The sequence below is a fragment of the Pangasianodon hypophthalmus genome, chromosome 22 (genome assembly GCF_027358585.1).
Source record: "Pangasianodon hypophthalmus isolate fPanHyp1 chromosome 22, fPanHyp1.pri, whole genome shotgun sequence".
NCBI classification, from domain to species: domain Eukaryota; kingdom Metazoa; phylum Chordata; class Actinopteri; order Siluriformes; family Pangasiidae; genus Pangasianodon; species Pangasianodon hypophthalmus.
In genome coordinates this window covers 13,764,920-14,014,240 of record NC_069731.1, presented here as the reverse complement: position 1 = coordinate 14,014,240, position 249,321 = coordinate 13,764,920, and the positions used below count along the sequence as shown (strand labels likewise).

At 37.2% G+C, this 249,321-nt stretch overlaps 2 protein-coding genes across 3 annotated transcripts; both read left to right on the top strand.

Annotated features, from left to right (window-relative positions):
• The first annotated feature begins 999 nt into the window (after positions 1 to 999).
• si:dkey-118j18.2 (uncharacterized) lies at positions 1,000 to 11,347 on the top strand. 2 transcript variants are annotated; one of them, XM_034297985.2, is made up of 5 exons: positions 1,000 to 1,361; positions 3,699 to 3,774; positions 4,201 to 4,360; positions 5,232 to 5,361; positions 8,336 to 11,347. In XM_034297985.2, the coding sequence occupies exons 2-5, from the start codon at positions 3,755 to 3,757 to the stop codon at positions 8,521 to 8,523; spliced, it is 498 nt and encodes a 165-aa protein (XP_034153876.1). In that variant the 5' UTR covers positions 1,000 to 1,361; positions 3,699 to 3,754; the 3' UTR covers positions 8,524 to 11,347. The 2 variants fall into 2 exon arrangements, with proteins under 2 accessions (XP_034153876.1, XP_034153875.1); XM_034297984.2 differs by having other exon boundaries at positions 3,695 to 3,774.
• A 19,667-nt stretch (positions 11,348 to 31,014) lies between these two features.
• On the top strand, positions 31,015 to 240,289 carry sema5a (sema domain, seven thrombospondin repeats (type 1 and type 1-like), transmembrane domain (TM) and short cytoplasmic domain, (semaphorin) 5A). Its single transcript, XM_026938143.3, has 23 exons — positions 31,015 to 31,170; positions 85,867 to 86,076; positions 101,716 to 101,815; positions 104,581 to 104,626; positions 124,754 to 124,816; positions 129,708 to 129,806; positions 139,598 to 139,811; positions 142,869 to 143,154; positions 146,969 to 147,104; positions 156,690 to 156,894; positions 161,984 to 162,071; positions 162,177 to 162,296; positions 167,162 to 167,279; positions 168,622 to 168,803; positions 169,225 to 169,368; positions 174,975 to 175,122; positions 190,493 to 190,718; positions 205,978 to 206,187; positions 216,741 to 216,911; positions 222,391 to 222,546; positions 229,067 to 229,111; positions 231,755 to 231,966; positions 238,725 to 240,289. The coding sequence occupies exons 2-23, from the start codon at positions 85,932 to 85,934 to the stop codon at positions 238,842 to 238,844; spliced, it is 3,234 nt and encodes a 1,077-aa protein (XP_026793944.2). The 5' UTR covers positions 31,015 to 31,170; positions 85,867 to 85,931; the 3' UTR covers positions 238,845 to 240,289.
• The last annotated feature ends 9,032 nt before the right edge of the window (positions 240,290 to 249,321 follow it).

Genomic DNA, 249,321 nt, shown 5'->3' with positions numbered 1-249,321 from the left:
CAAGATGATTAAATGCTTAGTAACACTGCTGCGCAATGCAGTATGAAGGCTGAATAAACTTTATATGACCCATATTACCCAATACTCCATAACACTACAACAATCCACCCACTTAACTGTGGATAAAATTGTTGAATTAATGTCTTTATCTTTAAAAGTTTATCAGGCCTTGCATCCTCTTTGTGTTTGGCAGCAGTGTATGCAGCCCACGCCTTCCTCCCTTTACTAAGACGCATGGGGTGTGTCTCAAATCGACTGGCTTCCTATAGAGATAATTACAGGATGGAAAGAGGATTAAACATGCAACTGTGGCTATGTTTACATGCACATCAAATTCCCATTAAGAGGAGGTAACAGACACGACCCCCAGCTTCTGGCATGAAGCAGTTCTTTACCAGAATCCTTGTAGTGATATTAGATTTTTAGATATTTTATTTATTTGAATTAAAAAATGAAGATATTAAAATATTTCATGAGGAGCAGAATATCACAGTAATAACATAATTATAAAAATTTAGACTGGACATTTTAATTTAAACAGTAGGATTTTATCAATATATTTGATACTTTTTGCATTGACCTATGTCTGTTTCTGTCACCTGATATATAATGGTGGATTTTCTTAATGAAATAATTTATACGTTATTATTATCTCTTGTTTCTTCACAAAAACCTATAAAGGAGAAATAATTTAGAAACATTAGTTTGAATATGGTTTGTGTGACGTGTTATATTTTGTTAAAAGTTTGATTAATAATGTTCAGTAATTTTTTTTTTTAAAAATAAAGGTAACAAAAGAGAAGTCCAGTCCATTGCAGTTTATTTAATATTAATAATGTTTGCTTTCAAAAATACAATGTGGACTATAAAATCCACCCACATACACACAAAAACATTTCATAGAAATATCGATATCGATATCGACGATCCTAGTCTTGAAAGTCCTCTGGTATCGCCCATCCCTACTGAATTCGGCACTGAAACCCCCTAGAAAATGGCTGATCCCTAGTATGCACACTACATGCAGAAGATGGCGATTTGAGACGCGTCCTTGCGTCTCAGGTTTTTTGTTACGGAAGCTGAGTTAGCCATGCGCAAAGATTTATTAATGTAAGCGCATAAAAAACAACTAAAAAAAAACCCCGAAGTGAGCGATAGTGTCTGGAAAACAGCACAGAACTAAGAAAAAAACGCGTTTAGGTTTTAATTTTTGACGGAGAATTGTGTTGTTTTTCGATAGTTTATTTACACGCGCTGTGTTTGGCCATTAAACACGAGCCACATTCCTCGCTTAGCTGGAAAATAAACAAACGCAATGCTAGCGGCTAATGGACTGTAGATAACGAGCAACGCGGCGCGAGGTGAGGCATTTTTACAATTTAATAAACAAGTTTTCTAATGTTATTCTTTTAATATATATATGTAAAATTATCTGCGAAAATAAATTGGTATTACTGTACTAAAACGGCGTGAGGTACAAACAGAATTTAGTAGCAAACGCGAAAGGCTGCTACTCTGAAGCTAAGTGAGTAAGCTAACCCTGATAGCAGTGCTGCGCTAATATAATCATAAATACAGAGTGACTAGCTGGTAGCCAAATTAGCTAATGCTAACTACAACCACGTAAAGTATTACTGATGAATTTTGTGGTTTTTGCATAACCTTGGATGTGTTTTAAGAGTAATATTTATCTCCACGTTCCTTAAAGAAGATTAAGGAGTCTTAATTCATCGAGATTTTAGTAGCTTCGTATTTTGCAGTTTGGAAATATTGTTTTTAGTCTATAAAAGTGTGAGTAGATCTGAACATAGACCCCATAGAATACTGTGATATTGTGGGGCCTCTGATTTTGCGCCTAATATTGCTTTAGGATTTTAATGATTTTCCTACTTTAGTATATATTCAGGTTATCAGAGCATTAACACACCTGTCAGGTTGACTGTGTGTGTGTGTGTGTGTGTGTGTGTGTGTGTGTGTGTGTGTGTGTGTGTGTAGAAGGGTCTAAACCTGTGGAACCAAACGTAGGCTCTGGGGAGCACAGATGTGGTTTTGTGGGTGGAAAGTTAATGAAACCCCAATAGTTATAATAATAATTTTAAAAAACTAGGGCTGCACAATATATCGAAATTATTGAAATATCTCAAATGTAAATATCCGATAACTGAATGATTTTAAAATTCAAAAAGTTACAAAAAGTCAAAGTTTTAGGGTGACACAGATAGCAGAGAATGTTTTCTTTTCCTCAAAAGAACATGAAACATGTATGTTGGTTATGTCTTTTTCAGTTTTTAAGTATATATAATTTAAATTTGTTTGTACACACTTATAGCATTATTGTACCGCATATCACATTATTTAACAAGTTATCGCATTTTTCTTCATTTAATAAATGTAACTATGATGGCATGTTTGCTAATGCGCTTATTAAAGCTGTACTGTATGATCAGTACTGTAGGGGAAAACAAAATGACACTGTAACACGTCCCGGGGGAAGGAGGGGAATTAAGGAGTCTTGGCTTAAGGGCATGTGAAATTTCTTTGGAGGCTGCTGTGAATATGGGCGGCAACCGGGTACGACATCATCACCAAGGCGTTGTTTTTTTTTCTTTTTTTTTTTTTTTTTTTTTTTTTTTTCTCACACGTTTTGGATTCCCACCTGCCTCTCCTTTGATGTTGATTTTATATTCTTTTAAAGTCGTGTTATATAAAACGGGATGGTGTGACACTGCTATAGTCAGTGCTTCCTCCATCCTGGATTTTCTGAAGAGGTCACATCGTGACGTGTCAGTCTTGTGTTGGTCACACGTCTTCACTTGATACGAATTCGCACGTCAGAGTTCACTAAACTTGAACTTTGGAATGCAGTGAGATGCAAAACGTCTTCACGTTGAGCTTAAGTTCCCAGTCTCCAGCATTCGCATGCGTATGAACGGAAGTCAATGGATTTGAAAAGTCTAGTGTGACCGCCCCTTTATTATCCCCGGAATTACGGCCGGGAGATATTATAATACAATATCGATATCGTGACAAATTACTTCACAATACGATTTCCAGGATGTAACGTATCATCATTACTTTTACAGCACTGAGAGACTCCACTGTTACTTAGTAGCTGATTTTAAAATCTACAGAGTGTCCCAAAAGTCTCCATACACAGGGGACTATGTACGCCAGCACCGTGTCGGTTGTGCCTTCATCAGTGGATGTTCGTGGACGTCCACTTCTCAGCCATGTTTCCTGTTACAGTCCATCGCAACCTTGTGACAGCTTCCCAATCCAGCCACGAGAATGATTTCAATATGTTCTTCTTTCGTCAAAGGCATTTTTAAAGGCTGAAGAATATATATATCTAAATTAACTATGAAAAATTTTGGAAGTCATTTTGCTAAAAAGTGTTAATTTCCCCCATGTATGGAGACTTTTGGGACACGCTGTATTTTTGTGCCACTTGTTTTTCCTTCCTTACCTTGTTAAAAGTTGTAGAGTAAATACCACAGTGATGTGGAATTCTCAAATCTGATTGGTCATTGATTTTGATAGTCATTCAATTACAATATGTGAAAATAAAGTATACATAAATGTTACCATAAATGACACAAGGGTAAGTTAGTCCTGGTAACAGAAATTTTCAGTAAACGTTTAACTTTTATTTTCAGTTTTACACAGTAAAATGTTTATTCTATTCTGGTTTCAGCCAGACTGAAGATTATGAAGATTGATTATGAAGACTGATTCAGACTGAGAAGGTTAAACTATGGAGCTCTACTGGTACATGTAAGTCACAATTCTCTTTTTTTGTTTTTTAAATAAATAAAAAAAAAAACTTTTAAAGTCCTAAGGAACCTACATGCACAATTGCTGTTTAACGAGGTTAACGTTGGTCTTCTGGGCAAAGTCTGAATAATTAGTGACCAGAGTTTTCATGATCCTCAACGTAAAGTGAGTGGAACTCGTCTTAGGGTGTGTACGCTTCACCCTTGTTCGTGCCCAAACAGTCCTTTGAATCGGCGAAACAGCTAACCTAGTGATTGTAGCGTACTGTAATAACTATACATCAGTGTGTTGGTCAATCAGTCATGCTGATGAGTGAATTCAGTTGGGTGTTTGAACAGCATTTCTTTATATTTCTTTATTATCTATAACCTGAGATGATTTGTTTTGAATGAAGCTTTCTCAACATGTCTCTGTTCATCTTTGCAGAGTTGTCATAATATTTATTATGATAAAGATCTTCTTCTACGTCTGCTGGTACCGCTCAAGACAGAGGCAGCTGGCCGCATATCTCAGTAATCCACGCAATGCCCAGATCGTTATTGTGGGAGGAAGAGCCTATCTGCACCAGATGTGCGAGAACCAAAACGTAAGTATGCTACATCAATTAATTAATTAATTAAGGACATTTAACGATGGTAAGTTTTCCACTCACAATAACTTTTTATCCTTTTTGGTTATTTAACCTTCAGTAAGGAAAGCTAAAATAGTGCGTGTTGAATGGTGAAGTTTGCATGCTCTTAAGAAAAAATGTATGAAAATTCAGTCATGGAAGACGGACTGCTTCTGCTCACACTGCCATGTTATATTTTTGGACTGCTTTTTATTCGTTATGTGTTAGATTTCCTGGGCTATGTCATGGTGGAATTCATAGCCATTAAACCATAACCGAATAAAACAGGCTTGTCTCTAGAAGAGAAAATAATCTAGAAAGGAAGACACAGGATGTCAATAATCCAGAATATCATAGATCACCTTTAGTTCAAGCTATACTTGATATCTGTAGTCTGTGTTCAGCTGTACAAAGTTTATTCCATCTGTGGTCTCTGAACAATTTCTCTGTATTCTGTTCTTTCTCAAAATGTACACAGCAACATATATTTTTATTGTGTTATAATAATTATTATTATTGGCTAAATCTAAGCAGTTGAACTATTTGGAGATTTATCATCTGTTAATCTCTTTTGTACATGACGTAAGTGACATGATGTTTCATTATGTTTTGGAATTTTAGTGGCCAGGTCTATAATTTAAAAAGCAAATTCTACTGATCTACTGTAACTAACCATTATACAGAACCTTTATTTACCCCAAAATTTATATCACCATCAAATCGGTGACTTTATGAATTTCAGTAAATCATACGTTTAATATAACTGTGTGTAAGATGAGCAGAATCTATATATTGTGATATATAATTCTAGTTGTTAATACACTCATTTTTTCCCCCTGTACTTTAGACGTCAATCTGGCCGAATTGGTACGGAGTTCAGGACGATGGCTCCGTAGGCGAACCGTCCGTTTCTCTTCCTCCATCTTCATCCCTCTCTCATCTGGATTTACCCCCTCCATACGAGGCTGTTTCTGGAGGTAAGACCTACAAGCACAGTTTCTTCTGGTTATATTGTTTCCCTAAGGTCTACAGTTATCGTACACTCTCATAACCAACTTCGCTTCCTAAAGTTTAAGATGTCTATAACAGATTTGTCCAGGCGGAGATGGTGAGAGGAAGTGGCTTTAAAAATACTAGCAGAACACTTCCTTGGACTGTGCACATTAACAATTGACTTGCGTAAGCTGTAGTGTGGTTAAAGTGATTTACTGATGGTCAGTCTCCAGTTGTATTGTTATCATGGAATTTAGGAAGGACTGTGTTCCGCTAATATTTCAGTTAGCTGACCTTTCTTCTGTTTTTCTGACACAAACTGTTATTTAAATGCGCAGATGCTGATCATGTGAGCTTCATCAATTATTCACTTCTATCAGATAATGAATGCTCAGATGAAACATTTTAGTTTGAAAATTTTGATTTTTTTTAATGAACAAAGCTTTCTGAGATGTTTATAATTTCTCATAATTTACCTTCAATATGTTGAATTCAATGAGTAAAATTCATTACACTGAATTAAATTCATTTAGCTTAACTATTAGTCATTAATTCTTATGCTAATATTATGACCTGGACAAAGCCAAGGAGCAGCCATGGCAAATCCAAACCTGTTTTCCTGGCTCATCTCTGCTTGTCCTTCCCACTTTCACCAACTTTCATTTAATGAAAGCGAACTATTGAAGTGTGATTCATGTAATATATATACCTTCACTATTGTTTCCAGTCATAGACCAACAGATTCCATATACTGTTCATTTTATTATTTTTTTCTTGGAAACACACCTGAAGTCGGTAACAAGAAGTTTAAGCTGAAGTATGCGAGAGAGAGAGAGATTGAGAGACAGAAAGAGCGTTTGGTCATTCAGAAAAGCACACAAGCCTAATTCAGGGTCTTCCAGTGTTTCTCTGCTCTAAACAGTATTCTCTGTTCAGTATGTTTATTATCAGTTAGTCAAGTTTTAATAGTTTCTTGGTGTATTACAAAGCTTTAAGCAGCTCCTGAGTGGAGTGAAATGGTAAACTGAGGAATGTGAGCTTACACAAGGACCAGATGGTTAGAAGGCACTGTGAAGAACAGGCTGGTATTAGCCAGTGTTTCAACATCATCATGAGTCATAGTGACAGTGTACGCATGTTGCTTCATGTATACAGAGAGCAGCTCAACAGGCAGGAGTGGTGTTTTGGAAACAGTCATGACTGTACGAAAGGATCTTTATCACTGTACATGTTTGAATGTTAAACACAACAAAATGCTAAAACAGCATACTCGATCAGAGTTCTTTTGCACCAGTTTGGACTTATCCAGAATAGCATCAGCTAAACATATTACACATTACAGTTCTCAGCGTAAATAGTGTGTATGGTGAATAATGATTGGACAGTTACCTCACCGATGACAGATTAAAATGCGTTTCTTTCTCTTACCGTATCTTTTTTTTAAAAAAAAAAAAAAAACTGATAAAGTCCATTACTTCAGTGGTTCTCAGTCCTGTTGAGTCCAGCTACAAATATTTAGGTTAGATTTCACAACCCTGTCCCTCTGGACTTTATAGATCACTTTCATACTACAGCTCTCTCCATTTCTCCTTGCCGGGGAAAAATGGGCAAGCATAAGCATCTAAGCCACTTTGACAAGGGCCAAATTGTGATGGCTAGTTGACTGGGTCAGAGCATCTCCAAAACGGCAGGTCTTGTGTGGTGTTCTAGGTATGCAGTGGTTAGTAGCTACCGAAAGTGATCCAAGGAAGGACAGCCAGTGAACCGGCAACAGGGTCATGAGCTCACAAGGCTCATTGATGCACGTGGGGCGCGAAGGCTAGCCCGTCTGGTCCGATCCCACAGAAGAGCTACTGTAGCACAAATCGCTGAAAATGTTAATGCTGCCTATGATAGAAAGGTGTCAGAAAACACACCTGTGTATGGGGCTGCATAGCCGCAGACCTGTCAGAGTGCACATGCTGACCCCATCCACCGCCGAAAGCACCTACAATGTCACTTATCTGGGGAAGAGATGGCACCAGGATGCACTATGAGAAGAAAGCAAGCTGGAGAGGCAGTGTGATGCTTTGGGCAGTGTTCTGCTGGGAAACCTTGAGTCCTGGTATTCATGTGGATATTACTTTGACACGTACCACCTACCTAAACACTGTTGCAGACCAAGTACACCCCTTCATAGCATCGGAATTCCCTAATGGCAGTGGCCTCTTTCAGCAGGATAATGCACCCTGCCACACTGCAAAAATTGTTCATGAATGGTTTTAGGAACATGACAAAGAGTTCAAGGTGTTGATTTCCCTCCAGATTCCCCAGATCTCAATCCAATCGAGCATCTGTGGGATGTGCTGGACAAACAAGTCTGATCCATATAAAACGCACACACACACACACACACACACACACACACAAACAAATGTATAAAGAGACTTTTGTACAAAAATTTCATAATGAGGTTTTCTTTCGATTTTCCGAAGGAACTCAGCTTGTGTGTGTTTGAACAGTTGATTAATACCATGTTGTCTTGAAGCCATGATATATTTAGACTAGATTATCACACCATAAAAAAAAATTCAAGTTAGCATTGCTAGAGCTAAACTGTTACATAATCAGATTTTGGCATTTACTAATAAAAGACATACAAACAATAACCTCACCAATTTACCATTTGCTTTGAGAGCCTACTTTACCATCTACACACAGTACAGTCATAACCAGACAACTGCAGGCAAGATGAGAAAAACATGTTTGTATTGCTTTGGCTTTTTTATTCAGTGTGTGTAATTGGTAGCATTAGCTTTAGGATAGAGCTTCCATTCAGTTTGTTGCATTGTGCCAGGGAAATGGTTGTTTCTTCTTCAGACCAGTAGTATTTCATTCATTGCGTAATGCACTCGGATGTTTGGAGTGTGCATGTACTCTTTAGTATGACAGTGTTGTCCTTTCTCTCTTTTGCTTTAGCGGACGACCTGAAGCCTCCTCCGTACAGCGAGTTTGCTCAGAATGACGACACGGACACGTCTCAGAGCATTGCAATCCCAGAAGGCAACAATTCGAGCATCAGCGATGACCCGCCTCCATACACCCCCACTGCCAATCAGCACACCAGCGTTCAGTGCCAAGCGGAGCCTGAGGGGGGATCCAGCTAGTCTCTTCCAATGTCAGTTCTCAGTTTTGTTCACAGCAAGGGCTGTATTTCTCCATGCAGTTGCTCAGCGTTTAGTTAGGGACTCATTCTTTTGTCAGTTTTACTCTTAATAAAGGTGCATGAGGTGGATTCTAGACATCGTAAAAGATTAGGGGAATTTGGTGGTTTAAAAAAAAATTAAGAAAAAGAAAGTGGCCTAATAATGTTCTAGAAATGTTTCTCTTCTAGAAGAATGATGAGATGGTGAGCTGCTTTGGTGTTAATGGGTGCTTTAAGCTCACTCATGCCTTATTTTGATTTCCTCTTATATAACCAGCATCATGATGATAACACACTTGTGTACCATGTTTTCTAGACAGTATGTCGCACCGGGTATAAGTATGAATTCTTTCCGCTTAGAGCAAACATTCATATATACGTTGCTTTGTTGTGTAAGTCACTGTAATGTATCCATCTTCTTATTTTACATATAGTATGTTCTGCTTCTAAAACAGCACTTAAGCACACCTAAAGCCTTGTTTTTGCTACTGAAAATGTCATAACACATTTTCTTTTACTTTTAAACTGAAACCTCCTTATTTACTCAATAAGGACCTTTTGTTGGTGTGAACACTGCTGCTCTGATAGTAATTTCTGCTAGCAACGATCTGTCCATCACCATTGGAAGTATCAAGGTAATAGTAGTGTGCCCTCCAATAACCGTACTGTAACAAGTGAAATAGAACGCCTACCGTAAAACAAACTCATCACTGTACAAGTTACACCATCTGCATCTGATGGTCTGGAAAATATGGTTACACACACAGAAAAACACACACACCCCACTGCGTTGACCTTGTCCTATATGCATTTCAACTTTCTGAGATTTAATGACTGCTTTAATGCAGGGGTGGACAAATGATAAATATATTAGCTAGCCCTCCTGGCAAGTGGAAGCTCCAGTGTGTTGCCCAGATTCATATTTAGGTTGCCCAGAAACCTAATTGACTAGGTTTAAAAATGGTAGGTAACATGATTTAATAACATATGGATAGTTAGTTATGCTCATTAATACAAAATAAGGGAAACGAAACAATTACATGACACAGGGAGTCCTTATCTTCATCTAATAAAGTTTTAATGTATTAAAAGTCACCAGGTTGTTGTTGAACATTTTGGCTATGAACTAGCGTTCTCGTCTCAAATCACAGTATAAATATTACTTGACTGATTATTACTTGGCTGGCAGTGTTCCTACATACTCGCTTATTCCTGATTTAAAAAAAAAAGCTGTCTTCTGTAATCTGCCTAGTTAAAAAAATCATTCTACCACCAGCCAGATTGCTGCTTGGCCGATGTGTGTAGTGCAGCAGGTGGAGGGATTTGGAAGCATGTGCTATTTACAGCATCGCTGTGCGTTGTATCAGTGCATTACTTTTAAGCATACACATGAAATTAAAACTTCAGTAGTCAGTAAGAAGTATGGTTTATTTTTGCTTTCTCTGGTTGTTGAACCTGCTTGTTGGACTGCTGGGCAACTATGACTTTAAAAAAAAAAAAAAAAAAAAAAAAAAAAAGACCTAAATGCCTGGACATAAAATCTGTTAGTCCCAGGCACCTGGGCCCCTGGGCCCCTGATTTGTCCACCCCTGTAGTGTGTCCACCTTGAATTAAGTGTACATAAGTGTGTAGATTGACCAGTGCCATGTTAGAATAAGATTTTTCAGATGTAGACGTGTTGAGAAACATTTGTTCTCGTCTCTATAAATGCCCAAAGGGAGAGGATTCTGTGCAGAGGTTTAACCTCATGTTTATGCATAACCTCGCTTTGTATGTGATGACAATTTCTAAAACTATCCCTAAGCACTTTTATGTCTTGTAATTGCCTTACTTCTGTCTGTGTGTACTGTAAGTAGGCATGTGCCGATAATAGGGTGTACAGTATAGCTCAATATTCAAGTTATCATGGACTCTTAAAGCTATCAGAACCATCCTCGCATTGCATTCATGAGGAATTAAGTTTCATTCAGAAGGCTGGGTCCTATCCGCTCCCTCCTTCATATCGTGAATGAGATGCATTTTGTTTTCAGTTAAAATGCTGCTATGCTTGTGAGAACAGGTCCTGATAAACATTTTATTTTCTTAACTTGATATCATGATGTTATCGTAACCGTGATAAATGTTACTCACTTATCGTGATATGACAATGTAATATCGGCACACGCCTATTTGTAAGCGGCGAATATAATTAATGATCATCGGAGTCCACGTGGCAATGATGATGTGTGTAAATGCAGAGAGTATGACTGCCGTACTCTTTGGCTTATCAGGTGACCGTAATGATTTTATGCATTTACACCACACAGTAATGAACTCGCCTTCTTTATGATTTCTTTCAGTATGTGTGTTTGGTAGTAGACGTTCATATTAATGTTAATGTGTTTTGAAGAATGTATGACTGTGCAGTTGTCAAATGTATCAGGTTAACATTCACTTACTGGCCAATTTATTAGACACACCTACCTTATTGGTGGCTGATGCACCTGTACCAGTGCCACACAAACTACCATGTCAGTGTCACTGCTGAACGGAGAATGAACCATCACCCAAATAATATCTGTTTGGTAATGATCATATGATAGTCCTTTTCCACTAATGGACAGGGTAGAGGGGGCTAAGATTGTACAGAGCGACAGATGGGTTACAGTATTTATACACTTGTAAAGTGGCCAGTATGGTTGGTGAATCTGTTAAAATGGTCAATAAGTAGCTACCATGTAATAAACTGGCAACTCAATGTAATGGGATCAATACTTTTTTATTATTAAAGCATCTTGGTAAAAGAATTAGATCTAGTGTGTTTAGTCTTTCATAAAGATTCTCTGTCAAATACTCTAATTGGGCATATATTGATAATCAATAAAATATATAACAATAAGGCATGTATATGTTAAGGTTACATACAAATAAATATAAAATAAAGTTCTAGGTATAAATGCTGATGTCAATATAAAATACATTCTCACTGTATTTGCATTGTATTCTCACAGCTTCCTAAAGTTCTGAGGAACCACATTATTAAACAGCACTCAAATGCAAAAAGCAGTAGAGCAAGAGCAAAGACCGTAAACAACCCTGTGTGTACAATTGGTTCAATAATATGGAGGTGAAAAGTTCCTGAAACCACAACTTCATGTACCCAGACAGGTGTGCCATGCAAGATTTCACAAACAGCTCTCAGATTAATGATAAGGGAGTTCAGGGAGAAGTCAGCAGTCCTCGAAAAGAGTTACAGGACGAGTTAGTTACACAGTTAAACAGAACAATTACACAGAGAATAAGACGCAATAATATGCACCGAAATGATCTCCATTATGTTTGTAGAAAGAAGGCTTCTGCATTTGATCCCAAGAACACTATACACACAGTGAAGTACAGAGGTGAGAGCATCATGATATGGGGCTGCATCTCTTCAAACTGTACTTTACACGTACTTTAAACGGATATTACACGTCATCAAAGGAAACATGAATGGAGCAGTGTGCTGGGACACAGGCCTATGAATCTTCAGAGAAAATTTATGTTTCAACAAGACATTGACCTCAAACATGCAGGCAAAATAACTCAAGAAGGCCTTGCATGGCCTAGCCAGTCTGAACTGAATCCCACTGAAAAGTTTTTCATCAGAGGCACCTTCATAACTTTTGGGAATTTTGGCAATTTGGAATTTTGACACTGGCAAGAGGAATGGACCAAAATGCTGCAAAAAGCCAATTACTTAATACTGTAGACATCTCGAAGCTGTAATTGACAACAGTGGCTTGCTAATGTAAGTTGTAGTGTCTGAATACATTTTTCCCTATCAGTTCACATATAACAGATACTGTATGTTTAAAAAACATACAGTATCTGTAATATGTTTCACATGTATTCATCAATAATATGTTTATGATTATGAATACACACTTATGTGTTCATATTTATGGGCCCCTGGAGGACTAGTGATTAGGCCTCACTAGTAACCACCACAGCCTGGGTTCGATTTGGGCCAGGCAACCAACCCCAGCCACTGGGGTGGCAAAAGACTGCACTCCCAGTGCCAGTCCCAAGCCCAGATAAAACTGGGGAGGATTGCATCAGGAAGGGTGTCCGGCATAAAAACTGTGCCAAATCAAATACGTGGACCAATGATCCGCTGTGGCAACCCCTAACAGGAACAGCCGAAAGAAGAACAACAATAACTTCTGTGTTCATATTTATAAGTATAAAGTCAAAGTCATTGTGTGTAAATTTGAAGTTGATATATGCACTGAAAGTCTATTAAATACCAAAAACAGTAGTGTTGGAATACATTTTTTCCCCTCACTGTTCACACTATATGGTGAGTAGAGCTGATAAAATGACCAGTGGATGTAGGTATAAGCTGGATATACCTGATCAAGTTGCTGCTGAGTGTATAATATGAAAGAGATGTGAATATACAAACAGAATAGTTAAAAAGCAGTCCTGTTTTTATTCATTTGCAACTTTACTTAAAAGGACCTTATCATGTACATCTCACTGTAGCCACTAGAGAGCAGTGAAATACCATTTTATGAGACAAACCCAGCTTGTCCCTGCAACTTTAAACACACTGCAGTGTTTTTATGCATGGCATTGCAAATAGCCCATTCTTCATCTCAAAGTTGAATATCAGTTACAATGAACAAATAGAATTTCACGAATAATAAATAAAAGTATTGAAATACTGCTTTGATCACATCCTGAGAAGAATCATATTTGAAGGTCTGCCGCAGAATAACTACGAAATAAAACGGTACAAAGCACAAGCTTCTTGTGATATAATACTGAAAGTCTCCAGGGAAACCACAGAGTTATGCAGGACACTGGGCTGCTACTACTGCAGCAGTATTTTTAATCTTCAAAAACTTATCTTCAGATAATCACTGGAGTTGCTGAAGGGTCCAAGAGTGGTTCTGGCAATCCTGGGATTTGAGCTCACATCCTTCTGGTCATTAAAATGTTACTTAAATACCAAAGTGGAGCTGAAGTGTTTTAATGTTTAGATCTGTATTTATTGGTAATTCTGTCTGCTTATACCTCAAATCTGATTGGGCAGGTGTTGATTGATTTTCTATAACAGCAGCTCTCCGTAAGGAGCCTTTTATACACTGATGATAGTTCCATCTGCAAGATAAATCACAGGTTTATATTAATGATCTTATTCTATTATGTTATCCTTTCTACAGTAATAATTCATTAATAGATGGATTTAAAATGTGTTATTATTTAGGAAAAATGTCTAATTGTTGAAATGGTTGGAAGGAGTGTTAAGTGTTAACACTTTATTACAGTCAGTATGTTTTCCACCAGGGGAAAGTCTTTAAAACTGAGGACGTTGTGCTTTCTGTTTTCTCAGGACCATGACAAGATGCAGGGTTTTTTTTTCTAATCAAAAAAAAGGAAGAGAGAGAAAAGAGGCTGGTGAGAAAAGATCTGTTTATAGCTGCTATAATGTAAGTGAAAACAGAATTTTCCTTGTTTTGTGCGTGTTCCACAACAGTAAATATAACTATGGATGGGTAAAAAAGTGTGTCATTATTTAATAAATAAAAAAAATTTAATGTTGGCAAATTTCTCTTGTATAAGGAGAATAAAACATTTCAGGCTGTTATATGCAAATAATCAACTTTGGGGTAGTAACAGTAACTCCACTTCATGTCATCCTACTCCATCACTGATTAATTTCCTATAACAGCACACCACAAAGTTTGAACCGATCCTGGTGAATGAAGGGGCCAAGACACTACAAGCTGCCGTTGGTGGAGATTTAATAAATTAAAAGAAAACCCAGCATAAAGTATCTTAGTACAGTTTTAGGCCATACTAAAATCTCCCATAGTGTCATGACCAGGGCTGGACTTTCTGTGTTTCCCATTTTCTGTTTGTTTCCCCCTCCCTCGTGTCTCCAGTGTTTTTCTCTCATTTCTGTTTGTGTGTGTGTCCATGGGCATGGCGCTCCATTTCGCACACTTCCTGATTGCTTCGGCAGACTCCTCATCTTCTCATCAGCATCCAGCCCATAAAGACCCCAGTTCTCCAGCCACTCTTCACCAGATCGTTCCAGCTTTCAGTATGGTAACACGACAAGCCTCCTTGCGTTTATTTTCTGCATTTTGATGGACCATGTTAGTATGTTGCTGATCTTTGTCACGTTGTTCTTCCTGGGCTCCAGGTCCACAACTCAATCTGCCTGCTCACTCCCTGCTATGCCTAGACCGGCTTCACCTCCCCGTGAATCTCTGATTGTGCGCTCGACTCCCACACCGCTGTCCTGAGTTCGAACCCCGGCCTCATATACTGCTCAAACCTCGCTCCCCCCTTGTCGTGGTGTGTAGACAGAGCACCTGAGTCCCACGCTGGCGAACGGAGTTTAAATCCTGGCGTTGACTGACATGGTTTACCATGCTCCTTTTCCACACTTCCCCACCTCCTCAAGCTGTTAACCTTCAGTTCTGGTGACTGTGTTCTGCTTCTGGGTCTCCTTGTTCCTGTGTCCTTAACAGAATGATCTGGCCACCATGAACCCAGTGGAACCAGACTCCCTGTGTGCAGCTCCCTCCAGCACGATCAACAGCTCTGTGACTTGGGGCAAGCAGCTAAAACATGGCAGCAGAGATTGAACTCCTCCATCAGCAGCTCCTCTGTGTCCTTCCCCAAATGGCCCAGACGCCCCCTAGCCATCAGCCTGCCCCAGCAGCCTCTGGCACGCCCTTCCCCAGCTCTCCTCTGATGAAGCCAGGATTGCCTACATTTGTGGTCCACCCTCTCCATCTTCACCAGTGAGTTGCAAAAGATATTTGACCATCCCATCCAGGGAAGAAAAGCTGCTTCCTCCGTCAGGGGTCCGTAGTGTGGCGGAGTACTCAGTGGAGTTCCGTATTCTGGCCGCTGAGTCTGGATGGAATGATGCAGGATTCCTTAATGGCCTCAATGAGCAGGTGAAGGACAAGCTAGGCCTCAAGGAAGAAGTGGTCTCCATTGCCATTAGATTGGATAATCGTATGCGGGAGCGGTGCAGGGAGAGAGCCAGCCGGCCCTGCTATCCCCCGGTTTCCCATTCACTCAACCCCACTGCCCTTGAGCCCCCTCGCTGTCCCTGAGGGTCATCCACTCTTTCACCTAGATAGGACCCCTTGCAGGTAGGCCGGGCCCAGCTCACCCCCATTGAGCGTGACTGTAGATTCCAGGAAGGCATGTGCAACCGGGCCATTTTCTGGCTACCTGTCCTCTTCGGCTAAAAGGAGTGGCTCACCAGTAGAAAGGGGGTTACTGGTGAGCCGAACATCCACTTCTCCTGCCCCTCGTCCCACTTCCAGATCCCAGCCACCCTAAGCCACAACCAGTTCTCCGACAATAGCTTCGTGGACATGGAGCTAGCATCCCAGTTTGGCCTCTCCACTGAACCACTGGACTCCCCATTACTGTATGGATGGGAGATTCTTGGCCCGGGTTACCCATCGCACCACCCCGTTGCTCCTTGTTCTCTTGGGAAACCAACACAAACAGCTTCAATTCAATTCAATTCAAGTTCTTCAGTGCCTGCTTGAAAACCGCCTATATGTCAAAGCTGAGAAAGGTGAATTCTTCCTCGGTCACCTTTCTGGGTTTTGTTGTTGAGGGCGGGCAAGTGAGAGCCTATCCCAAGCCTATCCCGAGTGGCCCAGGTCCAACTCCCTGAAACAGCTCCAGGGGTTCCTGGGGTTTGCCAGTTTTTATCAGGGATACAGCCGGGTCGCAGCACCTCTCACTAAGCTCACCTCCACCTCCACTCCCTTCGTTTGGACCCCGAAGCAGACCGCATGTTCAACACTGTCAAGGAAGTGTTCACCTCTGCCCAGTACTTATTCAGCCCGACCCATCCCATCAGTTCATTGTGGAGGTAAATGCCTCAGACACGGTGTGGATGCCATCCTCTCCTAGCATTCAGCCCCTGATCAGAAACTCCACCCATGTGTCTTCTTCTCTCGCTGACTAACTCATGTCAAGCTCAACTACGACATGGGAAATCGTGAGTTGCTGGCTGTGAAGCCATTCACTGAGCCCTTGTGCCCTGTGGCTGGGGGCAGAGTCATCCTAAAAGAGATAGAAATGTTTCATTTTTTTAGAATAAAGAATAAAGGTGAAGCTCTAAGGGAATAAGTGGACCAAAGCATGCCAGCAAAATGCCCCTCATAGCAGAACAGAACCACCATTTAATTGGTTCTACATCTGTATACACAGTATATTATTTAATTATTTACTGTATGAACTGATGATGATGGTGCTGATGGTTTAATATGGATACACAAAATAGATTGAGGAGTGTTGAAAATCAGAGATTTGATTGCCCCTTGATCGCTCTGCTGTGTGTATCTGATAACTATCTGAAGACTCAAAACAAGCAGCAATATCATGTAATCCAAAGCTATGATGACAGCCAAATTGCAGCCTCATCTGTTAAGATCTTATCACTGATTCAGGCCTCAGGTTTCTCTTATCTCGAGTCACTGATGAAGAAACAGAGTAACAAATGTCCCTTACACACGGAGACCATACACACTGTAATTAGTGAACATATAAAAGCTGCTTTGATTTATTATTACTGCCATTAGCAAGGACAGATGTGTTTATAAAGAAAAGCTCACTAGGTTTTAATTATGGCTCTTTTTTGCTGTTGGCAGGGAAAATAAATCTGTGTTTAAAAGGAAAGGAGAAAATCAGCACATCTTTTTCCTCTTAAATCTATTTCTGAGTCTTTGTGTCTCTGCTACCAGTGGTGTGAGGAATTACACCAGTTCCTTTGGGGAAAATATGACCATTACTACACTTAAAGGACAGTGGCAGAAATTTTCCCTTAGGGGAGCGATACCTGACTCAGATCAAAATGAAGGTCAAATACTTGGACCAATTTTTCAGCTAATGCTGAAACATTTTATGCATTCTGATGCATCATTTTTCATTTCTATAACCTATGGTTTTACACGTATTTATTTATTTATTTATTTATTTAAGTTGGAGATTATGTTCAGGTTAATTTTGACCTGAGAGTAACAACATGGGGAAAAAATTATGTTGTGTTTGACTAAAACTCATAACTCAGAATCTGTGACCCTCAACTAGAGAAATACATATGATACACAACCTCTCAACTCATAATTCCTACTCAGATAGTCAGGACAGTCTCCTCAGCCTTATGTTCAGCGCATAAAGTCAAATCAACATGGCTTCTCAAAGCATCGACAGTAAGCAAAGTAGAACTTCACTTTTAAATGAGTTGTACTGTATATGCACAAGTATTTACTTTTGATTAGTGTATTTGCTTGTTAAATCTATACCATTGACTACACAGTTCACTGTTTTGAGGAGTGAATATTCACCACTCATCACAGTTAGCTGGCTAGATTTTTGCTACCAAAAGACAAACATGGAGGCGTCCATGTTTTTTCTCACTTTATAGCTCGAACACATGGAAGCTGTAAATCATACAATTCTGATTTCTGACTTCCCACTTCTGAGTAAAGCTGTATGCAGCATTAATCCTTATTCCATTCCATCTGTCTCTTATTTACAGTCCCGCCTTGCAGAAAGGATTAAACCAGATCACGAGGAATGTCTCCATCATTCATGATGATGCTTATATGAGAAGTCATGAAAAGCAGCCTACTAGAATTTACCTTTACCCATAATGCCTCTCCTAACAGCATGATGCAAAAATATTTAAAATGATTTAATATGCTATTCTTAGAGTGTAAGACCACCAACATCCACTTTTAGTTCCTATTTACAGACAGCTCTTAGCTCAACATGACTGGAATTTCATTTCTGTGATATACAGTAATAGACTTTTATGCCACAGCACTGCTGAATTCTCTACCCTGATTGGTGAGGACAGTTTTTGATAAATTTTCTAAACAAGAGCTCTCACATGAATGCTGGCTCCAAGACATGGTTTATATTAATGTGCTCATTCTCATATGTTATTGTCCATGTAATATGAACTTATACAGGGACTTGTATAGTGGACACTCTACATTTACAGATTTTATTTAGCATTTATGGAAGGAGCCTCCAGTATCAGAGCTTTGTAACGGTTGTAGAAATAGATGTAAAGATGTAAGTTTTCAGACACTGGAAAGTCTTCTGTACAGAGGACTATAGTTTCTCAGTTGTTATTGTCTTAGTAACTTCAAGAGAGAGAAAAACTGTAAGACTGGTGAGGGAATGACTGATTATAGTGACTATAACTGGAAATAATGTATCTCATGGATGTTCCATACCATTGTATAATAGAAATAAGCCATTTTGGGATGTGATGTTGTAGGAAAATAATCAGCTTCAGGAGGGTAAGAGTAACTCTGCTTCGCTTGATGTATTATAAATAAAACTTCTAAAATGTTTAAGCAGAGCACATTTTATGGTCAGTTTTATGTTTAGTAATCTTCCACATTTAGTAGATATACTCATTTGCTAATTCCATAAGGCCTGTTTTCAGGAGGTGAAAGCACAGTGAAGCTTTGAACTACAATTCTCACATCCAGCTGTCTGACTCTTTCAAGGGCACATGTCGAAATAGTGACGCTGTACAAACGCAAACACTATACAAAGACTCAGTGTCATGGGCTTAAACACTGGGAAAGTGGAGGAGTTAAGTGAGTAACAAGTGAGTGTTAAAGGTCAAAATGTCTTAGTTGATGTGTACTTGTAAACTACATAACTCTTTCATGCATGTGTGTGTGTGTGTGTGGGCATGAGTGTATTTGTGTTTGTAAAGGGCAAGACTGAGTAAGAGATTTGCCAAAGCAGCTATTTCTGTATAACTTCATTTTGCTGTTTAAGATAGAGGTTTTATTTATCCTTATGCCAGAACATCGCTGAATACTTGATTCTGATCAGTCAGAAGGAGTTGATTAATTTTCTATAAAAGTAGCTCTGACAGTAGTGCCAGCTGCAAGGCAAAGCATGTTTATATTAATGAACTCATTATGATAGGCTGTCATTTCATTTACTGTGCTTTTATTTAACAAAGAAAAATATATAAACATTGGTATGGTAAATTTTCTGTAAGGAGAGGGTTTGTTTTTTTAAAAGTGAAATGCGCGTGTACCACGGTGACCTTGCTTCCTACATAAAGGCTGAGAAAAATGGAAACAATCGTCTCCGTTTTCCAGTGTCTGAATTTTTTGGGCTAGTTTCAGGTCTTTTGTGTGGTTTTTGACATGTAGTTGGAAATTGTGTCTAAAACCAATTAAATCGACTTGTTTGCTGGATGACTGCATGTTGGCAACTCTCAAATGTCTATTACAGGGTTACTCTAAAAATTCACTCAATAGTAGCCTATAGCATAAGTCAAGTGTGATAGCCTGTTGTTTGAGGCTATGTCGTTACTAATGTCATCCTGCCCCCAAAAAATCTATGGTCATGAGCTGCTGCTTGTGGGAACATTTGCATTCTGGAGTAAATCAGAAACCACCCAGAACTAAAAAAACAGTTTCATTTTGCTGGATGATATTCACTTACATATGATCAAGATGTCTTGGTTAAAAAAAATGGGTAAAGCCTAATCTTCTACAGCCAACACGTGGAAATCTGCAAATGCAACCCAAATCATGCTTTAGTGTATTCCTGTTCAATACAATTTCTTTTCTTGCATTGTACAAGTTAGTATTGCACTATAGTAATCTCCACACAAAAAATCATAAATTATTAATATTTAAAATATTTAAAAAGCCATATCAGTTGGATATATAATACAAATAACCATGAATAAAATCCATTCATCTATAATTTCGAGCTATTTGCCTGGTGATATTTACTTTTACTGTTTCATTTTCATGCATGTTCTACAAAGCTGATTTTAAAGTTTTGAACTGTCATCACTGAACCTATTCTATTCATTGTTCATATTCACATGTACTATTTACTATTACTTTAAGTACAATTAATCGATTCTGAGTATGGTTTATATATGACTATTCATTCCACTTCATCATTTCACTTCAATTTGGTGATCTCCACACATCTCTGCCTAACTCACACCACTATCCATAATATACCTAAATATAATATAAAAATCTATTGTGTAAATGCAAGCTGAGGAGAAAAACAAAAAGAAAATGTCAGTTATTACCATGCTGCATTCTCTCTCGTGGCATCAGTGACATGGCTGATAGAACTTAATTAATAGATAGAAAAAGAGTGAGAGGGGAAAAAATGGACACTGGGCATTTATTTTTTTATTTTTCAATGTATTACTATATATATATATATATATATATATATATATATATATATATATATATATATATATATATATATTTCAATACATATTCCTTTTTTATATTCCATTGTTATTATTATTATTACTGCCATTGTTATTATAATTATCTTGAATTCTCAAAATTAAATGCCATGTGATGCTACTCTTTAATCAATTTAATCATTTTTATACCTCAAATATAAAATCCCTAAATCACTGAAGCTTCCTACTTCCTATTTTCTCTTTGTTTGCTTTCTGCTGTTCTGCTACACCACACAGAAACATTCCCTATGGCTAAATATGCTTGTCATACCTCCAACACAAATCCTTTTTTTTTTTTTTTTTTTTAAAGTTAGCAGACCATGTAGCCAATTACACTCAGCTTTCATAGCTAACAGTGGGTGCTATATCACTACTCATTTCTCATCCACACACATGCTGTTATTGCATTATAACTAAAATTTATTTCATTATTTGTATATACTTGACAACTGCAATGTAAACCTTGATTTGGTTTTCATGAGCAGATTCATAACCATGTCTGCATATGACCCAATAGAGATGCAAAATAACTGCATGTCAGATTAGAAGTTATACCAACAAAACAACTACATATAATGAACTTAAGGATGAACTAATTTCATTATAGCTTGTTTAACAGACTCTTATCTATCTATCTATGCTTTATGTATACACTCACTGGCCACTTTAATAACATCCATAACCCTGCACATTCATGCAATTCTCCAATTAGCCAATCATGTGGCAGCAGCACAATGCATCAAATCATGTAGATATATAACAGGAGGTTCAGTTAATGTTCACATCAAACATCAGAATATAGAAAAATGTGATCTCAGTATGTTTGACCAAGGCAAGCTTGTTGGTGCCAGAAGGACTGGAGTATTTCAGAAATTGCTCTCTCCTTAGATTTTCATGCCCAAGAATTTCTAGAGATTACACAGAATGGTGAGAAAAACCAAAAAAACATCCACTTAATAGTAGCAGTTCTGCTGGCAGAAATAACTTGTTGATGAAAGAGTTCAGAGGAAAATGGCCAGACTGGTTTGAGCTGACAGGAAGGTTATAGTGACTCAAATAACCACTCTTTATCACTGTGATGAGCAGAAATCATCTCAGAACAAGCAACACATCGAACCTTGAGGCAGATGGGCTACAAGCATGGGGGTTCCACTCCTGTCAGCCAAACACAGGAATCTGGAGCAACACCACAATTGTAAACAGCTGCTGTCACATGATTAGCCCTCGGTGAGTGTATATATAGATAGATGTAGACTTTTGGACTTGACATTATAGGCAAGTTTTCATTTTAGTCCTTGTGTTATCTGGTGCTCTTTTTCATTCCACATTCCAGGACTTGGGTTTACTCCTAAAATTGCAGGGAGTTAATATTTTGACTTGGCACAGATGTTTCCATGTTCATTTGTAAGTCAGGAACAAGAAGCACAGTTAGCAAGAAACTATGTCAGTGGAAAAGAGGTCTCAAAGCTTCTCAAAGCACTTCGTTTTAATTGGCGGAAGTGCTATGGATTGTTAATCACTGAGACAGGATACAGCTGACTTCTTTGGCCCTGGGATAATCGTAGTGATGTTGAAGTATACAGGTACAATACTTTTCACAGGAATATGTCTGTAAGAGCATCAGCATGATGATTACTACATTCACCTAAGCATATTTCCAGCAGTTTTAAACAGGCTGACTCTGAGTTTAAAACTTAAAATAGAGTTTTCTTTATATCAGCTTTGGACAAACAGAGTACCTGGTGATTGGATGAAAGGGTGGTCTTCTTCATTAGCTCATCATTCTGTCCTTCTCACAATGTGTAGAAGTTGTTTCACACATCTGGGAGGGAGGCATCCTTATCACAGGTAAGAGAAAGGGAAGAAACCTCGAGAAGAACCAGGATGTTTATTAGTATATTGTGAATAAATCCTGGAATGAGCAAAGGACAGTCTTTATGATTACAGCAGCAGTTCCTAGGTACAAGTTCCCAGCATGCAGGTGAAATTATCTACTGAAACAAAGGTGAGACTTGGGATTAACTGGCATAAAGTGGTATATCCATGTGGAACCATTCCCAACAACAGAATGTGAGTTACAAATGCAGAAGCTCCAAGCCAAACAAGATCACAAGGATGAATCAGGCAGGCCTGGATGGTGAGAGGAGCCACAGCAGAAGAAGATTGTTAGGATGAGACACCAGCAGCACAATAAGTAGGAGGAGTACCCATAAGCTTCTCTGATATCTTAAGCAGTGGTGCATTCCAGAGGCATTGGCAAGACTACAGCCTTGAGGCCTTGAAGTCAATATTGTTCAGCTTCTCCAACAGTTCATTCTTCAGGCATGTTTTGTGAGTACTGTTCACTGCAGAACCAAAAGTGCAGGAGTGAAACTTGATCCAGCAATTCCTAGCTGGGTGGAGTTGAACCAGAAGTCCAGGGGATCAGGACTGGATAAATGTGTTATTATGTGTGTTGTAGAGTGTCTTGTTCGTTAGAGTTAGGGTTAGGGTTATAGGAGGATTTGGATCAGGTCCAGCCCCAATCATGTATGGTTCTGCAGCAAAACTGGCCTAAGTTTTGCTCTGTTTTCCACTAAAGCTTGAAGGTAGTAGACCAGTGTTTCTAAGGCACATCTCTGACAAAAAATGACTTTTGACTTTATTTTCCATACCTGGAGTGCTCACTGTGCACTACCACACTGCCATCTTGGCATTTTCCAACAACACTATGATGAACTGTATGTCCTGCCTCCTGAGTTCACTCTTTCAGCCTGACCCTTCCCGAGCTAGGCAAGTAATTAAAATTAATTAACTTGTCTGGTGTTTGGCAGAAACCAATTACCCCAATGTACGCTTGCTTGTCAACAAAGTGCTGTTCATGCAGGCAGCTTGTTAAGATCCTGAGCTTCTTTTTCCCCAGACATTGGATGTGAGAGTTTGCAGAGGTTACTGACTCTTAATGAGCAGTTCGACCGGACCATTACTGAAAAGGAGAGATTACAAATAACGATCAAATATGGCGAAACAATGATGGGTCTGCTGGTCCAGATTAGCTGTGTCAGGTTGGTATTTACATTAACATAGCATCAATTCAGATTTGAAGGGAATAATATTTACCATTCAATACTAAGCTTGAATAGATGCGTAAAGATGCGTTATGTACCATATATGCATTGAGATAATATGGTTTGTTACAATCTGTAATGAGATTACAGTGCAAAAGATGTTCTTGGGATAGGCTCTGGATTTATGCCATGGCCTAAAATACAAACGATTTAGATGAAATGTAAAAAACGGTGATGAAAAAAAAAGATTATCTGTTTTTCTTCAATTCCATAAACGTATCAGGTGTATAATAACAAAATGAAGTCATGACTGTTGTTATTTAGCTATAGTCATTTTTTTACTTTCTGTATTGAAAATGAATTGACTCTGTTCACACAGCTGCCCCCAGAGCCTTTAAAGTAGTAGGGAGTTTAAAGAAGCCAAGCCACCTACATGCCATGTTTTTGGGAGGTAGAAAGAAAACCAGAGGACCCGAGGAAGCCCACGAGGGCACAGGAACACGTGAAACACGCAGACAATAACCAGGGCTCAGGATCAAACCCTGGAGCTGTGAGACAGATTGCTACCCATTACAGTACTATTCCACTCATCTTTTATTCATCTTGTACCTTTATTACAATATAACCTAAGAAATATAACCAACCTTCCTTCCTTCCTTCCTTCCTTCCTTCTGCCTCCATCAGTTATGAACATTTACACCTCAAACTGTTAAACATGAGATTCTTTTTCTTTCTTTCTTTCTTTCTTTCTTTCTTTCTTTCTTTCTTTCTTCTGCCTCCATCAGTTATGAACATTTACACCTCAAACTGTTAAACATGAGATTCCTTCTTTCTTTCTTTCTTCTGCCTCCATCAGTTATGAACATTTACCCCTCAAACTGTTAAACATAATATTCTTTTTTTCTTTTCTCAATCATTCATGAATATTTACACCTCTTTTTAAACTTTGGTTTTCTTGTCACATTTTTAATATCTTGTTTGAACTAATACACCTAATTTGTGCAACGAATGAGCTCTAATTGCCATAATTGTAGAGTTTATCCTGCTTGGATTGTTAAATGAGGAGATGACAATGTGAAATCTGTGTGTTACAGAGAGCAAGGGAAATCCATGAAACACAACACATGATACACACACACACACACGTAAAAGACGACAGGCCCAAACTCAACCTCAAGTCTATTCAAGGGGACTGCTATGTAATACAGTAACTCACTAATGCTTTTTCCACATTACATTTTCATCTAATCTGTTTCACAGTTTTAAAATTGCATCAAAATTATAATGCCTTTGGGGTAACTGCTCATCAAGCCTACTGTGACGCTGACTCCACCTCTTTGGCCTCCAAGGGCCCATCTACTAAACTTTACTTGACCTAATAAAGTAATCAAACAGACCTTAAAATGGGGAACAGAGGTTCATCCAAGGGGAAAAAGAGAGTGCAAGTTGATGAGGGCTCATTAAAAAAGACTATTAGAACACAGGGCATGAAATAAAGAGCAAACCATCATGCCTACTCGGGCCCCTGCTGAGTTTTCATGTTTTATGCTTGTTTGATGGGCTGTGATGGTCTTTACTGCAATGATTCGTAATATGAAATGTGATCCATATGTCTAGACGCTGCATATAAATGAACACATTTTCAAGACGACTGATATGTAATAACATGCATCCTACTGATTCAGCTGGAATTCATTTCATTAGGTTGAGAGGTCATATGCAAATATGTGGACACCCCTAGTCTAATGAAATGCTTTGTTGATTTTCTACATGATAAAAAAGTTTTAGAAATGGAACAACAACAAAAAAAAAGAAGAAATGTATACAGTTGTCTGTTTATGCTAAATGTAAATGAAATGATATCTGATGTTTCGTTCTTTATTTTGGAGCTACAGCACTAATTTAGCCTTGTAATTTAACACCACATGTAATTTGTAAAGTATCACAAAAGGTAATTTGATTGGGAAGCTCAAATATTTGCAACCCATTTTAGATTAAAGTGAAGTCTAAGTGTGAGCACTTCTAAGATTCAAGCTGTTTTTCATCTTAGTATTTTTGCTTCACAGCCATAAATCCCGTACATGAATATAAACTGTACTTATTTTCTTATCTATCATGATGCCAACATGGTAAATAGTGGCAAATACAGCCAAGCAGACAAAACAAGCCTAACCCGACATCTTTTCTGAGTGGCTTACATTGGCAGAGATGCACTGTTCGACCTCTGTGCTTAATGAACCCCGAAAGGTCACATTCTGCACCCTGAGGACTCACGTCGGCCATGATGGAATCACTGCTGAGTTCAGCTCTCAGCATTTCCTGGTAAATGTTGCTGATGTATGAAGGATGTGGCGTTTGACACAAATATAAGGATGGTAAATAAACTGACTGAGATGGAGCATGTGCTATAAAGTGCTGCGGAGTTATAGCTTACACCAGGGGTATTCAACAGTATCTGCAAAGGCAGAAGTGTGACTGCAGGTTTTCAGCCAATCAGAACACCCGATTCCACCTGTTTCATTAACTGGTCTTGGTTTTCAAACAGCAAATAGTTTTAGCTCTTGATTGGCTGGAATAAAAAAAAAATACTGCCAAATGGCCCTTTGAGGATAAGACTGAAGACCCCTGAGTTACACTGCATTACCTGTCTGTCTGTCTATCTGTCTGTCTGTCTGTCTGTCTATCTGTCTGTCTGTCTGTCTGTCTGTCTGTTGTAGTGCCTCTCTATCCATCTGTGTCTTTCTCTCTATCTGTCTGTTTGCTGTTCTCTGTCTGTTTGATTGTTGAAGTGTTTATCTATCCCTATGTCTGTCAATCAGTCTGTCTATTTGTTGTAGTGTCTGTCTACCCATCTGTCTCTCTGTCACTCCGTCAATATGTCATTGTGTCTGGAATTGACTGGAATGAAAACCTGCAGCCACAACGACTCTTAATGCTGTGGAAAAGACTGAAGTTATAGTGTATTATCTGTATATCTGTTTGCTGTTCTGCCTGTCTGTTTATTTGTTTGTAATATCTGTCTATTCATCTATATTTCTTTCTGCATATATATGTCATTGTGTCTGTCTCTCTATCTGTCGATTTGCTGTTCTGTCAGTCTGTCTGTTTGTTTGTTTGTTTGTTGTAGAATCTATCTATCCAGCCATATGTCTGTCTCCCTGTCTGTCTATTTGCCATATGTCTGTCTGTTTGTTATGGTGTCTGTCTATCCATCTGTATGTCTGTCTCTCTTTCTGTCTGTTTGATTGTTGTAGTATGTCTCTATCCATCTGTCTGTCTGTCTACTTGTCTGTTTGTTTGTTTGTTATAGTGTCCGTCTATCCATCTGTATGCATCTCTGTCTCTCTACCTGTCTGATTGTTTGTTGTAGTAATGTCTGTCTATCCTTCTGTCTGTCTGTTGTCTATCTATCTATCTATCTATCTATCTATCTATCTATCTATCTATTATTATTATTATTATTATGTTTGTTATTTATTAAATATATTATAATATAGAATATATATTTATTATATAGAAGCCTAATTTCCACCATACTTTTTCCTATCCTTCTTTCTTCATCTTTTTTTTTTCTTGCTCAAACCACTGATTAAAAATCAGAAAGCCTACTCAGGTAATTACTATTATTACAGAGATGCGATGTGTGTGAATGTTTTGGCTGTGTTTCAGCCTCATAATGTTATTGGTCTCAACTTTAATCTCCTGTGTGCTATGGAGAAGTGTGTTGAGCCACAGCTTCACTACTTAACACTCACGTCTCTCAGGTGCAGATGTATTATTACCACTGAAGCAGCCACATATGAAATTGCATATGAAAATCCGCTTTCTCCGCTTTCTCTCCAGCTGCATGGTTATTAACTGACGGTGAGGTTACAACTGCTATTTTGTTTTTCAGAAGAAAAAAAAAACATAGATCACTGGCTTTCCAGGCATCTTTTCTTTTGACTGAACTATGGTAGAAATGGTAGCGTTTCATTTCAAAGGAAAATGCTGCTGAACTTGGTGAAGAAAAGCTAATTGTAGTGTAAACCTCAGTGTTCTTTGCTCTGTTGTGCCTTTCGAGTGAAGACAAAAGTGAATTAAAAAAAGATGGATTTGACATGGTTGAATTCGGCTTTTAAATTTCATACAGTGCATATATGTATATATATATATCTCACTGGGCTTTAAAACAAAATGCACTATATATAAAATAAGATCTAGTTAAGATCTATTTATATAAATAAATTATACTTATTTATTTGTTTATTTGTTAATTTATTTGAATGACTTTTGTGTGTTTGTTTGTTTGTTTAAGATGATTATATATATATTTTTTATTATTTTTTAAAATTTATTTAATTTTTTTTTTTTAATATATATATATATATATATATATATATATATATATATATATATATATATATATATATATATATATATATATATATATATAATTTTCAGCACAAAATTATATCCCAAAATGCACAGCATACATGAGTATTACAATTGGGTATTTAGTAAATATTTGTGTATTTATTTAGATGCGTATTTAGTAAGTTTTAGAGATTGTGTTTTTCTTCTGTTATGTGCGTAAAGCTGTGGAATCGTTTCACCTTGTACATCATGTCTGCTCCCACTATTCACACATTTCAGCAATGTTTTAAAACTTCTATACTTCTATACTCTAGGATTATACCTTAATGAATTAATGATATATAGCACTTCACTTAAGATCTATGAGGCATTATACTGCAGTGATGTTGAATTCTTGATTCTGATTGGTCAGAAAGTGTTGTTTAATTTTCTATAACCGGAGCTCTGACAGTCGTTCCAGCTGTGATTCAATCTGCAAGTTTATGTTAACATGCTCATTCTAGTACATTATACATGTAGTTTCTATAGTAACAGCTAATTCACAGGGATTTGTATGTCCACATAATCTAAAGTGAATAAACAGAATTAAACGTGTTTAATGTGTGATTTAGCAAAGAAAAATGTACAGTCATTGATATGATGAAGGAGACGGTTTATGGAAGGAGTCTCCAGTGTCAGCGCTTTGATACAGTCAGTAAGTTTCCAAGACAGAGGAGTTTGCTGCCCTTTCTAGTTTCTCAGTAAAATGACGCGTTTTTTTTTTTTTTTTAAACTTATTAATTTCAAGAAAGAGAAAAAAGAGAGTCTGGTGAGGGAACTGTTTATAGCTGTTATAACATAAGTAATAACATGAACTAACTTGTTTTATTGATGTTCCACAACATTATATGTAACTGTAAATGGTTAAAAAAACATGAAGCATTGTTCATTAATAAATAAAAAAAAAAGATAATTGTTATGTATAAATTGCTGAGGCATAAAATACATCAGGACATGCTGATATAAGAAAATGATCTTTGGAGTGATGAGAGTTCGAGTTTTATTTCTTATTTATTATAGTTTATAAAGCAAATTCTTTGTTAGCGAATTACACTGAATTATAAGCACTGTTATAATACCTTATACAGCATTATGTTACTGAGTTTTCTCTTCGTTTTTCCTAGCTATATATTTTTCCCCTCCATCTATTTCATCCCCCCTGCTGATTTCTCCTCTGTCTTGCTGTCTCTCCCTCTCATTCTTTCTCACTATTTTTCTCTACTTTGTTACTGCACTCTATTTCTATTACTTTCCACTTTTCCTCTCTTTTCCTTGTATATTTCTTTGGGTTTTTTTCTATTCCTCTCTATACTTCTATCTCCACCTCTCTCTTAATTCTTCTCCCTTTTTATCCCACTCTCTTATTTTCCCTTTACATTTTGTTCTTCCATCTCTCTCTCTCTCTCTCTCTCTCTCTCTCTCTACCAGTCTCTTATCTTTCTATTTCTCTATTTCTGTTTATCTCTCCTTCTGTTTCTTCTTGTTCTCTTTCCTTACTCTCTCTCTCTGTCACTCCCCTCCTCCCTTACTCTCTTTCTTCTTTTTCTCCTACTCTGTCATTTTCTTCTTTTTGTCTCTCCACCTGGCATTTCTCTATAACTTTCTTTGTTCTTTTTCTTTTTCTCCTTCGAGTGTAGAGCGGAATAAAGAACGAGAAATTGAGGGGAAAAAAAACCCTTTATGAACTCAAGAACCTTTAACTACCCAAACTATACTTTCTTCCCTTCTCTCTGTCTCTTCTTTTCTCCCTCCTGTTCTATTCTATTCTCTCTCTAGATTTATTTTCCCATATGTTTTGTTCTCTATCTCATCTATTACTCCTTTTTCCTTTATTTCTTTTTCTCTAACGCTTACTCTTACTCTCTCACACTCCTTTCTTCTCATTCCTCTATTTACATCCACTCTCTCCCCCTCTGTAATTTTCTTCTTTTTTGTCTCTCACTCTCTTTTTTCCCCTGTATAAGTCTTTTTATTCTTCTTCCTCCCTTTCTCACCAACTTTCTCATTTTCTCTCTTTTTGTTTTCCTCTACACTCCAAGCAAAAAACTGGTTCTTCAGTTTGAACCCATAAAGGTTCTTTGTAGAACTGTAGACAGAGGAACTGAGGCTTTTCTCTGTCAGAAAAGGTTCCAAGTAGAAGCCCTTTAGGAACCCAAGAGCCCTTAACTATCCAAACATTTTCAATATACATTTTCTCTTTCGTTCTGCTCGTCTTTTCTCACTCCTGCTCTGTTCTCTCCATACCTTTTCCTGTGGATCACCATCTATCACTCTATATCACATCTTTTCCCTTTATTTCCTCTTCTCTAATGCTTACTCGTGACTCTTCTTCTTCTTCTTCTGCTTTCATCTCCTCTCCCCCCCCACCTCTTTCTTCTTCTTCTTGTTCTTTTGTGTTTATCTATAACTCTCTTTATTCTCCTTCCTCTGTTCTGTCTCTTTTTAATCTCCTCCATACCTAAATCTAGAAGCCTCAGTGGTTCTCTCTCTCTCTCTCTCTCTCTCTCTCTCTGGAGCTTTAAAAGGTTCTCTATAGAACCTTACAATCTCTTTCAGAAACAGTTCCAAATAGAACCTGTGTAGGAACCTAAGAACCTCTAAAGATCCTACGAGCTCTTTTTTTTCTGAGTGTGAGAGTATGCTTCTTTCCATTCTCACTCTCTCATCTTTTCTCCTTGCTCTCTCTCTCTCTCTCTCTCTCTCTCTCTCTCTCCTCAGTGTGAGTGTGTGTGTGTGTGTTCACTCTCTCAGTGACTCCTGTGCCACTCGGATCACACTCTCACACTCCTCTATCAGGATTACTGCAGCCCTGAGCCGCTTCCCTCTCTCCTCTCAGCTTCTTCTTCCTCTGCTCTAGATGATCCCTCTTTCCTCCGGTGTTCTGTCGGTAAGTGTCCCGAGTGTCCCGCTGTTTTATGTCCATCTTTATCGCCGCGTCTCTCTGTCTATCTCTCTCTATCTCTCTTTCTCTATCTCTTTCTCTATCTAGCTCTCTCTTTACCTGCGGCGGCTTTTCCGACTGCGCCTCCAAAGTCCTGCACTCAGTCTCACTGTTCTTCTGACAGGAAGCGAGAATACAGACTTTATGGAGTGAATTATTGAAGGAGGAAGAAAAATCGGGCTGCTTTCCTTGTGCGCAAAGTTGTTGGTGTTGCTGTTTTTTTTCCAGATACTTACATGACTTTTGAAAGCTGATCAAGTGCAAGTAGGAGGAATGCCAACGTACTGAACACACAGCAAGACCCCTTAACACTCCTGAACCCTAATCTCATCCATCTGTAACTTTTTATACGATTTCCATGGTGCGAAACCGTGCAGTGCTGAGAGCGCGCGCGCGTTCCATGGCGCATTTGTGCTGTCTTTATAGTCTCCAGCTCACTAAACTTTTTTTTTTTTTTTTTTACAACTTTTGCTTTAATATTAATACTATTATCATTTCTTGCAAATGAATACCCCATGCATATGAAACTCAGTGATAAGATTGTCCAGATTTTCTCCCATCAGAGATTTCCTGGCTGGTTGGTTGAGCACATGGACCACATGGTGGCGCTGCTGCAGACTTTATCTCCTGTCTGAAGCAGGTTTTATTGTTTTTAATTCTGCTGCATATCTAATCTAAGACATAATCCATCCTCTACTACACTGTGCGATATTGATATCACCTTACAATGCACGTTCATCAGGTTGCTTTCTTATTCAGCCTGGTTTTCTTCTCATTGCTGTGCACGAGGATGAAGTGAGATGACTGTTGTTGTTGTCTGGGATTAAGAAGTGCACTATGTACATTCAACCTACTGATATTATAATTTCATTTATTTGTCTGAGTGGTGCATTGCTGGATCCTGCAGTCGGTTTGTTCTGATTTGCTAAATGATGCATTCAGAATTCACTGAGTCTCTTTTAATGCAAGTGCAAGCACTTGGGATTTGTTTGTTTATTTCTTCGCTGGATATGATCCCTCCTCCTGCTCAGTTCCGAATCTGTCATTTTGAAGTGCGAGAGATTTGGGAAATACAGGGATTGCACTCAGTTTCATGCTGAAATAAACATCGGCTCTAAGTAATGCCTAACAAGACAAGTTTTGCAGGATTACTGCAAACTAAATGTTTATCTCAGCTCATCTCATCAGCATTTTGTGTATTTAGTCCATGAAAAAAGCAGCCTTCATATACAGGAGCAAATAAACAGAGTAAAATTAGTAGGAAAAACTATGAGTGGTACAAAATAAAGTAAATATTCATTCATCCATTCATCTTCAGTAAGTGCTTTATCCTGGACAGGGTCAAGGTGGATCCGGAGACTATCTCAGGAACACCGGGCATGAGTAACTAATCCATCTACATGCATGATTTTGGGAGGTGGGAGAAAACCGAAGAACCTGAAAGAAACTCAAGTGAACACCAGGAGAACATGCAGGGAAACTCGAACAACGAACCGGGATCAAACCACGCGTCCCAGATGTGTCAAGTGACAACACCACCACAATACCGCCAAAATAGCCTGTATAAAAAATAAAATACAATTAACGCTTTAAAAATTGGATGATTAAGATATCTGGGATTTGAAATCATTGTAGTCGCTGAATTACAAGCAATAATCGATGGATTGTTCTATTATTTTCTGCTGTAGAGTTTTTATCTCCTGGCACTAACAGATCTTCATCCATAGCCCTTAATAAACAAGATCAACACTTATAGAAGGTCACGTTTGCATAAATATTAGAGCACTAAACCTTGATCTGCTTTATAGGTCAACAACATGCTTTTGGATGAAACAGGTTAAATATGATCAGATTTCTTTGATAAGCATCTCCTTTTGACACACTGGAGCTTCCAGGCTGCACTGCATTACAATAATCCTGAAGTCACGTACCAGTTTCTCAGCATGCTTTATAAACAGTGAGCATATTGCTAAACTTGGTGAGATTATTATTGTTATTATTTTCCAGCAGTGTCATATCTGTGATTTGCATGCTGCTTTCAGTCTTGGTTAACACAACATGGTTTGGCAGGTCATTAAGTGTAATAGCATCAGAGAACCCGTCTTCACACAAAGACACACATACAATACGCTCAGTGGAAAACCAAATGAGTCTCACAGCATGTTGGACAAAATGGGAAGTGCCTTTAAATAAGCAATAAACAGAGTTGGTTATGACTGTGAACACATCATATCCCTATGAATATTAATATCCGGCATTGAGTAAAACCTTCTGTGAAGCCTGTTAGAGGTAGGCGTTTTTGGCAAAAAGCATTTGAAGGAAATTTCATGATATATGATGTGTATCGTGGTTTGGGGGTTTACTAAGTGCTAGAAAAATCCTTGTCAATGTCAGTTACACCTAGTGCCTCGTTTAAAAAGCCATAAAAATTGATTCAGTATATATTCAAATAAATTATGAGTGGCTCAGTGCTGTTAGTGCAGTAAGCAGCATTGGTGACTCACTGCTCCAGCGTCCATGATTTGATCCTGAGCTCAGCTTACTGTCTGTATTGAGTTTTGTATGTTGGCCATTTTGGTTTCCTCTGGGTTCTCTGGTTTCCTCCCATCTCACAAAAACATGCCCGGCAACTCCCCTGGGTGTGAATGAGTGTGTAAATGTGTGCGTGCGTAGTGTATTCCCCATCTCATGCCCTGTGTTTCTGGGAAAATCTCCAGATCCACATCAACCCTGACCAGGATAAAATGGCTACTGATGATGAATGAATGAAATGAATAAAATTTTGATATTCAACATCTGGTACAAAATCTGGTACTTTCGACTACCGGCTAGCCATCTGCTTGTTACTGTGAGTCACAGTGGAGTCACGATATTGATATAATACTCTTATATTGCCCTGGTCTAAGGCCCGTACACATAAAGCTTTAGCACTGTGAGGCTTTATCAGTATTTTTGGTTAATTAACAGTAATGTGAGACAGCTTATTATAAGGTTTAACAATTCCTCATAAAGCTCAAACTGACAAACATATCTCAGTTGTTTATCACCAGTTCCTTTGGTGCCTGCACTGTTATTCTAACGGATAAAAGCACCTTTAATATTAATAAGCATTATAAAATGAAGCATTATGAATATTTATAAGGTCATCACTGAGTGCTTCAAACGATGAAGTATTATAAACTTAAAGCAGTGTAAATTTAAAGCAAAGATTTGGTGAAAAATTAAACTGACAGTGTTCCCTTTACCACAATTTTCCCTTTACCTGAGCAGTGAAAACATTTTTAAATCTGTTCCATAAACACACACCCAAATCCTACAGTATATCTACTTCTTATGCTATGTAATCTCATATTAAAACATGAAGGTGGAATTGTACCAAACAATTACGGAAGTAACGGCTGTCGTATGAAATTACAGCCGTTATAGTTAGATATTAATATTATAGTTCCATTGTGTCTGTTTTGCCCTTTAAATAAAAATGAGATTATTGATGAGATTACATTAAATTAACCTCCAGTGCAAATCTAAAGAAACAAATTTGCACACCAAAGATTTCATCAAATAATTTCTTTAAAACCTCATCAACATTCTGTTATTCATATTAAAATTCAAATACAGTATTATAATTTATTCATCAATGACTAATTAAGACGTATGATTTTTTAAGTGCCTTAATTACTGTATTTGTAATTTCCTTTTTCAGAATTGACTAACAGTGAGCAGGAATGAGTGATTAATACTCCTGATCATGCCCTCCCCTGTAGGCATGGAATTAATGATAGCAAGGAAATTAATGATAGCCATTTATTGACAGATTTATGATGCTTTATAGGAGTTTTTAATAAAAAAGTTCACCTGGCGGTGTGACCAAAATATCTACAATATTAAGGAAAGTTGTAATGACTTCAGTGCAGGCTTCATGGAAAGCATTTCTGAGTTTTCTTCAGATTTGTGCATACTAAAAAATATTTTTTTTGTCCGAGTTTGCTTCAGTGCTTTAACAGAGCAAGACTGTTTTTGCTTTAAAGCTGCTCACATTCCTAATTCTAACTTTAACTCCAAACTCTCTATAGAGCACATGTATAATTACCTCTGCTGAGACTGCGCCGGAAAGTGACCCTTATCCAGATGGTTCTGTTATTTTAGGTCCTTGCGGAGACGCAGTTGTTGAAGTCACGAAGGACGAAAGAATAAAAAAACACAGAAGAATGCTGAATTCTGAATGAGCTGTTGGAATTCCATTGTTTTTCTTCTCTTTTAATCTTCTTCCACTTTTTCAACGCGTGCGTAATCCTAAACTCCATAAAATCTCTACAATAATATTGAAGTTTATTGAAGTGTGTAGATTTTCTATTCACAGCCATTACAACCTTGTGGGTTGAATTATTCATAAAGACATGCAGTGTAGGTCTATGCATTTATTATGCTGTTGTACTATACTTCCTCTAAAAGCTCCCCTGATTGAGTATGGTATAGATTGTGGTTATTGGTTTGGATTGTGTCCTGTTGAATAATTATTGAGTGAATCAAGCTAAATGGTCATAATGATGTCTATATTAGTAAACTATGCCCTTTGCTTTTTTTTAATGCTGTTTCCTTTCCTGGAGATTTTACTACTATTTTACTACTATTATTTACATTTATGGCATTTGGCAGACACCCTTATCCAGAGAGACTTACATTTATCTTATTTTATACAGCTGAGCAGTTGAGGGTTAAGGGCCTTGCTCAAGGGCCCAGCTGTGGCAGCTTGGTGGTGCTGAGGATTGAACTCATGACCTTCCGATCATTCGTCCACCATCTTAACCACCGAGCTACCACTGCCCTTCTATTTTACTATTATTACTTATGTACCTAATTAGTCAAGCTCAACAAAACGCAGCCATTTGTTTTGCCTAATAAGGCTGTGTAAGACTTAAAAGAAATCGATGTGAACTATCAGAGCGTCCAACATGACATCCAATATATTTATTACATTCAAAGCAGAATATAGACACAGAAAGTAGTAAATGTGACGCGTTTAATGTAACCGCTGCATATGAGCTGCTGAGATTCCTCAGGGCTCTGAGCTGAGACTGTTTCAGAAGTATCTTTTGATGGACTTTAAAAATAGAAATTCTCTACAATCATTTGGATTCAGCTATGATACAGGGTCCTATTTTAGTCAGCATAGCTAAATGCATTATCAATAACTTTGTTAGCATTATCTATTTAGAGACACTTTATAAAATAATAACAAAAACAATGATTAACAGGTCATTTTGACAGAATGACATTGATGTTTCTGAGGCACAATGATATTTTAGGATATTTTAGGATATTTTAGCATAATTTCATCATTCCCATGTGGTGGCCTCTTCCTTGAATACATGTGAAGCCACTGTGCCTTTTTAAACTGCTGCAGCCTTCGTTCAAAGGAGAGTACTAACTGCTCTGTTTTGTTCATTTGATAAACACCTGTTGTCATCTGGCATTGATCTGATCAACAGGGGAATGGGAAAGGCCGTCCTTCCCATCAAGAGAGAGAGCACAACTACTCTTCTTTCACAGACAGAGCTGCAGTACCACTGGGACTTAAACTCTTAGTCTTGGGATGTCACCCCGTGACTTTTTAATACATTTAAGACTGTAAGCAATAAAACATGATGGCGCATGCTGCTATAGAAAAACAATAAACAACTGGGTGGGGTGATCGCTTCAGGCAGTTACCACTTGAAGTTGTTGTTTTCCAATAAGAGCATGTCCTGAAGTGTTTTATTACTCGTATACCACAGCAAGATGCCAATGATTACAATTGTCTATGAATTAAAGAATGGCAGCTTGTACATGTATCCATTTATAGTTACATTTATTGTTGTGGAACATGATAACATTTCCTGTTATCACTTTCATTATAGCAGCTATAAACAGTCGTTCCCTCACCAGCCTTTCTTTTTCTGTCGCCTGAAGTTAATACGATAAAAAAAAAACAACAAAGAAAGCACAAAGTCCTCTGATCTGAAGCCTCCTGTGGCAGAAAACAAAGTGCTGACACACGAGACTCCTCAAATAAATGTTAAATAAATGTCTCCTTACAGAAAGCAGAACAGCCTCAGATTTATTAAACTTAGATTATGTGGAGCGTCCGCTATACACGTCCTTGTAAATTAGTTGTTAATATAGAAAAGTTGAAATATTAGAAAGAACACATTAATATAAACATACTGTTTGAATTACAGGGCTGCTGTTATAGAAAATTAATCAACACTTTCTAACCAATCAGATTCGAGAATCCTCGATATTGAGAATATCTCAGAAAAGCTAAGATACGGTAAAATAAGCTTATTCTCCTGACGTTCAAAATGATCATTCAAGTATTTTTTTACAGTAATATCAGTAACATCAGATAGTCATGTTACCATTGAGATGAAATCAGTGGTCAATGGTCAGTGGGGTAGAACGTTGTGTGAAAGAGTCATGAACGGATTCTCTCTCTGTGTGACATTGATCTGGAACAGACACATTGCCATGACTAAACTCAGACCTTCCATGAAAAATGTGAAGTTTCCAGGGACACAATTGGAAGTGGAGGAAAGAAAATGTATAAAGTGAAGCTTTATAATCACTTTGCTGCTTGCAAAGGTTCAGCAATGTTGCTATAGTGACTGAGGAAGATTATATCATTAAATGTTGACAAGAAAGATTTGGAAACAAGGTGAGCTGCTGCAGTGTGTGTGTGTCAGTGTGTGTAAGCTTGCTTGACATATTTTTCCTATACTGCATTATTTAGCAGTACGAAAAGCATGTTGTGCATATTTGTACCATTTACCACTGGTTGCTTTTGCCTTTTTTATTGGGAAAACATTAGGCTTAAATCTTCTGATTGCTCAGGAGGAGTTGATTACTGATTGGTCAGTAGGAGTTGATTAATTTTCCATGACACTAACTTTGACAATAGTGCTGGCTGCAAGGCAAATCACAGGTATTTTAATTATTTAATATAACTATTATTAAACTATTTTTATTAACTATTTTACTGGGATGCTCCACGTTTGTATTTTTAAAGAAAATTTGAAGAGGTAAAGCTATCTCATGGATTTTCAACACCATTAAATGTAACTATAAGTGGATAAATAGTATTGTTCTTTAATCGACTAAAAAATTGCAATCGTTGGCAATTTGTTGTTGTATAAGAGGTATAAAAGAATTCAGGACGTGCTGTTATTGGAAAATAATAAAGGTCTACGTGGTAACATTATTGATTGTTTTACTATAACATTACACCCTGTTATGTTTTATTAATTATATCACAATATCATAATTAACATCATAAACAGCATAAGCTATTAGTTTGGGTTAAAAAGATTTGGATTGGATTCAAGAATTGGATAAATTCCCAGTACTCTGTGTTTATAACCTAACTTGGTCATAAGCTTTGGTCGTACATTTTAATTTTACATCTGGTCTTAATGAAAATTAAAATGAATTTTCACTAAAACCAAACGTAAAATTATTTCTGGCTAGGAACAAATGTAAAGAGAGGTTGTCAGTGACTTTTATTGTGGCATGGTTGTTGGTGCCAGACAAGCTGGTTTAAGTATTTCAGAAACTGTTGATCTGCTGGGTTTTTCACACACAACAGTCTCTAGAGTTTACACAGAATTGTGCTAAAAAACAGCAAAACATCTAGCGAGCAGGAGTTTTGTGGGTTTTAAGAGAATGGCCACGACATAGTGACGACATGAAAACAATATTGTGCATGTTGTGTACATGTGTTTAATTTAATTGGTTGTGTGTGTTTGTGTGTTGTTGTTGTTGTCCTGCATGTTAATGCAACGTTTGGTTTGTATCTTCACTGTGTTTACTGTAACACCAAAACCTAAAAACTCCAATTCCCACCCATCAGAATCCTCTAAGGAAATGTTTGTGAAATGTTGTTAACAAATCCCCCTGAGTGTGTGTGTGTGTGTGTGTGTGTGTGTGTGTGTGTCCACAGTGGTGTTATCAAACAGGCAGAGTGATAGCGAGTTAAATAAGGAGGGACTTTTCTCCACCGCTAATAGAGGTCTCGTCCGCCTCACCCATCAGAGCTGCTATGAGTTTATTCAGGCTGCTTTAATGAGATTCCTGTTTACGGTGGAGAGACAGACGAAACACTGGTCAGGAGAGAGACAGAAAGAGATGGAGAAAGGAAAAACAGACAGACAGGCAGTGAGAGTGACATGAGCAGAAAGAGAGAGAGAGTGAGACAAAATGACACAGGGAGAGAGGAAGAAAGACGGATGAATGAGAGTGATGTAGACAGGCTGACAGAAAATACAGAGAGAGATGATCAGAGAGAGAGTCAGAGGCTGAGACAAGGAGCCAGAGGTGGACGGATGAAGATGGCAGGGAGAGAAATAGAAGGTGAGACAGAAAGAAATAAAAGACAGAGATGGAAGAAGGCAGGTAGAAATGAGAAAATAGAGGAAGAAAGGAATGTATGGACAGACAAAGAGGAAAAAGAGAAGTGGACAAACTGACGGTTATGAAATAGAGACAGATTGAGATGGATGAGAGATGGAGACATGTACAGACAGACAGGGGAGAGAGAGAGAGAGAGAGAGAGAGAGAGGAAAGCTGCATTTTAGCAGGATAGTACATATCTGCCTACCACAACCTGAGGGACAGTGAGTAACCCATCCAAACACACACACACACACGCATGCACACAGAGAGAGAGAGAGAGAGAGAGAGAGAGAGAGACAGAGAGAGAGAGAGACAGACAGAGAGAGCCCTGTTTGTCTTCCGTATTTATTTATTTATTTTTATTTTACTTCTTTAAAATTGCCATTATTTGTATTAACGCTTAGTTTCTATTCTCATCTCCATGTTTCTGTACATATACTAATATGTTTATTAATAACAGTTCTTCTCTTTCCTATAGTGCTTTGGCTTGTCGAATTGAACTGAGAGAGAGAGAGAGAGAGAGAGAAGGGAATTGACAAATTGTTAATTTTTTTAAATACAGAGTAAGAGGGAGAAAGATTTGGTTCTTTTGCTTCTGTCACTTCTTTCTTTCTTTCTTTCTTTCTTTCTTTCTTTCTTATGGGACAGAAAGAGTGAGGGATGAAGTGTAAAGTTTAGTTTTCTCTATGTGATAGCTATGGGAGTCTCAGGCTTACTGTATCTCATCATCTCTGTCTCAGCCTGAAATAGAAGCAAAATCACATTCAGGAACACATGTGCACACACACACACACACACACACACACACACACAAACACACACATACTTAGAAACAAACAATTCCTGTACTGTATTTAAAAGACAGGATCATTTATGTTATGAATTAAATGTAATAATACAAGGAATAAAAAAAATCACAGGGCATACTGTTATAGGAGAATAATCAACAACAGGGAGGTGTGATGCGATCCAACATGAAGCCTGAGGTGGAATTACACCCTGAAGTTGATTATTGTATTATAACAGCACATCCCAACTGTTTTATTTCTGAAATTTCTATTTATTAAAGAAATGCATGCTGTACTTTTAATCCATTTATAATTACATTGAATGTTGTGCAACATCCGTGAAACAAGTTATCACTTACATTATAGCAGCTATAAACAGTCATTCCTTCACATTCTCCTGAAGTTAAAAAGACAATAATCACATCATGTTACCAAGAAACCACAAAATGCAATGTCCTCTGTCCTGAAGACTTTCCAGTGGTGGAAAACTCTGAGTTACAGCTTTACCTCTGACTGTTAAAAAGCGCTGACACTGGAGACTCCTTCCGAAAATGCTAAATAAACTCTCTCCATCACTATACAGAATACCAACAATTATACATTTGTCTTTGGTGAATAACAACATGGTTTTAATCTGTTTATTATTAGGCTTAGACCAGGGGTACTCAAACCGAAATTTTTGTGGTGCACTTACCACTTTTCCACATATAACTATGTAAAGAATAAAAACTCCAAAATGTTCTGAGGAACTACATACAAAAAGTGTTTTGTCTTAATGTGAACAGTGACACCTTTTGTTTTTTTTTACCAAGTCTTTAAACTAAAGGTGTTTTGTTTCCAGGCGGAGACAGTGATGTAAGACTTAAGTTTTTTGGTTCTCACTTCTGTATTCTGTGGGTAATGTTGCTCAAAATGCATGTGCTTTGTTTCATAGTGGCGCTTAATATTACCACTTTTAACAATCGCCACTGTCTCGTTGCAAAATAAGCACATAGGTTTGGTGCTTCTGTTAGGGAGAATAAATGCATACTTGTCTGTCCAGTCACCTTTAAACACACGCTTTTCACCGTCAACCTTCCTTTTCTTCGGATCTGACAATTTGGAACAGGCTGTTTCCGTAGCTCTTCCGACATTTCCTAATTTGCTAATGCCAGTCGCCAAAACAAATTAGCTACCTGACAAATGTCAAACGTTGTATGGTTGTTATGTTAGGACCGGAGAGTGTGGAAATACAGTATTGTCATAGTGATGCCGTTACGCTGCTCTGATTGGATGTTGTTGTCACATGACAACAGTTAAGAATAGAAGGGGAGCGAAAGCACTAAAGTGCTGCCTATCTTTTTGCTTGTTCGCATGATTCTGTTCCAGACATTTAACACACTAGTTTAAAGGGCCGTTCACACCAAACTTTTCTACACATATGCTTACACAATCACTTAGCCAGGTGTCAGATAACTAGCACAAAGATTTAGATCTCAGTCCGGATTGGACTGGCCTTCGGTCCGAATCCGCACCAGAGTCTGCCTATTGAGTAGCCCTGGCTTAGACTATATGAAGTGTACACCATACACATCTCTGTGAATTAAAAGTCATTAGATTTTTAGAAAATTAGAAAGCATTAGAACGAGCATCATTTGAATTACAGCTGCTGTTACAGAAAATTAATCAACAACTTCTAACAACTCAGTTTTAAGAAGTTAACATTGTTAAAATTGTTTAACTTTACAGAAAGATATCCACACCTTGACCTTAACCTTAAACCTGACTGACTGGGTGCATAAGTACAACATTCCTGCCATGCATTAGTAAAAATATCAGCATTTATTCACTCAGTGAATGAATACAATTTAAAAGTCATGTAAAAAGACACATTGGACATTCCTTTTAAATAATTTTTGCTATAAAATATCTTTTCAGTTTAATATTTTATTCATTCTTTGGAGTACACATTTATGCTAGAGTGTTTTTCTGACTGTCCTGAATGTCTAGGCCCAATGTTCTCCACCTTTCTACCAATTAAATGTCTCCACAGTGACCAGTAAAGATGGCGATCAAGCAACTTCACAGCTCCATAAAGAGACAGCAGAGCCCAAAAGTCTGAGTAAACCAAGAACTTTCAGAAACTAATACACTTTGGTGCTGTTTCTCAAATAAGATTTCTTACTAATTCAAAAAAGAGAAGCTGTGTCTCTATAAGTAATTATAACAAGTAACATCATTAAGACAAAAAAAATCATGGATGTATTTTGGGATGGTTTACCAATTTGCACTTTTGTAGCCTATTCATTAGCTAGCCCTTTTCTTGCTTGATAATTGGCTCATTAGCGGTTAGCATAAGAAATAGTGCTGCACCCACTCAGCTGCGGTCTGACAGAGGACACAGGAATAAAGGAATATGATCTTTAGCTCCGTGTTACAGATAAAAATGCTCATTTTCAGCTATGTGCTAGCTTTATTTAATGACATGTACACGACATGCGTGTTAAAATTGTAAATCAGTTGGATGATCACAGGCGCAAGAACATTTGAAAATAAAATAATGGCTGTTAAAAAGTCTTGTTAGTATGGATTGTATGTTTTCTGGCAATTGCATTGTTTCTTAACAAGATTCCTTTTTTCTTAATAAGTTTCTTGTTCCTATGTAACGTTGGATGGCTTGGGGGAGTTAGATGTAAGATTTTTGATATAAACACATATGTTTGGGGCTCCTGAGTGGTGCATGGCCATTGTAAATAACTAGCTAGATATAAATTCTAGTGTTTTTAATGCTATTTTTGTAGACTAAACATAACACCGGATATAGCATTCTATAAGCCTTCCTTTTAATATCTGTTATTCATGCTCTTTTCTTGCCCCATAATATTATTCACTTCAGTCTCTGGAGGTTCTTTCTTTTATTTCCCACATCAGCTATTTTCATTTCCAACTCTCTACACTGTATTTGAAATTCAGGAATGCCTTATTTGTCACCTTTTCAAGAATTATGATAATGGAACCTGCTTTATTCTACTCGCCGTCTGACATTAAATGCCATCAAGATTTCCGCCCTCGGTAAAATGTCAGTGACTCATGAGGTGATTCATAACTATTGCCTTCCTCCTGGTACATTGATCCTTTTTTTCCCTTTGTGAAATTGAAACACCCTGTTAAACTCTGAGTCTCGACTCGATATTTGGGTTTTTGTTATGTTTCAGTGGCTCAGATGACGGGTGAAATGCTCACTAGACCAAAAGTCGACCGCAAAGTGACAGAAGAGGACAGATGAACACTTGTTCTTCTTTTTGTCCTGTCACATATGAAATAGACTCATATGGGAGCTCAGTATAGCTAAGACCCTGGCTCAACTATCCTGTAGCGTTCACTACTTAGCAACATTCTGTCTCTTTGCCCCAGGCCATCGGTTTAGATTTACTATAAATACAGATGTAATATTTATTTTTAAAATCCCCAAAATATCTTGTCTTCATGCCAGTGATGATCAATATAAACAAGCCTGTCGGAAATGGAGGCGGAATAGGTATATGTAATCATTATGTAATCACGATGTAATCATTTGTGCAATATACAGTGCACACACACACACACACACACATATACTATATATACTGTGAATACAAACTATTATCTGCAGGATTTTTGATGAAATAGAAATCACGCTTTTCACGTTTCTTTGATCAATTTTCTAAGGATCAATATATTTAGCTACATTGTCCTTATGAATTGTTTAACGTGTGCATTTGGAATCACTGACTTACTGCACATTTGTGTTTCAATAGCCAAAATCCTAACTAAAAATACTGCTGTTTAGTATAAAACTTAAATCATATCAGAGTGCCAAGTATGCAGAGTGTCCTGCCAAAGTTAAAGGAAAACCAGCAACGCTAACAGCTGTAAGTAATATGTTGTGCCAATGAAAAAGAATGAAAAAAATGAAAAAAGGGGGTCCTGATAAACACATACGTGTAATGCGTCAGTGGTGAGTTTTGAGCAAGGATGTGCATGCAGCCATGACTCTCAAGCCTTATTCACTCATTTTAAAAAAAATTAGTTGTTATTAGTTTGTTTAGAAATTAAGAATTTAGTATTCAGTACATAATATTAAACATTTGGTTAGGAATAAAATGTTGCTTCTCTCTATATGCGACTGTTTGGGTCATTTTAAAATTCACTCACAGCTTTCCAACATTGTTTCTCCCTTTTTTCTTCCGGAGTTGCTGCTTTGCTGTGCTTCAGTTGAACAAGCGAGTGCATGTGGTACAAAGCCACCATTGCAGGTCATCGATCACAATGAATAAGAAAGAATAGTAGTGCTCTGTTGTATGCAATAGTTCCCAGAGTGAAAAAAATGCAGAATCAACACTGTTCTTTAAAGTTACCTGCCTTAACTATCTTTTACATTTCTTTTTTTCTTAGCCAAATTTGAAGACATCACATATACAGGCTAATTCTGAATGAAGGCTATTCCCGATTATGTTCAGTAGTTGAAAGCGTAGCAAAGCTTTAAAAAAATTGGACAGAAACAACTGCACAGAATTGTTGACTTGTTTAAAAATGTAGTTAACTCCTTGTCCTGTAGCTATCATATTTATTAGCTACTGTTTGTTTAACTAGAACACCAAGAGTGAATTCAAGTAGACTGTAATATGATCTATCAGGTAAATATATCATTTTCTAATTAGCATAATTAGCTCCCTAGGGTATGACCGAGCACAAGAAAATGTCTGTGATTGGTTGTCTGCTATGTCAGTCAGATGGTATCTTTCAGTGAAAATAGGTGGTTTTTGACAAAACATACCAGGCATTTTACAGAAGCTGGAAGTCTGGATTGCATGACTAGCCTATTCTTATAGCTCTAATATTGATCTCATATTGAAAATGCAAAAAAAAATGGTCTCAGATTCAATAGAAAAATTGCACCAATCACGTAAAGTTTAATGTTGGAACAATAATTGAGAAATAATCTTTCCACCTGTAGTAAAATTACATTTTGCACAGAACATACAGGGTTAAATAACATCAGTGAAAGTGATATCTGCACATGAGGCAGTTTCATCCTCCAGGCCATTAGACTGTAGGAGGATGTCATAGGTTCGGATGAGAGCGAGAGCTCTCACTAATCGATACAAAGCCGTCTAATATCCTCCCTCTCAAAGCGCTGATATGAAAATCACAACCATGTGATCAGACATCGATTCTTCATCTGATGCACTTAAAACATGTTGACTAATTCCTCACAAATGCATAATAGCTTATCCGAGCTGCACTGAAGATTGATGGTGGATTATCTTCCACAGAGGTGGACGCCATTTATATTTAAAAGCCTAAAGTTTATTTTTCCAGCGTGATAAGTTTCCAGGAAAAGTGCATGACAGAAAGCCGTTGTTGAAAGATAGGAAGTCACAAAGTTGAGACAGGAAGTGCTGCTTTTCACCCTGAGGAAGGATGTCATGACAAGAGTATTTTAATTGCCCATGCCTATTTCGTATAGGTGTGTCCAAATTAAAATGGACTCAGAAGGTTTACTAGGAAGTTATTCATTGCTTCTACTGTATAGAACATTCCTCATATAACCTGCTAGTAACTTTTCTTATACCACAGCGATGCTGAATTCTCGATTCCGATGAGACAGAAGGCGTTCATGTGTTATAACAGCAGCTCTGACAATAGTGCTGGCTACAAGGCAAATTTCAGGTTTATATTAATATTTTATATTAATGCTCTCATTCTAATACATTATCACTCCATGTGTTCTGTAAAGAGACGCTTATTTAACATTTATGGAAGGAGTCTCCAGGTTTTCTGCCAGTGGAAACTGCCGCTTTCTAATTTCTCAGTAACATGACAAGCTATGTTTTTAATACCTTTAAGAAAAATTCCGGTAAGCAGAGATGCTGGTGAGGGAAGACTCTTTATAGCTGCTATAATATAAACAATAGGAACGGGACATTTCACAAGATTAAATATAACGCTAAACTGGATAAATCGCCTTTATGACGTGTCTTCTTTTAGACTGTAGCAATAAAAATAATGTTTATTTCACTTCTTTTGTACTCTGTTTTTGACCACCACATTATGAAACCTGACGACTTCAAGCTCCGTCCACTTTGCACAATCACCTTTCATGATATAAAAGGCAATGCATGTGTCATTATGATATGCATATTCAATTCCTTTATAAACCTTATAAATCACACTAACTAGAGTGGAAACACATGAAATCACACTGTATTTTAAAAACTATGCTTAAAATTGTATTCTTTTTCTATATTCAGTATAAAAAAATCTCACTTTCTTGATGACTTGCATTCATGAAAATGTACATGTTTATTCCTATCCCTATTTAGAAGTATTCTTCACAAAATGTAGGTGGATTTGCATTTAGTTTTATACTGAAAGATTGTATTTTTTTATAACAGTGCATGTTTTCTTGATTAAATTTCAAAAATAAAAACAAAAAAATACTATTCCAACAAAGTTTTCCGTAAAACATTTTATGAGTGTCTTCAATAATTATTGAAGAAATAATTATTTTAATTCTAAAAGACAAAAGACAAGGTTTTTGGTTTTATGAATATGCAAATGCATGCATATTTAATTAGCCAAAGCCTCATTTGCATAAAGAAATGTAAATCTTTGAAAAAAAAACTTTTATGAATATTCTCAGCTGGCAAAGATAGATTGTGATATCTATTATCTAAAAAATAATACCCCTTTCAACTCCAGTGTCTTGCCTTAATTACACAGTTAACTACCAAGAGTCCCAAGTCCCAAATGGTGTGTTTGTCTGAACGCAGTAGATTGAATAAAAGGAGTTTAATAACTGACCTAATATCAGCTGTTAGTCAACAACAATTACCATTGTTTGTTAGGAGTGTGCATGTGTCAGCACAGTAGTGCCTCAGCAGAATATCAACCTCTCCATGATTGTAATTTTACCCACAGGCTGGATGAGATCTCTTTGTCTCTCACTGTCATGCTGTGGTTGGATAAATAGCGTAGGAGGAGTGCTGCTTTGCTAATTTCCTGCTGCTTTTCCTTGCCAAACTAAAAGTGGTTGTGAGACAGTCTGGTTCATGGAGCTAAAAATAACTCCAAACACAGAAATCCAACAATGCTAACACTTATTCTGTCAGTATTTATTTAATAGTGGTTTTGGAGAGACAGTTGGGTGCTGGACCAAACGAAAATATTTCACCTGCTGTGTCTTAGCTTTTTTTAAAAACATGAGGGATTTTTTCAGCTATTTACACTAGGACCCAAAATAGTACGCTACCAGAAATTCACACTGACTGTCTATCTTTCTGAATGTCCTGTTCACACACTATTAGATCTATTGTTTTAGAACCATTATAGTGGCATATATCTGATGGAAACATGTCCTATGTTCCTAACAAACAGGCTGTGTGTTGAAATGGTGCACAATTCAAAGTAAACCAAAAACCCAAAGCAGTGTGCAGTACAACATGAATTGTTCCAGTACACCAGACCCGCAAATGATGTACTGTTCATATTAAATGTTCATTACATTATATATTTGATCATTTCTGACTTATATGGACTTATATGAACAAAGATTATGCTTATTAGATTTATTACATTTTAATCCATGCATTAAAAACTGTTCTGCACTCAGGTAGAGCACTCAGAGTTTTGAAACTGATTTATTAATGAAAACATAGTAAACTGTTATTCTGTGTTTACTGACAGCCAATTAGCTGTCAATAAGTTTCCATCAACTTCTGTATAGCATGAGTAAACGTGTTAGATCCTGTCTGAAAGTAGCATTGATTGGTTCGAGCTGTAATGCTGTATGAGGTGATCGATAGACGTGTCAATACAGTAAATGGACCATTTGCTCTAATACACTCTTCATTGATACTTCATCATGCAGCAGAAGCCAGTATCACTCTTTTACATGCACATGTGGTCTATCATATTGTTTCCAATTAGATTCTATATATACAGTTTTAAAGAATCGTAAATACACCCTCTTGTGTAAATAGAAATGACAAATCCATTTGATAGAACTTGGTAATGAGTTGAAGCAATAACGAGATTTGGAATCTCTACTTTGTATGAATGACTTTGCTTTAGATGAAACATTAATTAAGCGAAGCATGGCTTGTTTTCACTTTGACAGTAATGTTCGTAGATGTTGATAGTAGAGTTGATGATGAGAATTGCTTTATACAGGAATTATTACACCTGCGGTTTCCTTTTCCTTCAGAGCCTCACTCTATTTCTTTACTCACGGTGAATTGTGAAAGCTAAACATCACTGGCTGTTAAGTGAAGAAAACAATGGCGGTCTGGAGTAATCACTCTGTACCATAGAAATGAGCCACTTGATTTCTGGCATTTGTTATTCCATACAGTCTTATATCAAATAGACATGGGTATACTTGGGTATAAGCCAGTATCCATTACCAATAAATACATTTACTCCATCAGTTATTAAAAACCAATGCAATTTGGTCAAATGTAGTTATATTCTTTGCTAATATAAGTCCAAAACAATGTGTTTATACCAACTGACTACAGTACAGGTGATAATGTGTAGAAGATTAATTAGAATAAATGTGAAGAAAATATGAGGCAAAAGGCCAGTTCAAGACACAAAGAGGAATTTGCTTTCTGGTAGCAGTTATTTTCAATTTGCAGAAGGTTCATCGAGGTGAACTGAACTTTAACTGTGCAAGTTTGCAAATCTTGTAAGTGTGAGCCAACAGAATATGAGGCAGGCATGGGCAGTCTCACTATGTTCTTTCCAGGATCATGTCACACCAGGACCATGTGTTACCATGTGAATGAAATCATGCACATACAGGTCAACAGTGTCAGTTGTTGGAAAAACCTTGCCTGGTCTTGTTCCAGTCTTCAGCTGCCCAGTATTGGTGAGCCTGTAGCCACTGCACCCTCAGATTCCAGTTCTTGGCTGACAGGAGTGGAACCTGGTGTGGTTTTCAGCTGTTTAGTCCATCTGCCTTATGGGTTGGCATGTTCATTCTCAGAATCTTTTTTTGTGCAACACGGTTGTAATTAGATTAGATTCAACTTTATTGTCATTGGGCAGAGTACGAGTACAGAGCCAATGAAAAGCAGTTTTTCACACAGGGTCAGCCATGTTACGGCAGATGTGGTTAAGGGTCTCGCTCAAGTGCCCAACAGCAGCAGCTTGACAGTGCTGGGGCTTGAACCCCCCTGACCTTCTGATCATTAACCCTGACCCTTAACCGTTTAGCCACCACTGCCCATGAGTGGTTATTTGAGTTACTGTAGCCTTCCCGTCAGCTCAAACTAGTCTGACCATTCTCCTCTGATCTCTCTCTTCAACAAGAGAGAACTTTTCTGCCTATACAAGTGCCATTCCTTTTTTTTGCACCATTCTGTATAAATTATAAACACTGTTGTATGTGAAAATCCCAGGAGATCAGCAGTTTCTGAAATACTCAAACGCGTCTGGCACTATCAACCATGCCATGGTTGAAGTCACTGAGATCACATTTTGTATCAATACTGATGTTTGAACTGAAGCTTTTGACCTGTATCTGCATGAGAGTAAAGTAGAGATTATAGTGTTACAACAACACTAAATAAATAAATAAATAAATAAAGTAATGCAGTAATAAAGCATGGGATTATTATTATTATTATTATTATTATTATTATTATTATTATTATTATATGCACATTAGATACACTTTTTTAACTCCAACCTGAGCAACTTAACATTCAAAAACGGTTAAAATTATCCAAAATGAGATATCTTCAGCTATAATTTTTTTTTTACTTTTTAAACGTTTTTCATTTTTTTTTAAAACACTTAAATATGCTACATTTGACCTTTAAGGTTTAAAACTAAATTAGATTTTCAACTGCTTTGCTTCAATTCACACTCAGTGGGACGACAGTGAGAACAGAGTTACTTTCTTTCTTTCTTTCTTTCTTTCTGTCTTATTTCGTTTTTAGTTATTTAGTTTTTTTTATTTCATATTATGTTTATCACATTTTTCAACTGACATTTAGCTTGCTCTTTAAGTTGTTGTATTATAAACACAACATTTGTCACTCGTGCTTGCATTTGTTGTGTTTTATATTTAACTGCATGCACAGTGAACAGCTTCTGAACAATTGCTCCCTTATACTCTCATTACAGCCGCTGTGCAGATGGTGCACTTTTATGGGGGGTAAAAGCCCGACAATGGGAAGTGAAGGGGCTGCCAGTCTGCTCGTACTGTACATCATTATAAACAGATGATGGCATACACGGGACAATGTAAATGAAGACACAATATGCTAACTGTAGGGACCACTATAAGCATAATTGTTAAAGCAGACAGTGTAATTGTGCAAATCTGTCGAATACAATGACTGAAAATTACATGTGATTGTAAACTGAAGTGGCCTTGGAAGTAATTAAGGAGGGGTACAGCGCTGGGAACTGGGTTCAATTTGCCACGTCTGCTTGGTCGGAATGATGCTGTCTCACACACTTATGGATAAAAATGAGTCTCAGGCTGCTGTCAGCTACAATGCTGTGTCAAACAGTGATGTTGTTGATTTAGAGACGTGCTGTTAGAAATATGTCCAAATGCTAGTAGTCAAGTCTGACATATATATATATATATATATATATATATATATATATATATATATATATATATATATATATATATATTATTATTAACCAAATACTAAAACAATCTGTAGTCACAAGACTTGTTCATATGGTGTTGGCCAATTGTTCATATGGTGTTACTCTCAGAGGTGTGTATTACCGATAATAAAATACAGTAATAACTGCATTCTGTAACACTGTATATACAGAATACAGTAATAAATTTCATTTTACCTTTCAATTATAGGTAAAATTTTAACACTGTAAGTTTATAAACCAGAGACATGAGCTAATAGAAAACACAGGGCAGCACTGTGGCACCTTCCTTCTAAAAATCTAGGGATTGCTGACATTTAAGTAGCATTTAAACCGGACTTTAATCTCACCATTGTCTTAATATTTCAAATACCAAAGCTATCTGCTGTCAGCTGTTTACTGAACTACTAAGTCCCTTACAACATGGTTGCAGTCGTGGCCTAATGGATAGAGAGTTGGCCTTACAACCTGAAGGTGAACCTGAAGGTCGTGGGTTCGAGTCTTGGGTCTGGCAGGGATCGTAGGTGTGGGGAGTGAATGACCAGCGCTCTCTTCCACCTTCAATACCATGACCGTGAGTTCATGGTGTGTGTGTTTACAACTGTGTGTGTGCGCTTGGATGGTTAAATGCAGAGCACAAATTCTGAGTATGGGTCACCATACTTGGCCACAAGTCACTTCACTATAAACCAACACCTAATTTGTTGATTTGCTAGTAGTGTTAAAATTTTATTTTTTCTAGTGATGCTTCTTTGTAACACAGTGTCTATGGACACCATCTCAAATCACATGAAAATGGTCATTAGCAAGAAGAGAGTAAAAAGTGCATTATGGGTAATAACACAGAGAATAACACTGTGTGATCGCCTAGAAACAAAGAAGCAACTCTAAAGAATCATGTTAAAACCAATTCTAGTATTTAGAACGATGCATGAGGTTGGATTACACTACCTAGACATGAGTTAAATATTTGGGACAAGCCCCTGTCTAACAGCCTTACAATAATAATGAGTTTCAGGCTGTTGTCAGCCACAATGTTACGTCCATGAAGAAACTTCAAACAGTTGTTGATTTAGGGACCCAAGCTGGTAGGAATAGTATGAGTAGTGTGTTTCAGGCCCACCTGGAGGCCACATGTGGCCATCCTGGAAACTGGCTGGCTGGAAAAATGCCATCATCATTAAAGAGGAGGGTGGAGGGGCTCATTAAACTGTTATTTATGGCAGCTGTGATGTGCTATCACCTCTTTTCAAGGCCACGTTACTGAAGCAGGAGAAGAATAAAGAAGTTATTGTCTCAAGACACTCCTTCTCAAATGACATGTGAGTGAAAGCCTCCATATTGTTTGCACCTGGCTTTGTTTCTCTCTCTCTCTCTCTCTCTCTCTCTCTCTCTCTATATATATATATATATATATATATATATATATATATATATATATATATATATATATAAATATATATATGTAAAGAGCTGTTCAGGGAGTATATATATATATATATATATATATATATATATGTGTGTATATAAAGAGCTGTTCAGGGAGTGAACGCAAATGACTGTCCAGCTTTGCGATGTGAGTTTGTAATTAAAAAAGGTCTCTTGTGTCTTTGATGAGCTTTTTAAAAAAGAAATAAAAACATTTTTTACCTCATTGCAGTATAATGCTTGTCTTATTAATCAGACGTGCTAAACTGTCAGCAGTATCTTTTTTGAGGTTGCTAGGTTTGCTAGGGGTGCAAAACATGCAGAGTGCTAATTATTACAAGAATGACAGAAATAGATTTAGTGTGATGAACACTGCACTTTTTAGACTTTAAAACTTTGGAGAAGCATGTAGTCAGTACTATAGTCCCTGGTTTACTTCAAGTCCAGAATGCCATGGCTCTTTTGAGATTTCCTCTCTCTCTGTTTGTGTAATAATTCTTGCTTATCCAGCTGTACCCATCAGCCCCGTTTGGTCTGTTTTCGTTTTTCTTTTCATTTCAATTACTGTGGCGGAATGTGAGAGGCCACAATGTTGTGGCACGTGGTGTGTGTTATTTCTGGACTTCCCAGATGCTTTTTATAGTGCCCCTGCCCCTCATTCACAATATCATCCAGTCGGAAGTGAAAAGAATTGCAGGATATATTCCAGCACTGTGTCTCTGATCACATATTTTGCGTACTTTTAGTGTGAGTTGTGTTTACACTGGGAAACAGCAAGATGAGGTCCTAGAACCACAGAGACAAACGGTGGAAGTTTTTGCACTCTGCAATCACAGCTTGCTTGATGTAGGGAAAGGGGCCAAGCATCAATTTTAGCTAGAACACTACTGCCAGTTAGGAGCAAAAGGTTTAGGGTGGACATTTGGAGTTTTGACATGGCTTTTTTTTTTTTTTTTTTGTGAATGTTGTTGGCGCAGCTCAATGATGCCATTTCCATTTACTGAAAAAAAAAAATAGCATTAAAGTCACACAGTCAATCATTCAGGTACATAGTGCATACTGCATAGTGCATAATGTGAAACATTTCTAAAATGGCTGCATTGACTTCCCCTCGAGTATTGTGGAGTACTGATTTTCCAGTGCTTTAGCTCAGGTCATATGAAATTTACTAATTGACGTCTTGGAAAAGTCAGAATCACAGGTGGCTTCGGGAACACAATCTACCCAGAAGGCTTTGCGATCTTTGTGAGGCTTTGCAAGCAATTTAATTACTTAAGATATTTCAAATTGATTTCATTTGCTCTGCTTTTTGTAGCTGTTCAACTGCCTGTTATCCTTGACTTATACTCACTATAGTGACTATTAAAATATAGTCACGTGTGGCGATATGCGGGGTCCAGGCACCTTTTGTGAACAGTGCCCTCAGTGGCCACTTCTTGCCAACTTACTGTATATAGCACACTACTGTTTAAGGGCTGTGACAGTAAGTAAGTAAGTAAGTAAGTAAGTTTTACTTATAAAGCACATTTAAATTCAGCATTACACTGACCAAAGTGCTGAACAATACCAATACAACAAATTCAAAAATAGAATAAAAAAACAACAACAATAATAATAATAAAACAATAATATCAACAACAATGACAACAGTACACAATAAGTTAAAAGCCCAGAAAAGCAAGAGAATACAAATGTGTCTGAAGTCTAGACTTGAAAATAGAAAGAGAAGAGGCACTCCTAATGTCAGGTGGCAACTGATTCCACAGACGTGGAGCAGCGACTGCAAAGGCTCTGTCTCCTAGTAGCTAGTAGCTTAATGCTAACATGGTGAAATACCTGCTGAATAGCTGATGTCTTTTATTTTTTAATAACCCAGTCATAATTAGAAATCCTTTTGTAGATTGGCACAACTATGAAGTCCAACTATTTGAACAAGATTCTGATTCCTATAAATGACCATGCCCCAATGTTTGCAGACATTAATGGATCTAGGGTTCATAAGATGGAGCATACTGTTACACTGGCTTAAATCAAGCAGGACTTCCATGCAGCTCTATTTATACAATTTTACAATTTGCTTATGAAACCGAAAAGGAGGGACGCATAAATATCAAAGTATTTACTCTTATCTGGGGAAAAAAAGTTGTGATATGGATAAAGAGATGATGGGAGGGAAACAGATGATCACGAGAATTATTAGTTATAATTTTTGGCTCAATATGAAAGAGAAAACTCCCAACAAAGTTCCCTGATAGAAAACAGACAGCTCAGAGTGTAGTCTGTTACTTTCCAGATATTGTGATGTTTGGCCATCATTATCTATCTTAGACCACGCCTAATGACTGGCGTTTAAACAGAGGCTTTTTACATGTTTTCTTGCCTTAGAACTTAATATTATGAATTCCTCCATATATCAACAGGTTACAATTATGTGATTGTTGTTATGGTTACATGTCCTGTAAAACCATGTCGGTCATTTTTCTTATTTTCCTTTAATGGTGTGTATTTTCAGTTGCCATGGTATACATGGAATATAAATGTGCCCTACTGTACTGTGGTAGAATGTGTTTTTTATTATTTGAGCACAGATGGGTCCCACATTCACACTGCATGCATTGAAAGGGGGGGGAAAGTATTTGAACTAAGCCAAAACACTTTTAAACATTGCAATCCAAGCTGAAATGTCGCCTCGGCATCTAAAGTTTGTCGTGCAAGGACCAGTGAGTGACCCTCAAACACGACTCCAATGCAATAACACAGCTGTGGAGAGCAAAATAAAGTAATGGAGTTTCAGCTGCAGGCCGGAAAAGCAGCCCTTGCTGCTTATAAACAGAGACGCATGCTAAAAAGAGACTGAAACATCTGTTCCAGCTGTTCAATTAAGCACAATTGAAGTCCTCTGTTCGTCACACAGTTCCAGTATCGACATCAAACAAGCTCTAGAGGTTAAAGAGGGTCAACAGGGGTAATTACGTGACTGGTTTCAGATTCGGTGGTCCACCAATTTACAGCTTGGTGTTGGTGTATACTTTGTAACCACAAGTAAGAGAATGGTTCACAATGTTCTCCTTACCCCAGATGCTCTCAGTCAGCCTTGAACTTGTTTGGTGTCAGAGGTACACTAATGTAGCTAACAAGTAATGGATGTCTGTCTCAGCCAAAATCTTTGGCTCTCTTTAAATCCCTTGTATTTATTTGAGAGTTTTTTTTTTTTTGGTTTCTAAATTTGACTAAAAAAAGAACAAAGCAGATACAACTTCCTAAGTTTGTTGTAAAACTTTGGTGTAAAACATATTTAAAATTAACTCATTTGTGCTGAAAAAAGTTGCAACATGGTGGATCTTGTTGGTATTCTTGGTACACTATATTACCAAAAGTATTCGGTCACCTGCCTTGACTCATATATGAACTTAAGTGCCATCCCATTCCTAACCCATAGGGTTCAATATGATGTCGGTCCACCTTTTGCAGCTATTACAGCTTCAACTCTTCTGGGAAGGCTGTCCACAAGGTTGAGGAGTGTATTTATAGGAATTTTTGACCATTCTTCCAAAAGCGCATTGGTGAGGTCACACACTGATGTTGGTCGAGAAGGCCTGGCTCTCAGTCTCCGCTCTAATTCATCCCAAAGGTGTTCTATCGGGTTCAGGTCAGGACTCTGTGCAGGCCAGTCAAGTTCATCCACACCAGACTCTGTCATCCGTGTCTTTATGGACCTTGCCTTGTGCACTGGTGCACAGTCATGTTGGAAGAGGAAGGGGCCCGCTCCAAACTGTTCCCACAAGGTTGGGAGCATGGAATTGTCCAAAATGTTTTGGTATCCTGAAGCATTCAAAGTTCCTTTCACTGGAACTAAGGGGCCAAGCCCAACTCCTGAAAAACAACCCCACACCATAATTCCTCCTCCACCAAATTTCACACTCGGCACAATGCAGTCCGAAATGTACCGTTCTCCTGGCAACCTCCAAACCCAGACTCGTCCATCAGATTGCCAGATGGATAAGCATGATTCATCACTCCAGAGAACGCGTCTCCACTGCTCTAGAGTCCAGTGGCGGCGTGCTTTACACCACTGCATCCGACGCTTTGCATTGCACTTGGTGATGTGTGGCTTGGATGCAGCTGCTCGGCCATGGAAACCCATTCCATGAAGCTCTCTGCATACTGTACTTGGGCTAATCTGAAGGTCACATGAAGTTTGGAGCTCTGTAGCAATTGACTGTGAAGAAAGTCGACGACCTCTTTGCACTATGCGCTTCAGCATCCGCTGACCCCTCTCCGTCAGTTTACGTGGCCTACCACTTCGTGGCTGAGTTGCTGTTGTTCCCAAACTCTTCCATTTTGTTATGATAAAGCTGACAGTTGACTGTGGAATATTTAGGAGCGAGGAAATTTCGCGACTGGATTTGTTGCACAGGTGGCATCCTATGACAGTTCCCCGCTGGAATTCACTGAGCTCCTGAGAGCGGCCCATTCTTTCACAAATGTTTGTAAAAACAGTCTGCATGCCTAAGTGCTTGATTTTATACACCTGTGGCCAGGCCAAGTGATTAGGACACCTGATTCTGATCATTTGGATGGGTGACCGAATACTTTTGGTAATATAGTGTATATCCCAAGAATGTGCGATTTTTTATCATAGTACGTTGTATGTTTTATCTGTTTATAGTTTAATGTTGTGTAACATCCAGAGCTTGCCAGTACTTTATCCTGAAGTCTTGTCAGAAAACAAGTTACTGCTTTACCTCTGACTGTTACCATGCGCTATCAGTGGAAACTAAATAAACTAAATAAACATCTCCTCACAGAAAACTTATCAACGATTACACATTTTGATTCTGTTTATGTGGTATAAATTATTACAATACAAAATCTTATAAATAAATTATTGTAATACTAGCATGTTTTTGGGTGGTGGCTGGAGACTGGAGAACCAGGAGGAGACCCATATGAACACTAAAAAAACCATACGAAACTCCACACAGAGTGTAACACGAGCCCAATATTGAACCAGTGACCCTGGAGCTGTGAGGCAACAGCGCTGCTCGCTGCACTCATTTAAGCACACACTGCAGCAAAATACTCATTTAATACTGCTATCTCAGTAAGCGTATGAATATGATCTTTTTAAATATAATAGAGGTTACATTCGTGAAAGAATGCTGCAAGGAATAGATAGAGGCTTTTGCATTGTTTTATTTGTAATTTTTTAAAACTACTTTCTCTTCCAGATGGTTGTTTGCCGCCTCCTCATATTTTCCTCCATCATTTGTTTTGCACAAAGGTAAACGAGGCCTTCAACAGATGTACCCACTTTTTACAGACTCTCATTTTTCGCCTTTTTCCGAGAAAAAAAAACCCAAAACAAAACAAAAACTTGCCCTGAGGACTCGACTCTTCATGTGCACTCTCTTTTCTCCTTTCTCGTGATTTGTCACAAAATTCACTGTGTGACTGCAGGGCTGATTGTACCTGGGTTTGTGTGTGTACCTTGCTTTTGGTTCTGGAGACTGAACACAATATCTAGATCAGTGGTTTTCAAGCTTTTCACAGAGATCCTTTTAACTGTAAAATAAATTTCTTAGACCTCCTGAGTACAAATTTATTTATTAATATTATTATTATTAATATTAAGCCTATTATTTAAATTTGTACAGTAATATTATGCCATAGAGCACACACAAAACACATTAAATTATTTTACATTTCCAAAAATTTCCACACAGAAAACACATTAAATTATTATTTATAGGTCTATTTATAGACATTATTTATAGACCTACTTGTTTTTGAGTTATCGAGGTTTGAATTAAGCCCAATTAATTCAACTGACCAGTCAAACAAACTTATAACTATACAATAAATACAATAAATGTAATAACTTGATAGTGTTGTGATTTCTAAAACTGTGACAAAAACCATGGATGAAAAAAATTATATACTAGACTGCAGACAGGAAACAACAGTCGAATGCTGAGCTCTTTGATAAATACATTACTGAATACTTCAAGTGAAATCCAAGCTCATGTTAATAGACTTATTATATCTTCATGCTTGCTTTATAGCATTATGGAATAGATATTAAAATTAGCATCTGGTGAGAGAAAGTAGCTTGTGATGTGTTTTTGAGCTTGCTTATTTTGTTACTGTATTTCTGTCATATAGAATTTGGTGATAATATCTAAGTGTTATAATTTTAGGATAAAACAGCTAGATGGCCTTCTTGTTAGAAAAAAAAACAGTGCTTTATTGTCAAGGGTGGCCTGGACAGCACAAAGTAGTTTAATCATGGTTGCCAAGTGTGTGTGTGTGTGTGTGTGTGTGTGTGTGTGTGAGAGAGAGAGAGGGAGAGAGAGAGAGAGAGAGATTTAAAAGTGACCCAGTGGAACTAGCCCCGTATATAAAACCCCAAAATATGACCCACTCAAGCCCTGTATTAAACTCCGAAGTCATGACCACCATTGCCAAACTATATTGTAATATTTTTTAAAAGTAATATCATACTGTAGATTTTTAATTAAGCAATTTTTTAAGGTCTCATATAATTACAAAAACACATTTGAGAATGAGTAAACCAATTCACTGATGCCCAGCAAGCAAATTCATATAAAACACTATTTTATATGCTTTTAATACATGTATTATAGTTACTGTAACTAATTTATACTCATACACGATTCTACCTATTAATTTACAATAGTTTAATTACCACAGCCCACATACATATTTAAGAGACTGTGCATTTACTGTTTGCGTAAAAAAAAAAACCTTCAACTTGTCTGTTTGGCTTGTAAAATGCTGATATAATTATATAATGTGAGTGAATCTCCCAAACTCCCAACCTGCAGACAAAAAAGTCAAACACTGAACCTGGCAATGCTGACTTCTCAGCTGTGTAGAAACATAGAATTTAGGATTTATTTAGGATTTATTAATGTTAAAAACAAATGGAAATTGTGTTGTTAGGACATTTGTGAATGAGACATTGGAAAATTGTGTGTGTGTGTGTGTGAGAGAGAGAGAGAGAGAGAGAGAGAGAGAGAGAAAGACAGAGAGTATCATGCCCCTGGCTGAAGGTCTTAGGTTTCATGTCTATCTTTCCTTTATGCTTTTCAGGAATTCATGAAACTGAGCACTCAGAGGAGACTCAGTGAGAGCAGCAGTAATTGTACCAGCACTAGAACTGGTGTTTCAAAAAGTGTCTAAAGAAGATGACATCACTGTATATCATCATATCTTGTTTGTCTGACTCTCGATCAATGAAATATACAAGCCTGCTCAGTCAATCAGAACTAACCATGTACTGATAAAATTGTAATTTAACACAATAATGACCTAATTTGAAATAAATTTAATGCAATCGTTGCCAAATCTTTTATGGTTGACAATACAGTTGTTTAACGATATACAATTGACCCCCCCCCCCCCCCCCTTTTTTTACATTTACTGCTGTTACTATTTAACGCTATATTTAAATTAAAATTAAACAAAATTAACCAATTAAATGAAAAAGATTCGACTTAACGATTGCCAATTAGTTCAAAAATATATAGTATGCTACAGTAAAGGTAAGGTACAGGTGTTAATTTTGTACCCAGTAACAAAGCTATGTATATTAACATACAGTCAGGTGCATAAGTATTTGGACGGTTCATAATATTGCGTCTGTACACCACCACAATGGATGTGATTGAAGTGTAGACTTTTAGCTTTAATTCAAGGGTCAAGGGTTAACAGAAATATTGCATTAATCATTTAGGAATTACAGCCATACAGTCTCTCCATTTTCACAGGCTCAAAAGTAATTGTACAAACTATCAATCATACATATTAGGATTATTTTTAATACTTGGATGCAAATCCTTTGCAGTCAATAACTGCCTGAAATTTGGAACTCATGGACATAACCAAGTGCTGAGTTTCCTCCCTCGAGATGCTTTGGCAGGCCTTTACTGCAGCCTCCTTCAGTTGCTGCATGTTTGTGTGTCTGCCAGTGCATTCCTTCTTTTTAAGAATGTACCAAATTGCTGATTTGGCCACTCCTAAAGTTTCTGCTACCTCTCTGATAGGTCTGCTTTTTTTCAGCCTAATGGTGGCCTCCCTCACTTGCATTGACACTTCTTTAGACCGCATATTGAGAGTTCCCATGAACAGCTACCAAATGCTTGGATTCAACTCCAGACCTTTTATCTCCTCTATTTATTTGTCGTGAAATAACAAGGAAACTGCTCATCAGTCAATTATTCAATTAATTTTTAGCCTGTGAAAATGGGTGAAAATGGCTGTAATTCCTAAGCGGTCAATGTAATATTTTTGTTAACACATGACCCTTGAATTAAAGCTGAAAGTCTACACTTCACTCACATCTTGATTGCTTGATTGCTTCATTTCAAATCCATTGTGGTGGAAACACAAAATTACGAAGATTGGGTCACTGTCTAAATACTCATGGACCTGACTATATATTGTATAACTGATAATCAACATGCATTTACTCAAAACAAAGCTAATAATAACATTGCACTTTATATATATATATATATATATATATATATATATATATATATATATATATATATATATATATATAAATCTACAGCTGATAGTATTTATGTATGGAATAATACATGATGGTATATGCTGTTACAGGAAAATAATCAATAAAGGGTTGATATGAATCAGACTTATATTATGTCCCAAAGTGTATTATTCCAAAGTGTTGGCAAATTGTGCATACGCCACTAACAATTTCCTAACAATTTATTACAGAGCAACACATCATATGTTTTGTCCATTTATCGTTATGTTTAATGTTGTGGAATATCTGCAGTTTGCGGTGTTAACAAGAAAATGCAAAGCTCTCTGTCCTGAAGACTTTTCATGTTAAAAAAACCTTTACTTCTGACTCCTCTTAGAAAACTTCACCATGTCAGCAATTACATGTTTTTATGAGAAGCATCCACCATACAAGTCCCTGTGTATGTTGTTACTATAGAAAGAATAATGTATTAGAACGAGAGCATTAATATAATCCTGTGATTTGCCTTGCTGCTTTAACATTGGTCAGAGCTGCTAAAAATTCATCACTTTCTGACCAATCAGACTTGAAAATTCATTAGCGCTACGTTATAAATATATTGTAATACATAAAATGTTGCTATTTAGATGCATAGCAGCTTGAGATCATAGCATGTATAGGTTTCTGGGTTTTTTTCTCCTCACCAGAACATGGACGTGGATTGCATACCTTCATAAGCAACAAGCAATCCATCATGAATGTATATAGATTGTAACACAGCGCAAAAATCATGACACGAACCCCCAGTAGGTCGGAACTACAGCCAATAGTAGCATAAGAAGCTGTTTGGATAATTGTTGTGTTGGTGATGTATGTGCTTGGACTATTTTTGGAAATCTGTTTACTTTCATTGTATACTAACACACTGTCAGAAAAACAGTTGCTGAACAAGTATAATTTTGCTGTTGTAACGCACAAAAAATGTGCAAGTGTCCTCAGAGATCCTTTTTTGTTTTCAGAAAGATAAAACCAAGGGCAAATTATGAAGGTTAGGTCATATTTCATTAACATTTTAGACATACTCTTGTCATAAATCTCTCTTCATTTCCCCTTGTTTGAAGCACAGCATGCCCAGAAAGCATGGCAACTTTTCAAAAATGGTGGTTGAAGCACTTTTTAAATGAAAACAAGAGCGACGAAATATGTAATATTAATAAAAATTGTAATATTTAATTTAAATGTAAACTCCGCTTCAGCTGTCTGTACGTGATAGCTGATGGAGCTTCACTACCTTGTTTTTTTCTCATAGCTGCTTATCAAGGTAGTCAATTAGCACGCTAACTAACAGAGTGTGAAGTGTGAAGAAAACCAAGTGTATAAATCTCCAAGGAAATCTTGAGCCACATTGTTCTCGCTGCTGAGATTGAGTGTGTTCCTGAACACTCCGCTTTCCAAAACACACTCATCTCTCTGTGAACACACACTTCTGAACTGGGAGTGCAAGGCGTCGAGGGAAACCAATTGAAATGCAGAGTAGTTCTGTTTACTGGAACTTGAATAAATGAAATCATCATTTTACTGCATTCATTAAAATGTTGATCTTAGATGTGGGCTGAGGTTCTTGGAAATCCGGCTTTCTTGTTTTCATATGTACTCCATATTATGAAGTGTTTTTTTTCTTTAATTAAGTATACTTGTGGTGCATCAAGGGAGAAGAAAAACTCATATGATGATGTTTATGAAGTGCAGTTGTCCCTCCCTTTTTACCTTAATTGGTTTAGTTCTGCATTCAAATACACTTTTTTTTAATGTGCTGAATTTTAATGAAATCTTTTGATTTTATCATTATTTTTCTCTCCCTCTAAGATATAAATAAGCTAATTAGGCCTAGGCTTTGTACCCCATATCAGATAAGAAAGTGTTCTGACAAAAAAAAAAAATCTCTTCATTCTGGCTTTTAAGGATCTGGGGATTTAATTTAGTGTAGGTGATTAAGTGCAAATTATGCATACAGATTGTGCTATATTTCATCAAAACAAATCCATTGCCCCAGGCCTTCTCTTTAGCTTTCTAATTATAAATGTTCTCCGTGATGATTAATATAAACGATCCTAATGGATATGGAGTCAAAAAACTCTTTCTTCGCTTGGGGCTCCTCCTGAAAGCAAGTATATGATGGAACGTCACCCTCAGTGCCATGTTCCCCAGTGTTTATCCAAGTTTTCTTGTTCTTCTAGTTCTCCAAGTCACTAGTCATAACAGTGAGGCAATCACAGTTACCTCAATTATGTGAAATCATAGTTTATGGAAAATTATTTATTGACAGAGTTTAGAGCTTGGGTTTTGAATAGTAAAGAATGAAAATATAGTTCTATATTCATCTACAAACAACAGAATTACAAAATACTAAAATGAAACAAGGGTGTCTCCTACAGCAACACAAAAGTCCTAAAGTAAGGCAAAATTAAAGAAAATAGCTTGACAATAGATTAGAGAAAATATTGAAAAATAAGAATTACTGCTGTTATATACTGCTGAAAATAATCAAAGACAGAGTGGTGGGATGTTGGTACCACCCCAAAGTTAATTATTTTGCAATAACAACATGTCCCAAAGTATTTTATTCCTCTTATATAACAGCAAATTTCCAATGATTAAACATTTTTCTTTATTAAAGGACAAGTCATATTTTTGTACATTTATAATTACATTTAATATTGTGGAACATCAGTGAAATGACATAAGTTTTAGAAGCTGTAGTCTTTTGCTCACTAAAGCACTGACACCACTAGAGACTCCTTCCAAAAATGTTAAATGTCTCCATACAGAAATCTTCCCCATATCAATGATTATGTGTTTTTCTTTGTTAAATAACATGTTTTTAAAATCTGTTTATTGTTAGATTTAGCTTATATGGAGCATCCAGTACTTCCTGTGAATTAGCTGTTACTACAGAAAGGATAATATATTAGGGTGAGTAGATTAATATAAACCTTCGATTTGCCTTGAACCCAACACTACCTTCAGGGCTGTTGGTATAAAAAAATGAATCACAACTTTTGACCAATCAGATTAGAGAATTCAACAGCGCTGTGGTATAAGGGGTAATTATTACAACTGAGAAGATCCAAAAGTAGCTCGGAGGATATTCAAAAAGTTGGAGGCAGGTATTAAGGAAAAGGGTAGGCATGCAATGTATTATAGCATATTTATATCAGGCAAATACAAGCAAATACAAATATCTGAACTGATTTTTTCGCCAATATTAATATTTTAACATATGAGTTTTCACCATGTGTTATTTGTGAAATCGATGAAACCTAACACACCAAATTTCTTGGTACTTGATTCATTTTGTCTTAAGAGTATCCAAACCTTTGCACTCGACTGTATTACCAAAACTACCAAACGTGATGGTTTTACTTTTAGTTCTCACCTTTTTTTTTTTTTTTTTTTTTTTTTTACTGTCTGCATTCCTTGGAATATAGTACAATCCACACTCTGACAGCTGAAACTGCAGCAAGTAAATCTGGCACTACATTCACAGACTAAACTTAGCAGTGAAGATTTCCAGTTTTTCAGAAAGTTCTGTGCACTCTCCTGGATATTTTTTTGTTCCTACTATATAGACCTGCAGCTTGGGACTCTGGACAGACACAGTATAATTTCCTGAGCGTTTCATCCAGCACATGTTGACCAAGCGTGTAATTAAAGTCCTAAAAATGTCAAACACTCTGTGTGACAGGCATTATGAGTATAATTTCTGAATCTCCAGGTGTGCGAAGTGTGCATTTAGTCTGTGTTTTGGGCTTAATCTTTATTGGATCAGACTTTTGTGTTCGCTTGTATGGTGTTATTTGCAGTGATGGATGTTCGGTGTGCAAACTGGAGTAAATTTGCATAAAAAATACAAATAAAATATGAACAAAATGTAACTGCAGTGTACAGGAGACTTGCAGAGAGGATGAAAGCCAATAGAGAAAATCTAGAGTTGGCTTTCATATCATGTAATTTGATGACCTCATTTTGCAATGTAATAATATACTTAATTATTAAGGATTTAACCAGGTTATAACATGATGAAGGATACTGATGTAGTGACTAGAACTACACTGAAATCAGACTTGAAAAACAAACCATAATTAGCACAATTAGATAAAATGTCTGCCTCCCTTATAGTGGGTTTATTAAATGCTAGTAATGATAATAATGAACTCTTTTTGTCCTTATCAATGGGAAATGTGCTAAAGCTAACACAGCCTATAACATTGTTGAGATGGATTTTCTTAGCTAGTTAATGATAGTTAGCTAGCCCCACAAATAAGGGGCTAGCTAACTAACTTTAATGAACAAAAGGGGCTAGCTAGCTAAAATTAGTGAACAAAAAAGGGGCTAAGTAGCTAACGTTAGTGAACAAAAAGGGGATAGTCAGCTAAATTTACTGAACAACAAGAGAGTTACCTAGATAACGTGATTGAACATCAAGTGGATGAGCTAGCTAACTTGAGTGAACAAGGAGGTTAACTAGCTTTAGTGGACAACAAGTGGGTTAGGTAGCTAATTTGAGTAAACAGGAAAGGGGTTAGATACAGTCCGGTCCATAAGTATTTGAACAGTGACACAGTTTTCATAATTTTGCATCTGTACACCACCACAATGGATTTGAAATGAAGCAGCCAAGATGTGATTGAAGTGTAGACTTTCAGCTTTAATTCAAGGGGTTTAACAAAGATATTGCCCTAATCATTTAGGAATTACAGCCATTTTTTTGCAGAGTCCCTCCATTTTCATAGGCTCAAAAGTTATTGGACAAACTAACATAATTATAAATTTTAGGATTATTTTTATACTTGGATGCAAATCCTTTGCAGTCAGTGACTGGTTGAAATCTGGAACCCATGAACTTCACCAAATGCTGAGTTTCCTCAGTGACAAGCAAGCTCAATTTGAGCCCAAAGTTTTGCACCCCCTATGGTTTCTTGGTTAAAAATGTCTGAAAGAAGAAATGTAACCATAAAAATACATTTGCTGTTTCTTATAGGTATAAAGTGGTATAAAGTGAATTGTCTTCATTTCATCCTAAGGGATTGTTTTTGCTAATCACGCAAATAAATTATACATTTACAATTAAGTGCACACTTTCCACTCAATTTTAAATATATGATTTATCTGACACCTAGTGTTCCAGCTTCACTGAAGATGAATGAATGATTTATTTGAGTGCTTAGCAAATATTTGTTCTAGGTTGTTGCGTAATAAAGAGAGTTGGAAAAATGCCTGCATTATATGATGTAAAAGAGAGTGAATGGCTTCTTTAAGTGGTTTATTATTGCACTTTCAGTATGATTTATGAAATGGCACTAAAACTCATTCATCTGTGGATCATGGAAGAGAAAACCATTCTATTATCTGTTAGTACGGCTGAGAGTAGGTATAGGGAGGAGACATTTTTGTTGGATATATTTCACAGTTTGTGATCAGGATTGCAGTTCTTCGGTTTCCTCCTCCTCGTGTTCTCCGCTGGAGGGAATTCTCTCATATTTTCTCCATGTGCTCTGACATTGATGGTTTTATGGGGAGATAAAGTCACTGTAACAGAAGAAAGAATTCATCCTGAGGCCCCTAAGGAATATCAGGTGTGGATGATTCACTCTTTGGAGAAAACTCTCTTTAGGCAAACAATTCCAACAAGACCAACAATTCAACCTCAAATCCAGAGGAATTCCAATGAGTGCTTTAACTGAATGAAGTTGTAATTATGGCTCTGTGCAATATTGATTTTGCCTGCTTGCAATTTACCTTTAAAAAAGCAAAATTAAATATTTTACCAATAGGATAAAAAAAAAAAAAAGAAAACAAGCATTTCTACAACTTCAGGTTTAAAAAGAGTAAAAGAGGGTGTAATAATATTACTAGCTGTGCAGTCGGGGACTGCTTGCTGGCAGTGGCAATCACAAAAACTCAGCTAGATGGTGCATTTTAGATGATTCTGCAGTAAACATAACATTTTCAATATAATGCTTTTATAAATGTTTAACATCCACATGACTGACATTTTCACTGTTGATCTGCTGCTCAAGCTGTTCGAACCTGTCTAGCTGTTGGCTGGTATTTAGCACCTAATTATTATCACCATTAGCATTATTTGTAAAGTGTTAGATTTGACACTTTATTGTAGACCTACTTATTCTTTTTAGATCCAAATTTTCATAGTTTTTTTTTCTCAAAAATGCCATTATTTATTTACACCAGAGTGTTTCTAAAAATGGATGTATGCGGAAATATCATTTAAGTGGTTTGTTCCAGAAGGACTCAACTTACTAGATGTGCCATGCCACTTGGTTAGAAGGTATATTGTGATATTTAACACTTCGAAATAGTGTCAATACACTTTTATTCAGTTACTATGTAGGAAGAATTTTTGGGACAGTGTTTGTACTCCTTTGTCCCATTTGAACGGCAGAATAGACATCTGTGTCACATCTGTCTTTTACAGCACAAATGCTTGAAAAATGAATGAAAAAAGTTATGGGTAAAAAGCTGCCTGATGGAAGTATAGTTTCTAAGCCAAATATTGTGATGGTATAAAATGCTAAGCCAAATATTGTGATGGTATAAAATGCTAAGCCAAATATTGTGATGATATAAAATGCTAAGCCAAATATTGTGAGGGTATAAAATTTTCATAGAATTATAGATGCATAAACTAAAATAAATTTTCAGGGTGTACATTCATACACATCTAAAACTTACATTAACAGAAGGTTAGAAAAGGGAAGAGGGAAATCTGTGAGCTTCAGGCTTCAGGCTGTGGTTCTGGGTTTGGAGTTCCATATGTGACCTTGAGGGCAGAGAGAAAGGGTTTAGGGCAGTACTTCTCCCTCAGAAAGAAGCCACAAAGATACAGTGCCTCTCCTTTTTCTGCACTGTTGGAAATGCTGCGTTGTTTCTGTGTGTCAATCTGCGCGTTCAGCCAGGGAAATCCAGTTGTCCATTTCTTTCAGAGCCAGTGGAGAGAAATAGACAGTTCAAAATAAGAAAGTGGACTGGGGAGCTTTGGGAGCTTTAGGGTGTGACAGGCTGAAATTGCTGGGTTGTCTGGCCCAGATTTAAATTCGACTCTGTCTGTGGTCGTCCCTCTTTAGCAGCCCTCAAATTCCTCCGCACCGACTAACACAGCCTTCAATATGTCAGCTTTTAAGCAGCGTTGTTTTCTTAACCAGCCTGCAATTATGGCTGCCCGTCTCTGGCAACTTTACTCCAGCCACACCAGAAGCATTCCCATCCAACACGTTCTCACAAATTGCCAATTCCAAATTGGCAAAGGATTCTTCCCACTCCAACTCGTATGAAGTCAGATAGATTCTTGTGAGCAGGCGAGATCGCAAATCTGCTGTTCCTAACCCAATGACTGAAAAAAACTTTTTTTTATTTCTATTGTGTGTTAATTCAATAAAACCCGACATTTCACTCTTACTGGGTTCCATTCAGGACTAGGCTGCTGGGATAGACAATGTTTTTAGGAAGTGTTTGTGGTCCCATGTTAATGTTTGTCCCATATGTCATTTTTGTCTCATTTAGACTTCTAAACAATTCTCAAATTATCAAAGCAGAACTGGAACACTAACGGTTAAAGGAAGTCTCGAATGAGACACTGCCAAGGTTCATCATTTATGTTAGAGATGTAGATATCAGTTTTATGGTACATATAAGGAATGAAACTCTACACGACATGCTGTTATAGGAATATAATCCACGACCGGGAGGCCTGAGTTATTATGTCTTTATGGGAATGACAGTGTATTAGAACAAGCACATTAATATAAATCAGTGATTTGAATTAATGCATGCACTATTGTCAGAGCTGCTATTATAGAAAATTACTCATCTTCTGAAGAATCAGATTTGAATTCAACAGTGCTGTGGTGTAAGGCATCATAATACATTCTCTTGAGCATCATCAGTAGTTTTATTACACTAATTAACTCCATTGTTACTGTAACAAGTAGCTGAGGTGGCGAGGTCAGGCAAGACGCAAGTGCATACTCCGAATGCGGGGTTTTTTAATCATCAGAGAAGGGGTCAAGACACCAGTAAACAAGGGAATTCCATGATTAAAAGCCCAAATTACAGTCATAGGTAAAAACAAACAAACAAAACAGGACATACACTGAAAAAAAGTCTTTATTTAATTATTTAAGAATTTAATTTGTCTATGTGTACATGTGTAGTAATGTTTACTCGTAGTTTTTCAGTTATAATAGCTTGATTATATCAAGTTTAGTTCACTTCAAGTGAGTAATTCTAACTCCATCTAATCACATTCTGCTTGATCTACTTGAATAAATTATGCAGATGGAGTCACAAATAAACTGTCATGAGTAAAGTTAATTTAATCTAGATGCATTACACTGAAATATAATCAGTAAAATTTACTTTCTAAAATTTGGCGACTATTTGCATTTGCTTTTATTTTAAAGTAAACTTCATTTACCATTACTACTGGTAGAGAATTAATAACACCTTAAGCTGCTCAAACTAACCAAAAGTAGTACTCTAATGAGAACATACACTAAACTAGCAAAGACCAACATGACTACATCACTTTGTCCCGCAAACACATACTGTACAACTGACTGAGAAACACAAAGAGAGCGAGCTAAGGACACTTTACTGAAACACTTGATATTGAAAAACATTTCATAACACAATAGCTCTAGGCCTTAAAACCAACACAAAACAGGAAATATTGAAAAGAACCCTTCCATAACACTCAAAATTAAATCAGTTTAAAGTTCGTCAGACCCATATGCAAACCCAGTTCATAAGCCACACCCCCACCACAGGAGCAATGTGCTGAGCTGGAGAAAATGGCCACTTTCATGGCAAAAAACATTGGGCATGCACAGTCAGAACCTCAAGCAACACAATCTTAATCATTTATAATTAACTTGAATTAACTGAAATGTGTTTATTTTTTTAAACTTGCTTGTTATTATTTAGTTGAACCAAAAACATATTTAAATTGATAGACATGCAAAATTTTTTCATGTACAATTTACTAAAGGTCAAATTCATTTTTGTCAGTGTACATGAAACATCATTCTTGGAAATCATGAAAAAATTCATTGAAAATTCATGTTAAAATATGCAAGACTTTGCCACAAGACAAAGAATCAGCAGGGTATAAACTGTACTTTCAAACCAGCCCAGAAAAAAAAAAAAATATATATATATATATATATATATATATATATATATATTGTAATGACCATCTGGATTTGAACCTTACTGAAAACCTGTGATCTGAATTTAAGAGACATTTTTCCTAAACTTTTCCAAAGTTGCCAATAATAATTCTGGAGCTGACTGCAGCTAGCTACTTTAGATAATCACACAATCCTACCCAGTGACAACCTTTTTGAACATGTTAGTATTTTGATTAAAGGTTAAGCAGTCATGCTGATGAGAAAGCTGAATACAGGATGTATGCCTGGTTTGACAGATGTCGTCTTTTCCAGGGTTTATTCTGTCGGAACAATGTTTTGTTATCAGACTGAATGCTGTGGTCCTGCAACAGTGAGTTTTTAGATTTTAGATGAGAATGGGTCTGTCGGGCTGAGAAAAATATATGAAGAGTGGAAGCTATGCTAGTGGAAAATGTGTTTTTCTGTAGATACGGTCAGTGTTTACTGGCTGCCAAACATGCTGCAGAGATATCAGACATATCTGTAGTGCTTTATTCAGCTCACATCCACCACTCACTCCCTTTTCATTCACACTTAGCAGTTTTTTTTATAATTACTAAACTATTTTATTATTTTATGTGGATTTATATTATGCCATTGACCTCATTGTAGAAAAGTTGTGAGCAAAGACACAAAATCATATATTGGTCTATATTTATCTGCTCTGATCTAACGTTTAAGGAGATTTTCGATCAGATGTAAGCGGTGTTCACACACAGAGCAGTTACTGTACACCCACACTGTACACTGTTTCAACAGAGGCACATTGTTTTACCAAATGTTCTCAGTAAGTAAGAAACTGGATTCTGGCTAAAGAGTATTCATGTTTTTAGTTTTACTTTATTCTTCATTCCAGTTGTATGCTGAAAAATAACTTCAGTGAATTTACTTAATTCAAACCCTGCATGCTCACCTGACCACAGGATCAAACCCAGGTCACTGGTATTGTAATGTGGTAATGTTGCTCACTCTGCTCTCATGCCACACACAAACAAAGCAGCTTAACTTCATTCTACTATAGTTATTTCTTTCTGTCAGTGCCCACAGTTTCACAAGATTTTATAATGTAATTGTATCACATTAATACTATGTGATTTGATCACACACACTCTACATAATTCATAAAATTAGCAATTAGAAACCTGTTTAAATTAAATTTAGCAATGAAATCTAATTTTAATGAGAAACTTGATATTTTTATGTAAACTATACATAATATGTTCTCTTAAATCTGACCAATCACATACAGTCACTTCTGAAGGTATTGGAATTGCAAGCACAATCCAATGATGAATATGAGATGTTCATATTCAGAGCAGAATTTCAGTTTTCATTTCCTGATATTTCCATTTAGATGTGTTAAATAACTTAGAATATGGCACCTTTTGTTTGAACCCACCCACTTTTCAAGTGATAAAAAATACTGGAACATGTGACTGACAGGTGTTTCTTGTTGCCCCGGTGTGCCCTGTTAGATTGATTGTTTATACAGTTAATAGCTCTGAATGTCTACTCTTGGTTTGAGTCCTGGGTTTCACCTGTGAAGAGTATTGTTTTTTGTTGTTGTTGTTGTTAAAAGAGAATAAACCAACATGAAGACCAGAGAGCTATCTTCGGGAGAAAAGCAAGCCATTTGAAGCTGAGAAAAGAGGGAAAATCAATCAGACCCATTGCACAATTATTGGGCATAGCCACTACAACAATTTGGAATGTCCTGAAAAAGAAAGAAACCACTGGTGTGCAAACAACCAGACATCAAACAGGTTGGCCAAGGAAAATAACAGCAGCTGATGACAGAAACAGAAACCAACAACCTCCACAGGGCAGGGATGAAGGTATCACAACCCACCCTTCGGAGAAGAGTCCGAGAGCAGAAATATAGAGGCCATACTACAAGATGCAAACCACTCATCAGCAGTAAGAAGAAAAGGCCAGTTTGGAATTCGAAAAGAAGTACAGAGATGAGCCACAAAAGTACTGGAACAAAGAATAATCTCTAGCAAAATGATGGAAAGACCAAAGTGTGGAGAAAGAAAGGATCTGCTCATGATCCAAAACATAAGAGCTCATCTGTCAAGCACAGTGGAGGTAGTGTCATGGCTTGGGCTTTGAATGGCTGCTTCTGGAATGGGTTCACTAATCTTTATTGATGATGTAACTCATAATGGTAGCAGCAGAATGAATTCAGAAGTCTACAGAAACATTCTGTCTGCCAATTACAGAGAAATGCATCCAATCTAATTGGGTGGAACTTCATCATGCAGCAAGACAATGATCCAAAACACACTGCCAGCACAACAAAGGACTTCATCAGGGGAAACAAGTGGAAGGTTTTAGACTGGCCAAGTCAATCACCAGACCTCAACACAACTGAGCATGCATTTCACCTCCTGAAGAGGAGACTGAAGGGAGAAGCCCCCCAAAACAAATAACAACTGAAAGAAGCTATCGTGCAAGCCTAGAAAAGCATCACAAAAGAAGAATTCAACAGTTTGGTGGTGTCAGTGGGTCATTGGCTTGATGCGATTATTGCAAGCAAGTTATATGCAACCAATTATTAAGTGTTATTTTCTTTAATTTACTTTAAGAGTAATACTTTTCTTCAAATAAAAATGGCTGGTCTGCCACCAAATGTGCCACGTTCTAAGGTATTTAACACATCTAGATGTATATATCAGGAAATGAAAGCTGAAATTCTGATCTATCATCTCATAATCATCTTTTGATCTCAAACTCAAAAGATTTCAGTTTATAGTACAAAAAAAAAGGAATTGGCCTTGCCGTTCCAGTATTTTTGGTAGGTACTATATTCCCTTTTTCCAATGTAGTATCTCCTAGTGTCCACAACCTGCCCACATTTCTGGCTAATAATCATAAGGTTCAGTTCTACTGCTTTTTCTCTCACAAGCACATATTAGAGCTCAATTTCTCAGTGTGAACACTTTAGGATTTTAGGATCTAGGATTTAACTGATAATTATAACTGATAACTATGTCTAATATTCAGTAGGTCTTTCCAGTAAAGGTTGTTAAAGTATTGACAATTACAGTATTTTTTTTTGTTGTAAATTTCAGTTCAGTTTAATCAGGGTACTGCATTGAATTAAACAAAATATGTGTGGTGGTCTGGGAAAACTCTTCATATGTTAAAATCTTGACATTTTCATCTATGTATTGTTCTGAAAACTGTAGGTTTTCCCGGTTTTCTCTTTCACATGTATCTCAACCATGAGTTTTCTTTTTTTTTTAACTTAGTCTGGTTACGCCTAAAAGTGAAAAGGGAGAAAACTGCATTTAAAGTTTCCATTCCAACTGCATCACAGGAGCATCATGGACATTTTAACAAGCGGTATCTGATTACAAACTGAACTTGATCCAAGCATGACATTCACTGGGTGAGGAGATTACACTAAGCTAGCCAGGTTCTAGACATCTTTAGTCAGACTGACTGATTTTACCATCAAATTTGTTAAACTGGTTAGTTACCCAACATGATCTTTGCAGGAAGACAGCCAAGATAAGGGTAAATAGTAAATAAAAAAAAACATATAAATAACAGTGAATATAGTAAAATATAACATTTAAATAACAGTAAAATATATTTATGGTTTCTTAAAGTTGACGCCCACAGGGATGGCACACATAATCGTATACCACTATATACGTATATTACATACTGGAATAATGTAGCAGTGTTCATTGCCTAAAAAATATATTTTCATTGGCCAGATACAGGACACAATAACATGGTTAGTCCAAATAAAAGCTGTGTAGCAATTAAATCATTTCAGTATGCCTGAGTGTTCAAATAGCCTTTTTTTGATGAGTTGAGTGAAGACGGCTTGACAGTCTTGAAAACAGCTTATATAAGCTGTTATAAATTCCATGTTTCTTTATTTCGTATTTTAGGCGTAGAGCTGAAAGCTTCAGTGTCAGCTCATTATTAAACTGTCAGGGGAATTCTAATATCAGAATTGACTTAAAACTGCTTTGCTGATGAAAAATGCTCATATCCAAGATATTGTATTATCAAGGGTCAAGTACACAATTTATAAATGTTTTCAAGCCCCTGTTTATCTTTAGTTTATTTGAGAATAAGCTGTTGCTAATAATCGGCTCTTAGCTTTACCTTCTAAAGCTAACGTTTGTTATTACTTTTTTTAAATCATTATTAAGTTTGCATGTTCAGTACTTATTGAGATGCGCATTGTATCGCCATTAAAACGCTATCAAATATCCTATTATGATAAGATGAGTGATGGTTTGAGCAGTGAGAATCAGATCAGTAACAGTCAAGAAAACAGCAGCCTGTTATTAATTCCACATCCCATTATTTCATATTCACAGGTGTAGAGCCTGAGCCCAGTGCTTCTCTCACTGCCAGCTCATTATTCACTGAATAATTTCTGATCATTGCGGATGGACGTAATTCAGATCTGCCAGCTGAGCCTTACTCAAGCCAACCAAGGCTGGATGAAAATGCATTTATGAAAATGCATCGTGTTTTCTGATGCTCTCAGGCAGTCTGAATTAGACGGCGTTGTGTTTTTCTCTTCCAGGAGCAGATGTTCCAAATGTATCCTCAATCTGGCAGAAGAAAAAAAAAAAAACCTCTCTCTATTTCAGTCTCAGGACTTGTGTTTGTCGGTGTTGGAGACGGGGTTGCAATCGATTTTGGCTGCTGCTGAGTGGTGATTGTGGTCATGTAATTCTCCCTTCAGTAGCCTTGAGATGTGTTCAATAGCCCTGCAGGGGGTCCTCATTGGCGCCGGTGTTGTGTAAAATCTGGGGTTGTACAATGCTTGTGTGTCTGTCTCGCTCAAGCGTATTTAAACACCACCATAAGAATCTATCTGTGCAAACATGGAGGCGTACACAAGTTACATGTGACACTGAGTCCGTAGCAGCTTTCTTTTTGTGTGAAATAATACAAGAAAACAGAAAAGTCTGTTTTCCCTTAAACGCTATAAAACAGCAGCTTCCTTACCATTCAAAGGCCTCCGAAGAGCTCTGTAGTAAGAAAAATAAAAGTAAGATCCTCCTACATTCTGTTTGCTTAGAGAAGATATCAGTATATTCAGTATGTTGGTTTGTTGTATAGGTTGCACTAACCTTGCAGACATTTTCATTCTCTATAGTGTTTATCCTTTTAGTGTTGCAGTACTTCAGTGCTATATTGTTTCCTGAGCTGAATCTTTTGATACAATCTTAATCTTATTCCCTCTGTCAAGCCTAGAAAAGTCCAAGCTTACCAAGAACTATACAGCAACGTTTAATGCTAAGACCTGATCTTTGACCGTCAAGGGTCTATGCCTAATTTGATTGTTTTTGATAACCCGATTAGATATATGGTGGTTTACATCATTTTTATTGTTCAGCACAGATAGGTTGATATATGTTTATAGTAAAACTATAAAAATCAAAGAAATATAGAAAAAAATACAAAACCTTTGTAAAGTCCAGATTTACTAAAAGAAAAAGAAAAAAAACTGCTAAACTGTAGAGCTACGAGTGGATTTGTAAGCCATGTATCTCTGTGACAAAATGCAAGTCTCTACACCAAGCAATTCCTAAATTATATATAGCAACGGTGCTGCTAATTACCGCTAGCTATTGGAATTAAATGTCAGGAACAAGCTTCCTATAACCAGTTGTCATAGCACACCTAATTTAAGTACACCAAGAAATAACATATCTGTTAGTGTATTTATTGCAAATGCAGAATTACATATAGAATTAGATATAATAGAATGAAAATGCAGATTACATATAGAATACTGTGATGTTGCAGTAACAACAAGGAGGCAAAAAATCCTGGAGTTGCTTGATTTATTTAGTGTCCAGATGCTTTGTTAAGTTTTGCACTGGATCTATGATCCTAATGTAGCGTAAAATTATCTAAAGTCAGCTGCTGTAAAGCTCTGTTTTTTTTCTTGCTGATGCAGTAGTTTTGATTACTATACCCCGTTTCCAAAAAAAAAATTACTTAATGTATAAATGACAATAGCCAAGTTTTCAAATAAACATGTAATTTTGTTTCAGTGTAGCATTAGGCTTTAAAATCTACTCCAGTACATTGCAAGGCTACAGGTGCTCATAGAAACTAATGTTAATGTCACTATAACTGCCTAACAGTTACCATATGTTAAACCTTATGGCATGGTGCATAATTTGGTGTTTTTCCCATCAGGCTGACTAAATGTATGAATAGTAAAACAATAGTTAGCTTATTTTCTTCACACAGAGTACAAGTACGAGTACATTGTTTTGATATCCGTTGATACTGATTCCAAAATTTAGTAACCTACTATGTTGGTGGTAGCTGTGAACTCCTCAGTTTTATGTTTAAGATGTAATGGTATTTAAACAATATATTTAATAGAGAGCGTGAGGGCAGCTGACCTGAGTGTGTAGATCAGTATCAGCAAGCGTATTCAGGAAAAATGAGCTCGCGATTCCATGAATGGAAGGGAAAGGAAGTGTGTGTGTGTGTGTGTGTGTCGGTGCTCAGTGCTCCCAGAAGTGAAGTGCTGTCACATACAACAGTTTCTCTGCACATTCACTTCATTGCTCTATTCTCACAAATACGTTTGTGACCATGTTCACTGACACTGTTCCACACACTCAGGTTGGCCGTGCTCATGCTTAGGGTACTGTTTAAAAGTCATAAAATATATTATCAGTATATCAGTGTCATTTCATCTTGTCTGTTTTTTAATGTGACAACATATACTAAGCCTATGTCATATAGTATCACATGTTAACAGCTGGGGGGCATGGTGGCTTAGTGGTTAGCACGTTTACCTCACACCTCCTGGGTTGGGGGTTTAAAGCACGCCTCTGCCCTGCGTGCGCTTGCATGCTCTCCCTGTGCTTTGGGGGTTTCTTCTGGGTGCTCTGGTTTCATCCCCAGTCCAAAGACATGCGTTATAGGCTGATTGGCATTTCCAAATGGGCTCCAGGTTCCCCTGCAACCCTCTGTAGGATCAGCATTTTGGAAAATGGAAGGATGTTATCACAGTATTTTTTTTTTTTTACAAAAGAGTATCTTTAAGAGTAGAAGTTCAAGCGAAAAAGTACAGTATAGGACTGTACACGGTATCGATGCATCTCTACTTACGAGTTCAGAAAAGTGATAGAAATAAGATTTAGAAATAAAAAGTAAACCACAAATCTCCCGATAGACTTTTGGGCATTCTGTGCTGGTTAGCAAGAGCCACTGATTAGCATTGTTCAGTGAAGCATTGTATATGTGGACACATTCAAAGCTCACCTCAAAATATGTTGTTCAGAAATGTCAAACAGACTTGCTTGTAATGTTTCCCTGATTGTAATTTTTTTATAGATATCTGAACCAAAAAGTATATAAGCTCTGAAAACAGTTATGCCTGCTATTTCAGACCTAGACTTTCATCATTTACATATATACACAGTGTTTATAGACTTATTGTACAGCCAAGGCTGCTAATTCAGACCTAGAATCTCTTGATCTCCAAGCCTTACAGAAGTAAAGCTCTGAGGTGATAACTGAGCCAGTATTTTACATTGCTGATACAGATGATGTGGATAATGATACGCTATAGTATAATGACCATCAGAAACTTTAATGACTGTTTGTTAGCATAAACTCCCTTCTGTTTTCTAAGTTAGATTCCTTATTGCTTCTTAGAAAGCAGCTGCATGTCAGGCTCCATTTAGCCCAGGGGCACATTAGCACACAGACACATACCTAATGGGCTTTTGCATGGTTCATCTATCAGTGTGTTTGTCTATTTGTGCCTGTTTCTAGTATTCGTGTATGGGTGATTGTGTAAGGCAAATACACCAATGTGCATATAATGCATTCGCTACATCCTGCATCTATAAATAAAGCGGTTATGTTGGTCATTTCCTGTCTGTGTGTATTTCTGGAGAAAGTATTTCTATGGTATGGCGTGTATCCTGTCACAGTGGAGGTCATAGTCTAATGTACTGTAGTGGGAAATTTACAAAAAGACATGGATTTGTTGTTTGTGGGTTTAGCTCAAATAATGATATCACATTTATATCATTAAATTATATCATATTATTATCTAGTGTAAATAAGCATTTAAATCACACATTAAGGTGTCATGAGATAGAAAATTAACTCAGGATGTGCCTTGTGAATAAGGAATGTAAGAAAATAGCACGATAGGTCTCTGATCAGATTTAGAAAATTATGATTTTTCTTTATTCAAAACCACATATGACAAAAATATGCAAGAAAAATGTTGTTGTTTAACAATTTAAAAAATGAGTGAATTTTTTATAATAAATTGAAATTACTATATCTCTGCATTTAATATGTGGTCTGTTAACATCAGACAAAAACAGACAGAAGGTTCAAGCCAGCACTTTTGACAGAAGTTGATTGTATCTCTTAGAATGAAGTCTTTTTTTTTTTTTTTTTGCAATGTTGTCATGAAAAAAAATTATGCAACCTAATCGTGTGACCTTAAAAAGTTAAAGGTGCATTAGTCAAGATTAGTCAAGACTGCAGCTCTAGTGGTTAAGTAGATGAAATACAACAACATTGTAACCTTGTTTTTTTCATTGTAACCTCATTGCACCTGCTTACCATTCTCATTGCAAAGCTCCGCCTCCAGAATCTACAGCTAGCAGAGTTCAGTTATATGGCTGATGGTGTTAGCACTTTTGCCTGACCTGTGGTTTTGCCCACTCGGTCATTCAACTGCTTGATAACCAACTTATAACCTACACTCCTGGGCAAAAAAAATGGGCCAAGCCCAAAATGGCAAAATATTAAGCTTTTAATGGTCTTAACAACAAATCATTGGTCAGAAAATTAGCAAGAATTAAATAAATGCACTCCTGCGCCACCATCTGCTCATTTACTTTTGCTGTAGTGAACTGTTTGTTTGGGGAAAAGCTAGAAACAGGAAAATTCACTTATATAGTATTCTTGTACGCAAAGGTAAAATCATGAAAATGATTAAAATGTTTGATGTAAAATTCATACATCATGTCTGGGCGTACAAAATGTTCCAAAAATATCCGCTGGGATGTTTTTATTTTCCTTAAAAAAAATTAGTCATTATTTGGTTATCTGCCACATCTGCTGCAGCCCATCGAGGGCCTGATAACAAGCTCATAAATAGAACCAGAATTGACAGAGCAGAGAGAGAGCTTATTTGGGGAGACAGTATTTGTTTAATTCTTGTTTAATTCAGTATTTTGTTTAATTTCCTGACCAATGATTTGTTGTTAAGAGCATTAAAAACGTAATATTTTGCCATGTTGGGCTTGTCAATTTTTTTGCCCAGGAGTGTACAAATATCAGACATTTGACACCTACTGATTTGGTGCTCTGAGAATAGTCGAGCAGGTTCTCTGTACTGTTCTTATCTGTAATGAACTTCCATGAGTTTTCAGTTTCCATCACTACCTGTGTTAACATTAGCATTGTTATGTGCATGAGAGTTTGATGCAGTTTTCTAGTATTACATATGTTTTTGTGAAGGTGGTTTATAAAAGCATGACCTTACCTGGCTCTCTAAATGATGAAAATCATAAAAAGCACTACCAGTATTCCAGTAGTACTATCTTTCATGTCATTCCCTTTTTTTTGGAAGCATAGCATTGTTGGCTTATTATTATTATTATTATTATTATTATTATTATTATTATTATTATTATTATAGCTTATTATTATTTGCACTAGGTGTTTACTGGAGTCTGCCATGTTTTCCTTTCCGAACAGACTGAGATGGGTGTGGAGTGGAGGGCTTTTTACAAGGGTGTATAAAATGACTGACAGGAGGCCCATTAACACAGACAAGCAATCCGGCCTGGACTGCAGTTTTCTCAGCCACATAATACACTTGTGCTGATGGCATTACTTAAACAATTATTTTTTCATGTTTTACATAGTTTCTAGGTTATCTGTAGTAGTAAGAAAAAATAAACTACTGCACCTACTGTGTAAGAGCCTTTTTTGCTGCACACTAAAAGAAAAAATAAGTCTATATGTATTCCTCACTTCTTTATAAATCCCAGTACCTGCAAAAGAGCAAAAAATGCTTTCACATTATTCATGGAAAAAATCTCTGCCCACAAACACACCTCCAACTAACCAAAAACGCATATTAATACATTTTCTGATGAATAGCTGAATGTACCTGTAAACTCAGTATACAGTTCTACATTTGCTAGAGAGCAAAGAAAAGATGCCCAGAAAATGCTGTATATTTTTCAGTAAGAGTTTTCTTAATCAGTTGTTGAACAATATGAAAAGAAATATGCTTATTTCATTAAAGGTTGCATTATTGTGGAGTTTAATACTAACCAACAGAGCGTACAGAGAGGTGAAGAAGTATCTTAAAATGTTTAGATGGCGAGATATCTGCACTTCCAATTTGTAAAATCTGCAACTTTCATCAGCCCTGTAAATCTCATGTGACATAACTCTATCAGTCTCCCACATGCATGTTATGCTTTCTATGGTGTGAAAATTGATGAGAACAGCTTTACCTTGATTGATTTCAGTGACATTCTCCTCCACATCTGCCCCTGTTCATCTCAGCTGTCAGGAACAGGAATGAAATTTCTGAAGTATAAAGAGTTGGTGAGATTTTTGTCTGACAAGTTTGGCAACCCTATAATCCAAACACTTTACATTACCCTGGTGAAATCATGTTGTACATTTCATCTTGAACATTCTGGGACTCACATCAGGAGAGACCTTGCCCTGTAGTCCCTATGGAAGTTTGGTATGTGAAGGAAATAAATCAAGTGTGTGTGTATTTTAGGAGAAACGTATAGAAATTTACTATTGCCCAAGCATGCACACTTAGAGAAGTGCCTGAAGATTCAAGCAGCATGAAAATCGGATGATTCTGACAGCAAGAGTGATGTAGTTAGCTTATAAATGAATGGAGTTAGTATTACTTAAGGCTACATTAATGTTGAACCTTATCTTTGGATAAAGAGCAGAAATATATACACTCATAGGCCACGTTAACGTACAAGAACCCCTACTCCTTCTCATTCATACCATTATCCAGTCAGCCAATCATGTTGCAGCAGTGCAATGCATAAAATCATGCAGATACAGATCAACTTAATGTTCAGATGGAACATCTTCAGTTAATGTTCACATCAAACATCAGAATGGGGAAAAATGTGATCTGAGTGACGTTGACCATGGCATAATTGTTGGTGCTAGATCAGCTAGAGTATTTCAGAAACTGTTGATCTTCTGGGATTTTCACCCACAACAGCCTCTAGAGTTTGCACAGAATGGTGCGAAAAACAAAAAACATCCACTGAGCAGCAGTTCTGCTGTTAGAAATGCCTTATTGATGAGAGAGGGCAGAAGAGAATGGCCAGACTGTTTCAAGCTCACAGGAAGGCTACGGTAACTCAAAAAACTACTCTTTACAACCGTGGTGATCAGAAAAGCAGCTCAAAATGTACATCAGTTTCCACTCCTGTCAGCCAAGAAGAGGAATCTGCAGCTACAGTACATACAGGCTCATCCACACAGGACAATTGATTGGAAAAAGAAGTTTAGGTGAAAATGTACATACTGTAGCTTAACATAGTTCCTAATAAAGTGGACAATGAGTGTATATATACAGTATACAAGTATACTGTCTATAGTGTAGTAGTAAGAAGTAACACCGAGACATGCAAGATGGTGAATATATGAGACTATAATGCAGTATGTACAGGTGTCCAAATACTGTTAAATTAAGCAATTAAATAAGCTGATGGTCATGAAATGAAGAGCATGGCTGATTAAAAATGTGTTTTGTATGAGAATTGGTTTGTTTGCAGTCTGTAAAAGTGTGTTCTTTGATAAAACTTGGAGTGCCAGACAGGCAGATGATACTGGGGATGTACGTTCAGGGGCATTTTCAATTTGCATATTCATAAAAATCTAGATTTTTTTATTGAGGGTAAAGTGTTAGAGCATTAGTATTCTCATGAGCTAAACTGTCAGTGCAAAGAATGGTGTGTACAGACCAATTTCAGAAGGAGGGACGCAGGAGTGGAACAGAATTAAACATCGGGTCCATTGTTAAATAATAAATTTTATGTTTACACAGTAAAAAAAAAAATGACTGTAGCAGCAGCAGGGTAGCCAGTAAAATACTGTAAAATGTACAGTAAATAACTATAAAACATATTTACAGTAAAGTAGTGTAGTATCTTACATAGTATAAAATAACACATAATCCAGTATGTTTGCTCATTTGGCTGATCCTTTAAAAAAAAAAAAAAGACTTACAATTGAGGAAGGATAAAACTGAGCAGAGGGTCTTGCTTAAAGACCTAAACCTGGCATCATGGTGGTGTTGGGATTTGAACACACAACCACCTGATGTGTAAAGCAAAGCCTTAAACAGTGAGCCACCAAAACTTGTTGCACAGATTCAAGCTTTTTACTAGCATTTAAATTTAAACTGAAGGTTGACACAAGGAGAATCTCACCTTCTCACCACTGCCAAAAACGTTCAATATCCCACTATGCATTGCATTTTTTTTTTAAAAATTAGACAGCATTAAAAGAAGTACTGTAAATTTACAGCATTTTTTACAGTATGTGTGTGTGTGTGTGTGTGTGTGTTGGGAGGCTGTAAGGTTTATTATAGCCTAGACTTTGGGGATTTTTTTTTTTTTTTCGAATACATCGATCAATGGATAAATTAGTTAAAGTGAAATTGAAACCTAAAATGTTGCTTGATTTTTGGTGGGTTTGATGACATTAATTATTCATTTCCTTTTTAATGGGTGTCACATTAAAAGGCTCCATATTGTGTTTTATTTTGTCTCCGGTTGGTAGTGGTAAGATTCAGGTCAGATTTGGACAAAATGTTCCGGTTTAAAATTTCATGGCCATTAAGAGCGCTAATTAAAATGTCAGTGGCACGTAACTGACAACCCATTAACCTATCAACTGCCACTTTCAGTAGGGGGGCACATGTGGTGGCCAGTCAGAATTTGATGGGGGCCAGTGCCACTCCAGGACAACCAGACATGTCCCTGATTGCAAAACAGCAAACCCTGTTTATTTGTCACTCTCTAAAACCCTGTACTGACTGTGAACCTTTCTCCTGTCAGAGTACTTTATTGATCTCTGAGGGCAAAGACACTTTACAGAACACAATATCTTACTATGTGACTATATGATACTATACAAATCCTCACTGGCCCTTTGAAGAGCACCAGTTAGTCTTTTTCCAGTTTGGTGTGTATATCATAGAATTAAAGTTACAGGTCATTCTACAGATTCATAGCACTGGGCTGAAAGGATCAAAGTAAAAAGGTTCAGAGAGCCAAATCTCAACAGCTGTATGTTCCCAAACTGTTTACTCTTTGAGGAACTCTTATTACTATTTCCTTTTTTCATTCCTTGTTTCAGGCCGCATGTGCATTCTGCTGCATGTCTTAATATAACACTGAACATCTGTCAGTGAGGATGCTAATCATTAAAAATAAGAGATGACAGCTCAGAGACCAAGGTTCCTGCTTATTCAATCATTTCAATAAGACTTCTTTTCAGCAAATCCTCAGCAGATATGGAAACACCTAATGATTGTCCAACTTAATTAACTTTGATTTTTGGCTATATGATCTATTATATTAATTTAAATATGTTTTATTAAATCTTCCTGATTGTATTAGAAGTATTTTTGGGTTTAATGTTTGGAAGGTTGTTCAGCGGACAGCGTTAGCGCCTCACAACCCTGAGCAGGATGAAGCAGTAACTGAAGATGAATCATTGCTTCTAGCTTTTATGTCCATTTTATTTGAGATTGTTTACTCTAATTTACATATGTCCAGGATTGTATTACTCATTAACATGTTTTTATTTAATGTCTTATCTGCTGTCAGTTTTAATTCCTTATTAATTTTTAATTTCTTTCTTGTTGATATTCAGGTCCCCTCTGAAAAGGATACCACGGGGCTTCTCTGATTACTGATAAATAAATTAAAAAAAAAAAAAAAAGACCTGATTAAAAAACTCACAGCACTTTCATATACTATAGGTAGATGATTTGGTAAAAATCACTTGATGTTACTTGATGACATTTCCTTTATGTGTATTGTTATAATTAGGTTGGCTAACATAACAGAAAATCTGTGGTGTCAGTAAAGTTTTATTTAACACCTACACAAGGAAAACCAACAAGGAAAAGCAAACCATTATAAAGTAAAACATTGACCATATTTGTGATACTTAGAGCACTGTCATCAGTGTCATTTATCATGATCTTGATTTCATATCATTGGATTGTCTAGCCCTTTGTGCAAAACTCAGGATACTATACAAAACACGGACTATCTTGCACGCACCCAAAACCATACGCTATGGTTGCAATTACTGAGACATGTGCGGCCATTTACTAAATGAGGTGTTAATGTCAACCCAGCAGATTGGTTTCATATACAAAAACAAGCCTCTTGTTTACTTTCGACTTGAACCTTCTTTGAGAAAGACCTGAGCCTCATTAAACTGAGTGACCATTGATGATTCAAAACACACCTTCACACATACTGCAGTGTTAGGTAGAATTTATTTTAACCCTCAGTCTGGCCAAGTGCAATGAGGGAATGAAATTCCCTGCTGATTGTAGAGCATCACTAGTTCTAACTTCTTTCAACTGACTTCTTTCTTACCAGGGTGTCACTGTGGACCATTTCCTTCTGCCTTTAAAGTACCACAAAAATGTGATGAAAAAGCAGTCAGTCCTGCTCTGTGATACACTGTTCACTCTATTTACTCTATTGTATCTAGATTATTTTTCATTTAACTTCCTAATTAGTGACATATACAGGTTAACGTAACAATATAGACATATTTACGAAAGTTTATGCTCTGGCTGGTCTATCACAGCCAAACAGCATGTCTGTTTCAGAGGTGCCAAAATTTCTGCATTAGGTGTTGCATTTCAGATTTTCTAATCCTTGCTATGGTGATACAGGGGACACCTAAGAACTATGCTTCTCTGCTTTTTCAGATAATGCAACAATAAGACCAAAATAAAATTCGCCCAGTGGAAAAAAACAGTTCACTGAAGGGGAAAGGACACGGGGTGTGAAAGGCACATTTGCCTCTAGTAGTGGTTACTTTCCCTTTGCGCCACCTTTATCTAGTTGAACTTTGACCTCTGAATTGAGGAGCAAAAGAAACTAAGATGGCAGGACTGTGGTTTCTTTGATGGGTAATAAAAACGTAGGTGCTATATTACCATTTTGTTGGGTAGTAAATAGTAAACTGGCAATCAGTGTATATTACAGAGATGATGTTCAGGTCATTTTGAGTGTTGAGTAAAAAAGGAGAAATTAAAGTGATAATAAATGTGCTACAAATGAATGCTCTTGGAAAAACTGAACTGTAAAAGTTGTGTTAGTGTCTTTCCCCCCTTTCCTTATTTTAATATAAATATTACAGTGGTATTGCTCTCTAAAGACACAGCATGGGTCAATGGAGAGAAATTGCTAAGTAGTGAATGCTACAGTATAGGAGGATCAAGACTAATAAACCATCATCCACATACTTGCTCATACTTTGCCCCCCCCCATCTCTGTAGGTCTCAGATGCGCAGTGCTGTGTTGGCTGCCTCTAACCGCAGTGTGTTGAGTCTCGGTGAGGCCGATGGCGCCCCGTGTTGCGGGATTCGGCCCGGCCCGCTTCCTGGTTCTGCTGCTCCTACTGCCTGGAAAAATGTCCCATTGGGGCGTAGCGATGGCGACAGAGTCACCCTGCCACCGAGCTGAGCATCCATTCATCTCTCACGCAGGTGAGTATCATTTATTTATTCCCAGATTCAATTAGCTTAAGTGCATTTTGATCCTTGTTCAGTCCTACACAATATCAGTCTGAAATGCAGAGAGGTAGCAGATCAGATTTGACATATATTCCACTGACATATTTTTTTATACATGCCGTATGAGGTTCCCTGACAATTTGCTTTTCCAACATCACGATTTTATTCCAACATCACAATTTTTAACATTCTTATTATTTCAGATCGATCCACCATCTTCAATTTAAGCTGATTCCCAAATGCCTTCCAACAAACGTCGTTTGCACCCTACATGTGGTACAGCATAAAAGATCTTACAACTCTACCTAGTGCCCTAGTTTTCACTGTATTTTAACATTGTATGATAAAGTTTGCACTCAGGTTTTCTTGCATTTTCCTTAAAGATTAAAGTATTGGCATACTTGTTTTTAGGTTGTACGCTGCCATGAGGTAGATTCAGCAAGCACTCTTGTGCTTAAAAATTCACCCCTGTGAGGAAGGCACTTTAAAGCCAATTTAAATATACCTAGTTTAAAAATTATTTTTACTCATGCTAATCACTTGTCACAACCTGGATTCATCCATCAAAACCTGTTCTCTCTCTGTTCTCACCTGCGGAACAAACCACTCCAGGGTTCCATTCAAACCAGCTAAATGCTGCATATGCGAACGCACCCTTAGAGACCAAACAGTGCTTGCAAACTTTGTTACTGCCTTAATTACGTCTCTCTCTCTCCCTCTCCATGAAATTACAGATTGTGTGATCAATGTCATTTTAAGAGTACTCAATAAGTAATCAAGCTGTTCAGAGCCAGAAGGCCTCCAGAGTGTTTCAGACAGGACAAGGTCACTTTCAAGGAAGTGGCTCTAAACGTATGGAGTGTGCGTTCGAACCTGTATTTATTTCACTAGACATGATTAGTTCGAGCCACTGAGGTCTTGTTTCTCTACAGACTGAAAGAGACTGACAGAAGCAGATTATGGTTTAGTGCCCTTGCTAAAGGGCACAATATCTTGGGGTTTTTGAGCAGCACCTTTCAGACTAGTCCTAAAAAGTACAAGGACAGATTTACACAGGCATGAAGCTCAGCGTGTACACACACAGACGCACTTTAAATCACAGAAGCCTGTCAGAAATGAAGAGGTGAGCATAGTGTTAGAGACAGCCAGTTCTCGGAATGACTGTCCAAGAATATGGTCACGCAAACACACACACACACATGCACATAAACACACAAACAATGTGAAACTTTCAAGAAAAAAAAAAATGAGCACTTTATAATACAGCCTTCACTGTGTGGTTTTCCCAGTGTGTGTGTGCATGTTTTTGTATTAATCCAAGAGCTACACACAGTTCAGAAATATCATAACCACACACCAACCAAATGACAATAAAACCGATTCATCCACAAAGACGGCTTTATGCAGCCCCAGCATACACAAGCTCACCACATGGGTTAGCATTATTTTAACCCCATTATATTTCTTCATGTGTATATTTTTCATGTCGCTCCACCTAGACTAAAATAACTGCTTTCTCACATTTTATGGTCTCTGAGATTTTCATCTGGGATCCAGATTATGCTGGAGTAAGAAATAGGCTGTGTCTCAAATTGTACACTATGCACTACACTCTCACAACTGAGTTAGATTTAGAGAATTTAAAAGATGGCTTTATCCAGGGTGTGCTTTGTAGTCTTTTTTTTTTTTTTTTACACTGCCTTAAGTGTTTGTTTAAGTGCTTAGTATAGAGGTGGGTCTTCATTCTTTATTTGAAGACATTTAGTGACTCAGCTGTTTAGACAGCCAGGGATAACTTTTATAGGCATATACCAGGGTATAATGTGATGCCAATTCAATGTAGGGACCATATTTACTGATATATATTTTTAGTCAGCAACAGTTCATGACCATTGATTTTTGGTGGAGCAGGATGTCAAACAAAATTTGTCTGAGAGGCAGTTACACTTGACTTATGCTGTAGACTACTATGTAGTGAATTTTTAGAGTAACTCCACATTTTGAGCAGTTTTAGACATACCTTTAACCGTGTTCAAGGCAATATCATTGATTGTCAGGTTTCAGCAAAATTTCCAGCCTACTTACATCTCAAAATCCACACAAAAGACCTGAAACAAAAAGACCTGAAACTACCACACCAAATTTGGGCATTAGAAATTTTTCTTCTTCTTTTTCTCAGCCATTGCATGGGAAACAAGGTCAATATGGTGCATGCATATTTCTGTTATACAGACATTATCCACTCCATAATCCCCTTTTTATTCTCCCAATCTTTGCAATATATCAATATATGCAGTATACCATACAGTAGAAATGGCACAGTACTTTATAGACACACTTAGAATGCAAAACAAAGCATTTTGCCATTGTTTGCAGAAATTTCTTAGATTTAATTACAATTATTTGCTATAAAACAAGACCATGGTGGCCGCAGAATATTTTTAAACAAGCCCTGGCAACCCAATTATTAACTGTCCTGACTTGTAATGTTCATAATGCAAGCATGGGGCAGCGTGATTCCTGGAGCTACTTGCTGCGCCAACGTTCAGTCCCATGGAAATAAAATAATTAAACTAACTTTAAATAATTAAAGTATAAACAATTAGCCTGTTTTGCATTGTTTGGGATAGGATAACACATCCTCCACAATAGTTCCGACATTGCGGTTTTTAATGTTTTTAATCAAAACAACAGCTCCAATGCTGCTCCTTTTTCCTAGTCCTGAAGTTAAAAGAGCATTTCTAACCACATTGTATATAAATTCTACAGTATATTGTGTTTTGTACATTGTATGTGTAGAAGTGTATACTCATGCATATGGACAACAGTGCATTTTAATAACTGGTGATGAGTGTCATTGAAAGCCACAGAACATGGGCTATGCAGTCATTAACTTTTTCCCATAATAATGAATTTTTCTCTTTAATGTTGTGTTCAGAGAGTTTTCTAAGGAAATGACAAAATCTTAACATCAGGGTCTTAGTGTCCAGGGATATAGGCTGACTATCAAGACTTTGCCTTAAACGGAATCACCTCAAGTTACCTCGCGTCATTGAGCCATGCCAGAACCCCAAATTTTTAAAAGTTTTAGAAACATTAACTAATGTCTGTCTGCAGTGTAACATCATTTTTGCTTACTGTGTGTCTATTTAAAAAAAAATTCAAACCACATGCAAACCAAACATTTAAACCATTCAGAAAAATGAATACCACTGATCTCTAAAGCAGGCTTCTATCACTGAGTGCCAAAGTGTTCTGCATTCCATGCTGTATTTCTTTCCAGGATATCATCTGGGTATTAATAGTTTTATACACTATATGGCCAAATGATTGTGGCCAAATGACCATAACACTTATATGTGCTTTTTGAAGATCCCAGTCCAGATTTATGTCCCTTTTCTGTTTTAAGAACCTCCATTCTTCTGGGAAGGCTTTCCAAGATTTTGGAATGTAGCTATGGAGATTTGCCCATTGAGCCACAAGAGCATTAATGAGGTCAGGCGCTGCTGTCGAGTGAGGAGGCCTGAGGTGCAATCGGCATGCCAGTTCATCCCAAAGTTGTTCAGTGGTGTTGAGGTCAGGGCTCTGTGCAGGACACTCGAGTTCTTCCACTCCAACCTTGGCAAACCATGTCTTCATGGAGCTCGCTTTGTGCACAGGGGTACTGTCATGCTGAAACAGGTTTGGGCCTCTTAGTTCCATTGAAAGGAAATCTTAAAGCTGCAGCGTACAAAGATGTCCTACATAATTGTGTGCTTCCAACTTTGTGGCAGCAGTTTGGGTAAGGCCACATGGTCAAGTGTGTCAGGTGTGATGGTCAGGTATCCACAAACATTTGGCCAGTTAGTGTAGTATGAGGCATAGATTAGGAATGTGAGATAACAGGAAATTGGAGGTCTTTCTTAAATGACTTTTGATTTAAAATGTTACTACCCAGCTACACTAGGTTCAAGATAATTCTTGGTTCTTGTGCAGGACTAACGTGTGAAAAATATGGTCTGTTTTGGAAAAAAAATATGAATATTTTTTTTGGTAAAATCTAGTAAATATGTTGTCTTACAGTAACTGATCTTTAAAAATTAAACAAAATTTTAGAAATGTAAAAAATAAATCTTAAAAGGATCTGAAATTTGTTTTATGAAGAAAGAGTAGAAACCCTGTGGTCAAGTACATAGTGCACAGTGTAAGAATATACTACATTATTCAGCTCATTCTCTCTCTAGCCCAGTGTTTTTTTTTTTGGGTTTTGACCTGCCTGCCAGTACTCCAGCCTCAGCTCTTATTTATGGCCATGGATTTTGGAAGAGGTACTGCAAATGTGGCCAGCTGTCTCTGGCTCTTATTTGTTATCCCAGAGCTTTGGGTTTACCTAGTGATCAAATTCCAGTTAACAAATGACTCGGTAATATCACCTCGGCTAATTGGTTTTACATGGAAATAATAATGGTATTGTTTAGCCTTTGGCAAACTTTGACTTCAGTAGAAGCTGGATTCAAAAAAGTACACACTAGGAAGTTTCATAGTTAAGTCTTTTTCATAGTTAAAGCAAAAAAACAAGTTGAGATGTTGCTATTTTTAGGTTATTTTATTGGTGCCGTTAAATGCATAGTTAAAACAGCAGTAAACAACCCCTCAAACTGTGTTTCACTTAATAGCCCTACACAGGCTACAAAATACATTTGCATCTTCAGTGCTTTTTAGGCTACATTAATAGCAATGAAAAATACAAACAAATCAGTGCAATAAAAATGTAAAAATAAATAATCTTAAAAATCACTTGTTTGGATGACCTGAGAGCTCAGAAATCACTGATTCTGTAGTTGAGAGTGCGCAGCTACTGAGCAGCTATGGGTTAAACTTCTGTGAGCTTTTTACTAAAATATGTAGAATAAAATTTACAACTAAGCCTGTAGGATGTGTAGTATATTTTATTGTGTTGTATTGGTTTGTTTGTTTTTTATAGAAGGTGATAGTCTTATAGAAGCTGATAGTCATGATCTTATCCTTTCTAGTGTGTGTGGGAGATAAATTACCTAAAAACGTTTGATTATCACAGCTAAACACTTGGAAAAGTAACAGTCAAAATTCATTAAATTTGTATCTGTAAAAATAAAACCATACTACGGGTCCATTGTGCTCAATAGGCCGGTAGATGTCCATAACTTCTAATCTAAAGGGTGAATTTGAAAAAAAAAAAAAAAGAAATTTGTTGAATGTGATTCAATTAGTAAGAATTAACATAATATTTAACAAAATATTAACAAAATATTTATTGCACAAGTGTTTCACTGTGTGCCTGACAACAAAAATAACTGTGGTTGACTAGTCTACTCAACCCCCTAGCACACACTTGCAGTTAGGTACTGTATGTGCTGATCAATTGTTATTATAAACATTTCAAATTATTGTTTTTTTCACTCTGCTTTCCATGTATTTAAGCTTAATAGAGAACAAAAATTGAACAAAAGACATCACAACACACTAGAAGTAAATAACATAATAGCAATCCACAATAACTTTGTTTGTGAAAAATAACCAATAACAGTGGTTATGCTGACCAATGGGACAATTAATTATTTTAGAATACAATATGGCAATAGTATTGTAATCCATGCTTAGAGGTCCAGCAGTTATGAAAATTCATATGAAAAATCATATGACAATTTTTAATTTCAGCACATGCCTACTTCCCAGCTAACTGAAAAGGTTATCATAAAGTTTTGTAATGTTTTTGACATGGTTTAAAAGGGTTAGCTGGTAACTTTACAAAAATAATGTTCCGGAAATAATGATTCTTCACAATGTTACTACAACACTGCGCTGTGCTAGCACTGTGTAAAAATAATGACGTAATAACATTACAACTAAATGTTAGAACATTTATAAATGTGATATTAAAACATTCTAAGAAAAACCCAACAACTTTACAGATTGAACATTTTTACAACAAACAGTTGAACCTAGAACCATAACATACATAAACCTTTCTGCAAACCTGAAACTGTGTAGGCCTGGGATTGAAAATTAAATTGGTTTGCTTTTTTTTAAGCATTTAAAGCAGAAGACAAGGAGATTGGCAAGTCAACCCCTTAGTGCAAATCCAGCTCTGATCTAACCTACCCCAAAAAACCCTGCTTTCCCTGAGGGCGAATACACACACTTACTTTCCCCGTAAATTGGCTTGGAGGATTGAGACTGTAGTCTCTCTTGTGTGTAATTTGAACCGTCAAAAATCAATACAGATGTTGGGATGCCCGTGTCCGAAATCTGAGTCCCCAAGAAGTGCTCCTTTTTTTTAAGTACTACTGTATATCACTGTAAGTGATCATCTTTATTGTTTCACAGACGGTGACTCAAATTCTGCAGAGACAACAGACACTACAGCATCAATTTTGTCTACTGTAATACTATCAGTATGAAATTTGTCTACTGCATCAATCTACTTTTAAAAAATAGTTTTGACTTGATAAGATTTAGAAATGCATATAGTCTAGGTATGTCTAATCTCAGTATCAGATGCTCAGACTGTTATAGCGAGTGTTTGAATTTTGTATACTTTTGCACTTTTGTGTATACATACTTCCATATACTGGTTCCAAGTGAGAAAGTTTAGAACAGTGTAACACTGTGATCTTTTCATAGCAACTTATACTATAGTATATTAACTAAAGGTATAACAGCTATAAAGCAGTTAATAGTGAGTAAACAATATAATCTCTGACGGATTATGGGAAAAGGTTTATGATTGGTCGTCTGCCCTGTCAGTCAAATGGCCAGTTTCTGATCATTTTGAAGAAGAAGCCTTTATTTGTCACATATAGATTATAGCACGGTGAAATTCTTTTTTTTTGCATATTGCAGGTTGTTAGGAAGCTGGGGTCAGAGCGCAGGGTCAGCCATGATACAGCGCCCCGGGGCAGAAAGGGTTAAGGGCCTTGCTCAAGGGCTCGACACGTTTATTGACAAAATGTACCAAAAGAGATCTGGCTTGCAAGACTAAGTCAAAGCGAAACCTTTTGCTAATTCTATATCACATGTTGTTAAGTTACATCATGTTTGACAATTTCTATGTCTCCAGCAGTAATGCTAGACTTTCAGAGATATGCTTTGGGATTGTGAACCCATGGAACAAAGAAAAGCCACATTCATAAACATGACACTGTCCACGTATTGGACACTGCAGGTTACTCGCGCAACATGTTTACTGAATTCATTTTTTACATCTTCAGTAAATACTGTATCCTGGTCAGGGTCACTGTGGTTTAAGTGACTTTGTTTACATTTTGGGAAGAAAACCAAATACATTCATTGGAAAATATTGTGGGCGGGTACAAACAAAAACAATAACTGTGGAAGTCACCATGGAAGAATTGGTCAGAATTCCCTCGGGAAAGAGTGGAAGCGGGATTAAAAAAGTATTCTAGTACTACTGGTTTTGATGGACACTACAGTCTCACAATATTATGAAATGATGTGTGCAGTGGTATTGATATTCAAACTCCAGACACTTAACTTTGACCTCCGTTCCACCTACTATATCTATAAAAGTGATAACGATCGTATTCAGTAAGTGATATACAGCACAGTTCTCTAATGGACTACATAATCTACATCCAGTCAGACCTCCTGCTTGCTATATCTCCGCCTGAGATCCCACATTAGATCTCGGCTTTTAGCAGCAATGTTAGACATACAGTTGCACCAGCAAGTCACTATGTATGCCACAAAACTAATAACAAGGTTAAACTGTAACTGTGGCCTCTGTCATGCTGAATTTGAACCAGCATCTGTGAAAAATCAATAAAGTCATTGGGACATCTGTGTGTGTCTGAGAACACTCTCAAATCTGTGTGTTACCGTAAAACAATAAAATGGTGCTTCTCTTTTCATCTACTACATCACTAGAAGTGGTCATTTTTTCAAATTCACAGAAGGCGGCTCAAAGTCTGTAGAGACAACACAGACCACGGCCTCGATTTTGTCTACTGTAACACTATCAGTATATATCAATGCTATACTATGCTATATCAATACACTAAGAGGCATTTTAGCAGAAAGGGCAGTTTTGACTAGACATAGATACATTATGTAGTCTATTGAGTAACATCCAGCTATGTATCTACATGCTGCCTTTTTACCTTAGATCTCTACTGTACTCTGAGGATCAATATTTTTAACAGGAGTGTTACACTATTCTGCAAAAAATATCAATAGCAAAGCATGTTGATGGACTGTGCACTCCTGACTGTTGCACTCCTGACTGTTTTCATTTTCTTCAACAGAGCTCAGTCAAAAAATGTTGCCGTTTTGTCTATTATATAAATATAATTGAGGCCAACATATGACTATTACAGGTGTATTAGAGGTTTCTTTTTCATCCCACTCCTGTCCACACTTACAGTTATTTCTGTTTGGACCATGTCCACAATGTTTTCTAATGAACTTGTTAGAATAATAGTTGTAATAGAATAGTTGGTTCTATTTTACAAAATATTAAACGAAATCATTTATTTTATTCATATTTCACTATAGCATACCAAAGCCCATAGCTATCTTCTAAATATATTCCTGTATGGAATCATTTAAATAAATCTGTTGCTGTGTTTTTTTTTTAAATGCCTACAAAAACAGAACAACATTTTTTGTTCATTTTAAAAAAAAGGCCCTTTAAGTGAGTTTTACTGAAATTTTTTGGGAATGTGCTGGCTTTCTTTACCCCAACAAAGACATTCTTCACAAAAAACCCACAGTGAGATATCTCTGTATTTCTCTGCACTGACACTTATTAACAAGTGTCTCATTTAAGTGTTTAATTTGTCCTTTTAGTTTCTGTTTTTTACTAAGCATTACAATTTGTTCCATATTCACCTTGCATTTAGAGGTAAGTTCCAGAACAATGAAAACAAATTTTTGGTGTACATAATGCTGAGATTATTGTCCACTACTGAACCTTCTCGTATGCTGGCTTTGTTAATAAAGCCAGGTTTTTTTTATATTCCTCTTGTATTCAGTGGTAATGAAGAGTAAGCCACTATGTACTGTATGTAATCAGTGAACTCCTTAATGAGAACCTTAGCCATCTTCATGCACTGGTATGAAACTAGCACTTTATTAGTTATGTCAGGAAGTGAAACAACACTAGGTACACTAGTGTTGCCAAGGAAAAGAGAAAATGGTTTGCCCAAACTTGCATTGTTAAATAAAAGCAGGCAAATTGATCAATGAAAAGTCATACAGGAGTCATACATCTGGTTCTGACTCTGATGCCTTTCCATAGCTAGGCCTATTTGATTGGGTCATGAAGATGAATATGGTGAAAAAGACCACTCAGAGTAAGAGTTCACAACCCAGAAAAATATCTGGTGATAACAAGTGCATAAAGGTAAGATACATAAAGAATAAAACATGGCAGGGCACACTAGTACAGGACAATAATCAATGATTTGTGATGAGGCCCGACATGAAGCAGAGTTACCACCCTGAAGCTGATTATTTTCTAATAACATCACATCCTGAAATGTTTTATTCACCTTATGCCACAGCAATTTGCCAAGGATTATAAATTTGATGAATGAATGTATGTGTCAGAGGGAGTGGGCTGAGACGGATGCAGATGCAGTTAGAGTTATTTATTGAGAGACTGGCAGAAAATCCAAAATGTTAGGCAAAGTCAAGGTCAAAGAACAGGCTATGGTCAGGCGATCAGCAAATAGTATACACAGGGAAGTAACAAGATACAGAAACCAGGAAAATATCAGTGTCAAAACCAGCAAAGCAATCAGAGAAACAACAAGCTTGGTAAGTTCAGATGCAAGATACAAACTGAGCATTACTTTGCACTGAGTGTGGTGTGAGAGTTTCTTTTAAACTGTTTTAAACTGTGATCAGACGTCCGGTGATTGGGAACAAGTTAGCGGTAGTGGGTTCTGGGAAGTGTAGTCCGAGGCAGCCGTGTCTGTGGGCCGCTGTGTGTTCTGGGAAATTAAGTTTGTTAACAGAGTTGACTTGACAGTATGATACGTCATACTTTTTATCTGGTTTTAATTACAGTTGATGTGGTGGAACATCCGCAAGATAAATCAGTTCCTGTTATCACTTAGGCTATAACAGCTATAAACAGTTTTCATTCACCAGAATTTCCTTTTACCGTTAAGTTAAGAAGATGAAAAAAAAATGGAGCTTGTCATGTTACCAAGAAACCAAGTTCAAAACCCTCTGTTGTGAAGACAACCTGCTGACTGTTGACACTGGAGACTCATAAATATTACATAAACAGTACATAAACTTTAAAGTTTCCTTACAGAAATCCAAACCCTATCAATTATGATATGTTTTTCTGTGTTAAATAAAAGGTTTTTTTAAGCCATTTATTATTAGACTTGAGTGTCGACCATATAAGTTCCGTTTGAATGAGCTGTTACTATAGAAACTGTAATTTGTTGGAACAAATGGCTTAATATGAACCTGTGATTAGAATTACAGTGGGCACTATTGTCAGAGCCTCTATTATAGAAAATAATGAACACCTTCTGACCAACCAAATTTAAGAATTCAACAGTATAAAGATTATTATTATATTATTATATTAAAAAAATATATGGTTTTAAGTAAAATTAGGGAGAGATATTATGGTAGTGGAACAGTAAATGGCCTTGTGGTGGGGCAGATGGTGTTTAGTGGGGGGCCCAAGCAAAGTTTTTTCTTAGAAACCCCAAAATTTGAGGGAGGCCACTGGTTACGCCTTCAGCTATTTGCACTGTAAGTCACTCTGGAATAAATATAAAGGTAAATGACAGGCACTGGTGTCTTACATTGGATATGTGTGCAAAGTTGTTAAGATTCAAACTACTTCAAACTCCAGATGGCTGCTTTTACTTGTATGGAGGGGAGTTAAAAAGAACAACTCTAGCGCTGTAGATGACAGGGTTGGAAAACAGATGGTCTCTTTCTCTCTCATCCTGACCTGCATGAACAGAATTTGCACAGACTTGTCTTTTGAAGGTTTATATCTGTGAAGCGTAAACAGAAGAAATAAACTCTGAGCTTACCTTCACTGCCTTTAATGGCCAATTCTTTTTTTTTTTTTTTTTTTTGCTTTAATGACAGCTTTTCACTTTTGAAGCTTTCCAGTCTTGCTTTTTTGGAAACCTTTATTTAAGTGTTTATTTTTTCTGGCAGTTGATTGGCAAAAGCTACTAATAAATATATTTTGCTGCTGTCATTACTGATGTATGGTTGGTTTCTTATGAAGATGTGTAACAGTCTGAGAGAAACGCAAACTGCCGTATCAGATTCAAAGCAGCCATTAGTAACATCAGCATTTGCAAAACTTTAATTGGCCCTTAGGGTAAAATATTTTATGGCTTCTTTGAATACGCCGCTGCTGCATGTAATCTGGAGTGTCTGTCATAGTCCATTTCCATCTGCAAAATCACTCAACATGTGTTTTATTCCCAGTGCACACTGCATAAGGAATGTATTCGGTCACTCTCTTTTTTGTCTGGCATCTCACAGGAAGATCCTAGTTTTTTTAAAAAAAAGTGGTAAAATAAGCCTTTTTAATAACTACTTACTCCATTTAAATCCCCCCCACCCACCCCCTCCCCTCCCCCCAAGATTGCATTTTTATTGCCCACTTGTTTATGGCTTTGGAGTGGCTTGTCATGCCTGATTTATAGGCTTGCCTTAGGCTCTCCTCCCTCTGTAATTTTGGTTCGAAGGCTATTAAAACTTTAGTTTCCAAAGTAAATTTACAGTTGGATAAAAAGGGCAAATACACAAGGCGAGAAATAAAAGGCTTCTGGTTTGACTCAGCTGAGGAATGACTGATATTTCAAACCCGTTTCCAAACTGAATCAACTCACTGACGTCCAGGTGAGAGGATTCGATACACAGCAAATCTCAAAGGAAGCAGCAGGGAGCTTTTTGCATGCAGAGACCTTGGACTGTTTAAATAGCTTCTGTGTTGAACCAGAACCATGAAAAGCAAACTTCTTGTTTTACAGCTGCAGGCAGATATCCAGAATAAAATGAATTCATAGCATGATAACTGTCTAACACAATATAACGGTTCGCAGTACAGCATGGTATCTGCTTTCAACCTTCTGGTCAAAGATTTCAGGAGCTTATAGAACCTGAAACATGCCTACACTCTCAGAAAAGGGGGTACTAAAGAATAACTTTCCTTGTTGTTTTAAAAAAATTTTATTAAAAAAATTAAGGAACATAACTGGACCATAATTATCTGTCTGTGTAAACACTACATACTAAAGATACAAAAGGTGTATATTTGAGGGTACAACAACAGCAACAAGGAAAAGTGCAGTTTACTGTCTTTTTTTTTTTTTTGGTGGGGGGGGGGGGGGGGGGTAAATGTAAAAACGACAAATTACATAAAATAATCATCAAAATGGAGTACATACAATTACACTCGGAATTACAATTACATTTAGAAAACATTTAGATTTGTCATCTTCTGAACATCCTGAATTTTGGTAATATAAAATTTCTCCTACAAGATCTATATGTACAAAGACCCTGGTTAACAAAGAACAGTTAAGAAAGAAATCTTAGCAGTTAGCATCAAATAAACACACACACACACACACACACACATACACCCACACACTAAAAGCTGACTAAGGTCTGCTAAAACCTGACAGAGGACACTGGGTGGCTAAACACATGAGCTCTAGCCTTGTTACAAATAAAATAGCTAACTTTGCACTTTAATTCATGCAAATAGTCTGGATGTCAAAACTATAAAATGAATTGTTGCCATTTCTCAATGTTAAACTGACTCAGAGCATCATGGGTAATAAACACTGTGAATAACACTGTATGGAGACATCGGTGAAAATAAGTGGAGAAAATAAGTTTTAAGTATTGTCTTAAGATGTCCACTGTTCCAGTAAGTAACTAGACATGAATTCTAATATATAAATAAATGTACGTGTAGTTTTTATTATTTTATTTTATTCAGATTCATAAAATGTGAAACCTGAATGAAACCTTAGTTTAGCCAGTGTGGTTCCTATTTAAAAACTACACACCCTAATTTACACCTTTACAACTTTCCAATGTTCATGTTCCAGTAGCGTTCATGCTACTAATCATTATCAGTGACAGTGCGAAACACGATCACAACTCACTTAGGGGGCGGGGCTAAAATGAAAAGTTCTAAGAATCATGGCTGAAAACGTTCGAGACTAGACGTAAAGTGGCAGTCTAACTCATAAAGTGACATGCAAAATATGACCTAAATGTGTGAATAGTGATTCACAAATGTCATATGACCAATAATTGCAGAAGATTTGTGTTACATCATAGATCATAGAAGATTTTTGTCTAAATTGAGCTGTATGTCCATTTCTGCTGTCTGATGTCTGATGTGTGCCAGAGTCTCACACACCTCTACTGCTGTGGTTCTCCTTAATCTCTGAACCTGTCCAATTCATCCTCATGCTTTACTTCTGTGTAGAGTTTTCAGCACTTGGATACCCTAAAGAGTCCACTTCCCCAAAACAGTTTATGCCCAAGTCTCACCCTTTCTTCAGTGGATAATCTCACTGGATATTGTAGAGTTGTAACCATTAAGACTGTCCTGTTCTCAGCCCAGATACTAAGCATCTTTTAGTATCTGGTACTCAGTATGGTTTGCATTTAATCTTCTATAAGTCTGTAGTGTAATTATTTAAAATCCCACTATCCAGTGTCACCTAGAAGAGGATGGGTTCCATTTCTCTCTGTTAAATCCAAATCCACCAGCAATCCAGGATTCACCACATCTCTACACCTGAACCAGCTCACTCACCCTAATCTTTGTGAGATTTCGCTATTTTCCTGGGTACATTTGTGAGCATTGTTTCCTCAGCTTGCCATTACTGTTACCAGTTTGACTTTTGCTTTGTTTGTGAGGTTGATTGCCATTGTTCATTGACTTCTCATCGATTGCCCCCTGCATGTTTTCTGATTACAGTTTTGTCCCGCTATTTGGATTTTCAAATTAAGCTCGCTGCTTCCGTTTCATGACACTCCGAAAGTTTTCTTCCTCTTGAAGTTTTTTCCTTGCTACTCTTTTGTCAAGTCAAGTCAAGTCAAGTGGAGTTTATTGTCATTTCAGCCATATACAAGTACACAGTGAAACAACGTTTCTCCAGAACCAAGGTGCCACATAAGACAACACAGAACAACACAGAACTACGGGGGCTACGTAATTTACATAAATTAAACGTAAAGTGCACAAGTGGAAACATGTGCAGACAGCACAAGACAGAACAGACAGTACATAACTACAACGCCGACCAGTACACAGTCCTGTTGAAAGTGATAAAGTGACAGTAGTGCAAATATTACAGCTGAGGTAGTGTAAACAGTGTAAACATAGAAGTAGCAGCAATAATAAAACATGTGCAAAACATGTGCAGTGCATGTGCATAGAGGATGTTCCGTTGTGTGTATATGTATGTATGTATGTATGCGTGAGTTCCTTTGGACCAGTTCAGTTGTGTGTGTGTATATATGTGTGTGTGTATATGTATGTGTGTGTGTGTGTGTGTGTGTGTTCCTTCAGTCCAGTTCTAGGTATTTAGGAGTCTGATGGCATGAGGGAAGAAACTGTTGCACAGTCTGGTTGTGAGGGCCCGAATGCTTCGGTACCGTTTACCAGACGGCAGGAGTGTGAAGAGTGTGTGTGAGGGGTGTGTGGGATCATCCACAATGCTGGTGGCATTGGCTTGCTTATTAGGGACCTAAATCTATATCCAGGTTTCTTCTGGATATAGATGCATAGATGCATTGGGACAATGTTTATTATTAAAAGTGCTATACAAATAAAATTGAATTAAATTTGTGAAAACTATCTGATTCATAAAATTAATTTAGACATTGGATTATGATGAAATAGTGAATTGTGAGGGATTCTGATGCACTTCACCTCCATTTTTACAGACATCTCAGGAACTATTATTAAACCAGAAGCTGTACTTTGTGTAGATTTACCCTCAGGGTAAAAGATAGACATACATTTATCTCCTGCAATGAATTCAACTTCAGATGATTAGTGCAAATGACTCATTTACCCCTTGTTAATCAAGTAATCGCGATTTAGAAACTCAATTTATCACCTTCACACCTGATTTTCGAATCCGCCTGGTTCAGTATTAAAAAAAAACAATCTAGACATCATTAGACTCATATAGACAACACGACACATGGTGATAAATGGCAATCAAGTTTAATGAAAGTTTCCCCCTTCTCTCTCTGGTAATTTGCCCTTATTGATCTCTCTGTCTGACTTTCCCCAATGTTACGACTGTTGCGTGATATTGCATTAGGAGTGTCTGTAAAAAATAATCAGGCATGCTGTTAAAACTGATCAAATTTAGACGTATCTGGAAGAAAAGGAAATGAAGATAGACAAGCTTGAAATTGGCATGACCATTAAACTTGATGTCTATCACTTGTGAGGCTTTGATGCCAGGGACTAAGGTTAATATGAGATGTGGCGTAGGGACAGTGACACACACACAAACACGAATACACACGCACACACACACACACACACACACACACACACACACACACACTGACTTGTCTCCTCTTCTGTTACAGAAATTGAGCCATGGCTCCATCGTTTTAGAGCTGAGGGCACGGTGGATTACTCACAGCTGACCTTTGACCCTGGGCAGAACGAGCTGATTGTGGGGGCGAGGTAATGAACTGTTACTCTGCTAGCATGTCAAATTCAATTCTTAGGTTCTGGTTAGGTCAAATCAACCTATCTTTTACAAAACACTAACTTTTCCAAGCACATTACAGAAGGTGTTGGCTCCACGTTCGATCACGCACAAGTGTAAATTAGTGGCATGACGCCAGGGTAGTGCTGATTTCTTCGGGTGTAAGACAGCTTCATTAACTGGAAACGAAACCGTAAATGTGAGAGCGTCATTGGTCCTTTTCTATCCATCTCTAAATAACCAGAGTGATGATTTCAACAGGCTCTTGCAGAATATTGTCGCAGACCTGCTTTTCTCATTTAAAAAAAAAAACAGAAGAGAGAAAAGGAAATGTGTTGGCAGCTGGGAACATCTCCAAGCAATTATTTAGTGACAACTGCGGGTTTGAGATGAACGAGTGTTAACAGTCCACTTCCCCAAAGAAACAGTGCCAGAAGAGTAATTAGTTTAGTTTTTTTTTTTCTTTTTCTTTCAGGAAACAGGAATCTCACTTTAGAATTAATTCAATGTGGGATTCTTATTTGTGTTATGCTAAACAAGTCCTTTGACCTGAAACTAAAGGAAATGAAGTCTGGCTTTTTAACCCAGCACTTCTGTGTTCAAGCTTTCGCTTTGCGTTAACTTCCTTACAGTTTTCAGTTAGAATAACATATTTTTTGGACTCATGTTAACTCATGTTAGTGTAGAGAGATGGAATCTAACAATTCTTAGGGATAGATTCAGACTTTTGGACCTGATTGTAAAGATTTCAAATTACTGATGGGTGATTAGCTGTCAATAAATTTCCACAAAAACATGTGTTGTACTTCTGTACAGCATATTAGAGTCTGTGTGAGAGTAGCATTGATTGGTTCTAGTTGTAATGCTGTACGGGGCAATCAATAGACATGTCAATACAGTAAATGGCCTTTAATCACAGCAGTGCTTACTGTAAAAATGCTCATGATTGCTGCTTCATCATGCTGGAGAACCCAGTATTGAGCTTTTACATAGTATAGCATGTTACACAGGCTTATACCTGCTTATACCTGGTTTCTATTTAAAATGATCATTGGTGAAACCCTGAGAGCCTCTATCAAAAGTAAAATGAAAAATTTCAGATTTTCATTTTAATAGTCCTTAATTTTTTTTATTAATGCTGGTAGCCAAATTTTATTTTACAGTTTAATTATAGCAAGTACGGAAAGCTTATTTTTATTGCATTTTTAAACACTTCTGCAGTGATCGAACCGAATATGAAAAAAAAAAAACATTTTCTCAGACAAAATGAACTGGTTATTCCTTCTAGGATTGGTTCAAGGTTCAAGGTTCTTTATTTGTCACATACATATTACATACATGTGATGTTTTAATGTAGTGAAATGTTTTTCCTCACTGCCTCATCCCACAATGCAACAGTGATACATAATAAAACAGAATATAATAAAAGCAGAATATAATGAATAAAATAGGAAAATAAAATAGAATAGATTCTCTTGATCCAACCATTGATCCTTATCACTCTATGATTCTGTAAGTTACTACAACGGAGGTGGAGCATGACACTCCGAAACATACACCTTCTCAGTTATTGTGTGCAGACATTTTTAAAGAAGACATTCCAACATCACGCATGAAAGAGCTCCTTTTCAAAGGTTTTTAAAGCTTTGAAAAGGAGCTCTAATGCCAAGGTAGCTAACAAATAATAGAGGTCTGTCTATAAATTAGACAAAAGCAATAGTAACAGTGTTCTTCAAGCTTAATTACTTTCTTTCTCAGGACATAGTTGATTGTCACTGATATCAGACTCACGTAGGAGGTCTAACGTTTAATTTGAACAATAATATAGGTCCAATATGACACGCATAAAATATATAATACAAGCAACTTTCATCATTCTAAACTGGACATTATAAGCATCCCTTATTTGTTAGCTGTATTAGCGTCATAGGTCCAGTACAAACCTAAAGAAGCAAAATTTAGACACCAAACATACCTTGGCATAGTGAATACATATGAGATAATGGGTCATCTACTGTTTCAGATTCTTTTTGTTTGTTTTTCTTGTTTTCGTTCAAAAATCTTGTCTTCAGGCTGTACAGTTAATACCTGGTTTAAACTCCTGCTATCTGAACCCTGACCATATAGCAAAATCAAACAAGAAAATATAGACCTGGTTCTAAATAAACTCAGGTTAGTCACGTGTCCTGAGATGAGGTGTGCTGCTTTTATATGAAGGTGTAATTAGCTGTTGTTTTTTTTGGACAACCCTTCACTCAGACATATATTTAGCCACGGGGCATCTCAAATGAGAGACCAACAAACCTTTGTGCCAGCTTCATGTAAGCTGTGCACACATCAGGAAGTGTTTAGATAAAAGAAATGGACATTTGAGCTCTGTTTCCTTCAAAATTGTGTTTAATGGACACACTGTTGTGATGAAGAGCAGACAGATTGGCAAATTAAAACTAATTATTGTAGGTGTATTGCTCTAAAAAGAAGGAGCAATGACACATTGCTAAGTAGGGAAAAAGACATACACTAAAATGGCTAATTGGATAATATAAATGCGGAGAAGTCAAAAGGGTTGGGGAACATTCAATTATTCTACACTCATATTCAGAGATTTTAATTAAAGCTTCATAACCTTTTGCTTAAATAGAGCAGCTATGCAACAAAGGTCTGCTTTTTTATCTTAAATCATAATTCCTCCATTAGCAAAGTCACCCAGGTTTGTCTTTTCTCTCCCTTTTTTTTCCAGAAATCATCTCTTCAGGCTGCATTTGGAGGATCTTTCATTGATCCAGGTGTGAAAACCAGTAGGCTTTTTCTCATTTTCTCTTTTCCTATAAGCCTCAGAGACACCAGGTCAGCCTTAGATGCTGCTGCTGCGGCTTTGTGCAGGACAAAATTACACTGGCATTCAGAGAGTCTATGGAGCGAGAAAAAAATGTGTTGCAGAGTCTGGAAAAAAAAAACAGTGTGTTGCAGTTGGGAGTGGAATGCAAGCGGCTTAAATAAAAGCAAAAATAGGCAGGACTCAATGGGACAGTGTACATTCTGATGTTTGTAGTAATTTTGGCTTTATATAAGATGAGAAGAATGCACTTGAAATAGACTTTTTCTCTCATACAGGAAAGTACAGTCACGGTTTTTGGTCTCTACTCATTTATCACTGTTTGTATATTCCTCCCAACTATTTGAACTCAGCACTTTCCTCTCAAGGAGTGTATATTAGAGAACTGTACAGGTTTTCGCTGTTATTGTGTGGCTGCAATTTGCACTTTGTCATCTTTCCCCCTGCTGAGTTAAGCATCTTGTAACCCTCTATGTAGCCATGTAAACATTTAACACCTTTGGGAAATCATGTGGACTTTCTCCCTGTCGACAAGAGACTCCTTTGAAGCACCATATGGGAGAGACAGCGACTGTTTAGACTTGTAAAGATTGCGTAAAATACTGGCCTCCCACAGCTTAGAGTTACGTTGCTGTAATCGAACATGTGGAGAGAAGACAAGATGAGTCTTGAACATTTGCTAATTAGTTCCTGCTTTGCCTCAGTCCTGCACCAGCCCATGCTTCTGATCATCGTTAGCATCTCTTCCTATCAGCTAGGGTTGTGTGTAATTAGCAAACCTGTGTGTTGTTCTGTTGTTATGTGCAATATGGATTTTTCCCTGCTCGTGATTTACCATTTAAAAACTAATGATAAACGATTTAATTGTCCATAGCATTTCCACCATTTCAGGTTTAAGGAGAGTATGAGAGGGCGTAGTAATATTAGCAACATTATCAGCTAGGCATTGTTTGCCAGTTTTGTGCAGAATTTCAACCTCTTCTGCAGAATCGAACTTCTGTTAACATGCATGTATGTTAAAGAGAAGGCATACTCAAGATTTCTGTTATTTACTCAAGATTTCTGTTCAGAACAAGTGACTGAATAGGCTTCTGTGCTGTTGCAAATGCATGCAATGGGAAGTCAGGCCGTCAGTATTCACTCAAAAACCACTTTTGGTCAAAATTTTTTGTTGGTGTCCCTAATAAATATAGTTAACTGATGTTACTTATATACTTGTCTAATGATAGCTAAGTTGAACTTCCAAGGATAGATTTTATTTCATAATAATAAATTCAAAATATTCTCCATTTAGCGAGTGAATCCAGTCAAGAGCATATGAGATGGGGAAGGGGCGGGGCTTCTAGGTGGTGTCAGTTAATATTGGCGAGCTCAAAACACCTGTGCTAATCATTCCAGATTAATACTGAAAAAAAAAAAGACTGGTCTTTTGGTGTATTTTGAGTGATAACCTGTACGAATGTACAGTGTTTAATTGCGGAGCTCCTATGCAGGTTGGAAAATCTGGTAATATAATATAATATAATATAATTAGATTAATTGTCACTGGATACTGTAGCAGTGTAATATTATGTAGAGACAATTAAATTGTTGTATCACACAAGCCTAGTTGTTATCCTATGTCAGTTTAAATACTTATTTAGTAGTGTTCTTTGCACATATTGTTCCAGCAGTTCAGAAGTGTGATTGCTTGTTGCTTGGTTCCTAGTTTTATCATTTTTCTGTAGCTTGTTAATCATGTCCTTGTTTTTTGGTCTGTATTTCGCAGTCTGGTTTTCTCAGTCCTTGTTATTTAGTCCATGGATCGCAGCTCTTGAATCTTAGACAAATTGAGCTTGTATCTCAGCTCAATCCTGCTCCAGTTCTGCCAGTTCCATGCTCCAGATCATTGTCAGCACCTGTTCCTAATAATTAGTCTTATGTGTAATTTGTCTCACATATGTCTTTTTCTGCTGTTTTCCTAGTTTCAGCTTATATGTGTTCTTTGTACATATTATTCCAGCAGTTCTGAGGTTTTATAGCTTGTTCCTCGTTTCCTTGGTTTCCAGGTTCCTAGTTTTCTAGAGCCTTGTCAAACTTGTCCTTGTTTTTTGGTCTATGCTTCCTAATCTGTGTTTCTTAGTCCTTGTTTCTTGTCAATGGATCTCAGCTCTTGCATCTTGGTCCTCATTTCCCAGTCTGTGTTTCTCGGTCTTTGTTAGACTATCCTTGTTTCTTCAGTCCTTGTTTGCCACTCTGGGTTTCTTAGGGTGTTTCTCAAAAGTATCCTAGTAAGGCTGCATATCTCGGCTGCCACGTCATCAAGCGCCACCGAAGGCTGTCTCAATTTGAAGGATCCTTGGAAGGCAGCCTTCGCTTCGTGGCCTTCATTCAGCAGGATGGACAATCCTTTGCATCAGTGTGTCCTTCACGTCCTCCAATCACCCACAATCCTTTGCACACTTTCCGAAATTCACCAAAAAAAAAATGGCGGGACACAAGTTGGCACTGAGCACCCCTGGGTTTGTTATGAAAGGTAAAAATGAAAGGTAAAGAAGACCAATAGTGTTGTTGGAGATGAAGGCATTCATGTTTTCTTTTGTTTTGTTGTAAACTAAATGCTGCCCATGTTATAAACCACTGGGAGACCACAAACGGTTGTCATTTGATTCTCATTCGCTTTATTGCATTATATAAAATCAGTTAATATAAAGATTTATAAAAGGTATTTTCCTAAATTACTTTTAAATAGTATTACAATACTACATTAACAAAAAAATCAATAGTACTTATAAACGACCTCAGTCATCTTCAATAGCACTTGTTAAATAGCAACGTTTTCAATAGCAACTCTCAAAGTTTTTGCGCCGTGACCGCAGGGGGAAACCTTCATGACGTGGCCTTGAAGTAGCCATGCGGACTTACTAGGCCGTCTTATTCTAGCATTCAATGCTGAGGAGGAGTCTAGCATAGAAGCCTCAAAAGGACTGTTCTAGGAAACATGCAGCCTCACTAGGACACAGCCTTCCGTTTGAGAAACACACATAGTCTTTGTTTCCTAGTCCTTGTTCCATGGTCTTTTTTTTCTCTGTCTACATTTCTGGTATATTTTTCTAGTCTTTTTTTTTAGTTTTAGTTTCTTCATGTAATCCTGAATTTGGTTATCAACCGTGCACATCCAATAAGCCTTATGTGGAATTTGTCTGTTATCATAATTTCAGTTTATATGTGTTTTTCGCACATATTGTTCCAGTGGTTCTGAGGTGTGATTGCTTGTTCCTTGTTTCCTTGGTTCCTAGGTTTTTAATTTTCCAGTAGCATGTTAGACTTGTCCTTGATTTTATTTTTTTTTTTTTTTGGTCCATGTTTCACAATCTGGGTTTCTCAGTCTTTGTTACTTGGTCCATAGGTTTCAGCTCTTGAATATCAGTCCTCATTTCTTTGCCTGTGTTCCTCAATCTTTCTTTCCTGGTTATTGTTTCTTGACCTTTGTTTCCCAGTCCTTGTTGGCCACTCTGGGTTTCTTAGCCTTTGTTTCCTGGCTCTCTTTTTTCAGTTCTAGTTTTCTGGTCCTTGTTTCTAAGTGTCCATTTCCTGATTCTTGTCTCCCAGTCCTTGGTTCTTGTTACTTGGCCCTGGATTTTTCTGGCTCTTCTTTCCCACTTCTTGTTACTTGATACATGTTTCCTGGTTATTGTCTCTGGTTTATGTTATTTATTAATTTATTTTTGTTGTTTAACTTTGTTGTACCTTGCTAACCATATTTTATAGTTAAGCCTTGCCTGTTGCCTCTAACCTTGATTTACCAGGTTTTATTCTGGTTTAAGTATTTACTTCCACTAAACAGGTCTTCATGTACCATGCCCTGACTTAGACTTGATTCTTGAAAATGAAAGACTTTGTAATTCCAGCTAACTGCCCCAGGCTCCCATATATTACAAGATCATCTTCTTTAGCAAAACCCCATGCTTCTTTACCAAAGGGTTCATATACTGTATGTACCATAAGCCAAGTGAAGAACAAGATATCAGACCCCAGAACCACAGAATAGGATAAGTAACAAGAAAATAAGGTATAATAATGCAAGAAACACAAAACTGTTTGTTACACTATACAATAAACTTTGCAAATGTTGAGTGTAGGACAGCAACAAAATAGGCAATAAGACAGATTACGTGAGAATTTCTAGTAAAAATGACTATTTTGTAGTTGCATTGATCGATTGTGTGATCTTTGTAAGCTTACTCCTTAGCCTCTGCAGATAAAATGGCAGTCCCTGTGCGCAATAGAAAAAAAAAGTCTTGTGCACATAAGTAAAATGCAGTGTGTTACATGTAAAGAGGCTGAATAAGGAAGATGAAAGATTAAGAGAAGAGCTTTGATATTAATCCAGTTTGAAGAACCCTCCAGCAGATGAGTTAATTGGTTTGATGGCCTAATGGAAGTAGCTGTTTATGAATCAGGGAGAATCTGCCAAAATGTTTTGTAACCTTCTTCCAGATATGAGGGAATTGAACAATCAATAGACTGGATAATCTGCAGTACCTACTTTAATGTCTATGGCTACTCTCAGCCTAAGATGCTCTGCCCATGGGATAAGGTCCCATATAATGTAATGATGTTTTTTGTACACTTTTCTGGCCACAAACTTCAGGATCAAGATGTTTGTTTGGCAATTTGAAAAGCAATTTGGCTCTCTCCATTTCCCTGTATACACATTTCCGTGCACTGATTTTTAGCAGGAAAACAAACTTTTGCATATAGTGACTGGATTTACAAAAGTTTACTACATCCCATCTTTCAAATATATTTAAAACATAACAGGGTTATTTTAGGCAGGATGAAGCTACAGGTCAGTACCCTCTCTATGATGCTTCTGTAGAAGCAGTTAAGAATGTTCCTATACTGACCATCACGCATACATTTATGTAAAATGGTTTCTGCATGTATCCTGCTTTATTTATATCCCAAATGAAGAGCTGTGTCTCAGGATGCATACATATGTACTATTCTAGACCAGTGGATAAGTCTATGAATTAATATGTTTTGCATACCAGTGTTATGAATATTGTCGATTAGTAAATACTCTTAAGTGTTAAAGTTTTCGATTTGAGAAGCAGCTCAGGACGACAGTCTTGATGACAGTGGAACATTTTTAAAGAGAAATTAACAGTTATGTGTCAAGTACAACCCAGGTCTGGGGGCTCCTGAGTGGCGCAACAGAAAAGTGTTCACCCTATCATTGGAAGATTGCAATTTCGAATCTCACAGCCATCCATGGATGAGAGCCAAAAGAGCAAAACTGGCCATTGTTTCTGGGTGGGGAGGGATGACATGCTCTTTTCTCCTGTAAACACTAGCACTAGTGGGCATCTGTGAGTGTCATTTATACAGAAGAGGGCAGATAGCGCTTTCCTCCGAGCATGTTTCCACCATTGTGCAGAAAATGGAAGCCACTAGGGTCTTTCGGCTGTCTTGTAGTTGTTGGTGGTAAAAGGTATGTGCTTTAGATGTGTAATATAACCCTTAGTATAAGGTAGAGAGTAAGAGAGATAGACAGAGAGAGACATGCTTTGGAAGAGACAATGATTTTGACTCTTACTGATTTTCTTACATGGTAAATGTTTTAGTAGCAATGATGTGTTAAGTTTTAAGATTGTATTTAGACTACATATTTTGGTATCATGTCTATTCACATACAGTATAAGCTCAAATAATTGAAGGACTACTAGGTGCTGTATAGGAAGAAATCACTTGATGCTTGTCTGTGCTTGAATTTTTTTTTAATTTGGCAAACACTTTTTTAACCGAACAAATGACAAAAAGTGAGGCAGAATTCAATACAAGCACAAAGTTAAGCTGTTCAGTCATAAGGGTCTGCCAGACCTTGAACTCACAAAGGGAAAATTCACCCCAAAAAACGTGTATATTCATTTATTAATTCATATTTTATTAATAAATGTATGTGTTGACTTTTTTTTTTGGTTTAAATTTCTTTCATCAATGTTTTGATCTGATTTTACTCTATTTAACACTAGATTGGTTGATTACTGAGATGCTTTTTAAATGCTTTTCTCACCATGGTTGTAAAGAGTGGTTAATTTGTTATTTTGTTAATTTATGAGTTGACTTTTTTAGTTTAAAATTCTTTCATCTATTTTTATTCTGTTTAACACTAGATTGCCGATTGCACTAGATTACTGAGATGCTTTTGAGATCCTTTTCTGCTCACCGTGGTTGTAAAGAGTGGTTAACTGAGTTACTGTAGACTTCCTGGAAGCTCAAACCAATCTAGCCATTCTCCTCTTACCTCTCTCATCAAGAAAGCGCTTCAACCCACATAACTGCCACTCACTGGATGTTTTTTATTTTACGCACAATTCTGTGCAAACTGTAGACACTGTTGTGTGTGAAAATCCCAGGACATCAGCAGGTCTTGAAATATTCAAATCCGCCCATTTGGCAACAACAACCAAGTGTGCTCTGAGTGTGTATACATACACACATAGGTCTGTATATTTATGACATTATATAATGCTCATCCATCAGGTTAAGCTTTTTATTCATCATGCTGAAACACAGCTCACTGTGTTGCAGTGACATCAGTGTTTTTGTCCCATGTGTCTGCCAGGTTGTCTGAAATGCAATTCTAGATATAGAGTTCACACTTGTATCGATTGAGTCAGAGGCCTGATATCATAATCTACTGTGGCTCCTGTTCTCTAGTAGATACTCTGGCAGCATTAAAAAATAAAGTTCAGATCAGAGGAGCAGTCTGGAGACAAGAAAATGATGTTTCGTCGATCCAGAGCTGTGTCTGTGCTTGGATTATATTCTTTGACAGCAAGGTTTGAAGGGAGGTGGCACTGAACATTCCAGTCTGAATAAGTTGAACAAAAATAGAGTAAGTTGGACAAAAACACATGGATTAATAATAAGCTTTAACAGTTTAAGATTTAAGAAAAAGTCTAAAAGTAGTGAAATGGGCGTGTCTTTATATTATAAATTTGACTGAATCTGTACATTTAACATTTAATCATTGTTGTCATGGTTGGAAGATCTATGGTTTTCCTGTGGTATTAGGATTTTCTCTTGGGCTGAATTTTTTTTTTTTTTAGTTGGACATTTTGCCTCCATTAGATTAGAATTTACCATTTTTACACACTTGTTCCAACTGGACAGCTAATTATTAAGCCTTTAATGAGTTGGGCCTGGTGTGTTGAGGGTAGGGGTAGAAGTTCAAAGAGATGTTCCTGGGCAGGGCAGGAGAACTGAAGTTCATAAACCCTGCATCAGATTATGTTTTTCAGGCTATAATGCAAACATTAAATGTAAATGTATAGTATATTATACAGGGTACCAAGAAGCACCAAGAAGCACTATGTCTACCTTTTCATCCAATGTTAATGCCATTTTTTTCACTTGTAAGGAATAAAAGATAAAAATAAGTGGAAATAAATCAGTAAATAAATCACATGTATGTAGTTTAACTCCCATTGGTTCCTGACTTTTCGGACACCCTGCATATGAATATATATATATATGCTGTGGTTATTACTAAACTGTAGTGAATTAACAGGCGTTATTATTAGAAATTTTTAAAAAAAATGTTTCTATGGTACATGCATTTGAGAAAAACGTTTTTGTTTGTTAGTGAATCTAATAATTATGATCTAATAATTGTCATAGCTGTTATTTATGACAATATAAGTAATGATATCTGAACATGTCATGAAATGTCATGGTTTTAATGCTGCTTCATTAATATGTATTGTATGATGTTACTTTTTAAATATTACAATATACACTCACTTGCCACTATAATAGGAACACCTGTACGCCACGTGATAGGATAATTGCATATCAGCCATGATTCATGTGGCAGCAGTGCAATGCATGAAATCACGCAGACACAAGTCAAGCACTTCAAGTAAAGTTCACATCAGACATCAGAATGGGGAAAAATGTGCCAGGCTAAGTGGGCAAAGACTCATGTATACTGGACAGTTTAAGACTGGAAAAACATTGCCTGGTTAATTCTTTAAAATATGCCAGTTGTTTTTCCGTAAGTAGATTTTTAAACGGGTATTTAGGTGGAATTGGAATAGAGTCTTTAAATGCAATTTTCTCCTTTTCACTTTTGGGCATAACCAGATTTTTGAAATGTTAGATCTTGAGATTGAGATATATACAAATAAGACAGCAACATACAGTATGTTCAGAAAAGCCTGTAGTTTTCAGTAGTAGGCTGCTGACTGTTGATCACCAGGGATTCCACACAAAAGTAAAACATATACAAACAAGAATAAACCATTTAGTCAGAACATTTCTATAGTTTAACATGACGTGAACATCAGTTCATGTTCAGAAATTATTTGTGACAAAATTGCTGCAGTAGGAATTGTGGGAGTGTAGCAGTTGTTGGTTCTGTGCTACCGACTGATCTGCTTTGAGCTTTTCATCCAAAAGCTAGTAGCTATAAACCAGTGTGGTGCAGCCCGGATGTATTCAGTATTATTCTGCATGCTGTTTACCCACCTCATGATTTTTACTTTTCAGTGATAAATTTTCTCCCGGCATGAATACACTCTTTACAAAACGGTGGAGGTTTTAAAATTGCTCCTTGGCAGGTTCTTGTGATTCCTACTGCAACCATTTAAAATATGAAAAAATTATATAAGTCTATTTACAGCCTGAGGGATCAGGTTTACAGCAATAACGCATCGCCTCTCGTAGTGTATATTTGAATGCACATCTTTTCTGAATTAAAAGATGTTTTTTTTGCCCTCTAGCTATGTAGTTTTTTGTCCTATTATAATATGCCTATTTGTTAGTGTTGTATAATTGGTAAGTATGTCTCTCTAGCAGTTATAGTAGTTTTCCCACTTGTTAACGTGTTAATGGCAGGTGTGATATCACAGCAGATACCAGAAATGATTGATTTGTTTCGGTAACACTTTGCTTAAGGGAACTGTTATTAGGCATAACATCTGCATAAGCATTTATAACAATTTTTTTTGTCATAAAGGCTGCTTTTGTCAGGTTGACGTAACACCTGAATCAAGTAAGGTTGCTTTTTTGTGGACATAAGGTTGATTTTTTTGTTGATATAATGTACATACAGCCCTGAAAACTAAACTTATAGTACATCTGTTATGTCAGAGTCACATAATGGTGATGTCAATCATCAAAATGTAATTTATTATAATTGAAACTTTAGAGAAAATTGTCATGAAGGACTTGTCATGTAGGAGTTGTGTAGCCCTATGAACACTACCCTTAAGTATTTAAAACAAAATTTTCTCTTGTTTGGAGAGACTGAATGTAGGGGGAAATATGACATGTACAATGTAATCTTTACTGAATGTAAATGTAAACTTTATTTTTACTGTATTTATCACTTCCTGCTCCTCCATTCTATTTTGTCATTGAATATTGTATGGTAATTATATATCCAAAACAACAATGTAATAGCATATTAGTACTTTTATGTTAGGTTTTGTGTCGGATCCTTTAGTCCAATGTAAACCAGCCTATCTACGTGTAGAACCACTCTGAACCACTATGCAAGAGTAGTGCTGTCAGGAAGTGGAGATGGTGACAGTTGTAGAATAAGACAGTTGCAGGTATTTATGCAGAGCTGTAAACAATGGCCAGTGATGAATCCCACACATTGTAAGTTGATGTGCTCGTGCACAGCCACGCTCAAGCCATGCCCTGAAATAGCCATGTATGGTAAACAACTTCCCTTTATAAAGCACAGTAGCCTGCTCGCGGTGTTGCTTGGTTCAGACGACTGGGAGCAGGCCAAAGGATCTAAGAAGATCAACTTCACAGACAGTGAAGTAAAGATACCGTTGCATGAAGTAGAGCAAAACAAAAATGCTTTATTTGGCACTTTTATGAGTAGTTTGTCCGATAAATAAATAAATAAATACAGTCAGGTCCATAAATATTTGGACTGTGACACAAATTTTGCCCCTGTACACCATCACAATGGATTTGAAATGAAGCAATCAAGATGTGACTGAAGTGTAGACTTTTCAGCTTTAATTCAACAAAAATACCATTTAGGAATTATAACCATTTGTTACAGAGCCCCTCCATTTTCACAGAGTCAAAAGTAATTGGACAAAATAACATAATCATACATATTAGGATTCTTTTTAATACTTGGACACAAATCTTTTGCAGTCAATGACTGCTTGAAGTCTGAAATCCATGCTGAGTTTCCTCCCTTGAGATGCTTTGCCAGGTCTTTACTGCAGCCGCCTTCAGTTTCTGCTTGTTTGTGGGTCGTTGTGAAAAGCATGCTCAATTGGGTTGAGGTCATTTAAGAACATTTCATTTCTTTGCCTTATGAAGCTCTAGGGTTGCTTTTAAGGTATGTTTTGGGTCATTATCCAAGTGCTGTCCTATCAGTTTTGTGGCATTTGCCTGAATCTTAGCAGAAAGTATAGTTCTATACACTTCAGAACTCATCCTTCTACTTCTATCAGCAGTCACATCATCAATAAACACCAGTGACCCAGTTCCACTGGAAGCCATACATGCCCATGCCATAACACTGCCTCCATCACATGTGACAGATGGTGTGGTATGCTTTGGATCATGAGCCCTTCCTTTCTTTCTCCATACTCTTCTCTTCCCATCATTCTGGTACAAGTTAATCTTTCATCAGAACTGGTCAGGCTTTTTTAGAGGTTTTTTAGCAAAGTCTAATCTGGCCATTCTATTCTTGAGTGTTACCAGCGGTTTGCATCTTGAGTTAAACCATCTGTATTTACATTTATGAAGGCGTCTCTTTATTGTAGACATTGACAATAATACGCCCACCTCCTCCAGAGTGTTCTTGACTTTCATCCACTTTAGTTTTCTTCCATGGTCCTCGAGGTCTTTTTGTGTTGCTGAGCTCAATGCATTCCTTCTTTTTAAGAATGTACCAAACTGTTGATTTGGTCACTCCTAAAGTTTCTTCTATCTCTCTGATAGGTCTGTTTTTTGCAGCCTAATGATGGCCTCCTTCACTTGACATCTCTTTGGACTGTATATACTGAGAGTTCCCATGAACAGCTACAAAATGCAAATTCAACACTTGGAATCACCTCCAGACCTTTTATCTCCTTAACTTGTCATGAAATAACAAGGAAACAGGCCAAAACTGGCCATGAAACTGCTTATCAGTCAATTATCCAATTACTTTTGAGCCTGTGGATATGGAGGGGCTGTAATTCCTAAACGATTAATGCACTGAATTAAAGCTGAAAGTCTACTCTTCAATCACAACTTGATTGCTTCATTTCAAATCCACTGTGGTGGTGTAAAATTACGAAGATTGGGTCACTGTCCAAATACTTAAGGACACACATATATGTATGTATGTATATGTATACATGGATATATATATATATCTGGCATGAGCCAAATCTTCAAACAATGCATAATCTAAATCAATGTTTAAATGTTCTTTTTTTGTGATTTTACTTTACATTCCGTCTGTGTCACTGCATAGTAAGTTTACCTGCTATTGCATTTTTCTACCACTTTTTTCTTTTTATCACAGGAGTTTGTGGAAATATACACACATCCTCATTCATAAGCAAAACTTGATAAATTCCATTCAATGCAGAGAAATGTGCATACGCACAGTTTATGCACAAAACTATGTGTACACACGGTTGATAAATGAGGCCCCTGGACTGTATAAATGGTTCATGGGTATTCTTTCAGAATCACTACGTATTGTGTAGCATCTAAGCAGAGTTCATTGTGTTTGCCTTGATGTGCCTTGACCCTTGCTTTGTTCCTTGGACATGTTTGTTGGATAACCCTTTGGCTTTGATATCTGAGCAATATTGTGTTCTGACCTCTGCCTGCCTTCTTGACTCTGATCTCTTTATTGTGTCTGCTCGATGTTTATTACATTTTCTGCACATGGATCCTCATCACCTGAGTCTCCCATGTTGCAAAATACTTCGGGATGTGCAGTTATAGAAAAATAATCGACGTCACACTATCTCAATATTGATTATTTTCCTATAACAGCATAACTGTTACCAAGAATCTTCTGACAGAGGGTGGTTAAATTTAAAACTCTTGAGATCATGAAGCACTATATGTTTTTTTTCTCTTGTACTCTCAGAATCCTTTTTTTTTCTTGGAGGAGTTCTTCTACAGCTTTGTTTATTCTACTGCATACTGTACCAGTGCTCCTATAGGCATTGATTAATCGCCAGGAGGAGTTTGCATTGTATTCAGATCACACTGTGTTGTGAGCTAAACTGCCCACTCCACTTTCTTCATCTATTCAGCAGCTGAACAGGTTCCTGAGAGCAGGCTAGATAATAAATCTACCATTAATAAGCCACCAACTGAGAAATAAATGTCCTTTTTTTTTTCTTTCCCTGCATTAATTCTCCATAAGGTGCATCCCTGGTGCTGTGTTAGTGTGGAGTTTGGGGACTGATGCAGAATGAATGAGGATTAGCTGAGGGTGAAGATATCTTGTCCCTTGACATCAATACACTCTCATGATTGTAAATGAATCTGAATTGAATAAAGTGTGATTGTTTAAGTTTAAGGTGAGGGGCAGGGTTAGCACTCAGAGCTTTAATAACACCATATTCATATTCATATCAAATACAACTATATCACTCTGATTCACTGGTGCTGCTGGAAATGATGTGAGATCTGTTTGCACACACATTATAGCAACGGAAGTAGAGTTTTTGTTTTGTTTTTTTTGCAGTTCATACATAATGGTGATTCTGTTAAGGTGGTGGTGTTAATGTGTGTAGATGTGGCTGAATTATTGTTAATGTTAATGACATGTTTATGAAAAATGATTACAAATTAAGCAAACATGAAACAGCTTAAGAGTCATGATTTGATTGTGTGTGTTGACATACTGTATTTCATTTTGAAACAGGAAGTCAGATTGTTGAAGTGTTTGACTGATTTACACAATATCCAATAGCATTCAAGATACACAAAACCACCACCAAATCTACACAACCTTGACAGTAGCTTAGCAAACTAGCTACATTTGGGAAACAAGAGCCTTTTTTTGAACTATGGAGGATTTCTCATCCAGACCTGTTGATTTTAACAAAGACGATATCATAGAGCAATAAGTTTGAGATGAGGTTGACTGTCCATAGTGACAGTCCATAGTGACCATAGCTTCTACTTTAGAGGAAGATCTGCCCCTGGGGGTGGGACATAAAATATGTTCTAGAGAGTATAATTGGAAGATCACAAAGCTAGTACAAAAACGTGTTATTTAGTAAATATAAATATAAAATTTGAAAAAAAGAACATCTCCAAAACATTTTGTTGTATTTTCTCCCTAGATGTACAATCATGCTGCTGTCCACAACACTAATTGAGAGGTGAAAAAAAAAGCTCTGAAACATCAATTTAGATTTCAGGGACACTTTAATAACAAAGCCATTATGAAATGTTATGCATGCTGAGAGAAGGATAAGATGATAAACCCTAATATAGTCCATCACAGTTTCCTCTTTTTTGTTGTATATATAAAGTCGTCATTATGTTTGATGGTTTTACTGTGTCAGCTGGAGGTTTTGTAAGCCTCAATAGATATGATTTCATTCTGATTTCTGAAACTATTTCCTTACTTTCTTTTTATGTAAAACAATCACACAGACAGCATGGTGCAAGTTATGATTTCTGAATTAGTGGGAAATAGAGGTAGCACTTTGGACTTTGCATTCTATACTTCCACTTTCACATTCAGAATAAATGACAGGATCTCAGCCCTAGATTGGATTTCATTAATTTCCCCCCTGCAATTAGCCGCTGCCGGTGAAAACGATTACTTGCGCTAATTAACTTTAGCGAAGTCCTGAGGCCGGTTAATTCAATTACTTCCAATAAAAGGTTTCGGATGTTCAGGCTGGACCATGAACTCTCCCATAGCAATCATTTCAACTTTCGTCCTATTTACAGGAAGAGTTCCACCTCGCCTTTGAAAGCTAGTGAGTACTCCTCCTCATTTTCATGTGCAAGGAGAGGAAATGGAATTCAACTGTGTCCAAGTTAAAAGAATCTCCTGCTAGCAATAGTTGCTAGGAAGGACGATAGTTTGCAAAACATGCAATTGAGATAGATAGTTAGATAGATAGATAGATAGTCAGACAGACAACAAGAACAGCAAGGCCAATTCTTTTGTTTTTGCTATACACTGAAGATGTTTTGGGATGAGATCAAAAAATGAATATGAGACAACAGAATTTCAGCTTTCATTTCATTCAGATATTTATATCGATAGATAGATAGATAGATAGATAGATAGATAGGGGGTCCAACAGATTTTATTTTTTCCTCCATTTTTTGTAAGAGTCTTATCACTTCATTTATAGCTTCACACAGCTGGCAACAGAGGTGAAAACACACGCACACACATACACATACACACACACACACACACACACAGTGCTCTCTTTTCTGACAGCTCGCCAACACACATTCCAGCCTCAGCAGCCTATTTCAGGACACTCGTCTTTACAAATAAGCTGCACATCAGCAGAACGGCTCAGCATGCACAAACCACGCAGGGCTGACACTGAGGGCATGTGTGTATGTGTATGTGTGTGTGTGTGTGTGTGTGTGTGTGTGTGTGTGTGTGTGTGTGTGCGTGTGTGCGTGCGTGCCGGAATAAATCATCTGCATATTTGACCTAGGGCAGTGAATGCTTAAGCAAAAATCACTTGAATATTGAATAAAACAGATTAAGTGTAATTAGTGGCACTATTATCTTGACAAATGAGATAATAGCAAGCTTTTAGTAATGACAACAGGAATAGCCATTATACATTACAGAGCCCTTGTCTTCTTTAATAATTATGTAATAAATCCTGCACTTAAATCATTAATGATCCCTGACCACTGTTTATTCTTCCAGGCAATTTTAGACTAGATAAACATTTACAAACAAAACAAACAAAAAAAGCAAATGGCATTGCTTCATTATAATATGATTGAAGCTAAAAAGAAAAATCTGAAATTCCTGGAATTCATGCACGCTCAATTTGCATTTACGTAGGCATTTACATAACATGTCGACTTTTCCAAACAAAGAACCACAGTGGTTTGACTGTACAAATAAATTTATTAAAGGGATTTATAAAAGGTCACAATCAGGGGCGAGAGAACAGTCAGTCCATTCTGTGCAGTAAACACTAATATATTATTGCTGTCAATGAATTCATGCCTCCACTCAGCCTGGAGAAGTCAACAATATCTGAGAGAGAAGAATGTCTGTAACTGAGAGAGAGAGCGAGAGAGAGAGAGAGAGAGGCACACTGTGTACAGACTGGTTAAGTCTCTCTGTATTGTAGAGAAAAACAATGGAATTATAACAGAATGCTTCCAGTATTGTACATTTCTTAGTATAACTGCAATCTCTTCATCAAAATGTCCTGTTTCAATCATAACAGTTAGTGAAATATAATGTAGGGTTTATATATCAGGTAGTACGGGACACTTTAGGAACGTTTTTACTTGTTTACTTCTTTGTCTTGTATTGATTCTACAGATACACTATATGGCCAAAAGTATGTGGACACCTGACCAACGCACCAATATGTGGGTCTTCCCCAAACTGTTGCCATAAAGTTAGAAGCACACAATTGTATAGAATATCTTTGTATGTTGTAGCATTAAGATTTCCCTTCAGTGGAACTAAGAGGAACTGTTCCAGCATGACAATGCCCCTGTGCACAAAGTGAGCTCCATGAAGATATGGTTTACAAAGGTTGGAGTGGAAGAACTCAGTTGTCCTGCACAGAGGCCTGACCTCAACCCCACTGAACACCTTTGAGATCAACTGGAATCAACATCAATGTCGGACGTCATTAAACTTTTGTGGCTGAATGAGAAGAAATCTCCACAACCATGCTCCAAGATCTAGTGAAAAGCCTTCCCAGAGGAGTGAAGGTTATTGTAACAGCAAAGAGGGAATAAATCTAGAATGGGATGTTCAAAAAGCACATGTGGGTGTGATGGTCAGGTGTCCACAAACTTTTGCCCATATAGTGTGAATGTCAAGAGCTTCAGGTAAAGTTCACCTCAAACATCAGAATGTAAAAAAAAATCTCAGTGATCGCAATGACTTGGTTGTTGGTGCCGGACAGGCTGGTTTGATTATTTCAGAAAGTGCTGATCTTCAAAAATTTGAATGGTGTAAATAGCAAAAAACTCCAGTGAGTGGCAGTTCTGTGGTCAGAGACGCCTTGCTAGCGAGAGAGGTCAAAGGCCAGACTGGTTTGAGCTAACAGGAAGGCTACAGTAACTCAAATAACCACTCTTTACAACCCTGGTGAGCAGAAAAGCATCTCAGAATGCACAACATCTCAAACCTTGATGCTTAAACTGTTGTACAATGGCCATATTTTTTCTAATAGTCTGCACTTCCTAACATTTTGCAACCCAGTAATGGAAAAGCACCCTAATATTTTCATGCTAGTCTGAATTCTAACATGCTAATTTTGAATTCAGTAGCGGTTTTTGTCAGCCTGTCAGATTCAATAGTTCTGAAAAGGCATTACATAATGCTTTAATTTATTCTCTCATTCTGACTCTCATTCTGAGTGCTTTACAGTTCAGAGGAGAGGAGGAGCAAAATCTCGTCTGCACTGCAAACTGTAAAACTCTCAGAATGAAGCGAGTGCATTAAAGCAGAGCCTGATGCTTTCAACCGCTCACAGCAGGCATCAACCATTCAGTCTTACACAGTAGCGTGACTAACTCGTAGTTTAGCATTCATACCAGTCAGAAAATATCAGTCCATAGGAAAAGAATGTAAAAAGAGATCTCCTTATTATCTCTATAGTTCCTAGACAGCCATGAAATCAAACGGAAATAAAAGGAAGACGTCTCCATAAGTTTCCCGTCTCTCTGCTTTTTCTCCTCAGACAAAGATGCCAGTAATCTCACATATGACTCCTCTTGCGTTTTAGTAGACATCAAGTCACACATTGTTTTCACATCGGCTGAGATGATAATGTGTCAAGTTCATTCAAATAAATTACTGCAAGCATACTAATGTCTATTTGGAGAGATGTACAGTTTTTTTGGTAGAGTGTGTTTTTCATATGCTAGTTCCAATGAAATGGTTTATTAGCTGGGAATTTTCTCTGACGTATTTCCTGTCTGAAACAGGAAGACAGAATGATGCTGTGTTGAAGTGTTTGACTGACTTACACAACAGCCAATAGCATTTAAGATCTACCACGCCCTCCCCGCCATTAACCAAACTGACAGTAGCTTAGTGAGCTAGTTAAGTATGGAGAACAGCAATTAACAAGAGCCTTGTACTTATTCTTACTGAGGGAAATATCCCTGGTGGTGTATAAAGAATAGTGTTCTAGCTGTGTCTGAGGAAGCAACATAATCCAGCAAGTTGGTAAAACACTCCTCGAATAAGTGCCTGTCATGTAAATTCCTCCCTCTTTAAAATGAATGAACTCCAACCATTTTTTTCCACAACCAAAGGGTGGTTGGAAAAGTGACTAGTTTGCGGGGAGACACACAGCTGGAAATATTCTGACAAATGATGTTTGCTGCTAATGAGCTACTACTACAGCTAACAAGCTACTACTGTAGAGCAGGACCCGCTTCTGGGGGCGGGGCATGGATGGTTATAGAGGTTTGCCTGAATGTGAATCATTGAAGATTTAGATTTTTTCCCATATGTGATGAAGAATACAGTTAAAAATAGGAATAAATCTAGGGGCACTACTTGGAAAAATGTACATTAGCATTTGTAAGTACGCTAGCATTTGTAATACTTGAAGAATATTACAATGGACACTACGTGCCCAGTATTCTAACAACTGTTATTTAGTATGTAGTGTATAGTATATATTATATTAGATGTAGTAATACAGGTCTAAAAAATATTTGAATATGTTAAATAGTCAAGTGTACTTATTGTTCCTAATAGGTTATTTATGTTTTTATGTGAGCATTTTTAATCTAGTAACGCCGATTCGACTAACATTGGAAAAATAATTTGACTCAATAAACTAACCAGTGAACAATAGGTGGTGCAGCAGTGAAACATGATGGTGTGTTCAAGTCCTGCTGATGTCAAGCAGTGCTGTTCTCTCTGTTGAGTTTCGTAAAATCTCAGAAGAATTTCATTTCTCTCTCTCTTTTTTTTTGTCCTCTATAGAATATTGTGTGACACAGATACCGAAATGAAACATAAGTCAGAATCCTCATTCAGTCTCCTGAGATAGCAAAGAGAAACCTTTAAGCAAAGACATTTTCCTCTCATTTTTTACTCCTTCATGAACTGATTAAAAAGTTTAGAGCAGAAAAACATTAACCTGTGTTTATTAATGGCAAAATGTGAAAATAGAAAATTCTGCACAATATTAGTCATCGTTTGTAGTTCCTCAGGTATTGGGGGATTATTATGAAGTGTGACAGGAGTTGGCTATCATAAAGATGCATTTTATAAAGTTATTCTAGAGATAATGTGCTAATACCCTGTACTGTTTTAAGTAAGGTTAGCGTCTAGCTCTAGTTGTGCTTGCTTATCAAACAATTATTTTCAGGCTATGAAAAGATTAAAGTAGTTAAGCCATGCTTCTAAGCTGTGCTTTTTTTCTTCAAACAGGCACCTTTCTGCCTTGAGGATAATGTATTTGATAGCTACAAATGTTAGTCATGAAGACCTGATGCGATTATGTACGTTTGCAGTAGTGACAGCTGCTGAGAATATTGAATGGGAAGGCTACTTATCAGTAACTCTATATTATTATTACGAAACCATTATGGTTGAGTGTTATAGCACAGGTCTCATCATAGACATGAATTATTACACATACACACTGGAACTCACTCACTGAAAGCCAGATCAGGCTCGTGATTAAAACCAATGATCAGGATCATGACGGCAATCACATTAAACAGAAAAGATGAGCTCTTTCGTTCAAACAAAACAAAGCTTACAGTTCTGATGTTTGTCTAATTTGTACTCTGATTAGACAATACTTGCTTAGTCTATTTACTTGTAGTTTCTCCTACAAAGCCATTTTGAGAAAGTAATCCACCTTGTTCCTGTTTATTACACTCCCTATTATATTTCATGTGTGCCTTCTCAGGCACTGTTATGTTATGACATGTTATGGATGTGCCAGTGAAACAGGATTTAAATAAATTAGGCCCAATGGACATGAAATCCAGGGTCATTTCACTGTAATAACTTGACACAACTGTCAACTGTAGGCTGTGTGAATCTACAGTCTGGGCTTGAAAGAAATCAGCCCCAGCCACTACTTAATATCATTATGTATATTTTTAATTACGACTGTTGGTGATGGTGTTGTTCTTTGATTAAAATATAAACAGATTTTATGCTTTTGTTAACAGCAAATGAGATGCCAAAAAATGTTTTTATGTGTTTTTTCCTTAAAAGAGAAGGAGAAGGATGGTTTGCTTCATTAACTTTCATTTTTAGCCAGACTGTTCCTTCAAGTTTGAGAACTCTGTTTATCTAGTAGTAATTTTTCTAAAATGTTAGTAACATCCATCTTCCTCACTCCAGCTGACTTGAAAAGCTTTTTGCTTAATGTTAGCATTAGCGCTTGAAATTTGCCCTCTCACCAAGTTCATTAATGCTCCATCAATCGATAACCATCAGGAGCGATTTAGAATAACACTGCGCTCCATTTGTCTTTTAGATGCCATGACATAGTAGGTGTCCATTATCATAACGTAACCAAATAAGACTTGGACATTCAGTATGTTTACTTCTACTGGAGGTAGAATGGTAGTGTGATCAAAGTTCCTCTTAAAGTTTCTTTCTCATGTGATCTCAGGGAGTTTTTCCTCACCATTGCTGCATCTTGCTTTCTCATTAGGGGTCTAAATGACCAACAGGACTTCTGTAATGCTGCTTTAAGACAATATATATTGTAAACTGAATTAAATTAATAAACACTATGATATTGAATCCAAAGGCAACCTTGGTCGTCACTGATGCTGTGTTTATGAGTGTGTTTTTTGTCGTGTATTTACTGATGTGTTTGTTTTAGTGTATTTATGAATGTGTTTTTCTCTACAGGAGGCAGAGTGGCATTGTGATGAGTTCACCAAAGGTGCCTGTTTCAGTCGAGGGAAATCAGAGGTGAGAGTTTCCTCTTCACTCTAGTGTCATTGTACATAATTAAGGTTGTAAAAATCGAGGTTCTCGAGTTGCATAACAGCCTCTGCCCTGGGTCAATTAGTGGGAATTTAACCAATCATGTGTGTCTGTTTGTTCATCTAAACAGAACAGAGTAGTTAGTGCTTTTCTCCGAGTGCATTCAGCTACCTGTGATGTTACATTAATTAATCCTACACCAATTGTTTCTGACATAAAGAAGACCCCAGTACTATACTGAATAATCATATATACAGGTATTAAACATTAAGCAGGACTTAAGCAGGACATCAAAATTGTGCATGTGAATTGTGTCAATATATTTCTGAAATTTCTGAACCACTTTCAATTTCTGAAGCCAATTTCTGAAGCCATCTTTCTTGGAATCTATTTCTAAAGCTAACCTCGTTGTAAGTCTCTGTATGAAATTAACCCAGTTCTACCCCAGTTAAAAACTATGCTCTTTCATTTGCACTTCAGTTCTTCAGTTTCCCTCTGAGGGGCTCCTTAAATGTTCTGTGTAAAAGCCTACAACAGTGTGTTTTCCATTCAGTAAAGGAAGAACTCTTTAGGAAGCCTTAACTGAAAATTAGAGCCTATTTATAGCCTCTTTTTACCTGAATTATAATAAATTAAATCAATAAAAGGAACCCCTGTTTAAACTTTTCTGTCCAAATGAACTCATTTACATTTAGTTATTCTTAGAGAAGCTGTTTGATGAGTGGCACAGTTATTTATATTAACACAGACCCTTGATACATTTGATCCAGATAACATAAAAACTTTACATTATGATAATATGATAATTCAGTTACAATGCATTTCTTCAATCAAACCATTTTGCAATTTTTTTGTTTGTTTGTTTGTTTTAATGTCTGTTACACTGCATTACAATAATTAACTGTAGGTCCATTAAATGTCTCGATTTCATCTTGTTTCTTTCTTATTAAGAAAATTCTTAAATTCTTAACTTCCCATGGTCTTTAAGCTGTTGGAGTGTGACGTCTTTTCAGTGGCTGACTAAATCAGAACAAATCCCAAAAGCATATTCAGGGTTTAAATGATTTCCTTTCTTAAATCCCTTCCTATTTGCAGTACAAATATGAACTCCTCACACACTGAGTCATGCTAAGCTATGTCAGTTTAACCTTCCTGTCCTGTTCACTTCTCTGCAATGTTCTGTCCTCTTGCCCCATTATCTCTTTTAATATAAACAATTCTAGTGCAAACAGAGACCCTAAAGCCTTTCCCATGCGCTGGACTCCTTGTATATATACACTTTCTGGCCACTCTTATGGGAACTCATTGCTCATTCGTGCAATTATCCAATCAGCCAATCATGTGGCAGCAGTGCAATGCATAAAATCATGTAGATATAGATCAAAAGCAAACTTCAGAATAGAGAAAATGTGTCTCTGATTGTAGTATGAGGTGAGTGTTCCAGAAAGTGGTGATCTCCTGGGATTTTCCTGCACAACAGTCTCCTACTACAGTTTACACAGAATGGTGCAGAAAAAAAAAAAATCCACCTAACACCCTTACAGTGCAGGAAGATGTACATTGACACATTTGGCAGATGTTCTTGTTCGTTTAGTTCTTTTATCATTTAAAATATGCCACCTACCATCAAAAATAGAAATCTTCTCCAAGATATTATGAAAGTTTGTTCTAAAATGGAGTGTTAAACATGTAGCCTGCGAGTCAGGACCAGCCTTATAAAGGCTCTAAAACCCGTCGCATTAAATGAATTTAGAAACCATGTTCAAATCTTGTGGACTGCGGTTGAATTGAAAGGTTCGAAAAAAAGAGCTAGTCTCTTTTTTATTTGACTAGGGAGAAAATTAGAGCAATAAACCCATGGCCATATACTCAAATACTGATAAAATGTGCTAACGATGTGTAATTAATTTTATTAGCAAGCTAACAATTTCGCACTATAGTCATATCTCTTACCAAAAGAACTAATTTAGAGGTTTCATAGCAAAGGGGGTGAATATTTATGCAGTCATACCTTCGAGGTTTTTTATTTGTACCTTTCAGATAAATGCAGATAAATGAACACATGTAAGAGGAGTTGTTGATGTGTTATGGGTCAATAAAATGATTTCTTTGGTCCGGCCCACTTGACATCAGACTGTGGCCCATTAGCTGAAATGACTTTGACGCCACTGAGCTAAAATAATTTTATTTACATTACACTTTTTAAGCTTAGCCTTGTTTTATGAGCTGCAGGCTAGACAGAAAGCCCATGACATCATGATATGTTTAGTTATGGATATGTTCATAAACCTATACTTATCTACTTTGAATCATTTTCATTTTTATGAAGTTCTTTTATATAGCCATGCTTCTGCTTAGGAGGTTGTGTTGCTTTTGTATTATTAATTATAAAACATGCATACCTGCTATTACAGTATCCTTGTGCAAAATGTGTATTACAGACTCATTATTTCTTGCCTACTGCATAAATCTAATGCAGGTAGTTAACATGTAGCAGTTTATACTAAAGATTTATGCCATATTAAAACCCTTTAACTGTTTTAACCCTTTACGTTCTACTAAAACAAGTTTAATAAAGCTGATGTATGATTTTACGGTTCGTCTTAATTGAAATGACTTCTTCAGTATATGACCCTGCCTCGACCTCCAGGGCTTCCAGTGTATTTTCGTCAGTCTCCTGTGGTTTAAGTGGTTTAAGAAGCAGTTAAAGGCCTATAATAAGGGCTATGCTGACCAACATATGATTGTCATTCAGAATTACAAGCTAAGTCACCTTCTCCTGAGTGCTGGTGGTTATGAGTTGCCGTTTGCATGGAATTGTTTTCCATCCTGCCGCTGTATCAGCTGAAACGGCTAAGATTAGAAGGAAAGACTTTGGCTTAATCAGTTCAGGTCCTGCCAAGTCTGCGACAGTGATTGTTTTATGTAACCAATAGAAACCTTTCTTTTTTTTTGAAAACTCATAAAATGCGAATTTTACGAGTAATTGTCCGCATCTGGTTCCCTCGGGGCCATCACATGAAGAGAAAAAGAAGCTTTGATTGATATTAATGCGGTTCAGTCCGCTCCATTTGTTTGTAATGCGCACAGCCGTAGCTGCTATATTATTCCACAAAGTGTAGCGCTTTCTCAATGTTTTTTTCCCCTTTCCTTTTCATAAACATGTCTCGTTGTGATGAGTCGAGAACATTAAATCTGCTTTTATTTACAAACAGAGAGGAGCATTGCCTCTTGGCCGAATTATGTTAGCAAAAATAAAAAGAAAAAAATGTCTTTTTTTAAGAGGTGGGTTAAGTTAAAAGATCATGATGCAGACCCCTACAGAAACCCCTCAAGCCCTGAAGAAATAAAACACTAAATTAACCCCCTGAGAAGGAGAGTTTAGTCAATGGGGAGAGCAAGATTTATGAATTATAAGCCTTACTAAAGCACAGAAAGGAGGTAGAATAGTAGAAGTCCAATGAAAAACTCTCAAAAGTTCAACAGGTTCAGATTGAATACTAAAAACTATTCACATGAAATGACTGATCTGAAGCATTGCTGTTTCCATAGATATACATATTAGAGGCCTAGATAGGCAGTAATACGAAGCCAATAATTAAGTACCCCCCACAAGCTAGACTATCTTTTTCTCTACACTAAAACAACAATTTATTTATTTCTTAATATAATAAATATACTAAATTTTTATTCTGGTTGAATATAAAACCCAAAGGGTTCTATTTATTATGGTCAAGGTACCAAGCGCAAAAGCAAGTCATAACATCTGTGCACATTTTTGGGATCTTTTGTGCTCAGAGTGACACAGATGTGGCGAAAAAAGGGGCGAGTTTTAAATGAAATGTTCATGACATTTTTATAATGATATATGAATAGATTGACTTGGCTACAGGTTTTATGTTCATTTTAATGGAGCAATACCCACTGTAATAAATGTAGAGTCTCGGATACAAGGTCGCACGAATGCCAACAGTCTAAAATGTAGCATCATGCAAGGGGTTAAATCTACAGAGATCTGAGATTGAATTTAAGGAAGTAAAGAGAAAACGAGTAGGCCAATGAAGAATATACTGTAGACACAGTGACAAAGAATTCACAAGCACATTGTTTCACTAGGTATGGTTTCCTGCTTTAAGCACTATAAAACACACGATTTATGTTAAATATCCTAAATACCAAATTCTCACTTTGTGTTTTTAATCACCTTAACCATAAGTCACGACTTAGGCTATTTATATCTGATTTGTACTGCAAAATGCAATCTCTGCCACGTCTGTTTTTTAACAAATCAGTATATATCATGGGAGAATGAAGTGAAATCCCTGTGCCCAAGAGCTTTATGTAGATAATCGGCTTCACACCAGCTCCAACAGCGAAAAACTATTTTATATTTACAGTACAGTTTTATGTGCAGCTATTTGTATTTTCAATGATGTTGAGATCATCTTTTGAGATGACACACCTAAGTAAGCATTAAGGTCACGTGAGAGAGAAAGTGAAATTCTGCCACAACAGTTATATTGGGTGTAGCAGGTAAACATGGCACCCCTTAGCATTTTTGTTGTATCAACCTTATAAGGGAATGTTTTTATATTAATTAGATTAAGCAGACATTTATTTATTTTAGAATTACTATTGTAAATTGTGATAAATGTTCCAGAAATTATTCTGATAAAGAAAATGTAATGCTGCCACAACAGATGGACGTATTAGACCATAAGGAGTTGTTTAAAAAGCGTAACAGTTGATCTATTTTAAAACCGTACACATGAGGCGAATGTGATTTTGTTGATATAAAGTATTTGATTATTGTATGTCCATCATTGCTGTTCCTTTTTCACTGATGTTTTACAACATTTTTTTTTTCTTTTCACAGGAAGAATGCCAGAATTATATCCGTGTCCTTCTGGTGAATGGGGACAGACTTTTCACCTGTGGCACAAATGCCTTCACTCCAATTTGTACCAATCGTACAGTAAGTAAAATGTTGTTTTATATTTTTTTTTTTCCTCACATAACTCAATTACCAACAACACAAGCACACTCTCTGGGTTGTCAGCTTTCTTGGCTGGTCTAACTATTCTCAAAGAAAAGAAAAATGATGGCCCTAATAAATAGATTTATTTTCATCTATGTATGCAGTCTTAATCAATAGAAATCAAAATGTGTTTCTCTGTTATTTTAAAGACTAAATAATACTGCATTTTACCATTCTAAAATAATTTGTTATATGCTTCAGTTTAGTTTTGTCATTAAAACAACACAATCAAATTATTTATCAGTTTCCAAACACAATAAATGCCAAATTCTCACTTAAAACTGAATGTTGACTAAAGTTGACGAAATATGTCTGATCACATTAAAAGCGTTGAGTTGAATATGAGTTTCTATGCAAAATGCACATTTTTCACGCTAGCTAACCTAACAGCGAAAAACTATGTAACACTTCAAAATGTTTGCAGTTTTGTTCAGGAGTATGTAGAGGTATTGGATCTTTCAGTGACTTTGAGATCATCTTTTGACAGCGAGCTTGAACATAAAGCAACAAGAGATGCTACTGATACATCACAGTAAGCATCAAATTACTTCACGGTTATTACTCATTATATAAAAGATGTATAGATTAGCTTTGAAATGTATATGCATGCCACAAATGGGCTCTGTGCTGTGTCACGGCCACCGAAATGTACCATAGATCCTTTATGTGGTCTGGGATTTGATACGGCTGAATTGCAGTGAAATGAAAAGGTTCTGTGTACAGACGTCACGCATTGTTTCCATCCTTCCTCTTTCATGCATATCAGTCAGTCGTGTGAGAATCCTGGGCTTTAAGTAACAAGATTACCCATAAATCCACTCTGCCAGCGGTGACATTTGCGCTGATGATCTTCCCCTCATTGGCTCTTTCGGAGGTGGCAGTTTTTATTCGCTTCAAAAGGTGGAAATACCTAGTGTGCTTTATGCCAACAGGATTTTAAAAAAAAAAAAACAAGCAAACAAACAAAAGCACAGTGTGGCATAAAACACAGCTGTCTGAGTCTAAACCATGGATTTCATCCTATAATATGCACTACACCTGGGTGAGAATTGCAAATTAAATGCACAGAAGGCATTGGGTTACAACATACCGTTAGCTAAGGCATGGCTGTAGTAGTTGGATAACACTTCAAGCCCTGATTTCCCACTTACCACCTCATTTTGGCGCTCGGTGATTACAACCCCCAGCTCAGCAACTACTCACTGCATGTCTGCTCCGACCGCTCATGTAGTGTGAACGTTTCAGCGACGTGATTTTCTCAGTCTGCCAGAGATCGCGTCCAATATTTTCAAGCATGTTTGATTTTCGTGCCGATGAATCGCACACTGTGAACCCCTCTGTGACTAGTTGCAAGTACAGTGATGAGAAACAGCCCATAGCTGAAATGCTACTAATGACTCGCTGAGTTTTTGTCTAGTGTGCAAATACTGTATGATGTGCTATATTCAAAGCTTTGCTAGAAGAGGATATCTATGATCAACTCATTTGTTTTAATTTGTAGTAATACACTTAACTAGAAAACTAGCTCACTATGTTATGTGATGATAATATAATAATGTTACCTACCACTTTTTCGTCTAGTCAGGTTTATGGGCAACCAAATCTAGGCAACACAGTAGAGCTTTTACTTGCCCAGTAGACAAGCTGATAAATTTATGATTTGTCCTCTGATATGACTGTTATGACACTTTCTGGGCTGCCTTACATTATAGCTTTACGATGGCTGACTTTGTAGCTCAGTGCACTTCTTCTCTGTCTGTGTCATAATGGTGGTGATGTGATGTAGCTTGACCAATGAGTTTAATTAGGAAAAAATGAACAAATTTGAGCCATCCGAAAAAGATGCTCTGCCATGTCTTGTGAACTTAAAACTTAATGGTGACATCACGATGAAACCATGCGTAATGTATAACATCTGTTATATAGTGAAGATTTTAACAGTTATTACACTGTAACAGCAAAGTTATGTATATTTTAAGTGCATCTGTTTCTGCTTGACAATATCATGACACCATGGTAACAGAATGAGTAAACTTTTGCTATTTAAAGCAAAATTTAGTGAAATATTATGGCAATGCCATGACACTGTAATGGCACAGAGTTATGTACACTACATGGCCAAAAGTATGTGGACACCTGACTATCACGTCCTTATGAGGGTCTTCCCCAAACTGTTACCACAAAGTTGAAAGCACACAATTGTGTAGGATGTCTTTGTATGCTGTAGCATTAAGATTTCCCTTCAGGGGAATTAAGAGGCCCAAATCTGTTCCAGCTTGACAATGAACGTGTACACAAAGTGAGCTCCATGAAGGTTGGAGTGGAAGAACTTGAGCAGCCTGCACAGAGCCCTGACCTCAACCCCACTGGTCACCTTTGGAATGAACCAGAAATCCTTACTGCCACGTTCCAAAATCTAGTGGAAATCCTTCCTCAGAGGAGTAGAGGTTATTATAACAGCAAAGTGAGAACTGAATCTGGAATGGGATGTTCAACAAGCACATATGGGTGTGATGATCAGGTGTCCACATACTTTTGGCGGTATAGTGTATATTTTCTCTGACCCTAAATCAGCATGATTTGGCATGACACATTATCACCATCATGTAAATGTGACATATCAGAAGTACACTGAGCTACACTGTTGACTGTCATGACCCGGAAAAAGTCTTACCGACCTTATGTCAACAAAAATCTGTTATTGAGTCAGGTGTTATTGAGTCAACTTGACCTCATAATATGAAAAATACCCTTACTTAAAGTGATGTGAAAGAATTTGTGTTAAAAGATTTAGTTTCTGTGTTTCATTTATGAATTAAATAGATATCTGCGTGCCTACTATTTAATTATGGACATTCAGTGCCTTCATTCCTCCTGCACTTTGTGTATTCTGAAACTGTCCTTGTGAATTATGAAAAGTTTTACATACTTCTGTGAATCTTTATGATGTGGCTCAGTGTAGCACAAACCCCACTGCCTGAGTGTGAATTGTATCATTTAACCTTATCTCGTTTCTCACTTAATACTCTCTTAACGCTTCTTCTGGTCAACAGAGACACATTTTTTTAATCTTTAAGACAAATGTACTGTAAGCACAATGCACTGGCTTGTACATCATCATGTTGTAAAATGAATAGCTTTGGAAACAGTTTTAAAAAGATTTCTTAGTATCTAAACTGTGGACACTCAAGGTCTTTTTTCTCCAACATGCTGGCTACTCAAAAACTCTGTCCTTGTGCATTATGAAAAGTTTCATTACTTCTCTGTGTCCTGACAACGTGATCAGTGAATCTGAATCTTTAAAGAAAAGCTGCTCAATGTAGCCTAAACACAGCTGCCCGAGTGTGAAGCGTATCTTTCAGCTCCTCCTCTTAACATGCATTACAGCCGTGGTATCCGCAAGGGATGCCAGACGCTAGTTTTGTGAAGGTGTTCGATCAAAAATGAAAGCCCTCTTTTCATTTTTCTCACCCATCCTGCGAAGACATGCAAACGACACTTCCTTTAGCCAAACATACAAATTCACCCCAGGCTTTCCTGGCAAATAAATTAGCTCTAAGGAAGCTGAAGGGAGCTGAAAGACGTCCAGGCCTTCTGCGAGCCAGGATTTGAGATAATCCCTCTTTTACACCGATCACACAGGGCGAGTGTTGTGGCCATCAGCTGCTTGGGAGATAAACACATCCGAGTGAGGCGACACAGAATATGAGCTTCCTGTAGGACAGATTTATGGAGTGTTTATCTAAAGGACAGCAGTTGACTAGATAAATCGAATGGAATTTAGTGGTCGGATTCATTTACAAGAAATTTGCCTCACTCACACTGAGACAGACAGTTTAATGAGCAAAAAGAAATAACAGTTTAAGATAAAATATGAATAAGAAAACAGAAGAGAAACAGAATGAGAAAAAAAGGATAATGCTTCATTTAAAGGCTGTCTATTATATATATATATATATATATATATATATATATATATATATATATATATATATACACACACACACATAGTGGCATTTGGCAGATTTACATTTATGTCATTTGGCAGACACCCTTATCCAGAGCGAAAACTGAGCAGTTGAGGGTTAAGGGCCTTGCTCAAGGGCCCAGCAGTGGCAGGTTGGGGGTGCTGGGATTTGAACTCACGACCTTCTGATCATAACTTCTAGTAATATTTTAGAAATATTTACATGAATTTTAGAATTCCTTAGTATTTGGTATGTCCCCTTTTTGCTTTAATAACAGTGTGCAATCGAGCTGACACAGACTCCACAAGTTTGCATAAAACCTCACGATTCATGTTAGATCAAATCCCTGAAAATGTGCATCAATGGGAAGGGATATGACTCATGGAAAATCTGACCTTTTGTACAAAGGAGTTAACATGGTCAATATCACAAAATTGTGACCTAGAAATTGTGCAACATCTTAAATATTAAATAGTCAGGATGCTGCACCTTTCTTTTTTTTTTTTTTTTTATTGTTTTACAATTTTCAAAATTCTAAAATTTTCTGGTTATTTCCAGTTTTAAATAAATAAAAAATCCCAGATTTTCAAGGTGATTTCAAGGCGACTTTTGGACCCCACTGTACCACACTGTACCAGCTGTACTCAAAGCTCTGCTGAGTTGCAAAATACCAGCCATCAAATGAACATAATAACAATATCAAAATAACATTTTTACATATCTACACAACTGATTAGTGGCAACTGTACACAATGTCCACCTTACCCCATTATAGGACAATGACTTATTTAAGAACCACATATACCAGGAATGATATAATTTGTTTGTTACCTGATTGTGTCCACCTGTTATGTGTTATTCCAATTGGACACTACATGACCTAAAAATTCTCAGAATTGCTGTATTGCTCACACTACACCACTTTTATCTTTTGTGATCTGCTGTTTTGTGGACATAGTGGTGTACACGCTACAAAGTCTATCACCTGGAGAGATCCCTGTCGAAATGTGTCCAGTCCCCTTGAATCCATAAAAATAAACACAAGAGCTATACATCATGTCTATCTGCTCTATTTAGTATGGAAACAAGAAAAAAAGAGAAATAAGAGAAAAATGGGGAGGAAGGATTAATTGAGGAGACATGAGTAGCAAAGATTGTCTGTTCTGCAAAGAGAACTGAAGGTACAGTGCAAAGAAATGTGTAGTTAAAAGAAATTAAGAAACTATTTATGCAGGACTAAAATTAGTGTATTGTTAAAACAACAGCATGAAACAGTAGTAGCAATGGATTCACATTTACCCTGATAACAAGCACCTTTTGCTCAGGTTTTGTGTTCTGGTTTGGTCCTGTCATTGGTTTATTATCTGATTATTACCCTGCATTTTCATTGCAGTGTTGCAAAGTCTTATCATGCATGTGTATCATTAAGTCTAGGCCTTTTTTTCTGAATATATATCTTTGTGCTTCTTGATTTTCTGATAATAGATTGCTAACAGTAGTTACTCTGAGCACCAGCACTAGCATCCAGGGTCTACTCACTGCACGTTACAGTAGCTATCACACATGAAATAATCCACTCAGATTCTTATTTCAGTTCTTCCTCATCACAGGACTTCTCTTCTGACACTGGCTCCTGGTTGGTTTTTTCCTGCATTTTCTATTGGGTCCTTAATACTGACCCAGAATGCTATGCACTTGTCATCGGTCTTCTTAAGGTCATCTGTGTCAGTCCACTGCTGCACTGACTTCACTGGCTTACTGTAGCTGCTGTATTAGATTTAATTCCCTGATGCATGCCTGCAAAGCTAAAAGTGGAGCAGCGTCCCTGTACCTGCTAGCAATGGTGAAATCCCAAACATTACCTGAAAGCTATTTTAACCATAAGTATGGCTTGGAATAAGACTCAAAATGCATGCATGCATCTGTCTGAACAAGCTGAGTTACATAACTGAACTCTAATTAAGTACTTAATTAAATAAAAATAAAATTAATACGACCCAGAAACATGATTCATGCCATAAATAAATTAATATATTCCAATATTTGTGACTCAAATAATCCAACAGTACACCATTAACACTAATTACTTAAAACATTTTATACCACAGTGCAGCTGAATTCTCAAATCTGATTGGTTAAAAGGTGTTGATTAATTTTCTATAACAGCAGTTCTGCAATTCTGCTGGTCGTAATTTAAATGACAAGTTTATATTAAGAGAAGTTTGGGCTTTCTGGTTTTTCTCTGTAGTATAACATGCAAATTGTTCTGATATTAGAGGAATAAAATATTTCAGTACATGTGGTTATTGGAAAATAATTTGGGCTAGTAACCAACATCATGTAGAACTGTAGGCATTTATATTTTATTTTTATTAAGTATATTTGCCATACTTTACAATGAGCACATTGAACAGCTATAAAATGTACAAGAACAAAACACTTCAAGTCATGTTGCAAATGCTGTTATAAGCGTTTCACATATACTCATTATTTTATAAATATGTTGTTCAAGTGTTAACACATGCATATGTTAAATTCACATGAAGATAGGCTTCAAATAAAGTGTTGCCTGAAAAAAATAGTCTTTTTGGCAGTATATTCAGAGTGCAATACGTACCTGTGATTTTATAGGAAAAGCCATTAGCCTGCAATTTTGCTCATAATAGCAAAAGGTTGCCTATAAAATCTGTAGATGCTAGCATTTATGCTTTGATTGATTCTGTTTTATTTTGAGCTGTAATTGAATTTCTTTTTAGTTAGACAGAGTGAGGCCTAAATTATTCTGACAAGTTTCTCAGTTTCTATTTAATACAGACCAATTGTATTATCGGCTCTGCCAACACTGGTTATGTTATTTATTTCCAAATATAGGGAACATATTTCTGTCTCCATTTTGTCTTTTTGTGAAAGCTAAATCTTGCCTCTATAAGCCAAACATGATTAATAATGACATTTCCAGCAGTGCAGATGTATACAATGTGTATCTGGAGCCTGATTGTCAGAAGTATATTAATGTTTATGGACATAGCAATATACCCAGCATGAAAAAGTCACTTTTTTTTGTCCATGTTTTGTACATGTTTGCATGTCGTTTGCAGCTAATATCCACAAATATCAATTACTTTTCATACACGCTGGCTTCCCCTTTCCTCGATAAATGCCACCTTATGTGTGTGCACGTGTGTGTGTGTGTGTGAGACTGCCAAGTAACAAGATAAAAATGTTGACACTGGCTACTCCTCAGTTATTTATTTCAATTGTGAGCAAGCCAGCATTCCCAAATCAGCATTTTTATTCATGCTGCTCTCTAGCTCAGGAAAAAATATATATATTTACTTCCATATTATCAGCATATTATCTCAATCATCTCAACAAATTCAGCGTGAATACAAGTGCCGTCCAAAAATGATTTCGCCAAACTAAACATTTCTCTCCATTGTCTACCACTGCAGGATGGTTATATATTATTTACATGAAAAACATACAAACAATAAAGCAAACAAATAAATAAACAAACAGATAGATAGATAGATAGAAGTAGGTAAATATATATATATATATATATATATATATATATATATATATATATATATATATATCTGCTATATATATATATATATCTGCTGTTATGTTATTTAGACTATAGTCTTTTTCTGGCTTGTGATAAAGAGCATTACATCAGGATGGTTAAAAGTTATCAAGTAAAAAAGTTATATTAAACATGTGCTAACTGAAGACCATTTCCCTCTTTCCAGTACTAACCAATTCAGGTTTCTAATTCAGGTATCTTCCCTCCTCCAACTAAAATTCCTCCTGAAGTGGAGGAAACTACCCTCCAGGGAAAAGTCCACTCCCTCAGTCCTCATTTTTCTCGACCTGCCAGCTGCCTTTGACATTGTGAATCGCCAGATCCTTATCTTCATTCCTGCTGACTTAGGCATCGAGAGCTATACTCGGACCTAGCTTTCGTTATATCTACAGGATCGATCTTTGTGTATATTCTAGAGAAATGTTTCATCACCTCACAGCTGCACTGTGGAAGTTCCACAGGGCTCAGCTCTTGGTCCACTCTTGTTCGTCATATACACTTAATCACTGGGAATCAGATTACATGGACCCTCTTACCACTGCTACAGTGATGACACATGGCTTCAGTTTTTATTTCCAACACCATCCTCCCAAGCAAGAAAATATCAGACTGCTTTTCAACATTTTGTTCTGGATGGAAACTAAGACTTGACAAAACAGAAGTAACCTCAACTATGCTAAGAACTTCTCTATACTGGACTGCTTAAATAGAATTAGCTAAGTAATAATCTGTTAATAATAAAAATAATTTAAAAAGATTCAGAACTCAATGAGGTCAATCTGACTGAAATTTCAAACGGTGGGTAATCATTTCATTTATCTGCTAGATGGAAAAATAATTGCTATGTAAACCTTTGTGTCTGATTACTTTCACTGTCAGAGTCATTGCATGCATTCGGCTCATGTGTGTTTGAGTTATGATGAACTCCACGTGCAGTAAAAAAACATGAACATGTAGAATGTACACAAGTAAAAATTAATAAACCCTTCATTTCTTGTGTAGTTATTCCAAAACAATGGCTCTTAATGTTGGTAACATTAGAAGACGAGTACAGTCATTACACCGTTGCATAATTTGTGTATTTTATGTTATTTTTAACAATCAGAGCATCCTTGAACGTTAAACCATGTCCTGCAATGTTGTGCAAATATGAAATGCTGAGCACATTTTCCACTGTCACAAATTATTCTTCTTGCTGTCCACTCAATAACTACACTTGGATGATGTTTTTTGTGATGGATATAATTTAATTTAAAGTAATTTAAAATGCAGTGCAATTAAAAAAGGTGAACACACTGACTAGACGCCCATGCTCATAGTTGTTATGGTAACCTTGATACTAAACCCCGCTGCTCAGTTTCAAATACATACAAACAGTCCAGTTTGAATCTGTAATCAGAATGAATTCATTTTGATTGTTGAAAGTCTTTGCCTGTAAACATTACCTTTGACATCCTCCTAGTCTAATCTAGACACGTGACTCTAGATGATACGCTCAGCTATCAGAATAATGACACCTTCCTTGACTAAACAGACTGCTTACAATGAGAATGTATATCTTAAGGCATTTCTACATTTGCTACAAGTCTACTTAGTGGCCTGGCTTTATATGCTGTGTCCTCTACAGATCCTTCAGATTGCAAGGTTCAAAACCTCCTGAATTTCTCTTATGTGATGCCCCCTACTGAGATCACTCAACTGGCTCCCTGCTGCAGCATGAATCAAATTCAACACACGTCCATTCATTCCTTCATTAGAAAATGTATCTTTTCATTTGCTGACTAGACAACTCTGATTACCGGCATTGTTCTCTAGTCTTTTATGTTGCTTTGCATTTTAGGTGCTCTGGATAAAAGTACCTACCAAATGACTAAATTTATCTAATACTTGCTGTTAAATTATTAAGAATGGTACCTCTCTGCTGTCTTGAAAAATTTGAATGGAGTAAAGGTCAGCTGTTTAAAAATACTTACTTATATTGTATGTACAGTGTATTATTAAAAATTAAACCCAGTTCCTCATACAAGCATGAAAGTAAAATTAAACAGAGATATCATACTATACAGGAAGGGTAGAAAAACGTCTAATTATATGGTTTATGCAATCAGAATCCTTGTATTGAGATATTAAAATTTTTTGTGTTCTCTCTCTCTCCTTCTTTCTGTGTCCAGCTGACCAACCTAACAGAGATCCATGACCAGATCAGTGGCATGGCTCGATGTCCCTACAACCCCCTCCATAACTCCACAGCACTTATTACCTCCAGTGGAGAGCTCTATGCCGCTACCGCTATGGATTTTTCTGGCCGAGATCCTGCGATTTACCGCAGCCTAGGAGGCCTTCCTCCACTCCGCACAGCTCAGTACAACTCCAAATGGCTTAACGGTAAGGCACTATAGTATATATAAACACTGATTTCAGTCTGAACTGTTGGTGAATTTATAGTACGAATAAAAACTTTTTATTCTGTTAGGTACTTTTCTGCATTTGATAAAACCTGGAATGAAATGGTCTTAATTGGGATTAAAAGTCATGAATCTACCCAAAATATCCCACGAAACAGAAGTGGAGGGAAAAAATATATAGTTTGCAAAATTATTTATATAAAAAAAAAATGTAAATGCTGTTAACGAGAAGTGAAGTAATTCATCCAATTCAAGTGAAAGCCCTATTACATTTTTATAAAATGGTATTTCTTAAACAAGAGTCCAGCATTCCTCACTGTTGTAAGAAATAGTGCTCTCCTTTCAATGTACTGAAGGATAAGCTGACCAAGCACCCATCTGCTACACTTACAGCTCCCTTTAAGTGTTGTGTATAATTTTACGCATTAAAAAAATATCAATCCTTGAAATTGGACTGAATATGTCTCAGATTAAAATGGAAAAAACCCTTTTGAAGTGATGATATTCTTAATTAATGAATAGAATCATAATCAGATATTTAATATTGGCCTCAAAAGGCATTCCATAATTTTTCAAGGGTCTTTACAGTCCAAAACACACATTTCAGTGTGACATATTGTGGTTACATCAAACTGTCAGACAGTGGCGCTGGACTTAACACTGCTTCTATCTTGAGCCATGTCATGAAATAAAAATACAGTTCAAGTTCACTACCACGTGTAACTGAGATACGCCACCACTTGTGCTTAACTCTTGCATAATTTCTGAATAGTGCTTATGTCAGGAGTTATGTTTGAGGCCTGAATACTGATATGGACAATTTCAGTATTAAATCCTCACTGGCATGCAGAACTCAACACCTAGTGTCAGGTGTCATCACATGTTACCATCTGTATGAAATATAAATATGTGGCAGAACAGTTTAAACAATTGAAGACAGTGGGTAAAGAGGATGTTCAGATTTACAAGGTTCACAAGGAGTTCTCAAGTTCCTTAGTTTAATAGAGCCTTCTTTTCTTTTTCGTTTTGCCCTCGGCCTGCCCATCTAGACTCCTGATTATAGAGCTTCCCTTGATAACCCTGTCTGCCTGTGTTTTGATCATTAGCTTTTGTACCAGTGCTGGATTAGCTCTAATAAACATGCTTTGCAGCACTTGTGTCCTGCACCTTCTTCTAAGCTCACACATTACATTCACAAACTGTTAAACATGGGCTCTATTTTGAATAGTTGTATTATTTCTTGATAACGAATCATTATAATTAAAGGATTCATACTTTCGGACTGTGCTAATCAGAGGTTATTATGAGATGAGGCACGACTATTGATATAATAAAAGTATAGTCTAAGGGGAAAGGTTTAACCCTAGGGTAACCATGTTCCACCAACAGCACATGCCTTTAATTATTCCCTCATTTTCTATGAAGGTCAGGGCAGTGACATTTGCTTTCAGCAGACCAAATTAGCCTCCTCTTTTCAAATAGTTTGATCTTTGCGTGCCAAACTGTCATGTCCAGATGGAAGCAGAACGGAGAGGTCAACTGCTTCAGTCACTGTTCTGTCAGTGCTGGATTTTATCTGATTCCCATTAAAAGATAATTGGAAAAATAAATTAGAGTCCAAAAGCACGGCATATGCCTTAGCCATTAGAGAAAGGTTTAATAAATTTTTATTTTATGGCAAATTGATTTTGTTCCTCACTCCTCCTTACGATTGTATTGGCTGAACAAAAGGGAGCTCTTGCATTTAAAAGGAAATTAAAGCAGCGCTGACACAAACAGGCTGTTTGAATCAGGTGTGATCACACATGATGATTAATATTGAAAAGTGCCTCCTATGAGATAATTAGATGAGTGCACTTCTTTTAGCCATTTCTCATCTTAACCTTTATGTTCATTTTGATTAATGAGTCTGTCTATTACCTTGGTGAAAGATTAATAAAAATGTCTTACTGCTAATACAAATGATACAGCACACAGCACTACGAAGGTTAACTCTTCTGTTCAGATCAAAAATGGCCTCATGAATAATATTTTACCAACATGATGTTAATGCGCTTTGGTCAATTTCTCTCATTAAAAAAAATCTATATTTAAAAACTTCTACTCAGCTTATGTTGACCCAGAGAGTAAAAAAAATAGTGTTTGGAAGTGTGAAGGAGAAAGGTGATTTCAGATGTGTCCCAGTTTCCCTACTTTCTTATTTCCAATCCCACATGTATACCTACTTGCTATCAGTAGGATAGCATGAGAAGGGACTTTGGCACTCTGTTTGGATTTGTATTAACTATAACTGTATAGGCATGCAGTTTGTACAGTGCTAAACTGGCAACTATTTGCTTTAAAGTTAAACCAGAGGTCTTAAGTTTGAATCTGGACAATGACATAGCCATCTGTGGGAGCCTAGAGAGCAAAATTGGCTGGTCTCCGCTTTCTGGGTGCTCTCCTTTCAATCACAGTGACACTAGCCAGTTGGAGACGTCATCTTTTAGCTCATGTATGTAGAAGAGGGCAGATACCACTTTGCCTTGAGTGTGTTATACTGCTATATATACGGTATATACAGTATATACAGTATATACATACACACACTGTGGGGTCTGAAAGTCTGAGACCAAACTGAAAATCTGTGATGATTTTTTTTTTCATTTAAAATTATCCAAAAATATCTTCTGGGATGTTTTTTATTTTCTTAAAAGATATGTCATTATTTGGTTATCTGCCACACGTCATGCAGTCCACCAGGGGCCACAATGCTTAAACATTTATAGAAATCCAAGGGAAAAGCTATCCCATACTAAGTTCCTTTATTTAATTCTTGCTAATTTCCTGGCCAATGATTATATGTATATAATCTCTGTATATGTACTGTATATATGTGTATATGTGTATATATACATGTGTGTACATGTGTGTGTGTGTGTTTGTGTCATTAAATAAAATTTGTGTAACTTTAACTTATTTTTTGGTACATTTAGGCTCATTTTGCCACATTGTTGCATTAATGATTGCCATTGTTTTTCCTCACTGTTAAACTCAGAGCCCAACTTTGTGTCCTCATATGACATTGGAAACTTCACATACTTCTTTTTCCGGGAGAATGCTGTGGAGCACGATTGTGGGAGGACTGTATTTTCCCGTGCGGCACGTGTGTGTAAAAACGACATTGGTGGTCGGTTCTTATTGGAGGACACCTGGACCACATTCATGAAGGCAAGACTGAACTGCTCAAGGCCCGGAGAAATCCCATTCACCTATAATGAGCTGCAAGGAACCTTCTTCCTACCAGAGCTTGAGCTGCTGTACGGTATCTTCACCACAAATGTGTGAGTGCAAGCTTCTTTAATATCAATTCACTATCACAAACTAGTCTATATCAATGACAATGTCTGTTGGAAGACATTTAAAGCAATAGGTGTGATCATGTGAAAATGTAGAGGAGGTTGCTGGAATCAATATCACTTTGCTTTGTCTTGGTTTTAACTGGGTAAAAAATCATATATTAGTTTTTCATAAATGATTGACTGAATAAGCATGACATACATTGTAAATAAGAGTTTGGAGTTTTTCATTTTATTCTATGTGTAAACCAAACAAACTACCTGTATTAACAGATATATTCTAAAAGTAAATAGACAAAAAAGAATGAATGTATTTCATTACCCTGGATTCGAAAAGATAAAAAAAACTGTGAGGTTGAACCATACATATATTTATTACACCCCTAGTGCACACTATTAAAACCACTGCTCCAGTGGAGCATGCTCCTTGAAAGTAAAAGTCCCCCCAAGACACATTGATTTTCACTGATTTGTAAAGGTCTTTTTCTTTTAGATATGTGACAGAATATTTGCTTTATTTTCTGGAGAGAAAAAAAGCCTGATTTTCCAAACAGATTGTACTTTAATAAGGGCTTCCTTCTGATTGCTGAGGGTCGTTGATGTACTGATGGCATGAAGAGCAGACTGAAGCAGATACAAGTGCAGTTTACCATTTTAAAGGAGCTGGCAGACAATTCCAAAATGAGTCAAATTTGTGAACAGTAAACAGGCAGAGATTAGGTGATCAGCAATCAACAATACCAGGAGTAATTCAAAATACAAGAACCAGAAGACAGAACAAAATCAAGAACCAGAATATCACAGCACAGAACAAATGGCTCGAAGTCAGGTAGGTAAACACTGAGCATTACTTCGCCCCGGACAAAGAAACATGAGGATTTAAATACACGAACTAATCAGGGGGTGATTAGTAAAACATGACAAGACATGGCAATGACAAGACATGGGCGGAGACAGGACATGAACTAAAAAAAACATGTGGGAACCTAAACAAATGCTTGACAACATGGAAGAATGGAATGGAATGCCATAGCTCAGCGCGAGGGGTAAATACGTGACAGAACCCCCCCCCACCGACCACAAAGACGCGGCTCGCAAAGTGTCTTCTAACCCTCCCCTAGGTGGTCCAGCATCTCTGGGTAAAATGTCCTCAATATTCCCAGGATCCCGAGGCAGGCATTGCCCAACATGCTTACTCTTCCCAGAGGAGCCGGGAAGCAGACATAGGGCATACTGGCAGAAAGCAGGTGGTGGGGTGATGATGTCCTTGCCAGGGGGTGGTGGTGGAGCAACAATGTCCAATGTGGAGCAACCAGAGTCTGGTAGCTTGGCTGGTGAGGCCATCTCGTCAGCCTCAAGCTCAAGCAGGGTGTTAGAGGCTGTGCTGTTGCCCTTTGGCTTTAGCTTGGCTGAAGAGGCCACTCTATCAGCCTCTGACTTGAGCTTGGCTGGGGAGGCCACCTCATCAGCCTCTGGAGGGAGCTCAGCTGGGAAGGCTGCCTCATCAGCCTCCAGAGAGAGCTCACCTGGGTAAGCTGCCTCGTCGGCCTCTGGAGGGAGCTTGGCTTGGGAGGCCACCTCGTCAGCTTCTGGCATGAGCTCAGCTTAGCAGGCTGCCCTGTTGGCCTCTGTCTTAAGCTTGGCATGAGAGGGCATCTCGTCGGCCTCTGAAGGGAACTTGTCTGGGGAAGCCACCTTGATGGCCTCTGGAGTAAGCTTGGCTGGTTAGGCCACCTCGGTGGCCTCAGGCTTGAGCTTGGCTGGAGATGCCACCTCATCGGCCTCAGTCTTGAGCTTGGCTGAAGACGCTGCCTCGTTAGCCTCTGGAGTGAGCTTGGATGGTAAGGCTGCCTCATTGGCCTCAGACTTGAGCTTGGCTGGAGAGGCTGCCCTGTCGGTCTCTGATGTGAGCTTGGCTGGAGAGGCTGCCCGTGTCGGCCTCAGGCTTGAGCTTGGCTGGAGAGGCCACCCCTTCGGCCTCAGGCTTGAGCTTGGCTGGAGAAGCAACCTCATCGGCCTCAGGCTTGAACTTGGCTGGAACTTTTGTTTCCTCTTCTTCTCCAGCCCTCCTCTCAGTGTAGTAGCTCATGACTGGCCAACTGGGTTCGGCTGACAAGCAGGGTCTTGCCCCTCCTCAAAAAAAATTTCTAGGGGGAACTCCTACTTCATCCACCAGAACACCCCTCTCAGGAGGCTCACAAACTCGGATGTGTTTTCCAGGCCTGGGTGTCCTTGGGCAACCAGATTTTCTGCCCATTGGCACGCTCACCTGGTGAGCCAAGACAACATGAACTTCAGCCATTCTCTCTGAGGGCCTGGGGTTCAACAAGCTTTCAAAATACAGTACAATATACTGAAAACAGGTGAGAGTAATCAAGACGCACGATAGAGACAACCAGTGACAAGACATGGGAGGAGACAGGACATTAACCAAAACAAAGCACACTGTAATGTAAACAATGTAAACAAACACTTGACAACACGGAAGAATGTGCTGTAGCACTAAGAGCATCTGCATGCAGCACAAATAATGTATTTTAGTACATTTTCAATTTAGTTTATTCTAGCATTCATGTATCTTACCCAGCTAGCTAGCATGAGCTAACCTGACAGGATTTTTGCGAGGATTTATATGTTGTTCATAAATGTTAATAATCTTCACTGTTAAAGTTAGTTGACTTGCTAACATGAGCTAACATGACAGGATTTCTGAGAGGATTTTTACATTCTCTTAATAAATGTTAATAATCTTCACTGTTAAAGTTAGTTGAATTGCTAACATGAACTAACATGTGACAGGATTTCGAAGAGCATTTTTAAGTCATATTCATAAATATTTATTATCTTCCCTGGTAAAACTATTTGACCTATTAACATGAGCTAAGTTCACAGGATTTCTGAGAGGATTTTAAGGTAACTGAGCTAGCCAAATAAGCATACAATCTAGCTGTATAATCTAGCATGCTATGCTATCTGATGTATGCAGAAAAAATTTGCTAGCTAACTAGCAATTGATTCTTAGAGTAACAGTAGACAATATATTTACAAGCTAATGTTGTGGAAACCCTTAAAGCAGCAAAGGATACTTACAGATATAATTTGAAGGTTTGGCAGAAAATCGCAGCACACCTTAGCATTTTTGTGCTAAGGTGTGCAGACCTCTGCATTGCACACCTCTGCATTGTTTTGGGATATTATGTCCATAGACACCTCTTTGGATGTACAGTAAAAAAGAGGAAGCCAAAGGTTAGAGGCCAAGTTGCTTCATGGCACTGTGGTTTAAATGACAATCAGTTATCTAGGTCTATAAAACGGATATTTATGTGTTATGCTGCCACAACTCAGGTGTTATTCAAGGCATTATTTATATCTATACTAATAAAATTGTTTCTCAAGGGTTTCTATGGATGGTTAGCAGATTTTCTGAAAATATAAAATATTTAAGGGTTCCTCAGAGAGTGCTATATGGAGCATTTTTTAAGAGTGTAGGGATCAAAGTCCTTTAAGAGATGTAATCAGTACTACACTTTTTCAGAGCTCAGATGAAAGAGATGTATGATTATACTAGTAAAGTATGAATGCAGAATGATTTGAATATTAGTGAACGTCAATCTTGATGTAAAGACACTAAGGTTTCTCTGTGTTTAATGGTCCTAAAATGTGGCTTTTTGTGAGAGCCAGCAGCAGACAGACCCATTTTTTCACATTAGAGCCTCTGATGTACTGATAATGGACAGCGTGTGAGTGGGTGTGCATGAGTGGGTGTCTGAGACTCCTCTCTGTCTCTTTTCTCCCTCAGGAACAGCATTGCTGCCTCGGCAGTGTGTGCCTTCAACCTGAGCGCCATTACCCAAGTGTTCAGTGGGCCTTTTAAATACCAAGAGAACTCACGTTCAGCATGGCTTCCTTATCCAAACCCCAACCCGGACTTCCAGGTGAGAAATCAGCAAACTCAGGCACAATGCAGTTAAGTTCTAAAGTCCACTTCCAAGAGCTCTTAAGAAACCAATAGCTGCATCTCAAATTCTATAAAACTTTTACAAACTAATAAGTGCAATTTTGTGGACTTTATTTGCTGAATCAAATCGTCTCAAAAGTCTCAAAGTCTATATTTGCAGTAACTAGTCCCATCGTGCACCATGTAAATAATGGGTAGGAACTTGCGGTATATAATAGTCAGAACCAACATGGCTACCAATACCAGCTACCATAATTAACTGCACATTAAATTTAAAACACACATAGCACAGCAAACACTGTTGATATCATTAGCAAGCTACCATTAGATAGCATTAATCGAAGTTCAGCATTATTGTATATATGTTAAATGGATGCAAAACGGTTAGTTAATCAAATGAATCAAGTTAATCAAATCAAATTACAAGTCTGTTCTATACTAATCATCTGGATTATGATATATTTGGGATATAACTGTGTAGGTAATGTGTTCTAAACAGATACAAATACAGACACAAATAGGAGGCACCCTATTAATTTTTTTAGAAAGCTTGCCAGAAGGGTTCACTTGGCATCTGGTTGAGACTTGTGGTGTGTATTGGGACTGCATTCACGTGGAAAACTAAAAGAAGGTTTTTACTTTCATGCACATGTAAGTTAGCAGTCAGATGTGAAGCTCAAGACAAAGAAAGAACACATTTATTAATATAAACGTGCAACGATATGCAATGCAGTTACAGCATCCATCATAAGTGCCTGGTCAGGCTGGCAGTGATTTAAATGAGAATATTAATTTGCTTATATTTTGGTAAAAATGGAAAATATTGTGGACAGGTGCAAACAAAAATAAGGAAGTGCACAACAAACAGTCCAGCGCACATCCCTAGTTGAGACCAATTAAGATCTTGAGTGATGTAGCTGAGAGTGAGGAACTATCAGAGCTGGAATTCACACATTTCTGTTTCTGCCATTTCTACCTCTGGATTTTATCCAGTGTTTCAGGGGTCTTCCGGTAGAGGCCACGCCCACTTTGGGTTTAAAATCTGAATACAGATACAGATATGGATATTTGGAGTACTAAACAGCTACAGATGCAGATAATGGTATTGCGTTAAACCCCTCCTGAATAGTATTTATTAGGTCATAGTACAAGATCAAGTATTAGATCATAGTAATAATTCATTTAATCCACATCCTGTTTTACATTTGTGCCTCTCTGTGCTACAGTACCACCTGCACTGCGGGTGTATTTGTACTGTGATCACAAAAATAGAGTCCTTCATGTACATTCATAAAGTTGAATAAACCACTCTACTCGAATGACCTTTTTATATCATACATTCATATTGTCGTTTTAAGCTTCAGAAAAGAGAACTCAACCACAACAATAAGATCCGTGGACCTTGCGTAAAGGAACAAAAGACAGATAATGATAATCAGGGTTGGTAGTAAAGGATGTCTGGAGTTCATCTGAGTTTATTGTGGGGTTGTAGTCTAGTTATAACTGTTTCTTATGGATTTTATCTTCACAGCTACATTTGTACTCCCCACATCATTTTAACACCCCCATCTCATTAATTATTCTTTTTTAAAATGACTGATGGCATGTTTGAAGTTGCTTAAGCTTTGCATTAGTTTGATAATTAGTATAATAAACCAGGTCCTGATCTTGACTTTTGGAAACTACTGGCAGCTAAATGCCGAAGAACATTAAATTAATGCAAAAAGGAATGCAAAATGTCAGAGCAGACCATTTTAACCTTTCAGTACACACAACTCCGTCTGGCTTCGGTTGTGTGTCTTAGCTTCTTAATTGAGTCAATTAGGGCAAGACGTCCCTTAATCCCTGCTTTTACAGCCTTATGTCTGGCCTGATTGTTTTTAGGAATGTGGCTCTTTATGAGGTGAATTTCGATTATGTAGCACATTAAGGGTTCCTTATCTAACATTATTTACTGCATCATTTAACATTAACAACCTATAAACATCAAAATTATTACACTGTCAATATTGTTAACACAGTAATAAAGTAAGTTAACACATGTACTACTTGATGTTGGTTTAAATGTTACCTACAGTATATTCATCCACAAAACTGACATAAATTAAATTATGGCGTGTTCATAATCAGTTGAACCCAGGTCTCCAAGTTTAACTATTGATACCAACCATTCAGCATCATTTATGACTTTTTTTTTTTTTTTTTACCACAAACGTAATTATTAAGGCATTAATTCATATTAGTTATTGCAATATTTGACTTATTATTACTCATGGATGGTGTAATTATCTATCATTTGGCATATTTGGTTCATTATTTTAAAAAAAAACAGGAATTAACACAAAGAATTGCTTTGCTAACATTAATTATAATTTCTTAACACTTAAGTGTATGGTTTATCACAGTTAACTAATGCAGTAAATAATGTTTGTTAAGGAAACCTTAATGTAAAGCACTACCATTGGTTGTATTTTGACTCCTGAATGATTAGCATGCAAACACTTTGCTAGGGAGAATTTCTCATTATAATTCATTCATTCGTCTTCAGTAGCCGATTTATGTTGGTGAGGGTCACAGTGGAAGCCCATCCCGGGAACATTTCTCTCGGAACACTGAGAAATGTTTTAATAAGTTTCTCACCTTATAAAACCTGGTAGCAGTAAATTTACAATGACAAAGTGCCTAATAAAAAGGCCACATCCATGTTCTGCTGTTTCCGATCATTTAACTACAGTGATTGCTTGAGAAGTGCCCTTAATTTTCTCCTGAAAATCGGTGTTCTCTCACAGTCAGACTGGAGGGACTCTGGGATTTAGAATGATGGTTTGGAGAAAAGTGTGTGTGTAAAGCACTAGGGCTCAATGGCAGGAGTTGAATGATAGCAAGTCGGCTAACTCAGCTGACGCTGAGCCTTTTAATGCACTTTAATTCGCTCTGAGACCCGTGGCCATCTGGAGACTCTGAGCCTCCTCATATGCTTTTTGACTCCCTTTTAAATAAAAGTGTCTCCTCAGCATGTATTAATTTTTTTGTACTGGATCAGCTGAATTTGAGAATCCTGTCTGAGGAGATAATAGAGTTGCAGCAGCTGACATGAAGAGGAAAAAAAAAACTTCTCTCCTGGGAGGGGGTTTGCTGTTTGGCGAGCACTCGAGCCTCACTTTATCTCAGCCTCCGTGACATCTTCATCAAGAATTTGTCAGCATCGGAGAGCAAAGATTTACGAGCCTCGAATTTATGGCTTCCTGCACTGATGTAAAACTAGTAGCTGTCTGTTCCAAGCATGAAAGAGCAACATGGAGCGTGCACTGGTGAAATTATTTCTTCACTGATTGAGGTTGATTACACAGAGACCAGAAATGAAAGCAGGACGCTTAACTGAAATGTCCTGCACTCAATCAGGAGTAGAAATTTGTGTTGTAATGCCAGCATTATTCCTGTCTCTGCTTCGAAATACTATAGTGGGGTGGCATGGTGATGTAGAGAGTAGTGAGGTCAGGTTGCTGTCAGTGTGGAGTTTCAGTGTATGTTCTCCTGTGTCCATGTGGGTTTCCTCCCACCGCCCAAAAACATGCTGGTAGGTGAATTGGCTATGCCAAACTTCCCAAGGTATGAATGAATGTGTGATTATCTGTACATGGTGCCCTGCTATGGATTGGCGTTCCATCCATGGTGTATTCCTGCCTCAAGGGAATACTTAATATCTTAATAAACCTTCTCAATATTAAAACCTAGTGAATTGTATAATTTATATGCCTGAAGTGACTCTCAGGATTAGTGATTCGTTTTTCCAGTTGCTAAATTGACATATTTACATCAATATGATATTGATATTAATGGCATAAGTGGCATTGATTCTGCCTTGTAGTTTTTGCTAGAAACAACCCAGATTGATATTATTATATTCTATTCACATTCATTATTGTAGCTTCATTAAAGCAATCATACAAAATCAGGAAACATGTGCTATTTTGCTGTTAGTACATCAGCTTGTACTTTTTTCAGAAGTTATTTCCTTGTGTCTAGGATACATTAATTAAAACTGAGGCAAATCTATTTAAACTGTGTGAGAGATCTTATATGAACATCCTGTTCACATATCATTTGTTTCAATTTTCAAACTGTTATGACATCATTTGATTAACGCCTCCTGTTTTTGTTAACTCATTCTCTCGCCTCACTCCTGATTGGCTCCTCCACTGATTGTGTTTTCCCTTCATTAGTTTGTGTATTTACAGCTGGATTCCATTCAGAAGTAATGAAGCCAACACAGGGCTCCTCAAAAGGGGGGGACATGTAGGGTCATTCCAAACAGAAGTGATTCCAAACATTTATTTCCAATGGCTCTTCCAAAGGGAACAACAAATGGCCTCTGTGCTCACAAGATTCTTTAGGCTGTTTTGACACAAAATTAAAAATGTGGTTGCGGCAACTGGTGAGCTTACCTATAGCTTACTTACTATAGTTTAAAATATAAAACACTACAGTTAGTAATAATAAGTCATGACTGAATAGCTTGCCAGTGACTGTGACAACAAAACATTTTTTAAGAATTACTTTCTCTTGCATACTGTTCCCTGGTGGTCTATTCACTAAGGATCCTGTGTTCTCATCACTGCAGCCAGGGTTCAGTTCCCAGGCAGGGAACCAACCCAGCCACAGGGGGTTGCACTCAGTGCCACTACCAAGCCTGGATAAAATGGGAGGGTTGCATCAGGAAGGGCGTCTGGTGTAAAACTTGTGCCAAATCAAATATGTGGACCAATGATCTGCTCTGGTGACCCCTAAGACCCATATAGATCTTTCAAGACCTTTCAGGTTTCACTGGGAGTGCGGCATAGTCATGATCTGGACCATGGACACCTGCATCATTTCTTTGATAATGTATTATACAATACAGGGTGTCCCAAAAGTCTCCATGCATAGGGGAAATTAACACTTTTTAGCAAAATGTCTTCCAAAATTTTTCATACTTAGTTTATATATTTTTTAGATAGCCTTTAAGAATGCTTTTGACAGAAGAAGAATGTATTGAAATGATTCTCATGGCTGAATCGGGAAGCTGTCACTAGGTTGCGATGGACATGCAATTATATGCATAACACCAGCTGTGTTAACACGAATTCATCATGAGTGGGAGAGACAACTCCATGCGTGTTTACTAAGAAATGGCAATCATGTAGAGGATGCTTTGTAAATAAAGTTACATTTTGCTAAAAAAGTGTTAATTTCCTCTATGTGTGGAGACTTTTAGTACAGCCTGTAATTACACAGTGTTAATTTTTACCTCTTAATGACTCAAAGAATAACTGGTTATTAACAAATCTCATCTTTGTCTCATTGTTGCTGAAGCTTAATAAAAGGAATAAAGCTCCTTTTGCTAGAACACCCTGGCTTTTAAACCTTTACAACTCTTTAATCCTTCTGGTGGTCACCTTCAGGACCTGAGGCTGTCCAGTCCGAGAGAGTGAAGAATAAATCAGGGTAGAAGTGTGTGCTGACTTTCGCCTGCACCCAGGGGAATTCTGACCAATCCTCTATTTTCTTGAATAAAGTTTGATCAATTCTGCCTGCTCCCACAGTTATTTTATTTGCATTTACCTACCTGCAATATTTTAATGAACTTAATTGGCTCTAATATTTCCCAAAATATATATATATATATATATATATATATATATATATATATATATATATGTATGTGTGTGTGTGTGTGTGTGTGTGTGTGACCCTGACCCTGAAGTTTCATTCATCTACAGTTTTGCTCCCTGAAGATGAATGAATAAACACAGTAAATGCATTACACAGTGCCACAGGAGCATCATGCCATATCCAATACACTCACATGTTAATCAATATGGCCTTTTTTCATCCTACAAGCTTTATATCGGACCATCTGCTCCTACCTACATGAAAATAAAAACAGCTCCCGCAAACTTTGTGTTCCCACCCCTGATGCACACCTCTAATTCAGGGTGATGGAGGCTCCTGTGGTGCTCAGTAATACTCTCCTTACCTACTTGCCTTAACACTGCCACATCAGATGCTCACAAATAGGCTCCCAAAGAGTCAGTCCGTGGCTTAGCTGAGCATCTGGCAATCTGGAGATTGATTTGTACTTTGAAAGATCTGAATAGAGCACAAAAGATGTTTTGGTTTCTTTGTGCTAGTCAATAAACGTTTCCAATTCACCTTATCTGACTGTTTTTTCTGCATTTTTTTCTTCAGTTTGTTGTTTCTTGTGTCCTTTTTATGTAAAGTGCAGGAGAGGCACTATATAAAAAGGGAATTGTCATTATTATAATTAAGGGGTAATAAGGATAAGAATTTTCCACATTGTAGACAGTCAGTTCAAAGTGGATCATACTGTCCCTGAGCAGAAAAGGGAGGATCTGATATACAGTCTACTAACAGTGTTGTCCTAAAATCTTTTTCTGGCACTGTCGCACCATTTACAGCTAGAGAATTTTGACAAATTAAAGGAAAATCTTGTGGCTATGTTATGCATTTAGGCACTTTTTGGCCTGAATTGGGTCCACTTGTATCCTTACAGCAAAGTATCACTGCAAATCAATCCTATGATGAAACATTTCTACCCTGATTGGAGTGGTCTCTTCTAGGATAACCCCGCCCCCATCCACAGGGCACAAGGGTTTATTGATTGGTCTGATGAGGATGGAAATGATGTAAATCATATGCTATGGCCTTCACAGTCACCAGATTTCAACCCAGTTGAACACCTGTGAGAAATTTTGGATGGATGTGATGGACAGTGCTATCCACCATCATCATCAAAACACCAAATGGAAGCATAGTGTTCCTTGCTCTTGTACAGTTCCAGAGACTTGTAGAATCTATGAGATGCATTCAAGCTGTTCTGGTGGCTTGTGGTGGTCAAACACCTTACTAAGACACTTTCTCATTTTTTAAAAGCTGTTTTTTCTTTCAAATTGTCAACCATTTGTATCTAAACCTTGCTGCAACCATTGAGATTTTAACCCTGAAGAATTTCTTACCATTGACTAAAGTGGAGAAACATGCAATTATGGTTATGACATAAACCCATTAAGTTTGATGGCACAATTTATGATTGATGTGAAGCCGTTAGAGCCCGCTGGTGCTTTTTGTGTCTGTGCTTTTTTATACACTTTGGCTGAAGTACACAGGTTGACAGTATCATTGAACCCTGTCCTAATTCAAGTGTGGAAGTTGTTCTGCTTTTAACAACAATATGGAAATGAAAGGGAATAAGAGAAGGACAGAGGAAATTGTTTATCAAAGGTATTTCTGTGTATAGATGACAGCTCTGTATCTACAACTGGAGAAACTCTCCTGGCTCTAGGCATTTGGTTAATTGGTTAAATAATGCACCAATGAGTCAGCGCTAACATTGGCACTGACAGGATATTACTAATTATCTTCATTTTAGCTTCACTGACAGCAACTCCACAAACATTTCTGCCTGTCTTCCCTCTGTCATTATAGCACTGGAATAAATGTAATCATGGATCATTATGAGAAAATTATAATAGAAAATATAATCAAAAAAGAATATTTAATGTCTGCTCTAATGGACACATGACTAGCTAGTTCATTGACCCCAAGACTTATGCTCTCAGCACAGACATGGCAATTGGCTGTTAATTCTATAAAATGTGTGATTGCATAAATCAAGGCCATTTTATGGCTAGTCATAGAAAAATGTTGGCTTTCTAGAAGCCTGGAGTGATAGATGTTTCTTTCTCATGAAACATCTACCCACTGGAAATCAAAAATATGTTTGGTGGTCTCTGTTGTAAATTCCTAAATATGTCAGTGGTTGATCATAAGGTGAAAGACTTTCTGTCCAAATCAGTGGATGAGCTCTTGTCTGTATCTACTCAGATAGCACAAAGAAAACAATCCTGATTGGATAGCATTCCTTTCAAAGATTTTAGCCCTTTTATTTTCCAACCAATATTAAACTGTAATAAACTGTATAAGACTACTACTAAGCTGCAAGAATTAAATTAAATAACCGTGCTGATTCTATAAAATAAAAAATGATCTAAAATTATGGACAGAAGTTCCACAGGTCTTTTGTGAAGGTCTAGAAGGCCCTAAGGGTTTCCCTATGATAAACTGTTTTGAGAATGACATAGAACTAATTCACTCTATAGTATGTGACACACTGCAGCCACATCCATTGCCCCAATCCCAAGATAATTCAGTTTCTCCTGATTGATTTATTTGTAAGGCTTCTTCCGTCCTCCAACCAATTACTCATGTCTGTTCCATGGTCCTGGTTAAAGTTCAAGACTGATTGCACGTTCTTCATTATCAGCCTCAGGCTGTGGAATAGTTTGACCTTATCCATCAGGTCTGCTTCCACTAACAGCTAGGGATGTGAACGGTTATTGGATTATCTGGTTAACAGATTGAGGTGCCAGTATTCAAATACTGAAATCATTATTCAGGTGTTTGTTTTGCCCCAGGTTCACATGAAGTCAGTGAGGAAATATGAAAAGAGAAGTCATGACTGGCAGTAGTTTAATGCAGAAAGCAGCACTGTTGTGGTGTGTAAGCTATAATGTAGATATGCCTTGGGACTAAAAAATCTTCAATGCTCCTGTAATGCTCGCATGAGCAGATATGATATAATATCAAGCCCATTAAAAGTCTTAAAATACAATAGACACAAATAAGGTACCTCGGGCTAGTACCTTTTTCTTTGGTGACAGAAGTAGGACTCGATGTTGTCTTCTGCTGCCCATCTGCCTCAAGGTTTGATGCATTGTGTGTTCTGAGATGCTTTTCTGCTCACAATGGTTGTAAACAGTGGTTATTTGAGTTTCTGTAACTTTCCTGTCAGCTCGAACCAGTCTGTCCTTTCTTCTCTGACCTCTCTCACGATCAAGGTGTTTCCACTTGCAGAACTGCTGGATTTTTTTGTTTTCTATTCTATGTAAACTCTAGAGACTTCATGCATGAAAATCCCAGGAGATCAGCAGTTTATGAAATACTCAAACCAGCCCATCTGGTACCAACAAACATGCCACTGAAATCATATTTTCCCCATTCTGGTGTTTCATATGAACACCTGAAGCTTATGGCCTGCAAGATTTTTATGCATTGCACAGCTGCCTCATGATTGACTGATCATCATGTTATTATTAACGTGCATTGACACTTGCATGATTTATCCAATGAGATTTTCACTTCTGAACTCGGTGGCAGTCAGAAAGTTCACTAAATAGGAATCTTAACCGATGCCAAAGCATGTGCTGTTACTGTGGTGCTACAGGCTGAAATATTGAGCTGACATTCAGTAAAGCTGACTAAGGTACTTTCAAACCAATCTTTATCTTTATATCGTAGGCCGATGAGTCAGCATTAAAGTCTGTGGTATATAAATATGTGTTTAATGCCTGTTCTTGTATTGTGTATTGCTCTTCTGTTGTCTCGGTTTTTTGAAATATGCTCTACTTGACTTGTTAAAGTGTCAATGTATGATGATTTATTTCATATTTTGTGATTACTCTCTCTCTCTCTCTCTCTCTCTCTCTCTCTCTCTCTTCTTCAGTGTGGGACAATAGATTATGGCTCCTATGTGAACCTAACCGAGAGGAACCTACAAGATGCTCAGAAGTTCATCCTGATGCATGAAGTGGTTCAGCCCATCATCCCTGTGCCCTACTTCATGGAGGATAATGTCCGTTTTTCTCATGTTGCTGTGGATGTTGTGCAGGGAAAAGATGCGCTCTACCACATCATCTATTTGGCAACAGGTATTATCCTAAATCACACCACACAAATCTGATTTGTGTCCTAGGTTTCGTGCTGTACCATTCTACCTTTAACACCATTTTGTATATAAGTCTGGATACTAATAAACAAGCTCATGTAGTTTGATTTAGTTGAAGTTGTAAAGAGTGCTAACCTCACTACTGACTTATTTCACTGTGGTCATATCCCTCTTTAATCAGCATGCACACGTTAATTAGAGTCATTAGAAATGCTCTCCTGTTCATTAGAGATATGAGGGATGATCTTGTTCATTAAAGATGCTCTTTCTGTTCACTAGTCATTAGAGATGCTCTTCCTGTTCACTGATGACATTAAGGATCCCCTTGCTGCTCACAAAAGATGTTAGAGATGTTCTTTTCATTCATTAGAGACATTACAGATGCTCTTCTTGGTCACCAGAGACATTCAAGATTCTCTGCTTGTTTGCAAGATACAGTATGTTAGTGATGCTCTTCCTGTTCATTAAATACAGAACTAATGCTTTTCCTGTTCTGTAGAAATTTAGGAAGTGCTTTTCCTGTTCACTGGAGACAATAGAGCTCTTCTTCCTGTTTATTAGATAAATACATGATGTCCTTCCTGTTCACGAGAGATATTAATGATGCTTTTCCTGTTCACTAGAAACATTACAGGTGCTCTTCCTGTTCACTACATACATTAGAGGTTCTCATCTAGTTCACTAGAAACATTACAGGTGCTCTTCCTGTTCACTATACACATTAGAGGTTCTCATCTAGTTCACTAGAAACATTACAGGTGCTCTTCCTGTTCACTATACACATTAGAGGTGCTCTTCCTGTTCACTATATACGTTAGAGGTTCTCATCTAGTTCACTAGAAACATTACAGGTGCTCTTCCTGTTCACTATACACATTAGAGGTGCTCTTCCTGTTCACTATATACGTTAGAGGTTCTCATCTAGTTCACTAGAAACATTACAGGTGCTCTTCCTGTTCACTATACACATTAGAGGTTCTCATCTAGTTCACTATAAACATTACAGGTGCTCTTCCTGTTCACTATACACATTAGAGGTGCTCTTCCTGTTCACTATATACGTTAGAGGTTCTCATCTAGTTCACTAGAAACATTACAGGTGCTCTTCCTGTTCACTATACACATTAGAGGTGCTCGTCTAGTTCACTAGAAACATTATGGGTGCTCTTCCTGTTCACTATATACATTAAAGGTTCTCGTCTGGTTCACTAGAAACATTACAGGTGCTCTTCCTGTTCACTAGAGACTTCTGAGATGCTCTTCCTGTTCACTAGATACATTAGAGATGCTCCTCTGGTTCACAAGAAATATGATAGATGCTTTTCCCGGTCACCAGACCCTTGAGATGCTCTTCCTGTTCCCTCAAGGCAATAGAGACTCACTTCCTGTTCACTAGACTTTTGAGATGCTCTTCCTTTTCCTGTAAGTCAATAGAGACTCTCTAAATTTTCACTTGACCTTTGAGATGCTCTTCCTGTTCCTGTGAGTCAATAGAGACTCTCTACCTGTTCACTTGACCTTTGCTCTTCTTATTCCTGATGCTCTGGTGCTCTTCTTGTGCTCTAGAAACATTAAAGGTGCTTTTCCAGGTCATTAGAGACTTCTGACATGCTCTTCTTGTTCCTGAAAGTTGTTCAAGATGTACTTCTGGGTCACTAGAAAGTTTTGGGATGCACTTCCTGTTCCTCGGAGTAACTAGAGAGGCACATCTTGTTCACTAGATACGTCACAGATGCTTTTCCTGTGTATTAGATATGCTCTTTCAGTTCCTTCTGTTCACTCCTTTAGTTTGTTTCCTGTCAATTTGATTTTTAGACTGTTAAACTGTTATTACTATTTTAGACTCTTAAACTGGTTTTTAAGGTGGAACTTATGATATGCCTACATTCAAAAATTTTTTGCTATGTAAAGTAAACTCTGTGGTTAATAGTAATGTATAAATAACCAGAGCAAACTCATAAACTTTTTTAGTATTCCTTAGTATTACTAAGTCTATGGAGTCTATTCAGATGTAGAAAATTCATTACAGAAAAGCTATAACCTCAAATAGTTAGCAAATTTGTTTAATGGATTCTGACCTCAAGACTAAATTACTGTAAAGCTGAGCCACATTAAGAGCCACATGGAAGAACTAGAATATGTACAAACAGCTAAACACTAATTGCCTTCCTGTCAAAGAGCGGATTTATATCACCAAAACACAGTCCAGACAGTGGTAAAGGTTTAATAACTACTATTTGCTAATTACTAATAGTGCGCCTCATTCCGTTATTCTGTTAGGTTTTCCAAACCTGTTTCTTCTAACCCATGAGGCTTATATATAAATATATAAAATGAAGGACCAAACAGGAAATAATTATATGAAATCGGAATATATAAATGTAAATCAGAATATACATTTATAAATCTGAATATGTAAATATAAATCTTGAATATATATATAGTTATAAACCCTGATTATACATTCATACATTTTATCAGGCATACTGATAGACAAGTTCTTAATTTTTCCATATTTGACAAAACCAGTAAACATGCTTGGTGTAATCAGCTTTTGTTTTTGTCTCAACAAAATGATTATTCGTCATCAGATTGTTGACTGAGCGCTTGACTTTTCCAACCCTGTCAGTGATGCTGAATTCTGCAGAAAAGCTACATAGCATTAACACTGTTAACGGACTGTGAGGACCCTTTGGCACTACAGCCAGCCTTTTGTAAAGTAGAGGAACATACTCCCTTTGGTTTAGATAAGTGATGTGCACTGTTTTCATGAAAAAAATCAATAAGAACATCTGTCTATTGACATGCCTGATCATAAAGATATATTTATGAGATATAGACTACATATATATATATATATATATATATATATATATATATATATATATATATATTCAGATTTGCATTCGTATATTCACAATTTGCATTTATATATTCAGAGTTATAACTATATATTCATAAATACATTTATATAATCATTATTTACATTTATATATTCAGAATTATAACTTTGTATTCAGGATTTATAAAAATATATTAAGATTTCATATAATTATTTCCTGTTTGGCCTTAAAATAAATAAATAAATATATTTATGTATTATACACACACACACATATATATATATATATATATATGTTAGCACAATATATATTAGCACAATATATATATATATATATATATATATATATATATATATATATATATATATATATATATATAAATATATATATTAGCACTATTTTTGGTAGATTTGATTTTGTCCTGCCAGGCATGCACCTGTGGCTAATTACAGATAATATGTGTAAGGAAGAAATGGTGTCAAATAAATCTCAGTAGCAAACACTCTTGTTTCTGCATTAAGCTCGCCTTCGATAGGCATCGAGGCTGGGTAATTTTTGTGGGCAGATTTCGGTACCACACCATGCTAAAGCTGTGTTCGACAGGGCTATCATCTAAATCGATGCTTCTCGCACAGTCTAAAAATCAATGGTCTCTACACTTACGATATATGTTCCATAAAAAATACCTTTAAAGCTCTATGAAGCTGAAAATAAGATCAAGAGTAAATACTCCCTTGGATAATATCTGAGGTATTGAACTCAATAATCCATCCATTCTTCATGATAATGTGAGGCCATTGAATAAGCTCCAAGTACTTCCACACATATAAAAAGGTAAAAAAAAAAATAGATGAATCATTGTGCCTAAAAGTCTGAAAGGTGATTCTGCTGCTAATTCAGTCTTTTTTAGACTTCACAAAAGGCTGTTTGCAAGAAGCTAATGACTGTTTTGCGGATAATGCTTCCCCGCCGAGCATCATGCATACTTTATCTCAACTCAGTTTTGAGAGTCCCTGCTTTTGTGTGAAGAAAACAAGGTTGTTTTCTTTGACCTTATTTCATGAGTGTCATTAGAGACATGCTTCCTGTTGACTAGAGATATAAGAGATGCTCTTACTGTTGACTAGAATCATTAAAGATGTCCTACCTGTTCACTAGAAAGATGTTAAAGATGTTCTTTGTGTTCACTGGGAACATCAGAGGTGCTTTTCCTTTTCACTAGCCATTGGATTTGTTCTTCCTGTTCACCATGGTCATTACAGGCTCTTCCTATTCATCAGAGTTGCTTTTCCTGTTCATCAGAGTTGCTTTTCCTGTTTATCAGAGTTGCTTTTCCTGTTTATCAGAGTTGCTTTTCCTGAGAATAAGTAGTAATGTTCTTCCTACTTGTTGGAAATAACAGAAACTCTTCCTGTTTACTGGAGATGCTAGAGATGCTTTAACTGTTCACAAGAGATATCAGCGATGACCTTCCTGTTCATTCAAGTTGCGCTTCCTGTTTAACGGAGCTATTGGAGCTGCTCTTCTTGTTTACTCAAGTCATTAGAGTTGGTTTTCTTGTTCAATAGAATCATTAAAGATGGTATTCTTGTTTACTAAAGGCATTCAAGATGCTCTTCCTGGTCATTGTAGAGTCATTGAAGATCCTCTTCCTGCTTATTAGTCACATTAGAGATGATTTTCCTTGAGAAGATAGTGGTTATTTCTTCTCATCAGGGATAATTCATAAGTCACTCTTCCTGTTCACATCATTTGAGGTGTTCACAAGTCACTGAAATTGTTTTTCCTGTTCCCTAAACATGTCAAAGATGTTCTTCTTAAGACAATAAAAATGCTTTTCCTGTTAACTAGAGACATTACAGATACTCTTGTTGCCTAGAAACATTCGAGTTGCCTTTACTGTTTTGTGGTCTTTAGAGACACTGTTCCTGTTCATTAGAGACATTAGAGTTCCTCTTCCTTTTCACTAGTCTTTAGATGTCCTCTTAATGGTGGCATCATGATGGTTTAAAGATTGTATTAATGTTGTATTGCTCATAATTGCATACCTCATTTCTGTAATAACTTAAATTCAGCTCAGTTCAATTCAATTCCAGTCAAATTATGTTTACTGGAATAGCCAATATCAGTATAGCCAAAGCATTCAATTGAGTGATATTTTTACATGTCTCTCGTTCACTCAATTTCTTTCTCTCTGTGTCTGTCTGTCTGTCTGTCTGTCTATCACAGATTATGGCACCATTAAGAAGGTTCTCTCTCCACTTAACCGAACCACAGGCAGCTGTTTGCTGGATGAGATTGAGCTTTTTCCCTCCAGGTACAGAAGGAAAATCCTCAGTAATTGGTAGTGCATTTGATTAAATTAATTTTGTGGCATGTAGACCGGGTACAAATTTTAATAAATATAACATTTCTACTACAGGAGGAGAGAGCCGATCCTGAGCCTACTCATCCTGCAGAGCCGCAGCGAACTTTTTGTGGGGGTCAGAGATCAGGTTATCAAAATCCCGCTCATGCGCTGCAATTTCCACAAATCCAGAGAGTAAGTCTAGACATGCACTACTAGCACAAAACCCTGTGTGATTATGTTTTTGCAGTGATAATAATTGAGCAACTGGGCTGCAGCAAGTAACACGGTCAAATGGAATGCAATACCTATTAAATTGCTGTTGATGTAATATTAATATCAATATCTTACTAATGTTTAATTAATACTATTCATATAGATACATTTACATTCCTGCCTATTCATATTCCTGAAATGTAAGCCCTGTTACAGATTTGCCTTAAAATGAGCTTATTTGGGATCTTGTATAACATTGTAGGTAGTAACATATATTTTAAAAAAATTAGGAATTTTAATAATGATCTTGTTATAATTTATATAATGATATACAGAATGCAGTTTTATATTTTTTTTAATTATTAATAAAAGTCATATTAACATCAAAGTCACCATATACTACCATATTGTAAATGATTTTATCCCACATAGTGGTTCAATGTTAGTGAAATTGGAGGGACAGGAATGGCCAATTTAAGAGGTTCAGACATTCAGAAGCTACTTTTACAAATTTTCCCCTTACCTCCTTACAGACAATGTGAAACCTTTACTATTACTATTTTAGAAAGGTAATGAAATGTGCCATGTACATTGTAATTAAATATCAAATCTCAATGTTCAGGGGCTTCAGTCGTACTTTTTGTATAAAACTCCAATAAATCAAGCTGGAGATCTCATTTTGCAACCTCAACATTTGAGTCAGCAGGGGCTGTTAAAACTTTCTACCCCATACTGATATTTGAGAGAATTTCATACTTTCAAAGTATCAGCTTTCAAAGTAATGCTTGTATCACAGTTGATCATATACTGAAAGAGAATTTTTGAGCAGGTTCATTAGATTAGATGCTCACATTCAATCAAAACCTTTAAAACACTACTGAAAATTGCATATACACTGACCGGCCACTTTATTAGGAACAGCATTCTGGCCATGGTTCTCTCAGAACAGTCTCAGATCTTTGTGGCATGGATTCCACAAGGTGTTGGGAACATTCCTTTGTGATTCTGGCTGGAGATTTGTCAGCTGCATGTTCATGCTGCCAATCTCCCGTTCTACCACATCCGAAAAGAGCTCTATTCAATTCAGATCTGGTGACTAGGAAAGCCTTGAACTCATTGTCATATCCATGGAACCAGTTTGAGACTGTGCTTTGTGACGTGGTGCATTATCATGCTGGAAGTAGCCGTTATCAGATGTGTAAATTGTAGCAATAAAAGGACGCACATGGTCAGCAACAATGCTCAGATGGCTTGTGGCATTAAATGATGCTTGACTGCTATTAAAAGGCCCAATGTGTGCCAAGAAATCTTTCCCCACACCTTTACACCACCACCAGCAGGCTGTTGACACAAGGCAGTTTGGGTTCATGAATTCATGCTGTTGATGCCAAATTCTGAGCCTGCCATCAGCATGTCACAGCAGAAAGAAAAAAAAAATTCATCAGACCACTCAATGTTTTTTCTAATCTTTAGCTGTCCAGTTTTGGTAAGCCTGTGCCCACTGTAGCCTCAGATTCCTGTTTTTTTTAACAGGTTTTGTAGCCTGATGTAGTCTTCTGCTTTTGCAGTTAATCCGCCTCAAGGTTTGACCTGTTCCGAGATGGTTTTCTGCTCACTACGGTTGTAAAGAGAGGGTTTTTTTTAGCTACCATAGCCTTCCTGTCAGCTTGAACCAGTCTGGCCAATGTCCTCTGACCTCTCTCAACAAGGCATTTCTACCCACAAAACTGTTGCTCGCTGTATGTTTTTTTTTTTTTGCCTTTTTTTTCTTTTTGCACCATTCTGTGTAAATGTTTGTTTGCCAAACCAACCAACCTAGCTTCAACAACCATGCCACAGTCAAAGTTACTGAGATCACATTTTTTTCCCATTCTGACGATTGATATGAACATTACAATAGCTCTTGTATCTGCATGAATTTATGCAGATACAAGATACTGCCACATCATTGGCTGATTGGATAATTTCATGAATGAATAGGTGTTCCAGATAAAGTGGCTGGTGAGTGTACATACACACAAACACAGTAGGGTGCAAACGTTGCCGCTGTTTTATCTGAGAAGTTATCTGCCACAGCCTGAGATCCACTGTTTAAATATGTGAAAAAGCTAAAGCTCAAATGTATCAGAATGTCCTGTTTGCATACCAGTTCGTAACACACAGCATTCATTTTCATCATCTCTTCGCAACTTAACACCAGACATTGACTCCGTTAGTGCATTAGTACTCTCCCCTATGTGTAATGTGTTATTGTCCCTACTGCTCTCAGTCAATAAAAGCACTCTGTTTGGACTCATAGTAGTAAAGATTGATGGGATCCTGCAGGAGAAACACATATGATGAAATAAAAACAGAAATCCAGAAATATCTTTTCATTTTTATGTTTAAAATTTTCCACACTTTACTATAATAGATAAGATATGAAAACTAGGAAATTTGTTCAATTAAATCAAGCCTTTGATAAGTCAAAGTGTTAAGAGTAGCTTCGATAAAGCTTTGCAGACTTTTGGTGTCTCTCAGCAGCTTCATGAAAAGCCTGACTTGCTTCTGCGATAGTCTTTCAGTGAAGTGTTTCCAAACATTTGCCTCCACTGTACTTCTAGAGTGCTGTTTAAATATATGATTTTAATAAGTCATTCATCTTCATTTATTCATTCATTCATTCATCTTTAATAACCACTTTATAATGGTCAGGGTCACAGTGGAGCTAGAGTCTATCCCTGGTAACACTGGCTGTAAGGTGGGAATACTCCCTGAATGGGACACCACCACACTCACATTTACACATTCATTCATACCTGGGGCAATTTGCTGTCACCGAACCAGCTACTCTTACGTTTTGGGAAGTGGGAGGAAACCGAAGAACCCCAGAGGAAACCCACAGGCAGAACATGCAAATCTTGACACAGGTAGTAACCTGAGCTCAGGGTTGAACCAGGGACCCTGGAGCTGTGAGATGGCAGTGCAACCATACTGCCCTCACCTGTGTTTTTTAAAACATAAGCTGTTTTAGTATTGCATTTATATATATATTTGTTAAGCAGACTATCCATATTCCTTTAGCTTATGGCCTCAGTCAGCAGTGAGCCCTCATTGTGTTTGACATTGTGCGTCCAGGCGCGGTTCCAAGTTTGTTCTTCTAATCTTCACTGCTTAGAGGAGACATCAGTGTTTGAGGCTGTGTGTGTGTGTGTGTGTGTGTGTGTGTGTGTTTGCTGTCCTCTGTATGCACACATAGCCAAGTGTGCATGACAATGAGAAATGCTGACCAAAGCTGACTTCATTCAGCCGTGTAGCCAATGAGACGGCTCAAATACGCTGTCTCGGACACACAGAACAAAACATTGACCCAAAATACTTGGCCTGAGTGAATAAGATTCCTGTAGCTCAGGACACACACACACACACACACACACACACACACACACATTCACACACACACAAACCTTTATATGTCATAAATCTTACCAGGTTAACATGTTATACAACTAACTAGCATTAGCAGTGCTGATTATGAACATTTGTGAATATATAACTCACCAGTCTTATCAGAATCCTGTTTAGTTTGTGATTGCTGGCTAGCAATCTTGCAAACTTGCAAACTTTAAAAAAAAGATTTAAAAATCCTGTCAGAAATTCTGTACTATCCACTTAGCATGTTAGACAGATAGCTAGCATTAGCCATGCTGATTGCAAACATAAAATGCAAAAATCCTGTCAGAATCCTGTTTGCTTAGCTAATGATTGCTAGCTAGCATGAGTAGTGAATAATAAACATGATTAAGTATGATTTAAAATCCTTTCAGAATGCCTGTCAGATTATCTTATTATCTCATACTTGCTACCTAGCAGTAGTAGTAAAGATTATACACTTTTATAATTATGATTTTAAAAATTCATTCTGTCAGGTTAGCTCATGTAACTAGCTGGCTAACAAAATATACAAAGATAGATATGAATGCATTTTTCACACCTTGTACTTCATAGCTTAAGCCCATTTTTGGACGCATAGACACATCTGCATTTTCAATTTTTGTACTCCAAGACATGCTTAGTTTACAGTCTACAGTTAGACACTGCTGGATCTGAGGAAATCTCGCATCTTGTTTCATTTTTATTATGTTATATATCCAACCGACTGTCTGCCTTTTACTGCTCAGAGTTCTTTACCCATGATTCCCAGATGTCATGGCATTTCAGTCTCTGCTTATTTGTGTGTGTGTGTGTGTGTGTGTCCATAAGGAGTCCTTCTTTTCCTGTTTATCTCCTTCATCAGATCGTTATGTGACAAACTTAAAATATTGATGGGAATCTCATTCTGTGAAACCTGAGCTCTATCACTCCTGGTATTTTTAGATAGATATTGAGCTGTATTTTGTTGTCTCTCACTGCTGTTCCTCTCTTTTTCTCTCTTATTTTCACCCTTTATATATCCATTTGTCTTCTCTGCCTGCTCCCTCTCTTTCTGTTTTTCTCATCTCCTTCTCTGTCTCTCTCTCTCTCTCTCTCTCTATCTCTCTCTCTCTCTTTGCTTCTTACACTGTCTGCATGTCTCAATGTCTGTCTCTTCTCCTTCTCTATCTTCTCATCTAAACTTTTTGGTCTATATCTATTTTTACTTCTCACCATTTTATAATATATTCCTGAACTTTCTCTCCCTTTCTCCCTTTCTATCTGCCTGTCCCTTTCTTCTTTATCTCTTGCCCTTCTCTCTCTCTCTCTCTCTCTCTCTCTCTCTCTCTCTCTCTCCTCTAACACTCTTTTCTCAATATCTTTCTACTTCTGTTTCCTACTTGTTCTCAATCTGTCTACATGTTTCTCTCCTCTCTCATTTTCTCTCTCAGGGCATGTGTTGGAGCGAGGGATCCATACTGTGGGTGGGATCTGGTGTTAAAGAAGTGCACCATGCTGGAGGAGAGTGTGAGCATGAGTCAGTGGGAGCAGAGTATCACTCACTGTCCTGTGAGTACACACACACACACACACACACACACAAGACTGAGTTCAAGTTCAGTGACGGATGTGTGTGCTTCCTCACAAATCCATTATCATCCTCCCATCCTCGTCCTCTCATCCATATCCTTCTATTCTCATCCTCATCCACCCATTCTTATCCTTCTATCCCCATCCTTCAGTCCTCATCCTACCATCCTTATCCTTCTGCCCCCATCCTTCAGTCCTCATCCTACCATCCTTATCCTTCTGCCCCATCCTTCAATCCTCATCCTACCATCCTTATCCTTCTATCCTCATCCTTCCACCCTCATCAAATCATCCTTATCCTTCGATCCCCATCCTTTCATCCTCATCCACCTATCCATATGCTTCTATCCCTATCCTTCTGTCCTCGCCCTCCCATCCTTATCCTTGTGTCCCTATCCTTCCATCCTCATCCACTCATCCTTATCCTTCTATCCCCAGTCCATCCACCCTCATCCATCCATCCTTATCCTTCTATCCCCATCCTTCCATGCTCATCCTCCAATCCTTATATTCATCTTCATCCTACCAACTTCGTCCTTCCCTCATCATTCGTAAGAGTTCATTACGTTTTTATAATGTATATTATAATTTCATTATGTTTTTATATGTATATTATAATTATGTGGAAAGGAAGAACAGAAAAAGAGATAGATATATGGATGCATAGCTAAATGAATAAATTGATGGCCGGACAGCTGGCCAAGCCAGATAACACATAGACGAATGGATAAGTGGAGGTACAGGCCAATGGATGGATAGACAGATAGCCTAAAGGATAGATGAATGGATGGACAGATACATAACATAAGGATGGTTGGACAGATAGACAGACCAATAGACAAATAGATGGACAAATGCATGGACAGACTGACAGATGGGCAGATAAATTAATGAATGGATTGATAGACAGACAGACAGGCAGGCAGGCAGACAGACAGAGAGATGAAATGCTGTTTATTTTATTTACTGAACAATTCTTCTCTAGAGACTTGATAGTCTATGAAAGTGTTTAGAGGCTGAGGGAACTGGCACAGAGAGTTCTTTTACAGAACAGAAACCAGTTCTTATAGGAGTCCTGGAGCCTAACAGTGTGTTAACAGAGTGTGTCACTCTTTGTGTGACTAATTTGAGTGTAATGAAAATTTAATGGTGCTCATTTTAACGTACACAAACAACCTTGTTATAAGCTTTTATTGGTAAAAGCTTTTCACTGTGAGAGATTTTTGCAGGTGCTATTTTGGGGTAATACATGTGGTAGGATGCCCTTATTATTTGCTCTGTCTGTGTGTGTGTATTTCTGTGTCGGTGTGTGTGTGTGTAGGTAAAGAATGTGACTGTAGATGGTCACTTTGGCCCTTGGTCCAGTTGGAGTTCATGCAGTCACAGTGATGGAGGAAGTGTTGGCATGTGTCAGTGTCGAACCCGCGCCTGTAACAGCCCGAGTCCTCAGTGTGGAGGAAAACAGTGCCAAGGCAGCAGCGTGGAGGTGGCCAACTGCTCCAGGTACACACACACATACACACACACCACAAACCATAAACAGTACCTCCCTCTGGCATACACCGGTAGCTTCTGAAGCTAATAGTAAAAACATATTTGTATTCCAATAACACTTGTCCATAGCCTCAAGACATGTACTGTGAGAAAACATTAGACAGAACATACACATATAAGCAGGGCAGGACAATTCTTGAGCATTTTATTGTTATGTCTTTTATTATGATATGTATAAATAATTAATTGTATACTATATATAACATTTAAATGCAATTTAGAGGCACTTTGTCTACACAGCTAAGTCATTTATTATTATTATTATTATTATTATTATTATTATTATTATTATTGTGTCTTAGTAGTAGTATACAGTACATTTCAATATAAGTATTTCTCAGAGTAAGTGCTAGTGTTTTTCTGTGCTCAGGAATGGAGCGTGGACACCATGGACATCCTGGTCCTCGTGCAGTACAAGCTGTGGGATCGGCTTCCAGGTGCGTCAGCGCTCCTGCAGTAACCCAACACCACGCCACGGGGGACGAGTTTGTGTCGGTCAGAACCGTGAGGAGAGGTAAGGACAAGCTCTGTGCTGAAATTTGAGGCTCATTTGCAGGCCACTCAGTAAGACAAGAAACATAGTTAACAGTTCTGGTGTGACCTTCACTGTTGCATTATTGTGTCTAGTTTATCTGGTTTATAAGAACACTGTAATTCAACACTATAGGGGTTTTTGCCATACAACCCTTTATGATAGGATACATGACTGACAACCAAATAGGAGTACACACCTACAGTAGGTCTTATGTCTTAACACATTGTCTCACTTCAAGTGAAAAGTGAAGAGAGACTTTACTTCGGAGTCTAGTGTCAATTCAGCCATGGCTCATATAAGGCAATGCGTTATTGATTAATACTAGGACAATGATCAGACATGCTGTTTTAAGCGAATCTAGTGTTTGAGCTATGGAAGGGACTTGCTGTCATCATGGAATCAATACTGAAAATGTGTAAGAATTCTTCCTTTTCCAAATTGTTTATTAATTGCTAACTTCTTAAAGGGTCAAATAGGTCAAAAGGTGTTTACTTATTATTATAGTAACTCTGAAAGTTGACTGTAATTCAAACCTCAGATTTATATTAACGCACTCATTTTAATAAAATATAGTTTCTATAGTAACTAATTCACAGAGACGTCTATGGTGGATGTTGCAGATAACATAAGGCTAATAATGAATGGATGAAAAATAATCATGAATAATGAATGGATGAAAAATAATCATAATCCATATAACTGTAACAAAGAAAATGTGTAATTGTTGCTATGGTGAATTCTTCTGTAAAGACGCATTTATTTAATGTCTATGAGTCTCTGCTGTCAAGGTTTTGTAACAGTCAGTAAGTTTTATGCCACGAGAGAGTCTTCAGGACAGAAGACTTCACGCTTTCCAGTTTCTCAGCAACATGACAAGCTGCTTTTTTGTCTTATTAACTTCAAGGCAGAGAAAAAAAGAGGCCAGTGATTAAATGACTTCCATAATCACTTCCATAGTGATAACTGTAACATGAGTAAACGCAGAGCAAACCAATAATCGTCATTGTAGTTCCAGGCATGGGGCTAAGCACAGGTGGGCAACATTCGCAAACAATAATCCACATTACAAAACCCAAAAAAAACAATCGAGAATCAAAAATGGAAAACACAGAACACAGGAAAACACGCTTAGAAATGCACATTTATATACTGAACGAGTCTTTGCAAAGAAAAGACCATACAGTTATAGAAGGGAATTATTTATAATTGCACTATCCAGTGTCACCCAGATGAGGATGGGTTCCCTTTTGAGTCTGGTTCCTCTCAAAGTTTCTTCCTCATGTCGTCTCGGGGAGTTTTTCCACCTCTGGCTTGCTCATTAGAGATAAATTCATAAATTTAACAGATTTATATCGTGAATTTATATATTTCTGTAAATCTGCTTTGTGACAATGTCTATTGTTAAAAGCGCTATACATATAAAATTGAATTGAATTGAATTGAAAAGGCACAAGATGGTATAAATAGACATGTTAAACAAAGCCTAAACTGAAAACAAATGAACCATCCAATGCCAAATAAAGGGTGAAAATAGAACCAGGAAGAGAAAACAAAGACACATGTTATAATATTAACACAGGATATATATGTTTCGCTGGGAATTCATGCTAGTGGATTCATGACAATTAACAAGAACTAACTTGGCTTGTGGACATTATCCAACATTAAATGTAACTTTAATCAGATTAAAAATATGACATGTCTTTCCTTAATTAATAAGAAATGTAATCATTGTCATTTTGCTGCGGTACAACAGGAATAAAACATTTCGGCAGATACTGTTTTTAAGCAAATTGATTGATTTCCTATAACAGCAAGCCAGGTTGGGATTTATTCCTTCCTTCTCTTTATTATTTAAAAGAGCATTTTGATTAAAAGGTTGTTTAAAGATTATAGAATGATTGCTACCAAATTGATTGATTTATTCAAATCATTGTGTTAATTGCTTTGAATTAAACAGCCTCCCACTCAGGAAGACCATTGTGACAAAGATCAGACAGCACATAAATGCAACATGACAAGGAAATAATTTGCATAAATGAAAGCAAACTTGCTTGTAGACACATACACTTTGCTAACTATAATAATAAAAAAAAAATGCTTAATTTAGCTTCCTGTACAATTATTTATTAATTTGGTTGGTTGGTTGGTTGGTTATATCAGTCTGATATATCAGTTTTTATATCAAATCCATACAAACTGCTCATTAAAATTTTTTATAAATTGCCTGCAAGACCACCATTAAACCCTCACACTTGCATTATTTGCATTCATTCCCACATGCCTTCATATCTCTTTTAATGATTAATGACATTATTGTACGTGCCTCCCTCCTCTAACGAGAAGACAATCACTTCGACAGGTCCTCCATCTCTCTTTGAGTTACCATGGGAACACGTGGAGCCTAGGATTCCTCAAAGGCTGAGGAGTTATAGTTTTTTAAGGGCTCGTTCTTGGCACTAACTCTTTGGCGATGTATTACTCCACAACCTCCTCCTCAGGTTTCTACAACCTCGATATCCAGGGTTCAGGGGCCTTTATTGCTTCAAGAAGTTCAGTATAAATAAGTGGTGAAAAGAAGCAAGCACAGGCTGTGAGTTTGGCTCCATGCTAGCTAATCTTCAAGGCTCCCTGTGAGTTTTTTATTTACCTGAATCACTTTAACCCAGCTTCTCAGCACTGAAGTGAACAATAGGCATGAAAGGATCTGTGAAGCATTTTCATCTAATGGAAGGAGTGTGTTATAGGCCCTAACATGCTTTGTTAGGCTCATAGAAGGAGTATTGGACCTGAATTGGACCTCAGATAAAGCGAGCTGTATTCTTGTTTTTGTTCAATGTGGAGTCCCCTCTCCTCACCCACACTCTTTTGATGCAGTGTGTGAAAGGTGGCTTGGTTTCACTTGTTAATAGTAAGTGAGGCCTTCTTTTTGTTCTGCAAAATCCTCTCCCAGTCAGCTGTTTGGCATATTTTTAAAGGCACTACAGTCACTCTTCGGTCAGGCAGAACCCCTCATGCACAGCTCCACCACCGTCTTGCCACTGTCTAGGCGTCAGGTGCTTTGTGTGTGAGACAACGAGAGAAAAAGGCGACAGAGTTTGGAGTTCTTCCAAAGCCGAGAACATGACCCCAGCCACATTTCATCCTCATTGTGTCTACTGGTGTATGACAGAAATAAAACTACCAATGGTTCTCACTTGAATCAGGTTCATCTCAGTGTATCCTGAAATCAATACTAGTTAAGAAAAGCAATGCTATTCAGTAGAGCAAGAGAGAAAAACTCAGCTTGATGCATCAGCTTAAATTTTCTATGGCTAGTTTCTGAAAAAAGCCTTTGCTATTGGTTCTTTTTTCACTGAGAGCAGCGGGAAATCAGCAGTCAGGGTTCAGTGCTTGTGATTGCGATTAAACCCTCATGACTGCCAGAAGACAATTGTTGGGCCTTTGAGCAAGACTCTTAAAGGGATACTTCAGCAATTTTTAACAGAATCTCTGTCCATCTGTAATGTACACTTCCATGCCACTTTGAGGAACACTAGGACCACCTGTACCCCTGGTCATTCCAGTGAGCAGCAGTTCTGCAAGTGGAAGTATGTTGAGATGAGAAAGACCAGATTGGAAGTCTACAGTAACTCAAATGACCACTTTTTACAACCACGGTGAACAGAAAAGCATCTCAGAACGCACAACACTTCGAATCTAGTGGCGAATGGGTTACAACAGCAGAAGACCACATCAGGTTATGCTCCTGTCAGCCAAAAACAGGAATTTGAGGCTCCAGTGGGCACAGGCTGTTTTTCCAGGCAATTTTTCATTTTTCATTACTCAGCCTATCCTTAAAGCTTGTCCTCAAGAGTGTTCGCAAGTCAAGTAACTAAGTGGTGATTTTTAAGTTTGTGCCTTCTCTGTGTTTGTGTGTGTACCTGATTTGAAAAGCTCGACCAAACTCCAGAGTCTTATATCTCACTTCAGACAGACTGCACCACCACCAAAAACCAAATTAGGAGCCTTGAGGAAGAGCAGATTTTCTGTTCTGCCTGAGATGTGTTTGACAAATGAACCAGTTTAGGCACTTCATGCAAAAATTCCCATTCTCCATAGCTCTTGGTTGCATCTGCTGTTAATTATTGGTTTTTTTCTCTTTTTATTGACTTATTGCTGTTTTTTGTTCCTCCTTCTTCTCCTCGGAGTAGCAGTAAACCCATTAAACTGGGCAAACGTACTTTAGACAAAAACGATTTGCATACGTTAATTGACGACGGGCTGGGCTATGCTATAAATCTTTCTCCATACAGATCACCTCAGACTCTCTTTCTGAGTCATTGTTTTGAGAGAAGTCGTAAACAATACATTTACTTCAATGTTGTTCCAGTCAAGTTCCTGAGTTTCTTAGCTTTATGTAGCACTTAAAAATCCATAAAGTTTTTCCTGACGGAAAATGTTTACAATTAAGTCTGATGTGGTTTACAAGAGCAGTGCTCACTTGTAAATCACCAGTAAAAGCTTTCCACATGGTTAATAGCTGTTATCCAGATGTGTATGTATGTATGTATATGTTGATCTGTACCTAGAGATTCTGTTCACGAACTGTTTTTATTCCTGTTCAGTCTGTAGAAAGAAAAAAGGCAAAAATGACTGACCTAGCTTTATAGCATCCAACTGCCACTTCCTGCGTAGATAATCAATGCACATTTGGGTCTTTAAGCAATATACAGACACCATCCAGTCTCTGCTAATTACTAAGCTTTTGATTAGCTCAGCCTTAGTGTACACTAAGCTTATTCTTAGATATTACTTACTCAGCTTATATTTACCTGAATAGCTTTATCCCTAATAAAGATTATTTTTGGATTATCCATATTTCCTCTGTAGGTTGTATTGTACTAAATTAAGCTTATCCTTAGCTAAACCATTTCTTAGCAAAGGTTGTCCTTATCATTTGCTAAACTTGCTTTTCATTGGCTTTTCCTTATTTTTTATCTCAACCTATTCTTATACTGGCCTATTCTTATTTCTTAGTTAGGCATATAATTAGCTTGTATATTTGTGTCCTTAATCAGTCTTATCCTTAGCTTTCCCTTAGCAAGGATTGTCTTTAACTAAACTTATGTTAATCTTTGTATAAGTTTAGACATTAGACTAACCCTTATACTGTCTTTACTATATCCTTACTTAAGGTTATCTTTAGCTTTCTCTTAGCAAACGTTGCTTTAATAAGTTTACCTGTAGCAATGATTATGTTTATCCTTAGCTGTGCTTTTCCTTACCTTTACCTCCATTTATCCTTACATTATCCTTATTTTAAACTTATCTATGTTAAGCGTTTTTTCCTGTTATATATATATATATATATATATATATATATATATATAAAATGTATAATCTAATAGGTTAATAGCAATACAGTTCTTATCTTTAGCTTTTCCATATATTACCCTATATTCTATAGATTTTCCTCAGCTTATACTTTTTTCATCCATTTATTAGTGTTTGATTTTTGATATCTTCTTTCCAATAGACTGCAAAGTATATGAAGCCTAAACATAACCCCATAATTGCCCTCATAATCTTAAATTTTCTTTCAGGTATTGTAATGAGCACCTCCCATGCCCCCCACATATCTACTGGTCAGCCTGGTCACCATGGGAACGCTGCACAGTGCCATGTGGTGGTGGCATCCAATCCCGTCACAGGGTCTGTGAAAATGGAAATGAATGTCCTGGATGCAGCATGGTACGTTACTCACCTGGCACACACAATCTGAGCTAATGGCGATAGTTAATTTGAGAACATTCTTTTTTTTTAACATTCTTAAAAGTGTTCACTAGTTGGCACTAGTCGTCTTGCTCAGCCAGGCTGTCTCTTTTAATTTTAGGGTCAGGATACAGTAGATTTTACAGCAATAAAACTATAGCATTTATGTGGAAAAAGCAAAATATTGTTCTCCATGCTCGGGAATCCTCCTCATGACAAGTGTGTGTGCCATAAATATACATATTACAGACTTAGATAGCTGGTGATTCATTCTCTCATCAGTGATGTGAAGCCACCATACTAATGTTCGATCTCTGTGCTGTAAAATGAGTAGTCATCTATTCACATAATGCAAATATAATTAGAAACAGTGTATCTAGAATGAAAATACTGTGGTGAAAACTCCATGTGTTATTATTCATAACACATAAAACGCAGATAATTGTCTATCACATATAATTTTATATTGTATAATATAAAAATTATGTTCATAAAAGAAGTCATCATTGTGATTCCGTGTTCAACTGCCTCAGACGTGAAACGAGCCCATCACTTAGTTTGTTTAATCACGTTTAATTGGCTACCAGCTGCTATGGTGAGAAATACAATTAACCAATCAGGATCATGTATTTTTTCCATTACTGTTTCAATGCTATTAGCGAGCTCTGAGCGTACAGATATCAAGGTTATAGCCAATGAGGTACTGGAAGTTTACTGCAGCAAGAGAAAAAAAAGGGGAGATCTGGTTTTATGAAGTAATCATTTCCCAAGATTACTAGAATGTTACTTTTAATGTATTAAGTGGAACTGTCATGAAGGTATCTTAGTTCCTATACCTATTAATGTCACTATTACAGGAAGATTGGTTGAAGGTAGACCACGCCTTAACTAATTAAATTCTGAATATCGGCACTGCTTCTACTATCTGGCATACACCCAAAATGCATAAATGCATACAGATCACACAGTTATTCTATTTATCATATTTCCCTACCCCCATTTCTGCATTCTGATGTTTGACGTGAACTGAAGCACTTGACCTGTATCTGCGTGGTTTTATGTATTGCACTGCTGCCACATGATTGGCTGATTGGAACATTTCATGAAAGGGCAGGGGTACAGGTGTTCCTATTAAACTGGCCAGTAAGTGTTTGTATATCCATGGTGTGCACAGATGGGTGAAACTGGAACAGTAACTTTTTTTTTTAATTCAGTTGCTTACCAGTCATTTTATAACGCTTTTATTTCACCTTGTTACTTTCAGCTTAGAAATGACCTGAATTTGAATCTGAACCAAACACATAAAGTCGAAAAAAAAAAGCATTTTCAGTACTGTTCCACTTTTAGTTAAAAAAAAAGACCCAAAGATATCACAGATCTCATATTTCTGTAGGTCACTGCTACGCTGCTATGGTAGAGGAACTAAGGGATTGCGCTTCTATTATTAGAAGGTGCATATTGCACTAGTATAATGCAATCCATTTTGACATTGATTCCAAGAAGACCACTGCAAATGCCAGCCACCCAGTTTTTGCCCTCAGGCATGTACAATTGTGTGTTGTTTTGGCGTCTGAAGACTACTCTGCTGGTAGGGTGTCACCTGCCAGCAGGGATGATGGGAAGGGAGCATCTCACTCAGGCTGGGTCTCCAAGATGTGGACTCGCTGTGTGATTTTTACTGTGTTTTCAAAGGCACTTGATTGGTGTGGATTTCAACTAAGCCTCATTCACAAGGCCATGGTTTGTTTTAACAAGTTGTTCTGGGAAATAAAGCAGACAGAGAAGGGGTGCTGACAGCTATATTGTGTGTGGTGTTAATTTTCTAGAGGTTTGGAGGTTTAATTTTAGCCTATTTAGAATAGTTAAAGATGACAAGATGACATTGTTTCCTGAAGTCTCACTGATTATAATAATAATAATAATAATAATAATAATAATAATAATAATAATAATAATAATTAAGTATCTCTGGATACGTGTGTTTGTAAATGTGAAAAAAAAGAATTGGGGCAAATTATTGCACACACACACACAAACACAGACACACGCACACATACACCTAATATAGGAAGCTACATTTAGTGATTTAAACATTTTTAAGCTCATGTTTCAAGCTCATAAAGCTGTACTGGGCTCATGTTGTGTTTTTTCTTAAAAGCTTGGTAAAAATGGTAAACAGAAAAGTTTTAACCCTTACATTCAAACCAAAAAAAACCACTAAACTTACAATTCTGTCATCTGTCCTTTTGTGTACTTTTACTTAGACAATATATGCTCAGTCTGTCAATTTTTAGTTTTTCTTCCAAACATATTATAGCGAAAAAATGATAATAGATAAATAATCCACTTCACTCGTTCATTACACCTGTGACTGAGTCCATAACATGCCTACTCATGACGCAATACAGAAATGTCACTGAAGCAGCCTGAAAGATATTAGCCCATTGGAACAAACTAGAGGGTGTGTCACTCTGTGTAACCATCTAACAAGACTGTTGCAGATTGGCTATGTGTATACGTTACTACTAGCCAACAGCCTCGCTTCATATCTATACTGTTTTTATTACCGCCACGGAAGGTACTGTTGCACTCGGTTTCACAAAAATCCATAATAATACTCTTTAAAACATTGTTAACTGCAAATAAGATGATATGGATGCCAAAAATGAAACCTTATATTGATTTTTTATCATTGAAAGACCCCCTTGGCTTATCTCCTCTATGCCATTTATACAAGCTGCCCCTGCATCTAAATAAAAAAGCTGAAGTACAGCTTCAAATTCTTCACTTACGTTAAAGTAGAAAAGTACGAAAGTAAAAGTACAAGAAATATTCACAAAAACAAAAACTGCCTCAAATCACACCATGATGATGGTAAATTATTGTCTCTTTCACCAAGCAACCAAAGAACCAGAGACATATGGGGAAATATTAGACTAACTAACAGCAAGTGATGTTAGCTGTCACAATACAATCAAATATATGATTAGAGAGAAATGTAGTGATTGAGAGAAATGTAGTGTTGAGAGTGTAAAGTGGAGATTTTTTGTAGTAGTGAGTAAAAAACAAAAGTGTAAGGTGAAAGAATCGAACAAAATTCCAGCGACTTTAATACAATAAAGTAAAGTAATTGTACTTTGTTACTTCCCACGTCTGGTCTGCCACCCACTTCAATTTACTTCCATCTTAAAGAGCTACTCAGAAGCAGCAAGCAACAAATTATAGACGTGGTCAGTGCATGGCGGAGAGGTCGATACATTGCACAGTTTGTCCTCTGCTGCTCAATCCCATTTCATTATATCTCAGAGACATTCATCGCTCCTCTACTGAAAAGTGTTGGGGTTCTGTTGGGGTTATCTGGCTCATCTATATGTAATTACATTGTGGAATCAAGAATGAAGAAGTGCTCTGGTCAGCTGCTGATGTATTCAGATATAAAAAGCAGAGCAAGTGTAAAAGTGGTCATACTTATTCTGGGGCCAGTCATTTCTCCCACCAAATTTGTAGTTATTCCATCAAGTGGATGCCATTTAATGATTTGTACTGGAAGTTATTTGGAAGCTGAGTTGAAGCTCCACCCCTTGCCTTACCTTTAACCAATCAGCACCTGTATTGACAAAAAAGGCTACAATTTACTTTACTTTTTACTAAATTAGATACTTCTTAAAAATTCTAATTTTAAGTGTGGAGTTTAAGAGGCACCCTTCAAAAGAATAGTTTTATTTTTAAAATTGAATAAAATTAGCATTGCACATTGTTATACAAATATTCCACTTAAACAGTTGAGAAAATCATTTAAAAATGTTTTTTGAATGATAGTATTTTTTTCTAAAATTTCTGTGGCAAAATTATTGACACCCCTAATCAATATTCAGAATAAACACAACTTGTCATCCTTTTTATGCCTCCGCCAGTAGGGGTTGGAGGTTTTAAGATTTCGGGTTGTCCGTCCATGCATCCATCCGTCCTGGATTCTTGTTAGCGTGATATCTCAGGAATGACCAGTCAAAGGTTTGTAGGATTTATATGGAATTTTCATCGTACCCAGCAGAAGAACTGATTAGATTTTAGAATTGATCATGGTTAAATGTCTGAAATAGTTTTTTCTTCAATAGCTTCCTTCGTGTTTGTCATACAGAGAGGTTACTTACATGCTCATGTTCAGGAACTCAAGGTCCATGGCTATCTAAAATTGCTGCCATCAGTCTGTCAGTCTGCCTGTCAGTCCATCTGTCAGTCTGTTGAAAATTCTTGTTAGTGCAATATCTCTAAAATAAGTGGTTAAATGTAGGATTTGTATGCTCTTATCCTGGCTACCACCAAATGAACTGATTACATTTTGGCATTGACCCAAACATGGTGAAGGTGTGTTTTAAGAGTAACCAGAAGGACTAGACTTGCTGGCGGTGGAGGCATCCCCATCGATGCCATTAGTGTTGAGTTCTACTTTTAAGTTTTAAGCTTGTTTTAAGTTCTGTCTGCTTTTAACCATTAGTTTGCACACATGCCATGTTCCTTTCCTATTTATCACTGTGGGAAAACCAAAGAGCTTCCAAGAGAAAAGGAACAGGTGGTTGCTGACCTGCAAAAACCAGGCAAAAAAGTAAAATAAATAAATTAAATAAAAAGTCTAGAACACAGCATGCATGGAGGAGTGGCCAAGATCTGAAGAGATTAAATGCCTCTTATGCCCTACAAGTAACACTTCAACAAGTATTATTTGAAAGATGCAGATTCATTTGAAACTGATGTTTAGCAGGAAAAAGACTCTATTTTAGTGTCCACAGCAGTCCACAGCTAAAGTTATATAGACTGACAGGTGTAACACAGATAACTAGTCAAAGTAATCCCTTTTTTCATTGGATAATCTCACCTGGTAGACTTGTACGAACTAAGAACTAAGAACTGCTGCTTTAATCATAAAGTCTATGATGCTCATATTGAACATTCTTTCAGCCCACTCAGTACTTTTTGACTTGGTGTACATTTATAGAAGAGCAATGATTTATAATCAGGTGTCACTCCTTTGAATCAAGGTTTCTTCTTCAGGTCATCTCTGGGAGGTTTTCCTCGCCACTGTCTCCTCTGGCTTGCTCAGTAGGCAGCCTGATCTACATCTGGATTTCTGTAAAGCAATCAAAATATGTTTACGATGTCAAAAATTTAAACATTACACATAACAGACATGTACATGACAACCTTGCCTTTAAATCACTGTGACAAATTTATTCATGATAATAATAGACAGATATGAGTAACATGCTAATTGATATCTGTGCATCAAGATGCCATCTGATCACATGTAGCGTGTGTGTGTGTGTGTGTGTGTGTGTGTGGGTGGGTGGGTGTGTGTGGCCAAATATATGTGTGATCTGTGTAATCTTGAGAGCCATGTGCTGTTAGAAATTAATGCTATCATAACCACCTGCTGCCCTCTCCAGATATTAGATGTGTCAGACATTAATTGTCAGTGGGAGGGCGTAACATCTGTTTGTAACTTCTTACGTCTTTCTGGGAGGCATTTTTTTTCCCAATCATGACCACTGGGAGTCTTTAAAAGTAGTCCAGATGTTCCTTCTGAGAATGAATGAAGTTTTTTATATTGATTGTTTTAAGAAGAACGGGGAAGCTGACTGGATTTGATGGAAGATTTATTTAATAAGGAAAATGCCATCCTGCTGTTTGGTTGTGAATTAATGTGTGTAGCGTTAATTAACCAGCACTAATTGCATATGCATGGAGGTAGAAAGGTCTTATCCTTCATTTCACAGGCGCTCTCTGTGAAAATAAATCAATCAGCTATTATAACGTAGTGTCTTAACTTTTAATGTTTTGAAACTATTGGACATTACAAGCCAGAGAGAATAAGGAATCGATGGAAAACAGTTTGATTGGTCAATGTCATATGATGTTTATTCATTCTGATTCATTCTGACTCATTCAGTCAGTTTCAGGGTATACTAGAGAATTTTGGTGTATGCTCATGTATCACCAAACAGTCAAGTTACTGGTCAAAGGAGATCAGACATTTGATTTTGGTTACATTAACGGTTCTGAACTGGTGTTGCCTCAGGACCCGTTTATATTACTTAAAAGTCTTCCAAATATTCCAAAGTAAGCCTGACTTGAACAATAAGTAAAGAATAAAACAAGACAGAGTACGCTGCTATTTAAGCAATACTGCATGAGCAACAGTGTGTTTCGGTGTAGGTATGAGCCCACAGGGCGAGTGCCGTAGCTAATCACAGCTATGCAGATATTCAGTATAACCGCAAGATTGCGAGTGCGATATGCTTTTATACAACAGCTCTATAAACAAAAAAAGTACTATCTAGTAAATAACATTTCGGACACAGTATGGCCATGTGTTCTTTTTATTTCTGCTTCACTAGTGGAAATAGATCCTGATAAAGCCACACATTTTATAGCATGTCAGGTAGCTCACATTGAGTCATACATTCCCATTAAGTGCTGCTGATAAAATTGGCATCCCTTCTTCGTTTTTTTTTAATCATCTGAAATTTTTATTTTACTTTTAATTAAATTTTAATTAAAAAGTATCGTTTGCCATGTCTGCTGATGATGCCGCTAACACTACTGTACAAATCGTTTTGAACTAGGAAGTGGAAATTTATGTGGCACAAACGAGTAGAGGGATATACACAGTCAAACATCCCAGTGCAGCTATACTAAATATAAGCACTCTTGAAATGCAGCTTGACCAACCAAATTAATGGACCAGAACTAATTGTTGTATAAAGGAAAATAATTAACGATGAGATGATATGATATGGTTCCACGCATACTTAAATAAGACAAAAAATGCTGCTGTCAAGAAACCACGAAGCCTCCCATCCTCAAAACACTACAAAGTACTGACAAAAATACTAAACATCTCCTCAGAGAAACTTCTCCATATGAGCAATTGTATAGAAAAATTTGTTTAAATAATTTTGTTTAAACCTTTACACAGGAACTGTAGCTGTAAGAAAGAAAAGCCAGTTGTTTAACAAGCTAAAAGTGCACCAGGAAAAGTTCTCTTCTGCCTGCAACTGTTGATGTTCAACAAACAGATTTATTTAGACAGCTAGTAAAATCACAGATACCAAAAGATCAGTTTTTGTCACCCATCGCTTCTCATGCATCACTGCAGGAGTTGTTTATTGTCTCTCCTGCAAGAGATGCAATCAGCTATACATCAGGGAAAAAAAGAAGGCTGTCTGATCATTTCACTGAGGATCTTCATACTATAAACTCTAAGGATTTCTCCTTTCCAGTGGCAAAACGCTTCTAGAGCAATAAAGATTTCGTTTAAAAAAGCATGAACAGATATTACATCATCAATATATAACATTTCAAATAGTGTATAAACCGGTTTCTGCTCCTACAGCCACAGAAGCACTTTGAAGGAAACTTTGTATACCAAGCTTAATTTTTGCTACATCTACAATTTCTACTGAAGTACACTGCAGTTACGCTCTGAATTTTTGTCTAGATTAGATTCGATTAGTTTAGATTAGATAGGATTAGTTCAGATTACGTTCAAATAGATTAGATTAGATTCAACAGATTACAGTGGAGTTGATTTTATTGTCATAGATTAGGTTAGATTTCATTGGATTAGATTATGTTTGTTTACATTAGATTAGATCAGTATAGATTAGATTCATTTTGATCACATTCAATTACTTTTGTTTAGATTAGATTAGATTTGATTTGATTGCCTAGAGTAGATTACATTAGATTGGGTTAGATTAGTTTAGATAGTTTAGAATATGGATTTGATTAGATTAGATTACACTGGATTAGATTTGGTTCATTTAGATTAGATCAGATTTGATTAGTATATCAAATATAGTATTATATTAGTTTGGATAACATTCAATTACATTAAATTAGACTAGATTGGATTAGATTACAATGGATAAGTGTTAATTAAGTGTTTGTACTGATGTAATAGTGCAGTAAGAGGACACTTACACTGAGAATTAAGCTTCATTTTGCCAAAGCACAAAAGGAAATTCCAAATAGTTATAAATTATGTGCTGTTTCGAACATTGTTTTGTTTTGTGTGGATTTCTGCTTAACTGAAACTGAGAGAAGAGTGAAAATTCTTCACATCAGGGAATTCAGACACGTTCCTGTGTGATGTAAGCTTTCATGGCAATCATGGAAGGAGTGTATCGTGTTGCGTGGGCCACAGTGTGCACTTGCCAGAGTTGGTAATTGAGCTTATTTGTCTCGCGGGTTCACAGTGAGTTGGCTGGTCTCTCGGGTGAGGCAGCGATAACAGATACACTCAGAGGACTCTGAGGTAATGGATGGGGTTATGCTGCTTTACATTTTATTGGTGCAGCGTGGCACTTTTTGATTTGTGTGTGTGCATATGAGCGTTTCTGTGAGTTAGGAAAAGTACTAGTGGGGGATCCCAGTGAAATAAATAATAGAGTGTGTGTGGAGGAAAGGAAGGTGATCCTTCCTATTGGGATTTACATTATTCGTCAAAAAGCACAATACAATAACACAGTGCAATTTTAGCCAATTGAGCTACAATCCTCTCCTGGCTTAACATTTATAGAATAAGGGCAGAGAGAGGGATTTGTGGTAGAAGAGAATGAGAAAGGGGAGAACAAGAGGATGGCACTAAATAAGAAGGAAAGTTTAATCAAGAAATACAAAAAAAAAGATATGATGAATTATGATATGATATGCTGTTATAGGACAATATTCAAAGATCAATAGTAGTGTTACTACACCAAACTTGATTATTTTCCTATAACAGCACATCCCAAATTGTTTTATTCCTCAAATACCATGTCAAATTCCTACTGTGACATTTTTTTATTTATTAAAGAACAACACATCATACTTTTTATCTGTTTATAGTTACATTTAATGTTGTGGAATGTCTGCAAAAAAAGACAGCAACTCTCTAGTGGTGTAAAACTTACTGACTCTTCCATGACAGAAAACTTACTGACTCTACCATGGCAGAAAACTTACTGACTCTCCAGAGGCAGAAAACATACTGACTCTACCATAGCATAAAAATATTACTGACTCTCTGGTGGTTGTTTTCAGCATTTCTTGTCTAAGTAGTAAAATCTACTTGAAAATATTAAGCTAATATAACTAAAAAACCAAGTAAATGTTACTAAAAATATATCTGCATGTAAACAAGCTAAATTCATGCAAGCACTTTAAAAAATTAACCAATTTCCTTTTTTTCAGTGGAAAAGTATAGCGTAGGATTCATTTCCGTCATCCGCATAACAAAGGGATGTGTAAATGCACCCAAGGTGCAGCTAAAACAGATTTAAATCAAATCATTCAATCCACTTTGGGAAGCCTGGGGCCCATTTTTGCAGATGTTATACAAGCTTAAATACATCCATCTTCCCAAATCACAGTGAACAACAGTGAAGGGTCCCATTCGTTATGTTATGATGCCCGTGCTCCATGGCGTTTGTGTCTGCCATACAGAGTTGGTGTCCACAAGAAACACATAGCATATTAGCACAGTTTGCACATATGGCTGCACTGGATAAACTGCAGTCAGTAGTGTTTGCTGCAGCTACAGGCTCACTGCTGTATTAAACAGTCTAAGAGCATCTGCTTCTCAAGATTGACTTCCAGAAACTGTCCTCTGAGTTTGGGTGAATTAAAAAGTCATGACTGTCAATGCAGCAAAATTATTCAATACAGTATATATGAGTAAATTTGTATATTACATGCAAAAATCTGGCTAACTAGAGACACCAACGAGTATGAGGTTAAAATCCAGATACAAGAGTAAATGAAGTCAAGGATTATTATTGATTAGGACAGGAGAATGTGGCTGTATTGTCATATTCTATATAGTCATGGAATGGATTACAAAAGGAAAGGATTAACAAGGATTGGAGCTATGGTGATAAAGTATTTTAAAAAAAGATTAGAGAAAGCATAAAGGATATAGTAAAGGATTAAAGCTATAATGAAAGCAATAGATTTTCCTTTGACCGTAGTAAGAAAGATATTGTGAAGGATTGGAGAGTATGGCCATCTTGCCTTATTGTGTATCATTATGGCCAAAGCACTGAATTTGATTCCCTTGTTGTGCATCGGATTCGCCTGATATCTCACATTATGATCCTCACACACAGCGCAGATGGTACAAAATCATTTCAGTGAGGATCAGCAGCTCAAAGCATGCTGTGTAGTGTGCATGATTGGCCCAGTTGGGGATTATTAGAGGGGGCGATTTCCTAATTAAATCCAATTTAGTGTTCTGCAGCAGTGTAATATACTGTGCATATCCTGAAATAGAGCTGTTAGAGCAATGCATGGATAATGACACCTGGTTATTCCTGGTTTCCTTGTTTCTCATGTACACACCTGTCTTATTAAGAGGAGAACATAAATCAAAAATGATCAGGTCTAATAGGTGGAACCGGTTTTTCAAAAAAAAAAAAAAGACTTATAGAGGTTGAGTTTTGCACATTCCAAAATTTAAAATGGCCCCTAATACAATGACAGTAAGTATGTGTAGTGGTCTGGGAAACCCCAGGAGATGTTGCTGAGGCTGAATTCTGGCACACAAGGAGAAGTGGGTAAGGAGCCAGTTTAACAAACACCGTGGTAAAGATTTCCACCCAATTTAGTACCTGGTGATTCCCGACCACTAGCTGTTTCTCCCCAGTCACATAACAGACAGTAACCTTGCAGTATGAAGGTTTACGTGCTTCCTTTGAGACTTTCTTTGTTATTTTTTCTATTTTTTCATGTACAGTGTATACTTGTTTTGTAAGAGAATGGGGGCAGAAATGTATTTACTACTACTACTACTACTACTACTGCTACTACTAATAATAATAATAATAATAATTATTATTATTATTTTATTATTATTATTATTATTTATATAACAATTAATTTTGTGTAAAGAAATCTCAAAGTGCTTCACAACCAACTGCATTTAGCATAAAGCACCAATGTAAAACAGTGAATTACCTGTAAATTTACACCGATCTGCCATAACATTAAAACCACCTGCCTAATATTGTGCAGGTCCCCCTTGTACCACCTAAAAACAGCTCTGACCCTTTGAGGCACAAGACCTCTGAAGGTGTGATGTGTATTCTGGCACCAAGACATTAACAGCAGATCCTTTAAGTCCTGTAAGGTCTTAAAGGTGGGGCCTCCATGTTTTTGACTTGTTTGTCCAGCACATCCCACAGATGCTCAGATTGAGATCTGGGGAATTTGGAGGTCAAGTCAACACTTTGAACTCTTTGTCATGTTCCTCAAACCATTCCTGAACAATTTTAAGGCCACAATTAAGGCCTAACAATTAAGGCCACTGCCATTAGGGAATACCGTTGCCATGAAAGGGTGTACTTGGTCTACAACAATGTTTAGGTAGGTGGTACGTGTCAAAGTAACATCACCATGAATGCCAGGACCCAAGGTTTCCCAGCAGAACATTGTCCAGAGCATCACACTGCCTCAGCCAGACTGCCTTCTTCCCATAGTGCATCCTGGTACCATCTCTTCCCCAGATAAGTGACACACATGCACCTGGCCGTCCATATGATCTAAAAGAAAACGTGATTCATCAGACCAGACCACCTTCTTCCATTGCTCCATACTCCAGTTCTGATGCTCACGTGCCCATTGTAGGTGCTTTCGGTGGTGGAGGGGGTCAGCATGTGCACTCTGACAGGTCTGTGGCTACACAGCCCCATAGACAACAAGCCACAGTGCACTGTGTGTTCTGACACCTTTCTATCATAGACAGCATTAACTTTTTCAGCATTTTGTGCTACAGTAGCTCTTCTGTGGATTTGGATGGGCTAGCCTTCACTCCCCACATGCATCAATGAGTCTTGGGCGCCCATGACCCTGTCGCCGGTTCACCGGTTGTCCTTCCTTGGACCACTTTTGGTAGCTACTATACATTGTATACCAGGAACACCCCCACAAGACCTGCAGTTTTGGAGATGCTCTGACCCATTTTTCCTGCTTCCAACACATCGACTTGAAGAACTGACTTATCACTTGCTGCCTAATGTATCCCACCCCTTGACAGGTGCCATTGTAACGAGATAATCAATGTTATTCACTTCACCTGTCAGTGGTTTTAAGGTTATGACTGATCGGTGTATGAGGATTACTACAAATCTACAAGTTAAACAAGCACACTCACTGGCCACTTTAATAGGAACACTTGTACACACACTCTTTTGTGCAATTATCCAATCAGAAGTTACAGACCAAGAGCTTCAATGTGATCTTAGTGACTTTGACTGTGGCATGGTTCCGAATAGGCTAGTTTGACTATTTCATGATTTTCACACACAATAGTGTCTAAACATCTAGTCGTCTAGACAATAGTCTCACTAATGATAGCCAGCTAGCTTCTTGCTAACAATTTGTCTTAATTTTCCTTAATGAGATTTCATCTAATGAAACTCTTTCAGGCACTGAAATTAAAATGTTAGCATTTTAGTGACGCTTTGTTGTGCATTCATCATTATAAAAGAAGATGAACAGCTTGCGTCCTAGTTAGGGCTTGTTCATTTTACAGACACACCATGTGGTTTTGATTAAAAGGCTCTAATTATTGGCAAAGTCCATGTGTAAACACTTTTGGCTTTCAAGCTGTGAATCAACACTTCCCATTACCCAACATCTTCACAAGCACAATAACACTTTGGTCAGTAAGACCCATCATCTGCCTTCTTAAGTGTTCACAACAAATGTGTGTATCTGTTACTTTGGTCTTCTTCACTGAGTTTTTTTTATATTTGTATTTGAAATGACACAGTGAAATTCACCAGAGAAGCTAATTTACATCATTAGTGCCATGCTCTTATATATGTTAAATATTACATATTAAAGCAAAAAAATATACATTAAAGGAAAATCCCAAATTTTTTCCTCATCATTTTTAGCAAGAATGTTTCTGTTTGGGTTTCTTCTGGGTACTCAGGTTTCCTCCCTCTTCCCCAAAAACATGTCTCATTTGTCATTGGGGTTTTTTTGTGTGTGTTTAGAAATAGCTGTAAATAGTTATTGTGTGAAAAAAGTCATGATTTTTTAACTTCTGAGATTTACCAAAAATTTGTGAAACACAACATTTACAACCCTAAACCTTAGTCCTATCTTCTGAAACTAATTTTGTTGTCTTATTCTGTGTCCTGTTGAGCCTAGGTGCTGTATCTTATTTTAGTCTGACTGTTCTGTTGGTTTATCCAGTGACCCAGTAATGCCATGTCACTGAACTGTTTCCATGCAGTTCTATGCTCTGTGATGTATGGGGTCCATTTTTACATCAAATCCTACTTCAGAGGCACACATTTCACCAAAGCACACTAACATGAGGGGAAAATATGATTTTTGGGTGAAATATAATTTTCCTTTAAGAGCAGTGATGATTACAGAGATAGAAGGCTTGAAAACAGTGTGGGGGAAAAAAACATTATTTCTCCTTAACTGTAATTCAACATAAATTTGCGCAGGGCCTTTAACCTTGAGCTTCTCTTCCTCTTCCTTTTTTGAGGAGAGGACAGCACACTCCTTTTGACAGGTTGATGGATGAACACAGATGACTTTTATCTTTTTTTTGTGGCAAGGGCTGGCAGCCACTCAGAGCCTACACAGCAGAAATAAATAAATGGACGGAAAATGACCGCAGCTCAGTACTCCACCTTTGGAAAGCATTTTATTAGAACATGACACAAAAGGCATTGTAGTCAGCAAATCTTTATAGATAATGGATTTGTACATTTCTATAAAATGGATAGCACAGGTTGAGGTCTGTTTCCCCTTTTGATCTGCTTTGGACTTTAACGTCATTATGGCATCACGTGTTTGATTTGTCATGCCACACATTTTATTTGTGGAACCTTTCTTCTCTTTACAGCTGAAAATAAGATTGCAAATAAAATTCAGAGCTGGTCTACTGGGCAATATCTTTAGACTGGACACACACACACACACACACACACACACACATATATGTGTGTGTGTGTGTGTGTGTGTGTGTGTCTGGTCTAAAGATATTGCCCAGTAGACCAGCTTTGAATTTTATATCTTTATATATATATATATATATATATATATATATATATATATATATATATATATATATATATATATATATATATATATATATTTTTTTTATTTTTTTTTTTTCATTATTATTATTTTACCAGACAGTTCACAGGTAATGCTACATTAGTGTAAATATTGCATTAGCAACAGTAAAAACTATAGATAGCTAGCAGCACTCTCTAACGTTAGCAAGATAGATAAATAAAACCACAACAGATGCTACGTTTGCCAGTGTTGCTAGCTACAATACATCAGTGCAATACATCAGTGTATGTGCCATCCTGGAATCAACCAGATCCTCATAAGCCAAATCAAGTATATGGAAAACAGATCATCTACTTTGAACCAGTCGTCTATAATTTGATTTGTTTTCCCTAAATTTGCTTTGTTACCAGGGTCGTAAATTGATGCTATTCACAGGTCACATAAATGTACATGCACTGTCAGTATTTTTATTTCTCAGGTTAACTAGTATTACCAAGGTTACAAAGATGAAATTAAATGTGAACACTTAAATGGCGAGCTCATCTGTCATACAAGAGTTTGTTTGGTTTATAATGAGAGCTTTTAAATGGAATGGTTCTTTTTTTTTTACCTTATTGTTGCTTGGTGGCTTTGAGTCTTTGTTTAAACTGTATGTATGAGCTTCATTTCCCATGAACCCTTTCAGATTAATGAGAAATCCAATATAGAAGCAGTGGAAACAGCTAACGTTGGACACGAAGTTCCAGAATGCAATGCAGCTATACATCACAAGTTACAGCAGAGACTTGGTTCAGCTAGTTAGCGGTCTACGAGATGGGGAGCACAATGGCATCGGCAGCAGTATTAGCATGAAATTGAAGTTTTGGAAGCTGATATGTTTAAGCAGAGTATACAGATGCGAAAGTGAGAGCTAAACAGATTAAAGTGCTGCTGCATTGTTCTCTTTAGGTAAAGATGAAGCAAGAGCTAAATTCCACTGGCACCAGTATCAGCAGGCAGTCAAACGGCATTGTGGGTGTTTTAGGCCAGCGTGTCGATGACAGAACTTTAAACTAAAAAAGTCAACCCATAATTTCATTACAAAATAAATCTTGGGCAACAGTAAGGACCACACATTGATTATAAAGATTAATATGCAAGTTGTCCAGGGTGGATTTTTCCTCTGACGTCTTAGTTGCAAATATTAAAAAACAAAATGAAGTGTTAACATAGGCCAGTCAAAACCATGATATTGCGTTTGACAGATTTTTTTTTTTTTCTTTTACAGGAGTACCAGTCGTGTAATACTCTTCCCTGTCCTGATCTGAAGAAAACAACACCATGGACACCTTGGACCCCTGTGAACATCTCGGATAATGGAGGCCATTATGAGCAGAGATTTCGCTACACGTGTAGGGCGCGAGTGGCCGAGCCGAACATGCTCGAGGTTGGGAGGCAGAGGATTGAGATGCGCTATTGCTCCAGTGATGGCTCCACCGGCTGCTCCACCGATGGTAAGCTCTCATTCATCCTTCTGTTAGACCATTATATATATTCTCCTCTGTTATAGTGATCTTATCTCACTGCTGTCTGCCTCTCTCGGTGATAGAGTGTGTGTGCGGTGGCTGTAGGGTGAGATGCTTCATCGTTTTTGTCCGCTATCGTGAAGGCAGCATGATGTGTTGAAGTGAATAATGTCATTCTCTTTCACTCTCTCGCTTGCTCTCCCCTGCTATTGATTTTCCATTGATGTATAGTACCACAGCTGGTACCATTCCGTTACCCCTTTCAGGGAACCAGTAATCCTCTATAAGAAATGACCCATGTTTCCACCAGTATGTAATATATAGGTTTTCTAATACATTGATTAAAAATAATAACAACCATAGAGAATTTTAAGAGTTGATGTTGTGGTACAGAGCAAAACCAGTCCTTTTAAGATGACAGGGATCTTCCTTTGAATTCCATCTAGAATTGGTACCATTTTACCTCAAATAAGCCTCCAGTTGTATTTTGAACTAGAGCTACATGCAGCCAGCCTCTCAGTACCCCCATCAAACGTAGCCCAGTTGCTACGTTTTTCATGACGATAGGCTCCCCTTGTGCTACAGTCATTTTAAAGACAGTTAAGGCCGATATGTTCTGGTGCGCATTTTAGGCACAACTGTATACATGTTTTGGAAAACTATTCCTGAAGAAAGTATGTTTGAGACATGGATGTATTATAAACCTAATATTGGCTATATAAGGTATAAAACAATCGGTGGTGTGTTATTACAGGAAACTAATCAGTGGTGGAATGGCTTGATGCAGACCCAATGAAGTAATTTATTTCTCTTATACCACAGCAGTTTGACCTTTATTGCTTTTTTTACTTTATTAAAGAACGACACACTGAACTTTTTATCCATTTAAAGTTACATTTAATGATGTAGAATGTCTACAAACATGTAACATATATTGTATCAGCCTTGAACAATGTCATGTTGCCAAGAAACTGCAAAAAGCCTTCCATCCTGAAGACTCGTCTGTGTGGGAAAACAGCTTAAGTTACAAAACAGCTAAAGTTACAGCTTTATCTCTGACTGTTAAATAGCACCAGCACTGGAGATTGAGTCCATAAATGCTATATTAACATCTCAGCTCGGAAAAGTTCATATCAATGATTAATCTATTGATGCATTATAAAGAGCGCATTAATGGATCTACTCTCAGGGCGCTGCTGTTATAAAAATTTAGTCAACACCTTTTGACCATCCAGAATCAGGAATTCAACAGCGATGTGGTCTAAAATCGAATAAAATCACAGCCTATGTTTTATAGGCTTTTTAATTATTGTTGTTGGAGAGCTGAACTATTTAATGATTAGTCAGATTGTTGAACAGCTTAGAAATGCTAAACAATATTTTATTTTCATTAGTATAGTAAGTAGTAAAAACAAACACTCAATTTCTACTCATTTATCTCCATGATCATTCTCTCTTTCTTTCGGTCATCTGCTCTTTCTCCCTTACACCCTTTGTCTTTCTCACTTCTTCAATTCAATCCAGCTCTCTCTCTTTAATATCGCTCATGCTGTCTCTTCTTCTCCATCTTTTTCACTATATATCCCCAATATCATTCAGTTGATCTCTCTGCTATCTCTCTCTCTGTCATTTTCTTTTTCTCACTCTTTCTTTCTCTCAATCCATTAGATTTTTTTCTCACATTGTCCTCCCTGTATAATGATCTACAATATAAATGAATGGAGTGTTTCTTTACTGCGCAGACAAAGATGACAAATATATAGAGCATACTTTTGATATAGAACCACTGTTAAGATTTGTTCTCTCTCTCTCACACACACACACACACACACCCCACCCACACAGAGCACATCACATACAGTGGGACTTTACCCTCAACATCTGTAAACAAGCTGTTACTAACACTTCATAAACGAGATGTCAATTAATGTTTTGTTGAATGCAACACAAGCCAATTAAAGGCAGTCCGCCTTCAGCAAAACATGTTTGGCGTCAGATGTTATTGTTGGGATTGTTAGTGCCTTACTACAGCAGCTAATCTTCATCAACCACCCACCAAGAGCACAATTACAGCAATGAAGTGGAGCACACACACATACACACACACACACACACACATTTAGCTATTCCTTTGTTCTTCCCTCTTGTCCATTTTCAGAACTTTTATAGGCCAAAGAGCAAAGACTCTGGTGTCATAAGTCCTACTGGGACGGCACGGTGTCTGTAATAAAATATCCGAATGTCTCCTCTGTGATTAAACCTTTGCATCCAGACGGCAGTGAATTAAAGGAACAGTTCAGTAAAAGATCAAATGTACACCAGATTCAATCAGCTAGCACATGTTTTGTGTCTCACTTTTTCTTCTTTCATTCAGCACTGAAGCTTTTCTCTTCTGAAAACAGATGTCAAATATTCAAATTGTCATATATTCGCTTTGCACATCATTGCTAAACTACATAATCTCAAATTTACTTGAAAGTAGCAGCTGTAATCTGTATTTAGAATGGAACTACATATTCATCTACATTACTTTCAAATTTCTGATGCAGTTCTCGAGGTCACACTTCACAGAGTTTTTAAACAGTGATGTTTATAGATTACAGTAAATCACACTGTGTTCTATACCCATGGTTCTCATAGTGGGGTCCAAGGACACTTAAGGGTTCGTAACGTATAGTCAGGTGGTCCTTTAGTGTTTCATTCTGTTACGGTGGTTTTGTTAGGTTATTATATTTATTATAGGGTTCTTATATTTATTAGTCTCTCATGTGAATTTAATCAAAGTTAACAACAAGTAGGCCCATAAATATAATGTCAACATGAATAAATAAATTTCAACATGAGTCTAATAACGGTTTTAATAAAAATGTGTTCTGGTAGTGGAAAGGTCAGGAATAAACAGATAAATGGCTCCAGTAAATAGTCATGTAAGGAATAAAACAGGACTGGGTATGCTGAAATGTTTTATTCCTCTTATACTACAGCAATTTCTCAATGATTACAAAGCCTAAAGGCTTTCCCTTTGCACAAAATTTTACTGATTTTCATAAATCCCTGACACTGGAGACTCCTTCCATAAATGTCCTTACAGAAAAATTCAAAATATCAGTGATCAGGTGTTTTAATTTGTTAAATAACACCACATTATTTAGATCTATTTATTATTAGGCTTAGATTATTCACCATATAAGTCCCTGTGAATGTTGTTACTATAGAAATAACGACATATTAGAGCAAGTGCATTAATATAAACCAGTGATTTGAATTTCAGCCAGCACTACAGTCAGAGCTGCTATTATAGACACCTTCTGACTAATCAACACCTTTTGACCAATCAGATTTGAGAATTCAATAGTACTGTGGTATAAAATATTATTGTATCATATCATATCATTTAAATAATGAGCCTAATATTTGAATAGTTAAATTATGTTCATAAAATACATTTTTTTATAGGGATCCCTGGGCGCAAAAGATTTTAGAACCCGTGTCTGCATGATTGCAATTACTGAAGAACTGCATGCAATTTAAAATATATATTCACAGGGTGAAGGGAGATGGAAAAACATCAACACTGCTGTGCTGATGGAAATAAAATCACTGGTATCACCTGGAAAGAATAGAGTTACCGCATTGTCATGTGGAGAGCTAATCTTACTGAATACAGTTCTACATATTGAGCACAGGAATGGTTCCTTTATCTGAGCAATTATCTCTCCTCATATCCATTGTTAACCATCCAGCTGTGTCTGATGAGGCCTTTTTACACTCATTTGCCCAGCCATGATAGATCTGTGAGCTCTCATGGCAAGTAATTAACTTATATTGTGCGTCATCTTATAATTATTTCAGCACAAAAAGTGTGTATGTCAGCCATCAGTGGGTCTGTGAAAGACGATGAACTCGGGAATGCACGGACTGTTTGCGAGCATTCTTGCTAGTGCCTTCTGCATCAATCTGAATCCGTAAGTAAACAAAGACTGCAAGCTGGAATACAGATGAATATAATAATAAGATAACAAAGGGAGTATTATCAGTACAGTACAATGCCACATTCAAAACTTTTTCAAACCTAATGAAACTTATTATTACAAAATAGGAGCATGGATTCTACATCTGTCAATCCAAGTGATGGAGGTGTGGCCTCTGTCTATGTCAATCCCAGTGAAAAGGTGCAGCTTCTGTGCTTAATTGTCCCAGTGAATTAGGCATGGCTTCTGTGCCTATGTATATGAGAGTTCAAGTAAACGAGGCATGGCCAATGCGCCTATCAGTCCGAGCAGAAGAAGCATGGCCACGTTGCTTATCACTCCCAGTAGAAGAAGCATGGCCACTTTGCCTATCACTCCCAGTAGAAGAAGCATGGCCACTTTGCCTATCACTCCCAGTAGAAGAAGCATGGCCACTTTGCTTATCAGTCCCAGTAGAAGAAGCATGGCCACTTTGCCTATCACTCCCAGTAGGAGAAGTATGGCCTCTGTGCTTTTATTTCCTGTGAAGCAGGCGTGGCCACTCTGCTTGTCAGTCCCATTGAAAGAAGTGTGGCCACTTTGCCTATCTCTCCCAGTAGAAAAGACATGGCCTTTATACCTCAAATCGTGGCCTCTGTGCATATCAGTTCCCATGAAAGAGCAGTGGCCACCATATACAAGAGTTCAAATAAAGGAGGTTTGGTTTCAGCACTTGTCAGTTCTGAAGAAGACAGCATGGTCTCCATGCTCGCAAGTCTCAACAAGAAAGGCACTGTGCTTCTCAGTCACCAAGGAGGAGTCACAGCCTCACAGTTTTCTATCCCCACAGTAATGGGGCAGAAAAAAATAAGAAGGATCTGTTTAGATTTCTGTATCAATAAGTTGTTTTTTTTTTCATTTCTTTGGGAATAACAATTTACTAACGCTTATCTGCAAAAACTCACCTGCAATAAATAAAAGGCTGGACTTCAAATGAGCCTAGAAGGCAAAATGTCAAAGAAAAGGGCATCAACGCTTCAAAGGTCTGATAGAACAGCACCACGTTTGTGATTTGCAAAAAATGACAAGGTGACATCTAGGGAAGGGCAAAACTGATTATCAAACACTCCTGCTTTGATTAATTTGAAGAAAGACTTGCAGTTCTGCCAGTTTTCAGGCTGCAATATATAACATATGCCATCATAACATAATTCAATATTATTATTATTATTATTATTATTATTATTATTATTATTATTATTATTATTATTTAATGTACTCAGTCCTTAAATGATGCTTATAGTGCTTATATGCAAGCTTGCAGTAATTTTTGGCTGACTTAATTAATCAAAAAATAATATCCATCATTACATCTCTTAATATGATGTAATGTTATCAATGTCTGCCGTTTTCCTTGTCCATACACCCTCTCTCTGATCCAACCATGGGAAATCTTTGAAACTGAGGAGGATTCAAACCAAAAACAAGCCCCTGACCCTGATGGGATACCTCAGAGAGTTTTAAAGGACTGTGAACTGAGCGAAACGCTTCGTGACATCTTAAATACATCTTTCCAAGAAGGGATTAATCCTCCACAGTAGAAAAAGGCAAATGTCAGCCTTATTTCAAAATGTCAACCCACCTCAGTTGATCAATCGCGATCGGTATCACTAACCCCCCAGCCTAGTAAGATAGCAGAGGCGTTTTCAGTGAACTGTGAAAAAGAGGATATATCTCCCAATCTTGACTCTGCTCTATTTGGTAGCAGGCCTGGAAGATCTGCTTATGCACTAGTGAGTACAAATCCTCTGAAGTTCCATTCACTATTAATACAAACAGCACCATTCATTTTTCAAAAGCTTTTCATAAACTTGACCTTACTTTATCCATGTAATGCCTGATGCAGCTACTAGGCTATCACTGTGGCACAGCAGGTAGCATTGCTGCCTCACAGTTCCAGGGTCCCCAGTTCAATCCTGAGCTCCCCTGTGTCCACTTGGGTTTTCTCTGGGTTCTCCTGTTTCCTCCCACCTCCCAAAAACATGTTAGTAGGTTGATTGGCTATGCTAAATAGCCTGCGAGTGTGTGAATGTTATCACTGACGTCCCATCAAGGGTGTATTCTCATCTTTCTAGTGTTCCTTGGCTCTGGATCCAATGTGACCAGCAGCAATTTGTAACCATAGATTTTGGACAGTATGATTCTTGCCCCAAATGGTCTCTGTTAGCGCTTGTTACAGTTCCCACTTTGACCACTAGGTGCATTAATAACTCCATGGAGTATGAGCATGCTGCCCCAAGATTGGGCAACATCTAGAAAGGGGAGCAAATTACTGGAACGTCTGCATATATCTGTCAAATAGCTACATTTAAAAAAAAAACCTATTGATTCTGCAAAATAAGTGATTAGTATTTCAAAGGTATTTAATATGTATGAGTTGTGAATGAGGATTATATGATGATTAAAATTTGTTGAATGCTGACATAGCCTATGGTAGGGCTCTGCCTCACCTGCCCCTATGAAGAAGCCACCACTGACTGTGACAGGGATACATCTCTTAATGAATGAATGAATTAATGAACGAACGTAGGTTATCATGACTGCTATTTGGACCGGAAAAGCTCAAAAGGAGTGTTTCCCAATGTACAGTACTGGGGGGTCTGATCAATGGTGCTGCTTGAGATTTTTAAAATTGCTGGAAGTACTACAGACGATCTAAATCTCATCCATGTATGCCATGTTCTGGATAACCTAGATATCTGAGTCCACTAAATCTAGTTAAATGTAGTATCATGACAGTGACATTTTACGAGAAAACCTCCTCCTCCTATGCCACTTCACCTGTCCGGATAACAGAGAACATCTTGTGATACTGTCAAAGAGCTAGGATACAACCTGACATACAGTGGGATTTTCATAAAAACTAACACCAAACTACATTTCCTGAGGCATCTGAGAAGTGCAAGAGTGACCACTTCAAACCACACTACAGCATAGCCGTCCAGCATGGCATGAAAATCTGACACAAGCTCTGTCATACCAACATGTTCAGAAATGTGCTTTCCAAATCATTATTGGCAGGGCAGACTATACTTATCAAATGCACTGAAAACTCTTTCACTGACCACTCTCCAAGAGAAAAATAACAAATTGTACAGGGACTACAGCCTACTCAATTCCCCTTCTAGAGACTGGATGCTTGTTTTTAAGGCTCAGATGCCATTCTGGCTAACCAGGAAGTCTAACCAATTACAGGTCCCCAAAATGAGGATTGAGACATACAGAACATCACCTATCCGCTCACTAATAAGAGATTTAAATGTAGATGCATAGTCAGTTTTTTTTCCTTCTCTTACTTTTTTTTAATCTATATAAAAATATCTTGCTGTTTTGATTGTGTTGTTTTGTTAAATAGCAACATAAATCCTTGTGAATCTAAAGTAGTTAACTACTGCACCATTCAGTTTTCTAATCTGGTCTGAAGGTGTTGATTAATTTTCTATATCACAGGTCTATAATAATGCGCTTATTCTAAGATGTTATCATTTCTATAGTAACAACTCATTCCCATGATATGAGGACTTGCATGGCAGAGTCCTCGCATAACCTATGACTAATGATAAACAGAGTAAAAAATGGTGTTATTTAATAAATAAAACCAGGAAGGTTTTCTCTAAAACGACATTTATGGAAGGTGCGTTAAATGTGCCTTATATGACATTTACACATTTTTGGAAGAAGCCTCCAGTGTCAGAGCTTTGTAACAGTTAAAACTGTTCCTTTAAGTTTTCTGCCACTGTAGCATCTTCAAGATGGAGGACTTTGTGTTTTTCGGTTTCTCAATAACATGACTAGCTTCATTTTTTTGTATTATTAACTTCAAGAGAGAGAGAAAAAAGAGAGGCTGTTTTACAGACATTACAATAAATATAACAATAACATTTATTATAAAATGCTTAAAATGTACAACATATCATTATATAAAGAATAGATTAACTGTAAAATAATCAACTTTGGAGTGGTAACTGTAACTCTGTATACCACTGGGCTCAATCACCCTGTCATTGATTATTTTCCTATGAAATCATGAAACCATTGTGTTTTATTCCTTACATAAAATAATGTATTCAATAACATAAGGTATTGTTTTTCAGATGGTGTTAAACAAAGAAGTAGTTGTCACTGAAATAGATGTATATCACCTGATAGCAAGCCAGATTATGCTGTATACTGTTTGTGTTATGTGGCCTGTCTGGTGATGAAGACTAGCAGTTAACGTTACTGTTTCTTCTGTCATGAGTTGCTGTTGTAACATGCTGTTCATTAAGCCAGGACACATGTGAAAACTTAGCATGTGTTTTATTTAGGGTAATCCAAGCATCCAATTTTCAAAGTTCGTAGCTGGGGTCAGAGCACGAGTAGGCAACATCAAAACAGAATAATCCATATTCATAAATCAGGGAAACAGGCGAGGATTGTAGAACCAGGAAGTTGCAGAAGTATGAAACAAGACACTGGAAAACAAGGCTCAGACTTAACAACACATGCAAAATAGACGTTGTAACAAGGGCTAAACTCAGAACAGGCGCACAGGTGACAGACCAATGACAGGACAAGGGCAGAGACAGGACTAGAACAAAAACAAAGGCACATGGTTAAACATGAACAAAAGCACACAGCGTAGAGGGAATAAGCATCAGCAGCATACACCACACTGGGAAACACGCCACGCGCTGAGAGGGGGACTTCTTGACAGCTGGCTTCCTCCCCTAATTTGGAAAGAATTAATGCATCTACATTAAGCAGATTAATGTGGATGAAAATCTAATAATAATAGCAATGAAATATCACTCATTGACATCTTGCCATAACTAATTTATTAAAGTCTCTCCATTGTAATGATGATCATCAGTTAAATGCTGGCAAACAGTATTTTTCTTTTTTTTTTTTTTTAACAGATGCCTCTGATTTTTTTGCTTTTTACACAACTTTTCCTAAATGTCAAGAGTGAAAACATTGTCAGGTTGATATTTTTTAACCATGTATTAGACCTAATGGAGCTGGATATTGGTGGTGTTGGCATGAAGCTATAATTTGACTCTTTTCTGTAAAAATGGTACCCTTATTTTTCAGGAACAAAGACAGGTTATTCTGTGCTGCTTCATTTTCTAAAGTGGACAACCTCTTTCTCTCTCTCTCTCTCTCATTATTGTCTCCTCTTTTCATGATCATACCTACCACTCAGTGACTAAGTGAACATGTGAAGGCAATGTGATGTGTTCAAGTGTCAAGTGCATGTCATCCTCTTTCAAGCTCTCTCTCTCTCTACTCTATTTTCATTCTGTCTTTTCTTTCCCTCCTCTCTTCATACTCCTGCTCCAGTAAGTAATTGGCCTGTGATTTTTCCAGGAAACTTCTGATCTTGCTCTTTCCTCCCTTCATGCTCCCCGCTTTCACTCAATAACTAATCACATATTTAGTTTTATTGGACACTGTCCAAGGTCTTTTTTAAAAGCAATTTGATGTCTATGATTACATTTTGCTCAGGGCTTTTACCCCCTTTTAGGACTCTAGGATTCTGCCTAAATCTCTTTTGTCCACTAACATCAAAAAGAATATGTCTTTGGGTACCTCTCTTTACATGTATGTCTCTCCTCCCATCATGTTCCCTCAGCATGATGTTTGTCAGGACTCTATATGTAAAGCTTTGTTTGCTAGTAATAGAATATCACTGAAAATATTCATTATAAATGCAGGTTGAAACTTCACAGATGCACAATTCCTTTTTTTTTACACTCACTATGTAAAGAAACTAAACAGGTCTTGCCTGATTGGCTAGATTTTCTACCTAGCAATCAATTTATATTTCCACTACTGTGATAAGTTTAGGACATCTACTATATCTAGTATTGCAGCTTCTTTCCAGAGTTCTGAATCTTCCCTAGTTTAAACTCACAATATCCTGACAATAAGGTGAATTTCTTTTTTGTTGTTGTTGCTTGGGAGCTTCCTTTCATTGTTTATTGCAAACAACAAATCACAATCTTTTCTACTTTAATCCTTCCGTCTCTGAAGATTCAATAAATCGATTTTTTTTAGCCTATTAAGCCCCATGTGTCTTGAATTTCCTACACAACAACCTTAACAACCATGAGTATCAAAGAGTCTTCTCACCTCAGGAGTTTTGCTAAAGTACCTCATCAATTACATGATTGACATGAAGTCATCTGTAACAAAAATGTTAATTTATGAATATAAATTGTCTGGGTAAGGCGCTCATAAATTATGCTCCTTTTTTCTCAGTGACCATGTTGTGTATAAACACAACACTTTTTCATAATTATCTGCAATACAAATCCAGCAGGGAGCAGTTTTTAATTGCCTGCTGTCTAACTGTTAATAAGCATCAGCAGTGGCGCCAGGAATGTTTTATTAGCGGGTGCTTTGGGGTAGCTAAACTATCTAGAGCAGGTCACATTCATGTGAACTGGATTTATAATAATATGGAGAACTAGCCTAGCCTATTCATTCAGTAGTTATTAATCAGAAAAGCCCTACTGAGACTAGAGTCTCATTTTCAAAGCATACTGACAAGATAATAAAAGCTCATAAGGAACCTGGCAGAATATTAAACAAGCAATGATAATAACATACATAAGCATAGTAAAGCAAATGTAAATTAAAATAAATCAAAAGCCCAAACCATATAATATACAATCCAGTAAGACGAAATACAAATAAATGATAATTACAAATGCAAAAAAATAAAATGTACAACCTAAAAAATAAAACACACAGCTTGTATGCCACTGTCTAATTTCCCTGGAATCCAGCAAGGAATTAATAGCTAACTAGCAAGTTCGCTAGTGAATAAGCCAGGCAAAATCAGTTGGAACAGGAAGAAGAATAAAACTAGAAAAATGTCATTTAAAACACAGTTGAATAACAAAAATAATAATGGCATTCATTAGAAGCTTTCAAACAACACTAATGCTGGAGAAAATACATAAGTATGCGTTTATGGAAACAGTTGAGGAAAACTGATCTGATGATATAATTTGATGATATAATGATGAGTAGTTAATTATCTCATAAAACACATTGACTACAAGTTCCACCTACTGCTTTAAAAATTGTTATAAGATGCTGATTCATCTCGTACCTGGTTGGATCATATATAACCCCTTAAACTGTTGGCTTTTTCTCAGTTATCCATTTTACGGCATTGTATTCAGTGACTTATATCAATTATTCAGTAAACAACAGTCAAACTAATAGGTAAGGGATGTACACTATATGGCCAAAAGTTTGTGGACACCTGACCATCCCACCCATATGTGGGCCTTCGCCAAACTGTTGCCACAAAGTTGGACGCACACAATTGTAGCATTAAGATTTCCCTTCACTGGAACTAAGAGGCCCAAGCCTGTCCAAGGATTACAGTGCCCCTGTGCACAAAGCAAGCTCCATGAAGACATGGTTTGCCAAGGATGGTGTGGAAGAACTTGAGTGCACTCACCTCAACCCCACTGATTGGAACATCGAATTGGAATGACGACTGCATTCCCAATTGCTCTAATGCTCTTGTGGCTGGATGGGAAAAATCCCTGCAGCCACATTCCAAAATCTAGTAGAAAGCCTTCCCAGAAGAGTGGCAGTTATTATAACAGCAAAGAAGGGACTAAATCTGGAATGTTCAACAAGCTCATATGGATGTGATGGCCAGGTGTCCAAGTTTTGGCCATATAGTGTAGCTACTATAATTTGCGGTGTATAGAGACAGAATCAGGAATTAGAGTCAAAACTAGAAAGTACTATGAAACAGAACATAGAACACAGGACATGAGGCTCAGGCTTAGAGTAAACTGTACAATAAGAATTGGTTATGATACTTTGACAGGGTATGAATAGACAAACTAATTAGAATTAAACACAGAACAGGTGAACACATTCAGGTAACAAACCAATGACAGGAGAGGGGACTAGACAGGACTAGAACAGAAATCAAAAGAAACATGAGCATATGGCATTAGTTGCCACGTGAACTTCAGCACAAACAGAGAAACAATGACAGTTACAAGAGTGAGGAATGTACATACGTCTGGGCTGGCCAACAGAACCTGGAGTTTTATAGGTTAAGAATTGGCTGAAATGGAGATAATGAAAGGGAAAGAAACTTCTGGAGCCAAAATTCCTGAAACAGTGGACTCTCACTGTTCAGCTCTATTGACAGTTTCTAGAGAGCATGACGCCAAGACTATCATACAAACAAAAGACAATCATTATAAGTTGCACAATCAGTTAGACATAGACAGAAATATTTTTCATACTGCGCAAGAATCACCAGTTTAATTGATCCAAACATTTTAGAGGCCAACAATGTACCAGCTCAGCTAGCATCCAAAAAAAATTCATTTCAATTCACGATATTAGCTTCAGGATTTTCGACCTCTTTCTTGAGCATCGTAGAGCGCAGCGACCAGCGATGCATAGTTACACCACTAATTTGTAGTCATTCTTAACAGAGTAACAATACACCTAGTGATGTGTGTTTTGTTTTATGGCAAAGTGTTCAGTGACTCCATTGCTCATTTTGAATAAAATACTGACATGGTCACAAATGTAGCCAAACTAGTGAGCTAATCATTAATCGTTATGACGTGCATAATAATGTAAAGTCAAGTGCAAGAGTATGATTCATTAAATGTATATTTTAAGCCATTGAATCTATTTTAATAGAATTTTCAAATAAATATACCTGGGGGTGCCATTTTAGCTGCAGCACCATCTAGTGTCCTCTTAGTGCCACCATTACTCAATGTCAGACGATTAGGGGTATTTCTGAGCTCCGATCACATACACGCAATTGGGATAAGACCTTTTTTTTTTTTTTTTTTTGGAAAATTGATATTCAGATGTATTTGCCTCAGTGCTGCAATAGAAATTAACCCTTCAGTGCACCTACTTTTCCATTGCCTGGAAACTCAGCTTTTTTTTTTTCTTTTTCAAAACTCATTACTGGAAAACATTACTATTTGCTTTAATATTTTGGAAAACAAAAATGGGGGCTCAGTGGCACAGCAGGTAGTATTGCTGCCATAGAGTTCCATGGCCCCTGGTGTGATCCTGAGCTCGGGTTACTGTCTGTGTGGAGTTCTCTCTGTATGTCCCTGTGGGTTTCCTCTGGGTTCTTCAGGTTTCCTCCAACCTACCAAAAGCAATGGACTGGTGTTCCATCTACAGTGTATTCCCGCCTCATGGCCTGTGTTCCCAGCCAATATATACCTGACCAGGATAAACCGATGAGTAAATGAATGAAACTGAATGAAAATATTAATGCTAAATCCTGTTTTCTTTCCTACAGTGTTCTCTCTGTTCTGAAAAATCTATAAAAATGATTCAGAGCTCAGTTCACTTGCTTTCTAGAAAGTTACACAGTAGTTGGAACTATGGCTTCCTAGTTAGTCGAATATCTTTATTTCCTTGAGAAAAAAAACTGCATTTCACTTACTGTCTGCACATTCATGTTTTATTGTGCTGCCTATACCACTTATAAGCATTTTCTGACACTCCTGTGCAGTTGCATGCCAGTTCTCAGAAGCTTGGGAGAAAGGTGTGAACACACTACACTTTGTAATGCACTAGAGCAATTAATTTTCTGGACTACAGACTTGGAATGCAGCACAGCCAAAAAGAGCCAAGTTTTTTCTTCATCTTCATCTTCCTCCTCCTCCTCCTCGTCCTCCTGCTCCTCCTCATCATCGTCATCATCATCATCATCATCATCGTCATCATCATTCATCTTCAGGCCACCCTTTTCTCAGTGTTCATGAGTTGAACCTCATTCCCTTTTAGTTGCAGTTGATTTGTACTAGGAAAGTGTATGGCTGTTTATTGAGTAGTCGGCTGGCGCTTTGTGTTTACCTGCAGCTCAATGTTCTTGGTTTTAAGGTGTGAAAAGGTTATGAAACAGTCTATTGGCATTGAGAGGGCTGTTTGATGGAGAGCTCTATAAATAATGAGAATGAGCAAAGAGGCAAAGTGGGACTGACATTCCTCTCATCCCTAGCCAGGCCTTGCTAAAGGTCAAGTGTTGAAAAATGGAGAGTGAAGCACAACCAAACTATGGCCTGAAAATAGCTTGAAAAAAAAAGCCCTGAACACTAAACTTTGTGTAAGAATATTTCATTTTAAAGCCAGAGTTCAGCCAAAAATAGCATAGCCATATGTGTCATATTTTCAAGTAGTGTATTTCAGCTTCTTTTGACATATACTGACTTATTCTTAAAAGTTTTATTTTTCTGACTGTTTCAGATAAAAGCGCATTTCTTTGTTTCTGTATTATTTCGCCACATTATGTGTTAACATATCAGAAAAAAAAATCAGATCAGCTCTTTGTAATACAGTAGAGACAAATGGCTCAGATAAATTTGGATTCAGAAATAATTTTATTACAGACAGAGTCCTGAATCTGACAAAATATGTTAAGGACGTTTTTTGTCATTGATTTATGTAGATGTTAAATTAGGGGATCAGTTGGGGTTTTTTTATGACTCTTTAAAGTTGCTTGTCATTAAGGACGTTTTATTTCTATTTCAGAACCTGTCGTCTAATAAATGTAGTAATACTTGTATTACTTCCATGCCTTTTTTCTTGTATTATGGAATGTCCATCTCACGCCAAATGTAGTCCTGAACATGGTGAACAGCTAATTAACTGGTTAGACATTTTGGCTAAATTATCTACCATTAAAAGTAGTCTTTGACTACCTTTTATATTATCAAGAGGCCATTAGCCTTCTTATTTTATTGTCAGTACAGATGTAAGGTCATGAAAATAAATTCATCCATGTGAGCAGTTGTCTAAATATATCGACATGGGTTCAACATATGGAGCGTGATAGGGAGATTATATGGTGGGGGTTAATGAATTTATAATTTGTCCACCCCAAACTTCGTGTAAAAGCACCTGACAAACAAATAAAAGAGCAAAATTTTGCCCTGACTCCAAAATTTTTTCTCCGTGTTGCTGAGATCTTGTTATTACCCTCGCTGCATTTAAGAATCTGCTGCTCTTATCTCATACACTATATAGATTCCTGCTACTCATCTCTGCTCAGTCTCAGAGTGTGATATTTATGACAAGGCATCAGTTCATATATTGCATGAATCAGCACCAAATCTGAGTTTTCACATCTTCAGTTCAGCAGAGACACATCCTAACTCAGCCCCCATCTCTCTGGGTGTGTGTATGTGTGTGTGTGTGTGTGTGTGTGTGTGTGTGTGTGTGTGTGTCAGGAGACGTGCTGCGCTCAGGCCGTATCTCTGGGCTCACAGTGAACGGAGGCTGGTCAGTCTGGAGTTCATGGACTCAATGCAGTCGTGACTGCAGCTCAGGAGTGCGCAGCCGCAAGCGAACCTGCACAAACCCTAAACCAAAATATGGAGGGACGACATGTTCAGGGCCTGCGCAGGAATACCAGGAGTGTAACACTACACCATGCCCAGGTGACAACCCACTCACTCATTTTTTTTATGCTTTTTTGCTTTATCTTGTGTTAAAATGTTTGCGTAAGTGACCTTTGTAAGGACACACATGCATAAGCACTGATTTTGCAATGAGTTAGCATTGAATATACTTGAATCAGCATTAATAACATATTCCTAGAAAAATTGAAAATCCCCTGTAAGGGCATCAAATTAATTCGTATGACTAGTCATGCCTTTCAAAAAAGTGCCTTATAAGATCTACATCACTGGGGAATGATGCTTTATAACAATGTAATAAATGGAGTTAATGCTAGGTCTAGTTGAGCAATATTTCTTCTGCATTTGTGTTTAGGTAGAAAAGACCAAATACATTCAGTTAATGTTCACATCAAACATCAGGTCAAAGCAGTCCATTTGGCTGGTTTGAATATTTCAGAAACTGCTGACCTACTGGAATTGCACACAGCAATCTTTACACAAAATAATGCGGGAAAAAAAATCTAGTGAGTGGCAGTTCTTTTGGTTGATGAGAAACATCAGATGAGAATGTCCAGACTGCTGTCAATCTGCCAGGACGACAACTCTTATAACTCAAATAGCCACTTTTTACAACTATGGTGAGCAGAAAAGTATCACAGAACACACAATATATATCGAACCTTGAGGCAGGTAGGCTAAAACAGCAGAAGATCATATCGGGGTCCACCCCTGTCAGGCAAGAACAGGAGTCTGAGGCTACATTGGGAACAAACTCACCAAAACTGGACAGCTGAAGATTGGAAAAAGACCACACAATGTTTTTCCATAGACAATCTTCAACTGTCTATTTTTGGTGCCTCTGTTTCCTCAGTAGCCTGAAATAATTGTATGAATGAGGTGTTCCTAATAAAATGGTTGGTGGGTGTATGTGTGAAAATGGCCACAGTCAAATTTTGCACTTCACACATGCTTTAAGGTGTCTTCATAGTTCTTTTGAAATGAACCATCCCCAGTCCTGTTAAAGTGGCTCTGAATGGGAACTAGCTTCAAAAGACCTAAGTGCTTTTGGAGTTCACAATACAAGTGCACTCTCTTTCTGGATTTTTCTGTTGATGAGCTCTCAGACCACTTGTTGTTCCCAGAACAACTTCTTTAGAACTCTGAGTCCATCTGTGAAACACTGAGTTATGGATAATGTGTTTCAAAATGGTTACTTTACATGATGCTATCCTTTGGCTGTGGAGGAAAAATAAAGCAAGCAGAAACAATTGAAGTGAAATAACAGAAAAAGGAAAAAAAATAAAATGTAGCAAGGAGTGAAAATTTTGTTGGAAGAAAAGCAACATGCTTCATGCCATTTGCCTAGTGGTGACTCTCATGTGGTTTGGCCTAAATAAAATATATGCATATGCAATGTAATATATCAGTATTATACAGGAAATACTGTTCACATTATTTATATTAATTCTGCCTAAACGCATAAGCTCAATAGCATAATTGCTAGTGACACAATGCCTCTATTAGCAATTAGCCTATGTTTCTTGTGGGACCACACAATCCCATGGCAGCCATTAGAATATTTTTTTACTTAGTTTTTATTTGCGGCAGAAAACTGCAGCTACTTATGGATATTAAACTCATTTTTTTTAGCCATAAAGCAAAATGTGAAGTGGACTGGGAGCACTTTGCATTCACAAGGCACAAATCAAGTGGACCACGAAATAAACCATGATGGAACCGTACTCACAGCACCTCAGAGGTGGTCCGAGTAAGGTTCTCGTGTGGCTCATTTGATAGAGGTCTAAGTCATTTCTTGTTTTCATATATGCACAAAAATGCTGAGTCATCAACCTGAGACAACTTGGATCGCGAAAACAGACCATGTGTGAAAACACCCTAACACTTCTAGGCCCCTTTCGAAAGATTCAAGAGCTCTATATTTGCCTACATACCTGAAACTGTAAAAGTGTGAAATTGTTTTTCACTGTTGGAGCTGATGTGAAGCAGATAAAGTATGTAAAGCACTCGGGCACAGGGATTTAATTCTCCTGAGATATGCAGCTACATTTGACTGTGTGCCATGATCAAGACGATTGAAGCCTGAATTGTCAAAGTTATAACTGTCATAAGTTATATGTTTTAAAAGCACCAGTTATTTTGCATAACACAGGATTCCTTGTGAGATTTATTCAATTCCAGGGCTTTTGTGACCTTTGTCATCAAGTGGGTGCACTTATATGATTATGAGGCCACTGATCATGATTGTATTAATCCACCAAAATTCAAAGAAGGAAAAGACAGTTGTTTGCTTTCACAAGATGTTTGACATAAATGTAATTTCAGACAGATACAAATACACAGCATGCCGTGTATTTGTACATAATTTTAATTAAAATTCAATATAACAAGTAGCACAATATTATAATCAATAACCCTAGCTAACACAAGCTACATAATGTTATATTACAAGATACTACATATGTGATAACTATATTTTGAGCTTAGTAGCTAGTCTCGCGTGTCAGTGTTTTCTCCTTGTTTTTCTATTCACCTAGTATATATTATACCCAAAATGACATCACTGCATGAATCCTTGTCAGATCACACTTGGCACAACTCATAAGCGTCATTATAAAGTTGATCATAATAAATATCACTTTCACAACATTTAGATTCATAAAGGAAAAAGAGTGTGTCTCTGGTTGTAGTATGGCTATACGTTACTCATGTAGTGTTATAATTATGGATCTAGACTGCACAGTCTGGCATGAATATTGTATTTTGTAGTATTTCTAGGTTAAAAGCACTAGTGTGATGCTTGTAGCAAAAAGGAAAAAAGTAGACATGGAGCAAAGGAAATGTTTGATAATTGGGGAAAACACTACATGGATTAACATGGGAGTGTGCTCCAAGCGGTACTGTTGTGGTGCTGAAGCAGTACATTTACTGCTGGTGTAAAATGGGTTTTAGTCGTTAACTCACCCTATGAATGTCAGTTCTGCAGTCCTGTTCCTACACAAGTTGTCTGTTAATTACAATAAAAGAATTTATTTTGTTTGTGAAGATTATCTGTTTGGACCATATAGAGATATAACAGATTTATATATATATAACAGATTTACTGTGTGGTACTACATAAACCTATGGCACAGATTTCACATGGCAACCAGCAGTACATCTGGTTTTTCACAAACGCAGTGTGTAGGCATCTGACTGACATGAGGTCAAAAAAAAAAATGTTTCCATGTAGATGCAGAGTTAGCAGTGCACTGATGGCCTTTTATTGACAATGTGAAAATGAGTGAGAAAAGAAATACAAGAGGACATATATAAATATTTTTTTACAAAAAATAGTAACCATGTGCATACTGAAGTAATTTTCTTATTTTCTTTTATGTCTATACAAGATTATTTGCATAATCATGAGAATTTGGGCACACTTACTTCAAGCCTGTGTTAATAACACATGCATAAGCAGTGAGTGGATTATTTACAGAACAATGCAGTGCAGCATCGGGAATCCATGAATATCTGTTATTCAGTGCTTATGGAGTGTCGTTTTCTCTTCCATTGATAAGAGAGTTTACTTTGTAAATCCCATCTGACATAAGGTGTATATACAGAATATTCTTATGCATTATTCTATAAATGTCCTTTAATGCTTATTCATGTCCTTATCAACACAGGCTTCACATAAAATGCCACTAAAATCATTGTAGAATATAATTGCCAGAGGTGCTAATGTGAAATTCATGGGGAACAGATGTAAAACAGATGCACTAATGCACAATAATGCATGCACACCCGCACATTCTAACTCTCTACTGACTGTAGTGCTCTTCGCGGAAGTGATTATGGGACCGTGTCTCATTTTATACTAACGTCCCGGAGGTAATCGGTACGTGTTAGAGGGTTGTTGAGCAGTGATTAATGAGGAAGGGAACAAAGGGAAACAAAGGCACTTGGATTTGTTCGTAAGTATAAAAGTAAAAAAAGCAAGAGCTGCTGTTAAGAGGTGGAAAGACTCTGATTTGTCACTGGAAATAGAGAAAATTCCCCACAGCACAGTCTACGTAATCACATCTCAGGCTAATTACACTGGCTGCTACCTCTCGCTGTAATACAGGAGGAGCCAGCCTAATTAAATGAGCTCTTGTCCCCATATTAAGGGGAGGCATGTCATCTAAATGGAAATTCGCTCCTTAAGCAGGTGGAAAATACAGGGAGAGTAGACAGTTAGGAATTTTCCTTGTCTGTAATCATTATTAATGTCAAACACCAACATTTGTAATTTGCTTAACAGACATCATTCATCATCATCTTTTATTGAGATGCAGAAAAAATGACGTGAAAAGTCTTAATTTCATCTTTATATTTGTGGTGGGAAGCCTCCAATTCCCTAACTAGACGTGATTTAAAAGAATAGTTTGGTCAAATATGAAATGTACACAATGCTCCCATTACTACCACAAATTGAGTCAATAAGTCAAGAGATGTCCTGTACAAAGCTGATGTACCTTTTAGCGTCGTGCAAACTACCTCCTAAATTATAACACACTTGTCACAAAGCACTTTGTCGAGTTGGGAATATCTAAAGCAGATTTGTTTCTGTGGTTTTTGTATAACACTGTTATATATAAACTAGTAGTGAAAAAAAGCTTCTTTCTCAGCACATAGATAGAAGCATGAGGTCACTAACGTTTGAGAGTGGAATTGTATGTTAGAAGTGAATTGGATGAAATATAGCTCCACTTGTTAAATACAGACTTACTTTTCCCTCTAGAATTATTGGCACCCTTCTTCAAATTGAGCAAAAATGAATATAGAAAAAGAATAACACAATAAGTAATATTTTGGGGTCTAGTAGGTCACTATGGAGAATGAGCTGGTATTATTTACTGCCATTAACCGAGTCGAAAGTGTCCTGACAACACTTCTGCGCATGAAATAGTAGTGCTGGCCTGCACAATTATGCCTGAGCAAACTATGCGACTGAATCAGTCATTTAACTAAACAGAAAGAAAAAAACAGAAATTTCAACTGTAGTGATGGCAGACATCTAAAGAGTAGCCTTCTGCCTCAAAATGGCCATTTCGTGGTTCAGATTTCGTGAAACAGGTTACAATCTTGTGTCTCACAGACCTGTTCACCTGTGCACCTGACCTGTTCAGGGACTAGCAGCAGTTAGCACTGAATGCTTTTACCAGACTTCACCAAGATAACTCGCATTCTCATCTTCATTTCATCTGAATCCACAGCCATCCTCTGTCTCTTGCTTAGCTTACCGCCGGTAGGATTTCTGGATCCCTTTCACCTTCAGTTACGGGTATTATTTTATTAAGGCTCATTTCATTGAGGATTATTTCATTAAGGCACTGGGAAACTGTGCCATGTTAGGGATACAGCCCACAATCATTGCCATAGTATCATGCACGTTGCGATTGTTTCACCTTTATATATATATATGTTTATATTCACACACACACACACACACACACACACACACATATATATTTACACGCAGCACTTCATCCGCCTGTACCACTAGTTTCACTAGTGTGAAAAGCTTCATGAAAGCATTCAAAATGTTTTACATAGCCGTTTTTAGACGAAATTCAACAGTCACCTAATTATGACTAAATACAGCGAATATACTCCTTTTTTTTTAGACCGAGTATGAGTACATTTTTGGGACTCATCAATACCAATATTATCACCATAGTGATGTAAAAAAATGAGTAACATAGTATTAATCAATCAAGGATGTCATGGAACATTTTCTTTAGTTCTGGTTATATTTCCCCTGTTTAAACAGAAGCCATGAAATGCACACACATGCATGTTCATGCACTTAGACTACTTGGCTTGTTTTTTTATAATATTAGCTAGTTGAATTTAAATGCAATGCATTAACTAGCTACATTAATTCCCTTGGATCAAGTAGGTCTGCAGTGGAGAGTGGGCTTTTATTTACTTTTTGTTGTAGCCAATCCATCTCTGAGATGCTTTTCTGCTCACCACATTTGTAAAGAATGATTTGAGTTACTGTAAGCTTCCTGTGAGCTCAAACCGGTCTGGCCATTCTCCACTCTCTCTCATCAACAAGGCATGTCCACCCACAGAACTACATAAACTCTAGAGACTTCTGTGTGAAAATCCCAGAAGGTCGGCGGTTTCTGAAATACACAAACCCGCCCATCTGGCACCAACAACTACACCACAGTCAAAGTCACTGATATCACATTTTTTTCAACCCCATTCTGATGTTTGATGTGAACGTTAACTGATGCGCTTGATTTGTATCTGCATGATTTTATGCATTGCACTGCTGCCTCAAATTTAGTTAATTGGATAATTACATGAATGAGCAGGGATGCTGGTGTTCCTATTAAAGTGGCCAGCGAGTGTATATCTAATGAGCTAGCTCACTCGTATTGTTGGGTTTTTAATGTTCTGAGACGAAAAGAAACAAAATGAAAAGTTTAATGAGTAGTAGCAAACCTCATCAAAGCTAAATATTGTGTATTGTGAAAAAATATGATTTTTTTTCTATATCCTTCCTATTCTTGGGTTTTTAATGTGCTGAGATGAAACAGGACGGTAATTCTGTGTTTGCACAGACTTAATTAGACCTCAGACAGTGTGAATGCTTGGGGAATCTTTGGCTTTTATCTCCCCATGTTCTCCGCGCTTTTAGAAGGAATAGAGAGGTGCTGCTGATTTGTTTGCCCTTATTAATTAGAGCAGAGGTGAAGGGGTAGTTTGAGTAGTTTGAGAACCAAATCGGTTTTGCTCGTTCAGGATCTGGTTGAATAATACACACACTGTAAAAACCAATTAGCCAAGTTTACTCGAGCAGTTTAGGGAACATGATTGCCTCGACATGACTCGGATTGGCCTGAATCGTGCATGCTACGTTTATAAAGTAATTCAATTTTACACTGTCAAATCACAAAATCCTGTTTGGGCTTCACTTATAAAATGTGTCTCACAAAATAATCATTGTATTTTAGTCACTTTGGACATGCCATGCTATCTCTCTCTCTTTGTCTCTCCCTCCCTTACTCTTTTTCTCCTCTCTCTGCCTGCTTCTTCACTGTCTGTCTTTTTTTTTTAACCTCCTTCTCTATCATCTTTAATACTCTCACTATCTTTGTGCTGCATACCCGTGTCTTTCTGCAGCATTTTCCCTTGGTCTTATTCTCTTCATCTACTCCCCTCTATCCTCTATCATTCTACCTTTCTGTCTTCTCCTCTCAGTTTCAGTTTCAGCATTTTTCATGTTTATATATGTAAATATAGAGAGCAGCTCTAAGTGGGCATGTCTTGATTGATGTCCATAGATCAGAATATAGGCATGCCTTTGGGGCCATATATAGGCTTGAAGACACCCACCTGTCCCACTCAAAAACGCACCCACCCCCCACAATCCATGGCACACATAACTGACCCACTCAAAGGTACATCTAGCTACCACACTCAAGGACACGCCCACCTCAAAGGCACAGCCAGTTCAATTCACTTCGATTTTATTTGTATAGTGCTTTTAACAATGGACATTGTCACAAGGCAGCTTTACAGAAATATAATGAGCAACCCAGAGACAACAGTGGCAAGTAAAAAGTCTGTGAGATGACATTAGGAACAAACCTTGAGAGGAACCAAAGGGGAACCCATCTTCATCTGAGTGACACCACTGCGATGATAAATAATTCTCTTCTATAACTGTGTGCTATATACTCAAAAAGTGCAAATGTGGAACCAGGAAATTCATTATAGTTTTAACATGAAGTCTATTTTGTTGAAGTCTATCAACTGTTAACTGATGGAGACTTGAGTGCAAAACTGTAGCAATTGCAGTCCTAAGCCATCGTAGCAAAACCGTTCCTTTCAATTGCAGTCCAAAGCCATCTTCATGGTTTCTAAGTGTATCTTTAGGCTGTCCATATGGGGCTGTCCTCAGCAGCAGCAAGTGGTTTCCAAGTGATGAGAACTCCAACCATGTACTGGCCGTGTACTGGCCGTGTACTGAGATCCTGCTCTGATCATCTAGCTGGTTTGTTTACTTCCATCTTCAATGAGTCCCAGCTAAGCGTGTGGTCCCCACCTGCTTTAGAAAATCTGTAGTTATTCCTGTGCTAAAGAATAATAAGCCCTGAATAATGACTATTGTCCTGTAGTCATAAACATCGCTTGTCATGAAGGTTTTTGAGAGGTTATCAAAAAATCCATCTGCTGCTCCATCCCTGACACCACCTACCCACTCCCGTTCGCCTTCTGCCCCAATAGGTCGTGTTGACGAGTCTGATGGCCTGAGTCTGATGTCAGATGTCAGGGGTTTGATAACTACCAGTTTAAAAGATTTAGGTCCATAGCCAGTGCTAAGGGAAGAACTGCTTATTTTTAGAAGAGGTTTGATTGCTTCTGGTATTACGTGTTTGAAGAATCATGTAGATAAGAGATCTAAAGTAAACAAAAAGTACACAAGTTGATTATTTTAATGAGGAAATTAATGAAATTAGTTTGGTCTCTCGAAGGGGAGTAAAACATTCTAATCGTTGATCTGATATAGTTATATTGTTATCTACAGAGTTAGTTATCAAATTGTCTGGCTTTAAATTTATAGTCAGAAAAATTAATGAAATCATCGCTGCTACATATTTATCGTGTGCATGTTTTTGTGGTGGTCTTATTCCTAGTTAATTTTGCTACAGTATTAGAAAAGAATCTATGATTAATTTTGTTATCTTCTATTAGGGTGGAGAGATACATTGATCTAGCAGCACTAAGAGATCTTCTATAGTTCAGGAGGCTCTCCTTCCATGCTGTTTGAAATACTACCAATGTTGTTTGACACCATTTACGTTCTGTTTTAAGGTGCATTCGTTATACCAGGGTGCTAGTTTTTTTCTCTCTAATTATTTTTCTTTAAAGTGGAGCTACATTATCTAGAGTGTAGTGGAGCCTTGGCTCACCCTAACAGGCCAGCCTTGCCTTCAAAACAACTCCAGTTATCTATAAAGCCCACAAAGCACCACCTGGACATCCAGCAGTTCAGCAAACATAACCTGCTGTACATCGCCACACCGCACTGGGATGGGGCCAGAGCATATTACTGCATCAGACATTGCCTCCGCTAATTTACACACCTCTACAGTGTTAATCTTAGTAACCTCTGACTGATGAAGACATATATCATTAGTTCCTACATGAAAAACTACCTTTGAAAACTTATGCTTGCCTAAGACCCGAAGATTACCTGCTATGTCCAATGCCCTGGCTCCTGGTACACACCTAACTAAAGCTGCTGGTGCCCCTAAAGGCCTAGCTAATTTCATGTGCCTTAAGATAGTCTCCTATAACCAGAACTCTTTCAGACTTCTCAGCGGGTGCTTCACTGAGGAGAGCAAACCTGTTAGACATGTCAAGCATTGAGGAGTGGTGCTCCAGTGGGTGAGCCTTAGCGTTAGCTTTGGCACTGCAATTATACCGCCGAGTCATCACACATTCATCCCGCTGTGAGGGCTTTAATGCCAGAGTTGGAGGATTGCTAACTCCACCTAAGGTATCCAGAGTTTCCCCTGCAGAAACTACGCTGCTCTCACGCTCAGTAACCCTCTCTAGAGTCTGGATGCGCACCTCTAACGCTGCAATTTTCTCTGCCAGAGAGCTAACTAACATACACTTATCACAAATAAAGCTACTACTAATGACAGAGGAAAAATGACTAAACATCCTGCACTCAACACACTGAACAAACTGAATGTTTGCCATGTTGAGTGTTTAATGTACCTAGGTCAAAGAGTTGTTGATATTATTTTAGACAGGTGTGACATGGATGGCTTCCACTTGCTGTCTTTAGACAAAAAACAAAAGTGTTCTTCAAGAAAATGAAAATGTGGTGGAAAAATACAATAAAATAAAATGATAGCACAAAATTATTGAAAAATCGGTGTATGCTGACACAAGAAACTCCTGGCAAACAAGTTGAAAACAGTAACAGGAACTACATCATCAAGAACTCAGCCACCTACCACCTTCAAGGACACACCCACTTGTCACACTCAAATGCATGTCCACACTCAAATGCATGTCCACCTCCCACAATCAAGGCCACACCCACTTGTCCCACTCAAAGGCACAGCCACCTACTACATTTGAGGACATGCCCACCTGCCCCACTCAAAGACACACTTAAGGACATGGCCACCTGTCCCACTATGAGGCATATCCATCCACCGCACTCATTCATGGCCACCTGTCCCACACAAAGACACAGCCACCTACACACTCAAGGACACACCCACTTGTCCCACTCACAGACACAGCCACCTACCATACTCAAGAAAACTTGAGTAAAGTAAACTACTAAAAGACATCCTGTGTTCTACAGATTCTCCTCATGTAAAGTTTGCATGCTTGGCAAGACCATTATAAGCACTGCGCTGTATGATTCTCTGAGTAAAGCTTTCACCTGAGACAGGCGTTTGAATAATTTATTACAGAAACATTAAATGTAGCTTAGTGAAAGAGAAATTTCCTTCATTTCTCATGCCATGTCTCTTTCTCTCTCTCTCTCTCTCCATGTTCAGTGGATGGAAGCTGGTCATGTTGGTCTTCTTGGTCCAGATGTTCAGCCACATGTGGTGGGGGTCATTACATCCGCACTCGTTCGTGCAGTAACCCTCCGCCTGCTTACGGCGGAGACATCTGCCTTGGCTTACACACAGAGGAGGCTCTGTGTAACACACAGCCCTGTCCAGGTACACACACACACACACACACACACACAAATTCACCTACACACATAATCCCACGCTCTAATTTAAATATGCACACACTGCTATTTATAGACACATTTACTGTGTATATGCCTAAACACTCACATAACACCCACATGCAGATACACACTTACTAACAACTCACATATATACATGTGCACACACATACACACTGAAAGTCCACTGTTGATATTTTATGTATTTATTTATCAAAAAACTAAAGCAAGTGTGAGTGTCGTTATTCAGGAGTGTGTTAACTAAAACTGAGGTGAATATATTTTTTTAATTTATGTGATAAATCCTTGTATGAAACTCAAATCTATGTGTGAATAGTTTTCACTAATGAAAATGGAACCTGACTGTCTGTTGTGTTTTCACCACTAATTGCAACAATCACACAAGGTAACATTTTTCCAAAAGGTTTTTATCATTATGTAATTAATGTCATGTCACAAAGTGTCTTTCTTTTTTCTTTTTTAATGAAACACCAAAAATTAAAAAAGAAATCTTAATTAGTAAATTAGTGCACATATTTTGTTCACATCAGAAGTCATTTTAAAAAATCTATTAGAGACAGATTTATTTCAGCTTTAATTCACTATCAGAATTCCAGTGGGTCTTTTTAAACAGCTGGGAAGAAATTGTGTTTATAGCTGTGTTTATAGCGAGTGCCTTTTTGCCCTTGATACCATGGGAAAATCTAAGCAAATTTACTAAGACCTCAGAAAAATTTAAGGGCAGTTCCATCTTTCCAAATAACCGAAGGTACCACAAGCATCTGTACAACCAATTGCCTGCAAATATTAAAATCTTGGGACCACACCGACTGCATCGTTCAGGTAGTAGGCACAAATGAACTCCCGGGGATGAACGATTTTTGGTCCAAAAGGTTCAACTAAACTCCAAGACAACAATAAAGGAACTGGTGAAGAAGTTGAAAGCAGTTACCAAAGTACGTACAACCACCATTAAGAGAGTCATATATTGCCATGCTCTGAAAGGCTGTCATGCAAGGAAGAAGCCCTAAGGTGAGGCTTTTAAGCTGAGGAACACCATCCAAACTGTACAACAATACTAAGCATGTCTTCAAAGTTATAACAAAATGGTATAAAGATAACAAAGTGAAAGTATTGGAGTGGCCATCACAAACCCTAACCTGAATCCCAGAGAACATTTTGTGGACTGAAAAAGCATTTCTGAGGATGGAGGCCCACAAACCTGACTGAGTTACACCAGTTCTGTCAGGAGGAATGAGCAAAAATTCTGGCAAAGTATTGTGAGAGGCTTGTGGGAGGTTACCTCAAGAGCTCAAGAAATTGAAAGGCAATGCCACCAAATACCAACAAAGTGTATGTGTTGCTGCCAGGGTGTGAATAAGCATGCAAGTGTGTGATGCACTGCAATGGTCTGGCATCCTGTCCAGGTGTTCCTGCCTTAAACACATTTGAATCAGAAGGTAAATAGAGTATGAATCCCAGTGTCAGAAGGTAAATGATGCATGATAAATGCATTCCACTGAGCTGTTGGAGATCACACTGAAATTCTGACATGTTCAAAAATGTAAGCGGACATTGTGTAGTGTGAGCAGTGTCATGATTCGATATACATATCAGAAGCTTAGTTAGCACTGTCAGTTAAAGTCTATCTGTTACTATGCTATCATCAGCATTGTGTGGTTGCTTGGTAACCACATCCTCTTGCTGGAGGCTGTGCGCAGTGACTGGCCGCCTTGTAATTTGATTGCCTTGTAAGGTAATGAAGGCTGCAATAACTGAGCAGTGGTCTTTTCTTCTGAAGTTTCAGCTCACAAAACTGTGCAAACTGAGCATTGACAGCTTGTTAACATTTTCAAACCTGAGGTGAACTGAGGCATCACTGGCATTTAATTTCAGACAGTTTGTACAGCATGCACATCTGAGCATGAGATATTGTTAGGGTTGCCACCTTCAATGCTAAAAAAATAACGAACATCCCAACCCCCCTCCACCTCACAACTAGAAAATGTAAAAAATAAATGCTGCTTTTAAACCATTTTCCTGCCTCTATGAATTTAAACAGTATTATTTCAAAAACATCTATAATAGAAGTATGATTTGACATTGTGTGGTTTATTGGATAGAAAAAGGATAGGTTTTTTAAAGTAAAAATAATCTTTTTAAATATATCATATTTATGATTAAATTACATATATATAGTTAATTACATATATATATAGTTGTATATATATATATATATATTAAATAAACTTATGGGGTGGTTTATTTAGATGTTTTACATTCTTAATTGTCATATTTATAGAGGAAAGCAGATTTAAGAATTATAAAATAAGTCTATGTAATAATCTTAAACTGTAGTCCAAAATCTCTGTGAATGCAGACCCAGATATTTGGACCCAAACACTCAAAAATAGTGGCACCAATAGAGGCACCCATAGAGGCATTTCCACACATATACTGATAAACATGAACACACAATCAGGAATTGCATGCCTGTACATGTTCCTTCACTCTTCACAAGCCTGACTGAAGAAGGAGGAAAATCAATGTCACACTTAGTATGAAAGTAAATGATAGACTTAAGCATGAATACACCCACAACAGCAGGAAGAAAGGAAAAAAGCAGCTAAATTGTGAGACATGTCCCCCACATTAGGCTAAAATACAGTGGCTGAGATGGGTGAATCTCTGGTATTCAAATGTCAGTTTGTCCATTAGCCAGGGCCTGAGTGAAACTCTGGCATGACCTTTTTGTGGCTCCACCTGTCACACCATTCATTACGATCACACAGTAAGCGAGGAAAGTGAATACTAATGACAAGTGAACAACGGGAGAGCTGACAGCAAGCTTTCATTACTCACAAGTACATTCAGAAATGATCTCTGTGAAGCTTAGATTCATAAAGCTTTATGGCTATGCTTAGAATTCTTTGTGATTGCTTTGTAAGCAATTTTACAAACTCTAAAAGAGCCTACTTAAGCTTGATAATTAATTCCTTGACGTAAACATGTAGCATGAAATGTATCCTATTAGCATTGAATTTATTTGTTCCTAAGTCCATCTCCTAGCTAGTATAACGAGAGGGATGAAAGTAGCAAAAAATTAATTGATTAAAATGAATTCGATAAAAAAAATGCATATGAAATAAAAATTGAGCTAATGAAATGCAAGTGAACTAAAAAGACAACTAACAGCCATTTAATTCTATAAATTCAAGGATGATTCAATTAAAAGATTTGGTCAAATATGGGCAATTTTCAACATTTACCGGCATATTCTTTCTTTCACTACCATTGACATGCATTATAAAAAAATAAATGCAATTAAAAGACATGAGAATTAAAACTATCATTACATTAAAATTTTAATGCTTATCATTATTATTATGCTGTGTAATTTATTTGTTTCCTCTGTGTCATTCTATTATTTAAGGAAGCATTTCGGTCTGCCCTGTTCATTATGTAGCGTGGGTATTTTTTGCACATCATTCATCATTTAATGCATAAAAAATGTTACTTCCATCTCGCTTTTGTTACTTCTGACTTATTGTTCAGTTTATATCATAGGAAGGAAATGATAACCAAACAGACATAACTGGCCAAGGTGACACAGTGGACGGCATACTATCTTTCCCCTGTTAATTAGTGTCACACTAACCAATCTTGGGTGTCTGTGAGCTCATGTATGTGGAAGAAGGCAGATAACACTTTCCTCTGAGTGTGTTACGCTGCCCTGTGAAGCAGCATGAGCAGCAGTTCAAATAGGATTGCAGTTGGCTTCATGTGTCTTGGAGGAAGCATGTGTTAGCCTTCACACTCCTCAGGTGGTAGCTGGCTAGTGGGTGGGACTTGGCAAATGTCCAAATTAGGCAAAAAATGGGGGGAAATATTAAACTTAGGCTTCACCCATTTTGGCCCAGTAACACTTGGCAAAAACAGGATAGACCAATTCAGTAAGCATTGACGTTTCAGATAGTTTGTGATGTGTTTGTGTGTGTGTGTGTGTGTGAAAGGATGAAAACAACTGCATTGTTTGTCTGATTGATTAAAGCACCTTTAATATTTATGGAGCATCATAAAATTTTTAACAGTTAAAATGTCAAAATGGCATTGATATTTTAAAATTTAAAGTAAAATGCCTCTAAATATGAAAAGTGATACTCCGATATTATCATCTGTAAAGATTTGTCAGGTTTTTATTTTATTAAAAGTATCCTAACTACAACCATTTAAAAATGTGTTTACATCCAGAAATGAAAAAAGTTTCAGTTTGACATTACTAGCAATAGATTATGACATTCATGAAATATAAACATATGAAAAAACACTGTGACCATTATCCTGTTAAGCTTGATCTTCATTCAAGTGAGGAACATATTGAAAATGAACCTGTAACACAGGCATGTGTCACTAAGATATTATGCCAACCAAACATTTACATTTATAGCAGTTAGAGGCCAGAGTGACTAACATAAGTGCTTTTTGTAGTCTCTATCAAAAACACATCCTCATGCTAGTTCAGTATGTAAGGGACTGAGATTATGCTTAAGATTTTATAGACTAAGATCAGTCTATAAAACCCTGTCAGGGAGAATAGTACGGTATGAAGAAAAGAAACCATACAATTAGCCTAATAAACGCTGCAATCAAATTCTGACACACAATAAGAGGAAAGTTTACTTACAGTCCACTCAGAAGTATTGGAACAGCAAAGCATAATTTTTTGTTGTTTTTGCTATACAATGAAGACATTTGGGTTTGAGATCAAAAGAATATGAGACAAAAATTATCAGAATTTCGGCTTACATTTCCTGATATTTACATCTAGATGTGTTAAACAACTTTTAAACCTTCCACTTTTCTCCCCTGATGAAGTTCTTTATTGTGTTGGCAGTGTGTAAATTGGCATACATAATGTTTCTGTAGACTTCTGAATTCATTCTGCTGCTTCCATCATGAGTTATATCATCAATAAAGATTACTGAGCCCGCTTAGAAGCAGCCATGCAAGCCTAAGCCATGACACTACCTCCACCGTGCTTGACCGATGAGCCCGTATGTTTTATACCAAAGTTAACATATGGACATATACTCAGCTCCAGAGTTTATGTCATAAAAGTTAGGTTGTCGTGGGAGTTACTGTAGGTGGAGGTGATTGTGGAATCAGTTTATAGGCTCAAGCTCTGGACGAGAAAGCAAAGAAATAGCCTTTTTAGTGAGCGACCACTTGAATTTAATATGCATTTTACTGTAAAGTTTTGATGCTCTAACAAACTTGTTGCTAAACATACAGATGAGCAAACTGAACAATTCAGCACCCAAGTATTAGGTTGGTTGGAAAAATACCAAAAAAAAAATTATTACATCTTATTAAAGTTCTTCATAGTGGACTCTGGAGTTTGCAGACAACATTTACTGTATAAAACTATTAAAGGTAAAAATAAATTTAATGCTATTTTTCCACAGAGAGTTGGTCTGACTGGTCTGAATGGTCCCACTGTGACTCATCCGGTTCTCAAATTCGTCTTCGTCACTGTGACGTCCTGTTTCCTACTGGGAATCAGTGTTCTGGAAACAGCAGCGAAGTCCGTGCCTGCCTGTCCGACTCCAACTTTATCCCAGGTGGACACACATGCACACACACACAAACACTTATAGTAACACCATGGGACCAGACTGAGCAGAGTTATGACATATGCACAGAGTCAATTACATTAAATTTATATAGCATCTTTTTAAAAACCAAGGTCACTTGGTACAAAAATATAAATGACAAATTCAAGAATGACAAATGATCAATGACTAGGACTCTGGAAACTAGTTAACTAGAAAAGCAAGGAACTGAGAAACTACATGACGTGGAAACTGGAAAATAAAAGTTAAGAAATGTTAAAAAAAAACAGAAACCTGGAAAACTATTAAAAGTGAGAACTAGGATACTTGAAAACTGGGTAATTATGTTGCTGAGGAATTTAAAACATAGCAAAACTAGGAAACTGCTATTATACAACTAAAAACATTGGAATTCAGGAAATCAGCACTCTGTGAAATTAGGAAACTGGGAAACTAGAAATGAGAAGGTTAAACTTTCAAATCATTCTCAACTCTGGGCTGCAATGAAGCAGCATTCAGTCTGTAAAATCTGGTGATGGTAGACCATGAGCTCCATGTCACCACTTCACAAATGTCTGCAAGTGGCAATCCTCTTAGTGCCTCCCAGGAAGTAGCCACAGCATCCATCAAATGGCATTTAACGGAAGACAGTGCCTCTTGACCTGCATTTAAGTGTGCTTGTGCAATCACTTCCTTTACAGAATAGGATAACCTGTCACAGTGGAGCCCCTTTGTGGTACTCCACAAAGTGTACAGGCAACTTGTCACTGAGCCAATTGCTAACAGTCATATCCACAAAGTGTTTGAGACCATTCAGTGGACACAGGGCTAGTCTGGGTACATTCACAGCTGCAAGAGCAAATAGGTTGTCATTACCATTGGCAGGAAGGTTGGGGTCAGCCATAGCGCGATATGTTTGGACTCCAGTCCCCAAGGAGGACACTGCGTCCTGGCCGACAAGGCATGCAATTTGGCGATCCACCTGGCTGCAAAAAAAGAGGTCAGCAAAAACAGATGTCCTAAACAAAAGCCTCTTTATATCTGCATCTTCTATTGGATCATATGGCAAGTTGCACAAACAGCATAGCATCAAGTCCAGCTTACACCATGACACCATCGATTTGCATGAAGGTCAGTGATGTTCCAAACCTTTAAGAAAAGTTTTGACTAATTTACGTGCTCCTAACAGCAAACTATCTACCAGTCTCTAGTGCGCAGACAGTGGTGCTATAAACACTTTTAGGGTAGACCATGAGACAACACTGGTTGTATAGTCTTTTGAATGGTCATCTATAACAGTGACAGTGGTGGAAATGCATACAGCTGTAGAATTGGCCAATCATGCACCATGTCAGCCCAAAGGTCTCTGTCTCACAAACAGACAGACAACTCACTATCCAATGTAGTTCATAGACAGGGCAGAGGCAGACCATTCAAAAGACTATGCAACTAGTGTTGCTTATTGCCTCAAATTGGCCAAACAGGCCATGTTAACTCCTGTTGTTGATGTAACTTACAGACCCTGCTATCTACCCATCAGACCAGACCTGCTGACCCACAGCAGCTCATAGACCTTGAAATTATGGGTCTGGCCCCTGTGAGCCACCCCAACATACTGGCATGTTCACTAACTGTCAGACTCTTGCAGTGAGTTAGAAGCATCTCTTTTAGCGTCTTCCCTAAAAGTGTATGTAGCACCATTGTCTTCACCCTGGGCTGGTAGATACGCTAGTTTGACACTAGGAGCTCATGAACTAGTCAAAACTTTGCCCTGTCTGTGAACCACATTAGACAGTGAGTTGTCTGTCTGTTTGCAAACAGATCGACTTCCGCTTTGCTATAGTTGTTTCAGGTGAACTCAACCACCTCCTTATGAATTTGATAATCCCTGGATACAGACCTGCTGTGAGACAGTGCATCCACTGACTGCTTGTATTAGTAGGCAACTATTAAAAGCAAAACATGTGCATTTAGCCATTTCCAGAGCTTATTCACCCACCACATGTGATTTTCTTTCCCCATGGTGGAAAGAAATATGCCTTTTACGGGTTTCTGAAAATCTCTACAGCTTGGAAATTGATATCCTGACATTGTCCCTGGTTTTTCTTTAAGTTTCAGGTTTTTCCATACACAGGACTGAAAACAGACACTTTGTGAACACCCTGGGTGCTAAATTTAGTCCAAAGGGAAGGACTCTGAGCTAGTACATCAGTCTGCTTATGTGGACGCAGAGAAATTACCTGAGCTCCACAATAATTGTGAAAAATGTAGAAAAATGTAGAAATATGCATTGCTCAGAGCTGTGGTTATAAACCACAAACTGGTATGGATAGCATATGGAATGGCTTTTAGGTCTCTCCAGAATGGGACAGATTCTGCCTCTTTTTTGGAATTGGAAAATATCTTGGAAAGAAACTGGCCAGGCACTCTGGTTCATGAATTATTTCTATTTCCTGGTCTTCTAGTAATAACAGCAGTCATTTCAGCAGTCATTATAGCCAATTTGCTTGGGTCTCTGGGGGTGTGGCAGTGGTCAATGGTGAAACTGTACACAATACCCTATGAATAGTGTGCTCAGTAGCCTCTAATCTTTTGATATCAAGTTCCAATGTGTCAGTCAAGAGGGGGAAAACATCCACAGTATATTTTCAAAAGTGATATTGGATACCCCGGCACTTTTAGCAAATCATGCTCTAGGGCTTCGATACAGTCTGCTTTGACATGAAACCATCTTTGTGTTCTGTATCTAAGCACTGAATCCTGTGTAACTCCATTCACCCACTGTTGCAGTTTTTGAAACTCAACTCCACAGGAATAATGTGACAGCATAGAATGGCTCCTAGTTGCCCCTAGTTAAGATAATGTCTCAGACAGAAGGAGGCTATCATTTAATGCCTTCTGGGTCTGTACACCAAAGACCTGTCCAGGTACCAGTGGCAGATGGCACACAGTGTTTGTACCAGGCTGCAGCAACAGCAAACATTTGATCCATCCAAACACGTCTTCTCATTTGTGTTAACAGCCCCAGTGATTTACTGTTATGGGATGACAATCTTGCTACTGGTGCTCAACAAGGAAAAAAGCAAATGGGAAAAATCCACTAATTTTTAAGAAAACTACCCTACCAGTCTGGAATGTAGAAAATAGTACTGAAGGAATCCCAACTTGAGGAATCCCAACACAAGCTCAGATTACAGAACAATAAGGCACAACTAAAACAAACTACAGACATACAGTAACACTAATAATCAATTGACAAGGATCAGCTGGAGCAGGAGCTACGGAAAACAGAAACACATACACACACTTCCTGTATTGACTCCAGAGCACGCAGACTCCAAGTTGTCTTCATATCGACAGGGAGTAATGCATGTTCCACCAAATAATCAATCTCAGTGGCGCTGGGCTAATTAGTGACTCGTCCCATTCCTTGTGTAAGTGGCCTGATCGAACACAGGCATTACAGTAATGTGTTTTGGGATCCATTTGCATTTATTATCAAGCAACTGAGATACTTCATATATGACTGTTTGTAGAGACTCATCGGGACTTGTCAATTTGACAAACATTGGTAATATTGAAGAGTTCAGTAGTTTATAAAAGGTAGGTTTATGTATTGCATGATATAGGTAATATATACTTTATTTGCCCATTTAAAATAAATAATTTTATGCTAATCATTATAAGGTGGGGCATGGTGGCATGGCAGGTAGCACTGCTGCTTTACAATTCCAAGGTCCCGGGTTGTACATGTTCTTTCCTCTGCATTCTCTAGTTTGTTCCCACTGTTCAAAATACATGCTGATAGGTGCAATTTGCCCATAGGTGTGAATGTTATTGTGCATGTATGTGTAATGTCCTGCGATTGACTGGTGTCCTACCCGGGGTGTATACCTGGCTTACACCAAGTATTCCCAGGACAGGCTCCACAGAAACCTTAATCAGGACAAATGTGCTGACTGAAGATGAATGAATGAACGAAAAAATTAACAAAAGAACAATTGATTGCATGACAAAAATTATCTGTAAGAGCTTTGCCATATGTAGCTGATAACATTCTTTAAAATGAGATAATGTGGACCTAAAGTTAATTTTAAAAACTAGGAAATATACTGCCCAGCCGATACTGTATTCAGGAGCAAATTTAGAATCTTATGAATAAAAGGTAGGGTGATTTCAAAACGAGAGAATACGTAAAACATAAGGAGTAGGAACGTGAGAACTGGGAAACAATATATATATATACATATATATGTATAAATATACAGTCACCGGTAGTATTTAGACAATGACAGAGTTTTTGTGATTTTGCCTTTATACACCACCACAATAGATTTGAAATAAAACAATCAAGATGTGATTGAAGTGTAGACTTTCAGCTTTATTTTAAGAGGTTCCACAAAAATATGGCATTTACCATTTAGGAATTACAGCCATTTTAAGCAAAGTACTTCCATTTTCAGGGGCTCTAAGGTATTTGGACAAAGTGACATAATTGTAAATATAACCATAATTTTAATACTTGGATGAAAATCCTTTGCAGTCAATGACTGCCTGAAGTCTGGAGCCCATGTTCTCCAAACTCAAATTCTGAGTTTCCTCCCTGGAGATGCTTTGCCAGGCCTTCACTGCAGCCACCTTCCATTGCTGCTTGTTTGTGGGTCTTTCTGCCTTCAGTCTTGTCTTCAGTAAGTGAAAAGCATGCTCTATTGGGTTGAGGTCAGGTGACTGACTTGGCCATTGAATAATATTCCATTTCTTTGCCTTCAAAATATATATATATATTATACTGAAAAACTAGGACAAGTGACGCCACAATAAATATAGCTTCATTACACTGTTTCTTTTTTCTGAAAGAGTCTTAATGATATTTACGTATAACCACAGATACTTTCATATTGAGTGATGTTCAAATCATGCAACAAAAAAAGTTATATTAAAGATATTTCATAAATAGATAACAAAGATGGCATACAATATACTTGCTAATTTATGGAATAAATAGAGGCACAATCATTTTAAAATCAATAATATGGGTGTGAATCAGGTTCATTTAAGAATCCATGAAGTTTCTATTTTAAAATATTAAGAAATTATTTGAGAATTCAGAATTTACATTTAATTGAAGATTAAAGATACATTTGATTCAATTGTTATGAAAATTCAGTTTCAGGGAATAAACTTGGGGTTCTTTCCCCATACAGAATGGTGGTCATTCCATCCTTTACAGATTATAATCTGTGGTTGTATTTCCATCTGTATCACCACCCACCCAGCCCAAAACACCTAACTGTTAAGTATTTGACAAACATAAGAATATAAGTAATAAGAATATTAGTATTAATATAACTAAAAAGTACCATCTGGATAGACACAGCATTTTACATTGAAAACCATTTTTTGCTCCCTGCTACATATCGTCATTGAGTGTGCAGAAAATTTCTTAATACTTCCAATCAATCATGAAATAGATGCTTTAGAAAAGTCTCTCAAACATTTAGTTGGTACGGTTCCCATCACTTCACTGGGAGCATATTAGAAGAAAAAATCAAACCCAGGAGAGTGAAAAAAAGTGTTGACTAAATAGTTGCTTATGAAGACGGCTACAGGTAGTGATATTGTCTAGGCCTCACCTTATTGTCACACTGGACATACAGGGATCAAGTTTGTGATCTATGTAAATTTATGATTTAGTTGTGATTACATAACCTTGTATAACACTGACATCTGTGATCATATGAATAGAAACCTGCTGAAAACTAATTGCTCAGTGTTACTACATAGCTGTGAAGTTTTATTGTTAATGTGGCATGCAGATATTGTATTACAGATGTAACCAAAACCCTGTCCCAAAAGGGCTTCAAGTAATTTTAGACCTACTTGGCTTTCTCAAGTTATTCACTGAACAACTGGAAACAAATCATGTCTAGAAGGACTCAGGAAAAAATTGACAAACCACTTGAATTGCCAATTGCACCTGACATTTTCATTTAGTATTCTCATTTGAAGCTCTTATTAAAGAGAAGTGGATGATAGGATTTGTTGTGTGGACTTTAGGCATTCGTGCTGTTTATTTGGTCTACACTTGAGTTTGAATGACAGTTCTCAACCTTCCCTAACAAATTGAATTGAGGAGGCAAACAGAGCAGGGTTCAAAATAACCAAACCAAATGATGTATCTGTGAAGACACCAAGTATATAGACTAAGCCCTAACCCAACAACTATACAAACTGAGCGAGTACAATACTAATGCAAATTTAGCGTAGTTTTTTCTATGTTAATATGTGTGAGCATGCAAATATGCAGATGAGACTTATCAATCTAAGTACTCTGTGATGAGATAGTTTGGCACCCTTCCATTACAATTCATTACAGAAGCCTTTGGAAGCACTCCATTACAAAACTTCATTTCATTTAATTACGCCTGGCACTCGTCATCACAAGCACATTGGGTGCCAGCTTTATTATTAGCTATTTGTCTCTCTCTTATCAGCCTAACACTTGTGTTTTGTTCCTTTTCCTCCTCAGAGATCTCTGTAGCACACTCGAGTCACACGGAGAGACGCTGTGGAGGTAATGATTTATGCAGTGTCTTACACACTTCTATTATACACCAGATGGACAAGTCAAGAAGATTTTATATTATCACAGCCTTCTACATGTGAAATATCAAGGCTCAGAGTGCAACACAGAAGACAACACATGCCCACACAAAGTGCAAATAGTACAATGTAAGACAAGAACATACTCATAACTGTGAAAAGATGAACACATTGACTATAGGAGGGATTATGACATAAATAAAATAGTTATTACTATAACAGATATAGAAAATGAATGTGGTACAAGGATGCATGAAAATATATTTTTTTTTATTCTGTAATAAAAAGCAATTTTATTCCATATAATTCAGCAACAGGTTTTATGGCACTTCAAAAATATGCAATGCATAGAGACATTAAATGCCATGAATAAAATAACAGATCATTTTCAGACTGTGTATAAACCTGTGTTAGATAACAGAGAGCTTATCAATTTATTGACTCAAAAACTAAAGCCATATATATTTTCGTAAACTAAACTAAAATATTAATTGTATTAATTCATTATTAATAATAATAATAATAATAATAATAATACATTTGAGGTAGTCAAGGAAAAAAAAAACTAAAAAAAAAACGGAGACATCATTACCTGTTTACTTGTTTTCCGAACAACACTGGTGAAACTGGAGCTCTAGTGTAAAAATTGCTTCTGGCAAGAAGAGAGTTATATTTCAAGAATGCTACCCAACATACAATTTATATTCACTCTTTCTCCTCTAAAGGTCTGGCACAAAAACTCACCCCACAATTTTCAATCTGTCTGCAGAATTAAAAACACTAAAAAATGAAAGTAAAATAACAGTCTAAATAAATAAATAAATGCCTCTAAAAAATTTTTTTAAATAATAAAAAAACCACATAATCAACAAACTAATATTTAAATGAAAAACCAAAAGACATATTAATAAGAAAGGGATTTATATAAATCTTATCTTTTATTAGTATATGCAGCACACTGTTATGAAATTTCACTCTCCATCAATTCTGTTTTTATTTATCAGCACTTAAATAACAATTGTGTAGTCCTCACCAACTTCTACAAACAAACAACTAACCTCAGGTGACAATAAAAAAAGCACAAAAAATTTCAATATGTAGTCATTTTTCCCAAAAAGTAAACCAACATTCAGAAACCAGGTAGAAAAAAATAAGTAACACCCTTCCTAGTTCCACAATCATTAAGAGAGTAATTAGAGCCAGGTGTTACTAAAGAAATGCACAAGATTAATTAATCATCAAGAAATGATGAAATCATCAATCTGGGAAGGGTTATAAGGCCATCTCCAAACAATTTAAATTTCGCCATTCTACAGTGAGAAGGATTGTTTACAAATGGAGAGCCTTGAAGTCAGTTGCCAGTCTTCCCAGGAGTGGGCGTCCCAGCAAATTCAGTCGAAGGTCAGACCATTGCTTAGCGGTATAAAGAAAAACCCAAGAATTACATCATGTGACCTACAGTACGGGCCTCTGTAAGCATATTAAATGTTTATGTTCATGACAGGAATCAGAAAAAGACCGAACAAGTGTGGCTTTCAGGGAAGGATATAGAGAAAGTATATGGAGCACAACTTAGGTTACAAAATTGCATCTGAACAAACCACAACCGTTCTGGAACAATATCCTTTGGACTGATGAGACCAAGGTGGAGATATTTGGTCATCATGCCCAGCACCATGTTTGGTGAAAATGAAACAGTGTATTGCCACAAACCCCTCATACCAACTGTCAAGCATGGTGGTGGATTTGGGTAGTTTTGCAGCCAGAGGACCTGGGAAAAAACCGTCATTGTGACAACGATGAACTCCACTTTATACCAGAATATTCTTGAGACAAATGTGAGGTCATCTGTCCAGCATCTTAAGCTGGGCTGAAATTGGGTCATGCAACTGGACAATGATCCCAAGCACACCAGCAAATTGACATCTGAATGGCTAAAAAACAAAATCAAGGTGTTGGAATGGCCAAGTCAAAGTCCAGACCTCAACCCTGTTGAGATGCTGTGGCAGGATCTTAAGAGAGCTGTGCATAAATGAATGCCTTCAAACATCAATGAACAGAAGCAATGCTGTAAAGAAGCTTTTATTTTTTATGAGGTTATTTATTTGTTTATAGAAGGTGGTGAGGACCACACAATAGTTATTTAGGCCCTGATGAAAAAAAACATAGAACTGATGGAGGGTGTACTTCTTTTTCCCATGACTGTATGTTTACAAAGGGTGTAATATGGTCTGTAGTGTACACTACTTACCAATATTCTGTCCCATTGATCTTGATGTCCTTAGATTATATAGTAATGTTATTGTTAATATTCATTTTTAAATAACCAATGTGTTTTTATTAATCTCAGTGATGATCAGTATAAATAATCCTGATGGAAACTTAACTGCAAACACCCTTTCATGTTTGGGGATCCTCCTGACAGCAGGTGTATGTGCATAGGTCTTATTTGAAATATAGGGATGTGACGGGATGTCACTAAAATCAACTTTTATGTTACTTCTTTTTGTGTGTGCCAGTGTTTCATGTTGCAAAATCGTTTTTTGATTTGATTTTTGTACAGGGTTAATTACGGATAAATTTAATTCACCATCTGCTCTCTTTCTTTGCACAGATTTCAACGTATTCCACATGATTGCTGTGGGCTTGAGCAGCTCCATTCTAGGCTGTTTGGTCACTCTACTGGTCTACACCTACTGTCAAAGATATCAGCAGCAATCCCATGATGCAACAGTGATTCATCCCATTTCTGCTGCACCTCTTAACACCAGCATCACCAACCACATCAACAAACTCGACAAATATGATACAGTGGAAGCCATTAAGGTCAGTATGGCTCCATGCTGCTCAGAGATAATGTCATACATCATGGTCCAAATGTCTGAGTCTAGTACCAAGAATTGTTTTGATTCCATTAAGTATCCTGAATATCCAGGTCACATACCATTTACTTCATTTTTCCAAATTGATGTGATGTCCTTGAATCAAAATTACCCGCTTTTAGCATCATTCACTTACTATTCACAATAATCTATAACTGTTACATCCAGAAGTATGAGAAAGGATGCAAATGTGGGAGTTCAGCTTGTGTTTATTAAGGCGAAGACAATCATAGTCATAGTCCATAAAACAATAAAACAGACTTACACAGTAACAGGGAAATGGCTGAGAAAGGGCTGGAATGGAAAGGGCTAAACACAGAAAAGGTGCACACAATAGGAGAACAAACCAATTACATGACAGACATGGAGAGGGGAGTAGAAACAAAAAAAAGAGAGATCGCAAAACAAACAAACATGTAGTACAAGGAACAATGCTCTGAATCATGTAGCACGCTGAAAGGGGCAGTTTGTGACAATAATTAATGAGTGAAATGTAATTTTTTTACTATTATTTTACTATTTAAGACCACAGCATCCCCACTGGAGTTTTTTTAACTATTATTAAAACTTTTTTGTTTATCATATACTATTATTAAAACTTGTTTGTTTATCGTATAGAGATTCTCTGACAACAACATTGCACACCTGGGACTTCAGAAAAACCCTGACTGCTAAGTCCTTTATAGAGATGATAAAATCCTGCATATTACTTCATGATGTCATTGCTAGAGCCAAATGGAATGACATTAAAAATAAGTGTTTTGAAACTGGAGTAGCTTACTGGAGTAGCTGACTGTACTTTGTTTCAAACAGTAAAAGAGGAAAAGACTAAGTCATTCTAATAAATCAATAGAATATGTAAAAAAAAACAATAAATAAATGACCTATACTATATGAAAGTAGTTACAAACATTCAGAAAAGGCTTGAGGCTCAGAACGTAGTTTACAAAAAGCCAGAGCTTTTTAGAATCAGATTTTAACACATGGTTTAATTGAAATAAAGCAACAGAAAGTTGCAGTTATGGTTATTCTTGTCTGCTTTGTTGCTGCCCTGAATATGGGTTTCACCGGCAAACCATCAAATAATGCTAAGAACAAATGCCTTTGATCAATAAGAACACACATTTCATGATTTAGTTTGTGGAATCTTGTTTGTGGATATTATTTGATTAAATATTGTTTTTTTGATAACAGGTGATCTAACACAAATCCTTGGTAGTGAACTCAGATTTTTGGATCCAACTGTAGATTTATACTGTTGGATCCAGTATGTTCTTTGTGTGTCTCACTCTGTTGTTTCTGTCTAAAAAAATCATCCCTCATACACTGCTTTCTCATAAGTGATTATCTTACCCTGACCTGTGTATTCAATGTTTAAAGATAATTATCTGATATAAAAACAGAAGACCATTTTGCTCAGAGGCTGCTCGAACTATTGTTGCGCATTCTGATCAATTTGATATTGAAGTCGAGTTTTTCGCACAGCATAAAGCAAATGCATAGGAAGTGTGCATAAGTGTGCAAATGCCATAAAATGTAAAAGTAAATGTAAGTGTTTCTGTATTTTGCAAACATAGTCAACACAACAATTACGATGTGATTAGGGTTGAGTCTTGGCAAATTAAAAGAGCTCCCTCTTATTGCAATTTCCGACTCTATTGTGAAATTGCTTACAGTATATCATAACTATGGCTAATTACATTATACTGCAGACTGGAGCATCCCAATAGTCACTTACAATATTAAGCAGTATTACAGTTGGCCATAATGAGTTTGACAGGCTATAAGGATAGAAAAATGGGGTAGAATGTATTAAGTTGCCATATAATGAGTTTTCATTAACAGAATGACAAATATAATGCTAAAAAGTCCACTGAGTCCACTGCTAAAAACTTTTATTTATTTCTAATACATAACCTAGGTGGTCCTTGGTATTCAATAATGCATGTCATGACTAAAAATATAATCAATAAATCTTTTCAAAATTATTGTTTAATTTCTTTAAGAAGACTCATATGAATTAAATTCCATTATACAATAAACATTCATTTCCTTTAATATTTAAAACTGACAACATATTCACATTTATATAGTTTAAGCAGTAACACATACACGGTTAACACTCAGTGTTAATTGTTTTCATATTTTTGCCAACATCTGACACTGACTCAGGACACTCCTTTATGCATTATCTCCCTTACTGATGGTATATTTAGTCCACATTAACACTTTCAATGACATAATAGAAAAGAATCTTGTTGGAGAAAATATAGCTGGACTAAAGTGCATTCATTTTCTGTAACTAGTTAATGAGTAATTGATAGTATAGCTATGGTCAGTGAAATGTCTTCACATAGTGACACGTTGTCACTAATCAGAGCAAGCCTTGAGGCAAAAACTGCTTAATCTCCAATGAAAATATGAGGCAGGGCTTATTGCATTTTTAACTAAATTCTAAGACGTTTAAGTGAGCTGTTTATATTATATATGCATATTGAAGGCTAGAAGACATGATATATCAGATTTTGGAATCAGGAAAAGTTCAGTTGTAAATAGAAATGAGCAACATTAGTTCCAGGTTATGAACAAATGGAAAGAAAAACTGAAGCCAAATGCTGCCACAGTGGATTCAATCTAGGCTAGTTAACGTACTACATCTATTTAAGGCAAGACACTACAGGTAGAAATGGCACTTTTGTTCACATAAATAATTTTTTTTATTTTGCATAAACTGCATATATAACATATCTTGGCTCGTAGACTGTAATAATATAAAATGTTAAAAATCATGAAATATGTTTATTTCTGTGTTTGTTCATGCACAACCACTGCATTCTCTGAAAGTTAGCAGCTTTGAAGAAGGCTTAAGCTCTGCCCACTTCAAAATCATGCCATATCATATATCCCTAAAAGGTTGTTTCCTGCTCTTTTAGTTTGTCATTATGATATACATGTCAATTTCCTTTAGAAACCTTATACACCATACTTACTAAGGTATAAACATTAAACCACACTGTATTTTTAAAACCATTTTTTAAAACTTTTTTTTTTCTGTATTCAGAACTAAAAATCTCAGTTTCTAGACTAGATTCTAGACTTCTAGACTTGCATTCATGAAATTATCATTTCTATCCCCTTTCAAAAGCGTATTACAGAGGACTGTTGGATTTATGTTTGATTTTACACTAAAACGTAATAGCAAAAACAATTTGCTGGTATTTTCCTGAACAAACTGCCTTCGTCATCTTAATTCTAACATAGGACTAGATTTTTGGTTTTATTAAATTTACAAATGTACACATATTTAATCAGATGATGCCTCAATTATGTAAATAACTGTTTTTGAGAATAACAAGTAACATAACAATACAATAACATATAAATAACAGGTTTTTGATACAAAATACAAATACAAAAATTATTTGAAGGATATTAGCAATCATCTGGCAAAGATTACTTGTCATATTTATTGTTTTAAAATAAACACCCTAATCAGTTGTAAGGTCTTGTCTTAATGAATTAATAGCTAAATAATCCATATTTTAATAAATGAGATAAATATATTGCTAGAATATGTATATGTGATGTGTACACATACAGTATATAGTTCTGCTTGCTAGTGGACCCATGTGTAAGTATCCAAATCAAAGGTATTGTTACAGGATTAGTACCGAGGTTTTAGTCCTGATTTCGCTCTGCTCCCTTCCTCTTCGCAGCCTGACGTTTCTGTACTCTTGCCTTTGGATGACCACAGCATGCGCCAGGCTTTATCCACTAACACTGGTGTGACCCGACGCTTGGAGATTTTCTACTAACTCTCGATCAGCATATGTCCTCTCCTGCGTCTGTCGTTCCCCTGTGATTCTCTCGTTCTCTGGCAGGTGTGCTCATGCATTTGTTCTTCGGGTTTTTCCATCTTTCATCTCATTCCACAGGGCTCAGAGCAACCAAGGCTTGTGAGAAGGCAGTGTGTAACATTTTTTGCCTGTTCTGTGTCGCCGCTGTTGCGAAATGGCTACATCAGTCATATGTTTTGTTGCTTGTTGCTTCACCTTTCACTTTCTTTGTTACACTGTTCACAAAGTAAAACAGGTGTCTGATTCAAGGTTTTTTCAGTTGTTTGATTGACTGCATTGTTGAACATTTTTCTGTTTTCAGTCTGTCTATTTTATTTAGACAGACATTCTTGATCCAATAAATATATTCAGATTATGTTTTTGTGTAAATTACCACAGATGATCAAATTAATATTGTTACACATGTGAGTCAAAAGTCTCTTTATTTGGGCACTCCCATCCTCATTTCCATCCAATTCCATGTCAGAGGTCAAAGCACAGGCAGAGGTTAATCCATAATCCAAATCTAAAAACAGATAATGATCAAAACAAAAAAAACACACTAGAAGAAATCTTAGGAGAACTGAAAAACTAATCTTGGGAACTAGGGACATACAAAGTATAAGTGAAACTCAGGAACTATAAGGACTAGGGGACCAAGTGAACAAGAAGGAGTAGGGAAACCATGAAACCAAAGAAATGAGGCAGCAAGAGTTTTGGGAAACAAGGGACTAGGAGCATTAGGGAAACTAATGAACTAGGAGAACCAGAAAAACAAGTGAACCTGAATGATAAGAAAGCCATAAAACCAAAGAAACAAGGCATCTAGGGGGAGTCAGGAAACAAGGTGGATTATGGAATCCAGTGAACAAAGAAGACTAGGAAAACTACAGAACTAGGAGGATTAGGAAAACAAGGGTACGAGGGAAACAAAGAATCTAGGACTAACTAGGGCAAATGACGGACTGGAGAAATGTGAGGACTAGCAAGACAAGGCAACTAAGAACACTAACAAAGGAACTAGGGGAAGTAAGGGAAATGAGGGAACTAGGATAACTGGCAAAATGTGAAGACTAACAAGACAAGGCAATGAAGAAGACTGGATAAACAAGAGAACTAGGAAGTATAGGCAAAATGGGACATAGGAGGACATAAGACTGATAAATAATGAAACTGCAAGTACTATGAAAACAGTAGAACTAGAACGACTAGGGAAATGAGACAAGTAGTAGAAATAGTGAACAGCACAGACTAGGGAAACAACATAACCAGGAGGACTAAAGAAACAAGGTAACTAGGAGGACTAGAGGAACAAAGAAATTAGGAGGACTAGAGGAACAATGGAACTAGGGGGACTAAGAAACAACATACATTATATGGCCAAAAGTATTGTTTGGCTATCCCCAAATTGTTGCCACAAAGTTGGAAGCACACAATTGTCTACAATGTTTTTGTATTTCCCTTCATTGTAACTAAAGGGCCCAAATCTGTATCATTATTACAGTGCCCCTGCACACAAAGCAAGGTCCATAAAGACATGGTTTGCCAAGGTTGATGCGGAAGAACTTGAGTGGCCTGAGCCCTGACCTCAACCCCACTGAAACACCTTTGGGATAAATCGGAAAGCTGACTCTGCGCCAGGCCTTCTCACTTGACATAAATGTCCGATTTCACTAGTGCTCTAGCTGAATGAGCACAAACCCCAACAGCTACACTCCAAAATCTGTTAAAAAGCCTTCCCAGAAGAGTGGAGGCTGTTATAATAGCAACTCGGTGATAGTAAAACTGTGTTAATGCCCATTGTTTCGGAATGGGCACATATGGGTGTGATGGTCAAGTGTCCACATACTTTTGCCCGTATAGTGTAACTAGGAGGACAAGAGAAACAAGAGAACTAGGGGGGCTAAAGAGACAGGCAACTAGGAGGACTGGGAAATAAAGAAACTACAAGTACTATGAAAACAGTGGGACTATGAGGACCAAGAAAATCACAGAAATAGCAGAATTAGACTACTGCATGGACTGGGGAAACAGGGTAGCCAGGAGGACTAGAGAAACAAGGCAACTAGAAAGAATAGGGGTCTAGATAATTATTGAAGTAGTAGGCTGGGGAAATGAAGGAACTAGGGAACTGCTTTGGAATTCATCATTAAATACCTGACAGATTAACTCTACATCTACGTGCATATGTACACTAATTAATGAGACATAAGATAAATGAACAGGTGGAAATACTAATTATGTAATGGGTAGCATGGGAATGAAGAAAAAGGGAAGTAAACTGGTCTAGCAGATGGTAGGGTCCCAATCACCAGTAATATTTCCCTAGTTCCTCAGTTCTGTGGTGCCTCTGGTTCCTGTATTTCCTTAGTCCTCCTACTTTCACACATGGCCTCCAAACTGTCACAAAATCTAGAAACAGTTCTTCATGTTTGATGATGCTCAAAATAGCCAACATTCTAATAAGAACACTAACAAGAAAAGTTAATAGAATTATATTTTGTCTTCCAAATGGGTCACACTTTATCTCTGCCCAAAAGTGCTACCTACATATGCTGTCTCTTCCTAAGTGGTTTGTAGAGGTAGTGACTATATTTTGAAGTTTACATGATAAGAGTAGTGTTTGTATAACGCATAACTAATTATTGACACTACTCACTAGTAGCCCTCCTCCCCTTTCACCAGGGTATTTGATTTATTTTATTTATTTATATATCACTTATTTCAGCATATTATGTTCTTTATTTTTAGTGTTTACCTGTAGTGGTGTTTGAGAATGTTTTTCCTTTTGCTTTGTGAAGTCTTTTAATCTTGAAATGATAAATCATGTAAAGCCTCACTCAGTGCACTTCTCTCTCATTCACAGGCTTTCAACAAGAACAACTTGATCCTGGAGGAAAGAAATAAATACTTTAACCCCCAATTAGCCGGAAAAACCTACACCAATGCCTATTTCACGGACGTCAACACCTACGATGACTATTAATCACAGAGTTTTATGACCAGCACTGCTTAATTAGCAATTCCACCACCGTGAACAGTTCATGGAGTCTGTTTTTTTTTTCCCTCATGGCTTGCATTGCTGTATGATGTTTTATGTGGGACCATTTTAACATCACACATCAGTAAAACCCCATTAAACCATCTTCAACTCTAACAAGGACATTGTGCTCTTCTGGTGTGTGGATATTACTGCGCAAACTCAACTCTGAACAGCAAAAGGATATCTCCAAGGTGGAGAACTGTTTAAAAAACTTTGAGAGTGGATCTGATCCCTCTGTAAACTCTCTAAGAAAGACCTTTGGGCTAGGGGTTGGTGCTTTTTGCATGATTTTCATCTTTTTATTTCATTTGTTTGCATTGCATGGTTGATCGCGCTCCAGCAGACCAGGTTATGTCCTCAATGACCAGATTGACCCTTGACAGCTTTGTCTGCTGTGCTGAATCAGCAGCGACCCCGTGCCTCCCACATTGGTGCCCAGAATATTTGCCTGCCTGAAAAAAAACAAGTGTAGATACATTGGTGTCTGGCAAATATGTTTATCCGCTCAAGCTAATACCAGTGATGGGAATATCTGTGGGTTTATTTTTTTGTCTTGTACAGTATATTCATAAATCATAAATTGTACATCTGTGTAGCTTTTGTAGACCAAACTCTTATAATGCTTGTTGTTTCATCCCACTGTAATTCATTAACTTTAAAAAGAGAATTTAACATTTAACAACAAACGCATTAACACCTTTTTATAACTGTAATCCTTTGCTAATTTGAATACTAAGATCATATTTATGTTCAGATGTTTAGTACAAGATGTCATAACTGCATCGTAAGCTCATATTTTCTAAAGAGACGCTAATGTAAAAGCATCTTCAGCATCTAAAAGGTAACATCATTTCTTCATGATGATAACCATATTGGTGCTGTATTTTCCAGACTATAAGATGCATTTTTTTTCTTTGCCCTCTAGTAGGTACTTTCTTACACTGTATGTTATAAAAGTTTGCAGTTTGTTCAGAATTTTTTTTGTAATTATAATGTGCCCATTTGTTTGTTTATTTACGGTAGCCCCACTACTGTAGTTCTTATGGTAAATTGTAATCCTGTTTAGTAAACTATGCTTATCATTATTTTGTCTATTTGTACTTAAGCAAAATTAAATACTAGAAGGCCACTAAAGTTTCATTCACTCTTATTTCTCAGTTGTTTCAAAGGTATTTACAAAAAGATAATACATTTTTTCAACTAAGCAGACAGAATTTAGACGAGTGTGTACACTCTGGAGCAACTTATTGTCTGGAAAATATGGTAATGCAGTAATCAGTGCTGGGATATCTGTTGTGTTCAATTTCTACTAATTGTTTTGGTTTTTTTTACATGCAAAAGTTCTGTTCGCTTGTTTTAATGTGCATAAATTAAAACAGCTTCATACAGCTCAGTGTTTCGGTGACTCAGTGTTTCAGTAAATCGCAGTGAGGCTCCAGGCCGTGATGGATGGCATTTCTTACAGAGTTGGGATGCGTGAAGGATACTTTGCGGTGACGTCGATCCTGTTTTGTTTGACATCATTATGCACAGGAGCACTGTTCTCCGTCCACCTTCAACCTGATGGGCTGATGTGTTTAGAGGGTAATCGAGTGTGTGCAATTAATCAACTCTCACAGCGTGTGAGCAGCATTGGAGTGCTGATATGGCTGATTCCAGTGCAGCATCAACAGGCGAGGGAATCGATCAGTGTTTACCTTGAGCTGACGTTCGCTGGAGCTGAAATTACTGTCGCTGTCCCTCAGAGTCTTACAGTATTTGGGAAGGTGTTAGTGTCAGTTGTGTGCTATGGAGTGGGATGGGCATTCTGCTCCATTTACACCAATGTGACAGTATGCAAACATTCTCATAAAGGACTGGAGTACAACCTGAAGCTGACCTTCTTTCGAGATATAATTCGTATCCAGTTGATACAACTGGATACACACACATTCACTCACCGTGAATGATGAAAGCTCCATTCAACATGCAAATATATAGACACAGACCCTGTCTAGATGTTTAACACAAGGCATATTTCCACTAGGTATGTGTCTATAATCAGGTATCCAGAATCAAAATATATCAATATAGCATTCATTCGTTGGTTTATTCATTCATTTATCTTCAGTATCAGTGTTATTCTGATCAGGGTCATGGTGGATCCAGAGCCTATCCTGGGAACACTGGATGCAAATCAGGGACACGTTCAAGATATTTAGCACACAAAATCCTCTTATCATAGAAATGTCATCGCGGTATTTGATTTGGAAGGAGGGTGTACAATTAGCCAGCAATTTTGGGCAGAATGTTTTCTTCTGAAATAATGTCTGTCCCATTTGGGAGGCAGCATGACTTCTAAAATAAGTGATGACCTACTATGAAGCAGAAGCTTAAATGAGGTTCATTTATGGTTTAAATTCCACATGGTCATTTTCAAAACAAAATTTGATATCATAAGTAAGATATAATGCCCTATGTTCTTCAAAGTTACACAGAAACAAGCACAGATTTGAGCATCTGTAATGATACATGAATAAACCTATGACTGATTATACTGATTATATGATATCAAACGAGTGGCGAATGTGTGTCCCAAGGTAGAATGTGTGTGTGCACATGGTGCAGAGAGAGGGATCAAGTCCTATCCAGAGTGTATTCTTGCCTCATGTCCAGGTTTCCTGGGATAGACTCCAAATCCACCCCAACCCTGGCCAGGAGTAAGCAGTTGTGTGAATGAATGAATGAATGAATGAATTCAACACACCCCAATTTACCCTCTTACACATGAAATTTATGTGAAACATATGAACCACTATAAGGAAAGACATCCAAGATAAGAAGTAAATGGAAAGGGGAAATTCATTTCAGTGAAGTGAAGTTAGAGGTGCTTATGTCTGAGGTTTCTACAAATAAAAGTGATCCTTTTGGTATGCTTTGACCATTTTTTTTTTAAATAAAGAGGTTAGAGGCCAAAATCAGGTCGAAAAAATGTAAACGTTTTCCTACTTCCCCTGAGGGTGGAACAGTGATCTCTATTTATAGTTTTTCTATTCATTTTACAACTAGAGCAGAATTAATTAAAGGCATATTTAATTAAAGCTTTTTATAAATGTATAAATATAGCCAAGTTCCCATCCTGAAACAAATCCTTACTTCAAACTAAATTAACTAGTGAAATGAATCAAATGGAATAACCTGAAAAGAAAAAGATGCACTGGTATCCAAATGTCCTTGAATAGCTCAGGCGTATGGACCGCAGCCCAATGAGGCTACACGGTGCCTCTTCTACATAAATGCACTTATTACTCAGTTGAAGAACTAATGCGCTAATAAAAATCCACATGATACTGATTTTGATTATTTAACTGAAAATTAAGCTGTTTTCAGATATTTTACTAAAATTTATATGCACTCCAAACAGACATGTTTGATCATACAAACGTCCAAGCATGAAATTAATAAATTCATGAAGTGATTCTTTGCTTGTTCATATCTGAATGATAAGAAATTGATAAACTCACTGTTGTTTTATTTAACAAAATCCTGTCGCCTTATCTGAAGTATTATGTAATTGTTGTTACAGTTACATCTCAGAGGGCAACATCTTGCTCTGTTTAAATACTTTTTTTTTTTTTTTTTTTATTTCAGCAGTGCAACTGAGTAGTGGAAATTTGGGCCAAAATTTTAATGCTTATTTCCATGGTACATTCCAACTTGCTGTACATTGTCTGAGGAGCATAAATTAAGAACATTTATATCCATTTCGATGTGTCGGAAGCCTTCTAAAGAGAAGAAAAAGACCTGCACACCTACAAGTCGATTAGAAACCAGCGTTTTCTCTGGCCATGGTGTAAACCTTGATTTAAAAAAAATAATAATAATTTTTTTTTTTTAAAATTTAAAAAAAAGAAATGAAAGTTAGGTAGATGTGATAATTTAATCAGCACACACCTGGTTTTCAGTGCATTATCCACTAATGTACTGTTCATATGGATGTCTGCTGGATTTAATGACTTTCCATATCTATTGAATCCCTTTTATTTTATGCGGCATGTGTCATACCTAGTCATAAACATGGTTATACATTTGACAGGGCAGCTGGTATAAATGAGGTAGCAGGTCTAATCCCCTCTGTCTTTCTCTCATTTTTGGCTGATTTCTTCATGTTAAAAATAGTTTAATATAGTATTTTGGATTTTTGTGGCACAATCACAACAGCAATGCACTAGCTGTAAGAAAAATACGCAGAATGATATGAAGAAGTGAGGTGCGGACCGATTGCATATCAGTTGTGTCATTTGATTACACCGAGTCAAACACCCCCTAGATTTGATCTCTATTTGGGTTGATATTTTTCAGCTTACTTTGCTGACATATCCGTAACACATCATCAGCAGTGACTGAGAAGGTGCATGTGAAATACAGTTGTGAATGTGAATCAGATGGCTTATTTACTCAATTTTTCCTCTAAATGCACCCATTTTTCCTCTAAATGCCTAAATTAAACAAAATGACATACAACAAAACCCTAAGTTCTTTCTATAACATTTACCTTTTATAAATGTTTGATATTCAGAGGTAAAAGCATTAAGCCAGGAGAGCATTACAGATATACTTAAAATACTTAAAAGGTTTGCTTGCCCATATCATTTTTATTATGGCATAGATGAGACCTTGTGACATTGCTCAACCATAACAGTTTCTTTGTCACGCTATTGATAGATGTTAGACGTTAATCTTCCCATCTAATATCAATAGTCACTGCTTTAGATCTGTTCATTTCATATAGTTTAGGCATCATGATCCCTCAGATACTAGACGTCAAAATATCTGACCACAGCTGTGTTTTATTGAAATGTCAATTTCAGTGGTGTAATCCATTTTGAAGCAGTTGAGTTGCCAGTTTATTAAATATTAAGTAGAGGGGCCCAAAATCTTGTACTTTGTGTATATTTCTCTCTCTCTCTCTCTTTCCTGCCAGGTTTTTACAAGTTTTCTCAACATTCTAAACATGCCTTATAGCAAATATGTAAGGGTACTCATTTAAGAATGGATGGGTATCAAATGTAAAAGGTACACAGCCTGTGAAGACTTCATTAGCATTTGTATATACATATACAAATACATATATATATATATATATATATATATATATATATATATATATATATATATATATATATATATATATATATACCTACTTTACCTCACCTGTACAATATGTACTCATGTACAATATGTAATACTCATGGCACTGAAAACATTTATGAAATAGCAGTCTATATCTTCTCATGCATGTTCCATGAGTAAACTTACTGTACATTGCAGTCAGCTAATGTAAACACAAAAGAAATCAATCTGGCTCTGTTGACTATTGTGTACAGGGTCAAAATTGACTGGGGTCTTATCAACATTGCCTCAGATTTGCACATTCATAAGAAATATTGTTGCTCCACAGCTGGTGTGTATAGTAGAGATGCACCATTTCACAACAATAGTCACAACTATTTTGAGTCATGGTTTTCAACCTAATTTTCTTGAATTTTGGTTTAATTAGCTGTTCTTGATTAAGCCAAAGCCTTAATATCACACTGCAGTGCAAGAGCTACCATTGTTAAACTCTTAGAACAATTAACTGTCCTGTGGAGGCGAAAGTCCCAGGGCTCCTCTAACACAGACAGCTCCAAACAGTGCTTTCACTCTCTACACAACCACTGGGAATTCTGTACACTTTGTGCTTTACCAATAAAACTGTTCAAGTTGAAATGAACTTGAACAATCTGTTTTACTTGTGTACATGTGTGGGTTTGTTTCAGGTGGTGTGAATTAATAATGCCTTCTCAGGCAATCTGTAGAGATAAATGTTGCAAATGCTGCAAACATGCAAGTTGTTTTTCTTTTAGCATTACACAGCTTGTAACACTTCTTATGTTTACAGCAGGTAGAAAAGTAAATAATTGATTGTGGAGTGATGAACGTGCAATGATTACCGGAGACAGCAGATTCTACACAATGACAGGTTTACACAACAGATTTTTAACTTTGAACATATGTAAAGAATACAGTTGTATGTAAAAGTTTGGGCACTCCTTGCAGAGGACATATTTTATTGATTTTGAAGTGAAAAGCTGTAAACACAACCTCTGCAGCAATGTGTGGTATGCGCAAAAGTTTGGACACCTTTCCAATTGTAACAGCTCAAACTTCTAATATCTAATTAGGCCTTAAATGATTCATTAGGACTCATTAGGTTGGTCAAGAAATGTCATTAGGAATAACAATTCCAGAACATAAATTCTCTGACTCTAAACTTATGTTAATACTCAACAACCATTGGCTCCTCTAAGCAGCTGAATAAAGATCTAAATATGAAGCTAACTGATGCCTACCAAGCAGAGAAAGCCCTTCCAGCTCACGAGTTCCACTGTCAAAAATTTCATTAAGAAATGGCAGTTGAGGGTAACTGCAGGCAAAGCAAAACTCCCATAATACACAAAGGACCTGCAGGAAGGTTTAGCTGACATAGGAGTGGTAGTACACCTCTTTATTTTGCAGTGTTGCTTGCACAGACATGATCTGCATGGAAGAGTCATCAGAAGGAAACCTTACCTCATCACAAAAGTGAACATTTAATTTAAGCAAAACAATATCATGACATGCCAGAGGCATTTTAAAAACAAATACTGTGAACTGATGAAGTAAAAATGGAACTCTTTGGCCACAGTCACCAGAGGTATGTTTGGAGAAATAAAAAGGAGTAGCATTTGGTGAAAAGAACACCTAGCCAACTATTAAGCATGGGATCTATTATGCTTTGGGGTTGCGTGGCAGCCGATGATGCAGGAAACACAAGTAGGTGGAAAATGATAATCAGCAAATTCTGGAAGCAAATGTGACACAGTCAGCCAAGAACCTTAAGCTGACACAAGATTGGCTTGTACAACAGGACAATGATCCAACATCATCCAACATCAATCATCATTGAAAAAACATGTAGGTAGATCATAAACGTGTTGTGCATGCAAGATGCCCAAGAATCTCAGAACTACAAGCATTCTGCAAGGAAGAGTGGGTGAAACATCCTAAAACAAAAATAGAAAGACTCCTAGCTGGCTATAAAAAGTATTTGCAAGTTGTAATCTGCCAAAGGGGGTGTTACAAAGTACCGACATAGGTGTCCAAACCTCTGAACATGCCATGATTACGATTTAATTTTTTTAAGTTAATTAAATACAAAGTAACTATGCATCGATATTTTCAGAAAAATGCTATTTTTCAAAAATAGTTTGTTGCAGAGGTTGTTTACATCTTTTCACTTTAAACTTTTGCACACTATAAACACCAGAATGTGACAAAATAAGTAATTCCTGTAACAAGCCTTCTAATTAGTTAGCAGCTTGTTGATATAAAAAGTGATTATATATATACATGTATATAGAGCACTTTTTACAACAACAATTTTTTTACAACAATGGAAAGATGCCAAAATACAGCCAGGTAACTAGCTAATTTTAACGATGCACCTGAACACAAAAAAAAAATTATAACCTCATGCACATTTCAAGGCAGCAACAGTTTACTTAGTGAAGTGTTAACTGTATTGAAATGAGACCGTGTTCATTACACTGACAGAAGGGTGAAAGTGTTTTTGTATTGACGTGCACACACAAAACACACACATTTGGGCCTACAGTGGCACACACCAGTGCTTTTGTAAGCATTCATGCAAACAACATTCACAGTGAAATACTGACACAGATCCATAACTTTATTTGACTAGCTAAGTATAAATTTTTGTCTAGCTAGCTATAGTTTTATTGTCTAGGTAGCTATAGCTTTGTTGTCTAGTTAACTGTAGTTTTATTTGTCCTTTTTGGTCTAGCCAACTGCAAGTTTTATTGTCTAGTTGAAGCTAACTACTTATGTAGCTATCATAGCTAAGGTTTACAAGTAGAGCTGGCCAGATTAGGACAAAAAAACTTACTTTTACTAGGTAACACCAGCTAGTTAACTGTATGGCTCTATTGCCTCATGTTTACCACCAACTTCATCAGTGCCAACAAATTGTACCTTGTAAAGAACCTTGTAAACATTTTCAAAAATTAGTCTAGTCACCTAAATATTTTTAAATCACTTGGATCCCAAGTCTCTTTTTTTAGATCTCAGACTCACAATGTGTCTGTTGCTTTACTTTTGATGATATATCCATCAGCACAAACTGGCTTTAATTCTGTCCTCCTTGTTCGACAACTCTTCTGGTAGCAATTATCTCTGCTTCATTGATGAGGGCTCCTTCTCTCCTTGGAGGCAAAAAGGAAGAAAAGTGGTATTACAAAGCCTGGTCTTGTCTCAGAAATAAAAGGCTACACTTTTGAGTTAGGCTGAGGTCATGTCTGTAGTTTGAATCCAAAAGAGTAGTCAAAAGATCATGGCAAGGGTTAAAGCAGGAATAGCAAACAAAGTATAAAAGGCTCAGAACTTACACTTGGCAAAACTTCATAATAAGGCCATGCTTGTACTGACTTACAGCTATGAAAGATCATTAAAAACCCTACAAAAAAGTATTACATTGTCAATCATCAGTGGACAACCTCATTCATCGCACATAAGCCAGGATTGCACTGTACAAAAAAAAAAAAAACACATTGCAAAAGAATTCTTTGGTTGTGACTTGAGCTCAGCGGTCTTAGAATGTGGTTTAGTGCCACTGCGACCAAAGACAGTTCTGGCAATGTCAGAAAATTTTGATTAAAAAGTATGACACCTCTACGATGATCATCTAAAAGTCACCAACAGGACAGCAGAGGATGAAGTCAAGCTCATGCAACAGCTATGGTAGTGGTATAGTAGTGACTATGGTATGGTATGGTATGGTATGGTAGGGTATGGTATGGTATGGTAGGGGCATTCGTGGCCTAATGGATAGAGAGTCGGACTTGCAACCCGAAGGTGAACCTGAAGGTCTTGGGTTTGAGTCTCAGGTCCAGCAGGGATTGTAGGTGGGGGGAGTGAATGACCAGCCAGCACTCTCTTCCACCCTCAATACCACGACTGAGGTGAGACCCTTGAGCAAGGCACCGAACCCCCAAAAAAGGCTGCCCACTGCTCCGGGTGTGTGTGTGTGTGTGTGTGTGTGTGTGTGTGTGTGTGTGCGCACTTGGATGGGTTAAATGCAGAGCACAAATTCCTAGTATGGATCACCATACTTGGCCACAAGTCACTTCACTTCACTTCAATATGGAGAAACATAAAGAAAGCATGCCAAAAGACAGAGGAAAAAAAATTTAAATCTATCTTTTCAAGGTCTATCGTTAGATGATCTTCATCATATAATCTGACACTGAGAACATTATAAAACTCAGCCAAGATTTTCTTGTGATTATCTTATACAGTAACGAGTATAACAAGTAATAATCTTTAAAGCCTGCTGTGATCACACAGTGCACCTGGCTTTACAGAGAAATCAGAAGCATTGCAAATTAACCTGCACGAACAAAAATAACCTATTCTCAATATGATCTTTTTTTTTGGTATATTTTCATATCAGCTTATGAATCAACTAATCAATGAATGGATTCAGACCCAGAGGAAAGAAAGCATGGTATTGGGTGAATAAAGGAGACAGGAGCGTGTCTGAGCCAGGATGAGGATATTCATCCCCTCTGAAACATCTGGCTCTGCAGGTGCAAACCACCCCAAAGGATTCAGCTGCAGGAAGTCTGAGCTGTGTGCCAATCTCCAATCAAGTCCTGACACGTTTAATTAGCAGCTGCGCTGTCCATTTTGCTCTCGTTTATTTAGCTCTGAATCAAAACAGTTGTGTTCTGCCTCGTCCAGTGCTTCAGCGCCAGCTCTCTACGTCTAAGACCTCTTTGACGACTCCGAACTCATGAAACATTGTCAATGAAAGGGTTGTTATAGAGCTTTCAGCTGTCATTCATAATTAGCACACACTAAATTGCACAAAGGCAGTCAGTGTGGGTGAAGATGATGAAAAGCCTGAATAGAATAAGAAATACATTCATTGTTATAGGTCTTGCTAAAATGAGTTGATCATGACATCTGATAATAATTAGTGTGGATTGTTATTTAAATTGAATTCAAATGTTCTTGGCCTCCACATTCTGATGGATGCTTCATTAAGTCAATACTTTTTTTTTTTTTTTTTTGCTATAGCACTTATAGAAATTATGATAATTACACAGCATCTTAATTGTCCAACCCAACTTGATGGTTTTGCATATATCAACTTCACATTATCAAAAAGGATTATATTAAATGTCATTTAAGACTGTGTAACAACTATTGTAGCTATTTCAGATTTGTTTGTATGACTGTGCAGTATCTGGGCATGTTCATCTAGTTCTAGTGCTAGCATTCTCCACATTCCACGTACAAAACATAGAAATAATGGTGAAATGGACACAGGCTTTTGCTT

Excerpts from the sequence above, each read along its gene's own strand:
- si:dkey-118j18.2 (XM_034297985.2), top strand. The coding sequence starts at position 3,755 with ATGGAGCTCTACTGGTACAT. Across the intron at positions 3,775-4,200 it reads ATGGAGCTCTACTGGTACAT|AGTTGTCATAATATTTATTA; the intron begins GTAAGTCACAAT and ends TCATCTTTGCAG. Across the intron at positions 4,361-5,231 it reads AGATGTGCGAGAACCAAAAC|ACGTCAATCTGGCCGAATTG; the intron begins GTAAGTATGCTA and ends CCTGTACTTTAG.
- sema5a (XM_026938143.3), top strand. The coding sequence starts at position 85,932 with ATGGCGCCCCGTGTTGCGGGATTCGGCCCGGCCCGCTTCCTGGTTCTG. Across the intron at positions 156,895-161,983 it reads CATCATCTATTTGGCAACAG|ATTATGGCACCATTAAGAAG; the intron begins GTATTATCCTAA and ends TGTCTATCACAG. Across the intron at positions 168,804-169,224 it reads GAGGTGGCCAACTGCTCCAG|GAATGGAGCGTGGACACCAT; the intron begins GTACACACACAC and ends TTCTGTGCTCAG.